Source organism: Cyprinodon tularosa, unplaced genomic scaffold (genome assembly GCF_016077235.1).
Source record: "Cyprinodon tularosa strain WSP-4 unplaced genomic scaffold, ASM1607723v1 ctg50, whole genome shotgun sequence".
In the NCBI taxonomy this organism is placed as follows: domain Eukaryota; kingdom Metazoa; phylum Chordata; class Actinopteri; order Cyprinodontiformes; family Cyprinodontidae; genus Cyprinodon; species Cyprinodon tularosa.
The window spans coordinates 1,240,663-1,529,020 of NW_024039230.1; the positions used below are offsets into that span (position 1 = coordinate 1,240,663).

At 39.4% G+C, this 288,358-nt stretch overlaps 1 protein-coding gene across 1 annotated transcript; it reads right to left on the minus strand.

Annotated features, from left to right (window-relative positions):
* Positions 1–30,089: 30,089 nt before the first annotated feature.
* On the minus strand, positions 30,090–212,322 carry fto (FTO alpha-ketoglutarate dependent dioxygenase). Its single transcript, XM_038302975.1, has 9 exons — positions 212,094–212,322; positions 179,757–179,834; positions 178,673–179,675; positions 172,489–172,614; positions 167,121–167,200; positions 166,590–166,733; positions 155,885–156,004; positions 128,112–128,236; positions 30,090–30,234 (listed from the first exon to the last, which is right to left on the minus strand). Exons 1-9 carry the CDS (start codon positions 212,229–212,231, stop codon positions 30,090–30,092), a joined length of 1,959 nt encoding a protein of 652 aa, XP_038158903.1. The 5' UTR covers positions 212,232–212,322.
* Between the last annotated feature and the right edge of the window lie 76,036 nt (positions 212,323–288,358).

Below are 288,358 nucleotides of genomic sequence, written 5' to 3' on the forward strand. Positions count from 1 at the left end.
TTATCGGCAGAGCAGACGCTGAATCCGCACTTTCATCTGGTTTGGTCTGCCGGCTTCCGTCGCTTTTAGGAAATCCTATACACTACTGTTTATGCTCTAAAAACATTCTAAATAACTTCGTTTCGAGTAAATTATGGACGCTACCCACTCAGGACACTTGGAATACATTGGACGAGCAGTATGGAGGAATATTGACACGTTTTTTGTGGACTTTTATGGACCTTTCTGCCTCGGGCGCCATAGACCTCCATTATTTGAATGTCAGCAGACAGCAAGAAGCCTCCCAGATCTCCAGATGCATTTGAGATATCAAAAAAGTACTCCAGAGTGTTGTTCAGCATGGGGGTGAGTAGAAAATGAAGGCTAATCATGTTTTGGGTGTACTATTCCTTTAAATCAAAATAGTTAATTCAAGAAAAATTTCCCTTACTTATATAAACTTTTTGGGTGTGTGTTTTCAGTGTTAAATTGCCCACGGCAAATAAATATAATTATAATGTCCAAGGAGCAGGTCATGAAACAGCATCATCTTATCTGATCAAATCCTAATATTGTGGTGAATTTCAAAAATAATAAAGCAGTGCAGTAGAATTTCTGGAAACTATTGGCAGGCATTGTGCTTGTTAACTAAGGAGCCTGAATGCAAACTGTTGGTCATAAATAATTACTGAGCAAAGAGTTATACTCATATTTCTAGCTGCTGTTTTAGCATCAGGAGTATGTCAGGTCCTACACACCTACAATGTATTACTTCATCCCTGGACACCTGCAGAAAAACAACTTTGATATTATCAACCTTTATATCAACAGAAAAAAATATTAAGAGAAAACTACACAGAATGGTCTTTTAAAGCAGACTCATCGACTGGCATCAGGTCATTTGACCAGATACTAGAGGCAAGAAAAAGCTGCAGATTAAACAACATTCTCACTGACAAGAGAAAATAAACAGCGAGCCAGGCTCATCTGAGAACAAAGCAGCTCTTCAACTCTCCGGCCCACAGCAGCGTCCTGACAGCCGGTGATGCAATGGTAAATTACAGAGGTGGGCAAACTAAGATGGAGCCCAAAAGCCCCATCACTCCCAGGCTTTGGAGATACTTTGGAAAAGTGTGAGTGTTCACAGGTCTGTGCAGTTATGTCAGGTCTGAAAAGTGTTTCAAGCATTTTCCATCGTACATAAACACAGATGAGTACAGCTTATTTCACATAGGCAGAATCTTTTTGCCTTTGCTTTGATGCGTCATGTTCACATCCATTTGAGACTTTTCTAAGAAGTATACATACACACAGATATAAAACACAGACAACACACACTAGCCTTGAAGTTTGGCCTTAGCCCTTTGCAATATAACCACCTGGCACTGCTTGAAGATGTTTCTCTTCGTCTTTGCCTTCATCGATTGGTCTTTTGCAGGACGGGCGTATCTTAGCAGCTCACATCACAGAATCTCACAATCTGCAATTAAAACGGATGTGCAACACTGTCTCCGCATGAGGAGTGAGAGTAATGAGAAAGAATGAAGGGATTGGGAGGGGACAGAAAGTAAAGAAAAGACAAAAAAAAAGAGAGGAAGTATAAGAGAGTGTTCAGCACCACCTCTCTTTCAAAACCAGGACTGATACTGTGTCTATTGATCTTTATTACAATAGCAGCAAGCTGCAAAATGTTTGATGGTTTTGTACAGATCTTAGTCCCCCTCATCCATAATTACTGCTACACATGTAGAACCAAGGGCAACTTCAGAAGGGGCGCTGTTTGAAAAGCTGCTGCCAGACTGTAGGGATGATGGGAAATCTCAGCGGGGCCTCACTGTAGCTTCAAGCCCTGAGGCTATCATTCTTCCTGCTGAACACCTGAAGCAACTTAAGTTTTACAGAGATCAAATTATGAAGCTGATTTAAAAAAAAAAATGAGGCCAACCATGTCCCCTTACTCAGAAAAAAAGTATTTTATTTAGATTTTTAACTGGTTTATGCTGTAACCTAAACTCTGTCATGTTTATGGTATGTCCTAAGTAGTGATAAAAACCGACAAGCTCTTGCATGTTCTATTTAACCACATCACACCAATACCTGATTTTCTATTTTCCATTGCATGTGCTTATATCTAAATATAAAATAAGAAACGCATCAACCAAGGTAGATCTACAGTCTCATGTTATGGGAATATGCAGCATTATACGGTAAATCTGATCTGATGTTTTTCTTTGCCGATATGTCATTTTAAAGGAAGTTTTTTTAAACAAAAATAATCTCCTAAATTATGGCAAAGGTTTTCATGCATAATAAAGCAGATGACCCAGTTAATTAAACACTCAGTTCTTACAACATTTAGCCAGCTCAAGGTTGCTTCCACAAGAAAGTTTTTTTTTATAGTAAACAGGAAAAGGGGGGAGAACTGGAGCCAAGGAAATAGGGCTGGATTGGAACCTATCACAGCCATATTTAGGGCCAAGGCCTCCATTATATAGAATGCTGAAATTTTGCCACCAAACTTACTCATGGGCCATGCTATCAACTCAGAGTTAAGCAAAAAAAAAAAAAAGAGCTAATCTTGAAAAACAAAAAGCACAAATATTTTTATTTTCCCTTTATTTTCCCTTTTATTTCCCCTAAAATTGACCTTTTATTGTGTCAAACATTATTTTTTTTTGACTGTAAAAAAAGTTGCTGGGCTCAATGCGTCAAAGCCAACATTAACATTAACTATGAGAAGCTAAAATAAATGATATGGAAAAAAAAAAATGGCCATAGTCTTAAAGCGAAAACAGGATGTGGACCAAGCAGACTTCTGACACAATAATATTTATCTTCCATCATCAGCTGACACCAAAATAGAAGAGGCTAATTGAAAGAAAGCAGTCAAAGTTTTAAGAATGTTATAAGGAGTTTTTAAACTGAAGTTTTATTTTACTATGGATCAACGTCATGCTAAACATAATAAATAAAAGGCACAAAATGTGTGTTTACTACAATAAAATAAAGAGAAATCAAATCTTTGAGTTGGGAAATTAGGAAAATAAACAAAAGATGAAAACTGGAAATGATGCAACAAAGGTTAAGAGATGAAAATGATACAGTTACAGACAACAACATCTGAGTGAGATGACTGTTGCTGCTAGCAGGTGCTATGAGACAGGGCAGGCTTTAGCTTGGCATGGCCTGAATAATGCAACGTCTTCTCTGTACCTGGGCAGATACATGGGTGAGGGGGAGCAGTGATTTCTGCCCCCTGGCATTGTTGGAGATATGAATAATGAATAGGTTAAATACTAGTGCTAAGAATGAATTAGGATGTGCTCTGTTGCATGGCTTTATTTATGCAAGCTATCTGAGCTATCACTATAGTTATGCTGCTATAGGCTTAGACTTCTGGAGGACATAGGGACCCCTTTTTCATCATTCTCCCACTCTGCAGAATCTGTTTATTTAATCTCTAATGTTAAGCTCTGTCTGCTTTTATCACAGTACCTTTATCTGGTCTGCTCCTGTTTGGCTGGAGATAAATATTAGCTGTGCTACTGCTATCAACACCTTTGTTTATAGATGTCAGGAATCTGCCCTTTTTTCAGCTTAGTCCTGTTTCTCTGACTGTGACTGGCTGGATGTGCTCTTCATCCTACTACATGGGAGCTGGCTCGGAGCTCGTCTGCCTGGCTGTGTGTTTCCTGGATAGGGCCGCCTTTTCCAGTTGCCTTTTCTATCTCTGCTTCTGTCTCCTTGAACCCCAGTCGGCCTCGGCAGATGGCCGTTCACACTAAGTCTGGTTCTGCTGGAGGTTTATTCCTGTTAAAAGGGAGTTTTTTACTCTCCACTGTCGCTACAAGCATGTTTAGTGTAAGGGATTCCCTCCGAGTCAATGAGTCGATGCAATCAAGTGGTTTTCCTTAGATAGAAACCTTTAAATCAATCTGACTGGATTATCTGGTAAACTGTGAAGTGGCTTGAGATGACATGTGTTGTGAATTGGTGCTTTATCAATAAACTGAATTGAATTGAACTGAATTGAATGTAATTATGGCCTTGACTTTGCAAATAGTACAAAGACAATTTGCAAAGGCAGGGTCTCTCTGATTGGATAAGGTCCATTGAAATCTTTGGTGAGCTTCAGTTGGATTTTTCTCTCCAGCCAAAAGCTGAAACCTCTTGTGTCACCCAACTGTCTGCACTGATTAACATTTAACAACCGGGGAATACTTAGTCATGGGAAAGCAAAGAAAACTTTGACTTCTTGAAAGCAATAGTAGAAATAAAGAGAGTTTAAAAGTAGGAAGGATGGGGGTTGAGAAGAGAAAGAAAAAAGAAAGACAGGCATGATACACACTACATAGGAGTGATTTTCACAGAGCACATCATGTATAACTCATGAAGCCCTGACAGAAGACTTCAGACATTCCCATTGGTTGTCTAGGAGTGACAGACTGCAAAAGCCAGGATGAACAAGTAGTTTCGGTCTCACTTTCTGTCTTCCTGCTCTCAGTCTCTCCAGACTCTGCCACTGTCCCCCCGCGGGCAATGGATGGCCAGAAGGATAGAAGGAGGATGTCAGTGGACAAGCAACATGGCCAATAACCAGGTTGATCGCAAGAGTTTGGTCACCCCACTATTTGTGCTGTTTAGGTTGTGCACACAGTGCTGAAGAGTAGTGGATCACAGTCAGGCCTGTGTTTAGACAGTCTGACAGATCTCCTGTATGCCCTGAGAACTCGGTGAATCTGCACTCCAATCATACATCACCCCCAGCCACAATCTACATTCTCTCTCTCTCCAATTGTCTGTTAGGTAAAGCTTTCATGGTTTGTGTCTCTTTTTCCTTTACCGATTGAAATCTCCTTCCATCTTTTTCTCTCACTTTAACTCTGCTCTCTCTTATTCTCTCATGTCTCCCTCTCTCCCTCTCCTTTAGAGATTCAATAAGAGCCCTGGAGGCAGGAGAGAGAGAAAACGGAGGAGGAGAGGGGGGTGTAAAAACATCTATGGCTTTATTTACAAAGGGCCCAGGTATTGCCCAGCGTTAAATCCCGGGGAAATGATTTATTTTCCACCCATGTGTGGCACTGATCCTCGAGGCGTAACTCACAAGTCGACTGGCCTCGTGCTTGCAATTTACGGTGGCTGCAGAGGCTCATAAAGGAAGAATGGATTAATCTGGAACACGACATAAACAATATGACTCTGACAGCCCTATTAAAACCTGTGCTACTCAGCATCAATTCTCTTGCACACTTTCCATCTATCTGTTTCCGTCTATCTGAGTCTCTGCTCTCATTGCATTTTGAAGAGACTCAGTGGAGGCTCTGGAAAACTGATGCGGACTCACAGCCCCGTCATTGGGATTCCCAGAGTATCGAATTTAAAACAAGGGGGTGCTGCAAATCTACATATAGCAACCGGACCTTCTAACTGTTTAAGTTTTGGACATCATCAGGGATATCGAATGTACTGGGTTCACATTAGAGGCTCCCACAGTGCTCGTTAGGGCTGGGGCTAGCAAGGCTTCCTGTCCCATCACCGGTGGCTTCTCATTTTCCATGACCTGGACTTCTTTTGGGAATGTGCTTTGCTTTTTCCTCCTTCCATGGATATATGCATGTATTTGTTGGCAAAACACATCTTGCATGTGACACATGATACGGATTAGTAGAAGATGAACATGGATACATACCCACAGGCATACACATCTCCCAACAGTTGTCAGCTGCTCCCTGAACCCCTTGGGAAGAGGTCACTCAGCATGTCCAAAGAACCCTAATAACTTACATATAATATAATAACATACCTATACTCACACACACACGGCTTGTCGTTTTGTTAACTCCATTTTTTTAAGAGACAAGTGCGTGCAACACTCATACAGAGGCAGCTTCTATTCAACCACATCAGTCCATTTAAAAAACAGATTTTAGAGATAGAATTTTTAAGGGAGACCAGTCAAGTAGCCTACAAAAAAGCCTCCAATCAAGAGACAGAGTTACTAATTTATACCCAGCTACAGATGAAAGCTTCAGGAGCGCCAGGCAGAAAGAGAACAGACCTGAAATTGAAATCAATAAGTTCATTAGACTGCACAGGCTGTTCGTGCTGCTCCCTCCACTTCCCCTGCAGACAAACACAGCAACACACGAAAGAACAGGGGCGAAACAAGGTTTGACCTATGTCCACTAGCCAAGCATTCCATTTATTTAGCCCTTATCGCAGAAGCGATCTGAAGAAGCAGCAACACGCTGATAACTCCCCAGGATAATAGCAAGACTAGACAGGGCCTGACCAAAGAATGACAGTTGAAAGAAAAGAGAAAGTGAAATGAAGGAAAATACATCTGGAATCCTCCTGACGCTTCCTCCCTTTTTTCTTTGTGTACATGCTCACAATGCTGAAACATGAGGGGCTTCTAGGAAACTTTTACAAGGCTTGTTTTCTGCAGCCGCCTCTCTTGTTTCAGCCTGTAATTTAGTGGATCCTCATCAATAAGTGAGAGGAACGCTTTGTGGATTCCTGGCCTGACAGCTAACAAGACCCAGCCTCTATCTGCAACAAACAGACAGAATAGCAAACGCTGTTGTCTCTGTGTGCACACTGAGCAATCCATGAATGCAGCTCATGATTCATGTACACCACTGTTCAAGCTTCCATTGCAAAGGCTACACAAAAGCTAGCATGTCATACAGCACTTAAGAATAAAAAGTGTTTGCTACTTAGGTGATCTGAATAGCCCTTCATCTTAAGCTTTTCTCCTTCTTTTACAGCCATAACGTCCAAAGTCCTGAAAGGTAAGAACTAGTGCAGCTGATGTCCTCTACCTGAAATTAGACCTGCAATAGCTCCATTGTGTTCCACTAAGGCCCCACAATCTCTGTCATGCCACTTCCCCTTGCTGATTTATACCTCTGAGCTCATACGGTTTAACATGCTGCATATCCTCACAGTAGCACACGCTGCAGAACAGACAAAATCAATGAGGCACAAAGTGTTCATGACCCAAGCTCAACTAGCGGCACTAGAAGTCAACCCTATTTTCAAGGGCATCTTTATCACATTTAAAGACCTTTTTCACCTGCAGATTAATACTTGAGCCTTAAATGGCCAGGCTAAACCTAGACTGTATCTCTGTTCACATAAATGAAATACAAATCGACTTCACAGAAGAAATCCTTTATTTCAATCCTCTTTGTCCTAATACCTCAGCATGTCTGTGAAAATGTTTTACTTTAAAATGTTTTCAATCAAGAAAAAGAAAAAACTGTTAACCCCCACCACCCTACAAGAAGTTATCATCCCAGGAGGTTTCTACACCACATTTTGGCAAGCAGGTGATGGAGTTCAACAGAAGCCAAAACATTTGTTACACTCATTTTCATTTCCTGGTAAAGACGTCCAGGACTGCAAGCAAAAGCGTGAACATGAGTTTACATAGGAAAGCTCAAAGGAAATCAAGAATCTAGCTTTTCCTTAACAGAAACAAGAGCTGCTTTGGACTTTCTATGGAAAAAAACTAGAAGGTAAGGGGTGGGCAGTTTAAAACGGATATGGGCATAGCAATGCTTACTGGCGGCTTTATTAGATTCAGCTGTTAAATTGCCTGTTAACACAAATATCAAACAAAGCAATCACAACACATTACCTAAATATATTTTGGCAACTAGAGGTGGTGAAGACGACTTGTGAAATGTGCCAATGTACTGGTAGCATCAGAATAGGGAAACAATTGAGCATCTTATTATTTCTGACTTGTTGTTTTTATTGTAATGGACAGATTGGCTACATATTTGAGGTACTGTTGAAATACAGGTATTTTGACACACAACTATCTTTAGATTTACAGAGAATGGATGAAAAGAGAAAATTGTCATTTAGAGGCCTTTATGTGGATGAAATAAGCAAATGTTATGGGTCAAGGGAAAATAGGTGGAGTAGTTTCAGGTGATAGACAGGTGACAGTAGCCCAAATGATCCCCTTAATGATGCACACAAACAGTCCCATCTTAGAATCTTGTAAGTGAAGTCATACTGCTTATGTCCAATGGCATTCCCTGTCAAGGAAGATTCCTATTTTTACCTCTGTAAACAACCAATTAGACCAGGATGCTTTTGAATCCTTTCACTCTGGAACCTGTTTTTGTCTCAGTTTCAGCTGTGACATTTTCCCAGTGTTGGGCAAGCTACTTGTCCACTGTAGTGAGCTAAGCTATCAGTTACTCAACAATAAATTAAGCTTCACTACATCAAAGCTACCACCTAAAGAATTATAGCAAGCTAAGTTACACTAATGTGTTAAAAGTAGCTTAACTACATCAGAAGCTACTTAACGTTGTACCAACCTAATATCAATTCAAAATGAGTCTGACACACTAGTTAAAACATTTATTAAAGATCAGCCAATGACATAACACAGTGTAAACATTGCTTTATGATCAGCATATTAAAATAAAAACTGAAGTAATTACTAATAGACAAACTAGTAAACAATCTGCTGTTATTAAAACCAAATTAAAGGTACTGTGTAGTGTTCTACACATCGAGACATGGCTATGAGTTTGCATTCAATGGACATCTCTAGGGAAAACAAAACCTACAAAAGGCATCTTATTTCTTTAGGGTCTCCCTTAGAGAAAACTTCTTCAGACCTCAATTAAACAGTCGATTCAAGTAACAAATGAAACTGTTTACAAAAAAGGTGAAAAAATAAAGAAGCTAATTAAGTGATACATATATTTATGTCTCACCATATAATTTAATTTCTACCTACATATTTATTCATTGTGTTTTTGGGGGCAATTAATTGAATGCTTATTTATTTATGTAAACATCCTGTCAGGTAAACTAGGCCATGAAAATAAAATATAGAAGTTTCACTACTGCTCTCTAATTAGAGTATCTTAGTGGCACATATGGGAGAATTATCCTGCCATAATGCAAGAGCACATCATTTCAATTTGAGAAAGAATTTCATCTTCTTGCACTCAAAACTTATAATGCTCACACTCAAAACATGCGCTCTCTCTCAAATATTTTCTCTTCTCTCTTTGTTTCTTCTCTCAGATTTAATGCTTCTTGCACAGATATTTTCTCCTCTCGCTTGCCTCCTTCTCTTCGCACACAAACCGCGCTCTGCACGAGTCTCAGATACGCTCGCAAACCCATAGGCTCTGCTTGCGGATTTTTTTTTTGCTCTCTTGGACTGCAGTTGGATCGTCGCCTAGCAACCATTCCAGCCAATAGAACGACAGACTCGGATAGGGTGCGCTTGTTTAACCCTACTGAGTGTGCCTGTGCTACAACGCCACTTATAAGAGCATCAGCTGAAACTGCTATTTACAGTAGCTTGTGGCTGATTGTTGTTTCAAAATAGAAAACCTGGTTTCATTTCTTAGTTATGCCCTGGATTTTGTAGCGTTTGTGGACGCTACGTCGCTACTTGATCAAAACAATAACTTCGCTACAGGAAAGTTACTTGATAAATAAAGCAGCGACGCTACGGTCAAGCTACTGGAAAATGTAGTTAAACTAATAGCTTCGCTACATGTAGCGGCGCTACTGCCCATCACTGCATTTTCCTGACCATGCTCCTTTTTGTGCCAATCTGACGACAAGTTCCAGCAGAACAATCCATGATGTCCCACATTTTAAACCACCTTAAGCTTGATTCTTGAACATGGGTTCACTGTCCTAAAGTAGTCTGACATTTGGGATATGGTTGAAAGGGCGTTGTGTGTTATCATTCCAATATCTTCTGATATCCTCTCAGGTTTAAGACAAGAAGAAATGGTGCAGTTCTAAAGGCAGACAGGGATCCAGCTCTGTGCTAGCAAGGTACACAAAATAAAATGACGAGTGAATGTAAAGGTAGTAATATTGTTAGACAATGCTATAAGCTGTAAGCACCCATGCTATGAAATAACAACAGCAAACTCTGGATCTCTGCCAGATGGCTGAAAATATAAATGTCAGTGAGGTTATGAAGAACATCTAAACAGTTTTTCCTCCTTGTACTACCACTAAAGACTTGTTTCAAAAGATTCACCCTCCTCTATTTCAGATTCTTTTGCAATAGTCTACAGTTGAGCTTAATTTGATGTTATTCCAACTACACAGGAGTGTGTCCAAAGGCAGGTAAAGCTTATCCATATTTAAGGCCTGGAACTCGCTGGCAGGGCTTAGCCCCAGGCACACGAACATCCTGGCCACATATATATACTGGAGAGAGCGCAGTCCAAGAGGCTGCTGTTGACCATTTATTTATGAAGTCAAAGCTCTGTGGCAACACGCTATCTACTGTGAACCAACTTAAAGTGGAAACATCCAGGCTGAATATTTCATCCCTGAATTGCAACTCTTTTTGAGTCCTCTTCAAGGGAAAAATGGAGGAGAGCGATGCAAGGCAGGTGAAGAAAGAGAGGGGCCACTGCAGGTGATGCAAGACCCCTCTCTAACCCTCAAAAACGGGTGGGGCTGAAGAAACAAAGAAGGAGAAAATAAAGGCTGGAGAGAGGGTGCTGCTTACAGGCCACCTCAAGGTTAAAAGAAGAAGAAGCTTAGTATTCTTTTTATGTCATTTCTTGACAGGGAACCGGCTCACATTCTTCTCCATCACTGCCAAACAAAAAGCAACCAAAACACACACACAAAGAAGAAAACCAAACCTCACAGCAGAAAATTGTTTTACATAAATAATAAACCAAATTTGGAAAGATGCAGTCCTTTGGGCGCATTTACTTCTGGTCATTTTCACTGTAGATGCTAATGCACAGCAGGCAAGAAGAAAAAAAACACAAAACAGACCCCCATCTTCCTTCCTCCACAACCTCCACTTTGCTCTCTTTCATTTTGATCTCTCTTTCCATGAGAAGAGAAGCTGCTGGCAGGTGGCAAAGGTATTGAGGTCTATGAAATATTTACCAAAGCAATAATGACTCCCTGGACAGAGAGAAGCAGAGAAAGAAGGCAAGAAGAGGAGAGGGAAGAAAGAGCAAAGCAAGAGATGGGAAGAGAAGAGGCACTTTCTTCTTTTAAACAGCAAAATGAGAATAGAAAAATGAACATTTTAAAATGTTAACTAGTTTCGGCATGGAGATCAGGGATAGTTTTGTTGTTTAAAGTGTCAAATCTTGGATTCCAAAATGTATAAGACATTAAACAAAAACCATAAAAATATAAATCAAGGAAATTTTGTTTTACACATCCTTTTACAAGTTTTGTAAAAGCAAAATTCAAAGTGTTATACCCATTTTTTATGTTTTTACCCTTGGTGTAGATCAATCCTCCCTCCATACAAAGCAATAGTAGAAGTAGTAGCAGTGTAAAGAAAAAAAGAAATCAAAGGAAGGATATATTGACCCCCTATAATGTGACTGGCTGTTGTAAGTATAATTTGGTTAGATTGTCGTTCTCTCTGGGCAGCAACCAGAAGCCGTTAACCTAGCAACAGATGACCCTCATCCCTAGCTTGGATCAAATAGGCAAGGCAAAAGGTCCATGAAAACTTCGGAGAAGCTGGATAGGAGGACTTGTTGACAGATATGGACAGGGGACAAAAATATAATTGAAATAAACTATTAAAAGTGCCTTTTAATGTTTCAAAAGCCATCCAGGAGATACAAAATGTGGCCTGGTCCGCCCTGAAAAAGAAATTTTTCTATCTTTAGTGAGGAAAACAGGTTTGATAGGAAGATATATGGAGCTAAATACTAAATTATACTATAATTATACTAAAGCTTGTGATCATTTTTCAGCAGGATAATGACTTTAATGAGAAATGCAACTGAATGTTTTATATCCAAGCCTATTGATAGGATAAAATAGCCTAGGAAAAGTTCTTCATGAAAATCTGAAGCAACGCTTTAAAATGAATGTTTGCAGATGTCCAGCATCTGAATGGACTATTTGGAGATAAATAATGGACAACTAATATCAGACTGCAGAGGAATATAACTTTTAGACCCATATCCCACCAAACCCAGGGCTGTATTGGCCATTAAAGTAATTTTACTGGAAAATTTAATGCAGATTTTCATTAAATTAAAAAAAACTTGAAATAAAATTCGTTAATCATTTTCCTTTTGTTCCTTTTTTCTTGGAATTAATAACATAAATAAAAAAATGAGGGTTTGACATGGGATAATGTGAAAAAATTCAAAATACTTTAGTATATTCCTCTTTTTATGGCAATGTCATCTGACTCCATTGAGATTCTTAGAAAGCAAAATAAACTTCATTAAGTCTAAGATGGCCGTAAATGACAATATTCTTTTATGTGAACTCTTTTCTCCATTTGCTTTTAAATTTAAATACACATCCTTTGTTTAGTGTGACACCCATCCTATTTTTCATCCTGACAAGTGATAATGATTCTGCGTCTGTTAGTTTTATTTACAGATGGAGCAGGGCAGATAATTTCAATGTACAATATATTTGGTCTTTTAAAAAATATATAACAACTAAAAGAACCTGAAACATTTGCAAGTACACCCTCAGCATGGAACTCATTCAACAATCTACCCTTGTAATACTAGCACTCCTAGGCTGTTGAAAAGTTAAACTTCTCGGACGGGTGCTCCTGCTGCGTGTCTTTAATGCACAGGCCTCCTCTTGTTTGCAGAGAGGACTCGGCACCACACTGTGGGCCAGTTTGATCCGGACAGCAAGCAGAGGCTGCTTCAGAAAAAGACAGGGGGAAGGAAACCCTACTGCCGCGCTGGTGTTTTCCCTTCATAGCGGTACCAGGATGTTGGAGCGGCTCAGAACAACAGTGAGCTCTCTAACCTGAGACTCAGGATCGAGGATGGAAGGAAGGGCTGCCTCAGCACTGCGGAGGCAGGGGGTCTGTTTGGATGTGTCTGCAATGAGAGAGAGGTGCAGATTGAGAGCAAGGGTTGAGACAAACAAACATGAACCCTTTCACTGTTTAACGTTTTATAATATCCTTACAGTTGAGGAAAATGTAAGAAAGCCATCTTAGCTTTAGTAAGAAGGCTAACATTTGCACTGAACTCCAGAAGATGTCAGAGTTACGCATTAAAAATAACATCAGTTTCTTGTGGTAGTGTCCTAGCAGGGGGGGGGGGGGCTGTGCTGCATGTAAGCATGGAAGATTTATGTCAGAGTGAAAATATGTATCCAAAACATGACACTCCCTTTGTAGTCCCTGAAGCGAGAGGCTACACTTCCTGATCAGCAAGCCTGACACACTGGACAGCTGACCTCTGACCCCTAATTTCACCTGAGCCACAGAACGACCCCAGAACCCATTCTCCAGCTCCTGCAGGGTCGCTCGGGTCACAGTTGACACAGCAGTACTGTTTTATGCTGAGCTGGGAGAGCCTCCTCACATCAGCAGCATGCCTTCACTCAGGAAATCAGTGTCAAACCAAATGGATCCTCTGTCTGTTCCTGATGTGTTTGTGTGCATCTGTTTTGTAACCAGACTTATCCTACTATGTCAGAATTTGATTTCTTTTATTGGATAATATTCCCATTTTTGCTGTACACCTGACTTTTCACTTATAAGAACTACTTGTTCTTGAAAAAGTCCTTAAGAAATTATAGATGAAGTCCAGCTATCCATCACAGAAGCATCTTGAATCTCAAAAATATTGACATTTTTCTGATATACAAATTATACTCTGAAATCTTTTCTTAAAATCTTTAAATGAAGTGTTATTATATTTTAACAATACTGTGAAATAAACAAAAATGCAGCTGGGTTTTACATTTCTGATAAAGATCATCTATTGGTAAAAAAAAAGTATATGAATCTACCGGCAAAGCTATGAATACATTACGATAGCATTATGTCATTTAATATCATTGCTCCAGTTTCTTTATCAAAACAAAGACTAAATTCTTTAAGCAAATATTAGAGAAGGTCCGGGTGAGAACATGGGTGGAAAAGTTTGTGTGTTATTTACGATACATCCTTTATGGGTGTTTTTCTAAATGCGCCCATCTGTACGATCTGTAATTGATCAGTGAAACAGAGTGTGGTCAGGCAAAGCTTATGGGCCATATCTTGACAAATGACTAGACATGACCCTAAAAGCTGACCTACACACTACTTGGAGAGGAAAAAACAATACAACCGCGAGCATACAAGGGGAGAAAAATCTATGCAGCCAAAGCGAAGACGCATTTCGTTTGATGAAGGATGTTGAACAACAGGAAGACTGGCAGGCAATTACAATGATTGGAGTTCTGTGCGAAGTACGAGACAGAGATTGTGGAGAGGAAGAATGTCCACACCTTTTTCCTCCCATGTCCACAGGGGCCCGGTGCTTATTAGCATGCATGCTTTTACAGGCCTGGCTAAAGCAGTCAATGCACTCCACTTTATTTATTAGTAAATAGAGACAGATGGTGATGAGGGGTTGTATTGACTACCCATAGCCTTTTAAACAGGAATCAATGAGCAGGGTGGAGCACTGAGATGGGGGGACATTATCTCAAATGAGCCACAGCTCCCCCCCCCCCCTACCCTTAGCTGGATTTTGTCACATAATATACAGAGTCTATTAACTGTCATGGTAGCACAAAAATTAGATTCACAGTTGACACACTGGGCTTGATTGGTGTCAAAATATTAATAAGAGGATGAAACCCGCTATTGATCTCATTGATTAGCTGAGCAGGCATGTTGCAGGTTTTATTTTGGTGCAAGAATGGCATTAGAAGGCAGCAGGGGCCTCAACTAAACTCAAGGAGGGATCAATGTTGAGTTGTGTTGAGGTTGTAGGTGACAAGCTGAGCCTGACTGATGAACACATACGTACAGTTTATCTATAAGAGGGGGTAGGAGTCAAGACATCAAGGCAGATTTGTAATTTGGTTTGCTATTATGCTGTAGAGTTTTATAGAACTGGTTATAATTTACCCTTAGGATAAACCGATCTGTGTGAATGTCACTCAGCAATGTCACATACTAGTACTGCCTTTATTAAACACAGGAGTACTAATAATGGGTTACATTTGAAAACACCCCCATAGTTTTCCAAAAACGGGCAAAAAAACATTCAGAACACTTGGAAGAGAGAGCAGCTCGGACTGCAATGCCCGTAATTAATTTCCAAGTACAAGCTAAATAGCAACCATCCATCATGGCAGCAAGAATGATGAAAAATACAGCTCAAACACTTTTTTATGTATTTACCTCTTTTTAGACGGATTGACGAAGAAACCCAAATAATGATTGCTTAATGAATCAACCATTAAAATAGCTTGAAATGTACAGCCTTAGATATTGCATCTCAAAAGTTGGTCCTCAAGGGCCGCTGTCCTGCAGGTTTTAGAGGTTTCTCAGCTTCAGCACAGCTGATTCTGAACATTGCAGTTCAGCAAAAACCTGTTTATCAACTATCAATGCAAATCAGCAGTGCTGCAGCAGGGAAACCTCTAAAACCTGCAGGACCCTCAAGGACCGACTTTGGAGATGCCTGCTTTAAAAGATGGTGAGGGATGTAGTTACATGATGTAAAGTGTTTAAGGTAGCCAGCCATTTATTAGATATGCCTTTCTTAGCACCTTGTTGGACACTCAGATGTTTTCGGATTGTGCCTAAAACGTTGTGACACCAATTTAAAAAGATGTAAAAAAAAATCCTTATATTTTATTTAATAAGATTACTCAGATGCATAAGTGTAAAAGGAATGTCCTTCTCCACCACCTGTCAAAGGTGTTCTGCTGAGCCTAAATCAGTGACTACAGAGATCATTGAACTACAGTGAACGCATTGTCATGTTCAAGCAATCAACTGCTGATGTTATTAGCGTTATGATATGTTGCTATATTCCAATGAAAGCGCATGAGGGAAGATGGCTGCAGGGTGGTCATAAAGGGATCAACATAGTCGGCAACAATAGTTAATGTAAGTTAAGCCCCAGCAACATTAAATCCCAGAGCTTCAAACCTCCATTTCAGATCCATCAGACAAAGGAAAGCTTTTTTATTTACACTTTAATTAGTTATTGATTCATTTTGAAGAGCTAATACTTACAGCATTCTCATTTAACAGTTCTAGGCTGACAGAGGGGCCATCAGGTCCACTTATATTTCACATTATTTAAGTCTAAAATGCTAAAAGGACGTAAAAAATTATTGACATAGAACCAAACTTACCGTAAATTCTCTAATATTGGCCTGTATTCCAATAGCGGCCGGGTCTCTAATAATGGCCGGTCTCGCTGTCAGAGGAGGTAAATAATGGCCGGTCTCTAATACAGGCCGGGGCTATAAACGTTTTTTCTGGGCATACCTCAACATTATACTTGTGGTAGTAACATACAAGTACCACAGCCCTGCGCAGCTGGACGACAGGCCGACTGCTGCCCGTCTGCGCGAGGAAGAGAACAGACACGCAGCACAACATGAGGAGGAGCGCGAGTGATGAGGAGATTAAAGGGAGAAATGAAGAGGAGGAGGAAACTGAGGAGGAGGATTAAACAGAATTGGAGGATTTTTTTTTTATTTTTTTACTTCAAACCAAGCGAGACATGGTAACTGTACTTTTTCAATAAATGAACCTAGTGTTTTATAGGTTCAAATAGACACAAAATCTCATTTTTATTCATTCCACTGGTAGTCTGTTTTGCTCAAATAGCAATAGAGGCCTGTCTCTAATACTGGCCTCTATCCAATAAAGGCCTGGTCCGCGATGCACTTGAGTGAAATAAAGGCCCGGGCCTATATTAGAGAATTTACGGTAAAATAGCAATCAATTATTGAAACGGTTTTATTAAAAAATAATTCATTTAAAGCTGTTTGGAGAGTGCAGCATCCTCAAAGTGTTAAAGAAGTCAGCCCACATAACTGTCAAGTTTTAGATTTGAAAACGAGGCACCTTTTGCAGCATCCACTACTCCAGTATCCCTTATATTTGTGCACAAGAAATCTAAAATATACACTTTCAGTCAATTGCAAACTAAATAAATTCTGCTGATTTTGACTTGTGATGCTAGTGTCAAACTAGCGTTTGGAGATTCAGATCAATGCTTTTTTTAATCACATTTTTTTATATAGAAATATGGAACATTTACCAGAGACTGCTAATACAGGAGGACAGAGGGAAAGAGGGTGGTGAAAAATGGTTTGACAGCTATACTAATCCATATAGATGTGGCACAGCAGCATAGAAAGCTCTCTCCTGGATGCTCTGTCTGGTTTTAGGACTCCAGCAGAGGGACAATGTTGTTTGTGAATGGATGAGTAGTTCTTTGAGGTAAAAAAAATAGAAAATTTTCATACATTAATTGATAAACTAGGAGAGAAGTTTTCTTTATTTTACTTTGAATGTGGTTAACTAATTTAGATCCCCTATTTTCTCCAATGTGATTGTGTAGTTTTAAGTTTAGCAAGTCTTCTTAGTCTACCTATATTGACTGTTGTCATTGTTGCGTTGATAAGCAATTAAGCAGGTTTATCTACATATAATAAACCTTCATTTCTATCCCATTAATGTGACTGCTGCAGTGGCATATTTAATTCATGCTGAAGTAGATAACACAGAATTTGGCATATATGTGGTAAACGTGCAGAAATGAAATCATTACAATCAATGATAACCATTATCTTTGTCTCTTTCTGTTTAAGACTAACTTTTAGTCCTTACAACCTCCTCTAAAATAAATCAGTCTAGTGCTGACTAACAACACAATGTTAGAGTTTGTTGTCCTTTTTTCAGAAATTATGCTGGATGTTGCATTTTTTGTAGTCCTGCTGTGCTTTTATGACAAATGTACAGTTGTAAAAAGAGAGATGCACCTCTGGCTGTTTCTACTGTTGTCATGCAACCTGCTGGATATGGCTATTGTATGAGTGGTTATTTGAGTATATTATGAGGAATGCTGAACAAAGCAAGGAATGGATAGATGAATGGGGCATATAGAGATCATTTCTCATCTCCAACTCGCAGCATTAGCATGCTGTAGAGCAGCAGTCAGGGGTCGTCTCCAGCATCTATTAATAAATCTTTATCATCTTGCAATGCTTCCTCCCAGTGCTCACCAGCCACAGCCGAACTAAGAACAACCCTCCCCTTCTCTGTAACCCCCGCAGCCCCTGTGTACAGGGACCGGCTGAGCGCCGGTGAGCCGATGCCTTAAACCACCCACTGCCGAAGCAATTAAGAGTTTAACCTGGATGCAGTCCGGGGAGTCCACAGAGAGGCTGCAGTCAAATACAGCAAGGCTCTGCAAAGAAAGGGAGCTGAGCAGGAGAGATGGAGAGAAGAGTCAGCTGAGAGATCAGCAAGAAAGAGAAGCAGAGAGAGCGGACAGAGAGCAGGGGGGGGAGACGGAAGGATGCAGGCACAGATCCAAACTGGAAAATAGCAGTGGCGAGTGAAGGCGGAGAGAAAATCTCATCTCAGTGTACACAAACCTCTCCTCTATGAGAAGAAGGTCACCAGCTCTCTCTGAGGACTCCCTTAAATAAAGTCCCCTATCCTGCACTTTTCTGGGCAAACAACCTCCTCTGCTCTTTATTAACTAAATATGAGGGGGACTTTGACCGGGGGACAAAAATTCAATATTTTCCCCCACCAAATATTTAAACCAAGCAAATAAACAGACAAATAAATAGATCTCCTCTGCCAGGGGAGCGGAGGGCCAGCCGGTCCCCAGGATGTAATTTGACGGCCCACTTACTTGGAGGGCCAGAGCCCGGCTCTACTCAGACACTCATTCGAGGAGCTGTCAATCAAGGGGCAGTAGCGTTAGGGATATGAGCGTGTGTGGTACTGAGGGTATGTGTGTGTGTGTGTGTTAAAGGGGTGGCTGCAAATTCATCCTCAAGGTTGGAGCGATAAGGTGAGCATCGCTCCTGATGAACACACCACACCTTTCTGCCACCTACTGTATACCACCGTTTTTAAAGGTACGCCTCCTCCCTTCTTATTTCCATCCATTGCCTCTTGGATTCTACATATAGAATAATCCCTGAGAATGACCTCATATTCACAAATTTGTTCTGACAGTCTCCTGGAGTTATATTAAATATATTGACTGCAACAAATGAAGAGAACGACTGGGTCAACTGCCTCTCCGGCCTAGTGCAACTGAAGATGACTTGAAATATTTAGAGAAGAAACTGAAGTTATAACACAAAATTGGATCTTTTCTATTCTGGTTTTATTCTCTTTTTCTTGTTAAACAATATCTGTCTTTTATCCTTTGCTTTGTCTTCCTTTGAAATGAGGCAAATCAACAGATCCATCTGGCTCTCTGTACTCATCCTTTTGTTACTTTCAGGGAAAAAAGAAAAACTAAGCAGAACACATCAGTGTGATAGACTGTACTACGTTAAATGACTCTAATTGCCACCGAAGTTGAAAGCAAAAAATTTGATACTTTAGTCCCCCTGCTGCCTTCAGGTGAAATGCTTCTCCTGTTAAGTATTGGCTGTCACTTTGTTCTCCTGATCTTTTTCATCTGCTGCTTTGTGCAAGAAACTCGTGTTCAGAAAAAAAAAAGACAACTACCAATATCTTGTTTGAATGGTCATTGTTTGATTAATCTTACTGATTTACTTTTGCATCAAGCAGTGGAGAGTCCAACAGTACAGTTTAAACACCCCTCAAACTTTTGTATATTTCTTTTCTACTAAGTTATAACAACAAGCCTAGATGTGCACTGAGAATTATTCACATCAGCTAAGATAAATTAAAGCAGAATTTACATGTGTTAGAAAAATATGCTTTTATGAAAAAAATAATGCCTGAAAAACGATGGTGAATGTCCATCCAACCCTGGTTACTTCCAGACATCTACATCAAATAAAGTGAAACAATTCCCCTTTAAAGACCATCAGAGGTCCATGTGTGTGTAACAACGAGTTTTATTGAAATATATAATTAAAAAGAGGGCCAAAAAAGTTAGATTTTTGGATTTCCACACGCCATTTGAAATCTCTGGTCACAAAACAAAACTATTCAATCATGACTTGTTTTTGCATGTACTGATTGCTTGATTGATTGATCTTACAGTGGAGAAATGTACTCATTACATCAGCTCAAATAGTCAAAAGGAGAAGAAGAAGGTGCAAAAGGAAGAAAAAGGTGCATAGGATATATACAGTATACAGTACGTCCACATATGACAGCTTTTTTTATATATATAATTTTTTATATATATAATAGCATCAATATACAGGGTAACTATACATTATGCATTGCACTATTGCACTGGTTATAGTTATTGCACTGGGTGTCAAATAGTAATTGGTCGTTATACATTGCTCAAGTTGTTGCCTTTGTAGTGTCGCATTGTAGAGTCTGGTTGCTGCAGGGATGAATGAGCTAACCTGACTCCGCCAGATGGATTTGCTCCGCATATCAATCTGGAAACCTTCCGTTGAAGTAATTTTGGGAAGGGGCCAAAATACTGGTTAGCTGATTGGCCTATGTTGGTGATAGACGGGCCAAATAAACCAATCAGATAAACGAAGCATATGACGTACTAACAGAGCAACGACGAAAACACAACCACAAGCCAGGCTACTCTTGCCGAAACCAGTCGGGAGAAGAGCAAAAACATCTTTTCCTCTGAGAAAAGCCTCCAGAGCAGTGTTTTGCTCTTCTTTCAGTGAAGAAATACTCTGTAATTCCGATAAAACTTGCTCTATAGCCACGCTAACGCTAGTTTCATCGGCTGAAGCCGCCATGTTCTTTAGACTGAACTGTTACGCTTCTCATTGTGTCACACCTCAACCCGCCTCAAAGCCAACGCTGATTGGACGTTCGTTTGGTGAACGGCTTCAAATTATCTTCAGCGGAGAGTCTTCAGACTGATCTGTGGGTGAAACCTTGAAAGCTCGCGAGATCAGGATGGTCTCACGAGGCTATGAATAACCTGTGGTAGAGCTCCTTTTTACAAACAGGGTGTAAAAGTCTTTCACTAAAGGACTGCCAAGGGTTAGATCGGATTAAATCATTTAGGCATGCGCAGAATTATCTAATTCTTTGGAAAAATGGAGCAAACTCAAGTTGCACACATATCCAGAGAAGATTATTTTCCAAAAGATCCGATCAGGTGTGTTAATGGCGATTGGAACGGCGATCAGAAAAGAAACATCTCTCTCTTTTCTGAAGGAAGTTTCTTTCCGATTGGACAAAAATGGATTAGAATATTTAGTCTGCCATGTTAATATGAAATATTTTTTATCTGATCAGCACTTCAATCCATATATTTTTCATCCATGTAAATGTAGGTGAATACCTCTAAAAGGATTGTCTTTAAGTGGGAAGTAAATATTCCCTTCCTAGTTACTAATTTACTTAGATATCTACTTCAGCAATTGATGTTATTTTAACAGAGCACTTCTATCTTTGGTGGTCCTCATTCTACTTTCCTTCAAATAATAAAAAGCAAGCGGAAGACTCTCTCTCTCTCCTGCTAAGTACGGGTTGTGTGTGCCTGTGTGTTTTAGTGGGCTGCTGCATGGGGAGAGGACTGGAGATATCAGAAAGTCCTTTCATCCATTTTAGATGAGATGCAGATGACTCAATTATGCTTGGCCCTGACATCAAGACCACTCGGTGGAGGAGCTGCTAACGTTGGAAAACGATCCATTTAATCCCACTGATATGAATGGCAAGGCAATAAGGGGCCTCATAATGTTAAGAGAGAGAGACAGGTGTGAGTGGAGATGCTTGATCGCTGCTCTGGAAAAATAGGGTTCTGTAGTAGAACGGTAGAAAGGTGAGAAATCCTAATCACAGAAATATTCTTTTTGTTGCTTTTGTGATTTAGAGTTGGCTAAAGTACAACTGGTTTTATTTTAAAATAGAGAACAAAAGCTGAACATTAGCTGACATGTAAAGCTGACTCTGATTTGGTTTTCTAAGGTAGCCCAGGTGAGTTTTGTTATCAGATCAAATGTGATCAAAAGTGGAACAGGCTGTCGGCAAACAAAGAATCCCTGTCTTCATGCTCCTGGGATCTTTTTTCTACATTAGCCACAGTGTTGCAACTGCTACAAAGATCATCTTCTAAGGCAAACAGCAGAGGTAGAAAATTTAACCAGCAGAGATCAATGAGTGCAGAATGGAGATGGGGACTGAATAGTAGAAATGGGGCAAACGTTCCAGACTGTTAATGAAAGAGGGTGAGATAAAGAGACAGAGGTCCCGCAGGATAGCTGCTGGTTTACCAGAGCCAGGGCCACAGCAAAGACCCACAAAAATGCTCCACATTTGATCAGATTACTGTTTGATCCAAAAGGGCTTTCTCCCTTAAGAGCTCCCCTCCACTTTACAATAAGTGCACACACTCATCACGCCATAGCTTGTGTTCATCAACGCTGCTTAACTGCATGGCTTCTAACTACATCAACATCACCAGCATGACCTCACATCACTTCACACTCAGCCTAATGCTGAATGAACAGGGGGTAGGAAAGCATGCCAGTGGTGATCAGCTGTCACCCAGTCTATAGGTTATGCAGGATGAGATGTTTCTGATAAAAAAAATAAATAAATCCAATGAGCTACAGAGGGGAAAAAAACTTGAAAACTGTGGGAAGAAAAAAAGACTTCTTACATCAAAAAATTCAAATACTTTAAAAAGCAGGGATAGGTTTATTTCAAAAAAGACTACCTTAAAGACTGCTTTAAAGAGCTACTCTAACCTCTCAGCAAATTGTATTATTTAAGCCTTTAAAATGAACAAGAGTAACATATTTTGTAAGCTGTTATTTTATTATAAAGTAATCTTGTTGGTCTTAAAAGCAAAAAAAACCAACAACAAACCAATAAACTATGAAACCTGCTAGGCACGGTGGAGGAAGTACCGTTTGTTCTGTTATTATGCATTTTGTCCAATCCAGGTAGATCCATGTGAAATTGTTGTTTTAATCCGCTTTTTTTAAGGCTACCAATTATGAGTAAAAGTATTGTTAGCATTTCACAAAAACCCTAAGGTTTCTAAAAGACTAATGATGTTTTGCCAATATTTTAGGATGTCAAAAATATTATTACACTACCAAAAATCTCAACGTCTAGTTTGCAAATTACTGTTTTTCTTCACATAGCAAAGGATTTTTCATTCCTTTGGAATACTTATTTCTTTTTTTTCCTTTTATTTCTCAGTGTCCTTTAGCTTTCACAAGTGGAGCAGTACGGCTATCGCCATAGTGTTCCACTTGATTTATGCATATAAATAGCTTTATTATAATTCATGCAGGGAGTATTAAAGATTTTATGGACACTGCAATGTAAGTGGAATAGGTAAGGAAATACAGGGAAAAAAATACTTATCATATGCTTATTATTTCAAACTCCCAATGATATAGGAAAAAAGGTACTAGATGCAGGTAGTTTGCACAGCTGATACTACATCACTGGATTAAAACTCTGCTGTGTGGAAAATAACTAGCAACCGTAACATCAGAACCACTAGATTTGTCAAGAGTGAATAAAAAAATTATAACCTATTTAAGAAGTGGGTTTGTCATAGACTGTGATGCAGGCAGAAGGATTTTGTGTAAGTTCCTCAATCAATCAATCAATCAATCAATCAATCAATCAATCAATCAATCAATCAATCAATCAATCAATCTGTATTTGCAGAGCCCTTTTCATGCAACCAAGTGTAACACAATTTTACAGAGGTAAAAACACAAAGAAATACATTTATTCCCTTGAAACACAATATTTAATCATCAAAATTGTCAAATTAAGTAAACAGACAAAAAAGAAATTGATTTGTTAAGGGTAATTTAGCTTTTAGGGCTTATGTCTCCTGAGAAGTGTCACGACTGTACAAAAAAAGATGCACACAATTACAGTATCATTTATACAGGTTACTTTTTTTTCAGAACATCCCAAAATCTGTTTATAAATAGAAGTATAGCAAAGAATATTCCCATTAAAGTTTCTAAGATAAACATGACACCCCGAACCTTCAGTGAATCAAACTAATTTAAACCTGATCTGAATTAAAAGCAGTCGCTGCCTTGTCTCCAGGCTGCCATGAAACTTCTCCGCTCTGCCTCTTTTATGACCTCCAGTGTAATTAACAGTTGCAAAACATTAGGGCTTGTGTTGCTTCACATGTAGTCAATCAAGTCAATGTTTTGTTGGTGCTGAGTGGTGTGTGTCTTCGTTGGTGACAAATGAGAGCAGCCCGTCCGACTGCTGACAGCCGCCCCAGAGCTGCGATGCTATCTTCAGCTCTTCTCTCCGCTTCTACAATTACTGCTGCTTCTGTGGCCCCCGGGGGCCTCTGACACCATCCTGGTCTCTTTGGACACTCCATCAATACATGCGCGAATACATTTTAGCGAGTGTCCTCATTCTTGTATAGATAAAATACATTTCTGAGTGCATTTTTAATGCACTGATTGCTTTACAAACGCATGAGAAATATCCTCTGGATGGACTTTTCTTTGTATTAAATATGTTATAAATTCAGCTGATTCCTCATTATAAGAAAATAGATATTCTCCACAGATTGTTATGAACCAAAATGATGGTTCATAACAATCTTACTTTTTTTGCGAAAGGGTGCAAAATATGTATCACATATACATTAAAACCATTTCTTTTTTGTTTCTATTTCCTTCGGTTCAATCAATCTTATGCTTACAGCAACACACTGGAACATTTGACTGGGATTTGACCCTAAACCGATACCTTTTCCTCCCCACACACCTGGTTATTTTATCTCTCTCTGCACCCATTGTTGCTCTAATTGAGTATGGCTTGGATGGGTGGATGGCGGCTGACCCCGGTAAGAACAATGCATACCTGTGGCTCTCACCAGCGCCATGTGTAATTGTCTCTTCAAGTGGATGCCCCTTTTTTTAGTTGCCCCCTAAGGGGGGGAGAATGCTCCACACTCATCCATCACTCAGTCACTCAGCCACTACAGGAAGTAGTTAACACAAGCAACCTCTGGGACAGCAGCTTGTAAAGGGTGGGGAGGTGAGGTTTCAGACAGTCATAGAGAATATTGGCCATCATGTCTTTCACTGGGAGAGGTCTGTGAATATGTCTGTTTATTAGTCTGTTGCCAGAAGCAAATTGTTGAAGGAAATAAGAAGATACCATGAAAAAGACATGAGTTATAACCCATAGAGAAAAAATAAAAGAAGAAATTTGGTTTGCCCCTAAATCTGGAATTCTCACTTAGGACGTACGTCACGTAGGGAGGCTGCTAATCATCTCCCCAGCTGCCTTGTAAAGACTAAATGTTAAGTGCTGCAATATTAAAGTTTTTATTTGCTTGTATTTTATTAAATATATACCACATGTTCTTCTCTCAGGATGTACTAATTGCGAAAGTATTCACACCCCAGAACCTTTATACATTTGTTCATGTTAGAATAGACCAACATAAAGTAATGTGAAATTAACATGTATTAAGCCTCCTTTACACTGCAACCCCTAAATAACAGCCAGAGCACAAAGTGCCTCCAGGAAACATCTAAAAAGTAAATGTAGATCATAGGCGTGCACTGGTCTATATAAACAAGGGTTCTCCAGAGGTTTGTTTGAGAACATTACATAAAAAAAAAAATTAATAATGCACTAACAAAAAACACAGCAGACAGGTTGTGGATAAAGCTGTGAAGACATTTGAAGCTGCATTAAATGTCTCAGCGGACAATCAAAATCAAGAGTATAAGATTATGGGAATAGAGGTAGGTAGTAATTAGTTACATTTTCTTAGTTACATTTACTTGAGTAAAAAAAAAACAAAAAAGCATTACTTTTAAGAACAGGTTTAGTGTGCCGTACTTCTTACTTTTACTTCTTACTTTAATCCTACTTGAGTAGAATCATTGAATACTCAGTAAGTAATTTGTACCATTCCCAAATCAGGTAAATATACTTAACATATAGTTTTCATTGCAAGGATTGGTTTCTAAGTTTATTGTTGGAAAAAAAATGGGTAAAAATATTTGTTTAGCACGAATATGTTCTTTTATATTTATGACATTTATTTCTATTCTTTATTCATTTGAGTCTTTAAAATACCAGAACTTAGACATAAGGTTTGTTTGTCAGCATTATTTCTAAGCAATAAATCTGATGTTTGAATCCAACAATTACTCAGTACTTTAGTAGCCTTTTTACCTAATACTTTTTAAATTTTACTTGAGTAAAAAATTTTTAAATGTTAACTTAAGTACACTTTTTGAGTACTCCACCCACCTATGGATGGCAAACCTACAAAGAAATGAAATGTATCATATATCAGAGAAGCAGCTTTCAGACATGTTAGCTCAGGAGAAGCTAGACTGATCCACAGCTGGGGTGGGAGCCTCTATGAACAGAATCACCTCTCTCATTCTAGCCTTAATAAAGAAGTTGACATATGAAGGTCATTATTATACAAATAATGTAAAGAATTCAATTTAAATGAGAAAATTTAAATTAAAATTTTACTCTTTGACCAACATGTAAAACACTATGAGTGGCATTTTGGCACATCAACACTGCACACTTTATTTCCACGTTGAAATATTGTGGGGAAAGTATCATGCAAAAGGGATTCTTGTAAAGATAGGGGATCTGGTTAGAGAGGACAGGAAAGCATAAGAATTTTGTTTTTTAGAAGAAAACCTGCACCAAAGATTAAATTAATAAGTTTAAGATCAAAAGGTTTATGTGTTAAAATGGCTCAGTCAAATTCCACAATAAGCTTATTGATAAATATAATCGGTAAGGCTTGACAACAGAAGCTTAACTTGTGGCTTTTCATCTTTTTTTCCCATGAAAAATTATTTTTGCATAAATTTTTAGTTGTTTTTTTTTAAATTATGTGATCTTAACTACAAACCTGATAGAGGTTTACTCAAAATGACATGAAGCTGTAATAGAAATGGACATACGTCAACCTTTCAGGACAGAACAACACACATATATCAGCTTGTAAAAAAAGAAATGTTGTGAGAGGAAAAGATTTAAAATCTTGACCATTAGAGTCAATTCACATGAGTCATACAATCCTGGTACTTTGGAGATAGACATACAAGGGAAATACTATCAATGAAGATTAAATGCAGTGCAATTCAAATGTTACACTTGTGTGTGCTTTATCAAGCAGAATTAGAAAAAAAAAAAGAGACAGACCAAGGCCGCTGGATAAAACACATTTCTTTATTTACTGCCATTCCTACTGCTTCAGACATACAAGCCGAGGCGCCGGGAGCACAGAGTGATTCAAAGAAGTCAACACTGCTGCTGTTCTACAAACAAATCTCCCTGACAATAAGAAACAACAAAAAGCACAGAAAGAAGAAGTAAGAAGAACAGCGTTTGGCAACCATTAAAATCTTTGAAAAAACTTTGGAAGTAAAAAAAGGAGTGCCTTCCACATTCTTAATAGCAAATAGCATCTCTACTTCATCATGAACTAGACAGAGAGAAAAATCAAACTAGCAGAGCTGCTAAACCACTTTGACGTCGGCCCTCTTCCTCAACCCGCTTTTTTTTGTGCAGCTTTTCTGAAAGTGGATTTTGTCAGAAGCTCCGGATCTTTCCCTCGCTCTCTCGGATGGCCCGCAGCATTACAGGGGAACGTGGTGCTCTACACGCTTTAAGAGTAATTAAAAGCGACTGAACAGCTGTAATTATGAGAAACGGCGGTTGTGTTCCGGGTCATTCTATCAGCGCTGCCTTTCATCAGAGCAGAGGAAGAAGGGGGCTCTTCTGCAGCGCTCCGTTCCTTCGTCTTCGAGAACAAACAACTGGCAGGCGTCCTGCAGGGCTCACGCACGCTATCACATTCACACATGTGTGCCTTCATGTAGGCAAATGGGGGAGAGAGGGTGCACAAAAACAACACATACAAGCAAACGGACGACCACATGTATAGTGGCGTTGGTAAACGAACACAGACAGACAAACAGGCACATTCGAAAAGCAAAATGGCACAAGCACGCCACTGCACCACAAACACGACACGTTCTTCATGTTTTCCACCCGATGACATTCAGAACTTTCTTATCGTAGTCTCTCTTTGGTCTCTGCAGGCTTATTCCACTTCTGAACACACTAAAACACTACGAATAAGTGAAGAATGCAATACCATGAGAGAAAAATTTGTTTTCTTACCAATCTATACCATATCATAATACTGTGAGACAAGCAGAAAGCATATGTGTATGTACGGTACTGAGGCTACTGAGAATGAGTCAGTCCATTAATAAAAGCAGGTCTGGATTACATGAGATTAAGCAACAGAGTACACAGAAATAAATAGTTATACAATGTATGCTAACACTTAAATGCAGGTTCCACTTATGTTTTGTTAGACTGTTGTGTCACTAGTAGTTTGCTGCTAAGCTCTGTGTTGTTAGCATGTTGCTAAAGCGCTATTCTGAATACAATGTGGTGCTCTGATTCCTGCTTCCTGACAAATCCAAGATAGAGTAACTGAAATGTAGATACTGGCTGGGATAGCGGTGGGTGAAGCAGTGGGGAAGGGTGTAGATGCTCCAATCAGAACACATCCAACCATTATGGGACCACAACAAATGGAACATCCGTTGTCAGTCTCATCAAGCTGATGTGTGGACCATTCAGAGAAGCTGGTGGGTTGATTTTTTTCATCCTTGGTTCCTTTATCAGACCTTTACATCCTGATAGAGCAGAATCAAACATATACAAATAGAAACATGAAAAAGGTTGATTATTTTCCACTATTAACTAATGTTGAATGTTGAGGATAAGCTGATTTTTTAAACACTCAATTGGGGTTTCGAACTAGAGTTGTTGGATACTAATTTCAAAGAAGAATTTTCAAGTGTTCAGTCCCAAGGGTGAGCAAAGAGCCATACCAAAAAGGCATTGCAGCTTTAATAACAGAAACAGTAGAGATAGAAATACAAATACATCATATTTTAAATGTTTAATAATAAAAGATAAAACTTTAAAATTCACATATCATTTGACGGTAACATAAAATTGAATCATTTTGGTTTACAGTTTCTGGTTATTTAAGACATTTCATTTCAGCTGGTTCTAGGTAGATTAGCGGAACTAAAATGTTGACCCTTAAAAAACACATTTATTTTTGCTCTCTGAAGAACAACAGACATGCATGTTTAGCTAAAGCTGAATACAAGGTCAAAAGGTCAACTTAAAGTTTTAGGGCTGTAAGACTCTTTTCCACAGATCTGAATACTGATACACTGAAAAAAATAAGCCTTAAATATATATGATAATATTTTTTTCAAAATTTCCTTCTGGGTCTTCATAATGACCATAAATGGTCATTTGTGTTGCTTGTGCCCTGAGCAAGCCTCTCAGCTGTTCTCGCATGGTGTGCTACACATGTATTCACTCTTGATTTCATGACTGACGGTTCGCAAACTGCTCTAAAAATAACCTTTTCAGTTATTGTGTGTCAGCGTGCTGCATGTATTTATGAAAAAAAAACAAGCAGTAATAATAATAGCTTAACTGGTGGAAGGGTTTTCTAATAAACAAGCCAAGCACTAAAGAGTTTTTCATCCACTGCTTACTAAGCTTTATGATGACCGAAACTTTTAACCTACTAAAGAGAGAGGACTGCGAGAGAGTTAAAAAAAAGAAATAACTCTTGTAATTGCAGCAAGATTAATAATTATCTTTAATGAGTTAATCAAGAAGTTGGCTAAATTCTTTGAGGACTGTTACTGAAATGATTTGTTCAGGTGAGCATTCAGTATGATTGACATGGATTTAGCTTGTTAGATTAGAGTATGTGGTAAAGAACCTCATCCTCATTGTCAGGAACGGTGGAGAATCTGTCATGCTGTGGGCCTGGTTATACTTGTTAAGCCTGGTTGGTATGATAAACTCTTTGACATACAACTGGATTTTAAATAAAAACAAATACTGGATATAAAAGGGTCCCCAAACCTAAATCTATATATAAACTAAATAAATAAAATTGTGTTAATTCCTAGAGAAGAACACGTAGATTAGGATCCAGGACTCTGGATGCACTAAAGGCAACTAAAAGCTATATCAAAAGGCTGGAATTTTGTCATCTTGGTAATATGATTTGCTGCTGCTGCTATTAAAGAGGATTTTAAGAATTATTACACATCAGTAAATCTCTATTAAATATAGATATTTCTTTTTAGTAAGGGTAAGTACATTTATTTTGGGCTCACCTCCACAGCAGTGACTCCACTCTGCTGATGATTTCAGCCAGATCAAAGGGCAGAGGCATGCCAGGGTCATCCACACCCCAGAAGGGTCGGTCCACTGGGGCCTCCTCAGGGGGTAACGTCTGGGCCAGACTTGAGTGGCACCTGAGGCGATAGGACACAGGAAACACACAAAGCCATTAACTCCTCCCTCCCATCACAACTAATTGGTAGAAACACACATCAAGGCAAGTGACTCTGAAGACTTTCTGCTGATAAATTCAGCAACAATAAATCTGTTAGAGCCAGAGATAAATGGTTGTTTTATCTCTTTTGCAGTTTAGCAGCAGTTCAGTTTGTCTTTGTCTCTCTTGTATAAAAGAGACTGAAAAGCATTTTAGTTTCCTACACTTGTCTTGAACAGCTGAACTGTTTTTGGCAATACTGACACACTTTCAAGCCAGTTAAGCTTCCAGAACCAAATATAGCTGAGACAAATGGGAAAAGTGGTGTCAGAACATTTTTCGAAAACGATAAATAGCTGCGACAGCATGAAAGTGATGATAAGACATGATATCATACATCTTGATTAATGCCCAATTCATTTCACACACACAAAGAGCTCCCCTCAGCAGGATGCTTTCAGAAGAACATCACTCTCTGTTGCTGCAGTGAGAAACCCAGCCCATTCTTGTAACAGCAGGATTGTTGTGTGATTAATAATCAGAGGTCAGCTGTAATTTCTACAGTATGTTGAACCCCAAAAGACCTCAGACACATCTTTTGTCAGACCTGTGTAAATATTTACTGCTGTGACTCTGTTGTGCTCTCTGCTGTCACTGTAAATCTGCCCTCCCTCTGCCTCCTGACAGACGAGAGTGACCCCTGACCTAGAGGTGCAACAGGGAGGGGTTGGGGATGGCATTTTGTATGTTATGTGTGGAGAACGTGCTTCCTGAGCCACAAGGCCAGCTATATTCCCCACTCAGTCATCATGCCACCGTCTGTCATATCTACCCTATCCACACAACCCAACCACCAACACCACCTTGTGGCCACAGACTGAGGGGAGGGCAGGAAGGAGACCAATAGAAAGATATGGGGGTCGGTTATAGATGGGAGAAGGGGATGTTAAAGTTGTTAGGGGACAGACGGGGGCTGCCACAATTTGTTGTAATATATTTTCTCCAGAGCCACTTAATGTTCAACTGGCTCTCAGCCTAAGTGCTGCATTTTTGGTGCGGTTAGCCCTTTAGAGGGCTGCCCCATTACGGTGGTGAGGAGCAGCATTAACATCCACTGTCCAATATATCTTTTGGTGTTCTGGATCAGGGCCTGATAATAGCATCTGTTAACATGCACTAAGTACCATTATGTAGCACATCACTTCATAAATAATACGATTAAGCGACCTTGGGGCTTTGCGACGAGCCGTGTGTTTAAATGTTCTCATCATTTATTTAGGTTGCGAATTAAAGGAAGCACCACTTCAGAGAGAGAGGATGAAGACACGGCTGGCATACAGATCGCTGCAATGTGTGAGCGGAAACTGACCTAGACAGCAGACGCATGCCGTGCAAATTCTGCTGACATCAGTTTATGGACACCACAGGCCAGGGGAAGCCATACTTTTGATTTGGTCTGATAAAGTATTCATGCAGCAGAGCTATGAAAGAACAGACTTTTCCTGCTGCCCTGAGTCATAATGAAAGGCTAAACAACTGGCCACCTTCAACAGAGCTGCTGCCTTTATTTGACAGGGGATCTAGCAACATTTGCACGCAAACAGAAGGCTTTTGCTTTACCAGAGATATAAAAGATATCGGGGCTGGAGGACTATCAAAGATAATATAGTGAAGGTAATTCAGCACACACTTTTACACAATCTACCACTGTTTCCTGAGTATGTCTCCTGACTACTAAAATGGAACCAAACAAAAAGTCAATACCGGGCGAGGTGCCTTAAGCTCTCCAGGGCTCTCACTAGATATTCCGTGTAAGTCACAGTGGCGTACAAACAAGGCCCATAGAAAGACTTTCCCATGGCAGAACAGTCCACCTTAAAGTTAAGGTCAAAGACAAAGAGGTGTGAGTGTGTGTTCTGGGCTGTTGGAAAGGGAGGGCTTTTAAAGGAGGTAGAGAATGTTTGTGAGTCCAGGCTGTTCCAATGGATTAACCCCAGACAGATATGGGCCTAACTATCCCATCTGGCGCTCGGTCAAGAGAGATTGGCAATACAATCACTCATTTCAATTTGCCCTGAAACCTTATAGCCTGGCAGGCCCTTGCTCAAATGGTATGCTAATGCGAAAGGTATCTAGGACTCTATCGCCTCTATTCCACAGAGGCCTGTACCTCTGTGCAGCACAGTGCACTTGAACTGCAGCAGGGGCAGCAGCTCCATGGCCCTCACTGCAATAAGGGCCCAAGCCCCCTTTGCGCTTAAACTAACCACTTTAGCTAAAGTGAGTGTTAATTATGGACAGGCAAAGCAGTCAATAAAAGGTTAATGTAAAAGTCAAAGGATAAATTCCTTTAAGCATTGCATCATTCCACCATCTCTGCGACCAACACACTGCTCACAGGTCTCCTAATCAATACGTTTTACTGTAATGCGCTCCTTATCGATTTCTTCCCCCTGCACTCCATGGTCTGAGCTCCATCACTTGGTTGAAGAAAGGAATAGAAGGAGAAAAGGGGAGAGAAAACCAAGTAAATAAAATGATTAACCTCAGTTTCCCTCTGTTGTTTCACTCTTGGAGACTATCTGAAAGGCTTGTCATAAAAGCGCTGGGTGGTCCAATATCATCTCTGCCATCAGATCACAATTGTCAGCATCATCAGTCCACTCAATCTCTGATCAGTGTGTAATTGTGTGTAGCAGTACACTCAAGCAGGGTCATACATTAAAAGGCCTTACGCTTTTAACAGGGTGGAAATACACCTAATAGACAACATCAGCACTTCCGACTCAAGCAATTACACTGATAAATGCACAATTGTGTCACGCAAAGTGAAAAAGAACCAAGAGAATGTAGATAAGAGACAACACTGTAGCATTATTGCTAAAGAAGGTCATTTGTAATCACAAGGGTCTACAGTGCATTGGCTGCCAGACACAGGATATCATCTTACAAAATACCAAACTGTTCTGTCTCAAAAGTTAAGGATATTGAATGTTATAGTAATGCTTATAGTGTTTTAGTGAGAAACGGGACAGTTATCTAAATACAGGTGCTGGTCATAAAATTAGAATATCATGAAAAAGTAGATTGATTTCAGTAATTCCATTTAAAAAGTGAAACTTGTATATTATATTCATACATTACATACAAACTCATATATTTCAGATGTTTATTTTGTTTAATTTTGATGATTACAAATGACAACAAATGAAAATCTCAAATTCATCATATCAGAAAATTAGAATATTACTGAAGACCAATAAAAACAAAGGATTTATAGAAATGTTGGCCAACTGAAAAGTATGAACATGAAAAGTATGAGCATGTACAGCACTCAGTATTTAGTTGGGCCTCCTTTGGCCTGTATTACTGCAGCAATGCGGCGTGGCATGGAGTCGATCAGTCTGTGGTACTGCTCAGGTGTTATGATAGCCCAGGTTGCTCTAATAGTGGCTTTTAGCTCTTCTGAATTGTTGGGTCTGGTGTATTGCATCTTCTTCTTCACAATACCCCATAGATTTTCTATGGGGTTAAGGTCAGGAGAGTTTGCTGGCCAATTAAGAACAGGGATACCATGGTCCTTCAACCAGGTACTGGTAGCTTTGGCACTGTGTGCAGGTGCCAAGTCCTGTTGGAAAATGAAATCTGCATCTACAAAAAGTTGGTCAGCTGCAGGAAGCATGAAGTGCTCTAAAACTTCCTGGTATGTGGCTGCGTTGACCCTGGACCTCAGAAAACACAATGGACCAACACCAGCAGATGACATGGCACCCCAAACCATCACTGACTGTGGAAACTTTACACTGGACTTCAAGCAACGTGGATGAAGTGCCTCTCTTCTTTTCCTCCAGACTCTGGGACCTTGATTTCCAAAGGAAATGCAAAATTTACTTTCATCAGAGAACATGACTTTGGACCACTCACCAGCAGTCCAGTCCTGTTTCTCTTTAGCCGAGGCAAGACGCTTCTGACGCTGTCTGTGGTTCAAGAGTGGCTTGACACAAGGAATGCGACAGCAGAAACCCATGTCTTTCATACGTCTGTGTGTGGTGGTTCTTGAAGCACTCACTCCAGCTGCAGTCCACTCTTTGTGAATCTCCCCCACATTTTTGAAGGGGTTTTGTTTCACAATCCTCTCCAGGGTGCGGTTATCTCTCTTGCTTGTACACTTTTTTCAACCACATCTTTTCCTTCCCTTCGCCTCTCTATTAATGTGCTTGGACACTGAGCTCTGTGAACAGCCAGCCTCTTTAGCGATGACCTTTTGTGTCTTGCCCTCCTTGTGCAAGGTGTCGATGGTCGTCTTTTGGACAACTGTCAAGTCAGCAGTCTTCCCCATGATTGTGTAGCCTATAGAACTAGACTGAAAGACCATTTAAAGGCTTTTGCAGGTGGTTTGAGTTAATTAGCTGATTAGAGTGTGGCACCAGGGGCCATCAATTTTGAACCTTTTCACAATATTCTAATTTTCTGATATGATGAATTTGAGATTTTCATTTGTTGTCATTTGTAATCATCAAAATTAAACAAAATAAACATCTGAAATATATGAGTTTGTATGTAATGTATGAATATAATATACAAGTTTCACTTTTTAAATGGAATTACTGAAATCAATCTACTTTTTCATGATATTCTAATTTTATGACCAGCACCTGTAAAGGTAAAGCAAGGTTTTTAAAAGTCACAAATCAAACTCATTGCCAGTCCTACAGTTTAAAGTACGTTTAAGATGTTAGAACATTCAAGAGTGAATAGAGATTCCAGAGTTACTTCACACTTCTCCTCGCTTATCTGTTTCAGCCCATTAGTAGTAACACCTACAGCATTACAGTTGTCTGCAAGAACAAACGGTGACTGATTGGAAAGTAATGGGATGGAAACTAAAGGAGTGCAGGCGATTACTGTTACTAAATTCACGTTTATTTAGAAATATAGTTGTACGCATCTGACTTCATTTAGAAAGTTCTAAGCAGGTGCTTATGCTACATTCATCTTTAATTTTGTCAACACTTTGTGCAAAAAACTACTACAGATTTATTCTTTTTTTTCCACCCAAAATGATATAAGAGGATGAATTTATGATTCCTGATTCTTCATTTTATCTAACATTTTCACATGCACATAACAGACAGTGGCTAAGACAAATAAGTACAAGTCATTTACGCACTGGTTGAGAGAAGACTTAAGCAGAAATAACAATAATTGGATTTATATAGCTACATAAAATAACAACAATTGGGCAAAGGCTATAGGAGGACAGTTTATTTACAGGGAATGTTACTTTCATCCCGAGTAACAAATGAAAATGATTTTGGTCCATTTTACATTATATATCTGACTTATTTCTATTAAAAGATCTTAGCTTTACTATGTTTTCTAACTCTCAATTTTTATCTAAAGATGAACTTTATACAATCTTGTATCTTATCCATTACATATTTGATACAGGAACCTCATCCCACCATGATGGTGCAACCATTATCAGGTTTGGAAAATAATGCATCATAACTGCTATAATCTCCCTATGTACATTTTCATTTGCTTAAAATTAAGCTAAGTGTAACTTTTGCTTACATTGTTTGTATGTTCTTACCATGAGACTCTGACACCTCCCATACCTAATTTCTGTTTATGGAAAAAAAAAATTTTGAAAGGAAAATGTCAGATGTTATACTGTTTTTGCAATTACACCTATTCAGGTGGCTTGTTAAGCACAGAGAACTTACTGTAATGAACAATAGCAAAAAGCTATATTAACATAGTGAACAAGGAATCATTTCAAAGGTATGTGTGTGTCCCTTCCCATAAACTTAACCACGCCAACAAAGAAAACTTCTATAAAGGTACAATGAACATCAATCAGTCAAAGATGTCACTTGTTGATCAGTACTACATGCCTGTGCTGATCAAGGGAGGTAAAATACCTCAGATCACCTGCTTCCTCATGCTCTGCCTATGTTTCATCTGACTAGAAATCTTGCACAGGTGTGGATTTTTATGGTTTTGGCAGGCTGAGTGCCTAAGAGCTGAAAATGCAATCAAACAAGTCATGAAAAAACAGGCATGTGTCTCATAAATCAGCCTTCCCCTGAAGCTAAGGCATGCTATCACACTTCAAGGTAAAAAGAAGAATGAAAGAAGAGTATTATCTATGTACTTTTGGTATGGATGCAACGTGTTTACAAAATTAGAGACTTAGCACACCTGCCTAATATATAAAGCAGTTACATTATTTAATGGGAGAAAGACAGACAGACAGACAGCTTGATTGATTCTTATCAAGACACTAACCTTATTTTTTATTGCGCAAAATATAAGAAACACATACTGAGGGCCAAACTTGTGAACTTTTAAGCTTTGAACCTCGGCCTGCACCACCCAGGACTTAAATAAATTCATGTGAACCCTGACAGTTGCAATCATTAGAGCCCTTAGATCAACACACAACCCTTGAGGTTTCATTTATTAACACATTTGCCTCAAATATGAGGCAGTGCAGGATGTAATCCAGCCAGCAGAAACTAAAGCCTGAGCAAGGCCAAATTTTAACTGTTTCCTTAAGATTAAGCAAGTGCTATTGTGTCTGCAGATGGCTGCTGACTGTACATTTTGTGCGTTAGGTGGGCAAGTGTGGTGAGGGAATGAGAGGGAGGGGGCGTCATCAAATGCGTGACATATGTTCCTTTCGTTTTGAGTCCCTCTAAGGAGTCTTGGCTAATAAAACCAACATCTGATGCACTCTTTTTTCCCCCTTTAATTAATGGTTGCTGTAACCGCAAAAAGAGGCATTAGTGAGAGGGCTTGTTTTAACCCCCCCAACCTCTCCACCCACGTGCCACTTACGACTCTGCAGCTGCTTGGTACAATGATTGTGTTGGAATATATGAGTACCTGTGGGTGGGGTTGCCCCTTCTCCAGACTCTGTGAGGTCTCCCCTTTACCAGCTGCAGTCTATATTGCTCATTAAACCACATGAAACAAATAAGGATCATTATTGGCATCTTGAGCTAACGTCAAACCCAAGTCTTTAGGTAACGAGGAAGTCTACGTTAAAATCAGAGAAGTTCAGTTATACCTTAACAGTCTTTGCCTTTTTTATGCCCAGAGCTTTTGATGTGGCCTGGCTGGTTGCCCTGTCTAGAGCTTAGTGAGCCAGATGTAACAGAAAAACACACAAAAGCAGGGCAGACACAAAAGCCAGCCTTCATAATTGAAGGCAATAAAACACTTGTAACCTGGAAGTGCAAAGGAGGCAAGCTCCTGAACTGCAGCTACTGCTCTCAAAAACCAGGTGGACATCTATTAGGTGCTTAACAGCGTAACAAATTACCAAACACCCTAGCTTGCTCTTTCTCCTCCTGAGGGTACTGCAAGGAATGTGGCCTAATGTCAACACAGGCGCAAAATTTATGAGTGGACAACTATTCTTCAAATGCAATCAGGTTCTAATAAAAAAAAAGAGGCAGGAAAGGACAAATAGATAGAGTCCCCTTGGCAATTTACTCTATCAGCAAGGGGAGGAGAGACAGATCACTCCCTCAGGCTGAAAGAGAGAAACCGATTTAGTGGGTGTGCTCAAGGTTGACTCTGTAAGAATGAGAACGCTTGTGACTTTTGGCCTTCTAGCCACCTGTATTTAGCTGAATAGGTATTCAATAAAAGCACAAAGCTTAGAGAAGAGAGTACAAAAAACACCAACAAAAAAACAACATATAAAGAAAGTTTTATCACGTGTAGCAAAGGGGATCTTGGCTCTTGTCAGCACCTTGCACAGTTTGAAAGTGACAATATCTCACATGAAACATTTGTATGTATACAGAAAAAAACTACTTAGACTTGGTTACCACTAGACTCTAACTTTTTTCCAAATAACATTCATTTATAAAGCTTTGGGAGAATCTTTTGCAATAGGAAGTATTAACTGTAGGGGTACAAAGGTCTACAAGCCTTATAGTAACTGCATTTCAGCTCAGTGCTACAGAGGCTATGAGTCTCATTCTAGCATCAAAGTTTTATTGAGAACATGCTTAACATGACATTTGGAGCAGACACTAAGGTTTTTGCATAGCAGTTGCATTCCCTTTCTCACAAAAAGACTATTTGTGGGAATTATATTGTAAAACAACTACTTTTTAATGTTGTATCCCTCCCCTTCTTCCTGTTGCTCGTTCCTCTCGGGTAAGCATTAGCACCTCGTGGGCATCATCTGAACATAGCAATAAAGCTGGTGATGGATGAGGTTGTCTGCTACAGAGACACAGCCCAGGCATTGGACAACATCTGACCGCAGTCACATGATAAGGTCAATCCAACACCGGCACAACTCCCACCTGTCTTCAACAGACAATAGCGAGGTCGAGCTAACTCGGCCAATTATAGTGTATTGTATCTTAAACGGGCAAGTTACAAGTCGTTTTTGTAGCTGCAGGGGATGCGGTGTTAAGTTCTGAAGCCTTTGTGTAAAACAAACTGTGAGCCACAAGGTTTAAACTGTTACAAAACAGATATCAGGTTTCAGAAATGTTTGTATTAAACTGCTTTACAAGAAAGACGAAGTGACATACAGAAAATGTTGTGCTTCCCTTTAAACAAAGCATGGGAACAAACAGCACAGCTGGCAGGAGCAGGAAAAAGAACTTTGAATAAACATCGTATTCTATTTAACAAGCATACAAGAAGTCACACTGTTTCTCACAATCTGATCAAAATCCGGATCTTATCTGCTTTGTCAATGTATGATGTCAAAGTTTCCTCAACAAGATGGTGCTCATAAATTATGGTGCACCCTATCTGGATGAGAGCTGAAAGAGTCTATAGTATCGTAAAAAAAAGACACTGACAGTTTTTTTTGTTTTTTTTTTTAATAAATAAAAAAAATGTATTGTTTAATATTGAGGTAATCTTTGGCATCCTAAAAGACACAGCTATAATTACTTCAGGTGCAACTTTGATGATTCAGTTTTACCAAACAAAGGAGTGGCACCATACAAGGCAACGTTCACATGCTTGTATCTGCCAAAAGTCAATAATAAAATTATCTTTACTCTGTTTAAAGTCCTCACCAAGATCCTACTGTTACTTTTCTTCCTCAGAAAACCAACAATACACAAAGTCCAAAATTCACTCAAGCAAAACACAGAATGTGTGAGCATTCATGCATGAGGTGTGCATTCGTGCCAGAGGAAGGCTGTGTGCCAGGTGTTTGAACTTCTGTATCACCAGGTACTCCTGCTGCGAGAACAAACGTTTTTTTTTCCACCCTATTAAGAAAATAGTGTAATCAAAGGGGCCTCTGCATAAAAAAAGGAGAAAAACTTGTTGTGAACACCCAGCAATTTGTTTGGAAGAACAGTCAGGTTAGGCCCTAAGGCACTGCAACAAACAATAAGCAAAGGACTAATGAAGTGAGTCACGGAACGAATACCTGCCTATTCAGTTGACTTGCATGTTGTGTGTGGTTTTTAGGGCTACTTGTAAATGTAATAACTGAGAATAGATGGAGAGCCTAAACAGTGAACCTGTCAGGGAGGGGGTAGATAAATGAAGAAATAAAAATAACTTTAGTCAAGCTAGTCTAGTGAAATTGATCACACAACCAAACCATACAGAGACAAGTCATGCAGCTTGTAATTAAACAAAGAAGGCAAATACTGTAAGGTGTTATACAACACAATGAGCTTTATGAGACAAGATGACACAGGGCATTAGGTTCAGAAGAACCGGATAGGAGTAGTAATTATCATTGCAATTATTATATTCAATTATATATTATGAACACAAAATATAAATACAACTATTTAAAAAAAGAATATCACAATTTCTTATTTGCTTTGCTAGGAAATTCAAATCTCTTTAGCTAGCCAGATCAGAGATGTTCACAAGACTTACGAAAGACTCAAGTCACTTAGCCATGTCCAAGTGGCTTCAAGTCCTTGTCAGGTCTCAAGTCCGACTGAGAAAAATATTTTTTCCTGAATTTCATGCCATCTAGTCAGTCTATTACACTATATTGCTGAAACGCATGATTTAATTTTCTCTGTATTTTGTCCTTAGATCCAAATCAACACATGAACAATTGCCTTCATTTTTACCATTTATCAATCATAAAAAATGTAACTGCTTAAATAATTAAGGTAAGACAAGGCAAGCTGATTATTTGAACATTTCAGTAAAAAAAGACAATTCAAAGTGTTTTTTATGCTCATGACTGAACATAAAAAAACACAAAGAAAAGTACATTGCAAACGCATAACAGAAGATTGTTGAAAAAATTTAGACAAAAAAACAAAACATATGTGTTATAAATAACACATATGTTTAAGTTAACACTTTTAATAGAAAAAAACACCTGTAAACAATTGGCTTTTTATTTTTTTTTTATTTTTTTTAACAGAGGGTCGGGGTTCAGCACTTCTATTTGAAGATTGTCCCAGATTAGTGGAGAATGAGAACTAACAGCTGCTTTTCCATACCTGGTCCTATGTATAAAGGGATTTGAGCAAGAGAACTTCAGTGGTCTAGGCAGTGGATGCACTAACAATAAGTCTGAAATGTATTTCGGTGCCAAGCTGTTCAGTGGTTTATCGACTAATAGAAGAATGTAAATGCCTATCCTCTGAGACATCGGAAATCATCGGTAATGAATTTCTCCACTGGAGTGACGTGCTCCACTTTCTAAGTTTCAGTGAGGACATGGGCAACATCATTGTGAAGGTACAGCTTTATGGCATTTTATGAAAATTTATGAAAAAGTAAGATAGCTCAAGATAGCACAAGATTTATACTCTTCATGTATATCACTAAATATATAAGTAATTAATACAAAGATGTTGCCAGTTAATGTGAAAACCCTAAATTGCCTCATCTTTTACTCATTGTGATTACTACCAGTTAATATTATTGCCAATTGCATCACATTTAATACAATTTATAAGTCCAAATTGTAACAGGTCTGGACCTGACAAGGTTTGCTACAATTATGAGTGATAAGCTAAACAGAGTAGAGTGACGAAAGAATGTCAAACTCGCGGAATGAAAGGACAAGTAGTACTTTTGTTTTAATAAGCCAGAAGTGTGTCATACTAATACAGGCATCTGTAGCAATCCAAAGGATTAGCTGGTTAGGAGAACAAAGTAACAAGACAACAGTGTCTTCACAATCAAGCAGCTGTAGTTGATCAATAAAGCTGCTGCCTGGGTCCTTACTAAAACTAAGACAGTGGACTGCATCAACCAAGTTCTAAAGTCGTTATGATGACTTACCATATCTCAGTGAATAGACTTCTCTTAGTCTTTAAATGACTGAATAGCTTAGCTCCAAAATATAGCACAGTACAGATGTCAGTCTACCAACCGCTTAGACCTTTCAGGACTTCTAGCTTAAATCTTCTCTTACCCAGAACCAGAAAATAAAATGGAGAAGCAGTTCTTATGATCTACTGATCTGGAATAAAGTTCCAGAAATTTGTAAAAACCCTGGAACCCTATATTGCTTGAAAATGAGCTTAAAAACATATTTGTTAAGAGGGGCCTTTGACTGTGTTAGCTAAACATTGTTAGTTAAGTTTTCAGTCCAACTCTCCTTTCATTTTTCTATCAATCATTTTATTCTTTTTTATATACCGATCTTATTTTCATTGTTTTTTTTTTTCTTTAATTGTTTGTGGTGCTTTTATAACACTGTAATGCACCTTTGCACCTTTTTATACTACCTAATTTGTTATATAAAAAAATGCCTTGTCTTGCACTTAAAAAAAAAAAAAAACTATTTTACTTCCTGACTGTCCATAAATATGACAAAGTCTTAAAATACCATAGTGTTATACTATGATATGTTGTACATCCTCTTAACCTGGCAAAGGAAATCACAGTTTACACAAAAAAAGGAAAAAATGACCAACAAAAAGCAGGTGTGGTAAAATGAGTGGATACAGATTGCTTGTAAGTGTAAAAAGTAAAACTACTTGAGGAGATTATGATAAAATTGAAAAAGAAAAAAAAACAGCTAGAATAGTCAAAGACAGCAAAAATAACTAAAGTATACAAAGATCTAAATTAAATCAAATCAAAAATGCAAAAATGTAGAACAATAAATTGTCATTTAATCCCTGAAATATTTTATTTGTGCAAAACTAAAAGCTGTTTATAGTATTCTGGTTTTTACTTAAGAGACAATTATCTCTCTTCAATGGTTTCTATCAAGATTTGAAGCAGAAATAACAAAACAACAATTCAGTACCACAGAAGTGCTTTTCATCAACCCTTATTATCCAGCCACTAATATGAGTAGAACGCCTACAGTTACTTCCGTGTCAAAAAAAAGTCCAAGTTTCAAAGGCTTAGTATGTTTGCCACAAAGACAACAAGAAGATAAACAGCAAAAGGATTGCTCAGCGCAATGAAAACAGAGGATTACAAGTCAAGTGGTAACAGATCAACTCTTTATTAGTTTCCTGTCACAGTGATTTTCTCTCTCCATAAACATCCCCTCTCTGCCCTACCCATTCCAGAGAGGATGGTTCTTACAAAAGTCTCAGGGCGTAGCAGATGATCCAGGGTCAGCTGTGGGGAGTAAGAGAGGGATAACCTCTTTCTGAGCCCCACATAAAACCCAGATGGCTGTGTGGACGCTCTGATCCAAAAACTAGCTTACAGCTCAATCACTGTGGTTGCATCTCCAAGTCCACAGTTTAACCCTCTCTGATGTCAGCCAAGGTCACAGATGCACGCTCGAGAGGCGAAAAGAACCAGGAGTGAAGTGCTGCCAGAGCCGAAGGAATTAGATCCGGGCTGAGTGGCCCTCATCTGGCTAAGCCTGGTAAGCAGCAAGACTAAAAGGCTGAAGCACGGTGGTTTGGCTTCACACTCACCCAAACACACACACTCCAATGCATTGAAACATGCATACAAATGGACCCACACATATATGTGGCTGCAAACACACACTGACACACGTACTAACGGAAGGACTCTGAGGGGTACAGATGGCATGCCCGCGGCCTAGTAACAAGGACGCTGATTGAGCTAGTTTTAGATCCAGAGTGGAAGCTGCCCCAACACACGGGGCTCAGGGGTTCAGGAGGAAGACAAAGAACAGCGGAAGGAGTGTATGAGGCAATGAGAGGAGGAGGTGGAGTCTGACTTCCCTATCCTCTTGAGGGATTCAACAGTTTTAGTACAACATCAACATGTCACTGCCCATTTGTCCCGTTGGCCTGCTGTGCATGTGCTCCTACCTGGGCATCTGCACCTAATGCCTACTCTCATACACACACATCGTAAAAACACAATTGCACAGTGGGAGCCAGCGGCCACTTCAGCCATAATTCCGCATGACTTCCGCAGTCTGACTGACAGGAGACGGGGAGGGTGAGGACAACAAGCTGTGAATACGGGAAGAGACAGAAAATCATTGAGAACCTTGCCTTTATGAATCTTTGATGAGAGTGAGTGGGGGCTGGCGAGGACTCTGCCCCTGGTTAAATCAGAGCATAGCGTGTGTAGCTTGTGTATGACTGCAAACAGAGGTCGGGGAAGAACAGGGCCTGGACCAGCCCCGCAGACAACTGCAAACCCTGCAGTCTGGAACATTTATGTCTTCAATTAGTCTCTGTCCTCCATGTTCATATTTCAGGTAAGTTACATTGGTAGCTTGCCAAACAGCTTAAGCTATTTGCAATTAAACGTCTTTCTATGGAAGTTAAGGGTAATTTGCATTCTTAGCTTAGGAGCTGGCAGTTAGTGCTTAGAATAAACTGAATCTAAATCTATGAACCAATGAAAACCAGGTTACTCATCATGCTTATCTAATAAAAGTATTTTAATTATGGCAGAAGTTATGCATGTACTTGCCTTAATCACTCAAACTCAATAAACTCGTTTACCTGGCAGGAAAGATGAACTGTCGTGAGATTTGTGAATTCCCAAACTCCCGAAGTACATCTTGCCAGGAGCCAGCAGATGCGGCCGGCTTGATACAGACATTTTTTTAGACCAATAAAATGCAGTGATATGTTTGATGTTGATGTGTCAACCGGAGGTAAGACTGAAGCCAAACAAAGATGGCTGCGCCGGTTTTAGCCTCTATTTATTTCTGAAAGACGAGCAAAAGGACGTAAGATGTTTGCGTGTTCATCTGAAAGGATTTGGTAACAGAGTGATACATCAGTAAGCCCCATGAAACAAATCAAGAAGGTGATATGTCTTGGCTGCTACTGCTACTGTGACTGGCTGAAAACTTAACATGGGAGGCAGCTAGCCGATCACTTTCAAGAACTTTACTGAACGGCCCTCCCTTTTGATAGCACTTTCTACAGGGGGATTTCCAGATTGATACTGTGTAGAATTTAGAAGGAATTACACATATCAATCGACTTATACCAGGTTATAAACTCGTGACATGCATCGTGAGGGCGATATGTTTTGGACACACATATGAGTGAAGGTATTTTAGGTCAACCTTCTCTTTTTTTATCTTCCTGTTATATTCCGGAGCTGCGTCTATTACCCACAAAAAGAAAAATCACTCTGAGACGGTCAATCCGCCTTATCTTTGCTCTAGTTTTAGCAAGTTTTAGCCAGATGTGGCTTTCAAGATGGTTTGGATAGTCTTGTTACTTTATTAAATGCTTGTCAGGTTTATTGTAGTAAGGGTGGAGTGGAAGGTCTACTTCTATGTAACAAACAATTGTTCTAAACCATCGAGAATGGAACTTTTTTATCAAAGAAATTCAAATAAAATATGTGAAATGCTTCAAAACAAGTCAAATGGTATGCCTTAGTTAGATAGATTTTTCTAGATTTTATGCTAGATTTGGAGCCCAATGCATATTGCAGATCTATATGGACATTTAAGTTTTAGACGGTAAAGAAAATGAAAATATTAATTTTGCTTTTCTTTTTTTAGTACCTAATGAGAATACCTGGTCTCTGTATTTGAACCTAAAGCAAAAATATAAGTGAACATTTTTAATTCAATTCAGTTTATTTATTGTGCTTTATCCAAGCAAATGATGTCTCAAGGCACTGAAAAAGATCTAATTCACAATGTAGTAATATATCTAATCTATTTTGAGTCTTACCATTATCAAAACTTTAACCCATATTATCATATATTGCATATTTCCATATTATTATGCAGCTCTAAATTGCAGAAAAGAAAGAAAGATGATGAGTAAAAACTCCTTAATTAAGTCCAGAGTGCTGTGACCCAATATGACGTGGTTACCTTGGTCACAAACATCCACTTGGTAAAAAATTCAAAAATCACTTCTAATTTACTCTGAGTCATACAAAGATGTATCACAGCAATGACACAGTTTAATAAAAACATGTTCTTAAAATTACACAACAGAAATAATTTTCTTTATGTCTGACACTTATTTTTAAAAGGCCCTTATTTTCTTTTTTCTTGAAAGCAGAACTAGTTTTAGACACACTAACAGGTGTGGCTCATTGCCATGATAAACGACGTGGAATTTAAAACAAGCGGAATGACAAAGAACAGATTAAATAATGATAAATCATGTTGCAATGTCTTGCAAGGATACACCAGTTTGTAACGCTGTGCGTGGGAAGTTATAACACATCCAAAACCCTCTTGGCGTTCTTTTCCTTCCTTGTTCATTGTTTTACCTTCACAGATGTTTTGACTTCGGACACATGAAAAAGCCTAGGATGACTCAGAGGAGGTTGTTTTAATTAAAAATACAAGACGGGTTACAACAACACTTCCTCTCATCTAAGAAACAGCTTTTTAATTGATGTCAAGCAGGTGCCAATTTTCTTCTAAACATGAGTTAGGTTATGTTGCGAAACAAGCAGAGCAGCATAGTAGCTTTATCTCATCTGCCACCTGTGACAGCTCCAAATTCAGTCTTCCAGAAAGCTCGGCTCATGTTAATGTGTCACCAAAGAAGGCTTTTTAAGACTCAAATCACCCGTCTGTCAGCTAGCACTGAGGTAGTGCTGACTGACTTCCAATCAAACGTAGACTTGGCAGTCAGATGAACTGTCTTAAGCTGATCAAGAGTTGCCTTGGCTTCTATCTGCTTCTGTCAGGTTCAAACTTTATATTTCGCAGCAAATGTTGATTCCATGCAGAAAAGCACAGACACATTTTTCAAACCTATGTTTGGGGCAACTTCCTTTAGGAAGGAATTACCATAGATGTCTGTTTTCTGGTTCCTTTGGATGAATGGGGGATTGGCATAGTGAATTTTCTTATCTTCTGGACCTTCCATTTCTGTTCACTCCTGGCTTCCTACAGTATTAAGAGAAGACAACATAAAGTATGCTGGACTGGTTTATGGGGAAGCAGGGAACATATCACAGTGCCCCCTGATGGTCCATCCGTGCTTTGTGTGAGGGATAGATGGTATGGTATGCAAAAGGAATGTCACCTGACATCAAAGTAAACCAAATATCCAAGGTGCGCTTGTAGGCAGAAAGAGGTGAAAAGAGCCCTACTTAGCAGAAAAGGTAACTTGTGGGTTTTATCTGCAGGACAAATCAATATCAGCGTCTAAAAGCAGAGCAGAGTGTGCTGGAAGGGAGCTAGAGGGGCTACCCCTGGCCTGCTGCCCCCCAGGCCCCTCCTGGGGGGGTACCTGTCTGACTCTTCAACCTCAATTAATTCTGACCCAATGCTTCCATCCTGCAGCTACTTGCCCACACAAAAAGACATACATGCAACAAGCCTATGTGTTCTGAAACCTGTGTGCAAGGAAATTTTTTACTCATCTCTGCACTGAAGGGTAACATGGATTGAAATTATTTTAAGGGTTTTTTTTTTTTCTTGTTCTTTCTAATGTGCCAGTTTCCATGAAGTGAATAAAACCATACTCCAGCAAGTTTTTTGACAGCCGCTCATTCAAATACAGGAAAACATGTAAGAAAAATGCAAATATAAATTTTATACAGTAGCATCTCTGGAGGAGCAGGAGAATATGTCAACAGGGCAAGTTTCATAAAGCAACATTAAGTCCTGTTTGTACTTTGCCACAAACCAGGCAGGGTGAAATGCAGACAATGGTGCCATGGTCTGATTAGACCAAAATAAAACCTTCTAGCCTACATGCAATCTGCTACATGGGGGTAAAGAATAAATAGCACTGCGCATCCCTCCAAACAATATATACACACAATGAAGCATGGTGGTGACAGCATTATTTTACTGCCGTGCTGTTCTGGTTAGGAGCGATAAGATGTAGGCTAATAGAAGATGTTGGAGTGAATATAGTATATTACTGGAAGCTGGGAGGGACTCTAAAAGTAGAGGCTGTACAGGATGATCACCTTCCAGTCAGACTCCTGACCTGTTAACCCTCAGGTCCCTCCTAGGGGGAACCTGTCTCCCTCTTCATCCTTCTGCTTCACTGCACCCATCCTGCAGTGACTTTGTCACAACATATGCTTGCAATAGCTCTAGATGTACTTTAAAACACACTTGAAGTAACATCTAATGGCATCTATGCAAAAGAGTGAAATAAAGAAATTGTATTTTCTATAAATATTACACCACGAGACTTGCAAGTGAAAAAGTAAAAACAAGGAAATCCAACAAGTTCAGTAGGATGTATGAAATCCTTGTGCACACATTGTATTTTCCCTCGACATCTAGTGGTACATGGACCAAATATGGACAAAATACAAATGGAATCTCTTTGCAGTGGCATTTTACACAAGAGGGCAAAGGGAGCAGCATGTTATGCACAACAGACTACCTCCCCTCTACCGCACTAAAGGCCCCAGAGACTACAGAAGCACTACAGAAAAGTAAAACTCCTTAAAAAATATTACCCAACCTTTCTCCTCATCCCTTCTCCGCTAGCTGCTGCCTACTTACTTTCAATCACAGTTAACATCACAGAACAAGAGTTGGAGGGATGGGAGGAGGTGAAACACAAGCCTGCTGCACAATGCACTTGTCTGGCAGCTGCTTGGTCTGACATTTGAGGCCATAGGGACCTTGTTGAAAGAGCAGATGCTCACTGATGTACAGGCGCAGGAACATGGCAACTACACAAGTGGCTGGAGCTGAAAAAAAATCTGCACAAACATATGACAGAAAAGAACAAGAGGGGGGAAGCTGAGGATGGCAGGCTCACACAGAGATGTTTCTGTGCAGAAACATAAGTTCAAATACACGCTGGGACGGACATGGCCGACATATAGGAGACAGAATCAGAATCGGGTTTATTGCCATTGTTAGTGAAGGAGTTCACAACTAGGAATTTTTTATGGTACAATCGTGCAACATGAAACATAATAAATAAAATTATAAAAATCTCTAAAAACACTGGGGTATAAGGCATGCAAAAAATATACTAATATAGACACTTAGGATAAAAATATGGATAAATAAAAAAAATATATATAAAAAGTAAAATGTACAAGGTAGTGCAAATAGAGCAGTGTGCAATACAGCAGTGTGAATGGCATGGGCAGGTTATGGAGTCTGACATATAGTGTTCATGAGTCTTATGGCAGAGGGGAAGAAGCTATGATGAAAATAGTGCAAAAATCCCAAATCAGTAATTACATGCAAAATACTCTCAAGCGGAATCAACTTTATTGGCAAGTCGGTGTGTACAAAAAGAGAATTTGACTTGGGTTTTCCATTACGTCATCTCTCATGGCTCATGTAATCAACATTTCAATAAGCCGCAGTATGTAGGACCAACAATCAAAGGGATAAAAAAAAGAACAACACAAAAATAGTATAATAGCTGTATGTACAAAATGTGCAGGTGCAGTCCACCCTTTTTTCAATAAATACAACAAGAAAGGCGGGTTGTTATAGTGCAAAATGTCTTAATTGTTCTAGCAGAGTCTCTCTGACTGTTCATTGAGTTCAACAGAGATATGGCATGGGGAAAGAAACTGTCTCTCTCTGTCAGCTCATTTACGTTATTATCGCTCTGTAGCGAGGACTTGCAGGGAAGGTCTGAACAGCCTCTCAGCAGAAAATGTAGAATTGGAAAAGATAATTATCAGTGAAGTAAAAATGCTATTAAAAACATTTAAAAAAAAAGGAAAGACACTAGGTTTGACCAAATGAATGGTTTAATATATTTAAAAAGTAAGAACACACTGATAAGCTTGCTAACACCAACAGACCTGGAAGATTTCAGAGACAAAATGAGGTGGATAACAAAATAATTCTTTACCTAATGAAGAAAAGCCTGTTCACACTTACAGGCCAGATGATAAACACTCTTCAGATGGTAGTTGTTAGTATATGAAAGTTGACAGTCAAGTAATGGCTTTGGCAGAGAGAATACAGAGGATTTAGCCCAAGATGTAAACCAACGGTGAGCCTCAAAACCAGAAAAGAAACTTAAAAAAATAAAACATCTAAAACAGCTTCTGGAACAACATTCAATAGCCAAATGACACAAACCTCAACTTGTAACAGAGTGCTTGGAAGAAATTGGTATAGAGAAGAAAAGGAACAAAATATACCACCTCATCAGTGAAGCGTGAAGCGTAGTGTCATGGTATGTGGTTCTATGCCAGCCAATGAAACTGGTGCTTTTGAATTTTTTGACGAAGCAACTGTTGACAAAAGAAGCTGGATGAATTTTCAAGTTTTCCAGGCAAAATGCTCTGCTCCTGTTTGGCCAAATGGCTACTGGAAAAGCTCCTTTTCAAGGGGAAGTTGGGTGTCATTGAATGGCAAAGTCAGTCACCTGACACTAATCCAATTGAGCAAACATTTTACTTGCAGAAGAAAAATCTGACGGTTTCCTTCTTGTTCTTGACCAAATATCTCTATGATCACAAGAACAAGAAGGAACTGAAGATGTTTGCAGAGATTTGCATCACCAGGAATAAAACCCAGCTTCTGGTGACGCTGGTGAATTCTAGAAACCAGGTTTTTGATTTACGGCAAGGGATTTGCAAGCAAGTATAGGAAATTAAAGTTTTATTTATATTTGTAATGTGAGTGTGCACACATTTAAAAGGTTGATATTTTAGACTATATTTTGGTCCGCCATACAATATGAAAAACAAACAGTATTGTAAACAATTACAATAGAAAGATTACTCTGGAAGGACAAACGCCACTGTGAAACGGCAATGCATCATGTCATTACTCCAGAGGAGATGCACCTATCAGGTGGGAGAATGTCACTGGATTTCAGTTTACTTCACAAGTTATTATCCCATTATAGAAGAGTCATAGACATTTTTTATTAACAAGCCGGTAGATGTATTGAAGAAGGGGCAGAAGCCAAATGAGACCACAATAAAACTTTTTGGGCCACATACATATTATGTGGGGTGGAAAAGAGTGTTGGAAGAGTTAGAGGGATGAGATAGGACGAAAGCAGATTGAAACAAAAGGGAGAAACACAACATAGAGAATTCAAAGTGAGAGGTACAAAGCAGGGAGCATTATGGTGCATCTCCGGCACACAGAAATTCGTTTCCGCAGAGGACCGCGGGCAGCGTTATGGAAATGGGTTGCTGCCAGCCTCTTTGGCTGACTGTAAACAGGATCTTGGTAAGGCATATAGCCTCTGGTAAGGCCCACAGAGACTGGCATCATTACAGTGCCATGCTGAACTGCAATACTCCCACGGTCCCCTTCTTCCAACTATCTGCTTGCTTTGCTCCAACCTGCCCAAACTCTGCTTGTGAGTAATTATGAAGCTGGGCGGGGGTGACTGCGGAAGCAATATGCACACATCCTGACACCAAATACATGACATGTTCCATATGTCTTCTCACAAAACTACAAAGAGGCCTTTTGTCTAATGAAATCATAACACTAAAATGAAGCTTGTTGTGTTTGCAGCACCTCCTGAACTATTTTCATGCATGTAATTAATCAAAACAAATGCTATGATGTCCTATGCTAGCTGTAAATAAGCTGTTGTTTCAATTAATCTGGCAATATCTGGAACCCCCTTTTCCAAGTTTGTATTTCATTGTGGAGAACCCTTCAGTGGGTTGATGAGGATCAGTATATCTGCAGAGAGGTTTGTCTCTTCACAGCAACTGAGGCAGATTGCTCTCTTTTCTTACCTTCTCAGCTGCGACTGGCACAATAAGGCCAACATTGTTTTTGCTGTGCTACAAAACAAAGTACATCATTGTAATGCGAGGTCTTACACAAAAGTAAACAACTTCATCTTGTGTCTGAAATATGTGTCACTTTGATTGTACAAGGCTGCCCATCGACACAGCTGTGCCTGGTTCAAGGAGCTTCTAATTAATGAGAAAGAAAAACAGAGAGAGCCAAAGGGAAAGTAAGTCTCTCTTCTATACTTCTCCTTCAAACACATTCCCTTCCTACAGGACCCCATTGTTTGGAGTGAGGCATCATGGGTAGCCTTGTTTACAGATTTTAATTGCTCTGGTGATCTGCGGGTAAAACACCCTGATGTAATCAGCCAACAATAGAACTGTTTCTCTTTTTGACAATTGTAATAAAATGTTCTACACTGGTAGGGGTGGAGTGGGAGGGGGCTTTTGCACACTGGAAACAAACCAAGAAGGTCAAAGGACAGGTAACAGGTACTGTAAAGACAGTTGAAAATATAAACGTAAAGAAAACAGCTGTAAATATTTTGGATGCAAATTTTCTCAGGGAGAGAGACTAATCCGAGCGGGCTGGAAGCAGGGATGAGGATGGAACTGTTGTCCAAGAAAATGATTCCTCTCCCACCTCAAAGTGACAACCGTGAGAAGCTCACCATTCCTGGACCTTCGAAGCGGAACCGCGGAGGAGACATCTGCTGCAAGCATCACACAAAACAAAAACCCACACACCCCTACAGACAGATTGGGAACAGGGAAGGTAGGTCACCTACTGGATGAGATTAGTGTCACCAGGTAGAGGTATGAACATGGGACTGTCAGCTAATGTTGTGATCTGGGAGGAGGGGCAAATTGAGTTCTCCTGTACTGACACTGTTTGCAGAAAGTAAGGGGATGTGCTTGAGGGCTGGAATTCAAAATGGAGGATTTTGAAAGTTAAAAGTAGGCAACATTGGTAAAATAATTAATTTTGCAACCTGCATTAAAATATGACATGGTCATTCTGTTTCTTTTTATTCTTCACATTTAGAATGTGTGGCTACGCTATCAACAAATAACACATGTTTGTCAGGCCTCAAGACCTCTCTGGAAGATTTGCATAACTGAAATCATACCCAGTGATAGCCATGCACCTAAAATGAACAAGTGAGCAAAGAGAACATCAACAAGAGAAGCCCCATGGTGCTTCATCCAAGCTTTAAACAAAAATGTCCTACTATTTTAGGAGGAGATCCAGAGATCTGCACCTCATGTGGAAAAAATCTGCTATTGAAAGAGTATGACACTCAGCCAGGGCTAAAGACGATCCTGAGCATTGAATTAGAAAAGGATGGAGGACAAAAGCAGGACAATCCTGTTTGCAAATGATGAGACACATAAAGCCAGCGATACAACGTAATAGTTTAAAACTGCACCCATGTGTTAAAGAGACGTCAGGATCTATTTGTGCAAAAACTCTCCATCCAGTCAGTCAAAGTTTAAGCTACAGTAAACATCCAAAACACTCAGCTGCTAATGCAACTAAAACTTTTTGTACAAGTTATGGTTTTGAGACCAAACTATGTCACACTTATCAGATTCCCTTTTTTATATGTGACAAGCAAATCTCAGTATAATTCTCTCAAGGGTGTAGATAGATCTGGAATAGTTTAAGGGGCATGAATACTTCTTCAAGGCAAAGCAGGCCTGCTGATAGAGGTAAAGCAAACACCCTGTGGATCAAAGGTCTATGAAAATTTAAACATCCAATCAGATGGCAATTATTCTCTTTAATCTCCTGAAGGCAGCCAATAGCATTGTGCCGCTGGCGGTGGTGTCCTCGAAGGGATACGCATCTTTGGTTCTGCACATTTCTCTATCCTAACACTTACTTTGCATTATGCTCAGCTCAGGATAAAACAAGGGCTGGGAAACTTTCTTCAGAGTTTTACTTTCTGCCATTTGTGACCCAGCACCACCGTGAATATCGATACAAACAGATCTGTCAATTTCCCCCTAATTTTCCCCCGGCAACAGATTGCTTAATGGTATTTCAATCTGACATGAGGATCCCTGTTTATGTTTCAGAGGAGCTAATTGGTTGTCATCCTGAAAGCAACAGCACTGAGCTCATTGCAGAAGAAAAACACTGAGCTTATAATCACCACTAAAGATATATGCATCATTGTCATTTGAAGATTATAGTAAAATATCTATAGAATACAATAGCAAGAAAATGGCCGTCATAAAACCCTTTAATACATAAAGATTTAACTGATGATCAATAAATTGTTGATGGAAGTGATGGAAACTAGGATAAAAATAAGTTTAAGTGGACTGATAGAAAAAGTCAGATGTGATCCTCTACTCTCACTGCATCAACTCTATCCTCCCTGACACCAAACTCCCTTCATCTACTGCAATCAGTGTATGAGTGGAGCTGCTCAATACCAACGATTCTCCCTTGATCTTAATTAGAGAAACACATCAGATACAAACGACATCTTGGTTCGATCGACAGCTACATTGTGGGGGGACTGGGGTCAGAGAGAAAAGACAACTTTCTGTCAATTCCTTCACAAATGAGTTAGAAAATCTGCATCCTTAATTTGTACTAAACATCTCCAAGGCCGCTCCCACTGAGGTTCTCCCAGGATTGTGTATTAGTCAGCAGCTCACAGAACATAATTACCAAACAGAGTTTCAAGATGTGCTAATGAAATATGGATGGGGAGAGAGTCTATATGGTCTCTTCTTGACTTCTTTCCTTTACTCTGAGAGATGGGTGGTGGTGCTGAAGTTCAAATTGGCTGACAGGCTCCTTAGCCGCATCGTCGAGTGTATAACTAGAAGCATTAATGAGCCCCTACACCCGTCGAACAAAACTATTCAATGTGGCATTTAGGAGAACACACAGGTACACATATGACACACGAGTGGAGGGGTTCTGGTTCAAACAAGTTCATTATATCAGCACATATAAGCACATTTACTTACACATACATGTAACAAAGCCACATGTGTAAACATGTGCACGAGTATGAGCGGGAGTGAGGGGGGTCAATAATGCTGATTTTCCTCGTCAGCTCCTCAGCATGCACTGGTTTAAACAGACATCAATCTTTGATGTCAGCACTTACCTAATGAACCCTCTCAGATCGATGGAGGCATCGCTCTGCTACACAGTCTGCCCTCACTGCATGGATTGTTTTTATTCTTCTTTTGAGTAAAAACCGGACCCAGCCAAACTGTGTCCAGGTGAGCATTTAGCTGTGCAGTAAAGATTGCCACTGGGGCCCATTCATACCGCCTGCATGTGTGAGCGTTTACTAAAAAGGAAACAAATCCACTCTAATACATGACTCTATATAAAAGTATTTGTTCACAGATAGGTACACTGGCATCCTGTAGCAATAAGACCTTTGCAACAGCACAACAGCATTATTTGTACGCTCCCTCTACATTCCTTGGATGCGTTTTTGTCATACTTGTTCCGTAATGACTGAGTTTCTCACTCTTTGTATGAGGAATCTTTGGAAAGTTATGAAGCGCTAGTATACAAGAATGTTATAAGTTCATGCAAGAAACTGGGTCTAAAGTGCATTAGGTTTTGCAAGTGTTTTCTTTATGTTTTCATAGGCAGAAGCTGTGCCGCTCAATGACCTAAAAGAAGAGAAAGATAGAGCTGATTGAAGAAATGACTCTACTATATAAGAGAAGTCAGTCAACAGAATCAGCCCTGCTTTCCTCTCTGCCTGTAAACCTGTGCAGATGTTTCTTCTTTTTCCCTATAAAGCAATCACTTCATAGGCCTGCTAGCAATAGCAATGGCAGCAGTGGGAGATGCTATACAATTAGATTAGTTCCATTTCCTTTGATCGCCCTTACCCTGTCCCATCTTGCATGTGACACTTCAAAAGCAGGAGCCTTCCTGTGCCACTTAATTGACCAGAATAAACATATTATATTGTAATAAGTGTTGCGATTGTTACAAATTGTACGGCGTGACTGACACAAATCACGGCATTAGCTTTGCCTCTCTTATCGGCGGCCTCCTCGTGCCTTTTCAATAAACAATCTGCCGGGAAAAGTAGAGGAGAAAAAAGGCACGGCGAGGAAGAGAGGGAGGGATTGATGGCAAGCGAGGCGAATGGGAGCGCTGCGGCCATGATCTAACAGTTACCCACTTAACCATTCAAAAAGTCATCTTCTTCCATCAGCGCCTCGCTCAGCTCTGCGTGAGAAACATTATCTTTCCGCAGGAGCTATCATTCACAGATGGCTTCCCTCCCTTCTCAGCAGCCTGCCACCACGCATTTCCAACCCAGGCTAGTGTGTGAGAGGCTGCCTGTTTGACTCCAAGTACGGCCGTGTGAGAGGTAGACAAAAAAATCTGATGGAAGAAAAGAGAACATTTGTGTGTACAATATTTCATTCATGTGGCCGTGCTCAAGTGGATGTGAGGGCTTGAACGTACAGAGAGGAAGAGAGCAGGTGAATGCATGAAGGGGGAAGGATTTGAGCGAGGCTGACGTGTTAATCAGGGAATCAGCGTCCATCCACTAATGTCTGCCAGTGTAAATAAGGCCCACATCTCCTGCCGTCACATACGCTGGCTTTCCAGACCATTAGGCCCGAGCTGGCTGGCTGAGGCGGCCCACTGCTCACAGGAGACTCATTTACGTGTCTATAGGCATCTGTGGCTGGTGATAGGGAGCCCACGTGAAATTAATGGGACCATGGGTGCTGCCAGCCAGCCAGGCAGCCCTCCTGTGGCCACACACACAGCAATCACCAGTGTGTACGCTTGAATGCGTGTGCTCGCATATCAAACATGCGCTCGCGCGAGCACACCCACACAAAGTCATGGAGTGGCACATGTGCAGCGGTTTTTTATGCATCCCGGGTAAACTAACCTTTGCAGTAAAGATTTTGCAGCTTTATTAGTTTAGGAAATGGCTGTAATTAAGGATAATTCATAATAGCTGCTTCTCCCCTCTCTGTGGTATTAAAGAGGGGCAGGCCTAATTTGACCTGCTTGCATTTGTGCACCAAGGCAGTAAAAACCGTAGAGTGAGAGATTACATAGACACAGAATGTGAGAGGGAAGCCTCTGCTGCAAGGAACCAAAATACGGTATGAGCAACAGGGCAGATGAGGGCTTTAACCCATATGCGTTTATACGTCCTTTCAGAGTGAAACTGAGCAAAACCACAACAGTTAAAGGGAAAACAAAAGAAAGCAAAGAAGTTGAGTTACTTCTTAGCAAACTATAGGGTACAATTTGCTAGATCAAAAAAAGGAAGATGAATTAACTTTAACAATTATCTCTGATTTAAAGTTAGAGAAAATAACAGAATGTGAATCTCCCGAAGACAGAGCAAAAATTTAGCCAGTCGCTAAACACAGAACAATCTATAATATGAAATAATATTACTTGAAGTCACGGATGGGAAGGTGAGGTTAGAAGCATCCTCTTCACCAAGGGGTGGAGGTGTGCATCTGGGCAGAGACAAACTCTCCTTTTTCCCTACCCCACAGGGGTGAGAAATGAAACCAGAGGATGGGATGGATAAACTCCACAGATCCTGCCAGCTCCTCTCCGTCATTACCACTGATGAATAATAGAGGACAGCCTCAAGCACCTAAAGATTCCTGTTGTAACAGAATGTTCTGTCTTAAATGTCCCACATTTAAGATAGAAAAATGCTTATCCTTAAAAGAAACCAAAATGCATGTTAAAATATAGTCATCACTCACAGTGATATATTTTAGGTTTATTTCAATTATTTTTTTGGTAAAGATGGATTGCAACAAATGAGAACCCCCAAATATTATTTTTTATTTTGAATATCTAAAAAGAATAATTAAGAATAAAAGACAGACAAGCTTAATGAAATGACCGATGAGTACACAATTGTAGAGCAGAAGGTTATTGACACCTTCCAGAAGGAGGTTAAGCTCCACAAATGTCATTGCTAAAGACATCGGCTGCTTACAGCGGGCTATATCCAAGCACCTTAATAAAAAAAATGGAATGAAAGGGAGAAATGTAAATGGACTGAATGCACACAGCACCTTCCTAGTAAAACAGACCAAACACTTCCCATGTTTGCTTTGTTCAAGTAATTGCACTTGTTAATATGTACAAACAGATATACAGACTGGTTGGTCATTTGTGTTTAAATCTGTGACAGAGGGAAGCTGGAGCAAGCATTCTAACTGCAAGATAATTGATTGAGCCACAGTTGCCCACAAAGTGCAAATTATTTAGACCCTGGATTTTTTAAGTGATTTGTTGACAAATTGATCTGACCTGAATCCCATATAGTATCAGATACTCAACACCTCAGCAGTGCTATAGACTGATGTGACTCCATGCCACACCACATTGATGCAGTAATTCATGCAAAACCATCTTAAGCCAAGTATAGATTGCAAACTGTGTGCAGCATATGGACTTTCTTTTCAGAAGGGTAATGTTTCTATATTAAGGGATCTATATTTGTGTCTATCATTTGAACAATCACACTTCCTTAAAATACAACTTTTGTTAAAATGTGCCTATCTATAGGTGTCTATGGGGCACAGGTGAGTTACACCCTGCCCCATTAAGCAGTACAATGCAGGGCAATGCAATACTTATACATACAAAATGACATCTAAATGGAAATATGGAGACACCAGTTCCAACTGAAATTAGCGTGTTAAAGGGTTTTCAGACGCAGGTCAACCCACTAACAATCGGCATTTGGCTCCTTTCCCAATCGCAAAACAAATGTGTGGCCTCTGTCCCCCCTCACCTCGTGGCCTCTACACCCCCACGGCGTGTCTCGTGACGCCATAAGAATGGGTTAGTGTTGATGATGGCACCAGTGCAACAGAAATCAGGAAAGTAAACAATGGATAGCGACATGGAAGGGAGTCAGTGCCTACTCAGTGTTCTCTTTTTTATTTTGTTCTTTTGTCCCTAAACCATGTTTAACGAATGTAAGAGTTTTTGCCTGACGGATCAGACGTGACTGGGAAGATGTCTTGATGTCCGTAGATTGTGCTCAATATCATGTAAATTAGCGGCTCAACCAGATCTGATGTTCCCCCTGTTTGACAAATGAAACCGAGCCGTTTGAAGCCAGTTTAACCTAGTCGCTTGCAGTCGTTTTAATGGGGCCGATGTGGGTCAGTAATTAATTCCCATTGCCATTAAAAGCCAACTGTTCCTGGGTTTAAACAGGTTTTTTTCAGCAACTGAGAAAGGCGTTTACCAGGCATATTTTGAACAATAGGAGTACAGTACCCAGAGAGAACCCACGAATGCACTGGAACTAGTGCCCTCAACGCCATTATCATGTACATCACCTGATATACATTATCAGTAGCTGAACTGTTAAAACTCACAATCACAGAAGTAAATTAGCTTTTTCAAAGGTAAAGAAACTACCAATAAGATAAAGCTGCTCTTAACGTTTTAACAATGCGCTCTAAATATACTAAAGGGCTCCTCACTTTGAAGCCACAGCCACACTCGTTCTATTTAGTCCTAAACAGGGCTTTAGCTTGGAGCACCAGTGATGCACTGACCGTGAGCCTTTAAGTCAAAAAATCAAAAGCATCTGCTTAAACCTTCCCACAATCAATGGCTCCATTGCAATCTGTCCCGAATGTGATTTTCACACTGTCCGCCGCATCTTTCACACAATATTGATTTCCCTGGCTTGTAACATTTTCTGTTAATTCTGTTCACCCACACAAAATCTATATGTGTGCATTTCAAAGCAGGCATCTGAGGCTGAGCGCAGGCTGCCTCAGCTCTGCAGCCAAGACAATCACTGTCAATCTACCTAATGACCAAATGTCTGCTGATGTAGGCTACTGAACTGAGGTAGGTCCCTGGGTGCAACATGAAGCAGAACAAAGAGCATCCCCTTACTTCTTAAAGTGTTGAAAGGCTGTGTAAACTCCTGCTGGAGCTTCCCCAATGCTTCGTGATTTCCTCTGAAACTTAAGTTCAATCAAAGAGAATAAGACTCCTAAATAGAGGAAATACTGTGAAACTAGGGTCGGGTTCAGTCATAGATGCAGAGGGAGAGAAAAGCTAGAATATTCTGAATCTGAGAATGACATCTGAGTAAAAAGGGTACCTTTAACATTTAATGACACAAGGAAAGGCATAAGAAAAGCTAAAAAAGTTAAAATTTTATCATCCTTCACCAGCAGTAACTTAGGCCCTCTTCATGACCACAAGCGCTATCACACATGTGCACAACTTCTACCTTAAAAAGAGAGGACTGAATAAGACCTGCTGGCTTGCAGGCTTTCTCAGCAGCAAAATAAATGACAAGGCAAGTTGTAGATAAAGGAGCGCAAGGGCAGCCCTGAGGTGTGACCTCACTGATGAGATGAGAGGCAGTTCAGATCTACTAGACATGCTATTAGAATCGGAGATAGAGACAGGACCTGTAGAGAGAGGGAGGAAGAGATGGTGGGAGCATGGTGTCACTTTATCAAATTCTTCCCTGGCAAATGGTAACAGAGGTCAGGGAAAGAGAAGCATGGCGGGGGGAGTGCAGAGTGTAAAGAGAGGAAAAACAAAGTGCTGCTCTAATACCTTTCATAAAGAGAAAAGCCTCCTTATCCGACAGCCATGATTAAATATAACCTGAGTGGTGGAAAACTAACCCACACTACCCTGGCTAGGCCTAAGTTTGTGTGAGGACGTGCATGTCCTTGTGTACATACTCGGGGTTAGGAGGGTAAAAGCAATTTGAGGAGATCTTGTTGGGTGAGTGGAGTATATGTCTTTGTGGCATGGAGGGGTGAGCCGAGAAAGGAGCAGATGCAAGGTCTGCTCACCATGCCCTATGGCTCCATGACACCAGCATGGCACCGCTCGATGTGCGAGACTTCCCTTCTTCGGAAATTAATGCTGTCATCAGCAGCTGGAGCAGAACCAAGATAGTGTAACTTCAGCTGAGAAATAGCCAGTGTGGTCTTATGATGCCATTAGAGAATAATGACATTCAGGTGTCAAGTGGCTACTGCTCTAAAAGCATCAAGATTGCTGGCAATAGTAGGAAATCCTGTTACCAAACTAACTTTATATAAAACAAATGTTTGACAATTTAAGACCTGTTAACAACCTCCTATGTATATATATATATATATATATATATATATATATATATATATATATATATATATATATATATATATATATATATATATATATATAGCACTGCTTATCTCCTTAGCCTACAATATATAAGTCATGTATCACTTATTTGTGTAAAGTACTTTCTACCATTTGACAAAGATTACATTTATTTATTTATTTATTATCCATTTATTAATAAGGTAAGCAAAATCTTTGCCTGAAGCTATATGACTATTTAAAACAAAACAACTCATCTATGACCGTCTAATCTATGACCAAGCTTGCAGTGGATCTGGTTAAGAAAGCAGGGTACGATTCCACAAGGTTACCTCACTGATGTAAACAATCATAGATTAAAAAACCAAAACAACAACGAAAGACAGCTTAGAAATTTAAAATCAGGTTACAGGCAAATTAAAACCATTTATTTAGTTTTAGATTGATTGCAAGCATCTGATTACAGCAGTTCACAGTTTAAATACCATGTTTTTCTGGGTTACAAATATGGCATGACAAAAAGAAGCTTTCTCTAAGCTGTTCTTGATTAGAGGAAAGATGGAAGATGATCTACATATAACAAAAACTACTAACAGGAAATCTATTACAGAAACCTTATAGTCAATATATTCGTTTTCTCTGCTAAAATCATGTGTTATTTTATTTCACTCTGTAAAACACTTTGGTGAACCCAGTGGTTATTGTAAAAGTAAAGAAAAAAATGCACTCTTATCATTATAATTTTAAATTTCAGTTAGAGAGCATCACATTTTAAACTCACTGAACCATCAGGACAGTTTAAGTCTTCATCGCATTCAGTTGGATACCTTTGTTGACATCTTTATCAGGGCTGCCTATATCATAGGGAGAGCAGGTTTTGTGATAAAAGCCAACATGTGCTCTTATATTATCCTCTCTCTTGAATTTCCTTTGGCATCTAACCCCACCAATGAAATATAGGTCGTGTTTATATGGTACAGCTTCTTTATATGCCAAAAGAAGGACCTGAAATTTCTAAAACAGGAAGACAACACCATCAGATGTGATGAGCCAATATATTCTATAACCTTATTTTAGATATATGCCTATGTGGTCCTTAGAGATAGAGGAAAAATTGGGCCATCAGTGTCACTCAAAGCCCCACTGTGGAGCCTTGTTTTCTTGATCTAATAGAAGGTAATGATCCAGAGAGCAGGGCTAGGCTTCCTCCACCACAGAGCAGGCCTCCAGGGGCTACTCCACCCCTGACAGTGCCAGTGGTCGTGGCAGTGCAATAAGAATAAACACATGCAGGCGGGGAGTCTATTTGGCTGAGAGTGATGGCTAGCTTGTTGCTTATCCCAGCCCAATAAATCTCCATACAGGGCCACAAGATGAGCACCGCTTATCTCATCAGCGTGCGACTGATGCCTCCGACCGAACGCCGCCGCTCACACCCTGATTTATCATGAACACGCGAGGGAAGAAGTTCCTCGCCACAGCACAGCTAAAATAGAGGGGGAGAGGGTGGGAGAAAATGAAATAAAAAAGGGGGAGGGAAAAAAGACATATTGAAAAGCAGAGGGCACAGGCAAATAATGCAGAAATATAGAGAGCAAACAGAAAGGTTTTCAAGGGAAAACATGGAGGCTTTGGTGTGAGGCGACGCAATAATCTAAAAATAAAAACCGGCTAACCTGAGGCGAAGGAGAGGAAAGCTCGGGGGTAAATGTCACCATCTCTGTGTCAGAGAGCGGCGGTGAGCAGAATTATATGTGACGGCTAGATTCTTTGGGATTCAGCAGATTTTTTCTTTCTTTTTTTTTTTTTAAGGCAGAGCAAATAGAGAGTGAAACGGACCAAATGCAGTCTGTCTTATTGCGAAACATGCCCTTTTCAGGGCTGACACTGGTAAAACACATTCTGAATGGATCTCTCAGGGGCCGCTCATTGTCAAAAACAACATAAAGAGAAGATCCTTATGAAAGTTTTATATACACATCAAATCTAGTATAAACTGTGCAGGAAACAAAGTTCAGTTCTACTGTTTGAGATTTAGGGTGACTGACACCATGTTAGGCAATCACTTGAACAGAAGGAGTATCAGAATTCACAGCCTTTCCATTATCCTCCCTCAGCTTAGGCAAACACGAGGACAAAACTTTGGTGCTATGAAGGAGTCTGTGCCCCCATCTGCCCACTGACTCCCAAATGAGAGGAACTGCTTGGCCTGCTACCAGTATATGAACCCAGGGATGGCCAGAGGATGAGAAATGAGCTTGTCTCTGAGACAGGAGTTGGCGAAAGTTGCAAGAGGAGACAATAAAATGGTAAGAAATCACTAGAAGATTTATTTAAACCTGAGTGTCAATCACTGATGGTGAGAGTCAAAGCTGGCAAGTCAGAAAGGCAGACCGCAAATTGCTCCGTCTCTTATTCTACTTCCCTCACTGGCTTTCTCTCCATCTTGTGGCCATATGAATTAGTGTGGTGTGAGGAGAGAATGAAGAAGGTGGGAGGGGAGGACAGGGAGTGACGGGAAACACATGGGTATAATATTCTCATCACTCTTCACTCTGCAGTCGCTGGTGAGGAGCGTGGCCCAGGGCACTCGGCGGCCCAGCCAGAGCGCCTCGCAGACCCTGCAAATATTCCTAAACCTCAATTTTTCATATTTCCCTGTATGCATAAGAAGATGAAAAATCATCCGATCATTTGTATTGTCTGACTGAGGTTATACACAAATATTAGTTTATCTACCGCACCTAAGATTGCCTCCCTAAGCAAGACGGATTGGTCTTTTGGAGAGGGCAATATTCCCCGGGAACATATTCAGTCCATCTTTTATGTGCTGCAATTCACAGTGCAGCAGGTATGAGTTCTATTTCCAGACAGGCTCGATAAAACTGAACACCCAACAGAGACGGTGCTTATTACAGACAATACGCTTTAATTGCAAGACAGTTTTGGGCTGGATGAAATTCATAGTTCTCCAAACTGATCTAATGCAAAGACGCTCGACATCTAATATTCACATTCTCTCCGCATTTACCGCACACTTAGCTAAAGTGAATATTAAAGCAGAACAAGCTTGGGAATCAATTTGACTTGGAGAAAAAAGGTAAGAAAGGGGAAAGAAGAAAAAAAAAACTCTTCAAATCACAGTCTCAATCGATTTCCGTTACGTCTTCCCTAAACTACTAAGTGTCTATTCCTCGGCTTGAGAGCTCCACAGAAAGTAGGGAGGAAAAGGAGTTCTGGGTCAGAAATCACTGGGTGATTATTCACCACTCAGCCATGTGTAAAACTCATTAGACAATGCGTAATGCCTTTAATCAAATCAATGACACAGGCAAGACCAAACTGATAGCTCCCATCAAAACTTACATAAAGCATAGCAAATTTCCCATTCAATGATAAAAATAAGTGATGGCTGAGAAATTAACCTTAAAATGGACCTAATTGTTCTGTGTCTTCAGATCAATAATGTGGTGGGAAATAAATAAGAAAAACAATAAATGAGAAAAGTTAAGTGTGAAAACTACAAACTAAAAAGAGTGGAGAAGACAGGAAGGGTGTTGTTTTATTTTCTAGTAAATTTCTTCTTATCAGTAAGATGTTTCATCTGACTCTAATGAGGATGGAGGTGCTTTAGCTTAGTAAAAATATATCACAAACTTTTCTACATCTAGCGTCACTAGGACAATAATTTATTTTTGGTCAATTAAAAAAAAAAACATGAATAGCAGCATTGAGGCTTGCTAATGCATGCATCCCCTTTAATCTGAAAGCCCTAGATAAAATACATTTGGACCTCTTTACATTTAATCCTTTTCCTTTGAAGCCACCCAATTTACAAATCAATTAAATTAGTAGGTAATTTTATCTACAACTGCTCAGAGATTTGAGAGAAAACATGAGTGATCCAATGGCATCCTAAATGACCACAGATCACACCAGTTAGAGAAGCAGCCTATAGTCCTGGTGAAATTCTTAATAATTCTAACAGGACAGTAGCAGCAGACAGCAGACATCCACGGCTAAGGTACTAGAAAGTGAAAGAAAAGAGGAAACATGTCCTCCATAAATCTAACCTGGTAGACATGGAAAAATACATGGAAATAGGAAACAAAACGGAACTTTCTGAGCTACATACAAAACACTATAGTGAGCTGGTCATGGATTTACTACTGAGGTAAAAAAGCAATAAATGTTTAGTCTCTTGATGCCCTAACAAAGCATCTACAGTCTGTCTTCAGCCAGGCTAGAATACTGCAGCCAGGTTACTGACAAAATCTGGTAATTCCAGCCTAGATGTCCCTTGTCCCTACATGGGATCTCTGTCAGTCTCAGCATGTAATATGAAGTTTTCCTTATTGCATAGTGTCCAGCAAGGTCAGGTGGTTTACTTTGACTTTTTCACCGATATTTCCTTGAAGTCAGCAGATTACAGTTTACTAGTTATCCACTTAGCACATTTAAGACCAAATGAAGATGGAGCACTCAAATCTGTAGTAATAGCTAAAAACAAATCCCCTTAACTACATTCTATTTGAATGATTTTGTTTGTTGCTTTTATACTGTGTATTTACATTTATTTTCATTCCTAAAGGACTGTATACATCTTCTAGGCATGTACAGTAATGAAAATAAGTATTTGAAAACCATGTTTTTCGCCAGTTTCCCCCTACTTAGAAACCATGGAGGGATCTGAAATTGTCATTGTAGGTGCATTTCCACTGTAAGAGATACGATCAAAATAAATCCAGAAATCAAAATGTATGATTTTAACCATTTATTTGTATGATACAGCTGTAAATAAGTATTTGAACACCTGAGAAAATCAATGTTAATATTTGGTACAGTAGCCTTTGTTTGCAATTAAAGAGTTCAACCGCTTCCTGTAGTTTTTCACCAGGTTCGCACACACCTCAGGGGGGATTTCGGCCCACTCCTCCTAACAGATCTTCTCTGGATTAGTCAGGTTTCTGGGCTGTTGCTGAGAAACACGGAGTTGGAGCTCCCTCCAAAGATTTTCTATTGGGTCTATAGACTGGCAAGTACACAACAGAACCTTGATATGCTTCTAATAGAGCCACTTCTTGGTTATCCTGGCTGTGTGCTTCGGATCATTGTCATGTTGGAAGACCAAGCTTTGACCCATCTTTAATGCTCTCACTGAAGGAAGGAGGATGTGCCCCGAAATTTCGCAACAAATGGCCCCAGTCATCCTGTCCTTAATAAAGTGCAGTCGCCCTTTCCATATCTTTCCAATTACAAATGCATCCCTTTCTCGTAGACATTCACACTAGCTACGTTTACATGGACACAAATAATCGGATTGAAGGCCTGATCAGATCAAAAATGTTTCATGTAAACACGTCAGACTGAAGATTCTAATCCGATTCGGTCCGATCGGATATAAATTTAATTCCGAAAGAGAGAGGTGGTTTTTGCCGATCGCCATTCTGATTGGCGTCCATGTAAACACCCATTCGGATCTTAAGAGTAAAATAATCTTCACTGCGCATGTGTGCGACGTCAGCTTGACGTTTTTCCGCCTTGTCAACAACAGGAAACCACCGGTCGCTATCGCTCTTGTTGTGAACAACATGGCGGGAGGAGTCTAGGAACGCCGACTTATACACTCAAGTTCATTTAAAGCTGCAGGAAGCAGGAATTTATCCTCCTCCTCTTCCTCTTTTCTCTCTCCACAGCCCACTCGCTCTCCCACGCCGGTTCAATCGCTCATTCTCTACATTTTCTCTCGGACATTTCGCTGCCAAGCGCTTTTTTCCTCCTCTCTCCGTTTTTCTTTCCGCTCGCTCCGAGCGCATCGTTTGTCAGGCCTCCCAAAAACCAGACGCAGACAGAACTGCCAAGTTTGGCAGGAAGTTCTGCGCATGCTTAAAAGATTTAATCTGATCCAACGCTTGGTACATGTATACACACGTCATGATCGGATCATTTCATTTAGTGTCCATGTAAACGGAGATTTTGAATTTCCGATCAACCAAGGTTTGGATCGGATCGGGGAAATTTTGCGCATGTAAACTTAGCTACTGAGTCAGAATAAATTACATTTAGTTTGTTTAGTAAAGTTGCAAAATGCGAAGACTTCAGGAGATGCAACTACATTCAATAGTGCTTACAGTAGGGTATGTACCTCACAGGCAGCATGGTGTTACTGTCCTAAAAGCAGAAACAATTGCATGCGGCAAAAACAAAATAATAAACAGGGAAAATCTATCAGAGAGAACAGCAGGACAAGTTCTCCTCATAATCATCTTTGCCTTCTAAGTCTCCTCAGTAAGCGCTGAGTTAGTGGCAGACTCGTTTGGGGGGGGGGGTTGTGGGTAATTAGGCGGGTGGAGGTACAGATGTTGAGCTGTGGAGGACCCTAACCGGGACTCTGAGAAGCACTGGAGCACAAAACAACCCTGCATCTGCCTCTCTCTGCCAGCTCTAAGTACCTCTCTTTGTCAGGATACAGCTCTTCATTTTTTACTGTTGACAGGCAATGTTATTTCAGTTATTTGGAGGCATCTGGTTAGGCTGATCGGGGAAAAAAAAAGGGAATCCAAGAAGACGGAGAAAGGAGCTGCAAACACACACACACATCCACAGGACACACTTTAATTAATTGCGGAGAGATTACATGGTCTTCCAACCGTGTAGTTTGTCATCAGAGCCCATTACACACTTCTATTAGATGTTTCTTCACAGTGTCATGTGTAATTTGAAGGAGAGTCTTGGTGGAGGATCTCTGAAGTAAGGTAAGGGCCGTAATCGGGGGGGGGGGGGAGTTAAGTTTGTTTTAACTCCAGCAAAAATAAACTGTGCCACACCTCAATTAGCAAACAGCGGTGTGTAAACAAACACGTTTGACAGAAGCCGTGCATTTCATGGTGTGTCACTCACTCACAGCGAAGCTGAGGGATGTGGTTGTTTCCAGGCCTGGCGCAGATCCGCCATACCCCGGTGGCATTGCTCTTCATTTCCGCAGCAGAAGCTTTATTTTCATTGCCAAGCAATGAAGTGTCTTTGTATGACTGGGGTGCACACCACAATCAATCTTACAGCAGCGGAGTTAACAGGACAGAAACCAATGCAGCCGTTACTCGGCACAGAACATTACCAGTGTATGGACTCATTATTCATCAGAGGCTCCATTAGACACCGCTCACTACACTGCCACACTGGATATGAGGCTGTGAGTCAATGCTGCGTCACACACAACACTGCCCACAACCAAAAACAAATCATACAAGGGAGCGGTGTCTTAGATAGATATATGTTCCCTGCATTCATTTGAGGCTTATTAAGCTGAATGTTCTTAGTTTTTAGCTATTTCATCCAACTCAACTCAAAAATACTTTATTGACTCCAAAGGGAAATGAAATGCCATAGTAATTAATATGTTGTTTTATTTTATTTTGTATACGTTAGCTGGAAGAACCCTCTGTAGTGGTCTGTCTTACTCCGGATCTGAAGAAGACTTTACTTGAAGACCTCTAACAATCTCCTGAAGACGATGTTCAGGGTTGTCCTTGAGGGTCTTCATTTTATGAAGAATTCTTCTTTTTGAAATTATTTCCAGGGGTTCTCTAGAGGAGGTATTAGAAAGGAGCCAACCTTCTTTATAAGGTTCTTGAGTTTCTTTATGTCATTTGCTTTTATGCAGCCACCCCAGCAGATTATGGTAGAAGAGATCACACTCTCTGCAGCAGACATATAGAAGATATGCAGCATCCTGCTGCAAAAACTAAAGGACCTAAGCTTCCTTAGAAAGTATAGTCTTGCTCTGTCCTTTCTTGGAGGTGGCTTCAAAGTGGCATGCTCAGTCCAGTCTATTGTCCAGGTGAACATCAAGGTATTTATACACCTCTACCACCTCAACTTCTTTGCCAATTATGTTAATAAGATTTTGTCTTGTTCCTCTTTATTCTGCAGTGTGTTTCTTTTGTTTTCTATTTCAAGGAGCCTTTTGGCTTAAAGTTAAAAACTTTTAGTCTAAAATGACAAAAGGCCTTTTTAGAAATATAAACCAAAGCCATTAAGTTCTCATAAACTTTTAACAATGGCCTTTTTTTCACCAAGGACCAATTGTAGGGATTGTGCGATTACTAGTTATGCTGTTACCATTTTCAAAGAAAGAGTGAAATTGTAAGAGTTGGTTATTAAGGTAAATATGTGAAAAATAGATGGATGTCATCTTTATTCATCTATTTGTCTAATATATGACTCAAATGCTTAATACAACAATTGTAATTTATATTTAACATAGATTTTTTTCATTTAGAAATTAATATAACTAACTAATTATATGCGTATAAATAAATATAAAGTCAGGTATTTTTAGGGGATTTTCAGGCAATTTGATTGTTATTTTTGGGCTCATAGGCTAAAATGTTTGGGAACCCCTGTTTTAGAGGACCCAACCTGTGAGATTTTCTTAATGGGTCTCATATTGCCTTTCTACTAATCTTCTTGCAACCTTTGTGTATTTCTTTTGTTTGACTCAAGCGCTGTATTTACCACCCTGCAGCAATTTCAACCTCATCAACAATGTATGAGACCAGTTCAGCACAAAAACACTCATTTATTTGCTGTTTTTCTTTGACTCTCAGCAGCCACAATATGCAGGCCTCTACAAATTTCCTAGAAAACTGTCAACATTTTGCAGGCACTTTAATGCGTCCCAATGCCGGTTACCAACACTCAGGCAGACGTTGTGGCCTTATGGGCCACCATCACACCCAGTTAATGTAGCTAATGGCACAGTATTTAACAGTCCACATGAGGAAAAAGGGAATAATAGACCATAATTTATACATCAGTGCTATAACCCTAGCTCTAATTGGCCACACATATTGTGTAAACTCAAAGAATTTCAATTGCAGCCTCACATTCAGGATTTTACAACATCAGACAGTAGTTAAAAGCTGTGAGGAGACAGACAGTGGGTGCTGGCTGCTGAGTGGTACCAGGGTGGCAGTACATAGCACATGAGCTGTCCCTTATGAGCCTGTCTACTCTTTTTGTCCCCCCCTTCCTTGCTGTCAGCACCATAGCCATAACCATCCTCTGCCATCACTGCCAGTTGGGCCTGGGACAGCTGCTAACCAGAACAACCTCAGCATTCACTAACACACCAATGCAGCTCAACTGCAATGGCAAGCAGGCAGAGGGACTCCTGGTAATTGGGCTTTCTCACTCCACAAACCAAAAAACAAGCAATAGCACATTCCTGTCTTGCCACATTGGCAGTTAAGAAATGTCACAGCAAAAAGGCGGCACAAACAAACATCTCTGAAGACTGCAGCACCCAGATGCTTGCAAATCAGGCAATAAACAGCTGCCCAGGAAATAGCAACTAGGTAATACCCGGTCAGGTAAACAGGAAATCCTAGGGTAGATGGGAAGTGACAATGAGTTTTTGGATGCTCTACATCTATGTAGCATGCGGTTAAAGTCAAAAGAACGGCTAATGAGACGAGCAAAGACAAAGGTATGGCTGTTTGCGAGTGTCTGCCTTCAGTTTGAGAGAAAACTAAAAGGGAAATTGAGGACAAACAATCAATGCCTCATTATAATCTCACAACATGCATGCAGGCTTGTTTTTATACCCTTGTCAGTTTATTGTGAGAGCCTAATTTTGGCTTGTGTTTGTTATGCTACCGCTATTACAGGCTGATGTGTCCTCATTCTTAATTTCTGTCCCAGTTACTTTTTATTGCTTTCTTGTTTATCTTCTTCTCAAATGTTTCCTGCTGTACTCTGGAACTTCTCTGCAGTATCCATGTGAATCCCCAACTGTAAAACAGTTAAGAGGATCACATATCTCATTCAAGCTTTGTCTGTAACATTATCTTTTTATCTTCTTCTTCTTCCCAGGCTGAGGAGAGAAGTAGGGTTAGGGGGGGCTGTTGTTAATGTCTGCTAACTAAACTCAAACCCTCAGTCAAACCTGCAATTACTGCCATGTCTCTCTCTACCTTAACATTGCTTAACAAGAAAAATATGCCAATATGCTGCAAACGCTTTAATTTGGGCTCCAGAATTAAACAAGCTGCTCCAAGCCATGTTGTAAATTACCCTGAGGAATGTGCAACGCGGTGCAGACACAAAACTTAGACTTAGACTTAGACTTAGACTTCTTTATTTGTCATTTTGTATGCACAGGGTGCATACAGAACGAAATTGCGTTACATACAGCTTATGAACGTTGCATTGATATTTCAAATGGCACGAGTTATAGAAAAATACAAAAAGTGCAGCAGTGGTCAAAGTGTGAACAGTGCAGAGGATAAGAGACAGTGTGCAAGTTGCAGTGGTTCAGTGCAAAATGGCATTTGTGCAAAAAATGCGTTATTGAAAAATACAATGAGATGAACAATTTAAAGGGCTAAAAGTTAAAAGTTCAGCAGCATTTGATGCCCGATAATGTGCAATAGGTGCAGAGTTCGGATTGTGGATCAAAGGTTCAACAGTCTGATGGCAGTGGGGAAGAAGCTGTTGCACAACCTGGTGGATCTGCAGCGGATGCTGCGGAACCTCTTTCCAGAGGGCAGCAGGGAGAACAGTCCATGAAAATCTCCGCAAGTTGGTCGGAGCTGTATGCCAGCCGCTGCCGCCAGGGGCCAGCGGCTGCCGCCAGGGCCGCCAGGGGCGCCGCCATTTCGCCAAAACACACATCACTTAGACTCCTTCAATAACAGAACACTTATAATTTGTCCCATTTTGGGGAAATTTATTGTTTTTCAACCTGTTCTCTTGTCCTATTGGACCTGTGTGGCCTGAGGCACGGGGTCTTATCTGATGCTCTGTCAGACATTTGCTATAAGGGGATAAAGCACTGCCTGTCTTTGCAAAGGAGATGAACCTCTTCCTTGACAAGTAAAGACATGGCTGCATATAGTCACAATATGCATAGGTATTTTTCTTCACAGCGTCTGCTTGCTTGTCAGTGGAGTTGAACTATAACAGGATAAATAGTGTGAATGTGTTTGTATTTGTGCATGAAGTTGCATAAAACACTTAAGATTTTCACTTTAAAACAAAAACATCCTACATGTTTAGTTTAAACTCAAAATATGAGGAGTATTATCAAATAGATTATTCAGCTCTTGCTCTGGTTGCCCAAGAACATAAGACAGCATGTCAGAGTTGAATCTCTAATATGTGAGGTTGGATGGATATTAACTTCCTGTTCTGAGCTCTCATGATCACCAGCACCTTAGGGTTGGACTTGGTCCTAAACAGGCCTTAATATCTGACTTGGTGTCCTGCCCGGGGCGCCTGTCAGCAAATGATGAATCAGACACACCTGATGGCTCTATCTCTAACAAGGATCTTGGAATTCTCATCAGAGAACTTACTGAATCATGATTAATTCCCTCCAACGCTGCTGACAAAGAAGGTGCTTCATCTGTCGCTGTTCACTTTGCCCAGCTAGGCCCCGAGCAAAAAACAGACAGGCGGAGATGGAGCATTATAGAGAGAAAAAGAAGGTGTAACTCAGTTTAGCTGCTGGTAAAACAAACAATATTTAGAGCAGAGCACCGTAAAGGTAGAAGAACAAAGTGTGTGAGTGATCTGTTGCCAAAGCTTTTTATTTAACAAAGAGCACACTGTGAGACCAGCATAGAGGTAAAAAGACAGTGTGTCAAAGAAAAAAAAAAGCAACAATGAAGCCTTTAAAAACAATGACAAAAACAGCAGAAGAAAATGGCTGCCAAACAACAAAGGGATTACTGCTGAGAAGTGATGAAACAGGAGGGTGTTCAAGATGTGGTAATTGTAGGAGACAGAAATTCTCACGTTCTGGGATCTTCACATCGTTAATTTATCTTTGGAGAAGTAAGATAAGGTAGAAATAAAGGCCAAAGAACGCACCTAATGTTTAACTACATGATGAGACATCTTAAGCTTTATATGCCGTTTGAATATGTCTAGTCTTTTGCAAAATAATTAATACATCTTCTACGTTATGACAGGTTTCAAGAAGGTACATGGTTTAAACCATTTTTTTATATTATTTAATATAAAAAAGTGTCATAACTTAAAATCTAGTCAGACAGTAATAAGTAGGCACTGATGTCTCAATACAACTTTTTCCTTTCCAATATGAAACCAGAATTGCAGCCATGGTTTTTTTATCAGTTATATTGAATCGATATGATATCAGCAAGAATCATACATCCTTTTATTAGTCACTTTGTAGTATTATAGGTTAGAAAAGGTTTGATCAAGCTGTATAACACAGAGAACAATAATCAACTACAATGGGTATTAGAGCAACTAAACCATTTATTATTAACCAATAGGATTCAGAAACCTGAAACAAATAAGTGGATAAAGTTTAGCTTCTTTTTCAACTTGCTGATGCAGGCAGATATAATCTAAAAGTAGTTTTGTCAATCATATCAGATTGATTTCCGATATCAATATCGGATAAGGACATCCATTTAAGCAGTTGTTATTTCTGACCTGTAAAGGAAAGAAAACATGGTGTAAATAGCAATATATAATACAACAGTGTTATATATTATTGTTTACTCACAGGAGTGGAGGTGTGGAGATGTCTGAAACATTAAGCAGGTGACAGGCGACGTCAACCTCTAACAATGCATTTTGAGCCGGTCTTACAGCCAAGAAAAGGATCAGATAAGCAGTTAGATCTATGCTATCTAATGAAGAGCTGAAAAGATAGACAGCTCAATTGATGAAGAACTGTTGACAAAAAAATATATATATGCATGTATTCTAAGAATCTCCTTTATGGAAGATTGGCAGGGAGCCCGAGATTTTTAAAAGTGAGCTTTAAGATAAAATGTTTCCAGTTTCCACCACATAACTTAATTCTACCCTTTGACTACGTAATATGAAACATACTGTATCATAACTTATTATTCCCGCTGTAGAACATGGTGGTTACGGCATCATGCTGTGGGAGGCCTTTCTGCAACAGGGACAAAGAACTGCTCAGAATTATAGAAAAACTGGGGAAAAAAATATTCAAAAGGAAATCATGAATATTAGAGGGTGCAAATAAGCTTGAGACTAGGTTGGAAGTTAACTTTCCAGCACAATAGCAATTTTAAACACACAGCTAAGGCTACACTGGAATAGTTTAGATCAAATTATATGAATATATTAAAACGATCCAGTTAAAGTCTAGACCCACATCCAAACAAAATAATTAAGTTCAAAGTTTGAGGTTTCCAAAAAAGCAAAACAACCCATCAGAAAAAATGAAAAGGAGCTTTTGTGGTTTGGAAATGTTTCTCCAGGCAAAGCTAGTGAGGGAAAAGGTCCAAGCTTTAAAGCCATTCTGCAGATCTAAATTTACATGCAGACTGGACTCCCCTAACAATAGGGCATCATTAAAGAAAGCATCCTTACATCTAGTTTAAATATCAGCAGTCTTAAGAGATTAGTGAGTACTAATCACTTCCAGGTAATGACATGCCCTTTATGCTCAATTAGAAAGCAGCTGGTTTGCAAAACCCGTTTCTTCTCTTGTTGGTCTCCAAGGTTGAAATGGAGTAAAGCCAAATCAATGCTTGCTGCTATATCCCTGTCATCACTGATATCATAAGAAAGTGCTAATTAACTTACTGCAACCCCTGGAACAGGTCTAACCAGAGGGCTAATGTAGCTTAATCGCATGTGGGGCCCCGTGCTTACTTCCCCAGGACTTTCTCCTTTTCCCAGTCAGAGGTAATCGATTGTAAACTGCAGCTGAGGTCATGGAAGCCCACTACTTCCCCTGCTGACCCCTCCACACCCCCAGGCAGGACCTTAATGGAGCCATGCTCCATAAAAATCAATACTCAAACTGGACATGGATCACAATAGGAGCCACTGCTGACAGGGTCTGACAATAGGTCTTTGAATGTGTAAATACAAGAAGTTAAGAGGGTTCTACAATTTAGATGTTAATGTCTTAAAAATCCCCCCGAAACCTCACAGATGTTTGGAGAACAACAAAACGGTAAGATGGGAAAATTCCTCTTCTCTTTTGATTGTTTTTAAATTTCTGGGTCTCTTCCAAAGGGAAGTTTTGATCAAGCAAAAGAAGAACACACGCTTGCTACAGGGCAATTTGGTCTATTGAGACTCCTAAGCCCACGCAGAGAGCGGGGAACGACCTAGAAGACAACAGCAGCAATAACCAATAAGGCAACCCCATTAATTCCTTCTCACCTTGGGAGGACCTGTTTGAGTGACTGCGTCCTGTTAAGATTAATTCCCAACTAATACTAATTGGTCCGTCAGCCACTGGGGCCCTGGGGGAACGGTTCCCTTTGGTCAACCCTCGCTGGGGCTCACCATCATTGGAGGGATGCTGATGAGCTGGCATTTTTATCAGCCACAGCATTCTGCAAGAGCTCCCCCAGGGCTCTCGACAAACTATAATTAAATCTCACACAATCCATAATTGTGGTGTTTACAATTACTGCAGAAGAAGAACACAAGAGAAAGCAGACAGCAGAGTGGAGTAAAAGGGTGGCAAAAGATGAATGAAAGGGAGGAAAAGGACTAGCTGGCCTCACATTAAAAGGTGAAAACAGTCTTATTAAGACCTCCTTCTCTTACACAATCTTCACTCACTTTGCCTTAATAAGCTCTCAGGGCTGTTTGGCAGGGGTAAAGCCCATCACTTATTTATTTTTCCCAGATAGCCCTATTAATCTTCCCCAGGCCGGGAGTGCTCCGGCAGACAGTGATGTGGACAGGATCTGCCGTCCCTTGGGTGCTTCTTCGAGGAAGAGCCGTAAATGACCCAAATAAAGGGTACTTTTGAAGGCTGCCGAGAGGCGCCGGCACCATTAAAACTAAATGAAGTGTTTATTAGCCATGCCGACAGCATTCTAAGCGCTGCCAGATCAAGGGCAGTTACAGTTAATGTGTCTCTCTGAGGCAGTCGCAGTTTGTTCTGCCTCACCAGTGGGCCTAGAAAAACCAAGCAAACTGATTTCCCTTCAATTCTCACACCTGTTCTTCGCTCCTCGGCTTTTTTTATTTTTTTTGTCCCATCACCTATCATGCAAATGCTGAACTTCGGAGTCGATTTTACTTTCACACCAGCTGACATATTTATAGCAAAACTAAGCTTTTCTCTGAGTTTTCTGAAACACATTTAGATGTGAAGTGTGATAGAAGCAAGGCATTCTCTTATATTGTATAATTTGGAGGAACCTCAGCAAAATTAGTCCTTTTTACACTGAGATTGTCTGTCTGGTCAGGAGACAAGACTGGAAACTCACTGCTTCTTCAAAAGCTTTGATGTCTCTGCTTTTTGTAATTTTCCCTCAAAAGTTTTCCTGTCCTTTAATTATAATCTTCCTTTCAAATGTTTTTTTTTATTTCAGTAGAAAAAGATAATTGAGACCAAGGCATAGTTTCACTGTCTAGTTTTTTGTTTTATGAGGTTTAAGCTTTTAATGAAAAAAAAGGTAAAATTGGATAAAATCTGAAATAAACTGTCCTTTCATCTTTTTTAAATTTTCCTATATTAGGCAGAGTTATTACAGGGATGGCAAAAGACAGACATCTGTATTATCAAAGACACATTTCATAGCAAAAGCAGCTCCTGAAATGACTCTTTGGCAGTTCTAAAGACTCTTTAACACCCTGTTATTTCCTTATTAGCCCATCTTTTAACACTTTAATGCGATATTTCTTTCCAAAGTGCGTGTGTATTTTCTTCCACAATATTACCATCTAAGAGTGAGAGTAATGACACTCATTTAGAGTGGAATTAAAATTCCAGACAATGAAAGCTGCAAAAACTTTCATATACCTCAAAACACATATCTGTTTTTTTTCTCTCTCACATACATCTGTAATTATTTTTCATCACCTCCAGCAGTGTACGGTAATATCCTCATTCCCAGTTCTGACTTGTCTTTACTATGGCTGACACAATATAGAGCAACCTCCACCCTTCATGCCTCTCTGTCTCTTTAACTCTCTTATTCTCTTCCAAAAAACGAGTAGGAGACTCGAAGACGGTCGCAAATGAAGTTCTTCGCCACCGTCGTGGGGTTTGGTATAAAGATTGATGCTAGACACAGCGGACTTCCGAAGTCAGAGGCTGCAATTACAATCCGGAGTGATTATCCTTGCCCATTAATAGCAGCAGATAGCATGTCACAATCAAGGATGTGCATAATTAATCAGTGGTTACTCTTTGCACCCTCCCTCCACCACTTTTCCTCTGGGCTATTTTCAATGTAAAACAGGGTTACAGACAATTCCCCGCAGTGCAAACTAAACACACCGCCCAAAGCTTACAAGTCGATGTGGGTGCTGCTATTGACAAAACATCACTAGCTGGTAATGAACACAGTGAGGGCTGGGACTAATTCCTGAATCCTTCGTTTATCATCCATCACAACATCACAAACGCACACTTTCACTTAGGTCAGTTAAGATTAGGAAAACAAGGCACGCTTTTTAAGAGCACATTATTTATGTTCTTTCTTTCAGAGGATAAGCGCACACTTCTTCTAATCAGAGCAATCTGATATTATAATCATCATTTTGCTCAATTTCTTTTTGATGTCCAAAAACCCCTTCAGGCAAGGTAGAAGAGAGGGTAGAAATTTATACAGACACATACCCCTTTTTTTGAAAATGTTTCTTTTATTTATTTATTTATTTAACATCTTCACCTGTTTGTAGCTCACTATCAGAGCTTTCCTCTCTCTTTATTTGACCTTCTTCCCAAGAAGTGAAAAATGATTCCCTTCACAACAAAAAAAATACTCTCAAACCTAAACCCTGCTGACTTTCAAACTTTCCTTCGCCGTACACAAAACTTTCTGCTCACAGGCCCTCTGGAGAGCCGTGCCTTCTATCACTGCCAAGCCCAAAAAAGAGGAGCTCCGGCTCAGTCTCTGTGATTTATATATGTTATTATAGCCCATTACAGAACAAAAAACTCAGGACAAAACACCGAACTTCACAAGACAAGCCGACCGAACAATGGGACCACAGTGATGAGTACTGCGGTACGGGCGGGTTAAGTCCAGCAACATGCCTGGGCCTCCACTCATCACACATTGTCTTTAATCTAATTCTACACATGGTTTCGTTTCAATTCGAATCAAAAGCTCTCATGTTAACAAACCATAACAGATCTCCCTTAATCCGCCCGGCAACAAAAGATGGATGGATGCAAGAGACACTCCGCCTCTTCGTCCCTGGAATCAAAGCTAATTTGCATACAAAACACTAGCTGGAGGTAAGGGCATATATTAAAGCCATTATTTTGTGTTGTTCTCACAGCAAAAAGTTTGCATAATTCTGTTTAGCATTACGTGGGACGGAGACTCGCTATCCAAGAGCAACTTCAAATCCTTCCTGTTGCTGCTGGCCATCCACAGTCTTGCATTTTCTTGATAATGCTTTTAGTAGACAAACAGGGACTTTTATATCTTTCTCTCAATAACCCATAAGGAGACAGCATTGCTTCAAAAGGCTCACATACAGCAATATAAGTATTCATGACCTTCTTTAGACTGTGTCCTCCTCTATATCACTATAGCAACTAAACGTAAAGCACTACCAGCTCATAAAATGTTTGTGGAAGTGGAATATAAATAATAATGACTATAGGAAGAAATGAAAAATTATAAAAAATTTTCCCTGTGTTAAAAAACTGACAGGAATCTAATTCATATTCTTGTTTTATTTGTGCATCTAGACTGTTGAAAAAAGTGAAATATTGTCCAGAGGAGAACTATGCTAGCCTATAGGGATTTAAAAACAGCAAAAAACGAGTCCGTATAATGAACATTTTAAATCTGGAGGACTTCAATCCCTGAGCATTTCAAAAAAGACCCAAAGAATTAGCTAAACACCTTTAGCTGGTCTCAAATTCTGCAGGGTTAAAGTTACAGTGAGATTTAAAAGGTGAGACTACAGGTGCTGGTCATAAAATTAGAATATCATGAAAAAGTAGATTGATTTCAGTAATTCCATTTAAAAAGTGAAACTTGTATATTATATTCATACATTACATACAAACTCATATATTTCAGATGTTTATTTTGTTTAATTTTGATGATTACAAATGACAACAAATGAAAATCTCAAATTCATCATATCAGAAAATTAGAATATTGTGAAAAGGTTCAAAATTGATGGCCCCTGGTGCCACACTCTAATCAGCTAATTAACTCAAACCACCTGCAAAAGCCTTTAAATGGTCTTTCAGTCTAGTTCTATAGGCTACACAATCATGGGGAAGACTGCTGACTTGACAGTTGTCCAAAAGACGACCATCGACACCTTGCACAAGGAGGGCAAGACACAAAAGGTCATCGCTAAAGAGGCTGGCTGTTCACAGAGCTCAGTGTCCAAGCACATTAATAGAGAGGCGAAGGGAAGGAAAAGATGTGGTCGAAAAAAGTGTACAAGCAAGAGAGATAACCGCACCCTGGAGAGGATTGTGAAACAAAACCCATTCAAAAATGTGGGGGAGATTCACAAAGAGTGGACTGCAGCTGGAGTGAGTGCTTCAAGAACCACCACACACAGACGTATGAAAGACATGGGTTTCTGCTGTCGCATTCCTTGTGTCAAGCCACTCTTGAACCACAGACAGCGTCAGAAGCGTCTTGCCTGGGCTAAAGAGAAACAGGACTGGACTGCTGGTGAGTGGTCCAAAGTCATGTTCTCTGATGAAAGTAAATTTTGCATTTCCTTTGGAAATCAAAGTCCCAGAGTCTGGAGGAAAAGAAGAGAGGCACTTCATCCACGTTGCTTGAAGTCCAGTGTAAAGTTTCCACAGTCAGTGATGGTTTGGGGTGCCATGTCATCTGCTGGTGTTGGTCCATTGTGTTTTCTGAGGTCCAGGGTCAACGCAGCCACATACCAGGAAGTTTTAGAGCACTTCATGCTTCCTGCAGCTGACCAACTTTTTGGAGATGCAGATTTCATTTTCCAACAGGACTTGGCACCTGCACACAGTGCCAAAGCTACCAGTACCTGGTTGAAGGAGCATGGTATCCCTGTTCTTAATTGGCCAGCAAACTCTCCTGACCTTAACCCCATAGAAAATCTATGGGGTATTGTGAAGAAGAAGATGCAATACACCAGACCCAACAATTCAGAAGAGCTAAAAGCCACTATTAGAGCAACCTGGGCTATCATAACACCTGAGCAGTGCCACAGACTGATCGACTCCATGCCACGCCGCATTGCTGCAGTAATACAGGCCAAAGGAGGCCCAACTAAATACTGAGTGCTGTACATGCTCATACTTTTCATGTTCATACTTTTCAGTTGGCCAACATTTCTATAAATCCTTTGTTTTTATTGGTCTTCAGTAATATTCTAATTTTCTGATATGATGAATTTGAGATTTTCATTTGTTGTCATTTGTAATCATCAAAATTAAACAAAATAAACATCTGAAATATATGAGTTTGTATGTAATGTATGAATATAATATACAAGTTTCACTTTTTAAATGGAATTACTGAAATCAATCTACTTTTTCATGATATTCTAATTTTATGACCAGCACCTGTATATTTCAGTTTCTTTGCTTCTCTTCATTGTCTAATTAAAAATCTGAAATACAATTACAGCTCTGCCCTTTTCTAAATACTTTAACAAAGCAAAACCCATCATACATAAAAGATTTAATTGTTGGCAAAAGACTAGACTACGTGTTCCCAGCAGGATCCAGCTAATGGATTTTATCTGTGGTGCGGACACCCCATGTGCTCTAAAATCCAGGTTTATAATTTCACTTCTAATCATGTTTGATTGTACTGAGCTGATCGAAAAATAGATATCTTTACAGTTGGAGGTGTATTTGAAGTGTTACAGGATCTTATAAAGGACAGTTATTATAAAGTTGATCAATATAACGTTGAAATGACCTGAATCTAATATGTTTAACAAAAGTTTATTAGCTTTGCATCTCTTTTCACTTTCAGCTTGACATTTTGGATTTTCATTATGCTATTTTTCCATTAAAAGCAAAATTACTGTGGTAATAAAGTACTGATTTAAGTCTGAAAACCTATAAAACCTTCGGTATTTTTGACAAATTTAACTAAAGATATAGCAACAACTTGCGTAACAAAAGGATCATTACAGAATGTAATCAAACCTAATTTGAACCCTGTTCTTTGCAAAGTAAGGTACAGAAATGCAGGCTAAGTGAATGTTAATGTCTGAGTGACTTGTAGTTAAGAATTAAGTGCTCTAAAGGAAATAAATATTCCTCTTTCAAATGTCACAGGAGTGTGTTTCAACCATAATCAACCTCAGAAAAAAAGCTTAAAGCACAATTACTCAAAATAAGAAAACAAAAAAAAAATATCTGTTTTGTCAGAAGTTAAGCATCAAAAACAAAAAAAATTACTTAAAAGTCCTTTTAACTGTGGAAGGACAGAAATCATTCGCTCATTAAACTATATTTGTATTCATCAAAGTTACTGTTTTTCACCGATGGACTGACAAAGGTGCAGCTCAGTAAATCAGAATAAATTATTAATTTCAGCAATTCTTAAAAAAAAAACATGAATGTGAAGTCATTACACACAGTAAAGTGTATTTCTTACTCATAATATTCATTATTATGGTACACAGCGAATAAAAACCCCAAACTGCTTCTCTAAAAATCAGATTTCTATAAAAAATCAAAATAAACATGACTTATTCTGTACTACACATGGATTAAATGTCTGGTTGGAGCTCCGTTTGCATGATTCAATGCATCAGTGCAACATGTTTCTCTCATTTTTCTCTTCACATAGAACTTTGTACTTTTAGTAATACAAGCTTCATGCTAAATCATCTATAACTTTTGTGTTTGACCCTCTTCTTTGTGACACTTTCCTGTCACATAGCTTTCTAGTAGTATGGTTTCTGCAGCCATCTTTTTTTAGTATTAACCTTTGGTGGCTAACCCTCCTCATGAAAGGAATCTGTGACGTCTGCTGGTTTTCAACAATCTTCAAAATATCTGCTTAGAAGAACATTTCTAAGCAGATATTTATTTATTTGTATATTTATATATTTGTTTATTTGTCCTTTATAGTACTGATGTGATCAGGTAAAGGAGAAATAAAAGCAAAGCTCCTTAGATTTTTTTCATTCCGTCTAAAATCAAAAAGTAAGTTCTAAGAATCTTCATTTTTTCGATCAAATAAATTATTATTCATGTCCCACTCTTAGGCTTAAAAGCATACCACTGCTTCACTTATCACAATAAAAAACAAACTGATTTTTACAGATCAAGATTCTCATGCATAAGCCTTACCAACCTAATAAAGCAGGTTAATAACTCATAATTAAAATGTTATAAACAACATAGAAGTTTTCACAACTTTTGAACATTACAGGAGATAAATAGTGACGCCTCTCCTCCTCGTGTAAAACGTTAAGTACGTGTTTAACTTGTGTTTCTCTGGAAAACACTGACTGAAGAGAGGGGGAATTATTCAACACCTCACTCCTTCCAATGACAGGGTGACAGCAGGCCTCAGGAACGTGTTCCTCTTCTAGATCACCAGCCAGGGAATTAGTCGGCACTAATGTGACCACTTTGCAAGATCAAACGTTAGAAGGGTTAGTCACTAGCAGCAGGACTGTGTAATAAGCATCCGGCGACATGTCGGAGCAGGAGGTCTGATTTGCAATATTCTTCCTTAGTCAAACACTAACAGTAATGATGAAAACCTGACTTGTACATCGGTTCATGACAGCCACCTCAGGCAAAATGTGAAAGGGTTGAATCAAACATAATTCATTATGTTGATGCAACGCTTTCCTTCTGTTCTTTTTTTTATACAAAGTTACCACCTCTATAAAGCACACAAAGACAGACACAGGCAGCTCTGTCTTCAGCTGCTCTGACGTTTATCTAGATCTCACCACATTTATCTTTGGGATATGCAGTAACTCTCCCAGCTTAACTTGCTGGGCCCTGTTCCTGTCCAGGGTGCCTGAAGGGGGTTTTCCTGCACACCTGTGTGTCAAACAGGACTCCAGCTGTCCTGAGGAGCTAACTTTTATTTATTTTTTCCCAGCACTGTCCTTGCCTCCTGGTGGCTTGAGAGCAGAAGCACAAAACATTGAAAAAAACATAAGCCTTAGCCATCTTCAAACACATACAGGCACATGAGGCTTTTATCCTGCTGCACATTAGCCATGCTCCGTTCATACGTATGGCTGCGTTCCCTCAAAGGTGCGCTCGTATCATACGTGTGCAGGCCTGTCATCTGCATAGATGCGCGCGCACACACACCTCAAACACATTCATATTAGCATGTTGTCATGGATGTGTGAGCGGCAGCTGGGTATAAATTGCAAACGGGTCTAGCGTAATGAGGACTGATGGCTTATGCCTGCTGTATATTCCAGGAGGGTGTCTTCTGACAGCTTTGGGAGCCGATAAAGTAATAACTAATAATGTGCAGATAGCGGCGCCACTGTGTGACAACTGTGCTGCACGAGGCTGCGTCTGACTAAGGGAGTGAGTGAGCGAGAGGGAGGGAGGGAGGGAAAGAAAGAGAAAAGCAAAGAGAGGGGATGGGGGAGATGAGAGAGAGAGGGATGGGGGGGTTGTACTGTGCTGTGGGGGCTTCCTTTCAAGTTTCAAACACAACCTCCGGTGATGGTTTCAAACCTAATTCACTACCTCCAATAAACACACCGGCAGAAAGAGAATACATAAACTGTTTAACAATCAGTCACTTTGAGAATAAAAAAAAAGGAACAGAAGGAGGGCGGGGGCGGGGGGGGGGGAGGTAGATATCTATCCGGCACTGCCTTTTTATAATCCCTCAAAACTATAAACAGAAATTGAAATAAGAAAACAGATAGGTGTGCAGGAGAAACGTGAGGGACACCTCTCCATTTCTCAAGGCTCAAGATGGAGCCTCCTCCATAAATCATGCCCTCCACTGTGAGAAGACTGACGAGTGTCACAGAGTCAGATGACACAGTGCATCCTGTTTTCTGTTGCCTTTCCTTGCACTAAAGCATTGCAGAAGTCAAATCCACCATCACATTGATAGGCGTTCTGGCTCCATAATGCAGAGCAGGCGAGCCCCAAAACAAATACAATAGAAGTCTGTGCAGACTGGAGAGAGAACTGAAGAGAGCCAAGGGGTCAGCTGAAGTTTAGAGTTGGCTCGTTGAATGTTGACTACTTATTCTGCAGATTTTCTGCTCACTGTTAAAGACTTTAAAGTTTTCCTTAACTACAGAAAAAAAAAAAAAAAACAACCACCTGGCAGCCTACACCCCAAGGAGGACGGCTTTGATGGAGATTTAACGTCAGTCCGATCTTTTTTCATGGTATACCGCTGTAAAGAACTTTAAAGTAATGGGTTTAAAGCCTGACGTCTTGCATGCCAACTAGTTCCACCAAAATGAGTTCAACTCAAAGTAAATATTGCCAAGGCACCATGGTTGATTCCATTTAGGCAAGATGAGTGTGGTCTACTTAATGGAAATCAGACCAGTCATCTTTGAGGTGGTGTAGCCGTGCGCTCCAGCACCACATATACAGATGATCTTCCTTTGTTAAACAAACTTAAAGGTCATAGCTACCGAGCCCCTAAAGGGACACTGAAGAGAAAAAAATAATACATTCTCGCACACAACAGTAGCTACAGCGAAGAAGACATCTTAAGCTTAAGTTCCACACCTCTTGAATCAAATGGATCAAGTTTTTTAATCTATTTTTCAGACATTTTGTAAACATCCATCTGTATCCATTCCGTTGACCAGTCGTTTGCAGTTGTGTTTGAATGAACACAGCATAATCAAGGTCTGTGTGTCGTTTGCGCCAAAATTAACTACAGGACTTCAGGAAACATTTTAAATGATGTTAAAGGAATAGTACACCCAAAACATGATTAGCCTTCATTTTCTACTCACCCCCATGCTGAACAACACTCTGGAGTACTTTATTTAGCCTTAATTTGAGCAGGTAAATAAGATGATTTGCCAATGGAATGAGTATTTTCACTCTTAAAATAAGATAGTTAGATAATATTTACTTGAAATAAGAAGATAAAATTGTTTTTTCTTATTTTAAAAGGAAATTGTCTTGTTCCATTGGCAAAGTGTCTTACTTACCTCCTCAAATCAAGGAAAAACACACTTATTTTAAGAAAAAATAACTTATTGAGATTTCTATTTTTTGCAGTGATGCATCTGGAGATCTGGGAGGCTTCTTGCTGTCTGCTGACATTCAAATAATGGAGGTCTATGGCGCCAGAGGCAGAAAGGTCCATAAAAGTCCACAAAAAACGTGTCAGTATTCCTCCATACTGCTCCTCCAATGTATTCCAAGTGTCCTGAGTGGGTAGCGTCCAGAATTTACTCGAAACTAAGTCATTTAAAATGTTTTTAGAGCATAAACAGTAGTGTATAGGATTTCCTAAAAGCGCGTTTCAGAGTCTACGGAAAACGCGGCAGACCAAACCAGATGAAAGTGCGCATTCAGCGTCTGCTCTGCCGATAATGCAAGCGTAGAAGAAGAAATGTGCTGTTTACCTGTGCAAAGAAAGAAACAACGAAAGAAAAATGTCTGAGGACTTCAGTGTTGAGGAAGAGCATGAGTTCTTTGCCGAGCTGAATGCACACTTTCCTGCTAATGTGCAGCAGGATAAAAGCCTCCCAGATCTCCAGATGCATTTGAGATATCAAAAAAGTACTCCAGAGTGTTGTTCAGCATGGGGGTGAGTAGAAAAGGAAGGCTAATCATGTTTTGGGTGTACTATTCCTTTAAGACACAACATGATGGTGCAACGTCTTTGTATGGTAGCCCAAACTGAAAATATAGACTGATTAGTTCATGTGCATCCATTTTAATGAACACAGTTGTCAGAAATATTATTACAATCATGTGAGAAAAAATCTGGTGCGCGCAAGAAACTTTCTGCTCCGCTCAAGAAAATAACTGTTGCACACGAGAAGGTTTTTTTTTTTCTCTTCCGTGTCTCTTTAGGGGCTCGGTACAAAGCCACAAGTTTTTCATCAAAACAATTCATTTCTAAAATCACAATCCAATTTAAGTTTAGATTGGTGCAAAATAAATAATTTTTTTCAGTATATAAATAAAACTAAAACAATTATAGTATGATATAAATAATTGTTTTAGAAGTTTTGACCACAACCGTAAAAACAACATTTATTCTCACCCTAAAAAAATACATTTATTCAGATGGAAAGCTCTTTTTTTGTTTTTTTTTTGTTCAACCATCATTGCCAGTGGAACCCTTTTTTCTTCTAATATGACATTTCATAAGGCTGGAGCAGAAAGAGGGAATATTTCCCAATCCTTCAAAGTTCTGGTTCCTCTCCGATGCCCTCTTCAGAGTAGATTTGGTCATATGTTTTGGCTCACTATCATAGGCGGCTTGTAACCGGTTACATTTACTAGTTATTTGTAGTTTTATCGCCTCATACTTCTAAGTTCAACTAAGGAATTATTACATGAAATTTAATGCTATTCTTAATTGAGAAAGATATCTGAATACTTGGGAACAAGGATGGCCAAAGTGAGGCTTGTTCTTTCTTGTGTACTGATTCTGCTGTGTTATTCCAGGGAATATACAATTAGAGGTGTATACAGGTGCTGGTCATAAAATTAGAATATCATGAAAAAGTAGATTGATTTCAGTAATTCCATTTAAAAAGTGAAACTTGTATATTATATTCATACATTACATACAAACTCATATATTTCAGATGTTTATTTTGTTTAATTTTGATGATTACAAATGACAACAAATGAAAATCTCAAATTCATCATATCAGAAAATTAGAATATTACTGAAGACCAATAAAAACAAAGGATTTATAGAAATGTTGGCCAACTGAAAAGTATGAACATGAAAAGTATGAGCATGTACAGCACTCAGTATTTAGTTGGGCCTCCTTTGGCCTGTATTACTGCAGCAATGCGGCGTGGCATGGAGTCGATCAGTCTGTGGCACTGCTCAGGTGTTATGATAGCCCAGGTTGCTCTAATAGTGGCTTTTAGCTCTTCTGAATTGTTGGGTCTGGTGTATTGCATCTTCTTCTTCACAATACCCCATAGATTTTCTATGGGGTTAAGGTCAGGAGAGTTTGCTGGCCAATTAAGAACAGGGATACCATGGTCCTTCAACCAGGTACTGGTAGCTTTGGCACTGTGTGCAGGTGCCAAGTCCTGTTGGAAAATGAAATCTGCATCTCCAAAAAGTTGGTCAGCTGCAGGAAGCATGAAGTGCTCTAAAACTTCCTGGTATGTGGCTGCGTTGACCCTGGACCTCAGAAAACACAATGGACCAACACCAGCAGATGACATGGCACCCCAAACCATCACTGACTGTGGAAACTTTACACTGGACTTCAAGCAACGTGGATGAAGTGCCTCTCTTCTTTTCCTCCAGACTCTGGGACCTTGATTTCCAAAGGAAATGCAAAATTTACTTTCATCAGAGAACATGACTTTGGACCACTCACCAGCAGTCCAGTCCTGTTTCTCTTTAGCCCAGGCAAGACGCTTCTGACGCTGTCTGTGGTTCAAGAGTGGCTTGACACAAGGAATGCGACAGCAGAAACCCATGTCTTTCATACGTCTGTGTGTGGTGGTTCTTGAAGCACTCACTCCAGCTGCAGTCCACTCTTTGTGAATCTCCCCCACATTTTTGAATGGGTTTTGTTTCACAATCCTCTCCAGGGTGCAGTTATCTCTCTTGCTTGTACACTTTTTTCGACCACATCTTTTCCTTCCCTTCGCCTCTCTATTAATGTGCTTGGACACTGAGCTCTGTGAACAGCCAGCCTCTTTAGCGATGACCTTTTGTGTCTTGCCCTCCTTGTGCAAGGTGTCGATGGTCGTCTTTTGGACAACTGTCAAGTCAGCAGTCTTCCCCATGATTGTGTAGCCTATAGAACTAGACTGAAAGACCATTTAAAGGCTTTTGCAGGTGGTTTGAGTTAATTAGCTGATTAGAGTGTGGCACCAGGGGCCATCAATTTTGAACCTTTTCACAATATTCTAATTTTCTGATATGATGAATTTGAGATTTTCATTTGTTGTCATTTGTAATCATCAAAATTAAACAAAATAAACATCTGAAATATATGAGTTTGTATGTAATGTATGAATATAATATACAAGTTTCACTTTTTAAATGGAATTACTGAAATCAATCCACTTTTTCATGATATTCTAATTTTATGACCAGCACCTGTATTTTCACTGCTAGTACTTTGCAATGCTCTAACACACATACGTTCAGTAAGTAATGGTTTCAAAAGCTTTATGTTTAGAAAAAAACGCATTTGGAGACGTGTGTTTCTTCAGCCTGCATCTCTTATTTTGAAGAGATGTTATATGTTTTTTATTTTCTTAATCTTTTAAACACCAGAATTTACTCACAACTTTAGATTTTATCTGCAAATTTTGAAAATGATTAAGTCAGTTATTAAAGTCAAACAGTTGTCTTGTACTTGATTAACTGTTAATCTAACCTTAATCTATTGAAACATTATGTTTTACTTCTACATCAGTAGAAATTGGTTTAAGTTATGCTGTTCTTACTTGAGAACAATCTCATATTTCTCTACCAACCTCTAGCATTGTCTTGCTCAAAAAATCAGAGAAGATTTTCGTTTTTTGCAGAAAACAATATGAATCAACTCAATATAATTCGATATAATCAATAAACTTTAATATGGTTATTTGACCCTTGTTAAGGAGAATCAGGCCCACATTACAAACCCCTTCCCCCATGCTTAGCAGTAGGAATCACCAAACCCAGCTGGCATGTAGATAATGTTTGATGGTCGCTGTGGAAAACTTATGACCCTAAGTTGCAAGTGTCTACAGAGCATTTTTTTACTTCAGCATAATTTTCTAAGTTCATTTATTTTTTCTGACTTTTACCACACATCTAATCCATTTTCTAGAAGTCAGGCAATCAGGCCTCTGCCTTACTTAAAGATATAGTGGAGGATTTTCATGAATTTTAGAAAAGACCCACCTACTCCACCATAACACAAAAATGCACATGCACAACGCTGTACCTGCTCCATAGAGGGAAAACCTATTAAATGGCACAACTTTATACACATATAGTTATATGTGTATATATTTCTATTATCTTGTATGGTTTGTTGTATTTGTATATATATATTTATATATATATATAAATATTTGTATCTAGAGCGTGTAACAAAAGTAATTTCCCTCTGGGATTATTAAAGTACGTCTGATTCTGAAAGAAAACGAGAATGCACGAGCCCATTTCTCCTCGTGCACGCTCAGTTTTAAAGTTTCCGTTTGCATCGCTCATACAAGCTTACCTTCTAAAAAAAGATTTGTAGTTTTTTCACTATGTGAGACTCACCACCCGTAAGTGAAAATGGGGGTGAGCATATACGACGGTGTTACGTTAACAAATCAGCAGAATCATTGAAAATTAGGAGGACCACTTATTTTGATGATCCATCCAGGTAAGGAACATCATCCACTATACTATAATATTGACACATGACACTTTTGAATCAACACTAAGCTGAAAAAGTTAATCTTTCTACACTTTATAAATGTAGGATATGTCCATCCTGTTCTGTGTATTATTATGTAACTGAAATAAAAACACTAACTTATTTTAAAGCTATATACAAATGTAAATGCGTGCTTTTTAGTGCTGGTGACAAAGGATTTAAAAAAAACATTTTGTAAAACAACATCTGTTGTGACACACTTTCTCACAGCCACACAAGTCAGTTTACATTGCAGAGGTGAAGACAGAGAATGTTAACCACCTAATGACGATGTAGAAAATGCAACTCAAAGGATTCCTCGTTAAAATTCATCGTAATTATCTGGCCTGTCTACTAATGCCTTCATGACTTACATGACATCGGAGGTTTGCTATGCTGCGATACATGATCTGTGTTTTAGGACCAAAGAGCAAAATTTCCACTAATACAAAGTGAAGAGAAGCATTCTAGCACCATGCATGTAATCCACACAAACTACCAGTCCAAATTTAGGCCCCAGTGTTAATCTATTTACTTTCAGATCCGACCAGCTGCACAGTCAACTTTGATCAAGTTTGGTTGTAAACGAAAAGAAAGTCGTGGCAGGAGGTCGAGGGAGTGGAAAGGGAAAAAGAAAAGAGGGGGAAAGAGAGAGAATGTACTTTAGGAGTGCGGTTATGTTTCAAGAGGTAAACCACAGGTTGGGTCTGGTGTAGCGGGGTTGATCTGTGTTTTCCTTCTGTTTGATTGGGTCTCTCATTATGAACCAGGCCCTGAAACCGGAGCTCAGCCTAATGCCTTGCTGTGTTTAGAAAAGTGCAGTAACCATTTGGCTATAATAGCGGCCTTTTCAAAAACAAGCCTCTGAAATGAAAGAAGGCCACAATTGCAAAAAACCAATGGGGGACTTATTTTGAAAAGGGGGCAGGGGAGACATGACCATGAAAAATCATAAACTGCAGTTAAAAAAAGGGGAGTATTCCTGCAGAAGCTGGTCTTTGTACGAAACTGCTTTGCCTCCATGGAGGTTCATCTGAGGCTGAGTTTCACTCACCTTCAGCCTCATCATGAGGTCTGTCAGAAGGCTACCTTATATACAACAGCCCTTCATTCCATGCAGATGGTGTCACAAGATAAGTTGTTCCCTGTCTGTCACTTATCCGTAATTTACTGCAACTTCTTTTCCTCCTCTTTCTTCTCTTTCACACCAACAGTTTGTTTCGCCTGCAGCCATTCAAACTGCTGCGAATGAAAAGAAGGTTTCTCAAATGCGGCAACAAGCTTTACTGACCTCAGTAACAGTTACCAAAGAATCCCTCCACATGTATGAGCACAGAGGAGACAGATCGTCAAAACCGCTGATGTATTCATGCCTTAACTTGCACGAATCATCATAATGAGCTTGAAGCTGTGCAGGCTCTGCTTTCATGTTAGTCACCAAGGATGCCGATGGTGGATGCACATTTTCCCATGGCTGAGGTGATAACAAAGTCAAGGGTGAACCGAGTTTTGGGCCAGAGGTCAGGAGTGCTGGGTGCAGACCTGTCCCGAGTTCAGTTCCCTTTTGCTCTGGGGGACAGTTCGTCAAAACAAGAAGGCCACCCTGCTCAGGGGAGCAGCCTGGACCTCGGGGCTCCTGCTAGTGACAGCTCCCATGTCACAGCCAGGCCTGTAGAACACGTGCAATGTACCCTGGAGGCCTACCGAGAGACAAAAACGGATAAAAACACCTGTGTGTGGAGCTCCAATTTGTCTTCTCTTATGTTCAAGGTGTTTTATGGGAGTAAAAGGACAAGGTGAAACAGCGAGCAAACAAGTGAGTCCACATACACCTGGAAATCCTCCTTCCATGCCTTTGCAAGCCGTGCAGAGCTTATTATCTACTAACCTTCAGCACAAATATAAATATTTCTGGTATGTTGTTCTTACAGGAACATGAAAACTTAATAGCTTTTCAGAAAAAGGCATTTATCACTTCACAGTTTGAATGACAGAAGCATCAACATTGGAGGCACATAACAAGAACTCCAAAAGTTTACTTCAAATACTTTTTTAGTTGTTGCCTAAGTAAGTGGTTTTGTGCATGTATACGTGTGTGTGTGTGCGGGTAAATGGTGATCCCTGCCTCCCGCTCTGTATTTTATGCTGAGGTATTAGTGAGGGTCCCTCCCAGAGGCAGTGACTACACAGGCTCTTCCGAAGAGGCGCTCATCAACGCCCCTGCTTTCAAAGGCAGCTTTAGCCGGTGCCATTCAAAGCAATCAGCCCAGTCAGGGTCTGCCCATCCAGCCCAAATCCCTTCATGGCTATCAGAAGAACTCTGAGCTGGGCCTGCTGGGGGCAAGGCAGGACCGGGAGGTGAGATTTGCTCAGAAGGGATTGTGAAAAAGGCTGTGACACACGCTTATTCATGCCCCAATAACCCCCCTCCTCCAACTAAATACATATATGCTGTTCATGAAATTTATAATTTAAAAAGATGGGGCTGAGGCCATACCCTGCAACAGAACTAATAGAATTGAGTTTTGCACATATTTATGCACACAGACAAAGTTTGCAAACCAGCAGAAAACCTATGAAGTAAACCTCATCATACAGAGTTAAGACCTTAAACCTCTTGTTAAGGTCTTGTTATTTTTATAATTTGTTATAACTTGTTATTTTTCTGCCAAAGACATTGTTTTGCTTTTGTTTAGACACAAAAAGGAGCTGATAATAATGAGTAAAGCTGGGACTTAAACAGCTTTTGCTTAACTTGTGCATACAAAGGAAAAAGCAGAAGGAGCTAGTTGAGTTTGGATAACTCTTTTTAAACCTTAGCTATTGATCAATCAACCTTTAACTTTCGATAGCTACAAAGCTGCAGTCTATTGTGCAAAGTAATTGAATATAAATTTGCAAACAAAAATGCTAAATGTCATCAGTTCTGGATAACTTGGATAACTTGTTTTTCCTGATAGCAACACTTCCTGAGAAAAAGTTTTGTTTACCGTTCTTGTTCCATCTCCACCGGGTGCTTTAGGTAAAACAGACAGAAACTAATGCTCAAGTGGTAACATACAGTATAACAAGTGCTACCTCATTACTGTTACTACCCTGCAGACTTTGGCTGAGGGTTATTTGTTGTGAGAAGGCAGACAAGTCACTTTAAGATGCTTAGAATGTTCTGTTATAACCGGCTGTTCTTGACTTAATGTGAGACTTTTTACCAATTGGCATCAAGAACACAATTGCAATATAGTATTGTAAATTTAATAAAACTAGGATATAATTCAATTTGAATCTATGTATAAGATTGTATGCAACCAGACCTCTTAGCTTGTTGTTACATAAAAAAAAAGTACAAACTAAACCGAATGGAACTTATTTGGATTTCAGCTTCCCAATAATAAAGAAAAATGAAAGGAACAAGTTTAGAAGTTTCCAAGTATGAAAACTGGAAAGTAAACTTGGAGGGAAACTAAAATCTAAATTGTGAGTTACAGATTAATTCTAGACCTCAACATTTAACAGAGCTGCCATGCATTTATATCAAAAGCTGATGCTGTAATAAACCTTTTATTTTCCCTTCTGTTGCTATGGTTTGCCTTAAGTCTATAAATAAACAGTGCTACACAAGTTCTGCAAGTGAACACTTTGCTACTGGGGCCAGTTTGATTTAAAAAAAATAATAATAGAGATTAAAAAGTTACAGTGTTTCTACATTCAATGTCATTTGTTTTAAATACTTGGATTAAGTGTATCGATCTGCAGTAACTTAAAATTACACTTTTAGAAGCCACAATTTGGGGCCTTTTCCACTACTAGAGTTTTACTTCTCCTTGTCCTTATAAACATCAACCAAATCTAAAGTAACATCTAACTAGTTAAGTTCACATTCAGAAAACAAAACATTTTTTAGATGATAACTTTAAAGAACTAGCTTTTCAACTTTATTGTATGTGTGTAAAAACAGAGATTTTTTTTTTATCAGTGTGTGTTTTGTAGGGGTGGCAGTGTTTATCGACACAAAAAGGAAAAATGCCTCAGAAGTATGTCAGAGTGCCCTCATAACTCTGCAGTATGGGTAGAGAGGCTACAAAGTACTGTGGAGAAGATCAGCCAATTCTTAATGCTGTCTTGTTTCTTTTTTATCTCTATCTAATTCCTCTAGTTTCCTTTGGACGGCTGTATATCAAATACATAACAAAGCTCTCCTTCCGAAACGCTGAGCTAATCAAAGGAGGCACGGGGAAGTAGACGCAGTAAATATGAGCTGTTTCCTTGAAGGTTGAAGTTTTTTTTCCATATTACAGTTTAGATGGATTCACTAATTAAAAAAAAATAAAAAATTGCAACTAAAACAAACCATAAAGTTTTTTTTTTTTTTTTTTTTTGAGCCATGCATTTAAAATTAGCAAAGGAAAAACTAAGTGAAAAAACAATCATATGCAAATTATGCATATTAAACATATAAAATGCATATTAGACATGTTTAAAATACAGTTTACGTCTGCATTCTGCTTTTTGAGTGTTTTACACTTATTTTTAGCCAGATAGTTTAAACTCTGTCTTACTGATCAGAGCGGGATTGTAAACAGCAATGGTAAAATATTATCCTTTATCTTTAATTGGATTAGTCTGGATTTTACCTGGGTAATTTTAATACTTGATTTAGACAAGAGGAGACCAAAGTTTTGGTCAAGGGGTCGCAAAAAAAGTACTAGCAGGGCCCCGAATGATAGTATTTCAATTAAAATTATTATTTTAATGTTAATATTTTCGTAACATTAATAATTTAATAAACGAAAAAATGATAGCAATCTTAATGGCTATTTTTTAACCACTTCATTCATTATTTATTTCAATTAAAGAAGTAAAACTGTAAAATTGTTGAAAAAGAGGGATTTATAAAACATTTTCTTATTTAAAGAATTTAAATTTATTTGAGCCTGGAAAATACAAGAGAAAGTGTAGCTTTCTCAGCAATACAAATGGCATATGGGTTACGCTTATTTGTAAAAATGGTTTCCATACTAGCTACATAAATAAATTAAAAGTAAATCTTAGATCACCAAGAATAACAGTCACTGGATAGATGTGGTCCAATTTACAGTACAGAAAAAAGAAATAAAGTTTAAAAGATAAATAATTTATGTAACCGCAACATTTTCAGTTGTAAGATTCTAAAATGAAAACACTTATGAACAACCCTGCACCTGCATTAACCACTTTTATTGGCAGTCCAAATAGTGCCTTTTTTATTTTAGCAGCAGACCATAGACGAACTGATGCAAACCTGATGCAAACCAATCATACAGGAATAATTTGGGATTGGTTTTAAGTCTTCTGCAGCTTTTTTATTTTTCTAGAGTATAACTTCTTCTGAAAACTTTGTATCTTCACAGTTAATTTCTGTGATCTCTATGTTTGATGATGCGGAGGGTGTGTTTACAGAGATTTACGCCAAAAAGTGGGAATTTAGTCTCCCATGTCTAGAGCACCTCCTTCTGGATGTCTAATGTTTTCCATGCATCATTTGCTACATAGATAAGATAACCTTTTATGGTTTTACTTGAGCAATTTAGAAATCTTACCAGTATTCCATGAAAAAATCTGTAATGAACAAATAATAGTTGTCCTGTCAAAACATTATCAGAGTTGTACATCTCTTCGGCTCCTTTGGATTGGCCATGGCACCCTTGGCGACTTTTCTGACCAGTCCTTTATTTATATAGCCCTTCAGTTTAAATTGTTTACCATGTCTAAGTATGTTTAAAGTGGGTTAGTTGTGCAATTCTTAATGCATTTTGATTACGAATTGAACTGTCCTCCATGAAGTGTTTTAACATGTTCCTGGTTTGAAGTTCTCTATATCTTTATTCCTGATCTCAAAGATATGTTTCTTGGTGTCCTTGATGTTTTTTTGGAAAAATCTTTAAAACTTTTACAACAGAAGTTGGATTCATACTGAAGTCTGTAGTTTTAACACTGAAATGTCAAGATGTGTACGTAAGTATTTCTACAATACACTGAATGAACCCTGTTAATTAAACAGCCATTAACCAAGGCCCTGAAAGACCAAAAGCATACAAGATAGCTTCAGCAACTCTTAAATGAGTCCTCTGAGCTTTGCTAATCATTGGCCTTGCTGTCAGCTCCAAAGCATTAAGGGAGAGACGATTGAGCAGAGGGCCGAGTCCAATATCACCTACTCTCTTGCTGGGATGAATCATAATGCATAAACATAGCAGGTAAGGCAGAGGACATCCTGACCTGAAACAGGACAAGAGGCTAAAAAAGAACACAAAGATGGTTACTTGCCCTACTATCAGCAGAGGAGTCTTTGGACTGAAAGTGAGAAGGTAATCTCATGCAAAGCTTCAGAGTAACAGCCCTTTCAAGCTGAGGACGGTGAGGATATTAGGAAGGTAAAGAGGCCTTTTGAGTGCCAAGCTATCTTGCACTGGCACTTAATCAAAGGGATTAAGGTCTGGGAAGCAAACCTCACAGGTTATGTTCCAGGAAGCATACCAAGTAGTTATCAAAAACACAAAAGTTCAAAGCAACTCTATTTTCCTATACTAGAAGTGTTTTGGCCAGAGCCTTCAGGCTTGTCTCTAGGTTAATGATTTCTGTAGGAAGGAAAGTTAGTGTGGTTGTGAGGCTGCTGCTTTTGTTTCAGACATTACAGCTGAACATGGGTTTATTGGTCATAATCTGAACCAAGTTCTGTCCTCGGAAAATCTGATACAACAAACAACTATCACCCAAGGGAGGTTGAAGTATTTGTTACAATTAGTTTAAGACATCAGAACAGCAGAGAGCCGGGCAATCTGTTACTTTTCTGTTTACAGTAGGACGGCAGGATAGTAGCAGCACAAAACAAAAGGGGAAACTAATCTATAACAGCATCCAGGACTTTGGCCAAGCTATCTAAACACATATGCAATGTATAAGAGGTAAGTATGAAGATTTCCTTTGACATTTGTAATTAGACAAGCAAAAGGCCTTTGGTTTGAAGTATAATTTGAAGAGTTTGAAAGGGAAGGCATGTGACAAATCCCATGACTCCTCAAAAGTCGCAGTGGTTTTTGCAAAACGCCGTAGTGCTTTACAGCAGCCAAGCGAAGCTCAACCAGAATGAGGATGGCATGCTCCGCAAAATACTTAGTGGGTTCGGTGGTTAGGGGCTCAATTAGGACTGGGGCCTCTGATGCTGATGACACGTGCCGTCACGCTAGTGTAAGTAGCTTAAAAACAAAACAGATAAAAACAAATGGAAAAGAAGCAATTAGCTTTGATTGTTTAAAATAAGCCTGGTGCCAACATTTCTAGGACTGCAAACTAATGCATGTAGAACCTCTTATTCATGTCCAGATTATACTATGTCAGTAAAATCACTTTCCAAAGTCTTGCACCACTTAGGCAAATATCTATATACATACATCCAATATCTTTTAAAAGTATAGCCAAGACTTAAGTGCAACTGTTTAGCTCAACCATAACTCAACATAAAATCATCTTTCTTACATTTTTAGCCCAGGCAGACCTTGTTAGGATAAAATCAGCCTGGACGCATATTTGCCGTGTTCATTACCGACTTGCCAGGATTCTGGTGTGGCTTCAATAGACAACCCCATCTGTCTGATGTTAGGACTATTGGAAACAGATGGACCTTGGATTGTATTTTTCTTCAAATTGCAAAATAGCTACTTGGAAAAGAAGCTAAGATAACATACAAACAAGAGCAACTATGATAACAACTGAGTCTGGAATGGAATGAGTACAGTGATAGATCAAAAACATAAGGCTTACAAATTTAACTGCCCTTTGAAAAGGGATCAAATCCCCAAACACACACACACACACACTCACACACAAACCCACGGTATAGGTCCAGTATTGACTTACTCTGCAACTTTGTTTCTCTCTCCTCATGCAAGGAAGCCCGGGCGAACAGTAATCACCATATTTTTCCAAAGCATGTAAAACTGATATTTTGCTTCTTGTCCATCAGAGAAATGGAGGAGAAAAAAAATTAAGATAATGGAGGAAATGTTGAAGTGGGTATTTGGAAAGAAATAAATAGAAACCAAACATGAACTATAATGGATAACTACATTACAGAGGCTAACTCCAATCAGAAACTTTGAACTAAAATCTTTTATTGAATTTTAGATTCTATAAATATGCTGCCCAAAATGAATTAAGCAATTGGACAACCATTAGATAACCCCAAAAACAGGACGGTTTTACAGGTGGAGGCCACAGACATTTTATTCTGACCTTATGTTTTTTTTTTTGTACTATTTTTAGTCCTGATCACTACTGATAGCATGGGGCAATACTTGGACTCTACAGAGGTTGGACATGTATTCCGAATCCACTGTGATGGGACATCAATATGACCTATTACCAAAAGTTTTGCTTTGTCTTTAGCACAGTCTTAACCACATTGGGGTAAATCCAGGAGACATGCAGTCACTCTAGGAGATTAAGTCACGGCTTTAAGGGGTCCTTAATCAATCAACAGCAAAGGCCTCAGCTCCCCTCAGCAAGGAAGATCAGGATGAGTAAGAGACTTCCAGCTGGCCACTGCTGGTAATGTCTCTGACCAAACTGTTAGAAACAGAATTCATGAGGATAGCATTAAGCTATGGCATCATCTTGTGGGCTGGGTGGTCCTTGCAATGTGGTGCTTGTCACACAATTGCCAGATAACAAAGGAAATGGTTGATTCAACACTGGCATCCCATTTTTTAACAGATGAGAACAGGTTAATTCTGAGTGGGACCGATTTGCCAGAGACTGAAGAAGCTATAGTACACTATGCTGCCTTCAATACTGTTCGCCATGTTCGACGTGGGTCAGTTTTGGAGGGAAACACTGACTTTCCATGCCGTGACACTGTCAGGCATGCAAACAAGTTAAGTATGTAGGGGCCATAGGAATAATTGAGTACCATTTTGGTTGTCTACAGCAGTGATTCCCAACAGTGAGTACTCATAGCCCTGGTGGTCTGCGAGTGCATTGCAGGGGGGACATTAAAGATATTTTTATTTGTCATGTAAAATAATAAAATAAGGCTGGCATCTGTTCTAATTTGTGAAGACCCAACTAAAGAATTAAACAAGATTCCTTACTAATTTCCGAGCAACACATTTATGTTTGTTTTGTTTTTTTATTTGAGTTGGAAAGAATAACTTGCCTTTTTTAAATTAAATGCTCAAGTTTAAAAGATGAAATAAAATACTTAATTTTTTTTTCCAACAATTCCACTTTTGGGCAGTCAGCAGTATTTTTCAATAAGGGGGTACTCATGGTAAGACAAAATGCCCAAAGGGGTACACTAGTCAAAAAAAGGTTGGCAACCACTGGTCTACAGCATAATATTCAACACTAGTCCTCAACATACACTGCCCTGTATTGGATGTTCTCCTGCTTCAAAACACGTGATATCAATTGATAGCAGATTACAGACTTTGATTAACTGCAAGCCTCTGAATCTGCTGTGCTGAAGCAGAGAAACATCTAAAGAATGCAGGGAAGACCAAGATTGAAAAACACTCTGTAATAAAAAAAAAGAAAAACACTCATTTTATCAAATTAGACCACGCTGCAAAAATAATTATAATACAGTTAGTGATATATGTTTTAGTTACACCTTCTACCACCTTGGGCTGATAATTTTTATAGAATTTGGCATATTTTTGTTGATAACATTTCTAATTGAAATCTTGCATGATTGCACAAGGTTACTTTTTGTCAGTATTAAATAATATTAGAGTGTTGGTTATGCTGACTTCTGTAAGATTTCTTTTTAAACAGTTCTGCCCCGTTTCTGCTTTTCCACTTGATTTAAAACAGTAAAACAAAAGCATTGTTTCTTTTTCTGTAACTACTGCCAGCAAAGCAGTATATCTGCACAGCCCCCCTATCCTGTTAAACCCTACAATTTCCAGCCACAAAATGGAAAGAACAGATAAACAGCCGCCTTTTTCCTTTCTTTTTTTTTTTTTTTTTAAATATTTCAGTCCACATCACATCAAGGTATAAACAGCAAGCCTGAAGCACATCTCCCGTACTTTTTCAAAGTAAGTCCTGCTGTTCCATTTCAAATACCTAAGGGTTATGGGTTATATTGCACTTTCCAGCTTCTAAACATTTTATTCAGGCATCCAGGCATCTAACTGTAAATAGGGGGTAGATTTGACATCAAAAATCTCTATTCCCCTCATTGGCCCTTCCGTCTGTTGTCAGTGGAAGTGTGCTTTTGGGTAACAAAGTAATAGATTCTCTTCTTTTTCTCCCAGCCTCAGAATACTAAGTAGCAATATAATTGAGGCATGCGTTGAATATACCGTAGCTGTTTTGGTGTCGCAATGCATTAAGGAAGGACGGAGGTAGGTATAAAATCAATCAACTTGGCAAAATGACCAAGACCTAAAGATAACATGAACTCAATATATGTCAGGAAATTAAATTAGAGATGGCTGATTTTATGACTCAAAGCTCCCAAGCCATTAAAGGGGTAATAAATGTGTTATAAAGCTCTTACAAGCCCCTCAGGCCATTGGGGCTGAGTTGCAGAGCTGTTTATGAGATTGTTTATTACAGGCTCAGCTTATCTTCATTTACCACAAAATAGTTGGCTAAAACAAACTCTATAAATAGCTGTTTCCCTGGTCAAATGTCAGGCTAAAACAGAAATATTGACCTCTATATCATGAAGCAAATGCAAGCATCGAGCTGCAAGGTGGAAGAGAGAAGGCAAGCAGAGGGAAAAGAGGTAAAAAAGAGGGCAGGGTGACAAGCAGGTGGCTTCATATTTACCACTATCCACCACATACTGTATGTCTGGTCCTCTGCAGAGCTGACAGCCAGGGACACAATGTGTTGACCTGGGAGCCTGTTAAAGACTTGCAAGAGGATAAATATAGAACACCGAGACAGGATAGGTGTCTTAAATGACATATCTAATGATGCTCATCCTCTGCAGTCTATTTTCACAGAGCAAAATATGGCTTATGGGAACACAACTGTGATGCAAGGGGAAAGCCACAGCACTGACTGCTAGTAAGTAAACACCGATATGAGCAGAACTGTGTCAATTACAATGTACCTTTTGTGCAGTTCGACCAACGCCTCATTTGGATTTTGCAGAGAATCTGAGGGGGTTCCCATTAAACCTTTGCTTTTGAGCGTGTTCAATTTGCATATGAGAAAAAATAAAGTTTTGAAAAGGCTTGTCTATAATGCATAAGAGCCTTTTAGGCTGTGTTTACTGCAACACTCCATTCCTCCCACTGACAAACCGTGCACGGGTTTGCATCATTTTGTGAGACATGCCAGTTGTGAATTATTCAGCCACTCATCTTTGCCACTGCACCGTATTTAACTAACACAAGCGGGTGTTTGCATAGAAAAAGAAAGAGGGGTCTACAAGGATACTACAGCTACACCTCAGTCAGTCCCTTAGGAGAGGTTGGAATCTTATTACGGAGCCGTCAGAACCTGTCAGGCGCCTGTAAGAGGGGAATACCATGTACACCATCGGTCCATTTACAGGCTGCATGCTCCGTGTACTTTTAAGGGGCCCTGGGCCTCCGAGTGTCATGAGCAGAAGAAAACACAGTTCAATTTCCCCTCACATGAGCATTAAACAAGCTCTTTGACTGTATCAAGCTCCATGCATAATCCACTGCTGGTTATGCGTGTTTTAAATGTTAATGAAATACATGGTAGAGTATGCAAATGAGGGAGTGCTCCTGCATGCTGTACTTGCTAAACAGACAATAAGAGGGAAGCACGGCATACAGACAGCCCCTTCTGGCCACAGACAGTAAGCAGTTGTGGTGTGTATATGTATGCTGAGGGTTGCTAGGTGCACAAATTATTGTGGCTCCTGGTGAAAAGGAGGCTGCAACTATGTTTTATATCAACAAAGATCCTCTTGTTGGAAAATAAAGAGAGTTTCTTCTTTTCGTTACTCTCAGGTCTGCTTGATTCAGTTTTGTTTTTATATCAAGTTATACTAAAGCTTTTGAATGATGGTTTTCAAAATGGCTGCTCTTCAGTTGCTGTGCACTACAGTAGCTGGCTAAAGTTTGGAAGCTGTTGATATCATATTTACACTAAAGTCAAATCTAGATGATTGGAAATAATTTCATGGTTTTGGTTATATTGTGCTTTACTTTGCTCTATGTTCCCTAGTTTTATTGGTTTAATTCCTTTTTTGTTGTAATTTCTGGATTTGTTAAGTTCTCATGTTTTTCTGTTGTCCTCTGTAGCCCTCTTGTGTGTGTGTGTGTTCCTTTCCCCTTGGATCCCTCGTTGTCTCCTCTCACACCTGCTCCTTGTCAGCTCGTTAGCCCTCCCTTTGTCTTTGTCAGCTATATATGCTCTCCCTCTTTGTTGGTTCCTTGTTGTTGCTGGTCCTGTCTTCGCTGTAGTCATCTCCCCTCGTCTTTCCCTGGCTCCTTGTACATGTTTTCCCTTGATGTCTCCATGGTCTGTTACATTTTTAGTTGGATTTTTGGACTGCCTTTGTTTACCATTTTCATTAAAACTACAAGTATTCACCTCAGCCTCTCTGCCTCTGCATTTGGGTCCTCCAAATCTCAACCAAGACGTGACAAAAATGGCCAATGAAAGTGTGTAAATCCAAGACCTCAACTCTTTACACTTGACCAGCCAAGGACTGGGGTTGTAAATTAACCTGTGGCTAGAAAACTAATGTACAAAATAATAGTTATTTGTTTTTTCCACATATGAAATTGTTTGATGTGCTGTCCTTGATGAAATAAACTCAATCAATACACTTTAGTGTGTCTGCTTCTCTATCCTTGAACCCCTAGAAAGCTGCTCATACTGAGTCTTGCTCAGTTTGGGGTTCTTCCTGTTAAAATGGAGCTTGCCCTCTCTAGTGTTGCTGCATGCACATTTGGTGTGAGGGATTGCTTTACCTACGACTGTCTACTGTTGCCACATGCTCATCCAGGAGGACAAAATCCTTAGACAGGCAACTAAACAATCTGGTTAAATTGTCTCTGTAAAGTTTCTGAGATGACATGTTGTGAATTGGCGCTATAAAAATAAGCTGAATTAAATAAAACTAAAGAAACACTTTTTAAAAACCACAGTTAACAAACTATGATCTCATTAGTAAGCTGTCTTAAATATTTCCAGTCGATTAGCTGGTTGAGTTAAAATACAAACACCCCTAAAAGTTTAATAGATTATAAATTTAGATCTGTGATGCTGTTTTTTCACTACCTACTGGCCTTGAGAAGAGCAGCCACATAGAGGAGCATCGGTTGTGTGGGTGTGTCTTTGTGAAGAGACATAGATTGGAGAGGAGGAGAGGACAGATCGCTGGTGTCAGATTTTAAAAATGAGGGAGGAAACATCTTCATCCAACACTTGGACACCCCCTCTGCTCTCTTTAGCAAATCTAAAACAGTTTGTGTGTGTGTTTGTGCACATGTTCATAGTCTTACTCGATTACCAGCCGCGTATCTTTAACAGGGCCTTCCCGCAGGGAAGCCAGGCTGTCCAGATCCCCCACCCACCCACCTCTATCCGTGATGGGACAACGGCCCAGCTGACACCCCAGTGGCTTTGCCAAAAAAACCTACGCCTTCGACTGGCAATCTGCTCCTCTGGTCCTGGTGGAGGGGAGGTGAGGAGAAGAATAGAGCAAGAACAATTAGCTATTTAAAGGAAAAACAAGCCCTAAATACAATACATTGTTTAATGTGAATATTATCCCATTTTGAATGTTATAATAGGTTGTTATGGGTGTTTTTTAACTCTGAGTTTATCCAGAACAAGCATTTCCACATCTGTCTCTAACTTTCTTTACAGTTTCCTTCTCCAGTATAAAAAGCAAAAATTAAAGGTACGGTGTACAATTTTGGTTCGTCCCATCACATACAGTAACTCTGGCCCTCTTGGCACAAAGGTACAGCTGCCAATGCTGCGGTGTCACTGCTGTTCACTGGTGTTGAACAGAGTGTTAACAGGATGTGTAATGTGGTGTGCTGGTTTCTGTGCCGCAGCCAGGGCTGGGTGGCAGCAGCACTGTAGGCTACAGTAGGCTGCTTATCATGAAGTAGTTATGTAGCTGCTCTGCTGGGCCAGTCTAATTACAGGAGAACAGCGTGCACCAGTCTGGGCCTCCAAACGGCACCATATGTTTTCCCAGACTAACCGGCTGAATAAATGCCATTTAACCATCCAGGATGCGCTGCGCTCTGTGTCCGGGAATCAGTCACTCACTCTCTCATAAAACCATTCACCCCACCAAAAAGAAAAGGCCCTACCACCCAACTACCATCCTGCTTATCCCAGCATGTGTGCTCACACAGCTTCCTGTCTAGATTAACTATTTACTAAACCCAATGTCAGAGTCTAGAGAAACATATTTAGAGTTGAATAATGATTCTGGAGACTATGTTTTAACCATATCAGCTGAATTCTAAAAAAAAAAATATGTTGAAGACATTTCGCTTCCCATCCAAGAAGCTTTTTCACTTTAAAATGTCAGATATAGCATTGAGTTGGAGGCTATTTCTAACATTTTGAATTGAAAAAGCTTCCTGGATGGGAAGCGAAACGTCTTCAAACGTGAAAACAAAGTCCAGTGGATTGTTTTTTAACTTTTTTGGAATGACTATGACCTGGATTACGGAGAATCTTCACCGGCACATATCAGCTGAATACTAGATGTCAGTGACGATTCTGACATGACCAGCAGTAATAATCAATTTGTGTTCACAGTGCCTAACAAAAGCACTCAAATCCCTTAAATATTTTCTTTTTTACTTACTATTAAACCACAAACTTCAAAAAGCTTTGCTTTAATCTCATGTAACTTATAATTGCAGAGTGATGTATCCTTGTGAAGTGGAAAATTTCTAATACTCACAAATAGAAATGTTAAACTGTGGGAAACACTTGTTTTAACAATGGTAACTCTGTTTTTTTTTCAGTTTGTGTATAAAAAAAATAACCTTGAAAAGAAGGTGCTTTTTTTTTGGGTCAATTATTAGTCATGCTATCACAAATCTTTAAATTGGGGAGAGACAAGGAGAAAACATGTTTTCCAAAAACGTAGGAGGCACAGCAAAAAAGTGGAAGAAGGGTCCCTAGAGAGATGAGACTAAAAGTCTGCTTTCTGGCCTATATGCAAAATACTATATGAAACAATGTGATGGCAGGATCATGCTGTGGGGATGACGCTCCCTAATGACTGGAAAGCTAATCAGAGGTATAAGGAGCTGAATACAGTGGAATACTCCAAAGAAAAAGGAGAAAAAAACTACAGCTAAAGATTAAAAAGAGGAGATAGAGAGATAAAGACAAGTTGAAATATAATGTCCACAGCTGGTAGAGATATGCTAGTAACTGTAACAAAAAAGAAAACAGTCAGCTTGTTACAAATGTATGCCAAACTATTTAGTAAAACGTATGACTTTGTCTTGAGCTGTTAAAAAAAGAAAAATTATATACAAAGATGTTTATTGTGAAAATGAGAAGATTTGAAGGATCTTACAGAAAAAAAAAAGTCTCAATAAAGTTGATATTCCATTTACTGTGGGTGTTATAGTTCTGCTGTAAGGCTAATCTAACACCTCATATTTGCAGGATGTTAATTACTGAAACCCAGTAGCATCAGTAGGCCAGCAGCCTTTGCTTATCAGCTGTGATTGTATACGATTAAACTAAAGAGATAAAAGTTTACTCCTTTTTTTTTTAACCCTAATCCTGTAGAAATACTTTCCAGTGAGTCAAAGGCTTCTCTCAACCTTATTGGAACATTTTTAATCAGCCATGAATGCAAATCTGTTAACATAAGGCAAGACAATATATAAAATATACAACTACTAGAGAAATTTCAGCTCAATCACCTTAAAAAAAACCTAAAATGACATTAGAAAACTACAATGCAATCATGAAACAAAATCAATAAATGTCTGATTTAAGCTATCAAAACTATTTCATTTTCATTCATTTCGCCACCATTACTGAATAACAGAATGAAATCACAGCATCCCTGATAACAAGAGTATGCAAAGAGCTGACAACATTTGTATCGTAACCTCTTTTACTGGAAAAGCTCTCCCGTATCACCACAAGATAGACCTATCACACATCATCAGTTTGTTAATGAGAACAACCTAGACAGAGGCGCTTACAGATGCCTATCGAGGGCAGAAAACAAAAAGAGAATGTAAGTAAATACGGACTGTAATTAGTATGACAAGGTTGAAAGAAGAGATAACACACGGCGGCAGCCCAAAGGCCCACGCGCGCACACATGCACGTTCACATCTCCGTGCACACAGGACGCACACAGGCCCCTGACTGTACCGTCGAACACACATGGTTGGAAGGAATCAGATGGTTTAATCAGCTTGCTACAGCACATAATGAGGATCCTCTAAGCCCTAGCTATCAGCTGCCATCGGCCACTTAGTTGTGCCTTCAAAGAGCTGATTTTTCACTTCTTCAACAACAAGCTTAACACAGTAGCTATCAAGAGCAAACACAGTCTAAGTATGCGGTGGGAGAAAAAAAAAGGGAAAAGTGAGAGAAGCTTCGGTAAGTGATGTACACTCTACAGTAAAAAGGTGGTTATATTAAGGAGGGAAGGACGGTGCGGTCTCTTGGGAAAATTTGCAACTCGTGTGTCATCACTGATTTACAGCAGATAAAAGTGTATCACATACCACGACACCTTTCATGAATCTGACAGAACAGGTAAAGACCCGTACTACACTAAAACATTGTATCAGATGTAGCCCTCGACTTCATCACATAAACCTTCAATACAGGGCACATTGTTCAACTGGGCTAGCCACACCTGCTGCATAACGCAAGGTGTTCACATGAATCCATCAAGTCCCGTAAAGACAAACCAGTTTCTGTGTTACTTCTAACAACTGAAATTTTACTTTACTCACACTGTGTGAGTGTGTGTGTGTGTTAGCTGGAAGGCATATGTGAGTATATACACAGAACAAGTGCAGGTGGACCTCCTGTTGCAATATCTGGCCTCCTGGCCCCGCCCTAACCTCTGTGATGGGGACACACGGCTCCAGGTCTCCAGCTGGAGAAGCGGCGACCTGAGAACACAACTAAAGAAAAACCTTCGTCCTTGTGTCCTTGTCTTCTTTCATTTCATCCGCTCCAGCATCTTGAAATTGGGGGACATGCAGGACCGGTAAGACCTCTCTAGGAACATCAGGTTGTCAGCCCTAATATTACTGGTAATAGTTCCGTGTGTCTTTTGACACCCTTTAACAATCACATTTAAAAAATAACTAAAAAAATAACAAAGGAATGAGTACTCTTAACACCTTCTCAACCTGTTTGTTAAAAGAGATGCGGAAGACATGCGCTGCAAAGAGTATTTTAAGAATTCAAAATGATTCACCAAGCCCTATTGGGGCCTAATCTCCTATTACAAAGAACATAATTTCACAATAAAAAAGCCAGGATCAGATACTAATCACACGATTTCTGACAAAGCGCTGAAAATATAGCTGCCAATTGCTTAGTCATCAACAGAAGGCTTCAGAAAGACCTGAAATTAGTAGGAAAAGAAGTTAATCACAATGACCTCTATATGAAATCACTGCATAAGACTCCACTGCTGAAGAAGAGACGTGTTGAAGCTTGTTTACATTTTTTAAAAGGATGTTAAAAAAAAGTCATTGTCGTGTTTTCTTTTTTTTTTTTTTTTTTTCAATATTTTAAAGGTACACTATGCAGCCGGTGTTGATTTTCCAGTGAGGCTCCCTCCAGAGGGCGAAAGTAAAAGTGCACTGTCGTAAATATGCACAGCTGTTCTCCTGGTTTCTCCGTCAAGCTAGGCGTGGTTGTTTTGAGCTTAGCAGCTGCGTTCACACTGGACGTAGCTGGCGCGACAGAAGCAGCGAGTTTACATGCAAAGTCAATGGTTGACGTGCGTCAAGGCGCAGCAAAAGGTCCCGCGGCGCGTTTTGAGCACCAGGCGCAGCACGTCTGAGCAGCTGAAGCAGCGCGTCGGGTGCGTTTAACACAGGGAGAGAGACACAGCGCTGATGATCAGAGGCTATGATCTCTCCTCTTAAACAGTTTATTGACGCCTAAATTAACTTAAAATGCAGAAATCTGCCGGCAGAATATGCAGTTTGGATTATTTAGATGAAAAACACCTACCAGCTGCCGCGGTGAACCGCTGCTGATGAAGGGATCCATACTGTCGGCGCCCCGCTGGTATGTGGGGGTCTGAGCGGCTCCGACAGAAAAAATATTGAAGGCAGGATAATAATCTGAATGAACTGACTGCACTGATTACGTTTTCAGGTGTATTTTCTCACTTAAACACATATTAAAACTACTTTATTCCAAATGATCACAGCAAATATAGCTGCAAGGCAGAGAAAGGATAGTGAAGCTCCGCCCAACGCGCCTCAGACACAGCCAGAGCAGCAAAGCTGCTTCAGCCACGCGTCAGAACTAACTGGTACAAGCAGCAAAAAGGAAGCAGCAGACGCGATTTTGCTGCTTTTGCTGCGTGAACGTAGCATAACTGCACAAAGATTGCCACTGTGCTAGCAACGAGAATGCTTTTAACTGGGGGCGTGTAGCAGTTCTCGCCGTAAAGCAAGACTGACTCTCACGAGACTTCTGAGCCTGTGGGTGGGGGTCGGTGCTCCTGCAGTTGCAAGTGCAGTATTTCCCCCACAGACCACCAGGGCGGCCGAGAATACCTTTGTTCAACCTGAAATGACTCATTTAGTCATCCATAACGTTATGGAACACATTAATTAACTGAAAAATGTTGCATAGTGTCCCTTTAAGTCACACAGTTTGGAGCCAACTGATTGGACAGAATAGGCCTCCATGGTGTTTAGGATTCAAAGACAGTTTGTGGAAGATTGGCTCAAAATGAATATTCACTGTAATTTATTTCTATATTTGGATCACTTGGACAGTTCCTTATAGTTGCTCTAGATTTAAATCACTCAAAAATGTTAATTGTTTTGTAGAGTTCTTATGCATTTCATAAAAGGTACCTTAATGATTTATAAAACCAAAGAATGACAAGCTATAAAAAATCGTGTTTATTTTGTGTTTAAGAGCTTTTTACCCAGCTCTATTTTCCATTAATTATAGAAGCTGACATAAAGATGAGTGATTGACATTTGTTTTCCACTCATTTTTCTGTTCTGCTTTTCCCTGTTGTAGTGAAAAACAAAATTTCAGGAGGCAGGTTTGCTCTTTATTGGTGTTTACAATGTAAAAACATTACCCTCAAGCAAAATATGTTCTCACAGAGCACGTCTATACACGTCAAACCAAAAGCAAACTAACCTGAGCTTCTGTTATAACATCCGCCTGCTGCAAAATAAATGATGCTGTTAGCTGCGGTCTCGCAGGTGAAACGGGCCGCTGCTACAATTATTCTAATGCCAGCATGCCAGAATGCCAGTGCCACCAAATGCTGCTGTCAACCCAGGGGTTTAATTAGTTTGGCACATGTGCCACTTATAATCACCTGCCATTACCAGTTCTGGCTACATCTGCTTATACGTCTGTCAGCGGTGGGCACGCTGTGCACATGTGCATGGGGGTCAGTGGGTGCGTATCCTGGTAACAAAACAGAATCTGTTGTTAAACCGCAAAGGATTAAAAGGCATTATTTCTATCTGTAAAGACGGCAAAGAAACAAATGAGACACCGCTAGCTTTACTTCGACATCAAAAGCAAATAGCTTCATATCTCGAAAACAGCGAGTACAATTTTCATAAGACATGCATACTTTTCTCTGGCCCCTCGGTACAGGTGCAATGTGAAAGCAGAGGGGAGTAAACCTTCATGATGTTAAACTGCACTGTGAATAGAGCTCCACCTCAGGCTGAATTCATCTCATTGTGATTTCATGAGAACTGGAAGAGGAAGAAGGTGCAGAGAAAATCCACGGCCGGCAGTTGAATCTCAACCCAAAACAGGAGAAATTGAGGTTGAAAGTGTACCGTTCACTCCCCCTGGCATAGACGTGGCTACCTCTAGGGCTAGAGGAAGAGAAGGATAAGAGCTCCAACATCCCCATTCATCTCCACACCCACAATACATCTTGCCTCTAGTAGTCACGTGACCAATGGTATAAGCATGGTATCTAGGCTGTGTGTTTGAAAGTTTGTACATGTGTGCATACATGTATTTCTCTAGTTAGAGAGTTGGGTATGAGGGTTCTCCTTCAATACAATTACCCTAACCATCCCTATTATTTCCAGAAAGTTCCCATTTAGCACTAAACCAAGCCTTCAATATTGTTCTGGCTGAAAAAAACCATCTATCAGGGACTTGTGTGGCTACACTAATTGCAAATATCTGTAGTAATCCAGCAACGATAAGAGAGTCATTACTCCACCAGACATTTATCACTATGGGATTGATGACCCATTTCAGAGGCAGCCTTTGTACGGGGAAGTGAAATCGCTGATATCCCTTTTATCCTACATCACTGTTGAAGCAATCCATTCGTCAGGAGGCAAGCTAGTTAGAACTGTAATTAACAACCATGGACTTTGCCCCTAATAGAATTTTTGCAGGAAACTACACATCGACTTAAAAGGTGATGAGAAGGGATTTTCATTATGTTTGTCTTTCCCCACTAATTGCCGCACTGCAAGGCTGTCTATTGAGGAGAAGTCTCCCAGGCTGTGTCAAGAAAAAGCTGCAGGACCACTTCATCTTCTTCCAAATGCAGAAGTTCTGTAAGTGTATAAATATGTAAGCACAGCCATTTAAAGGTGCAGATTGCCTCAGTGAATCTGTCACAAATTGGTAGGTCACAGGTAAAATATGCACTACCCTGCTGAAGTCATGGCTTTTCTCTGACTTTTTTCCTTGTCTTCTCAACAAGCGTTAGCAACCACCCATCTATACATGCAAAGAATTCAAGAGCAGATGATCACAGTAGGTAAGGAGTAAAGGTCCAGCCACCTGCTGGCCGCATCCCGTCTCCGTAGCTGTAATGAACAGAGACAGCTTGGGGACGGCCCTGCAAGCTTGTCCCCCCGCCCAGTCTTCCAGCTTCGGGGCAACGGCAGGGGTCCCGGGGTGACAACGATGCCAGAGATGTTCCACACACTGACAGGCAGGTCTTACCTGGCCAACCTGCTGTACACATTGCCCTGGCGACACGCATGAGAACAGGCAAGAAAGCAGAGATGCACAAAGATGCACCTGCTAGATGTGCATTTGTCTATGCTGTTACTGCTGGCACATGTTCACGTACCCACGCATGTGCAAAAGCTTACGTGCACACCACCATGCACAATGACCCGATGTTATCCCTCCAGCGACAGGAGCAGCTGCAGCCGCTACGGCAGACAGATGAAATTTTCATAACTATCTCCTCCAACTTCCATCCTCACCTTCAGGATAATTTATGACCTGCCTGCCAGCCTTGAAGAGACAATATGCTTGCAATGAAATGAAGTGTTCCTGCAGTGTAGGTTATAATTAACAGTGAACAGGAGAAAGATGTGTGTGTGTATTGGGTTAGAGTGGAAAGGTGTGTGTGTGTCTTCTTTGTTTAAGTGGCTCCCTTTATTGTTCAGCCTTACCTATTGTACACATGTATGTGTTTTAACACTAGAAAGTACTTAGCTATGTAGGGCAAAGCGATAATATAGCCAAAGCATGTGCCTGGAAAAATATAAAGAATATGGCACTAGATTTAGAGATGCACCGATATTTATACCACTGTCAGTATTGGGCCTGATACGATGTGTTTTTATCCGTACTTGTCCGTGTATACGTGATGCTACTCTGATGCTAAAGGAGAGGATATTGCTTTGCTAAAGGGGAGCACCCTTAAGCTTAGCATCCAGCACTTATCCGTAGGCAGAGTTCTGCTGCTCTGATAACTTTGAAATCAAGATTCGCTTGATAAAGAAAGACCGACAAGTTATGGTCAGCCAGTTTATCAAAAACAGTGAAAACAATTTATGGCTTTTACTTGATATTTAGATCAGTATTCAGTACCGTTGAGTACTAAAATATCAGTACTCTACCTTGGGTTGCAAAAGTCTAGAAATAGTGCAGCCTTACCTTTTTTTAGGCATGTTTATTTGAGCGAGTTAACTTATGAATAACAGCATATGTCATTATTTAGGAAAAATTAATTGATAATACTTTATCTTTGGTGGTTAAAGGACATTTTTAATCAATTCTGAGAGGGTAAAATGTAGCAGTGAAATTAAGTGGAATTTACTTAAAAATATGAATTAAAAATGTAATTAATATTACAACATTTAATTCTGTTAATGAAAGTGTGTGCTTTATGTTTGATACCCTTACATCTATGTTTGGGAGTCTTATTTTTAAGTATGAAAGGAAGCAGATCTTTTTTTTTTTTTATTTGCCCTGCACTTAAGAGTTCACAAACAGCAAAAACTCATCAGACTCAACTAACTCTGGTTTATATTGCTTATTCTTTATCACCATTTAGAGAGTAGCCCTAAGAAAAGTTAAAAACAGCAAAAACAACAAGCGGCAAGTAGACAGCAAAGAAAAATGTTGTATAACTTAATTAATATTTACATGAACATGAAACAAATATTGACAGAAATACACTTTAAAACACGACTATGAAAATTTGCGCTGACATCAAAAGTTTGTGTTTAACAATTAGTCTAAATGTATAAATTTCAATTGTTGAAGAAATGCTTAAATTTGTCAAACTGAGCTTCCATGAGGTACAGTATGCCATCTGTAATAAAGATTATCTTAATGTAGTTCCTCCACTGGCCTATACAGCTCAACAATCAGCCACATGCCTCCAACTTTGACCAGTAGACTCATAGGTTCATTCTGAGGCTGATGACCATTCAACAATATATCCAACCTAAAAAAGGAAAGAAGAAATTGCTCAACTATTATCTAAAGTATACAAAATATATTTTCTGCACATTTTGCCACAAGATGTTTCTAATACATATTTACCATTGGCCAAATAAAAGTTTAGACCTGGGAACAACTGTCATATACAGAAAAAAAGAGAAGGCATCTAATGTGGCACTGTACTAGTGGTAAAGACATTTACTTTTGGTTCTGGTCTGGGCAATATTAGTGTCAACCTTGTAGGATGTGAACAACATGAAGTCAGAGATGGGAAGAAACGAAGTACAAATACTTTGTTACTGTACTCAAGTAGATTTTTCTGATATTTTACTTTACTTTACTACTTATTTTTATGGCGACTTTTTACTTCTACTCCTTACATTTTTTAAAATTGGCTCGTTACTTTAGTTTTGAATCATTTCAATGGAGTTACCATTATTATTTTTCACGTCATCAATACCAAATTAAATCTAATTGGATGGGAATCTACCAGTGTTGGGCAAGCTACTTGTCCAGTGTAGTGAGCTAAGCTATCAGTTACTCAACAATAAATTAAGCTTCACTACACAAAAGCTACCACCTAAAGAATTATGGCAAGCTAAGTTACACTAATGTGTTAAAAGTAGCTTAACTACATCAGACGCTACTTAACGTTGTACCAACCTAATGTCAATTCAAAATGAGTCTGATGCACTGGTTAAAATATTTATTAAAGATCAGCCAATGACATAACACAGTGTAAACATTGCTTTATGATCAGCATATTAAAATAAAAACTAAAGTAATTACTAGTAGACAAACTAGTAAACAATCTGCTGTTATTAGAACCAAATTAAAGGTACTGTGTAGTGTTCTACACATCGAGACATGGCTATGAGTTTGCATTCAATGGACATCTCTAGGAAAAACAAAACCCTACAAAAGACCTCAATTAAACAGTTGATTCAAGTAACAAACAAAACTGTTTACAAAAGAAGGTGAAAAAATAAAGAAGCTAATTAAGAGATACATATATATATATGTCTCACCATATAATTTAATTTCTACCTACATATTTATTCATTGTATTTTTGGAGGCAATTAATTGAATGCTTATTTATTTATTTATTGAGCATTTATTTATTTATGTATTTTATATACGGTAGAGCTGTTCCTCCATAAAAAATCTTATCTGTGCACAGCCTAAAAACAGATTTATGTAAACATCCTGTCAGGTAAACTAGGCCATGAAAATACAATATCGAAGTTTCACTACTGCTCTCTAATTAGAGTATCTTAGTGGCACATAGATATGGGAGAATTATCCTGCCATAATGCAAGAGCACATAACTTCAATTAGAGAAAATAATTTCATCTTCTTGCTCTCAAAACTTATAATGCTCACACTCAAAACATGGGCTCTCTCTCAAATATTTTCTCTTCTTTCTCAAATCTTTGTTTCTTCTCTCAGATTTAATGCTTCTTGCACAGATATTTTCTCCTCTCGCTTGCCTCCTTCTCTTCGCGCACAAACCGCGCTCTGTTACGCTCGCAAACCCGTAGGCTCTGCTTGCAGATTTGTTTTGCTCTCTCAGACTGCAGTTGGATCGTTGCCTAGCAACCTTTCCAACCAATAGAACGACAGCCTGGGAAAGGGTGCGCTTGTTTAACCCTACGGAGTGTGCCTGTGCTACTACGCCACTTATAAGAGCGTCAGCTGAAACTGCTATTTACAGTAGTTTTGTGGCTGATTGTTGTTTAGAAATAGAAAACCTGGTTTCATTTCTTAGTTTTGCCCTGGATTTTGTAGCGTTTGTGGACGCTACGTCGCTACTTGATCAAAACAATAACGTCGCTACAGGAAAGTTACTTGATAAATAAAGCAGCGACGCTACGGTCAAGCTACTGGAAAATGTAGTTAAACTAATAGCTTCGCTACATGTAGCGGCGCTACTGCCCATCACTGGAATCTACGTTGCATTTGACGCACCACTACAAGATGAAGCGACAGATTCGGCGGTATTCATTCGCGGCAAATCATTGCAGCTTGGTGGTGGTGGCGTTAGCATAGTAGCATGGACGACGAGATGATTGAAAATGAACACAACGGAGATCTAGTCCTATTGGCAGACATCCATTTTAAATGTAGGCAACGGCATGAAAAAAGTGGTTTCTACTTTTCCTTTTATACTTTAAGTAAATTTACAAGCCTGTACTTTGTTACTTTTACTTGAGTAAAGAAGTTTAATCAGTACTTCCACTTTTACCAGAGTATTTTTAACACAAGTATCTGTGCTTTTACTCAAGTACGGAAAGTGAGTACTTTTGCCATCTCTGCATGAAGTAGACTAAAATATGTATGAAAAACAATGCGTTTTAAAACTATTAAAAAAGAAAGTAAAGAACATATAAGAAACAGAGAAGTCTGAAAAGGATTATTAAACCATGAGTATGTGAAGCACAGTTAGAGATGATTCCTTTCAAATTAGGAAAATATGGAACAATCGGAAACCATGGTATTAACGACTCTTCTGAAGCTGAGTGGGATATAACAATGATTCAAGGTAACCGGGAAAGAAAAAAATTTAAAATACCTCCCAAAAAGAACATGAAGATCCTTCCCACATCAGCCCAACACATTTTGATGATCATCAAGTGTTTTGGAAAAAAAGTCTGTGACATAAAAGTGGAATGTTTTCGCTGTTACATCTGGTGTTCTTTAATAACATTCAAATAAAACAGAACAGCAACAGTTCAATATGGTTGTATAATGGGATGGTGATGCAAATAGGACAAATATCAGAATCACATCATTGCATCTGCTGCTGACAGTCCCTGTCTTCATTTAAATCAAAATAAGATGTCTTAGTGGGTCCATTTATCACTATGTGTAAAACCAAAGTTTAATTTCACCAACAAGCAAAAATGATTTTTTTATAGAAAGATTAGTGAATCAATTACAAAACTTCAGTGTTTTTTGTTTATAAAATGTTAACATCAGCCTTTGACCAGGTGGTTGGACAGCATTTTAAGAGTTAAAAAATCATGCTTTCCATACATATGTATTTATACAACTTATTATTTTATTTAAGTCAAGATATAGAACAAAATACAGGAGCAACCACCTGGAGCGTTACAGCTGATACAAAGAATGACTCTGGATTAGACCAGACTCAAATAACCTTTGAGAATAAAGCCTAGCTATTGACAAATACAATTTTAGGACCGCACACTAATCATGCTGTAAAATTAATTAAACATTTTAGTACTTCTTCTAGAACCTGTGCTATGTTGTACAGCTTTTATTTGTGAAAACGTTAAACATTTTTGGCTTTTGGACTAATTTAGAATTAGAGAAGCACAGAAAACTGTAATTTAAAACACGATCAGATCAGGAGCAGGATGTTGTTCAGTCACGGCTGAAGGAATAGAGTGGATTCTAAGTTTTTGTCAGCATAATCCTGAAGCCTTCATTTAAACCCAGTGGTGGGTATTGCCTCATCATGGGAGCCGGAGGTACAGCTACACCCCTGTTAAAATTTAATGTAATTCTAAGGACCTGTTTGTTGGAGAGAACAAGGTAAATTATCCCATAATGTCATGTTTTTGCTGTTTGTTTCAAATCCTTCCCACACAACCTCACCCAATCATGCATTATCAGCTCTCTGGGATGTAGGGGTTCACCACAAGAAATGTCCTGGTTTGCCCAACTACTCGTGAAACCGGCCAAAACCATTTCTCCAACCTCTGTCACTCCACATAACCATCTTTCCCCAAAAGAGACCTTACTTTTTATATATATATAAAAAAATCAGCTTCTTAATGGGCGACTGTGCCTCCAACAAGTGTGTGGGACTTTTAATGACATTTTAAAATCTCCCTACTTTAATTGTTACTCCTCATTCCACTGGCAAGCTCTTCATGTGAAATCGTAATTAAGAAATGACTGCTTCAATTAAAACCTGTAAATAATTGTGTGCACTCGTGTCTCAAGGCAAGTAGAGATATAAAACAAAGAGGGAGTGTTCGTTTTGCAAAAGTTCCAATCCAACAGTTAAACCACAAAGAGAGCGAGAGAAGGCTTGTAACTCACTAACTGATTACTGACTTGCAGGCAAGATAAAGGTACGGGAATATTTATATGTAGAGAACTTGTCGGCACAGTAAGGAAGAAGGTACAGAAATAAAAACATCAGTCATCTCATCAACAGCAAATTCCTGCAGGAATGAGACACTTTCTGATGCACTCCTCAGCCTCGGAGCAAAGCAGAATGGGAGGACGGATTTCTACGGCCGTGAAGTTCTGCCGGGGTCAGGTCGTGTCATGCAAAGCTGACTGATTGCTTAACAGGGGTGGGTGCATGAGAAAGGAATTCATAATTTACAATCAAACACACACCTCACAAACACCCAAGCCACGGGCGATCAGGCTGCACAAAAAGTACCAGTTCTCAGGGACCACACAGACATGTTTAAGATAAAGATAGACAAATTAGATGACAGCATCTCAAGCTAACCACCATGCCTGCACTAATTACAGGCTGCCTCGCAATGAAAGAGGCAGATGAAATGTCCTTATTTGTTTTTTTTTCCCTTTTAGTGCCCCAAACCGAGTAAACACAGCTATGCAGATGACGTTAAAAAAAAAATACGTGGCACGGCGTAAAAGAAACGCACATAAAATTGAGAAAGAAAACACAGTTGTGCTGTGAGTTTCATCAACCACACACAGGTGTTTGGCCACCGTAGCGCAGAACAAACGCTTGAGGTAAAGGGAAACAAGGGTGCAGCCAGCAAAACTTCTTGTGTTATAACTTCTGCCAAGGAAAACAGACACAGAGAAACTCCATCTCTTATGCTTTTATGGCAGTAATGAAAGTGTTCATGTGAGGCTACTGCCTGGTCCAGGTAGGCTATCAAGTGCTAAATAACTAGTAAAACCTAACTATGATTTAAACTAATGTTAGCGACACACAAACACTATTGTTTTTGGTCCATTAGCTACTACTGGCATCAGAGGTTACGAACATCAAGATATCGCTCTGCATCCAGGGTCAATCATTTATTTAAATTAAACAGACATTTCAGTTAATGAAAGGATTTATTCTAGATTGATAAATATTGTTGCCTTGGCCAATACTGCAATGGTTTTCCCATTCTGGACTCATGTGAACTCCTATTTATAAGCAAACACATTAGCAGTAGTTAAATCAATATAAAATAATAGGCAAGGCTAACCGGACAGTTTTTTTTAAATTATTTTATTTAGAAAAGACTGTGCAGCTACATACATATTAGGCAAAAGGGCAGAATCTCTTGGAATTAATTTCAACAACTGTCCAGTTTCACAGCCTGACCAGTAACCAAATGTGATATCTATTAGAATGCTTTTTTTCAAGGATGCATGTATTTTTGTAGCTTGAGTTGAATAATATTTTGTTTCTAGTGCTAAGAGGCCCCACTCTTTAGTACCAAGATAACTGAAAGCCTCAATTGTAGAAAAAGATCTGCGTTTACTGTTATGGTCAAAATTCAGTTTTAAGGAATTGGCTTCATAAGATACATTAAGAATTTGTCCATCTTTATTTTCATCATGACGTCGACAGTCTTAGCAGCTTCCATCTGGGATGGAGGGGCCTCCATTGTGTAGCGGCTCTCTGTCCCACCCACAGAAGAATCGGGGCGCGGTTTTTTGTCAGGGAGAGGACAAAAGGAATGTCACCACTCCAGGAATGAAGCGCCAGCTGATGAAGGTTCCTCTTCTTCTTGTGGGTGTGTAACTATGAATCTCCACAGGGGTGCAACTATTAGCTGACAACTCCGGTGGGGTCATCTGTGACTGGGCACAGCTTTAACCTTTCCGGGCCCTTCTGGCCCCTTGCGACCTTTGGTTTTGATGACAGACTGGACTTTTTGTGTACCAGCAGCAAGCCCAGGTGAGGACAAGAAAGGATGACAATGGAAGGAAAGATAAAGCTGATAGAGGCTGGGAGACGGGCCCAGGGGTCATAGGTCAAGCTGGACAGTTGAGTGACGAGTGCAGCTGTGGACACATGGACCTCCTCATCTATCCCTGGGCTTTGCTGACCATGTCTGCTGATGTTCCCTTTGTGCTTGGATAAAGACCTCACTAACCCTCAAAGATTTAGAGAAGAGAAATAAACACAAGCAACAGATGTAGTACATCACAAATGAGGCTCTACAGCTGACATTTTGACACCATAGCTTCCTCTCTGGGAATCCAACCTGTTGTTTCAATTTAATCCAGCTTATTTATACAGCACCAATCCTTAACATGTTGTCTTAAGATAAAAAAGGTTGATGATTCAAACAGACTCCAAGTTAAGTGGTGAACATATCTCTCAATTTATCCCAAAGATTGGAAACAAAGCTTTATTAAGTCTTTAGTAATATCTATTAAAAGGTAACGGTCTATTTAACAGCAACAGATACATGTAGGTAAACTGAAAGTGCTACAAAACCACTTCTAACCAGCAGCAACATCTGCTTCAACTATTTCGGTTACTGTAGCAATTACAAAATTAAGATATTTCAGGTTTCTTTGCCATAATTGTTGTTACATCTGCTACTTTCCTATTAATAGTGCATTTCAAGCTGGAAACAATTCATAAAATGTGAATTGATAGATGGATAGAAGAAGGGATGGAAGATTTACAGGTGTTGAGGTCTCCTCATAGCTGTCAAAAGCTTTCAAATTTACCCCAGAGGTGCTCCATCAGTTTAAAGTATCATAGAAAGTAATTTTTCCAAAGTTGACCCATGCATAGCATTACACAGTTCTACCCAGTCCCCACCTGTTGCTGTGCAATACGAGTCACCTATCAAATTTCATTGCACTTTCCCTTGTATTTATAACAAACATCATCTGTTTGAAAGCACTTTTACTGTTATGAAAAACTCTGGTGGTACAGTATGTAAACTAAATATGCACCATTTTTCCTCCCTGGACACTAAACTTCGTTCTCTTGCAAAAAAACTGAATTAACACACTGTGAGAGATGATTCAACAAACGATTATTCTACTTAAATACAAACTAGTCAGACATTCAATTGGCAGGTGAGGTGATTTCAGACATTAATATGGTAACAATTACAGTTATTTCAATTAATTCTGCAGCTCTATGTTTGTATTTCTATGAGCACCAAAATAGCAAAATGTTTTCTTGTTGGAGTCTATATAAAAATGAAAACAAAAATTTAAAAATACTATTTTTGCAGCAGTATAAAAATGTTGATGCTTTTATGTTAAAAATCAAAAGTCTGTACTGCTGTTTAATTAACATGATACCTTGGTATTTCGATTCAAGATCATCATACCACACAGCACAACCCTTGTTCACACTTCAAACAGAAAAGTATCCAAAAGAAGATATGATTATCTCTAAAAAAAAGTGTTAGCTCCTGAAAGACATCTTAATCTTTAAAAACTAATTCATAAATACACTGAGATCTCCATAATCCGAGTCCTAACTAGAGATGCACCGGTCAACTTTTTTTCCTGTTCCAATCCGATATGAAAACCTGGGCTGAGCGTATCGGCCGATATCCGATACCAATTCGACTGTTGAATAAATTAACAGTATATCTTGCCATGTGAGTTAAGGCTTTAGCCATGATATAAAAAATTGTTAAAAAAATAGTAACAAATCAATACAGATATAAGTATATTTTATATTATTCACTAATAAATAAGTAGCAATAACAAAGGAAAAACAGTTCCTTTTAAAGAGCAAAGGATTGGATCTCTGATATCGCTGATATCTGATCCAGGTATCGGATCAGAACATATTTAGTCCGCAGAGGAGATAATTCGCTCAGAGGAAATATGGAATTGTAATCATGAAATTTTTATTCCAGGTGTCCCTAAGATTTTCTTCTTTTTTTTAAGAATTATCTTCATAGCTTTTTGATTCTACTGATATGTCTGAACTCATTGTTTTACAGTAACGCACCTAAAATTCCTTAGTCTTATGATGCCTTTACTTTCAATTTTCTTTACTAAGATTACAAGTGAAAAAGGTTGATTAAGACTTTAAGTCATTAAAAAGTATAAAGGAAAGAAAACAAGTTGGACAACAGCTAAAAACTACAGATACACCAAGATATCACTGGCAGAGTCAGATGTCATCTTTGACAGACCTTGATCTGTAATAGAGTGGTCAGAATCTAAGAAATATCCAATAGTCAATGAACACACCAGGCATATTTTGAAAACAAAAATATAGCCGTTTCTAAGAAATAATGTTTACTATAAAGATTTTATAGTTAAAAAAAGTGACAATTTATCTTTTATTTGATCCAAAACCAAGAAAAACTCTCTGTCATCTATAACCTCTGAAAAGAAATAAAAATGAGTTAAAATGTGTTTATATGTCAGATGAGCCAAATTCTGTAAAAAAAATAAATACATAAAGAATTAAAGAAATGTTTATGCTTATTTACTGTACCAAGAAATTAAGGTTAAAGATTAAGTATGAAATGTGTCTTTTTGTCTTATTCAAAGCAAAACCTGGTTGCCTGATTTAATATTAAAAAACTGGATAATAACAAAAATCTGAAATCATCCTCATTTGCAGCTGTTTTCTCACTATCAAACATATTTTTAGGGCCCCATATGAACACATCTCCTACCAATCTAAGAAGTAAAATGAATTATATCACAAATAAAAGGGACATATTATTCTTAAACCATGTGACGTGTTACCAACCAGGTCCTCTCATTGTACTGTAAGCTGACGCACACACCCTGAGCTGTCCAACTGTTTCCGACGCCAAAGGTCAATGGCTGCTTTCACTCCTGCCATCCAGAACCTATAGATGGGTGGCTGGGGTTTGCCAAGTCAAGCACAAACCCTGCTTTAGGTCATAAACACCTCCGCCTGTCTCCATTTCTTTTTCTTTCTCTCCCACAGAGGTGAGTTTGGGTTTGCACTCTGTTAATCTTTCACTTCAGGTCGGCTCGCTTTTACACTGAGCCACAGGAGAACAGAGGCGGAGAATGAAAGAAGGGTAGTAAACGACAAAGAGTGGATAAAAGAGCAGGAAGAAAAAGCCATAGAGAGGGCCAGATGGGCACCTTCACAGTCCATTTATCAAACCCAATGTGGCCCTCCTCTCCCCTCCCTGCTGCTCTCATGTCCTAAACCCCCATGTAATTCTGTAATGATTTTCATTATCATATAATGACCTTACAAAGCCTACAGCAGTTTGCGTGGTCAGTACAAAACCCGCAGCTGTTCACTTCAGTGTTTGCTTGCCCACTGTGACAAAGCTTTTTGCACTGCTGTTTTTTTTTAAGCCAATTCTAGGTTCTGTACGGTCAGCAAAGGTTATCCCATCCAGAATTGCTTGAAGGAAGCAACAATATTAGCATCAAGACTAAAAAAAACAAACACACTACAGTTCAAAAACAAACAACAGAAAAAAAAAAGCACAACTGGGATCGCATAAATATGAAACACAATCTATGAATTTTTCAAATGTAAAACGTTGCTGATCCCAAAGGGATGTGCCATTTCCTATCCTAATAAGAGCCGTTCCCTTGAGGTGACGTCTTTCTCCTCAATCTGTGCTTCCTGTGTGGCATGCTGAACCGCTGGGCTGCGGCACAGTCACCCACCCACATAATAATCCATCTATTTCCAGGGTACTCTGGGGGCATTAACCGAAGGGACACGGAGGGCAGCATCTATCAAAGAATTTGCCGTATGCATCGGGAAAACCCAGTTACCAGAAAAGCTCATAAGAATAAAAAAGCTCTCATAACTTTGTTGGCTCCGAGTGAATGAATGGACCACTTCCACTCTCATGGGGCGCAAAGACATCACTCACTCTGAGGGCCTATAAGTCACTGGTGAAGAACTACTGGTCACCACATCCAATTTCTTTTCCTTTCTTTTCTGCTTCCTAAAAAAATGCAGCAGATGGAAAAATATATAAAAAAATTAACAGTAAACATGTACTGCTTCCAAAATTGTTACCATTCTGCAGCACAAACAGATATGCTGAGAAAAATCTATGGAAACAAAGAGAGAGAAAAAAAGATGCTGAAATCTTATAATGATGCACAAGAAGAAAGTTTTATACAAAAATGGTTTGAAAACATCCGATTGAATGGATTTAAAAAATCTCACTGTGTTTTGCAGCGTGTAAAATGAAATGTATATTTGTGACTGAGATGTTATGTGATGGCCAAGATGTTTTAAGAAGAAAATATCTTTTCACATGTGATTTTCCTTTCTATGTTTTCTGTGTTTGTTATTAGGCTGAGCAAAACTGCAAGTTCTCTATTTGCAGAATGCGTACCACAACCATGAAGCTGTTGTATAGCTCTGTAGCTCCTCCAGAGTTTCTCTCATTAGCGTTCAGCCTGTCTCTGTGTGGCTGTGGACAGCCCTATTTTGGTAGATTTACAGCTATACCAAAATCTTTCCATTGTCCAATAAGGAACTGACCAGTGCTATGGCACATGTTTACAGTTTTAGGTATTATTAACAATGATCTTATCCAGTTCAAACTTTTCTACAGGTTTCTAACTAAGCTATCTGCTGTAGACCTTTGTTTCTGCAACACTGCACTGCAAAAATTATCTCAAAATGAGTAAAAATGTCTTAAATTAAGGGTATTTACCCTTAATTTAAGCAGTTAAATAAGGTGATTTGCCATTGGAATTAGTATTTTTACTCTTAAAATAAGGTATCTAGATAAAATGCACTTGAAACAAGACAATGCAATTGTTTTTTTTCTTATTTTAAGTATAAATTGTCTTGTTCCATTGGCAAAGTTTCTCACTTAAATCCTTAATTCAAGAAAAACAATGCACTTATTTTAAGAAGAAATGACTTATTTAGATTTCATTTTTTTGCAGTGTGTTTGTTCACAGAGCCTCCAACAATCCTCTGAGGCCTTGGCAGAATGATTGCGTTCATGCCGGGATTAAAAAATACACAAAAATAATCTAGTAACTACATAGGTAAGGTTTTGAAGGTTGTCGGCTGCCCTGGTTTTCCTTTAGGAATAAACAAGCATTAAAAACTGTATAAATAAATAAATAAATAAATAAAAACATAAAAAATGGAATAAACAAGCATAGTTGTATAAATATTCACATCATATTTGGACAGTTTAATCTGACAGTGTCATTTTCCTTCTACTCCATAAGCTAGAGTTTTTGCTCATCTTTTGGCCCAAAGAAACCGTAACACAAACCTTAACCCCTAAAAAGGTAACGTTTAATCAGCACCAGTGCATCTCACTTAACATAGCGCATAGCCATCTGGTTAGGTTAGCACAAATGCTATCTGTTGACAACCACTTGACAGGACGACCCCTGTTTTTTATAAGAGGATAGTGAAGGCTGAGAACAAACACTGAAAATGCTTAAAGGGAGGAGAGGGTATCAGAAGAAGCCAGAGTTCAAACACATTGTGCATGAGTCCCCCCCCCAAACCAAAACTAATCTCATCAGTCTTCCACCGCCGATAGGGTAAACGTCCGTCTGTCCCGCAGACGAGCACTGAGCATTTCCTGTCCTGCTCTGTGATGTCCGCTGTCTGGATCTTAGATTCTAGAGTTAGAAACAGTCAGTAGGTGGTAACGGCGCTTTGTGGGTGGCGGGGGTCATGGTGCTGATGGTAGGATGGTTTCTAGCTTTCAGCACATGCAGTTGGAATGCACTATCAGAGGAGGACCCTCATCAGAGCTGTGAGGCTCTGGGCGTCGACACAGCAGAGTAAGGTGTCTGGAAACAGGCTGTTTACAAGGCTCATCTGGATAGGATGGAGCAAAGGGTCACATAGAGGAGACGGCTTAGCAAAAGAAGGAGCAACATGGAAAAAATAGAACACAGAGATGGGACCGTACGCAGTCTCTGGAAAATTTGAATTTTGACCAACAAAAAACAGCTCAAAGTGATGAAGTGAAATGAAAATAATAAATGGCCCAAGTGCCAATGATCCAACACTGCTGTTTGTTTTCAACCTCTTGCCTCTAAAGAAACCTATAAAAAAAAATCAGTTTTTAAAAGAAAAGACATAAAAGTTTATAAGTCATATAGAAAAGACAGGAAACATGTGCAAGAAGCTCTTTCAGTCAGGAAAGACATAAACTGGGCTTGTTGCTACATGAAAAATGTATATGATGCAAATATCCACCTGAAATACACCATTCCCAAACGCAAAATATTGTGGTGACATCATCATGCTGTGGGGATTCTTTACTGTTGCAAAAGAAGCTGGTGATAAAGGTTGGTAAGAAGAAAATCAGCATGAGCATCATCCCACTAAATACAAAGCGAGTTAGCAGCTACTTATCAACTGTGACTCCAAATTGGCTTCTTGACATAAATATATTAGCCAAACTCTTTAAATACACTACTTTATGAAGCCTTCACCCAAAAAACGGTTTACTAAAAGAACAGTCATATTGGTTGTTACATGTGGACCTGTCTTTATTTAAATTAAAAAACATTTTTTGAGTCCAAGGAAGGGCTGGGTTATGCTTGACGCATGTTCAGTCCACACAGAAGATGAGCCGTCTGTCACAACGTCTACAGCTTTAATACTCTGTGAGTCCTATCCCCTAATCTGGCTGGCTTTCACAATAGGTTGACAGAGGGGGTACCTATGGGCTAAATTACATGATCACTAGATGTTTCCCCCGCTGGTAGGAGTATGGAGCTAGATCAGTCTTAATTTTCACCAATACACATATGCGATTCATATACACGCACAGAACGATTCACACAAGATCAACACGTGGACAGAACAAGATTCACCAAAGCATTTATGGTTCATAAACAATTATAAATTAAATTTGAAGGTACCAGTGGTCTTTAACTTCACTGCATTTGTGTATGGATTTGTGAGACTGTGCCTCAATACACAAATGCATTTTTTAAGCAGGGATAGTTTGCCTCCAATCACAAAGCTATAAGCCAATCACAAAAAAGTACTCCACGTAGGAGGACCCCCAGATCCCACATCCTTCGTATCCGCACCTCTCTGCCTAGCTCACGTATTTTGTGCTGAGCACTTGCACACTCATTTTAATCGATAAGAGTAGTTTGACATCCACCGTAACTCCTTCAAACGTCACTGTCCACGTACGTCTTCTCCGTCCTTCACCGTCAAAATAAGAAGCCGACCTATTTATAGCTCCACTCCGAGCATAATTCTTATATATATTCCCAACAACTAAGACCCTTTATTTAAATTATTGGTACTTCAACATAACAGGAAGCAGATTTCTCATCTCCAATCAAAATATTTTAGACCGGGAGGCTTAAAAGTTTAATCAAATCAAGTCCTTCCAGGAGCTCCTCTCACAACTTCAAAAGAAACTTCTTATTGCAGGCATGGGTGAAGAGATGCTGAGTTTGGAGATAGAGAACAAACCAATTTTGTATTATTATTGTATTATTACAAAGATCCACAATGAAAAGAAAATGTTTCGGCAGAATTATGTGTGATTGATGCTGATGGTGAGATTTAATAATGTCATATTAAATGAAGCGTCTATTACTGCATGTTTTTCTCATATGAATTAAATAATCATATAGAGCATGCTCTCCTCGAGCTCCAAGGAAGTCAGAGCGGAGGAAGACGGGAGGAGCTGTGGAGACTGTAGGCTCTGCTTTGCGTAGACGGTCTGGAATGGACTTTGGCAGAGAAGAGGATGTGGGATCTAGGGGTAATTCATCTCACGTGGAGCACTTTCTTGTGATTGGCTTACCATCCCTGCTTAAAAAATACATTTGTGCATCAATGGTCGTCAGGGCAGTTTAAAGAAATCCACACACAAATGCAGTGAAGTTTAAAGACCACAGATTTTTCGTAATTTCATTTATAATTTTTACGTAGAAGAAATACTTTGGTGAATCGTGTTCTGTGCATGTGTGGATCTTGTGTGCTTGCGTGAATGGTGCTCTGCGTGTTTGGATCCTGTACTGTTTGTGTGTGGATTTTTTTGTACTTATGTAAATCGTTTTGTGCATGTGTGGATCTGTATTTGTGAAAATTGAGACCGATCTAACTACATATAGTGTTTGTTCGCCATGTTTTTCTGCAACAATCTTTCTGTGTGGTTACAAATTTTGTGGTACATGTATTTGAAAGGCCCAGTCAGATCCAGACCTCAATCCAACTGAGAACTTTTGTACAACTAATGTCCACAAACACTTTAGTTACTAAATATGCCCACAAAGACCAAGACCTGAGACCAAGACATGACCAAGACCTTTAGAGCCTGAGTCCAAGACCTCCTATGGTCTGGGCCTTGATCTCAATCTAGGCATCTAAATGTCTCGGCCTCGTCTCGGTTCTCCTTGTTCTTAGTTTGTGGGGTCTTGACTACAACACCACTTTTGATATCCTTATTCATTTAAAATTGTGTAAACCACACATTATTTTATTAGGTTAAAAGTCTATTAGATATTAGTGCTTTTGCCATAGGCTTTAATTGAAATATGGTGCTTATATTTGGACTGAAACTCTTGACCTTTGATTAATCTAAGGTCTAGGTGAATGAAAGCGTTGAAGAGAAAATCTATCACAGTATTTGTGTATGTCCTTGCTGGCATTGAGGTAGAGGGTGACTGAGAAAATGAACAGCTAAAATAATACTGTGGGGCATGCATGGGGCCCTTCCTTATCTAAATGAATGGCCAGCACTCTAATCCCTTTGCTTTCTGGTTTTATCAGCAGGGAAGGAAGTGAGTGGTCCTATCTGAGACATACGTGTGGCTGTGATAGCTGCCAGGCCTGAGCGCCACGAAACACACGGCGACCACGCCTAGGAATTCACACTAAGCTCTTCAGAAGGAACCTTTGATGAATCAACCTGGAAGTGATGGGATTTTTTTCTGATGATGATGTAATACGATGATCACAGATGAATGTGTGTGAACTAAACAGAATTGCTCACTATAGGATGAACTGGGCTGCGTGTTTTGTTTCTTCTTAAGCACTCAATTATGTTTTTAAATAAAAATTGCGTCAGTTATTGGGAACTGAATGCCTAAAGAATACTCACACTCTGGGTTTTGATTATTGTTGCCAAAGACAGTAAATTAGTTATGGTAATGTGTTTACTTGAGGCAAACCAGAGCAAAACAAGCTTAAAATTTCAAAGCACCAGTACTTAGATTTGTACTTTGGAATTGGGGTATTCACATCAGACTTCAGGTCAATTTTCAGTGCATTCTTGTGTTCTGGTTATCATTGGTTATCATGGTTGTCGTTTTCATTGTCGCACTGTTCTCCTGTGTTCACTTCATATATTTTTTTCATATTTTTCTTCTCAGTTTATGATTTTAAACATTAAATTGTCAATATACAATATATAATACACAGTAACAAGATTCTGAACATGTTTTTAAAAGAAAAGTCTGGTTGGACAATTGGAAAGGTAAGGTAACTCATTTATTTTTTTCACTTTTACCCAATGTATTACAACATCCAAATGCAATGCACGTCAGTTTAACTATAGCTCTAATAATTTTCAATGGTGAAGTCCTCACAAAATCTTAAATAATTGTTGTTGATTGCAGATGTTTCTAGTAGTTCCCATTGACTTTGCCTGTAAAGTGGGGAGAATGGCACTAGGCTTATCGCACCTTGACGTCACTGCTGGAAGATGTCATGAGTGAGATGTTACTATATTTGGGCAAAAATGGCCGCTCCAAGACTCAGTGATCCTGACGAAAAATTGTTTTAATTTTTTTACTGATTACACTGACTTCATTAAATCACGGCGAACGTATTATTTTTAAGTATAGATCGTGACCCATTGGTTATTCCTTCCTGACCGGTCTTTTCCTTTAATGCCAGCAATACAATTTAAGATCGGATCTAAACCAATCGATTTTTGAAATTTGAATCAATACCCAGCGTTACTAACAAGCAATATCGTCATGATTTTATTTGCTTTAACTATAAAGTATCGAAAAAGGAAAATGGAAACCTTTCACATTTTTTTACATTTTAGGCCTATTTTTGATCAACCAATTTCTATTCATCAATCCATAGAAAGATCTACTCTAGATAATGAATCAGCAGATTTTTTTTACAGGGTCCTTATATTATAAGGAGTCCATGCAACCTTTCCATGTGCCATTCCTAGAAAATGTCTGTCTTTCCCACATGGAATTTGACTGTTTCCTGGTCGGACACTTATATCTGTGAATGATGGTCTACGTCAATACTTAGACAGGGTTGTTTACCTTTCTAAACCTTTGCTTAGAGAAAAGAGTCGGGGATAAAAATTGAGGTACACGGTCTTACCTGTCTCTCCATGTCTGCCTCTGCTGGTGCCTGTCTGTCAGAGCAGACAGCAGCGTTTCTGCCATCTCTCTCCTTCCTTCCTCCTCTTGGCCTTCCTCCTCCACTGTAGCCAGGAAAAGCATGGTCTGAGAATAACAAGACATAAGAATATAAATGATTAAGCAGTCTCATAATGAGCAGCAGTCTCAAAGTAAAACAACGGACACATAAATAAGGTCTTACATCCAATAAAAAAAGGAGCTATCATGTTTAATTAATATCACCCAGGATGATTAAATGCATGGAATTAGGTAGAAACACAACCTGAAGTGATTGGAAGAACCCTTGAGCTTCTATTCTCAGAGTAGAATTACACAGCTTGAAGCTGAGACTCAATTATAACATCCTCGGGACGCAGCATACAGTAAGTCTAGTATAAAGTCAGTTTCACATCAGAGGATGGGCAAATTACACCCAATATTAGAGTGTGAGTCAATTAATCGCGTCCTGCACAGCACGGTGTAATGTGTGAGTATCCCCCTGTTGAACATGAATTACAGGCCAGCTTAGAGTGTGACGTGGCACATCACTGCTAATCAGAGACATCCTGGCAAACCTTCGCCTCTGAGTCTTCTGCAGCCTCTAAGCTGGTAGAGAGGGAGTCAAACGAAAAAGGATCTGGCAGCCCAAATTAAATGCAGCGCTGTCAGCTGCAGTCGAATCCCTCTTCCTCTTTACCCGTCACACATTTTCTCCCTCTCTGAATATCCTTAAATGCCTCCCCCCTCAGCAGAACCTCTGAGAAGTGATGGATCTGTAACTGTGACTGACTCTGACGCCTTGTTAAGAACAGTCTCTTCCTGTCACATCCACCAGTCAAGCATGTTCATTTCTTCCCATTAACCATGACTCCCCTTCCCAGTCATCCAACCTACCTTTCAAAAAAACTACAATATGAGAGAACCTTCATTTCTTTCTCGTCACCTTTTCTTAATCCTTTTCTGACAATCTACCTGTCTGTCTTAATTCATGTGACTATGGCTTTGATTGTCTGCGTGCGTGTTTCCAAAGGAGACGGGTAATATGCTTACTTCCCTGTGCACCCCGCAGGACAGGTGTCAAAACACGTAGCGGTGTGTGAATGATTACACCCGACTCGGAGGAGACACCAAAGATTACAGTGACCAGGAGGAGGCAGGGCCGGCTGTACTCCCTCTGCAAACTGTGTTGTTCGCTTTGGATCAAACTCTGTCCTCCTAGGATGAGTGACGTGCTGAGAAAGTACCGCAAAGTGCATTCAGACTGTATCACAGCCCCAGCTGGTAGACATCAAATTTCCGTGCTGCCTTTGTAACGCCCCATCAGCGTTTACCTTGGAACGCGGCGGAGCAGAGCAGAGTGATTCGCTGTTGATATGAAACCTGCTCTGTTGTGATTCCGAGCATGTTTCAACTCATTTCAAAGTTAACTTACCAACAAGATGTATGAAAAGAAAAGGAAGGATTAGAAAAAATATAGCAGGTAGAAGGTGGGGTATAGGATTTCTATAAAAACAGCGGCGAGGGATGGTTCCAAGCAAGGTTCTGTCATGATCCAGTATAAAGATAAAATGTCACTTCTTCAATAACTGACTGTGTGTACACTTCTGAACAGTGCTGAAAAAAAGTTTTACTACCCTCAACTTTTTTCTATATTGCTACCAAAGATTAACAGAGTTTCCGCAGATCATTAAAAATCATTAACTTATTATTTTTTGAATTAAGGCCTTAATTGGCATTAAAATTCATTAAATGTGATTATTGTGGCATTTATAATGCTTTAAAAAAAGTTAATAAAAACAATTTTGTCAGATATATTATATTGCGATATATTTGCGCAGAATTGCTGCTGGTTGATCGTAAAGCCATACAGTATGTTCGGAAGAGAAGCTCAAGGCGGAGAAAAATCTAGAGAATGGGTAAAATGCAAATTTCAATGAATTTTGCTGAAAAAAAAGCAATTCGTGACATGGCTGCAGCCTGTTGACGGTTACTTTTTAATGGCATTAAAATGATTCCTAGCATTAAAAAGCATTAAATTAGAGTTACTCATTCCTGTATAAACTCTGATTAAGATATGCTGTTGATCTCAGGATCTGCAGGAATCCGCTGTCATTCAATTATTTGATGTCCATCCATTTGTCAGAACACCCCGGAGATTTATTTTAATAACTTTAAAAATAATCAAAAAGATTCCTATTTTTCAGGAATTTAACTCAGTCTCTTATATCTAACAGTTTGTTGAGTCTTTGGAAATGTTGATATTTATAGCTGACAGCTAATGCTAAAAAGAAAATGTCCAAGAAGCAGTCACATCCCACAAAGTCCTTCAGCCAAACATTTTGATCAAAAAAATTTAGTAAAAGGACAACAACAGCTCTAGGCTTGAGAGTATTTTGTAGCCACAAATGAATTGGGAATCTCCGGGAAAAATAAAAAAATATTTTGTACTCCCTACAGGTGCTGGTCATAAAATTAGAATATCATGAAAAAGTAGATTGATTTCAGTAATTCCATTTAAAAAGTGAAACTTGTATATTATATTCATACATTACATACAAACTCATATATTTCAGATGTTTATTTTGTTTAATTTTGATGATTACAAATGACAACAAATGAAAATCTCAAATTCATCATATCAGAAAATTAGAATATTACTGAAGACCAATAAAAACAAAGGATTTATAGAAATGTTGGCCAACTGAAAAGTATGAACATGAAAAGTATGAGCATGTACAGCACTCAGTATTTAGTTGGGCCTCCTTTGGCCTGTATTACTGCAGCAATGCGGCGTGGCATGGAGTCGATCAGTCTGTGGCACTGCTCAGGTGTTATGATAGCCCAGGTTGCTCTAATAGTGGCTTTTAGCTCTTCTGAATTGTTGGGTCTGGTGTATTGCATCTTCTTCTTCACAATACCCCATAGATTTTCTATGGGGTTAAGGTCAGGAGAGTTTGCTGGCCAATTAAGAACAGGGATACCATGGTCCTTCAACCAGGTACTGGTAGCTTTGGCACTGTGTGCAGGTGCCAAGTCCTGTTGGAAAATGAAATCTGCATCTCCAAAAAGTTGGTCAGCTGCAGGAAGCATGAAGTGCTCTAAAACTTCCTGGTATGTGGCTGCGTTGACCCTGGACCTCAGAAAACACAATGGACCAACACCAGCAGATGACATGGCACCCCAAACCATCACTGACTGTGGAAACTTTACACTGGACTTCAAGCAACGTGGATGAAGTGCCTCTCTTCTTTTCCTCCAGACTCTGGGACCTTGATTTCCAAAGGAAATGCAAAATTTACTTTCATCAGAGAACATGACTTTGGACCACTCACCAGCAGTCCAGTCCTGTTTCTCTTTAGCCCAGGCAAGACGCTTCTGACGCTGTCTGTGGTTCAAGAGTGGCTTGACACAAGGAATGCGACAGCAGAAACCCATGTCTTTCATACGTCTGTGTGTGGTGGTTCTTGAAGCACTCACTCCAGCTGCAGTCCACTCTTTGTGAATCTCCCCCACATTTTTGAAGGGGTTTTGTTTCACAATCCTCTCCAGGGTGCGGTTATCTCTCTTGCTTGTACACTTTTTTCGACCACATCTTTTCCTTCCCTTCGCCTCTCTATTAATGTGCTTGGACACTGAGCTCTGTGAACAGCCAGCCTCTTTAGCGATGACCTTTTGTGTCTTGCCCTCCTTGTGCAAGGTGTCGATGGTCGTCTTTTGGACAACTGTCAAGTCAGCAGTCTTCCCCATGATTGTGTAGCCTATAGAACTAGACTGAAAGACCATTTAAAGGCTTTTGCAGGTGGTTTGAGTTAATTAGCTGATTAGAGTGTGGCACCAGGGGCCATCAATTTTGAACCTTTTCACAATATTCTAATTTTCTGATATGATGAATTTGAGATTTTCATTTGTTGTCATTTGTAATCATCAAAATTAAACAAAATAAACATCTGAAATATATGAGTTTGTATGTAATGTATGAATATAATATACAAGTTTCACTTTTTAAATGGAATTACTGAAATCAATCTACTTTTTCATGATATTCTAATTTTATGACCAGCACCTGTATATTAACCTCCTCCTGCAAAAGATGTAACTGCTGTCAATGGTCTAAAGTTTTCGTTTTAGATGGAAGTAATTTTGCCTATTGTTTGGGAATCAAAGCATAGGAGCCTTCAAGACGAATAATCCGTTATGCTTGAGATCCTTAGTGAAATTTCTAGCACCAAAGAAGTGTTAGGGAGCCATGTTGTCTGCTGGTTTAAGGTCAGAGCAATTGTCTGCTGTTAACGGAGAAGACAGTTGTTGAGTTTAGGAGGCTTTTGAGGCCTGGATGACAATGGATCATACGGCAGTTAAGTGACCAAACAAAAAAAAACAAATATATTCCCTTTTAAATAATCAAGAACTGCAAAGAAAATCATATAAATATTCCATTGTATGCAAACTATCTCGTTGATCACTTTAGACTACAGAAAAGAACTACATGCCAATGCTATTTTTCTATTTTTTTCCCCCCTTATATCTCATTGCTTATTTTTTTGTATCTGATTCTGTCTGGTTGTTTGCAGCAGAGCGCCCTCTCACTGAAACCTTGTGCATGTGTGGCTGCATGGCCAATCATGTGCACATATGATCTTCTGTTTAAAACAGAGTGCTGAGAGAGGCCTTCAGGTTTAGCCTCAGGCTGATCCCCAGGCCATTCAGGAACCCCACTGCTTGTTTACTGGTCAAGCTCGGCTTTTGCCAGACCTCAGTCCTTTATCGTTTGGCTTATGTTAGCACAAATCAGCCCCTTTTTTACTTCTATTTACCCCTCGATGACAGTAGCTGTCCTCACAGTTCACCTCTATGAGCCCAGTGCTGACCACAGATGTCCCACTGACCCTGGCCACGTCCTGAGGTGAATCAGAGGACACGGGGAACCTGCGTACCTCTCTTTCTGCCAAATTCAGCTTGGTCTATTTTACAACACGATCGGCATAAACATTTCCGTCCCTCTGCAGAGGCAGGATAGGTAAACAAACACACAGGCAAGCTAAGGTGGTGTTTTCGTTCGTGGAGAGAGCTAGAGTGATGATAGCGTTCCAAGTGGAGGCTGGCTGGAGGGCAGCCTGGGGCAGCTCACTAACACCTCGAGTCAGGACTGTATCTTAACACCAACAAGCATCTGTCTATTCGATCACATTTCTATCCTATAACAATGTGTCACTCATTCAACACGGAATAACACAATGGGAAGATTGTTGCTGCACACAGTGCAACATGATGTAAAGCTTCACAGAATAGCTGTCTCTGATTACACAATGGCCAAGTAGCTTTGAAGGTATTGATGTTTGGAAAAAGATTCTGCAGCACTAAAAGTTAGCACTCCACAAAACTTAGGTCTTCTCTGGCTATCAGAATGTTTTAAAAACTTATCAACACCCGACTGAATGCTTAAGATGATGCCATGTGAGACCAAAGGTACCCGAGGAGATTTTTTAGGCCAGAATTGACCAACATAGTAACAGATGAGTAACTAAAAATGAGGTAAACACTAAAAAAATCAAGGGTTTTGGATTTCACACAATGTTGCATCCAGAGAACGTTTGTGTATCTAAAACTGCAGTTCTACACATGTATTCCACTGCAACTTCAGAAAGACGGAGCCAAAGAGCATTCCAGAAAATTTGGGGGGGGGGGGTGGCGGCCTAGTGGTTAGGGCATAGGGCTTTGAATCCTGAGGTTGTGAGTTTGATCCCCCACTCCCACAGACTGCCACTCTGAGTCCCTGAGCAAGACTTGCTCCCCGGGCGCCACACAATGGCAGCTCAGGGCTCACCAAGGGGATGGGTTAAATGCAGAGAAGTAATTTCCCTCTGGGATTATAGAAAATCAAAAAAAATAAATAAATAAAACTGCTGCCATTTTTTACCTCAAACATTTATGGATGCAAAGACTGTTTTAGGTCATGCCAGATTTTGGCCAAAACACATTCCAATGTTTTTTTTTTAACTATTGAAAGGAGGGCATGTTATCAATCTTTAGATATTAGCCTTGCTGCTTCAGTTTCAGTTTAAGTCACAAACTGACGGCAATCTGTTCTTATTTACGAGAGGGAAGAACAATTACAGTTCCATTATACCTAGTATGCCACGCACCTGCAAACTCAACATGATGTTGTTTTAAGAAATGGTGTTTGTTGTTGGACTTATCCAACTCTTGGATAAATATCTATACATCTATTTAAGCATCTTAAGTTACTTTAAAATCATTGTTTCATCTGCCCAATTCAATTCCGTTTATTTATATAGAGCCAAATCATGACAAATCATCTCTGAGGAATATCAACCCGATCATCCAGTCAGATTGGTTCAAAGTTTTCTATTTAAGGAGAACCAGCTGACTGCATCGACTCGTTGACTCGACAGCAATTCCTCACACCAAGCCAGCTTGTAGCGACAGTGGAGAGGAAAACTCCCTTTTAACAGGAAGAAACCTCAAGCAGAACCAGGCTCAATGTGAGCGGCCATCTGCTGAGGTTGACTAGTGTTCAAGGAGACAGAAGCAGACAAACAGAAAAAAAGCGGAGATACAAAAGGTAACTGTCATCCTGCTCCACAGGTGGCCTCGTCCAGGTGGATGAGCTCCAAGCCAATTCTGCTAGTCACAGTAAAATAAACAGAACTACACTGAAAGCAGGCCAAGCTCCAACATCTATAAAGCAAGGTTAATGGCAGCAGCACAGCTGATATTTCTCCCCGCGATTATATCACAACCAAACAGCAACAGACCAGATGAGGCTAATATGATGAGACAAAGCAGGGAGCATAAAGTTAGAGGTCAAACTAAAAAATACTGCAGAATGGGACAATAGAGATAGAATGCAGAATGATGAAAAGGGGTCCCTATGTCCTCCAGCAGTCCAAGCCTATAGCAGCATAACTATAGAGATGCCTTAAGAATGATATCTTTATTTCAAATAGAACATAATATTGTTTAGATACCATGACTGAAGACAAAACACGTGGATCCATCTAACCATATCTTGTGATTTAATTTGATCATTTCATATACCTAGGGAACATAATAATATTGTGTGAATATCAGCTGTCAACATCAAAACAATAGCAGGTATCCTAAAGTTGAAAATGAGGCATGAGCAGTTTTATCTGGAAAAACTGAGAGACAGATTGATCTTTAAAGTTAAGGAACAGATGTGCAAGACCTTATCAAAATGTTTCTGATGTGAGAAATTTAGTTCTCTGAAGTTATTTGTTTCCTGATCACACAGCAGACACTGTGGGTTCATATAGGTTGTCTGTTTGCCAAACAAGAATGTGTTCTATCAACTGGTCTGTTAGCCAATAAACATATCCGTACAATATGAAAGCATAAATAAATCAGTGAAACATTTTAAAAAAAAGCAATTTCACACAACACAGGAGCCAATGTATCATTATATGTAGAAAATCCACAGAAGTTAAGAACAAGAACTAGGCAGATAGGTCACACTATATGAGATATCCAGAGGTCACAGAATCAAACCAGACTTTTCTGTTTTACTTGATGAAATACTCTGGAGCAGAATTGAGCTGTATTTATGTAAGGGGACTGATTAATCTTGAATTAACCCAACACTGTAGATTGCTGCTCAAGCAAAAGCTCTGTGTGCATATAATGTCCACTACTGAATTAAGTAAATCCAACATATTTAATAGGGTGAGTGTGGCTCATAAACTGGAACCCGTTGGTCCAATATAATTTGAAAAATCAAAATTAACTCAGGATTAAACAAAGCAACCAAAAGTTTTCCTTCACAGGACCAGATTGATTTTGAAAGTACTGTATATATACTTGGTCATTTTTCATGTTGCAGATAGTCAATAGTGTGACAGATGTATGAGAAACAATCTTGGAACAATCTATCTAGCTTTAGCCATCTTTCAGATGTTTTTGGTGGAATACCACCATCTACTTTAATGAAAAGATATTTAATCCATCTTGATTGAGATTATTTTAAATATTATCAACGAACTGACCTACTGATTTAGTCCTCTAACAATCAACATTCTTGGATGATTTCAACAGGCAACATTCCTCCATAACTTGACCTCAATGAGCAGAATGTTGCCAATGTGGACGTTTTCCACTGTTTCCGCTCAGCTGCCCCAACACCTGATTTCAATGGCCTTGGGAGTGAGAGTTTACCAAATTCACAGCTGCCTGTATCTTCCTCTCCCCCTTAATACAGGAAACCAATATCACTTTGACCGCCAGTGGGAAAAAAAGGCATCAGCCACCTTGCTTTGGGTAATGGATAGCTTGTGCTTACTGATATAAACAACAAGGGAGCTGTGATCCTGTCAAGGCCATTTCCACTCTCAGCAAGTGGTTTATGTGTCTGTGCTTCTTTCTACCACAGTTACCTTGCACTTTTCAGCAGTGAAACAACTATAGTATCTGGGAAAGAAGTACACTCTGACCAAAGACACTTTTTCCTAATATCACACCACAGTTACAAAAAAGATGTGCTTGTAAACGTAGGTGTATTTTCTCCCATCCGGCTGCTGTCACGTGATTAAAGAAGGTTCTAAATTGAGAAATATCTAAAATTAAGTTTGCTCTGCTTCCAATATGAGAGATTGGTTGATGATGTATGTGTGTAGGTGTTCACTGTGCGCATGTGAGTGACTGAAGGCAAAAAGAAGGATGATTGTCAACACTTCCAAGTAAGGATTGTATTACAGATTTTATAGCAGTACCATTTATGATTTATCAAAAGGAATGAAGAAGACATAGAAGTTACACAACAATGTTCTCTAAAATTTGATGGCACATAAAACATTTTTTTATTTGCATACCCTATTTTTTATTCTGCTACATTTATTACATAGTGTTCAATAAATGATAAGTGTTTTTAATTAAGAGTAATTTTCATTTGAATGTGCCTTAATGGAGACATCCATGTTTGTCAAACAACACTGCCACCTACCTGTTTGTGAAATCACGGTGCGGTATCGGCTGTTGAGCAAGTCCCAGTGCTGTATCTGGTGTTTGTCAATACGTGCTATTATCAGTCGTTATCTTGAAAACATTCTTCTTAGAAATGTTGGCTACATATTACGTATTTTCTCTCTGGCCAGAAGTTCAATGGCAAATCCTCCCTCTTCATGTTGGCAATCCGAGACAAACTGGAGGATCATGAATTGGAAAGGTGAAATAACTAAATTTTTTTCACTTTTAGGTGATGTATTACAACATCCAACTGCCATGCACGTGGGCATTGTTACTTTAGCAACAGTTCTCATGAATTTCAATGGTGAAGTCCTCTCAAAATGTAAAATAATTGTTGGTAATTGCATTTTTATATAATAGTTCCCATTGATTTTGCTTGTAGAGCGGGGAGAATTGCGCTAGGCTTACCGCACCGTGACGTCACTGCTGGAAGTGTCAGGAGTGAGGTGTTACTATATCTGGGCATAAATGGCCGCTCCCAGACTTAGTGATCGTGACAAAAAGTATTATTTTTACTTTCTCACTGAGTAACGCTAAACTTATTAAATCACCGCAAGCGTATTCATTTTAGGTAACAATAGTCATCCATTGATTATTATTTGCTGACCAGACTTTTCCTTTAAAATAACACTGTTCAACTTTGAGCCACTAGGGGCGCTGCTGAAAACAACTGGCAACAATGTGAGGATTGTAAAAGTAAAAAGTCTCCCTCTGTGTTATAAAAATCTGATAGCTGACCACTTTGGGCCAGCAGATTGAGAAGTCATGGATTTACATATAAAAGAAAATGCCAAATTTACTCGTCTAAATTAAATCCTACATCAGAGAACCAAAATATTTCTGTTCAAGTCTCATATCTATTTTATTGACTGCCAACAACTTTTAGCTCAGCTCTCGTGTTTAGGGCTGCAAATAATGATAATTTTGCTAGTAATCTCTTTATTTTTATTAATCATTCTCACTAAGTAGTCACATTAAGTAATTAATCTGACTATTTTTCAATTAATCAATTAATAATATCATAGCAAAATTTGTAAAAGAAGATTTTATACAGAATTTAAACGAGGAAAAAAATTTTGCCGAGAGGAGTTCTGGATAGAGCATGTTGACGGACTAAGAGATTTCCTTTTTTTGTTTACCTAGGTTTTTTTTTTGTGGTTTTTTTTTACAATTTTGGTATAATTGCTGTTCTAAGTGGGTTGCATGTCAGCTAAAGCCATGTTTTAGAGTCTTTTTACTCCAGTTAAGGACTAATTGATTACTAAAACTATTTTATGATCATTTCAATAATCCTATAAATTATTAATTTGGTAAATTTTTTCAGCCCTACTCATGTTTATAGACGGCTCAGACACAAAGTGGCACTGGTTCATATGATGCATTCAACGGCGATTCACATAGGTGAATTTATGAGAAGAGCAGCCTGCATCAAGTGCTATATACTCATTTAACACAAGAGTTTCTGAGACCTCTGCATCATCTTTGAAATTACGGTTCTTAAAATCCCTGTTGTACGCAAATCTGACCTATCTATAAAGGATGATAAAGAAAAATCAATCAAAATTGATGCAAATAAATGATCTAATTTACTTAAAATAACTTATAAATATGCGTTTGTTTTATTCCATTTGTCTGAAAATTCAAAGACAACTCCGAAAAAAAAAAAATACAGGGTTAAAATAAATGTTAAATAAGCTAGAAAAAAAAACAATACATGCCCAAAAGCCACACAGTGTTTGCTGCTTTTCTTCTTAACAGACAAATTAGCATTAGCGGGCCTGCCAACCTGGTAGTATGGAACAAGAGCAGGCAAGTGGATACTTACTGGTTATAAAATATTATTTTGATTCTGATATATACACCTGATGGAATAAAAGCAGAATAAAGAGCATTAGATTTAGCTGTACTTCTCATGCAGTTGTTGCATGATGATATATATTTTTGCCTCATTTAGAGTTAACACTATAATACTCACTGGTTTAAATAGTAGATTGTCTTGGTATGGTCATCTGCTCTAATTTATCAGTATTTTAATCATTGATATTTCCAAAAAGAGCGTTTTTTTCTTGCAAGGGAGAGGGAACTGTAGTAACCTTCTATTAGCCTGACGAATCTGATGGTAAAATGTTGGTTAGAGCAGTGATGTGTTGCTATAGGCTCCATGCAGTAGGAGAAAACTCCACTTCCTGTTGCAACTTCTCTGGCATTCATTAAAAGGGCTTTACATGCTGGGAGTGATGTGATGGAACATTTTTAAAACCTTGATTCTAATGTCCATGCCAAACCACAAAACAACTAGAGTAATATTTCTGGTTTTATTTAATTACTTTATATTGTGTACCATCAGTACCAGACTCTAAAAATACTCTATTCAGAGACTTACTGGCATTATCATTTATATGCTTATTTATAAAAAGATCCCTTTAGAATCTGACATGGACTCTGAGGCATTGTAGCTGTTATTATTGTGTGAGCGTGTGTGTGTGTGCATTTATGAGAAGGTAGCTGTGAGTGTGCTGATGTGTTCTTGCCATCACCATAGTGACAGAAACCAAGGCCTTTCTACTGAGTTGACCTCTGTAGGGCCTTAGGGCCATCAGTTACGTCAACCAGTAAAATGGTCTTTGAAAAACACAGCAGATTATATGGAGTGTAAAACATTAGAAAAATGTGTCTTAAACATCAGAGCAACTTGTTTGAAGTGACAAAGGGTTGAGGAGAAATAGAGACGGACCCGAAAAGGAGAGACCCCTGACAAGTGATTTTGTTTGAAGGCTTTGTAACACACTCAAGTGGGCAGGGACGCTGTCTTTGACCCTTAAGGCAGTCCATCTTCTAGGCAGAATACGAGCAGGATGGTCGGACATATGCTTTACACAGGGTCAAATGAAGCAGAACTCAGAGGCTTTTGTGGTGCTTTCTTTTGGTGTGAGAAGAAAAGGCAAATCTGCTGTCAGGTCGGACAAATATCACATCAAAAGTTTGATCGTCTCTTTTTTTTTCTTTTTTACTAATTTATTTTTGTGCCTTATTTTTGTAACTAATGGCTGTGGAGTCTATTTGTTTCTATGGATAAATCACATAATTTTTTTTCTTAAATAAAATTTCCAGTCAAGTGAAAAAAGGAGAGTGCCAAACCTTCTGAGCGGCCTTAACTTGAATGCACAATCCATCCATCAAGAGAAGCTTTGAGAGGCCCTTTGACTAATGATGTTTGCGATGAGCGTGACGCTCAAGCACCTTCTGCTCGCTTTAACCCCCTCCCCTTTCTCTTTTTCAGTTTATGAAAGCTGAGTCTAGATTCTAGCTAAATAGCAGATTGCGATCAGTGCCTGACTCTCCTGCCAGTAGAAAGATTTTTGCTGACTGGGGCCAAAGCCAGCCTTTCTAGGCCCAAGAGTTACAGTGTTACTCACACTGCACCATACATCAGGTCTTCAAAAATGCTAAACCAATAAACAGAGTTTCTATCCATCTTGACATGCTCACGCCGAAGAATCTGGTTTTAGAAGAGGGGGAAATGCCTGCAGGGGCAGAAATGCTCAGCTAACAAAGTTTTGATTGACTGCGTGGGTTCTGAGAAGTAGTGATTCTTCAGTTTTAGCATCTGGCTGCAGTAGTTAGACTTTACAGGCCTTCTAAAATGTCATGTCCGACATCAAATGCGAAGCAGCTATAGCAGCACAGTAAAAAAGAGTGACCTTATATGAACAGGAGATTAGGGTCTCAGAAATATAGTTTTCTAACCATAAAACTGTGTACTTAATCAAACCCATGATGCCTGTGCATTAGCTATAAAACATATAAAAACACCCCCCATAGCATTTAAGGTAAGTTACAACTATGGTAAAGACAAATAAGTTTCCACAAAAGATGAAAAAGTGTTGAAGCTGTGGAACATCTGCAAACCTGAACCTTGAAATTAAGTACATCATGTGCCTGAGGGATGATAAAAAGAAGGAGTGGTGTTAATGTAAGATATCCATAGGACGACCTGATGAAAGCTGATACTGCATAAAGAGAAGCAATAAGATCTACAATGAATAAAGAAGGACTTTATGGCTGGACTCAAAATCCTGACCAGAACATGAGAGACAGAAATTTACACGACTTTACAGAGATTCAAATAGACTGAGAATAACTCATAAAAACACAGCGTAGCTTTCTGGACATATGGACTAGCTGTATGTCTGGTGAACACAGTTGATTTTCACTTCACTTTCACTTTCACTTTATTTTTTTAGCAAATAATCCAACATCAAACAACAAAACAATAATATCAATCAAAACAAAACCAACAATTTACCAAAAAAAAGGAATAGGCTGAAGCAAATCTTATTATTGCCTACCCTGTTTTATACTTACAACCTACCAGGTTCTTTACTGCGTATATAAATATTCAAATCTACATAACATAGGATTTTATCATTTTACATTTTAAAGCCCTTTTAAAATTCACCAAGAAAGGACATAACTTTAAATCATCATTCAATTCATTCCACATTTTCACACCAATAACCGAAACACATCTAGACTTTATCTGTCTCTTTTCTTTAGCACATTCAAATATAAACAAACCTCGCAAATGATATTTATTCTCTCTTAACTTAAATCATTTCTGAATACCAGAAGGACGACTTTTTTTTCACTGCTCTATGCATTATTATCAGTATTTTTATATAAACAATGTCTTGTGTTGCTTTGAATGAAGAGTTTATCAGTTGGTTCACGGTATCCCACCTTATTAATAAGCCTTATAGCTTTTTTTTGCAACTTAACTAACTTATTAATAATTGTTTTATTTGTATTTCCCCATACTTCTGAACAATAAGACAAATAAGGCATAACCAAAGAGAAATATATAATATGCAGGCCTTAAATATCTATTCAATCTTTTATTTTAAACAATATTCCAATAGATTTTGCCACCTGCCTTCATTTAGGAAGGTAGGTGGCAAGGGTTCCAATAAAGGGGGAAAGTGAAGTTCTGCTCCCAAAATAAGACAGTGTCCTTTCTGTTGGGTATTCAAATTCTTTTTTTTTATTTATTCTCAAAATTGATCTTTATCACACATCTCTAGAAGAGAAAAGGGTCAAATATCTCAAATGGACTAGTATCACACCTTTATGGATCTCCATTAGACTTGGTTTTTTTTAGCTACTTTATAATCTGTTAAAATTCTTTTACATTATTCTAAAATCATATCTGCATCGTCTGCTGTTTTTCTGAGTGTAGATAAGATGGAATACATTATTTAAAATCCCTTCACAGAACTTGGCTATCAAGTAACAGACAATGGCACACACCACTAAGCAGTTAAATATAACTGGATTATGAACTCACGTACTCTTACTGTCTACAACAGTGAGGCATGAAAGCCACACACACACTAATAGATTTTAGATTTAATAATGCCTGTTAGACAAAGCCGTATACATTCCTCAAAGATCTTTGAGAACGCTGATATAATCTAATTAAGTAAAAGGAATTAAAGCTGAATATGGTACGCTTTGGACTGAGTTACTTCATGGACATAATTATTTATAAATCAGAAATCTGCACTACAGTGCAGTCTCATATCCAAATGCTCAGCTTTCACTTGTGTGCATGTCTTTGTTGGCTGAGTGGCTGTATTTTTAGTTTAATCTTTCCTCGTAAGAGTCGTTAATTAGGATGATGTTCAGCGGCCAGCTTTTATTGCAAGTGTGCTGCATTTAATCTGCATTTGGAAACAGCCCCGATGGATTTTTCAAACAATCTGTTATTTGAAAACGATACTAAACAGCAAAAAAGGCGTGGAGATCAATCACATTATCAACTGACATTTCTGAGAAGGCAGGAAAAACCTGTCATTCTGAAAAAGTCTGTAATATCCCTCTGAGATTATTAAAGTATTTCTGATTCTGAAACAATCAGGTTGATGTGTATTATTATGGTTAATTCTCAATCATGTGTCTTAATTTGGTTGTGCACTACAATAAATACAAATACTGGCAAATGTTAGGATACCCCACTTATATTTTGTAATCTAAACCACAGATGCTATAATTAGAAAATTCACGCATCTTGAAATACAAATTGTCCTTAAATGTTTAACCAATGTACTTTTTCCATGATAATTTTGTTCTAACTGTCCATATGATTGGTTCTCACTCAGAGAGGCTAATGAGAGCAGCTAAAAGGTGTTTATGAGACTGTTAGCCAGGAGAGGATGCTGCCCTGCAGCTTTCACCCAAATAAAAGAGTCATTCATTACATCCAACATGACCCTCTCATTACGCACAAATAGGAATTAATGAGTACTATATCGGGCACTCCCAGCTGAGTGAGGCGGGGCTCGCTAAAAGACTGGCGTTAATTACACTGTCCTACATCTCACCCATTTAACACCACACATCAGATCTCTTTTTGCAGAGAAGAAAAAGCAATGGCTTTTCCTTATGAAGCAGGATGGACATTCAGAAGTGTGGACATATGTCTACAGAACATGCATGTCAGAATAGAAAACAGTTGTAATTTATTTTAAATTCTAGCTGGAGAACAAATATTTTTAGTTTGATCTGTGCTGTTGATGCTCTCATTTAAAATATGCTCACAAAAAAAAAATGCTATCAGCGCTCCAAGGACGTTTACTCCTTTTTAGCATTCTTCCTCAACTTGTTTTGAGCATCAGCTTTATAGATATTCAGCCATGGTATCACTGGTTGCTCCTTTGTTTTACCGATAAGGTTTAGGTCTAAAAACATGATGGATTCATCTCTTAATTCTTATATTTTGGACCATTATCCAATAAGAAATTCCTATTCTGTGAATGTTAGAGACTAGGAATGTGCATTATGAAATGTATAATAGAATCAAAATGGTGATGATCTAGTTAACATGAATTTTGCTCAGTTTGCACTGAAAAAATCAATAAATTCAGCAGGAAAAGTACAGAACAAGTTTGGGACTGATGTTGTTGGTGTGTTCTGGTTGAACAACTCAAGGAGGCTTATGTTTGACAGGAGTTAAATTATCCATAACAAGTAAAATGGAAATAAATATAAGATTTCTGTGTATTTTGAAATACACTTAAGTGTTGTTTCGTGTAACATAAGCTTTAAAACCCTTTTTTAAGTACTAAGCTATTATGCAATTTATTTATAAAACCTTCTAGTCTCACATCTTTTTTTTGGTTGCTTCATAGTTCCACAACTTGTCCAAAAGATTACAATAAGAAGATGTGGGTTTTATCTCTTAACCTGAATAAAGTCCTCTTTTTTCTATCATTATTTTATTATTTAACCTCTTTTAAAGCAAATTTTCTCCAACAGGACTTGGACAAGAAAAATAATTAGACTACTCAGAATCAAACAATCTTGGTTAAGTCAAACAACTATTTATTTCAAACATTCAGATACCTCGTATAGTTTATGGTGCTACACACTTGAACAAAGTTCCTATTTTGTGGGATGAGGAACACGTCACAACAGATCTTCACCTTTCCTAAACAATATTTTTATATTACTCCAATCATTCACGCAAAGCTCAAACTTAGACTTATCAAACCAAACTACTTTATCCCAATTAAAGTGTCATGCAGCTCAGCTCTGTTTTGCTGTTTCGGGAGTGACTGGCTGCTTGACACTCTCTGGTCCTGTCCACTCTGTTAAATAGGGTGAGCAAATACACCCGTCTCCATATAAATCAACCTTATACCTCTCAGTTGATATTTTGCATATTATTTTTCATTATTTGGAATATTATATGCTCGCTTCTCCCAGTCAGGCTGTGCCAGATTGTCTCTTTGCCTGCATGAGGTAGTTCCAGTGCTTGTGTGCATCTCTTACCTTACATCTCCTTTGTTTGCCCTCCCCTAAATTGATTCTGATCAGCTTTTTACTCCAGTCATGACTAGGACTCCCTCTGCCTCTAAGCAGGCTGTTCAGTCTACCACCAGACTGTTTTGCCATCTTCCTCCTGTCCAAGCCTGCCTAGCAGGCTGTTCCATCTGCCACTGGCCTGTTGAGCCTACGTCCATATCCAGTTCAATTGTTCATATCAACATCTCATTAAGTGCAGTTATGTTAACTGTATTGTCAGCTGCAGTCTCATAGATAAAGTCCCAGAAGAGTTTAGCGAGCTTCATGTTCCCCATTGTGATGGTAGGACAGGTGGATATTGTCTGTCATACAGACTCTGCTACCCTTCATACAACTAAAGGGCAGACTATACTTCTGCAATCGCACACATCAAATATCGCTTGGGTCTGGTCGTGAACCAGTTTTTCTGGTATGCTTCTGCACCATCGGTCTGGAATTTCTAGGGATGCACAGCAGTTTCCCGCCAAACGCGCAAGGGGGAGCCTGTTCGAGAACTCGCGAGAACTTTGGCGGATGGTCACGAGAACTTCGACGGCGCCGGCGAAGTGTTTATCTTCCAAAACAACAATGGCGTTTCTGCAAGATATCATGGTCACGGAGATGGATCTACATCAAATAGGAACAGGTTCTGTTAATGGAGTTGGCAAAAAGACTAATTGACCTTTCCTCGTAGTTGACCATTGTAGTTGTTCCTCGGTTTTTAAAAATGGCACGCCCCGGCACCGAATCGAGAAGGAGGACCACACAGACAGCCGGAAAGGCATACCAAGGACCAATCACAGCTGTTTTTTGTCTGCGCACTTCTGCTTGAGGTCTGCGTGGGTTTGCAACCATCCGACGCATAGTCAGGATTTTTTTTAGGTGCGCGACGATGGTTGCAGAACCTCTGTGCGGGGGGTGTGGTCGTGCACAGAGATAAATTTGACGGTTGCAGAAGCTATGTGTCAGAAGCATAAATTGGCCTTTAAACAGTAAGTTTTGGCCATATTTACCTACTCAACCATTCTGCTCACCGTGCAAAGAAAACGTGTGATCATCCTGCTCAGCAATCAAAAGCTAAAAGAAATATGTCTCCAAATCACACTAGATTTATAGGCCACAGTAAGAGAAAATTATTGATTACTAATAAGAAGCCTAACGAAACAGAAGAGAATAATATAAGCTGAGCCTTTTAGCTTTGTCCATCAGGGATTACAGGGAATATGTTTTAACTCCGTACTGAACTGACATTTTGTTATACAAAAAAATGCAGGTTACAGAGAATAAACTATGCTGGAGTTTAGCTAGTTTTCTTGAAACTATGCATGCAATGTGTTTCTGCGCAAACAACTCACCAACATAGACTCCAAAGCAGTATTTTGGGTTGTTTTGTGCTGAAAACCGGAAAATGTGAAGGGCCTGGGATCAGTTGACAAGTTTGATTAGTGGTTATTTTGGTCATGGTCATCACCCTCCCTTCTCTGTTAGTTTTTGTTTCCTTATAAATGTTATCTTCAGATCTGGATTCCACTGGAGTATAATAAAACCAGAAACCAGATTACCTTGTTCACACCTATCTTCTATTCCGGTCCCTAATTAGGTTTTAACAGTTTTTCACTTTGAGGGGGGTCTGCACATAGGGTGGGTTGTTTTCATTTTCATTAATTGGTTTCATTTATTGTTTCATCTGTATGGGTGAAATAAAGCCCTGTGAGACCAGAGCTGTGATTAGGGGCTCTGCAAATAAATGTGAGATGAATCTGAGCTGGAGATAAACAACATTAAGAATGCCAACCACAGGAGCTGATTAAGATTTAGATATGGATTAAAAGATTTTTTTAAGAGAACATACAGAGTTATTGGAAGCAGACCTGTGTTTGTGTTCAGCTTGGCTTTCAGAGCTCAGCTGGAGGTTAGTTTTTTTTTTTTTTTGGTTGGTTGTTTTTCTGCATTGAACCAAGAAAAAGGACTGCTTCCTCTAAGCTGTAATATTTCTGTATTTTATTGATTTTCCTTACTGATGAAGATCTTATAATATCTAAGTGTAAAACCAGCCTTTGGTACAATTATAGTAGTAAGACTTAGGGGTTTGTGTCTCACCGGCTTTGTAGAGAATAACCTTTTTGACTGTTCATTGTAAAACATCCAAAGTTAAAAACGGGCTATAAAATAAGTTCTTGAGTCATTGCATCTGGGTTTGGACTTTGGCAGGACCATTCTACCACATAAAAAGCTTTGGATAAATGTTGTTCATTGTCTTGATAGAAGGTGAACCTCTATTTTTTCAGGCTTTTGCACATTTCCTTCCAGAACTATCGTGTACTGAGCTCCATGTGTCCCAAAATGTGGTTTTTTCAACATAATTGACCATCGCCATGGTGAAGTAACAGCATTGTTTTTTTCTCCAAATGGTGAATTTTCAGTGTAGAACAAAAAGATTCATGTTGGTCTCATCTGAGCTCTTTCTTGTGTGTGAAAAACTGCAGCAGAAAGCTTCTTAAGGCTTTATATCAGAAATTAAAACATCAAACCATTCTTCAATGAATCAAGATCAGCTGATAGTTGTCCAATAAGCAGATTCTCCAGTTGAGTTCCTCCATAGTTACCACAGGCATCTCAGATGTTTAATTCTACCTGCGGCTGGTCATATTTTGGTGGATTTGTGGTATCTGCGTTCTCTTTCTGTTTTTAGATAATTAAATTCTGTGTTTTGAAATGTTAAAAGCTTTAAAAACAAAAAATAGACGATACTTAAAACTTTACAAAGTTATCTCTGGTGGTCTCTGGTATTAATGAGAGCTGTTTGCTTCCTTATGATTTCGAGCAAACTTTACAGAACACCTAAATTTATAATGAGGTTTACATTTTACACGGCTATTTCTTTAGTGAAGGCAGTTGGTTACATTAGACTTTGGGGAGTGGCAGCCTAGTGGTTAGGGCATTGTGCTTGGAATCCTGAGGTTCTGAGTTCCAGGCCCACTCCCACAGACTGCCACTCTGGGTCTCTGAGCTAAGACCCTTAACCCCACATTGCCCCCCCCCGGGCGCCACTCAATGGCAGCCCACTGCTCCCCAAAAGGATGGTTCAAATGCAGAGAGTTTATGTCGTTGCTCTGTACTTAAAACAATTTAATGACAATAAAAGCTGGGAAAAAAGTAAGTAAGTACAGTAAATGATGCTGAATACACCACACTTTTACTAATAACTATAATTTATCATTTTCCCTGAGATCACAATTGTGAAGTACTTTGCATTGTCTGTCACATTAATTGCAGTTTGTGGCTGCGATGTGACAAAACGTGAAAAAGTTCAAGAGGTATAAAAGCTGTTGGAAGTATCACCGAACAAGACAGAAAGCGCTCGCCATGTGTTTCCCCACATCAAATGGAAAGTCTCATAATTTCCTGTTTTAGTGACAAATAATGATGTTTCCTTTTGTCTGTGGCAACTTCTTTTGCTAAACTTCAGTGACATGATTGCCTGTGAGAGGAGTAAACAATTACGCCTGGATCAAAGTAGAGCCATAATTATATGTCAAATGCTGGTTAGCATTAGCGTCTCTCTTCAGGTAACAGAGGGGGCGTGCTTTACTGTGAGGTGTTCGGAAATATCGCTTTCATCTTTTTATACTTTCTCCCCCATCAAGGCATGTTTTAACAAACACACACTTCATCCTTCATCTTTCTTTCCCTCTCTTTTCTTCTCTTTTTTTTATTTTTTCTTGATGGTATGACTCAGGGAGAAGCTTGGCCCTGCAGCCAATGCCGCCGTCCACACCGAATGCGATTAAACGGAGCAGTGATTAATCTGGGCTGCCCCATAAGTCCTCTTTACCACTTTAAAGGATGTTATCTCCCCCTCCTCTGAAGGTTTATCTTGCTGATCGAGGCCAAGGATGAGGAGAGGAATAGGAGGAGAGCGAGGGTGGCTACGGGTAGGTGGGAAGAAATCAAACTAAATCCATACAGAGGTAAGTAAATGAATAAGCAAGTAAATAAAGTGGGCAAATAAAGCAAAGCAAGGATTGAGGGTGCTGCTAAGCGGATAAGGCAGATCAGTCTCTGTAAAATACCCATTTGTTTTCTAAGAAGACGAGCTGTCTTCAAGGCCCACGGATGGAATTAACAAAAAATAAATAAACAAAAACTCTCAGTGTTACAATTCTGACAACAAAACTCCTTAAAATAAATCTTCTCACAATAACACTGCAAAGATAAAGTGAAGACGTTACTTAGCTGACATCCAAAGGCAGTATGTAGAGTTTACGAATAAAAAACATTACTTCCTGAGCAGTTGCTACATACAGACAAGCAGTCGATGATGATGAAGTTTCACTCACCTGCAGCGGGTAACAAGTTGTTTCAAGTCGGAGTTAATCATGCAAAGGAAAATGCAAATCGTATCCTGCACAGAGCCTTGGGACATGATGTTACGAGGGGAATGTAACTTAAATAAAGCAGCTCCAGTTCTGATAACGGCGCCTCTGACCATACCTTTCATTTTACTGTTAAAGCTAATAGTGTAAAAAGATCTGCAGTCATTCTCTCAAACCTCCGTCTGTTAACCTGAACCTGGTTTGGTTTTAAACGGGTCAGTTACTGGTATCAATGTTCTGTTTAAAGACAAAATGCAATAATTTGCCATCATACTGTTACATCATACTGTTCCTTACATTTTAAAGCAACAAAGAGGAAGCAGAGTTATGCCCCTTCTCCATGTATTGCTGCACACTGCAGGTCAGTTGGCCTAAAGCAGACCAAAATTAGTTTTGAATTTTAATGAGTCAAAAGTGATTTTTCCCAGACTCCAGTTAACACTAATGATTTCTATTCTGTTTACCATCACTTAGCAGTGAAGATGTGACAGGTCGCTGTTTTTAAGCAAAATGTGGAACATCTGTTTACTTTTATAAAGGTAATGCAGCTTTAAAATGATTTCACTGAGTTGCACATTTGTTACACCTGTGTAACTTTGCAGTAATTTAGAACAAAGTAAAATGTAAAAACCGTTTTGGATCAGAGTGACTTTATAAAGAGCAAAATATAAAATCTACATATGACCCAATAAAAGGTTTTTAATCAAAAAATTATTGATAGATTAGCATTTTTTTTAATTCCAAATTTTCTGCCACCACATAGAATACAGAATACAAATAAATAAATTAATGAAATTACAAAATCTCTGACAAAAGGAATAAAATTGATCTGAAATGATAAAATTAAATGTAAGTTTTTATTGTATATTTTTTCTTAAGTATATATAATGAATATTTAACAAATATTTTTTATTAATTTAAGCAGCTGTAGGACTATTTGCTGTATATCTGTTTTATTTGCATCAGCTATTATATCTCAATTTATATTAATATTTTTGTTTGACATTTTTGTAAAATATTAGGATACCTTGAAAAGGTGGAGTGTTTTGCTCAATGATTTCACACCATGAGACTTTTAACCGGCCTGCTATGCCTGTTTTAAACTCCAAAATGGACACCAGTGTTTTTGTCCTTTCATGCAAACCTCACCATACTACTGTGACGGCGTTAAAGCTGTGCAGGGCTCTCGTTTTCTCTTTTTTTTCTTTTTTTTTTTTTACCTCTCCCCGCTCCGGCTTACAGCGATGTTGCAGTGAGATTCTGTCGTAGACAAACCTCTGCGGGATTCCATTCAACACTAGTGTACATCTTTAGGTACAAAGCTGAGGGCTGCACTGGCTCCAGGTAACATAAACGCTCCCTTCAAGCCACCGCGTATATCTGCCCATGGAAATTCTCTAAAGGGGTTTAAGCGTTTACGAAGAAACACTATCAGGCATTGCCGAAAAATTCAGCTTACCCTGTTGAATAGGGACTTCAAAGAGAATTGCAAATACCTTTCGCGCCGCTACATTTTCTCCCCTTTACTCTCCCCTTTGCTTGCTCTGCCTCTCCGTGTCTCTTCCTGCTTCTTTTCATTTTCTTTTTTTCATGGTTCCAAACATGAGCTGTAGCGTGATGTAAAATGTATTATCAGCCATATATTTCCTCTTTAAATGAAGAATAACAATAATCTTGGAGTAATTTCTTTCTCACTCAGCCCTGTCTAAATAGGGCAAAGAAAGCAAGCTAATAAAGAGTGGATAAATAAGGCCCTGCAGTAATGAACGTGTGGATTAGGGCCTCTAGTCTATGTTCCATGATAAGGGGGGGAAAAAACACTACTACTATCCAGGTAAGAGCACTTACTGGCTGTCATGGAAGGATAAACCACTATGCAGCTGCACAATTTACTTCCCCCACTCACATTGTGCGCACACAAACAGACGTTACAAATAAATCAACATCCGCACGCTCAGTCACACACACCGTCAGGGCATGAGAACCACGAAGAAAAGAAATATAATAAACATATAAGCCTATTTATTCAGCCTGGGCTTTAAACGCAAAACAATATGGCGCAAAGAAACAGTGTGATTTAATGTTGGAGATAATAAATGGCTTCATAATGAGCAATAAAAATGATCCCTTAACAGTTTACTGCTTAGTTCACACTTATAATTATCTGGGTTGCATGTGTGCGTTTAGAGCGGGAATAAAACTGTGTGCGAAGCAAAAGAGAAAACGAGTGCTGGGAAACATCTAGAGTCATTCGGGCCATAAAAAGAGGAAAAAAGGAGGAACAACCCCTAAGAAAAGGGCCTCTTTTCCTCTACACCTGGACTCTCCACACACAAAAACACACACAGCAAAAAAAAACAACAGACGTTTAGTAAAATTATTTAGCACAACGGGAAACCATAACATTTATAATGTTTTACAAAGCCATCAAATAAAGAGAGAGGGGATTAATTGCCCTGGTCCGACCTTAAAATAATTATTTTGAGCGCTGCAACTCTAAACTCCAACGAAATTGATACACTTTGATAATTAGATTCTTGGCACTGACCCGCTGAAGTCAATAAAGGTTATTAAGGCCAATTGCTGTCTAAACGCATTACGGCCAGAGTAAACTGTCCGTCGGAGGCCCCTGCTACTCCAGCGCCAATATGATAATCCATTCTCCGTCCTGGGGGTTTCTTCCCCAGCGCCTGTGTCTCCACTCTGCCATACAAAACCAGATTGGATTCACTTAACCTTTCCAGGACTTTGATCAAATGAGCTCACACAGCAATAACATTTACATTGACCACCCGCCCCCCCCTGACTCACACACAAACCTTATCTCAATCCTATCTAGCTCCTCTGACTCTACAGACTCCCCCCCCCCCCCCCCCCCCCAGGTTTGCTCAATAACCTAATCAGCTCTTGATGGCGGCCGGGCCAGGTTGCGTATGATTGCGAGCGCTACTCACCTCAGCAGCTCGGATTGTTTCCGAGGACTGTTATTAGAGGGAGGACTTTGGCGGGGGTTAATATGGTCACTGAGTAAAATCCCTGCACAAACACACGGGGCTGCATGCATGCAAATGCTTGCCTGCATTATAGATCATGGGGGGGTTGTGAGAATATGTTTTACATGTTTATTTGTGACCAAAAAAAAAAAAAAAGTCAGGAAATGGGGAGTGTTGGGTCGGGTGAAGCGGAGGGAAACGTGGCCCTGATATCACTTCCTGTTTAGTACGCCTTGAAGTGTACAAATGTATCCAACAGTGTGGATCCCGTTCATAAAGAAAGTGGATTAATTTCCTTGATAGGCATTGAAAAGATTTCCATCTACAAGACCGGTTCTCCTGTCAAATCAAAGGGGGATGGATGGGGGGGAGGCAAAGATATGGGGAGATGGAAGGAGAGAAAGAGAGGAAAACAACAGAAATAAAGAGTGAGAGAGGAGAGGAAGAAGAAGGAAAAAGCAGACGGGGTGTATTGAAATCTCTTTGCAAGCGCTGGCTTTTGAAGTTGTGAGATGAGCAGCCACAGAAGTCAGGAAAGTGACAAATTAGGGAAAAGGCTGTACTGCGCAAGCAGAGCTGCTAAATCAATTAAAGTCATGCCGAGTGCATACATTAACATCAATGGCTCGAGCAAAAACACACACACACACACAAAAGGACAACTCAGGAAAAAAAAAAAAAAGAGAGAAATGTGCTCATGGTCTCGCCGTCACTTCTTCCACCACAGCGAAAAAAGGAAAGATTAAAAAATAATAAAAATACCACACCGGTATTTAAAATATTCTGCATAAAGCCAAGATCTTCTGCCTATTGTGACTCACAAAGGAGCCATTCATTGTTGCTAGTTTAAGGAAATGTCACTATTGTACGACTGCAATGATAGCAAGAGTCCTGAGGGAGAGCGAGGCTCGGAGCCAGACGGTTCGAAACGGAATCCAGCGCCCTGGATCACAGGGGAACACAAAAAACCTTTCAGTCGCTGCCCTTCTTCCACCTGCCCAGAACAACCTTTACCTACCTTTACCTTTACACACATTATCGCTCAGCTAAGCTCTCACGTGAAATATACTTAAAGACTATTCAGGGGAAGAAAAGAAAAAAATGGCGAGAAAGACAGTGGACTCGTTTTGTTTTGCTTCTTTATAAATGTATTTATGTATTTTATCAGGATGTCATTCAAATAGGAGGATGAGCATTTGCATGACAACAGGCTGAGGAGCAGAGAGGAGCCCGAGGGAGAGACACTATCCACATACAGGAGAAGGGTCTTTCCATATTGCAATACTCTTCATACAGACTAACAAACGCGTACACAGCCCAACACATCGCTGCAGCTAAATATGACAATAAAGCAAGGAAGCCTGGCTGTTTGCATTACTATTTTAGCAAAGATGAAACAATAGGCTCTTTTATTGCAACGGCGCGGTGTATAAAACAATGCAGCGTCATTTTATAAAGCCTATTTAAATAGACACGTATTTGTTATTTTAAAATACCCCGGCCAAAGGAAAAATAATAAATAAAAATTGCGGCGCATTAAAATCTACTCTGCAAGCAGCCAAAATATGTAAATAAATAAATGGTAAACAGCATCTGCTCACACTAGGTCACTCGTATTTCACCAAATTAGACGGCGCTGTCAATTGCTGGCTTCAAAATGTAAAATATATGCCAATATAGGGGACTGCAGGAGAGCCGGCCATTATTTAAATAACCCAAAGTAATTTAGGGAAATGTGTTTTAATCCAACAGCAGAAAAGCCTCAGCTATCTAAACCTCCCAAAGAGGAATCTATAAGCCATATTTATGAAGTGCTGTTTCATCAGCGGATCTGAGGTCGATGCATGTATGTAAATACTGCTAGCAAAAGCAATAATGTTGTCTTTCATCACAATAGAGAATCGTTACCTTTGTGCTCATGTCAGCGTTTTTCCCTTTTTTTTTTTGTCTAATATTCATTTCTATCGCCAGAAGAGATGCTTCCTTTCGAATCTTTCCGCATCGTAAAAAAACAAACCTGTTTAAAAATTATTTAATCTAAAAAAAAGTTACTCTTTTTAATCTACAATAACACTGTTATTTTAGGTAATAATAAAGGAAAAAATAAGAGATATTTATTGTCAAGTATATTGTTTTTTCAATAAAAAAAAAGTGAATATTTTATTTGCATTTGAGCGTTTGCACTGAATAATATAAAAATAACGTTTAAATAAATATAGAAGAAAAAAAAAAACACTGACATATGAGCTTTCCACTTTAGCAGTGGCCTTTTACTGAATACAGGTCAGAATCACACACTTCATCTATAGCCAAAGATGGAGCACTCAAAGCCCGTCACCCAGCCTCTGTCAGGATCTCTGGATGCCTGAGAGAGACGGGCCGCTGCCTGAGCTGAGCAGCAGAGGCACCGCTCTCCCCTTCAGCCCCTGTCTTTATCCCCGCCTCAGCATTAGATGTGATTACTGCTCAGCGCTCAGCACTGACAGAGACCCAGAGCTCCCAGAGACAGCAGGACTGACTGCAGGGAGGCAAAGAGAAGATCTCTTAGCTGAGGAAGCAGCTGCTACAGTGATGCAAGAGTGCCCCCTGCTGCTCCTAATGTCTGGGTATGGAATGCATTAACTGATTTATAGGTATAGAAAATAACAATAAAATGTGCATCTGAAGGTATGTGAATGAAATCTTTTCAAATAAAGACATATGGGAGGCCTTGTTGGTTTATGAGCTGCACATAACCAAGGCTATGTGTGAGTCTGATTAACTAACGGCATAATGACTGTATGCTAACTTAACAGTAAGTCTGACATTAAAATCCTATCGGTTTAAATTGGTTTTATATATTTTCCTTAGTATTAGATGTGTGCATACTTGTTTATGTGCAAAATGTCTGTGATGCTACAGGTAAACCCATTGCATCTAATTTCAGGTTATTGGGTAAGAATTTAAAAATCGTGTCTTCTCCTCTAAGGACTTTCTGATGACATTTACAGTTGGAGTTTATCAGCTAAAAAAAAGTCAAATGTTGATTTGTTATTAAGAATGGATTTTAATTGTTTTATATGGTTTTATTTCAATACAATTAGAATTAAGAAAAATAAATGATTTTAAAAAAAGATTCATTTTCACTTTTTTTAATATCCTTTTGAGAATGCTTTTTTTCTTATGAAAGGAAACCTTGAATTTTCCGCTTAAATCTGCCCGAGAAATTAATCATTTTGCACACACTTGAATGTAGGCTGTTCAAATAAACATTGATTCAATTTTTAAAAGAATAAAAAATAAAATATTTTTTTTAAATACCTGTTATAATTTATAAAATAATCAGGAATAGATCGTACAAATACATCCTTCATTATCAGATATTATCAATCAATTGAACTTTATCAACTGAATATTTTCCAATCATTTAGCAATATTGTCTTAATTTTGGTTGTATATGTTTTGATATCTAATAAACTGCAAGGAAATACAGCTTTTTCCGATATATAATTTTTTTTTAAAAGCTGTGCTACGATGAGCAGCATGTCTTAAAGCCGCCCTACCATGGTCTCCATGAGCTTCCAATCCTTCTCCAGCTGCTCCATCGGTCGGGACCACCAGCTGCAGAAGCGGGCGTAACGCTGGCCCTGAAACCAATACTGTCGCAGCCATTCAAACTCCACCTGAGGGAACACAATCAAGCTTCGGGTTAAAATATATTTTTTCATATATCTTAAGATTTAAAAATGTATACTTCAACAAGGACACAATCTAATTTACCTTTTTCTATCAGAAAAAATAAAATCTTGGCAAAAAAAAAAAGAAAGAAAATAAATGCACCTCCTTGTGTTGGATGTAACTAAAATGTCATCTGCTGATGACAGGGTGTTAAGATGAACTAGTGTATGTGAGACATTCCTCTAAAACATTATGTGGTAAAACCTAAGCCAAATACAGGAAGCAGAGATAAAACATTTTTACTTTTTTTTTTTTTATATTTTGTGACAAAAAAACAAAAACTTCATAGTACTTATGGGATTTTTTTTTTTTTACGTAACAGACTAATTCAAAGAAGAACTGAAATGGAAAAAAAAAGATTAAAAATTTTTTTTTTTTTTTTTGAATAACACTGAAAAGTGTGGCCTGTATTTCTCTTCAGCCCCCTTTACTCTGACACACTAAAGTAAAAGTTCCTTCAAGTGTCTTTAGAGGACAACTAACTACTATATAGAGTTTGCCTGAGTGTAATTTCATCTCATCATAAATCTAACTGTTCTGTTTAGGGTTGATGTTAAACATAAGTGAACAGGTAGCATCAAAATAAACTAGACTCTTCAGGCAGGTTAGTGGTAAATTTACAGTGAAGTTTAGCTGAATAAGGTTCTAAGACGATATGATCCATCAACTGTAGATAGAAGCAATTTGGCCTAAATGTTACCCTGTTAAAATACACTACAAGGTGGGCATTAATCAAAGACATAAACTCATCATACTGGAGCTCTGGAGGTGCTGCAGAGATGTACAGCTCAGGGGAGGGAATCTGTCAAAAAATTCAACCATTGGTCAAGCTCTACAAATTGGTCTTTGTAAAAAGCAGGAAGGAAAAAAAACTTTGTTAGATCAAAGGAATCAGAAATCCTGGTTGTTGTTATTTAAGCCATGTAGGGAACAGAAAACATTTTAGAAGAATGCGTTCTGGTTGAATTACACCAAACCAGAGCTCTGCTAATCAGTAAAACCTTGCGTATTACCATAAAACGCTGTCTCCTTCATAACACGGTGGGGACAGAATCATTGCTTGAGATGAAGTCAGAGTTTATGGGAAGATGAATGACTCTGAATACTGAATACCTGTTAGATGGTAAAAAAAAAAAGACTTCAGGCTGGTTTTACCTTCAATCAAGGCAGCAACCGTAAACATAAATATTAGCCCCTAGATGTGAAAACCTTGTAGAAACAGACCTTTAAACAAAAATTATAGCTTCAGTTATAACAAAGTATAGTCTTAGAGGGAAGTGACTGAAACAAGGTGGTGAAATTGAATTTAAATCATTGTAAAAATCCATATGTAGTAAAACTAGGCTCACCTTTGTGTTTTACTATTATATGAAAATCAAATGAAATAAGATTGTGGATGGAATCTATAAAAAAAAAAACGGTATGGATGCTTTTTAAATACAGTGTGGTCGTACAGTATAGCATAACAGCAGCTGCATTTATACCCCTCACAGCAGTATCCAGCTGTTTGATGCTTCTAAACGAATGTAAGCGATTTACTGATAACCACCCGTTCATTGGGTTCATTGAGAATCACAAACTGCAGAGAGGTACGAACATCTCCATAAAAGCAGCCATGGATCTGTGTTTACACATCATCCACACTGCAAACATTTTTTTATCTAAATAAGTCATTTTTTCTTAAAATAAGTGCATTTTTTCTTGAATTAAGGATTTAAGTGAGACCCTTGCCAATGGAACAAGACAATTTACACTTAAAATAAGAAAAAACCATTGCATTTTCTTATTTATTGTCTTATATTATCTAGATACCTTATTTTAAGAGTAAAAATACTAATTCCATTGGCAAATCATCTTATTTACCTGCTCAAATTAAGGGCAAATACCCTTAATTTAAGAAATTTTTACTCATTTTGAGATCATTTTTGCTGTGCATATTAAAACACATCTTTACTGATATACATATGTGAAGATGTGTTGCCGATCAGTATTTTTTGAATGTTTTCAATTATATACATTTAAAAAAACTACTCTACAACGATGCCAAATATTTCTAAATGGCTCATGAGTCCCAATAAGGTCAACGATGCCAAACAGACCATTAGCAGTGGGTTTATCTGTACATTAAAGCATTCTACAGTAAAGGGACATTTGTCTATCTGGACATTTGTCCAGCTGAAGCTAAACAGGCTGCAGGTTTGCAGTAAGCCGGTAAAGGTGTGCACTATGATTGATTAATTCTTCAACCATCAGCAGATTCTGCAACAGCTTCTTCCCAACTGCCATCAGACAGCTGAACTGTTGAAAAAAACTCTAAATCAAGTCACAGACTCTGCATCACACTGATAACAAACCAAAATACTGCGTATTTGCACCATATACATTTGTCTTGAAATGCTCTCAACTTCCATTTCAATGCATTTTTGCACCATGTTGTTTTTTTTCTCCTATAGTTTGCATTTGATAATCGCTGCACTTTATGAAATGGAAATGTTCACTTTACTGCTAACCTGCTGCACATTCAATATCTGAAAGCTGTAGAAAACATATACAAAATGACAATAAAAGTTGCCTAAATCTAACCATAAACCATAGATATCCAGACTCTTAAAACATGGTTTTGCAAACAGCAAATTTGGAATAAAAAAAAAAAAAAGGAGAAATATGTTCTTTTTTTTTTACAAACCTTCCTGTGAGCACACCTGAAAACCCCACCCATCTTCCGTCCTCTGCTCCAACATCTGTAACTGACAGTCTCTGCTGCTGAGCCAAGCCCTCCTCCTCCTCCTCCACTTGGAGTGTTTTTGTTTCCTGCTCTTTTGAAGTGCTGAATTAATCCTCGGAAAGGATGCTTACCGTAGCCAGGTGTAGCCTCGCTACTTCTGACTGTGTTGTTGTGAGTTTGGGCCTGAACCCAGAGAGCTCTGTTGTGTTTGTGCCCCTGCTTGTACCTGTCTTCTTAAGAGTGTGGCTGGCTTTGTTAGGGTTTCTGCAGAACATGGCCATGCGGGTGTGTATGTGTGTGTCAAAGATTATTCCAAATGCTACAAACATCAAGTCAAGGCGGTGAGATGCCCTCCCCCCTCTGAAACGTCCCACAAAGCAGCATCCACCCAAAACAATACAAACCCCCCCCGTAACAGCCTGATGTAGACAACTGCACGGCACAAAGTCTTCTGGCGTACAAAAGGGTTGCATATCACATAGAACTCGGAGTTCTATTGTTTGCCTTTTGAAAACTATTTTTGTTTATTGTTCTTCCAACAGAGCATTAGCAAACGGATGAAAATGAGCCTTTTCAGCTGCCAACTTCCGATTTATCTCAACCAGTTTAAGCTCAATAATACGGCTGAAGATGTCCTGAGGAATTAAAAATTTCATTTAGATAATTATTATGCATTTTTGGTGCTTTTATCTGTTGAATTTTGCATTACCATATTAGTATTTTGCACTGGTTTTCAACTAAATGCAAAACATTGCAAAAGTTTTCATACCCCTAGAACCGTTTTACCTTTCCTCATGTTAAAATGTAAACTTGATTTTACTTTATTATTGTTTTAATGCTTTAAATTCACACTGTTAAGTGGAGTGAAATAAGGTTCTTAATATTATTAAAGAGTATATATCGATTACATTCAGCAATCCATTGCTTTTACATCCCTGAGCGAAAACCCAGAGCAACAGAGAACAGATAACAGGAAGTGGAGTTCATTTAGTAGGATCTAATCTTCATAGAAATCCAGCTGTTCTGTAAAGACCCAGCTTCATTAGAGAACACTACTGAACAAATAGCAGTGTGAAGACGAAGAAACACTGCAAATGGGTCAGGAAAAAAGGTGTAGAGAAGTTTAAAGCCAGGTTAGATTAGAAAGTAATATCCTAAGCTTTAAACGTTTCACCTAGCACTGTTAAATCGATCATCTGAAAATGCAAGGAATACGGCAGGACTGCACGAGGCACGGCCAGCAGGCTGAACTGACAGGTAGGTCTAGGAGAGCATTAATCAAGCAAACAGCTAAGAGGCCCGACGGTAACTCAGGAGGGAGGCCTCTGCTTAAAGATCGACATGTTGGATACGGTCAGAATTCAACTTTTTAGTCTATTTTATTGGAGGTAAACGAACGCGGCACATGACATCCACACAGTTAAACATGATAGTGTCAGTATCATGCTGTGGGGATGCTATTCTTTGGCAGAGGGAGGGAATTTGGGCAAAAAAACTGGAGTGTTGCTGCAGGTTCCAGCAGGAACAGGACTCTAGACACACAGGCAGACATTAAAAACATCAGCTGTGCTGCTTCCATCAACACCCTTGTTTATAGATGTTGGAGATCGGCCTGTTTTCCAGTGTGGTCCTGTCTCTCTGACTGTGACTAACTGGATGTGCTCTCTTCGTCCTCTGGCATGGGAGCTGGCTCGGAGCTCGTCTGCCTGGCTGTGTGTTTCCTGGACGGGGCCGCCTTTTACAGCTGCTTTTTGTATCTCTGCTTCTGTCTCCTTGAACCCCAGTCGGCCTCAGCAGATGGCCGCTCACACTGAGCCTGGTTCTGCTGGAGGTTTCTTCCTGTTAAAAGGGAGTTTTTCCTCTCCACTGTCGCTACAAGCATGCTTAGAGTGAGGGATTGTATTTGAGTCAATGCAATCAATTGGTTTTCCTTAGATAGAAAACTTTGTATCAATTTGACTGTATGATCTGGTTGAACAGTAAAGTGCCTTGAGATGACATGTGTTGTGAATTTGGCGCTATATAAATAAACTGAATTGAATTGAATTAAATGGAAAGGCTTAAATCAAACTGTCTCCATGTTGGAATCCACCAATCACAGGCAAGATTTATACAATGCCTGAACTATCCTGCCAAGTCTCTCCATGTTAACAGATAGACACAGATCCCAAGTTCATACAAAGCCATACCACGATTTTAAGATTTTTATTGTATGCTGTACGAGATGCAACAAATAAACACACATTGTGTCTGTTTTGCTCCCCAATCTTTGTTTTACTGCATGAGTCTCAGTGAAATGTAGAAAGGATTTGATTTCAGCCCTAAGTCAGTGTGTTCAACGAAGACTTCTCTGCCAAAGCTGTGAAGAAGAAACATCAGATATAATTTCTATATTAAAAAATAAAAATATCCTATAAGAAATAAATGTTTCTTTTATTGCTGCCAGTTTAACATTATTAGCTCATAATAAAAATGTAAAACACAAAGGGCCAACCTGTGGTCATATTTTACAAGGAATGCTAAATAGGATTAATGTACAAAGCACATGAAGTTCTGAGCTATGTATTTATAATTGCTTTGATTCATATTCTTTTTTTTATATAAAGAAAGGAAAGAGTTATGATATATTTTCTATGCTCTATTTTCTAGCTCCCAAACTGTTACTATAAAACCAGCAAGCAGAAATATATTCAATTATTTAAACCTAATTCATCTTTTTTTCCTTTTTAATATCTGAGCTATAAAAAAAAAAGAATCCAACTAAAAAGTTAGGGACATCTTTCCAAAGTATTTCTTCAAATACTGACATTTTAATGTGGTCAGAAGAGAGTCACCTTCCCCTCCATCACCCCCAAAACAACAAAGGACGAGAACTATTTACACAAACAACCTGAGAGAGAGAGCTGTCTGAGGTGGAAGCTGTGCACACAGTCATCCTGCCATTTACTCCCAAAAGGCTCTGATCACAGCGGGGATGACATGCAAGGACTGCTGCATGTCAGGGAGAATACACAGCCAGTGGCACTGCTCAGCAGCCTCCCAGTCGCTCCATACAACACACCCTTCAAAGAAATGTCATCCTTTATGGTCCCTTCAACACACTCCAAATCCACTCCCCTTCGATCACTACAGCTCAAACACACAACAAAGCTGCGAGGGCCAATATATCGGACGTCCTTTTCTCCCAGGCTGTCCCTCCTTCTATCTCTCTGATTGTCTGCTTTTCCTTTGGTGGGAAGAAACCAACCTGTGTCTCCACTTTGAGCTGACATGGCTGCCTGTCCCCCACAGCGCAGGCCAGAGGCAACCACAAAGCAGGCCATCTGAAAGCCGCTGAGGAGCACCGGCTATTTGGTATTTGGAGTCTAGCCACCCAGCTGAGAGCTGCCAAGCAGGAAACTCAGACTAAATGCCACCTTTCCGTGAAAAAGAGAGAGACTGTTAGGCTGAGTTTTTCTCTGAGATGGTAAGGGAGGCTGGCTCCCCTGCGGCAGTCGCTGTCATCTCTCCAGGTGATGGACACACTAACTATACATTAGCTCCAAATTAGGCCAGCGACCACCCACTATGGCGACTCTGCTGGTGAAGCTCAGAAAACCACTTTTATTCCCCATTTAATGAGGCACAATTATTTTTTTTTTCCTCACACCTTCACAGTATTCCCAGAGCGGGTCCAATCAATTTCCGGGGCCGGGGCCCTGAGGTGAGGGCTGATGAGAGCGTGATCGATCCCTCTCTGTTTACCAATCCCAGCCTCCTTACACCATGGCCAGAATAACTGCTTTCCTCTAACTCTCTGTGGGTCTGCAAACACTTATCACTCACCGGTGTGAGCCTCAAGCTGCAAAATCTACTGTAAAGATGATCGAATTGGATTTGCTCTCACAAAAAAAAGATATTTTGTTATTTTCCAGTGTTACTTTGACATTCCATCTTCAAACTATATCAATACATTTACACTTCAATCCTGGTTTTAATTGTAAAGTACGGTGAGACACCAACACCTACATCTAAATAAATTAAAACACAGCAGAAATTTTCATTCACATTAAAACCTCTATTAGAAATGTTAAGTTATTCAAATTCAATATTGAACAATCAGAGATGGTCAAAATATATGAATGGAAAGTTAAGTGGAAGGAAAAAGGTCAACAAGCAGCCAAGAGAGGCCAGTGAAGTAAAGCCTATTTTAGAGTGTAGTGCAGATTTCTGAGGGCCACCACACATGGACACATCCAGGACATATGTTCCAACTCCTCTATTAGGGGTGGAACGTTCACAAAATCCATTGTTCCGTTTGGTTCACGGTTCCGTGGTCACGGTTTTCGGTTCGGTATATGTTGATTGTTAGCCTGACATGTTGGTCGTGTTGCTGTTAGCATAAACAAAACGTGTTGCACAATGCTTGCACACTGTTGCACTTTTATCCACAACTTTCTTTCCGCCGTCATCGTAGGTCACTCTAAATGCAAAGTGGTCCCATACAGCAGACCTATAAAGTGCTGCTGGCGCGTCTTCCAACTCCTGTTCTTTCCCACTCGCCATACCCACACAATTCTCCACAACAACTGATTTTTTTCTGCTACACCCGGCTACGCTGCTTTGCTTCTTCTTCTTCTTGTTTACTACTGGTGGTTGGCATTGGTCACAGTACCGCCACCTTCTGCTCTGGAGTGTAAACGCTTCGCCTATGAGAAAAAGGAACAGCGCATGAACCGAACGCAACACCTGCGAATCGAACCGAGACGGTCGAACCGAACGGTTCGGACGGTTTTCATAAATTGTCCCATCCCTATCCTCGATGATAAGACGGACCCAAACCTGAAAAAAGTCTTGGAAAAATCAGAGATAATGGAAGAGAAGCACTAAAAAAATACTTGCTTGAGGTCAAGTTAAAGGTTTCTACAAACAGTGACGAGTTGGGGAGTCACATTAACTCATCATCTGCTAGTTTTGCTCTTTTGTTAAAGACCAACTTCAACCAAGGAATCAACCCTGGTGTGTTTTACTAGAACAAGAGAAAGTTTCTATTCAAACCAGCAGAGCTTTCTAAACCTCACCAATAACATGTCTCCTCCCTCCCCACTGAACTGCTCTTCATCCAAAAGAAGCTCTGTCCAACTACACTGCAAAAATAACTGTATTATACAGTTATTGTTGCACGTTGAAAAGTTTTCTCTAAAATGTTATAGCTTTAGACAAAAGTGATTTTAGGTTCTCATTATTGTTAGATTTTCCAATAAATGTTTCAATTAGTATATCACGAATAAAGCTAAATATCTGATTTTCTCTTTTGATACAATTTACTACATAATGTAACTTTTTGATGATATTCACATTCAGTGCATTGCATCTATAAACTTCAGAAACAAATCCTAAAAATATAAGTTTAAAAAAACTGATAAGGATAAAAGGACGTAGAGACTACAGAAAAAAACCCACAATATACAAATTAACAGTAATGTAAAAGCATACAATGATTTTTATCACTGTAACGTGAAAGAAACAGAAGAAAGAGTTTCAGAACCAAGTAAAGAATGGAATGCCCTGAGGAGGCCTGATGACCCTAAAACGGGAAGCTAGAAGGTTAAACATATTTTATTCTGTTTACTTTCTGTTAGATATGAAGCTTATTTGCTTCCTTCAATATTTACTATTGGGAGTGTAGCGTCATATGAGGGGAGGGGGGGTGTCCCTCAGGGCACTCTGTCATACACCCACCTGGGAAGAAACATAGTGGCTTTAAATGAGACAAGACATTTGTGTCTGGGATTAGCATTTCAAAGCCAAACATGCACACTGGGGCCATGTGGTGGTATTATGTTTGACTTATTTGACTGACTAGGACAGCAGGTAAGATTAAAAAGAGACAGAGAGAAAAGGACTAAACAGGTGGGAACTTTTCTTGATTTCAGCTTCTGTCCCACTTCAATATCTGCTTCAATTAGGCACCTTGCTTCAGCCCCAAACGAAGACAGACAGATGGCAGATGCTACCATCAGACCCCACCTATATCCTGTGACAACAGCCCCCCCCCCTTCAAGTACACAGCATCAATAGACTGTCAGCTGGTGTGCGGTTTTGTACCGTCGGAGCAAAGACCCAAAAGGCGCCGCATAGGTCAGGTTTCCCGCGTGTCTCAGACTTGTTCACTCTTGGTCGTCCATGTCAAACAAGACCTACGCTATGTGCACCCACCAAGCACCAAAGTGGGCCGCCATCATAAATAACTCTACCAACAATACATCATTTAGCTGGGTGTTCTGCTCTCGTGGGCAACTCCAAACAAATGGCCACATCGATCATTGCGAGAGCCGGGAAAGGTAGGCCCAAGCCCCTGAGAACACCGCCTTCTTACTTAAGCACTAAAACGCACACGCACACACACCCTGCACAGCGATGCTTGGATAAAAAGCTCCTTGTTTTTTTTCTAAATAAACATCCCCTACCCAACTGGTAAAAGGCAACTTCTGGTAATCCTGTGGTGCTATGTGCCGATCTTCCAGCTGTTCCCAGCTCAAAGGGTGCACCAGATACCCAGATGCAGAAAGCCCCGTTGTTTGGCAGCGCTGAATACTTAATATTGTCTTCAACCTTTAAACAACCTTATGTCAGACTCATCTGTCATGGCATCCTGCTGAGGGTCCTGGATGCTTGCGTCTGCTCGGATCTGCAATTCAGGCATTCGGGTGTAAAAAGGGTGAGAGGTGAGAAGTTATATTAACTGTTGGCCTGCAGCAAGATACGGCAAGAGGCAGGAGGCCTTCTCTTTTTTGACCTCACTTTATCCCTCAGAACCCCAAGCCAGCATCCCTCATTGTTTATATAGAAAGAGGTTAGAAACCGGACAGGGGCATGGCTCTATCTTTAGGAAACATATGGAAAGCCTATTGGCTTGCAATCCATCACAAGCCGGGACAAATGAGAGCAACCTGGATTTTAGATTTTAGACATTTCACTTAGTATAGCAGCTAGGTATGGTAAGCAGAGCGGCAGCTGGCGAGCTCCCTTTCTGCCATTTAGAGAGCCTTAACCTGCGTTGAAACGATTCCCAGTATTAGTTAATACTCTAAAGATGCTGGGAAAAAGAAAAAAAAAACAAAGATCCGTAAATGAAAAAAACTGCATTGAAGCTACTTTATTTTACGCCTTTAAAATTGGTGGAATTTTCTTTCTTTCTTCTTTCATAAATTCAGTTTATGACTTAAATAGTAAATAAAATATGTGTAGTATGAATTGAAAATACAGGGATTAAAAATCGAATTAAACAATGAAATTGATGCATTGTGTAGGTTCTTGTCTGAACGTCAAAAACACATAAATCACAGGTGTTTATATCCATATGACACAAGAAGCACTCATATATGTTTGTTCTAATACATTTGCATCTTTAATTAGACGCTTATCCCTGCTATTTGCAGACAATGAATTTCAGTGAATTCAACAACACCAATTTCTGCTCATCGGATTAAATCATCATCATCTTATTTGCAGATGGATCTTAGTTGTTTTGAACCTGCTTGCAGTACCAGATGGGTGGGGATTAAAGAATTGGGGGCACTCTGATAGATTCAGAGAGGTAAATATAAACTTCTGTAGACCATTTCTTCTCTGCAAATGATTATTGTGCTAATTCTGATAATTGGAATATTCATATTTGGGAGAATTTAATATAACTCAAATAGCCTTCTAAAACTTTATCCGAAATAGCTACCAATCTAACTGTGTGCACGGAGGAAAATCAAAAACAAATGTTTGTATTCACGTGCCCTTGAAGTTTAAAAACACAGCCAGCATGCCCCCACCTCATTGTGAATCTCCTCACAGTGCTGTAACGCTGTCAGCTGCAGGGTCACCAGGCTGTGGGAGCCCGTCTCGGGGTCAGAATGCAGGTTGGACAGGGCCTCCTGGCACCGGGACTGGATGTAGGTCAGGGTCCCCTTAGAACACTGATAGGAACGAGACCAGTGTCACAAACAACAGCATGACACGAATAAAGAAAGTAAAAGGTTATTAAACTAATGTGGCTTTAATCAGCTAATGATGATCATAGAAAATTAACAAATGGATTGGATTAAGCTTTTTTTTTTGCATTATGACTTAAAAAAAAGTATATTTTATTTAGAATATCTAAAAATTGAACACAAAAAATCTCACAAATATTAAAGATGAAAAGGAAACAAGAAATTTAGGAAATGTATAATATGAACCCTGAACATTTCAAATAATTTATGATAAAATAAACTATTAAATATGAGATAGTGAATCTTCAATAATCAGAAAAGTTCCTCGATCAAAAGCTCAAGCGGATGCTACATGTTCTCAGATGAAATTACCTCGGCCACTCTGTGAGTCGAGCTGAAGCGTGGCGTTTCTCCAGCAAGGACACAGTGCTGGTGGGTGCTGTTCAGGTCATCTGGGAAGCACAACACAAAGAAAACCCATCAGCACCATGACCAAACAAACAACATCGCTGCACGCCACCAAACGAGGAGACAGGATGCTAGACCTAGGAGCTCAAAAAGCAGAAGAGAGCAGATTTATGTGGAATTGATTGTTAATTTGAATAAAAGGAAGATATTACAAGAGAAAAACAGATGAAAAGCATGGAGTTATTTCCACTAAATCAACTCAGACACACTCCCATCGGTCCGGCGTCGACTCATAGAGGGAAGAGCACTGTAATTTAGTTTTAATTACCAAACAGAACCAGATCGCACTCAATCTGTCAAGATGGAAGCACCATACCAGTAAACATTTGTCCAATATCACATAAGCTTTACAGTAAGGTCTAAGCGCTGTTTCCTGCGTATCCCGCCATGTGTTTCTTTGTGTGGATAGATGTTTCTTAGCTCTGCCATTATTTGCCTCTTTCCAATAATTAATTTAGCCACGACAGAGCTGTCATTCACAGCACATGTGCATATTTACACCCGCCTTGAGCAAGAGAACACCAGCTAATGCCTGTGATTTGAAAGTCAAACAGCCAAATGCTTTAGGAGGAAGATATTATTGTTTGGTGGAAGGATGGGGGGGGGGGGGGGGGGGGGGGAGAGAAGAAGAAGACGGTGACAAACAAACCAACTTGCCGGTGTTTTCTTCACCCTGATGAGATTGTGAAGGATTAGGTCTCTGGGCAGAATTACTCTGCGTCTTTAAAACTGTTTATATCCAATAACAAATTATCTCCATCAATCTGCTCTTTTCTTGGCGCCTCTAATGCAGCCAGTGGGATCAGGAGGGAGTCGAGGCAAACTCGATAACTGTAATAAATATTTATCTTTCTTTCAACCCCTGTGCCTGCTGCCACTTGTCCTCCTTTTCCAGGAAGCAGGCTTTTAAATATATTGGGTCAACTCTTTTCTGCAGTTCCCCCCCTGTGCATTGGGAGCTGGAAATCAGATTATTGAACAGACCCGGTGTCAAGACTTGCATTGTTCTTTTTTAACCACTGAAATTCCATTTGGGTGGAAATGATGGTGATTCAATTTGCCTCCAGCAGCTTAGACATTAGCAGTTCAAAAGGGCCAGCCGCCGACAAATGGTGCTGAAATTATATAATGGTGTATGCGGTTATACACCATTGTAGTTTCCATTTAATACAGCAAAACTACTGATCAAGGGCTGGATGTCACAAAAAAGACAAGTGGAATATATTTTAACACCTGCTTTGCTTGCCTGCCTTGAATGCGAGTATTTTGGATGAGGGAGGGGTACTGCGCCAACCGGGGATACTGTAGGGCGCTGGTGCATCTCTGTGCAACGTGAGTTCTGCAGATTTATAGCTGAGTGAATACGTTGCACATCATGCCAAGTGTTTCATTCAGGTACACCGAGCTGCTATCGTTGTGGAGCAGTTGGCCTCTCAGGGTCGTAATCACCAAGCGGAGCATAACTCCCCACTGATCCGCGACAGTCAAGTCCCATTAGAGGGGGTCTGCACAGCAGCTCATCTCTCTATTATCATGGCTGGGAGGAAACTGACGGTTTCATTGTAAGAGTTTCAAGGCCTTTCATGCTGTATTTTGGCAGACGGTGGTGCTGGGTGATGAAAGCAGTCAGTCATCAGAATCATCTTCTTCCTTCTTACCTGTTGGTGATTAATCCAAGTTCCACTGTTGTAGGTTACCTACATCATTTGGTTTTATGTTGTATGAATTTGTCCAAATATTTCATAGTAATGCAGGATTTGTATTGTATTGTATTTCTGCACTTATTAAGAAATTCCAATCTATGAATGAAAAAGTCAGTTTTGCTTTGACTCGTATTCCTTCCATTACCAAACTTAATGTTAGAGTGGATTCTTTACAATCTGTATTTCACTTTTTTTATAGATCAAAATATTTTTAATATGCAACCATTAATCCAGGGTAAATTCAGGAATTTAATGATCAAAAACACTTAAAAATCTCCATTAAGACACTTTAAATTACATCTAAGGTCCCAAGCTTTAAATGTCAGTGTATTCACCTTTCTATGTAAATAATGCATGTAGCTCACTCTGCATTTGTCACTCAGTACTGGAAAAAAATAATATAATCAATCAATGTGATTCTCTTTCATTACTTTGCACAATGCATCAGTACCACTGGCAGTGAAGGTAAAGCTCAGCATGATGTTACAGTTACCATGCATGAAAGTTGGTTCACCTTTCTCAAGGTTGAAAGTTTTCCTCCTCTATCATAGCTCTTGTCACTGATGCCTCAGAGACATCTGCCTCTTAGTGCACCAAGGGGCCCTCAAGGACAACATGGGGTGCCCTCAGCATCCTTTGAAAACAGAACAATTCACCAGTGGACTAAATCTGAAATGTTATTTTTTACTGAAGCTCTTATTTTGAAGCATTTATGAAGCATTTTATCATATCAATAAATTAGAACATTTGAGGATTTATATGGATTTTATAATAAGAATATCTAAAAGCAAATTAAAAATGAAAAGAAACAATAGAAATATGGTTATTATCTATAAAGTTCAGGTGAACGCCGACTCCTCTAGTTCATATGTCAGTATTGGTAGCCCGTCCTATGATTCAGTACCCATAAAGTAGCCCTCAGCCTTAAAACAGTTGGTGACCCCTGCTGTAGATGATGGTAGATCTAGCTAAGAGATCTACTGTAGTATAGAGACGTAATGAATGGTGAAGAATGAGCGGAGCCATAATATGGCTAATGGAATGAAGGTGGTAAAGAGGAAGAGGAGGGTTACAGTTCAGCAGGAAAGTTAGGAGTGTTCTTGAATCTGGAACTTTAAAAGCAGAGCTCTGAGAAATGATTGGCTGATACAAAAGCGTGGAGTGAGGATTCTTAATGAGGACACGGATGACAGGTAGGAGCCTTCCAGCTTGAATTTATGCCTAAACGTCATTGAGTCAATGCTGGGAACTGTACATATATATATATATATATATATATATATATATATATATTAGTGCTGTCAAAATTATCGCGTTATTATCGCGTTAACGCAAGGCCATTTTAACTGCGATAATTTTTTTAACGTGAGATTAACGCTATGTGGTTTTATGGTACAATTTTCCAAGTACATCCCGCTGCAGCCTGCGGAAAGGCGGGGCTATTTTCCCCCAGTGTATGCATTTCTCATACGCTTCGAGAGCGGAGCTCCTCAAGGAAAAAAGACGCTCATACACTGGGTGACGCTAGTGCCTTTTCTTTAAGCCCCACCACCAACAAACAAATTGAGTGTCTGGTAACTAGTAGCAACCTGAAATACGCTGAGAAAACAGATTACTGAGGTGAAATGGAATCTGCTACGGCACTCTTGCTGTCTGTGTACGCCACAGGTCGGTATCGTGTGTGTGTGTGTGTGTGGTTGGGTGTGTCTGTGTGTGGGTGGGTGGGTGTGTGTGTGTTCTCATTTTTGTTAAGAGGCTGAAAAGTAACTTTCTAGATCATAGACTACCTCCATCTAGTGATGTCGGTCTATTGATTTTGATGTATTGATTGAAAATTGTTCATTATTATCTTGGTTAATTAACATGTAATGTTAACTGTACTACATTTTATAGCAGTAGGGTAAAATGCTCGTCTTTGTTCAAAAGACTGTATTAACTGTAAAGACTGTCTTTTACATCAGCCTGTTTTCAGGGCCTTTTTTTTGGCTACATATTTGTTATTTTTTGCTACATGCCTCCCCATCTTCTTGCCATATGTTTCTATGGCATAAATCAGTGTCTGTGACCTGTTTTCATTTTAAAAAAAGAACATTGGCACAAACCTAGCCTGTATGTATTTTTTGTATGTCATCGAGAGTATTTAAATGATTTTCAATCAGAAAAAAAATTTGCGATTAAAATGCCATTAATCGCGAGTTAACTCAGGCATTGATGCGATTAATCGCGATTAAAAAAATTTAATCGATTGACAGCACTAATATATATATATATATATATATATATGTTTTTGTTTTTTTTGTACAGTTACTTACAGTATAAATTTCACCCTTGAATTTTTTCATGATATCCTACTTGTATAAGTGCCTATTATGTACATTTTGACACAATAGGAAACAAAGAAAAATTTAACTATAGATACAAAATTCTGCAAACAATTCTAATTTTCTTGAATCCACTAAAATAAAATAAAAATGTATTGATGTAACAAGGAACAAATAATAATAAATCTTTTAAGAGTCCTAAATGGACAATAAATAAGTTCTCATGATGGCTATACGTGTACCTAGAGCCACCTAAGGAATTCTAAGCACAATTTTTCAATCAGAAAACCATCTTGCTCATAGAAACCTAGATATCATCAAATAGACAGCGATATTAAGACCGTCAGAAAAAATTAGGATGCTATCATCCACCACAGAGCTACAAATGTTAGCTCTTTTTAAATCTCGCATTGCAAGATTTAAACATAAATTTGAAAATATCAGCTAAAAAAAATCATCGATCACATTTTCAATGACAAAAATATTTGTTGTTGTTTGTTTCTAAGACAAAAAGTGTTTTGAGTTTCAGTAATAATAGCTTCTTTATTGGTAATAAAATCAAACAGATACATTATGAATAAATATTAATCAGTGATATATAATTAAAAAAAACCTCTTCCTCAAATCAGGGTGCCTGCATGAAATAATAAATCCTCCCATCCATTTAGGCAGGACTCCTCACTTGATGTACATCTGAACACAGGCCTCCGCTGTGATGTGGATAAATGTCCTTGCAAGCCTGGACAGGCCCGGGGGACAAAAAAAAAAAAGAGGGTGGAGGTGTCTGCCGAAGCCAGAAGCATTAAGGCATGATTTACACCCCTGTGGCCTGCTGTCTGTTCTCCCCAATGGGTCAGAGGACTTCAAAAAATAACATTTGGTTTTCCTAACCTCTCTAATGCACACAATTTCATGGAACCTTAAAGCTCAGTGTTCAGGGCCAAGACACCTCTCTTTCACTCACCCTGTCTCTTTTACAACAACACACACACACACACACACACCTACACACTGTCTCCAGCGCAGAAAAAGTGAGAGTGAAGTTCATCCCACTGCTCTAGGTCATCTGGGATGAGGGAGAAGGATCCACTAAAACCCAGAGTAATGACAGTCCTGCCTTCTCCATAACAACACGGCACCACTGTGCAACAACAACATGTGCAACAACCAAGCTTGCACATGTTATCAGCTTGCACATGATAACATGTTTGTTACTCTGCGAGTTTGTTTATGGCAAAGGAGCAGTACCTCTCATGTAGTAGCAGTCTCCAGACTCGAGGGGCAGCATCAGGCCAGGTGTGTGGATGTCCCAGGCCACTTTCAGGCCGATCCTCCAACACGACTTCTCACCGCTGCCACCTTCGCTGCACTCACCTGTAAGTCACACACAACCCACTTTACTGTAGCATTTAAAGCTAGCGTCATGCTAAACTGTTCCCAACTCTATCTGTTAGAGTTTGCAACACATTTTTGTTTTCATATTTTGGCTTTCGAATTTTTTATTTTGTTCTGTATTCAGTTGCAGATTTTCCTGCCCCAGCATGATGCTGCCACTACTGTGTTTCACTCTGGGGATGGGAGTTTTTATATAAAAAATCGTGTTTGTTTTCGTCCACGAATATAGTTTCGCGCCCTGCGATGGACTGGCGACCTGTCCAGGGTGTACCCCACCTCTTGCCCATGGACTGCTGGAGATAAGCACCAGCACGCCTCGCGACCCAACTCGGGGCAAGCGTGTCAGAATGGATGGATGGATGGATATAGTTTCGCATTTAAAAAAACAAGGTTAACATTTGTCTAATCTGACAAGAACAACTTCTCCCAAATATGTTGAATTTTTAGCTGGTTGTGGCAAATCTAGAACAGGATTTCTGCTGGTTTTATTTCAATAGATATTCTGTCAGTGTTTCTGAAAAGGAAGGATTTGTAGAGGGCACAAGTAGCAGTTGTGGATGGCAAATTCTCAAACCTTAGAGTTTCAAGAGTTGCAAGATGCCTCCAGGCTGCCTTTCTGATTAATTCTCTCCTTTACTAGGCTGTCAGGTTGGTTGGACGCTTACTGGTTTGGTAGCTTTGCCCAATTCATCCTAACAAGTCTCTAAAACTTTATCTCTGACCAGTCTGGTGTCTTCCTTGGCCTTTATGATGCGTTTCTTATACAATTTAACAAATCTCTACGGCCTTTTCTGAAGAGCAACTTCTATTCTAACTATAAAGATTTTATTTAGGGACGTAGGGTAAAACGAGGACTGAACAGAAATACCCACAAACCCATTCGGATTATTTCTTTTTAACGATTTTTTACCTTCCACTTCAAAATTTGCTTCAGTGCTGGTTGATCACATTATACTCTAAAATATATATCCTGTTATTGTGCATAATAAAAGAAAAACCAGTAAGTTTTGTCTCAGCAGAATCGCGAGCATTTCTCTTGGAAGGACACAGCGGAAAAATGGTACAACTCCATAAACACGCACCACCGCTCTCATAAAATAACACAAAAATTATATTGAGAATTAATATGATAAAAGTCTGGACTGCAACAATTAAATCAATACCAGCCAAAAAATGGATGTAAGATGTAAGGCCTTGTCTCCAGAAAGTAAGAATCACTTAACAACTGAGCAAAGATGATACGTGTTTCTGTGGTTATAACTGGCTGTTAGCACAGGATCTTTATGCTATCATTATGCTGTGCAAGAGGAAATAGTTGGATAAAAGCCTCTGATGTTGTTTAGTGAGTGTGCGAGCGCATGTATCCTGTGATACTCCTGTTGATGAACCCATTCACTGATACCACCTCGCCCGTTCTTCCCTTTCTCCCTCAGTTCTTACACAGCATCCGAGGAAAACAAGATTTCTCCTGGCCAGCCGACACCCTTCAGCAAAATCAATACTAAAGTCTTTCTAGGCCTCTCTGCCCCGTGGCTGCCTTTTCCTTTGCTCAGCACGGATAAATAGTAACTTAATTTCCAGCCATTGTGCTCTGAGAGCCGGCTAATGACAGCACTCCCAGAAGGCTTAGAGAATAGAGCAAGTCCATCCTCTGTGCCGGAAAACACTCAGTCGCTGCAGATTCCTTTGGATCGGAGGAGTCAGGAAAAAAAAGAAAAAACTACAACTTCTGGTCAAAGGATATAACAAGGTGAGGCAGCTGAGCTGGAGAAGAAAATTTCACACCCTGATCTAAAGCTATAACAGAAGGAGAGCGTGTTTGTAATAGTTACAGCAAAGTGCATTGTGTTCTTTAAAAAAGAGGCCTTTAAAGGCACATATAGGCTGGTCTGGGAAATCTCAGAGCTGACAACTGGAACACACTTCTGTTTCATTCTCATCAAAGTATCCACACTAAAGCTTGGAGCAGTGGGGGGTCATCCGCAGCTGTAAGGTGTCATGTTTGAAGCCTGTGTTCAGAGGGTCAGAGTTGAAATAGTCCTGAGTAGATTAAGAAAACAGCCCTTTGGAACATGTTTTACTCCATATGAAAGGGTAATGCAGACAGCCCAGCTGGGGAATGATCGGGAAATCAGAGCAATCTGAATCGCACGTGGCGTGACGCTGGCGCCGCAGAAACTCGACATGCAGATTGTGGCGACATGCAGGACAAGTGCATGAAGAAAGTGCGATTAGTTTGAAATTGCATCAATATCCCTTAAACATCCTCAGATTTGCTACATTACAACTAAAATTGTTCATTTTACAGGATTCTTCAGGGACAGACAGAGGGTAGGCCACAAGTGTGAAGCGAAATACAGACGATATGTGCTATTGACCTTTTTACACATTGCATTCTATCTTGCTATCCCTGAATAAAATGCAATCACTTATATTCCAAAAGTAAATAGAGTCTAAAGCCCAACAAACACAAATCCAACACTTAAAGTCAAATGTACCAGCTAATGTATCGAAATATTTTACCTGTATAGATTTAGACGAAAATTATCACATTTAAAGGAATAGTACACCCAAAACATGATTAGCCTTCATTTTCTACTCACTCCCATGCCGAACAACACTCTGGAGTACTTTTTTGATATCTCAAATGCATCTGGAGATCTGGGAGGCTTCTTGCTGTCTGCTGACATTCAAATAATGGAGGTCTATTGTGCCCGAGACAGAAAGGTCCATAAAAGTCCACAAAAACGTGTCAATATTCCTCCATACTGCTCGTCCAATGTATTCCAAGTGTCTTGAGTGGGTAGCATCCAGAATTTACTCGAAACGAAGTCATTTAGAATGTTTTTAGAGCATAAACAGTAGTGTATAGTATTTCCTAAAAGCGCGTTCACGAGTCTACGGAAACCGCGGCAGACCAAACCAGATGAAAGTGCGCATTCAGCTCGGCAAAGAACTCATGCTCTTCCTCAAAACTGAAGTCCTCAGACATTTTTCTTTCGTTGTTTCTTTCTTTGCACAGGTAAACAGCACATTTCTTCTTCTACGCTTGCATTATCGGCAGAGCAGACGCTGAATGCACACTTTCATCTGGTTTGGTCTGCCGACTTCCTTAGCGTCCTGAACGCGCTGGCGCGCGCTTTCAGGAAATCCTATACACTACTGTTTAGGCTCTCAAAAAATTATAAATGACTTCGTTTCGAGTAAATTCTGGATGCTACCCACTCAGGACACTTGGAATACATTGGACGAGCAGTATGGAGGAATATTGACACGTTTTTTGTGGACTTTTATGGACCTTTCTGCCTCGGGCACCATAGACCTCCATTATTTGAATGTCAGCAGACAGCAAGAAGCCTCCCAGATCTCCAGATGCATTTGAGATATCAAAAAAGTACTCCAGAGTGTTGTTCAGCATGGGGGTGAGTAGAAAATGAAGGCTAATCATGTTTTGGGTGTACTATTCCTTTAACAATATATTCAAGCATATCTAATGTGTTTTCTAACAAAATCAAGACAAAATATACCTTAAAAAAGTAAAATTCTAAATTATAAGCATTCTGATGAGCTGATTAGGGCTGATGTAACCAGAATTCTTACCAAGTCAATTATTCTTTTTTCTATAACACAATAGTAGCCAATGTGATACATGGTGTTGGCAGCATCCTCTTGCAGGATTTCTTCAATAACCACTTAGTCAGAGTTGATAGGAAGGAGGATGAGGGTAAAATATAAGGAAGTCTGCATTTCCCCTGAGAGTATAGCCAGAGCTACAGTTAAGGCTTATCCATGTGTAGGAAGGTGTTGAAAGTTTAACAGAGAATCTGTGACCTTGAAAACACTTCACAAATGATCTAATGTGACTGAGCATTTTCAGTCTAGGCAGAGAAGCCTTGTGAAAAAGTTGCTTTAAAGAGTACTGAAAGCATGACATTCTTCTGGTGTTTTAAACAAACATCTTCCTTCGACTTGCCACAATTAACATAAAACACCTATTTCAGCTAAATCCTATCCTATAGTTTGTTTTGCATCTGTTCTAGTAAGCAAAGTTTTCTCCATCTCTTTATCAGGTCAATCAGCAAACACTATTAGCTTTCGAGAGTGTATGCGATGGGTAATTAGGAGACATCGTATTATCCAGAGCTACAGTCTAAGAACACTTATCAAAGCGGGGCTCATTATTCCGTATCAGATAATTGCACATCGATCATTTCTGGGGGAAATGATTTAGATGAGATGTAGCGCTTGTGATAAGGTCTGTTTGTTATACTGCACCATTGAGCCCATGTTAAGGGCCCAGATTCAAATGTCTGTGATCTCCTAACGCACAGGCTGCGATAAGACTGTCAGCGGCGAACTGGTGATGACATTTGATAATGCCCTGACACTATCGCGTAGATGGATCTGATGGTTCCCTCACCAGAGGCCGTGTCTGCAGCTGCTGCTGCAGGGCCTTAATACACAAGGTTACCTGCCTCTGATCCACCGCACAGCAACAGAGATAAGTGACCTCGGTTATTATCGAAGAAAAAGACAAAAATTACTCTTTATCTGCAGTATCAAAGTAGATTTTTTGCATTTTAATGTAGAATTAATTAGTGAAAAGTGTAAAAGGTGTTTAATTTCACTGAGTAGACAGATGCTTCTGATTATGGAAACGTTTTTTAAAAATGTATTTAATAGATTATTCTTTTTGAAGAGCCAGGTTAGTACCAACAAAACCATAGGTATGACTGCTGACCTGACAGACAGAGTCCATCAGACAGTCAATTATAACCTCTATTTGCAGGGTAAGCCACAAAAAGGCCAATGCTAAAGGAGCAGCTGTTTGTAGAGTGCTGTATCTAAGCACATTAATGGAAAGTTAAACAGAAGGAAAAACCATTGTAAAAAAGTTTCACAACCAACAGGACATGACTTAAATGAGATTTCCTTCTGTTAAGCATGAAGGCAGCCAAACACTTCTGTGGAAAAAAATCTAAATCTAGATAAGTAATTTTTTCTAAGAACAAGTGCATTTGTTCTTGAATTGAGGAGGTAAAAGAAACATTTTGCCAATCGAACTAGATGATTTACATTTAAAATATGAAAACACAACTACATTGTCTTATTTCAAGTGCATATTATCTGATTATCTTATTTGAAGAGTAAAAATACTCATTCCATTGGCAGATGATTTCATTTACCTACTCAAATTAATAGTAAATACACTTAATTTAAGACATTTTTGCTCATTTCTAGATTGTTTTTGCAGTGCAACATTTCCAATCATTGTACACAGTTACAGCTAAAACTGTAGGACAAAACCCCAGGATTTTAAAGTTCAGAGCTCACAATGTTTTTTCTTAAACTGTACGGCCCGATGCTCTGATGCGATCTACCTGCTAATACTGTACGTCTAAAAACCACATGGACTCTTCAATCTGGAAGAAGATTTTACACATGCATAGTGTGCAAGGTTCTGGTAAATTGGCCAGCTTCAACAGCAGGATTTGCTCACGAACATCCGACGAGGTCCGACGGAATTTCAAACATGTTTGATTTTCTCCCGACACTTAAGATTTGCGATCGGGAGGTGGTCGTGAGAGGCTCATCGCCCCTCGCTACCCCCTGTATACTACATGACGCAGGACCTATGATGAGGCTGAAACTCAACCCGATCCAACAAATTCTCTCATGACTGGAAAAGGGAAAAAATGCTCTATTTAAAATGCCCGCCTTTAGCCAAATCCTTGATGGAAACCTGGTTTGCTTTAGTGGAGGCCTTTAGGTCATCTGTATTATTGGGTGGGGGTGTCTCTTCTTCGTAACCTGAACCCCATAGGGAATCTATGGGGTTGCAGTCTAGCCAGTTTTGTTTTAATTCAATAAACTTTATTATTCCAAGAGGGAAATACAATAAATTTGTCATTTATTCTGATATTTGTCACAAAAATATTAAACATTTTCAGGATATTCAATGTTTTTAGATGTACTTTTTTAAGTAAATCACAGATTTTTTACATTTATTTTCTTTCTCTTTTTTCTTTAACCTTACCTTTATCATCCTGGCAACTATAGTTGTATACCGCTACTGGCGAATGAGTGATCAGGTTCTCGTCATGGTGCCACCCGACGGCCATTTTCCCCATGCCGTAGTAGGGTTCCTCTTTGAGATGGCTCATCTGTGCTGGGTCCATGTAGTTCAGTAGGGTGACGTTGAACTTGACTGGGCCGGTGCACTCCTGTGGGGAACTGGGCTGGGAGCAGCTCATTCCTTTGTCCTGAATGTGATCATCTGACAAACTGTGCTTTAGTTGAGCCACAGTCTTCTCCTGGGCCTGTAGTCCAACAGGTTCAGCCTTTGTCCCGCTGAAGGCCTTGGTTGTCCAGCCGGTACATTTTCCTTCACTGTGACCTGAAACTCCTGGAATACTAGCTTCACTGGGTTTGACTTGGGAGGACTCGCCCTCCTCAGGCTCCCAGCCCTCGTCTTTTTTTGACCCAGAGCCTCCTTCTTCACTGTGCTTAGACTCAATGTCCCACTCCTCGCTGTGTTTTGACTCGGTGTCCCCCTCCTCACTTTGTCTGGACTCTGAGTCCCCTCCTTCACTATTCTTGGAGTCTTCACTGTGTTTAGACTCTGTCTCACCCTCTTCCACTTGGTTTGTTTCTCCCTCCACCTTCATACATTGTGCTAGCCGGTCTCCCTCCTTCATTTGAGACACATCAGAACAAAGGAATGTATTAAGCTCCCACAATGCTTTGCAAGCGTCCCTCAAATCGGGATCACAACAGTTTTGCCTTTTGACCTCGGTGTCCTCACTGTGCCAAGGAATGGCAAAGAGCCGCGTGTCCAGATAGCGGTAGGTGTGGCCTGGCTCCCCGACCAGCGCCCGCGACACAGCGGTGAAAACATCACGATCGCGAATGCGAACCAGATCCTTCAGGAGGCAGCCTTTCCTTCTGAGGGTGAGCAGAGCTGCCTGAACCCGGCTGTGGAGCTCAGCAGGAAGTGAACATGACTTCCTCAAGGCTAAGCCGGAGTAACTGGAATCCCACTAAAAGAAGACAATATCTATTTGTGTTAATCAATAGGGTTTAAAGCATGATGGTGCCGTCAAAATAAGGGACCAACTCACCAACTGCTGAAAACCTCGAGCAGACGGTCCCAGAAAGGGGATCTTCCGGCCTCCCAACTCCTGTTGTAGCCTACGCCTCTGTAAAAAACACAGATTATTTAAAGGAATGAAGATGTACCCTCCCCCCACCCCCACATGTTGTCTATCTGTTCACACCTTTGTCTTTTGTCAAAGCATTTCTCAGAAGAGTAAAAATCACTTGAACACAGTGGTTCCAAAACTTTTCTTGTTGGGCCACCTTTAAATTTAAAAGAATGTTTTAGTGCCGTCCTCTAACCAAACATATTCCAACAAAATAAACTAAAATCCCCTTTAAATTACAAAATAGTTATTAATCAATACAAATAAATAACATAATAACATAATTCAAGATCTTCCAACTGAGGTTCATTTGAAATGATTTCCAAAGTTGGTCATTGATTCAGTTTATTTCTACAATGTCCTACACTTTGGGAATCACTGGTTTTATATAACCAAAGTGAAACTTAATGAAAAAAATATGTGAAAAAGATGGCATTTATTTGGCAAAAAGATGTAGTTCTTTTACAACTACTGAGTTCCAACTGCATTTGCTTTGTCAGATGATACTAAGATTCAGCTTTTTCACAACAGAAAAAGTCCAATCTCCATTTGGGTCTGCTACAGAACAAAGGACGAATACTGAGAAATGCATAAAATGCCCAAAGTTAAGTATAGTGATGGATTGGTAATATGAGCCTGACAAACTGGTAAGAGTGCATAACTTGATAAACTACGGAGAGATGTGTTTTTTGGGGGTCTTTATGATTTAAATCAACCTTGTTCTATAGAAAACCTCAGAATCTAGTAGAACTCACGTCTCTGGGTGATAGATTGTATAAACTAGAATGTACAAAAAACCCCACTAACACTGAGAAATTATATTCTACTGGCAAAACATTTTATGAAGTTCTAAAAAATATTCCACTTAATTATTTTTTTATTTTTGTTACTGAGAAAATTGTAATAGTCAGAGATGTTCTTACCGTGAGATAATGCTTATAAAAAACATTGTTTGGACGCATATCTCTAGCAGTATGCCTAACTAAAGATGGTGCTTTCTTTGGCTGTATACACACACGCCCTACTGAGCAACTAAAATAAAACCCCAAACTGTTGGAGTAAAACATGTTCATGGGGCAACGTTTCATCAGACAGCAACCGACACAAAATACTGCCGACTCAAGTCATAATTCTCTGCCTTTCTTCTTCTCTCACAGGAGGAGGATATGTGTGCACAGCAGCGCTGTATCTATGTTCATATGTAGACAATCATTCTCCACAGGTGCACACTCACACTCTGCATGGTGTTCCTGCAGCAGGGAGGTGAAATGTCGCCGCCGCACCACTGACTTTTTACATCTTTAAAGATGAATGGCATGCTCTTCAACGACCAAACATTTGTAACAGTTTAGGGGGGGGGGGGGGGGGGAGCCATGTGTATATTTTAGTGACGTTAACAGCATGCGTCCAACATTTTGCCTTCCCTGATAATGCCAAAGACCTTATGTGGCACGCTGCAGGGAATATGGGAGACAGCTGCCAAAATATTTCTCCGACTTTTAAGAGTGAAATAAATGTCTTCCTGGTAAACGTTACAGTGCACTCATAAAAGGTTGTGTGTCCCGACTCATGGAAGGGAAGGATCTGAACCAGGGCAAGTGGGGAAGGGTTGAGGGTCGAAGACAGACGGGGGGCAAAAAATGAAAAGACGGCGATAACGGAGGCAAAAGCATCTGGTTCAAGGCGGTTTGACGAAATTACCTTCAGGTTTGAATTTTCACCTGAGGCTAAGCAACACAACTTCTTGTTGGAAGTTTTCTTAAAGGATGCATGAGAGCGTACAGGCCTTCCAACTTATTCTGGAACAAACAAAAACAGACCTGGAGACGGTTGGAGACTAAAAAAAAATAAAATAACAACATGCACTATTCATGACCGGGCTGCATTCAAAGGTTTTTTGGAAGAAATTGACAACCTGACATGCATTCATTGGAGTCAAAGTCTAACCCATGACAGAAGCTGATGATATCAAGGCGAGACTCTGCTCTTACCGTGTGTGTTTGTATTTGCAGCCATGTTTGGTCAAACCCATATTTTTCCATTCACATACTTTTAAATGCATTTATAAGAAATAGACTTCAAGTTTTATTTTGTGGAGAAAAAAAAGAGGCTCCTGCAGACACACACACACATTTATGAGTTCTCTGAATAATGCACTGCTAGGTTGTGAGCATGATGCCTCAGCTTGAAACGCACACAACCAAAGCTGTCACAAACATGTCAAATACATCGGCCTACTGCGAAATTCCACCGAAAAAAGCCAAAGACAGGAAGTTACCGGAGCCCTTTGAGGCAGATGGACTCTCACAGTATTAGAGAGCTGCTGTGTCTGTCTTCCTGTCTACATGTCTGGTACTGATTCTTAAAAGAAAAAAAAAAATGAAGCCACAGGGTGTAAAAAAAAAAAAAGGTCTGCGCTTCAACTCGGACCCAAGAAACAAGATTACCAATTTCTATAATACTGTAACGCGGGTGCTTCATGGGAGCAGTGCAGACCGCCTGTGCTATGTGATATATCTGATGCTTTTTTCTTTTTAATCTCTCCCTTCCTTGATGGGATTATTCCCTCAGCCGGACTGTTTATCACAGAAAAACATATTAGGTAGAATAGAACTCAATTGGTTTGCTTTGATCTTGGCCTATAAAAGATATCAGACTGTGTACCATATATTTAATAATTTCATTTATTTCACATCTGTGACACTCCGGTGGACACTTTCTTCAAAGGGATCCTCACAAAGTAGATTAATGTCCGGCGCTTAGCATCAATAGCTCAAAATAGCCAGATAACTCCACAGCTGCAGGGATAAAAACACCTTCAGTCTGACTTTTGTCTGCCTGAGTGGAGCCACTGGAAAAAGAAGAACTCTGTTTGGTACAAACACTTACAGGGGGCATCCAATTCCTGGTGGACTTAAGATTTGGATAAGGCAACACAAAGTGCAGGTGAATCAATTTCATGTCACCTTTTTGTCTTAATAAGCATAAAAAAATACTTGTCTGAGGTATTTTCAACAAACGCCACAGACACAATGTTCAGCTTAAACACACCTTAATAGATACAGTTGGCCGCTGGTATAAACAATTAAATAATCCTCTCTGCTAAGAGGACAAAGTAGTTTCTGGACTCCAATTACTACTTTTTAGCCATAATAAACTTCATTGTTGTAAAAAAATCAAATACATTAACTCCATGTCCGTTTTGATGTCTTACTTCCATGTGAATTATTTGCACCTGGTAAGTTTTGTCGATGAAGACTCATGTTTTTTCTCAGTAATGAATTTGTTTTCTTTCTTGGTAACTTTATCTTCCCTCTTGATGGGAAAGAGTATGGATGCTCCTTCATTTCAACAGCAGGTAGAACAATCTATGCTCGTCTTCGCTTACTCCTCCACAACCGACGACACGTCTTAACAAACACGGAACATGCCCAAGGCTCAGAAGTTTGTCCTCTTTTAGCTACTGTATTCGAAGACAACATGGCGTCCTCTATTGGGCGAACCGCCTATGTGTTTCTAAACAATTTACTCTAAGCTATGGGACCAAATTAATCTTTAAGTGGATTGGTATTAGTGTTTGGCAGAATATGTAGATTTTTATAAAAGCATTACTTAATTTTACACTGCAAAAAAAGTAAAGTTTTCTTATAATTAGTGTTTTTTTGTTATTTTCTTTTAACTGAGGAGGAAAGTGAGACACTTTGCCAATGGAACAGGACAATTTACATTTAAAATAAGAAAAAACAATTACATTGTCTTATTCCAAGTGCATATTACCAAATTATTGTATTTAAAGAGTAAAACTACTCATGCCATTGGTGAAATATATATTTGTTTACCTACTTAAATTAAGGGTAAATACGCTTATTTTAAGAAATTATTATTAATAGTTGTTTTCCAGTGTAGCTTATAGAAAACAAATTAGTTACAAACTTTCCCTTTATATAAGGGGGGTTAAACGGCAGTCAACATTTGAGGGTTGGGAAGTAAATAGAAATAACTGTGTAACTGGAAGTTTTATCACTAACCCATGCAGATTTTCTGAGTACCATCATTGGTGAGACCCAAATTCCTAAATGTTGACACTCTGACCTCCAACCAAAAGAGGGCAGCACCCTGACCAAAGCACATGCTTTAAAACAGAAACCTTTGATCCTAAACAAGTCTCCCACAGTACGTCAATGTGCAATGTAGCACTACCTTTTAAACAGCAAGGTACTATGTGTTTGACACCGTTTTCTGCAATGATCCCTCGGTGCGAAAGTGATGGCGAATCATAAAGTTTGACAAGTCGGCTGTAAAATGTTCTATTCAAAACGACAGGCTGCCTGTGAGAATCAAAGCAGCTTCCGTCTTGGTCCATTTGGCAACAGATTGAAGAATGTAGGATCTTCATGTGAAGCAACAGAGCGCACACAAGATAAGGGTGTGTCCGTTCCGTAGGATTCTTTGCATTTGTATGTGTAATAGGCACAATAAAAAGGCTTGTAGTGAACTTTAAGATAACAAAAAACTAGAGAACATGTACAAAAAAATAAATAAGAAAGCAGCTGGATCAAATTCTCTTTATGGAAGTCACTTCTTTTTCCACATTGGGTTCTTTTAACACAAAAGCCTAAATGTAGTTTAAAGAGTCTTATGAAATATCCAGAATTCATTTTGACATGGAAGGAAAACAAAGCATTTTTTTATTATTATTAATTTCTGTAAAATGCCTTTTTTTCTACTGTTTTTGATGCATGTGGTGTCATCATGTGTTGATTTCATGTGTTAGTTTCATAACCAGGAAGAGGTAAGAAGTCAGGTTGGGAATATGGAGGGAGGCTGAAATGAATAAAATCGTTAACAGGTCTGTAAATGAAATGTCTATAGAGAATTTCCATCCAATCTGACAGAATAAGTTGAAAAAATATGAAGGAATGTCAAACTGGATGCAGAAATGTGGTACGGACACAATGTAAGAGATTTATAGCTTTAACTGCAGTTGCGATATATTAAGTATTTTTCTCAACAACAAAAAAAATCAACTCGAAAACATTGTTGAATGACAAAATAAGAAAAAATATGAAGAGGTAGGAAAACTTTGAGAAACACTTCAAATTTCTAAAAAGGACTAATTTAATGAGTGCCTTCGAAGCAAAACAACATTAAGGTCTAACAGCGTAAAGATGGGGACCCAGTGTGTCGGCCAACAGGGCAGACTGGTAAATGGATAACTGGAATGAGTGGGAGCTGACCTCACAGTGGGGGCTTTGGTAATGTGTAACCCCTTTGGCTCTATACTTTTGTCCAGAAGCAGAAAGTGAATATGAATTGGGACTGTGACAGCCAAAGGTCAGCTGACAGAATGTTTTTAAAAAAAAATTTGTTTTCAGCCACTTTGTGTTAAAATGTAAATGACGTGGGAACGTATTTTGTTTTGCAAAGCATTTACAGATTCTATTCAGTGTGTAGACCTTGTTTACATCCGGAGGGAATGTTTTATGCAAAGGACTTTATTCAAACTTGCAAAAATAAAATATTGGATGTTATGCACAGCTTATCCTTTAACTTCTCTCAGTAACACGGTCGATATTATACAAAGGAATAACAAATCATTGAGTTTTTTTTATCTGATCAGCAACAACAAGAGAAAAAGATAAATATCCAGTGAAATGGGTCTGCCATTAAGCACTGCATACTTTTTCAAATGAGACAGCATTCTGTGTATATTGACAGACGTGTTCAGCATGTGTTTAAAAGGTGGAGGGGGGGGTCGTCCAGGTGGGCTGAGTGATGACAAATGGCAGACAGGCGGGCTCCAGTCTGCTAATTGTTGTTAGAGGCTGAAGTCTGCGTCGTTGATTTCACCTCGCGACAGGGAGGCGGGAGACGGGATCATTAATATTAGACCACTTCCATCCATCTACCGGAACAAGAGGCCAGTCGTTTAAAAAGATGACGCTGGGCAGACCTTTCACGCCCTGTTTATAACACTGATCTGAACACATTACCAGAGTGGTGGGGGGGCCACTGCCGGCCATTAATTAGATGTGCACATTTGCCCACACAATGTGACCTAACTTCACATCCGTCTATCAGTCACACATGCAGGGTAGCGTACATTACCACACACAGGAACAGAAAGAGCGTGAGGGTCATACATCATACAGGTAGGGGGATTTCTGTTGAAACACCTGCAAAAACCCCATTAAAACTAGAAAGGTATAAACAACAAGATGAGATATGATGCAAACCAACTGGGTTTGATGTAAAAACAACATTCCCTTAGCTTGAGTTATTATTACAATAGTTGAAATCTAAGAAAAAAGCCTAAATATTTATTAACTTGCCAAACAAAGCAGCTGATTTGTGTAAGTAAGTGCGATTTAATGTATTTTCAGAGGCAAGGTAAGGGAGATTAAAGCACATTTCCATGTTTGTTGTCCTAAACCTATTTAGATTTCTGTACAAAAACAAATATATGTTACTATTTACACTGCAAAAAATTAAGTGTTTAAATTTGATTTGAGATTAATTACTGTTATCTGCCAAAATATTAAGTAGTTTCATTGTAAAATATGATGATTTGAAATGCACTTGAAATAAGATTATGAATTTATTTTTTTATTATTTTAAATGTAAATTACCTTATTTTATTGGCAAATTGTCTCTTACCCAATAAAATCAAAAATAAGTACACATATTTAAACATTTCTGTTTTCTGCAGTGTACCTAAAATGAAATTAGTTGAACATCATTTCTAAGGTTATTTGTAATGTTAGAATTCCCTTTTAAAAGTATAGCAGACAAGACAACACCTGTTTATGCCGAGCATTTAATAATCTTAGTTAAAAACGCTTTATTGTTTTTTTTGCCTCGTCTACTTATTGATAGCCAAAGAGGGTTTTGTGAGAGAGAAAGACAATAGGCTTCGGGCTTCTTCTGTTTTTTTGGTCTTTCTGCTCTCGATGCACCTGCCAGACTCCCAGAAAGGCCCAGGTTACAGGATCAATCACTCAAAAGTATTTACAAATGCACAAAGCCAGACTCAGACAGGTTGGCACATGGCGATTCGCTTTAAGTGCTTTTCAATGTGTCCGCAGTGTCAACATCTATTTCACACTTATCTACACCTCAAAGGAGGGGAAAAGATGCGTCTTTGACCTTTAGCAAGTGTCAAATCTGGAGAGAAGAAAAGAGGGAAAGGAAAGGGGTTTAAGAGATCTGCTGATGCACACCATACCTAACCTTTTTTCTTTTTTAATAATCCAGGAGAGAAGGAGTCAGTATGTTCTCTATCAGAAACAGACGTGCTGCCTTAAAGCATTTCAAAGGGAAAAAGCTGCTCTACATCTAAAGAGTTCCTGTGAACAATAAAACAATCCTTATCGTTTCTACCTGACGCACCTTCTTTAAGGGGCTTATTTCATTTTCCAGCCGTCCCAGGATCCAAACCAGTAGCCAGTGAAGATACAAAAAAGTGACAGACGCCTTTGGCCAGGACTGCTGATACCCATTTTGCCCTAATTGTTAGTTTGCGGCCAGGCCGTAATGTTTCCATTAAGATTATGTCGATCGAGAAAAGCTTTTTAGTTTTCACCTTCAAATTACAACTTGCTTGAGGTCAGCTTTTTTCCCCCAGGAAAGGCCCGTTTTAATGCAGATCCAGTCTTTTGATATTCAGGCTGGGTCCAGTTGAGTCTGAGAGAGGACTGAGAGGATGGAGGGAGGAAGGAGAGATGAAGAGACTTTGATTGAAAGACTGTGATTAGCAGTTTTCAGCGGAGCACCGGGGGCCACTGAGTTGTTCTAACAGGGTTGTCGCGTCTCGAGGTGCAGTCAAGGAGAAGTCAGTGCTTTAGAGAACTCCCCTGATTTCTCCATTTCCACCTCCCTCCCCCTCCTTCACTTTTGCCATCCAGCCACACTTTCCTTTCCTCTGCAAAAAAAAATCAATATGGCTGTGCAAAGTGCAGCCTGGCCCATAGGGAGAGGGAGCTAACAGTAGGGGCTGGATGCTGGGCTTACAATAAGGACAAGAGGCGTCCTCGAAGCCTGTCCCACTGGCAGTGTCAAGGACAGACCAGAGGTCCAGAGGACCAAGGCCACCAGACTTCCCTTACCCTCTGCATCTTGCCTACTTTTAAACTCAGCGTTTCTGTTACCTCGGCTATGGCTCAGCGAGGCAGAAAGGATCAATAGCCAGGTAGAGCGTTTAAAATCCCCAGCTCAAGAGGCTGGTGCTTCGCTCCTCAAAGCCCATTGGACCAGGACATGGTGTGCAGCAGGCAGACATGGTCATTGTAAGGTTTGTGATTTGTGACAGTAAACAATTCAATAGCACTTAGCAATACACAGTGTCTGCGGGGCGTAAGGCCAGTCTCTTCACACTCACTGCCATTGTCTAAACATGTCACAGATCAGTGGGATTCAGGCAGGTCAAGGAGCTATGCAGGCCAAAACATTTCGCTACCGTATTTCACCAAGACAGCTCTGAGGGAGAAACTACAGCTACACGCCACCAGCAACAGAACTGAAACATCTTAAAACATCCTAAACAGCAGTGCGTCTCATTTCCATACAGTAGGCTCAACGACGACAAAGCTTGAACATGATTTGGATGAAGTGCACAAGGAGGATTTCAGTCCTACGGCGCGTCTCCTTCAATGAGTAACTGATCAGAGCGAAAGTGGCTTGTGTCGCTAATCCGGTACCACTGTTAGACGGTGCAAAGACCCGGCTCTGCGTACAGCGACACGGGCTGATCAAACCCATCGCCTGACAAGCAACCACTTCGAATGATGGTGATTTCCCAGCTCTGTGTCCTTCTGACTCCGTATTAGATCGGCTTCTGACATATTTCATCTGGGATATAAAAAAAATAAAATTATGCTCAATCCAACCAAAATGGTATGGAGTTGAGGGTAAAAGTGTGGTGAATGTGCCTTATTGGTTTATTATCACCCTTTGCCGAAAAATAAGATTTGATACAATGTATCATTTGATAAAACAATTTAAGGACATAGTAAATTTAAGAAGGAAAATATGTCACACGACCACATTACACCAAAGAAAGCCACAAATCTATTTGAGTATTCCAGGAACAGGCTTTGAACCCTGATGACCACGCTCTTAAAACCAGCCATGTTGGATTTTCTGCTAAAATGAACACAATCATCTTTAGAATATACATCTTGCCATATCTATTGTACCACATCTTTTTGCAAAGGGTCTTCTTAACAAGCAGGAGCAATGGTCTAAGTATTAATCCTAAGCCACTAGAAAAGCATATGGTCCAAAACAGATGTGGACTGCACATCTAGGACAGGTCTAATCCCCTCTCATGTAGTCTTTGACCCAGATAAACCGGCATTATAATGCAACCTAAGATTAATATTAAATTAAGGGCTGAATATCATGTATGTCTGTTTATGCAATGCCCAGACCACCCTCCTGGAATCCAGAAGCAGATAAGTTTGCTGTAATGGTATTAGTAAAATCAGAGGAGCAGCAGATGGTACTTGTCTTGCTTGAAGAGTTCACATTTTGGCATATTTATTTTTCTCTCACTCATTCTGGACAAAGGCAAATATTTAACAGGAACTGAAAAAAACTTTTATCCTCTTCACACTTCACAGTAGCCATAACAGTGACAGATTAACATCGAGGAGTTCTGGAAACCAGTCATTTGAAAATGTAATTGCAGGTGTCACACTGAAAGCATGCATTTTGCTGGAGAGTTAATATTAAAGCTCAAAAACCTTAAAGGAGGTGGTGTGGGCAAGCTGGGCCAGTGCCAGGTCACTAAAGCTCTTGTTTGCACTAGTGTGAAAAAGTTGCAAGCTGCGGCTACTGCTTGCTGGGAGCCAAAGTTACTGTTTACTTCTGCTAATTATTGCAGTCAATCTGAAGGGTTAATGGGGCGGAGCCAGGCCAGAGGATGTTACGCTGCATTTAACAGCTGGCTGGAATGGAGGTGAAGGCATTACACGCTGGCCCTCATCTAATAAAAATAAAACATCCTGACATCTAAGGTGTACTTAGCATTAAGAAGAGGGAGGATGTGAAGATTGCAAGAAAGAGGGAGAAAAGAGGAGAGAAAAGTGAAGTGAAATGGGACACCTGATAACGTGATGTCCAAGTGCCACCTAGTGACAGCTCTTCAGCTTTTCTAGTATTAGTACTATAAATTTAACCCAATAAAAATGCCTCCAGCACTGAAATGTCATGACCATCTGATCCTATATATTGTTAAAAGAGTGGTCTGACAATACATATCAAGAGAAAAGTTGAGTGGAAGGAAAAACTGCAGCAGTAAAGCTGTATGAGCAACCACAGAAATTTTGAAATTTTGCAGCAAAGCCAATTTAAATGTTTAATGGGGATTACTAAAACACTGACTGCACTGGGAAGCCTGATTCAAGAGCCTCCACAGACATTTACAATAGTTCAACTAAGACAACAGCATAAGAAAACGCATATGGCTACTGCTCCTAAATTTTGCATCCTGTTTGGATAGCAAGGTGAAAAACCTCCAATATATTTGAGGTTAAGGTTTGCAGAGCAATGAACAACCTTTAAATGTTACGGCACTTTATGCTTCCTTCTGTTGACATGCTTTGCAGATACTCTGATTTTTTTTTTGTCGCTTTCCAATCACTGACCAAAGTATTACAAGCTAGTTTTACGACCATGTTATTACTTTGTTTGTTGAGCCAGGAAACTTCAAAGATGAGACACCAGACTGTATAATGCAAGAAAACCAAAAAGCTGTTGTTGAGGCAAAAAGGGTTCCCCTAAAACCCCAGAAGAGACTCGTTGCCTCCATGCGATGCCACTTTTATGTAGTAATCCACACATAAAGAAGCCCTGACTGAATGTTAAATGCTTTTACAGTAAACTGCTCAACATTTCAAGAGGTTGAAGGGTTTCAAAATCCCTTTTTAACATGTGTTATGCAATATTCTAGTTTAAAAAACTGAATATGAGATTTTCATTAGATATATTCCATCGTGACCAAAAATCTAAACAACACTTTACTTAAAGCTACAGTGTGTAACTTTTAGCGACATCTAGCGGTCAGACTGCAGACTGCAGCAACATGAACATCTCCCCCCCACCGCTTCTCCCCCCCAACAGTACGGCGAGTGTTACGGGACAAAATGTCTTCCACGACGTCCACATGACCTACCTTCTCAAGTGATGAGGTTTGTTTACATAGATAATTTTACAGATAGTATTTCATTAGTCTGTGTAGGGTATAGATTTCATGTAGACTTAAGATAATAAATATACCCGTTATTTTTTCTACATCGTTGTGACATTTTGGCGATCTCGCAATCGCTAGTTTGTTGGCTCTGCGCTGCCGTAGCGCAAAGATGTCTGCCTCCATGGCTGCGAGACCCGCTCCTATGTAATTATAAATAACGAATTCTAAGGCAACGCAAATATTAAGGTTAAGAGGCTGAGCTCGTAGATGATGATAAATAACATAGTTATGTATAATATATTACATTTCTGACTGTATATCCCTGTAATTATTGCACACTGTAGCTTTAATCTAATCAACATGTAATTCATTATTAAAAAGGATACTATTCACTTCAAAGGAAAGGTGTTCAGGTTAAGATGTCAATATGATGTAAAAAGATGGATTTATAATTAAAATGGTTTATCTTAAATAAATCCTATCCAAAAAGTGTATCTGGCAAACAATCAGTGGTCTATGTTCAGGTGACCAAACGGTCTGTGCAGTACAGTTCTCCAAGTGATCCAGTAACACTGCAATGGTAGGCAACCGGCCCCCCCAAGCTCCTGGGTCCCGTCCCTCATTAGCCCAGGTATAAATCACAATCTGCTAGTGCCCAAAGGTGAGAGGGATGGGAGTGGAGGTGGGCTTGAAATAATGCTTATGTCACGGCAGGTCAGGCCTCCATTATGGCCGTTTCAAAAACTATTAATCTTGCTTGTAGTCAGTGGCCTAGAAATAATTACTTCATCTAACCCATGTAATACAGCATGACCAGCAGTCGAGCTTGGTCAATTTGAGGCTGGGGAGGCAGAGTGGAGGCTGAGATAGGGGGTAAAGTCGCAAATTACAGGGCCCTGTCTTCTTCTGCCAGGTGACTGATGTCCTGCTCACTTCTCCTGTGGCCTTTTTACATTCTTAACACTGATTTAGATAGATACATGCAGCCTCTGAAAGGCAGATAATCTACGAGCACAAACGGTGTGTGTATGCGCATTAATGAATGACAGAAAACACACACGGCGAGCCAGTAACATTGAATTTGACACAATAGTCGAAAGAGTTTCAGCTTAAGATCTGAAGATCTCTTAAAATCTATCATTTCCCTTTCAAAATAGTTCCTTTCCAAAGTACATCAGTTTCTTTCTTTGTGTATTATACAGTGAGGTACTTTAAGGCAAAGAGTACCAAAAATAATGACATACTTTGGCTTGTGGCGAGCTTAAAGCAAAGCCGTGGTATCACTTTCAGGATCTGCTGGGATGACAACTTCCGGTGCCTTCACCCCGCCTGTCTGGAGGGCAGGGGACTAATCTAAGCCCACACCCCATACATCTCAGCAGACATAGATACAATGAAGACAGTCATCGGAGAAACCTACGCTGACAGCAAACAGACAAGCTAGTGCAAACTCAGCCTCCGTAAACGTCACAGGAAGTATGTATAGAGTGACATAAATAAATGCAGCCTTCCAGTCGCTGTCACAGCTGGTGTTGCAGGTGCAAATTTAATTAGTCAAGGTGAAGTCTCCCTTGTTGTCTGGAAAAAGATAGTTGTGGAGGTGTTGGGGGGGACGGTGTCCTCGGCATGCACGACTGTAAACATGCGCTATATCCTAATCAGGTGCCACCGCAACGTTTGATCAGCCAGCAAAAACTTGTCATGAATCCCCAGCAGAGAGTGGGCCGACGGGTAGAACAAAGGAAAGGAGCTGTCATAAAAGAGCGGGGTGGCTGTTGTGATGGCAGTGGCGGTGGATGAAGAGACTTTGCCCATTAGCAGTCTCTGTCGCCTGTCTCTCTCCTACTCCCCTTAAAGTTTCTCTGCTTCTAGTTTCCTTTCGTTTTCTGTGTAGCTACCATCAGCCTACACCTTCCTTTACGTGTCCCGCTGCAGCTCGGTGCCTAAGAACCTAAACCACAGCTGTCACACAGGCGCTTCCCAGCCGCCAAATAAAGCTTGCGGAAGAAAACCCTAAAGAAGCAAGCTACAGTTGTTTACCTCCAAAACAACCACACGTGTACAGAGGTACAAGCTGAGCTCGTTTTGTTTACATCAAGCGCCATTCCAGGTGCATCGGGTCCCACTGAAAAACCTGCGGAAGAAGAGAACTCCATCCACCCCATGCCTTCAGGCTGCACAGAGGCGGTGAAGGAACACATGTGCCATTAAATACTGTTTACCTTTCTGTTTGGATGATATTGAATACATTAGCTGATTGAACCCTATAAGAAACAGAGGAGTGACAAAGCCCAATCGTCTTTGCGACTAGCATGGTAACTGAGATTACAGGCTAACAAAGAGCAGACAGGAGGAAAAAATATTTAAAACCCAAATAGTGATACATAAATTAATTAAAGGACAAAAAAACAAGTAGAGAATTAAAGTTGGAACATCTGTCAGCGACTTAGCTTCCTAACGTAATACCAGTGTTAGAACATTTATACCCTTGAAGTTAATGATCCCCTCTTTAATTGACAGTCAAGAAAAGCTGGCTACGGCAGCATCCTGCTAAGACACCGATAAGGCTTCCCCTTCCCCCCTCCCAAAAGTCAAGTAAAAAAATAAAACAGTTTAAAGAACCTTGGCACTAATCCCTATTGTCATCCCAGTGCAGCAGAAAGACTTACAAACACAGATAACTCTGCTGAAGCTGTCTATTCCTTAGGAGTTACGGGGACAGGCGAGCCAGCGCACGCCTCAAATCAGTCACTTAGATTACCCCAATCCCTCTACGCTGTCAGTCAGCTGAGACACTAGCCTGTCATTGCATTTACATGAGTCCATCTCATATGTGACAAATAGCCCGTATTTATGACAATAGCTGCGACGAAGGGGTCCACTCGCTTGCTGATAGAGCCTCTACAGTTTGGCAGACACGCTGTTGTTGGATTAATCTCACAGCCTGTCTGGCATTCCTGTCTTCATTGACACTACAACAAGTTTAAGGGGTCTTAACAATTTTTTTTTTTTGTTTTGTTTTTTTTCCTACAGTGGGAGGAATGTAAGAGATGAATGTCACATGAAAGATGTATACAGACCTGTTATGGTGAACACAGCTGTAAGAAATCACAAGCACCAGGAAAAAAACTTCAAAAGGCTTGGAAGTTTAGAAAAAGTGAAAGAAAACTAAAAGCTTACTGAGCTGGCCTGAAGAATGACTTTAATCCACACATTGAAGCTCAGAGACAACAACCAAAATCAAGAAGTTCCCTTTTCATAGAAGAAGTGTGAAAAAATGTCTCCACTTTGAATAAACGTGGTAAAGATTGGGGTAAAAAGGCCTTTCTTGTTTTACTAAGTAAACCTTGTTGGTTCTAAATTCAACCAAGTTTGTTGTCAGATTTGCCAAAATCCATCATAACAAAGACTAAAAAAGATTTTGGATTTGATTCCAATCGGACATTTTAAACGATTGCTCAAAGGTTTGGAAATGAGATCTATGGTTTGTAACTGTTTTATGAATTTCTAATTATAGATAGATATAATTGTAAACTGTAATGTAATTTGTAATGTAATATTTTGCCACTGTCTTGGCCAGGACTCCCTTGAAAAAGAGATTGTTAATCTCAATGGGACTTTCTGGAAAATTTCTGGAACATTCCCCAGAAATACTGGTCCATCGTGGGATACTAGCATCTGCATCTACACTCTCTGCAGATTTGTCAGCTATTTTCTATTTTCTTGTTTCTTCTTGGTGAACCCACTGCCCAACAGACATTAATCGGTGAAAATCGATATATATACCCGGACAAGTCCAAGATCCGGCCATTTCCAGTTGGTGTCACTTTTAAAGGGACTTTTTCAAGCAAATATTTGCACTTAAATAACTATGTGGAACATCGGGGCACCTGAGAGCTCAAAGACTGGCGGCTACTTTTTATGCTTCTATGGCTCACTCCATTTCAAACAGTTCTGAAACAAATGACAGTGGATGCCCTCTACATAGCAGGGCCAGGGCAAGCATGACACAAGGGTTGACAAGTGAACCCTCAAACTCCCTAACCCCTACCTCTGCCATGACATTCACGCTCACACACACAGCCAAACAGTCCAAACACAGACCTGACATGACCGCCCTGCAGCCCTGCCTAACCTCTGCTTGTGTTTTTTCTCTCTTCATCTCATAGGAGACAGCCCTCAATTCAGGATCATTTTAGCCAGCCAAGTGGATGTGACCCGTTGCCCCCCAGACAGGCTCATCTGAATAAACAGTGCTGAAGAAACAGGCAGAGAAGGGAAAATCTGCCTTCATTATGATAGGAGGAGAGGGGATGGGAATCAGCCAAGGGGCTCTTTTCTTTATGCACGTTTGATCAAGTGCTTGACAGCGCCTGTGGATGGAATTACGGACTGCTGAACAAAAAAAAATGCGAGTGTAAAGGCGGTAGGAAATGAGTGTGTTTGTGCAGTTTTGTCTAGACGGCTGAATTTTCCAAGGCCTGACAGCAAAAGGCTTGTGACAAGCCTGCCATACCTCCACACCAACACATACAGAATTTAAGCTGCCTTCTAGCTTTCCAAGTCCATCACTTAGTACGTCAGAGGGAAGAGTCAGGATAAGAGGTCAGACATGGAGAAAAATGGCAGAGAAGAAGGCGGCTAAGAAGACAAGGAGCCAAAGGAAGAAGGGAGAGCTGGTCAGGGGTTAAGTGTAGAGAAGACAGCGATGAAAGGCAACTGTCATGCACCAGTGCTCACCCAGGAGCACCTGTCTCGAGGAGAACATGCAAAGTGTGCCGGTCACGTCCTGACAATACCCCCACTTTTCCTACACACTCTCGCGCATACAAGCTCTCAGGAAAGAGCTGATGCTCTACCACTGGAAAGGCATCACCTGCCTGACAGCATGCCAGTCAAACTGTTGTTGGCTGTTTCGCATATGCAAGATAAACTTAAGACTGATGAAGAAAAAAAAAAACACATTGGGGGCTCCAAGAAGAGATCACTGAGACATGAACAGACCACCTGAAGTGAGCAGACACCTCCCAAAGGCTTTCTTCACAGTAGATTCTAAAATGAGTGCTGCACAAATGCCTAAAACTCACCAAACACTAGAAGTTTCTTGGAAGGAGATTTTTTTTAGTTCTGGATAGAGCATATTTACAGACAAAAACATTTCTTCTATCTATTTCGTTACAATTTTGATAGAATTACTGCTGTAAGTGGGTCGCTCTGTCAGCTAAAGGTATGTTTTACAGTCTCTATACTCCAGTTAACAATTAATCGATTACTAATTGACAATTATTTCAATAATTTGTTACTCACAATTAATCTGATTAATTGCTTCAGCCCTAATATATATATATATATATATTTATAAAACACTACTCCTCATCCACTGCCAGCAGTCTCTCTTGTTCCTCCAAGCTGGGGTCCTCTAGTAGAGGCCTAGGAATCTAAGGTTTCTGCGCAACATCTGTTCCTAGAGCTGCACTTTACTGGACCAAAATGTCTAATGTATTTTCAGAGACTGGCCATAGCCATCCCTCCAGTTTGGGGATCACTGCCCCGAGTGCCCCATCAACCACGGGCACCACCGGTGCATTGACCTTCCAGGTCTTCTACAGCTCTTCTCTGAGCCCCTGGTATTTCTCTAGTTTCTCATATTCGTTTTTCCCTTATGTTGCAGTCATTTGGTATTGCTATGTCAACCACAACAGCTTTTCTCTGCTCTTTGTCCACCACCACAATGTCCCGTTGCTTCGCCATTACGATTATATATACATATATATGTGTGGATTTCTTTTTCCAGTTTTCATGGCTCTATGCTGACAACCCTACAGGAGGAGAGATGACGACTTGTCACCTCATGGAGATCCCTTATCAAGTTGTGCCATCGTGGAGTCCACTTTCTGCAACTACGCAATGTAAATGTCTGCATATAATGATGAAGTCTGAGTGCTAGAGATGCACAAATCAGGAACACAAAAACCGGTATCCAATTTCACAGCATCAAATCCAAGAATCCTTCAACACTCGTCTCTCTTGTACATTGACAGTTTTATTAAGTCTAAAAAAATAGGAGATGAGACAATATCACGAACTGGACGCTGTTTTAGTGAAGGCTGCAGCTGTGATACATTTTTTTTCCATCAAAACAGAAGATGGAGAAAATAATGTTGACCCAAGATAAAGTGGGGATTGCTCTAAAGAGGTTTGTGATTAAAGCAAGAGGTCCCGAGTCCAGAGATGAACCAAAACAAACACAGCAGAGCAGTTGCTGCCGCAATCACATCTGTTTTGCCAGAATCTACAATTTCATCTTTGACAGGAGAGCAACAAGTGTAACTTGTGTGCTTTCTCATGACACCTGCTGCTGCAGACATGGACGTAATTTGGGGGGACACGGGGGGCATGTCCCCTGCACTTTTTCAAAACTCAGTTTTGGTCCCCTGCACTTTTTGCTGTCCAAACAAACCAATGCGACAGTAAAGTAGTAAAGTAAAGAAGTAAAGAGTTCCTGATTGGCCCTCCGCCTTTTCTTGTGTGATTGGCTGTCACCGCTGTCACTCATGGTGAAGCTCACTTCACAAACATCTGATGAGCTACTGAATCGTGTCTGTTAAAGGTCTTGTATAAAAATATGGTTCTGCAAAAGACACCAGTTGGTAAGGGAGTCTGCTACTGTAATTTAGGCATTTTTCTTCTCTTGGCTCACGTAATCTAAAAGTGTTTTAATATCTTGTGTATTAATTTACACAAATATTTGAATTGGTGCCATGTGTGTATGTATATATGTATATCTGTGTGTTTGGTTATTAGATTTGCAGCCAGGATTTCTGAAAACAGTAAGAGAGACGTAAGAGATTTCTTTACATGTCAAAGTGTTAGTTACATTCAAAGGACTGTGTAACAGCCCTCCTAAAACACCTTCACCGGCTCCATAAAGCAGCAGATCCACTTCAGGATCCTCCACCGCATTTTAAAGCTTTCAATAACATTTTAAAGTATATCCATTCTATTAAAAGTGCTGATAAATCAAATGTGTTATTGTTATATTATAATCATTATCAACAAAATAGGGAAAAATAAAATCAATGAATCTGATTTTATATATCAACCTATAATAATTGTAAAACTATGTGTTTGTAATCTACAAGGATTGTTGCAACCCAATTTGTCCAATTGTTCATGTCATGCATCCATATATTGTCAGAAGAGGGACAACAGAGATGCAAGAGAAAGTGGAGGAAACAAACAGAGGAGAACTACTAACAGGGCGACAGTGGCATCGGATGTAGGAGTTTGCCCTGAAGCTGAACGGTTCACGGTTTAAGTCCCGGCTCTGGCTTTCAGTGTGGTTGTATCCTTGGGCAAGACACTTCCACCTGCATTATCTACTGATGGTGGTCAGAGGGACCGTGGCACCAGGGTACGGCAGCCTCGCTTCTGTAAGTGAGCCCCAGGGCAGCTGTGGCTACAATGCAGCTTGCCACCATCAGTGCGTGCATGAATGGGTGAATGACTGAATGTAGTGTAAAGTACTTTGGTCAAGTCTCCTGACTTGAAAAAGTGCTATATAAGTACAGGCCATTTACCATTTTAGTATAACACTTTCTGAACTTATATATAGTAGGTATATAAAAAATACTTGTGTCCACCCCACTTCTGAAATCAAAATTTTGTCCATTGCTGCACATATTTTGGCTAAAGCAAAACTTTGGCTACATTGATTAATCAGGTCAGAAAGTTCATCTGAACATTCCCTCTTTTCCCTGGAGGAAGGAAGACAAAATTGATAACGTGGGGAAACATTATCATTGTAAATCTGGCTTGCCCGGTTAAAATATTTGGATATGGAGGAAAACTTCCATCATTGAAGACTTGTGCTGCATTAAACCTCTTTAGAAAACATTAAAAAACGTGACACAGTACACAGAAAGCCTTAATAAAATACATGGAAGCTTGTTTTTGTAATTGATAAAATGTGAAAAAAGTGCACAAGGTATGAATATGTTTGTTTACGGTGATGCCAGCAATGCCACATTCCGTCCAGCAAAAAGAGACATGCAAGACGGAAATTTAAACCCACTTTCATGGCTCACATTTATGGAAGAAAAATTACGGTGTACAAATTAACAGGCTATATTTACAGCACCTTGTGAATCTGTCCCCCCTGCAGCTTTGATAATAAAGGATTGTAGACTCTCCATTGAAACCAGATGACAGCAGCAGGCTTTTTATTTTATTACAAAGGTGAGTCATTAGAAAGGGAAATAAGTTTTACAAATAAACAGCAGTTAGAGGGCCTCTATTACAGAAGACATTTTATGATGAAAAAAACAAAAAAACTAAACATCTCATTATTTTTAGCATTAATAAACCCTGAAGCGGATCTAGCCTTTGTGTACAAGGTTGGCAGGTCAAATCTATGTTTATTCATTGCTAGTCCCATAAGTAAGCACCATCTATTGATCCAGCTGATTATTATACATCTCTCATACGACAGGACACATGCGTGACATATGAACCCTACTTGAACAGGTCACACTGAAAGTCACCTCATAGACCCTAACAGCTGAACTAGACAACCAGTTTGCATGATTTATATGGCTGCCTTGGTTGTAAATATGTTGACATCTGTGTCTCAGCATCAACTTAAAGAGCTGGTTAGTGGCAGTCATACACATTAGCTCTCAGAGACGATTTGGAATATTTATGTTGAAGCTTCTAAGACAATATGTGTATGCAATATTATGCAATTATAATATATTTGTAAAATTGTGTACTGTTAATACTGAATTACTTAACTACCAAGGAAGAAATAATATATCAATATTTTTTGTTTCCCTGGTTCTTCACCTAAAGAGATAAATATTCCTTCTAACAGGTTCCAGCTCAGCCCCAGGATCTATGCCCAGGAAGCCTATAAAAAAAAGGCTTCCAGAAGGATTCCTAATCTGATGCCCAAAACACCAGTGAATTATTGTGATTCAGACTACGAGAGGCTCTACTCCAAGGTGCCACAAGATGGAAAAGTTAATCAATTTTTCTTCTCTTTTTATATTGTCTGTCGTATTTTTATCTTTAATGCCATCTTGCTTTAGCTCTCTGTACTCTATATAAGCTACTGGAACCAGAATTTCCCTGAAGGAGTAATCCCAGGGGACAAATAAAGTTGGGTCTAAGTCCAAGTCAAGGCAATCTAGCTGAGCAAATTTTTACCATTTGTTTTTTGGATGTTTAACTTTAGCTCATAATCTGTACCATATGACCATAGGTAAGGGTTTAAGCATTTTTTCCTACAAAAAAAATCTTGGAAATCTGTTCCAAGTACTGCAATAAATTGCCCTATCCAGTATTAGAAAACAGCCAAACTCCAATGAGATGGTTAGCAAACCATGTATGATCCACTGTTTCACTACCAGGACAAATTCAGAGTGCCCATCCTGATTCCGAGGCCAACAATTAGTTGGACATATCAGCATCCATGAAATAAAGAACTGGGTCCTAAACATTCTGAAAGACAAAAGAAAAGCATGCGTTTTTAAAACTGGGGTCACTGTGCCAAGCTTGACTCATTAATTGGTAAAGCCGGGCGTACACTGCGATTTTTATATTTTTTTTTGTCTTTGAACGCAGCTACTGCTCCCACTGTACGACTAATCGTAGGGTTTAGTTGTACAGTGTGAGTTAGCAGCTCACGATTTATGTTTGGCCCAACGCTCTGATGAGATCTGCCTGCTCACACTGTACGACTAAAAAGCACGTTGGAGCTGCTCTGATTCATCTATCTTGAAGCCAAACAAATAGAAGGGGAATATTAAGCTCACTATAGTGAACTACACTGCCTTGGCAATTTGTACAATTTTGTGCTGAAAGCCCTGAAAAGAAAAGGTGATTACGACCTCACGATTCCTGATCGGGAGGTGGTCCTGAGAGGCTGATCGCCCCTCGTAACCCCCTGTACACTACATGAGTCACAATGCACGATCAGGCTGAAAGTCGACCTGATCGAAAGATTCTCGCAAGAATGGAAAATCGCCCCAAAAATCGCACAGTGTACGCTGGGCTTAAGAGATTCTTTAGGAGCTCCATCCTAACTGGCTTTCCATGTAACTGATTGGATGACATAATCACAAGCATTCTTGCAATTCTATGTAGGGGTGTCCCAATACAACTTCTTCATTTCTGATATGATACCGATATTGCAGGTTTGAGAATTGACTGATATCTACGCCTGCAACAAACAATTATTTTGCGAATCGATTATTCTGTCGATTATATCTTTGATTAATCGATTAATAGGTTCCTTAAAGAGGACTTTTTACGAAATTATTCCAAGTGAAACTAAAACTTTTCCGCTTTCTTCTGGATAGGGCACATTGACAGACATTTTTTTTTTAATCTTAAATGCAAAATGTTAACATAGTTTATTGCGATTTGGATATAAATACTGCTCTAAGTGGGTCACTCTGTCAGCTAAAGGCATATTTTTCAGTCTCTATACTCGATTTAATGATTAATTGATTACTGAATTGGTTGATGATTATTTCAATAATCGATTAATCCCGATTAATTGTTTCAGCCCTACTGATATCTATATTGACCCGATATGATATTAGTATGAATCATACTAGCTACTATTACTTATATTTTACTGTAGAGTGTTAGAAAAGACTTAATAAAATAATATTACTAAAACAGGGCACAAATGTCAACACACCAACAGTGTGAAAACCATTGAAAATTAACCAATTAGTTAGAGAAACTTTTAAAAGAAGGATAGCTTTCCATCAGCATGAAAATATCGGAGATTTTAGATGCTGGCCGATAAAATCAGATATTAGCTTTTTGGCTAATATCAGACCGATGTCCAATATTAATATTAGATCGGGACATCCCTAGTTCTAGTCAATGAAGTACCAACAAAAAATAGACAATAAAAAATCTATCAAAAGCTCTGACTCTTTCTCAAAACCAACACTCTACTGGTTTACAAACTTACACCATTAAAAACACATTTGCTTTATAAGCTTAACAGTAGCATAAGTTTTTGTGGTTTAGTTTTTTTGCTTTTATAGTAAGCTTCCAGATCATCTAATGTTTGAATAAGTAATTTCATTTCAAGAATGGTTTACCTACTTAAACCGATGTGTAAAAACGTCAACCCAGATATATGAGCACAGATCAAACAGGCAAGACAAAGTAAAGACATGTAGATGAAAAGCTCAGTGGCAGACTAATCAACCCCCTCTAACGCTCACATGGCCGATCAATAGAAAGACCTGGGGCCTTGGGCCAGCACTACATTACACACCCAAATTTCATATTCATTCATTGATTTTACTTTTCATAATAGTATATCATTGGCACCAATGGGAGCAAAAATGCAGGCCAGGGCTGAGGTCAACTCTCACATGGACACATGGATGGATGTTTGTACGATATTGATGGCACACACGGAAAGAAATGACTAAATATCTGGATCAATAGCTCGTTTCCCTAGCCAGGACAGGTTGTTTCAGACTGAAATATATAAATACTTCTTTATGGCTACGGGACTAATGCGAACTAACAGAGAAAATTTGCCCCTTAAGGTAAAGTCTTTGATTAGCCAAGGCCATAGGTGAATAAAGGGGTGTGCATGTGTAGGGATGCCACGCTTCCCGTGTCCTGGGGACGATAATGCACACAAAGGTCCAGTAGGGGACCAATAATATAGAGAGTCACAACCCCTGGGCGAAGAGTCCCGACCCCTAGTTCAATTATTCTAACGACCATCTCAGAGCATATCATTCTGGTCATGTTAAATGATGTCCACCATGAATAATTTATTTTGTTTCTCTATGCCTTTAGATGCAACCGAATGATGAACATAGAAAGTATTGTATGCCTAGAAAGAAAATAACGGAACATGCAATTAACCTTAGTGATCATCACCTTCTGTTGATGTTAATAACAAGAAGGGCTGCCTGTTTTTATTTACAGTACAACACAAAAGAACAACACACAGCTACATCGCTTCTCGTGCTCCACAGTGGCCAGAAAAGCCATAAAGAGAAGGGAACTGCATCACTGCCTGCTTCTTAATTAAATGAAAGCCGTTAGTTTCATTTACCTCCCTTCTTTTTTTACACCACGAACCAGCCTATAGCTGAAGACCTCCCAGGCGCCATCCCTGCTTGGCCCTAAATCATGACTCGGTGAGTGGCCCAGTGGGTCCCCACTGGAAGAATAGCAGCCGCCCAGCGACTAGGCCAGCACAGTGCATGTGGCGGATCGACACCTAGGCAGCGATAAGTAATTCTGTAGAGGATTAGCACTATGATAGCCTGATCAATACTGTGTGCTCAGGCCATTAGGAATGCAGTGAGGAAATGACCCCCTCTGGTAATAAAGCAGGGCATCTGGGTTCTCCTTCATTTGCCAACTCCATTAGTGTAATAGTATCATTATCTGCCACAGCCGTATTTTTCTAAGCAAGGGCTGTAATACGGTTGAAACAGCGGGGGTCTGATGAAGCTCTGAGAGCCCCCATGCCAAGTGTTCCACCATCTCCATTCTACACAGAGCCTAGGTGTAAATCTAGCTCCATAGGAGCTTATGTGCTATCCAGCCGCAGGTACACAAACCCATGTTTTATGTCAGTACCTAACAGTATTTCTCCATTACTGGCTCGTTAATACGGGAAGCAGCATGTAGTTTAGGTTTAGAGGGAAAAAAGATGGCTGGTAGAGCGTGAAGCTGCTGAATGTGCTAAATCTGACACCCCATCTTGCTAAAACATCAGCCTTGACATGACAGGACATTGGCATTAGTTGCCATAAATCGTTTCCTTTACACTAATTCATCAGCCAACATTTTGTTGGGGAGAATTGATTAACCATGTCCGGATGTGTGGCGACATAATCAGCTTTTACCTCAGTAGCTGTTAATTTAACAGGCCCACCAAGGGAAACACAAACCATTTTAATGAGTGTTTAGAAATTAAATACCCTAAACAGCTTGCACAAGGTGCCACAACTAGAGCAAACCAATGAGGCTGATCTAAGCAATGGCTGGGGCTGAGCCCGAGACCTCACAACATCTGGTGACCCTGTGTGATCATTACTTAGCCGGCTGCTCTAACACACACACACACTTCCTGTTTCGACCCAACACTTCATACTTGTCATCACTTTGCAAATGGCGAACTTGCATCAAAGCACATTGATATGGTGAGTTTGCATCAAAGAACATCGGGTTACGAGACAGGGTCAGGGCTGTTTTCTCACTTGGTGAGGCATAAGTGGAAACTCATCCTGTGATGACAATACTGATAGATCTTAGTAAAATGTGTTTAAGTCATTACAATACAAGACATATTGAATCGTTGTGGTACTAGGGGAGTAGTGGGGGCTGCAATACTAATGCACAGGAAAAAATTAGCCGTTTTTGGTCCGACTTGACGAAATCAAGGCTGCAGATCCTTTTAGATGACATGGAATTTCGGCATTTCTGAATATAGCAATGATTATATAAACTACACTTATCCCTTTATTTGATAATTCTTCTATGTCCTTCATCTTATCAATTTGTCCCAATTATGTCCTCTGACCTATCTTGGCCACTAAGATCTGCATCAAGCTTTTTTGGGCACGACCTAAAGAGTTTCACCACCTGGAACCTGAATTATCACAATGAAGACTAGAACTGAATGCATTGGGCAGTTCCAGACCAAACCTGAGAAGCAGAAATTTTACGCAGTTGAGTAACAATTTCTTATATATTGTAAAATAAATACTTCAGCATACTCAAATTAAAATTAATAAGTGAAAAATGAATTTCTCTTTTCAATTTGCACTACCGGCACAGTGTGGCTCCCTTTTAAAGTCTCCGAAAACTTAATATGACCATAGCCGATCCGTGGACAGCAGTCTGGTATGTCTAATTTTTGTTAGGTACTGATGGCACCTGTAGAGGAGCAGTAACCAGGAGAACATCTACAAGGCTAGAAAAGCTATATATTAATAGAGCTGAGTGGAGCTGCTCCAGATTTCCCAACAAATGAGGGACAACTAGGATACTTATGAAGAACAATGCAGGATAGATGCGGCTTTTTTAGCAGTGCGTTTTATTTAACAACTAACTTTTTTATGCCTTCTTCTTATCAAATTGAAAATTAACTGGAAAAATTATGAAAACGCTCTCTGAGAATCACCTATTACTGTCCTCACCAAGTTATAATCTGCTTTGCTTTTCTATATATCTTTTCTATATAAGACAGTTTCCAACATATCTTGTATGAAAATCATCACATGGAGAATTAGTTTAAGAAACCTCATGAAGAATTACTGAGAATTACCCATAACTTCAAAATCGTCCACCAGTACCTGCAGGAGTTGCTTTGCTCTATGCTGCAGACAGATACAAGTATAAATAATAAAATAATTTCATTAGCAACAATTTAACAATAATGTCAAGAATTTACTGAAATATTTCCTTGATGTTGAGGCCATGCAAATGTTTAGACAATTCTTTAAAGACCAACACTGTTTTATCGAGGGGTTCGCACAAGGGAAGAAGGAACTCTAGTCAAAATTTGATTGTATAATGAATGAATCTACCTAGATACATCTATCTTCACACACCATCCATACTGTGAAACATTGTAGTTAAGGTATTATATTGAAGGGATACTTTTTGTTAGCAGTCAAGACAGAAAGTCAGGCTTCACGGGATGATAAATACTGTTAAACACAAATTAATACACCATGAAACCTTGTTAGAGGCTGCAAAATACTGAATAGACTTTCATCATCCAGCAGGAGAAATTTGTTAATCATACAATCATTTACAAATTTGATGGGATAGTTTCCTAAAATCTCACTAAATACATTAAAATCTATTAAAAAAATGTAGAAACTTTCTACTTTTGCATAAGATGCTATGCAAAGAGGCGGTGTAGTTTGGTTTTCTATAAAATAACAAGGATGCTGTAAAATGATTATCTTATTCTCTACAGAGACAAAGCACAGATTTAATATTTGGGAAAACCAGATTACATATACAGGTGCTGGTCATAAAATTAGAATATCATGAAAAAGTAGATTGATTTCAGTAATTCCATTTAAAAAGTGAAACTTGTATATTATATTCATACATTACATACAAACTCATATATTTCAGATGTTTATTTTGTTTAATTTTGATGATTACAAATGACAACAAATGAAAATCTCAAATTCATCATATCAGAAAATTAGAATATTACTGAAGACCAATAAAAACAAAGGATTTATAGAAATGTTGGCCAACTGAAAAGTATGAACATGAAAAGTATGAGCATGTACAGCACTCAGTATTTAGTTGGGCCTCCTTTGGCCTGTATTACTGCAGCAATGCGGCGTGGCATGGAGTCGATCAGTCTGTGGCACTGCTCAGGTGTTATGATAGCCCAGGTTGCTCTAATAGCGGCTTTTAGCTCTTCTGAATTGTTGGGTCTGGTGTATTGCATCTTCTTCTTCACAATACCCCATAGATTTTCTATGGGGTTAAGGTCAGGAGAGTTTGCTGGCCAATTAAGAACAGGGATACCATGGTCCTTCAACCAGGTACTGGTAGCTTTGGCACTGTGTGCAGGTGCCAAGTCCTGTTGGAAAATGAAATCTGCATCTCCAAAAAGTTGGTCAGCTGCAGGAAGCATGAAGTGCTCTAAAACTTCCTGGTATGTGGCTGCGTTGACCCTGGACCTCAGAAAACACAATGGACCAACACCAGCAGATGACATGGCACCCCAAACCATCACTGACTGTGGAAACTTTACACTGGACTTCAAGCAACGTGGATGAAGTGCCTCTCTTCTTTTCCTCCAGACTCTGGGACCTTGATTTCCAAAGGAAATGCAAAATTTACTTTCATCAGAGAACATGACTTTGGACCACTCACCAGCAGTCCAGTCCTGTTTCTCTTTAGCCCAGGCAAGACGCTTCTGACGCTGTCTGTGGTTCAAGAGTGGCTTGACACAAGGAATGCGACAGCAGAAACCCATGTCTTTCATACGTCTGTGTGTGGTGGTTCTTGAAGCACTCACTCCAGCTGCAGTCCACTCTTTGTGAATCTCCCCCACATTTTTGAAGGGGTTTTGTTTCACAATCCTCTCCAGGGTGCGGTTATCTCTCTTGCTTGTACACTTTTTTCGACCACATCTTTTCCTTCCCTTCGCCTCTCTATTAATGTGCTTGGACACTGAGCTCTGTGAACAGTCAGCCTCTTTAGCGATGACCTTTTGTGTCTTGCCCTCCTTGTGCAAGGTGTCGATGGTCGTCTTTTGGACAACTGTCAAGTCAGCAGTCTTCCCCATGATTGTGTAGCCTATAGAACTAGACTGAAAGACCATTTAAAGGCTTTTGCAGGTGGTTTGAGTTAATTAGCTGATTAGAGTGTGGCACCAGGGGCCATCAATTTTGAACCTTTTCACAATATTCTAATTTTCTGATATGATGAATTTGAGATTTTCATTTGTTGTCATTTGTAATCATCAAAATTAAACAAAATAAACATCTGAAATATATGAGTTTGTATGTAATGTATGAATATAATATACAAGTTTCACTTTTTAAATGGAATTACTGAAATCAATCTACTTTTTCATGATATTCTAATTTTATGACCAGCACCTGTAGAGCTGCCCCAAACAGCTGGTTAAACTACATGCAGTTCTTTCTTGGCTGCTTTACAGTGATAAAGTCGATTTGCAATTACGTTGCCTGCTGCTGAATCTTTTATTTATCTAGAGAGAAAAGAAGCTAAGCCATTAGGTCTTTGTCGTCCGACTGCCTAAAGGGCCAGCTGGAATGAGTTCCTCTCTGAGCCGCTCATCTGGCTGCAACGGCTGCTTTCATAAACAGGAGGAACCACGTCTTACATAGTTTCACTGCTGTCTGACGTGATCCAAACACATGTGCTTCGATCGGTAAGAGAGTCAATAAGTTGGAGGACAGGAGGAGAATCAGACAGACGGACAATATGAGGCGAGAGTATAAGTTCAACAGCATTTTCGTTTTGATTATCAAGGAAACACTTTAAATTCTTAAAATAGGATATCAGAAAAAGGACCCAGAAAAACAAGATGGGCGATACTGTATATGGGTCAGGCTTAACTTTTCCCTACCTTTGTTGACCAACCAATATCAAAATAACAAGACATCTATGTCGGTCACATTATTATAACTTAAAATGTAAAATATTTCAGCAGGAAAATTAATAAGCGCTTTTCTTTTTCACATTAAAGCAATTCATATACATCTTTCATCGGAAATTTTGTGTAAACTCCATCTGCCTGTAGTATTTCTGCTAACACTATGATACTGTGAGAATATCCCAAACAGCAGCAATGTCTCCTAACAGAACCAAATGCATAGAAATCCCAACTCCTGCCATTTTATGTACAACTCAAAGGGCAAAGACCAGTATGACATATTCACAGTACGAAATCCTTGAGTTAACAGATCGCAGTTGGATGGTACCAAGGTATCGACAAGCCTCAGCCAGTGCAGCGTCCAGCAGCAGAATAAAGGGCTGGTTATACTCCCGCAGCACTGTGTCGCAGTAAGCTTGTCGCAGGTATGATGCAGATGTTTTTGATTTATGCCCAATTTTGAAGCGTGGTCTGAGCTATGTTATTCCACGCCACAACGTGGCAATCATAAACTAGCTGTGGGTCTAGATACGGCCGAGGCAATGAGGAAGTGCAAAAACGCAAGGGGCAAGTTTTTTCCGACAACGGAGGGACATGAGGGCAAAAAAGAGCGGGGATGCAGGTGGAAAAAGGGTCCCAGCGTTCTTGAGCACCTCGTTCTTCTAGCTGGTCCATCTTTAGGAATCGTTTTCCACAACGGCGGTCATACAAACAAAACAAGCCGGAAAGGTGCCAAACAGGAAATATGCATAGTGTAGACCAGGGATCCCCAAACTCGATCCTCAAGGCCCCCTGTCCTGCAGGTTTTAGAGGTTTCTCTGCTTCAGCACAGCAGGTTATAATGATTGCAGTAGACCAAAAGCCTGTTTATCAGCTTTCAATTAAAATCAGCTGTGCTGGAGCAAGGAAACCTCTAAAACCTGCAGGACAGCGGGCCTTGAGGACCGAGTTTGGGGATGTCTGGTGTAGACCAAACAGAGATACGACCTGGTTTCTGAGCATAAACAAGCCTTAAGGAGCCACGCTAAAGCAGGTATCCTCAAAGTCGGTCCTCTTGGGCCGCTGTCCTGCAGGTTTTAGAGGTTTCTCTGCTTTAGCACAGTTGATTCTGATGATTGCAGTTCAGCAAAAGCCTGTTGATCAACTATCAATGTCAATCAGCTGTGCTGGAGCAGGGAAAGCTCTAAAACCTGCAGGACAGCGGCCCTCGAGGACCGACTTTTGGTATGCCTGCTCTATCTTGCATCACATGGAAAGGAATTAAACCCTAAACAAAAAAGCACCTTGAGCAAGTTTTGAATTTAAACAAATGCTGAAAAAAAAATGTACTTTGAAGGGACCCAGTTAGGTGCTATAACTTTATGAATTTCTACATTTCCGTAGATTACTCTCATAAGTTAGTATTTTCCAGCTGAGGCATAAAAAGAAAAAAAATATGGGATGTCAGGAGACATAAGACAAGAGTAACATTTGGAATATAATGTGAATGTTCTAACTTGTTCAAGCAGAAGTTAAGACTGCGAAGTAAAACGAGTACTGCCAGCTGATGGAGATCACGTAAAAGTGTCATTATCTGGTAATCAGACCCTGTGTAAAACGTATTTACAGGATTATAAAAGACTACTTAAACACCTTAAAAATAAATGCTTGCCGTACAATGGTTTATTTCAACATAAATTGAATTTAAAGATCCATTTGGGAATAAATGAAAACTGCCTCTTTTCTATTTAATGCAAAATGTTTAGCCATTGTTTTTGATGTTGGAACAAATAATAATAAACCCTTAAAAAAAACAAAAAACTTAAAAGCCAATCAAGTCACTTTAATTCAAACTATTAACAATCATTTATCGACCCTCAGTGTCAAATGTAGTAAATAAATTTACACAACAATTAAAAAAGAATACAGCAGTCTCATTTTTAACCTTTAGATTGTTTGTTTTTATTTAAGCTGAAAGTTAATGTGTAATAGAAAATGACTGATAACTATAACAATGGATAAAAGAATGACCTTTATTTTAATTCGCTTTATTTCCCAACTGTTGAACTAGCCTATGTTCTAGACCCTAATCTATAAACATAAATGCAAATATTTAATATAACTAAATTTATCTTGAAATAAGTGTTTTTTTTCCATTGATTAAGCAGATGGATAAGACAATCTGCCAATTTAACTAAATTGTTTATGTTTTAAATATTACAAAAACACAGCTTTATTATCTTACTTCAGGTGCATATCTAATAAGCTTATTTCAAAGGGGAAAATACTCATTTCTAAAGCAGATCATCTTATTTACCTGCTCAAATAAGGGAGTATACACTTATTTGAAGAAATCATCACATGTTTTTAGATCAAATTTTCCAGTCTAATCCTACAGTAAATCAATTTTATGAGGGTGGCCAGGCAATAACCAATGTACACTGAGGGGTGGCCGAAAGTAGACAGGCACCAAAATCTCACGGTCAATCTACAATGTTCCAACAGGAAAATTAATGAGCAAAACATCCGTATTTTCTAAATAAAGTCTAACTATACTTTCCCAAGGCCTTTTCTAACTAAAAGACGCATATATTCAAACATCTGTGCTTTATAGATAAGACGTATAGTGGATAAAATTCTTTCAGGTTTGAGTTTCGGGCAAACATTTTTTCCATTGTCATTACATATCTACTTTTATGAGTAATCTTTCTGCATAAATGTATATTTACAAGTACTAATATCTACATAAATTGATTATTTATTACATTTTTATTAAAAAAAAGGTATTTATCTATGATTTCACTGAAGACTACTTAGTGACTTGAAGATACATTTTCTCTTTACTCTATAAAACAAAATCTATTTCTGAAGAGCATGCATTCTGTACTTATAATCTTTAATGTTAGTATATTGATGTGCATAATTAACTATTGTTTTTGTTGTAAAGTAATTGTTAATATATGAATTTTTTTTTTTTGAATATTTCACTTGAGAGTATTACTGCTGCCACCATCGGTTTTAGAGGGAAATGAATGGCCCCCCATTAGCTCCGCCCCTGGTGATGTATGGGCTAATACTGTAGTAGAGACCAAACTTAATTATTACTTGGGCCAATTTAGTATTTTTCAATAACAATTTAACTATATTCAGAGCGTTACAGTTTTCATTGTTTAGATCATCGCTCTGGATCCTTGGCTTTGTGGCTCAATCAATATACTACAGCAGACACTTTCTTTTGTTTTTGTTTTTTTTACACCGATAAAAATAAAAAAATAAAATAAAAAACACTGGCCCAACCTGCCCCCATTAAATCTGCTCTAGAACCGCCACTGTTAGTAAAGTCTAGCGCAGCTGGAGCCTGCTGACCTGGCAACAAACCAAACTTCCAAATTCTAACTTAAATATTTGTTTAAACTGTTGCACTTTGTTGCTTTGTTGATGCAAAACATTTAGAAGCTCTTTTTCCCCATCCTTCTCTCTCATTCATACCAAACTTTATATATAAACCAAATATTACATCCAAACTAGTACTTTCAAATCTTGCTTAGTTTTATATTTATATATGTCTATGGATGATCAAAATGAAGATAATGCAAAAATGTTCATACATGCGGTTTGTTTCTAATATCTATGGTGTCGCTCAGACCTTCTCCTGTAACCTAAAAGCTGCACATCATCAGTGCGTCTATTTTGTAAAATGCTCTGTCAATGTGGCTGTAATTCTTCATTTTGGCAGACTGAGCAGAGGGGAAAATGGAAAAACACAATAAAGGAAGCAGGCAAGGTGAGGTATGCGCTGACATCGGAAGCCCTGCAGCCTCCAGAATGCAGCCAGCAGCAGCGCATTAGGAGCCTTAGATATTCAACCAGCGACCAGGCTTACAAATATGCCAGACCGAACGGAGAAAAACGCTATGAATACCTTTCTTCCCTTCTCTCTCTCACTGTCATCCGATCTTTTCATGTTCCTGGAGTTGTGTTTACACTGCCTCGCTTTCATTAGAGGCGATGTTGGTTGTTGTAGTGCACGGGGAAAAAAAACCTTTCGATATTTGCTCATTCTATCATCCTGATCAGGTTGGAAATGGTTTGATTTGGTTTGTTTGCAAAGCGATGACCCATGCACCGCGGCGTTATGTGAGTTCGGGTGAAGAATTCTAAAGTGGGACTCTAAAAGTGCAGCTGAAAGAACTACAATTCCCGAAAGTGTCATGGCGGCCGCAGCGGAAGCAGCGTTAGGGGTCTGTGCGCAGAGCCAGCACGTTCCCAGAAATGATTAAAAACTCAACAAATACAGAGATACTTTCATAAATACGGAAGAGGATTAGGGCCACTAAAAGAATAAAAAAAGTTAACTGATATTTACATTTTATTTTAATTTAATAGGGGGGACAAAAAGTCAGAATTCTGAGATTAAAGTGAGAATTCTGTGAAAAAAATTTGATATGCTGATGAAGATTCTCGGTCATCCAGGTCATAGTCATTCCGTAAAAGTAAAAAAAAAAAGTCAGAATTCTGAGATTAAAGTGAGAATTCTGTGAAAAAAATTTGATATGCTGATGAAGATTCTCGGTCATCCAGGTCATAGTCATTCCGTAAAAGTAAAAAAAAAAAGTCAGAATTCTGAGAAAATAGTCAGAATTATGAGACCTCCCATATTAAACTGAAATAAAATAAAAAAATTAGTTGACTTTTTTATTTTTTCTGTGGGCCTAATCCTCTTCCATACATAAACGCTTGTAACTATTTACTGTTGGGAAAAAAAAGTTTTTATTTCATCTTAAATCTATTTTTTATTAACTCAACAAACACAGAGACACTCTCAAAAATATGGAAGAGGATTAGGGCCACTGAAAAATTAAAAAAGTTAACTGATATTTAAATTTTATTTCAGTTTAATATTGTAAAAAAGTCATAATTCTGAGATTAAAGTCAGAATTCTAATTTTTTTTTTTCACCCATATTAAACTGAAATTAAATTTAAAAATCAGTTAATTTTTTTTTTTTTCAGTGGCCCTAATCCTCTTCCGTACATAAACACCTGTAACTATTTACTGTTGAAGAAGAAAAAAAAAAGTTTTTATTTCATCTTAAATTAATTCTTTATTTATTAGTTGTTGTTTTTTTTTTCTTATAGGATGATGCTTCAGATACTGATTTATTTATTCATGAAAGTCCTTTTATCTAAAAGTTATTGTATATTAGTGCTTACAGTGGTGCTTTTGTTTGATTCGAATAAAAAATTTAATCTTGAATTATTTATGTTTATTTTTCTGTTTGTCCTGCAAAAAAGTGGGAGAAACCAAGCTTCATGATATTATTATAATTAGTTTTATTACTCCTATCATTAGCTTACCAAAGGGGATCTAAAATTAATCCTTCATACTGTAGGAACAATCCATATGTTCCCCACTTTTTCCAAATCAAAAGCAGCGCTACTTTCATCTTAAGCCATGTGTAAAAATAGCTATCATGCTTTGAACGGGCTCCATCTTAACTCTTGCCAACCTTCTTTCAACTCTTGCATGCGTCTCAAATCCAGGTGCCTGCTTTTCTGGTGATGTGGGCTTTCGGCTACATCAGCCCTTTTTTAACTCAGCACCATCGTGAAAGTGCACTGTAAACACACAGCAGCGGTGTGACTGCCTTTGGCTGTCACCTGTGAATGCCCTCTCAAGAGCGGAACCAGATTGCTTGTAACCTGGACAGAACAGTACTGAAATATGTTTAGTCCATTGTTCGTATCAGAGCACATATGAAATGCATTCAGGTTTCACGGACGGTCTGGTGTTTGGTTGTGGGAGGGCGGCGCAGGGGTCTAAAACACCTGTTACATATTACCATTACATACTTTGATCAGTGTCTTCATTAGTTCCTTGTGTAATATCTTTTCTTTTATGGTAGAGTTGACCTAAGTGAGCGCACCAAAAGTGATTTAACACACACGTTTCATTTACCTGTCTTGCAAAGTGCTTAAAAGCTCACCCACTGTGAAAGATGTGAGCACGTCTGGCATCCTTAGTTATTAAAGGATGACGGTTCTTTGGATTCCTATTTATAACCTACATTTCCTTCCATCTGCCCGAGTCCTCAAAGGAAAGAATGTGTTTGAAAAATATCCTTTGACTACTTTTTTTTATGAAAACTGGATCCATATGCTTTAAAAAAAAAACACACAGAAAAAAGTCTTGTGTTTTATACTCTTACTATGTCAGAATCTGCCTTTATCCAACCTCCATTTGTCATTACTCAGCATGTGTTTTGTTCATGTGTCTAACTATGATTCACATATTTTTATTGTCTGTCATAGTTATGGTTGACATAAATTACCTTGACTTACTTTGAAAGATCTGCTGCTCTTTGATTGAACACAATTTGTCATATTTTAACTACCACACCATCCACATATGTTGTAACTCCTACTGAAACTAAGGATTTCCATCCTGTAATTATGGGATGGTATCTTTACAGTCTGTATAGCAGAAGAATTCATGCAGCATTTAGGTAACATCTAAATTCAAAAAAGTAAAATGTTAATTCTAATCATGGGTGAAATCATACAATTTACTCTGATTATCCACCTAGAGCTTGGATAACTCATCTTTGCAGGAAAGCAAACAAAAAATTGAAGCAGCAAATTTATAAAACCCAATAAAAAACGCTTATAAAGCAAATCAGTCTGCAAATCAGGTAACTCTGGAGCTCATTCATGCACAAAACACATTTCTTGACTGAAAACTCTAATATTATCAACTTTTACTGAATGAACACTAAAACATTTCATTTTTTTTTTATTAATTACTAAATAATATAGAATGACATAAGGGCACATAAATAATATGTTTAAGTTTATAAAGCACTCTGAAGACAGACTTTTTAAAGTAAAAAAAATTTGCCAGTAAGTCACTTTTGTAAGTTTTGATGACCTAATTTAACTCTTTTGGTAATCGCTGTAATGACAGACATCATTACTTAGAGCTTTAGTGTCTTCCGTGCTTTTAAAGTTCTGTGAAGCCTCTGATATGGTCGAAAACCAAATTTTTTGTTTTATCATTGAAGATTAGTTTTTTTCCCCTAAACAATCAGTTTTATATTTTGAAACTAACCCAGTCAGTATATATATATAATTTAGTACAGAGGATTCAGATCGCATTAACAAACTTCTATGCTGATTAGGGATGAGTATTTTCGCCAAAGTCCTGAATCTATTCTATTTTGATTCATATAGTTCTAAATCAATACATTTCGATTCGATCTGTTTTTACAATAATAAAAGGGGTTCAACTGTGTTTTTAAAAACTCATTCTCTCTATTCACTTCTCATGCTCTGTCCACCATTAGTTTGTTCCAACAGGGAATAAGTCAAACTTACTGTATTTTCACGTTTTACTGTCAGTCATAATGAATTCAGAGAGGAAAAGAAACTTCTTCCCTTTTTTTGATGCTTGTGTTTGAGGCTCTGTGAGCAATGATAATGTGCAGACTCTCTGCAGTAAGACAAGCCAATTACCGTCCTCAACAGTGCCTGTCATTTGTCGAACAGTGAATCAGGCTCTAAAGTAGGCACCTCTGTTCTTGTATCTGACCTGCCGGGTCTGGCATCAGACGAGGTCACTCCTATACATATTCTGATGTGGTTTCATCTGGAGTAAGCGAGAAGAGGAAGAACTGCTTTGAACTTCTTCTGTCATCAAAAAAGTCCTATGAATGGATCTGGCCAATGTGTTTGTGCTCAAGATGGAGACGTGTTTTCTGTTAATGCCCGTTGCGTCATCCCTGGGTGACCCTTTGACAAGACTTCCTTTTCCTGATATAATGAGGGTATAAAATCTCTGCAAGTAAAACATATAATGCTACAAAAAAAAAACTTTTAGACTCCATTTGTATTGGGATTGTATTTGAGTCAATGAGTCAATGCAATCAACTGGTTTTCCTTAGATAGAAAACTTTGTATCAATTTGACTGTATGATCTGGTTGAACTGTAAAGTGCCTTGAGATGACATGTGTTGTGAATTTGGCGCTATATAAATAAACTGAATTGAATTGAATTGAATAGACATACTTCTTTCTGAATAATGTCTTTCTGATGCAAGAGTTTTATTTAGGGTACCTTTTTGAAACCTTAGTTTTATGAAATTACAGTTACATCATTAAGAAAAGACGGCACATGGTTTGATAAATGTGCTGAAAGCAGATTCTTGCTGGATCTCTGGTGAAGGTAATGCGAGGAATTTAAAAACAGAATTTTTCCACTGCCAGAGCCGAGACCCGGGACCATCCTCAGCATTGTTCTGTCTCTGTGAAGTCACGCTTGTTTTTGATTTGTATTTATATTGAATGACCATATGGAGCAAGTATGTACCTCCTCAGCTTTCTAACCTCTGATGTTAGCCCTAGGAAGCTGTTATTTGTCAGTACTATAAAGCAGATTGCTGTCCAGTGGTTTCAATTACCATCAAAGACTTCTTTGCAGGCAGTAATAGCTGTATCAAAAGCTGAAATTTATTATCTAGCCAGTGTGCTAAAATCTTCCAAATGATTGTCCTCCTTCAGCTGGAAATTTTCTTTTCATTCCTGCCACTGCTTAAGTCCTTTGTTGGGTTTTTTAAGGATCCCACATTTCTTCTCTTTGTAGTGCCAGGGCACCTGTTTGGCTCAGACTTTGCGATCTATTATTGTTAACATAACACGGCTCTTCAAGACAGAATAAACGGCTTAATTATTTGGAATCTAGTAAAAATTCTTGTCATTTTAGGTACTTCTGCTCCAAATACCTTTTTCTTTTTTTCTTTTTTTAAATTTAAACCTTCTAAATGATGATACAAGAATAGAGACAGTGAAAAGTGTTGGTTATTTCTAACACCATAGGAAGTAAACCAGATCAGGTTTCCCTAAATGGCCAGATTGTACTTTGAATTTCCCATCCTTTCTTACTTCCATCTTATTTTCTGTTGTTTATCTGTATATTTAGACTCAGACAACTTTTATAGTCATTTTGTATACACAGTGTATACAAAACAAAATTTTGTTTAGTACAGCTTTCCAGACAGTAAATGAACATTTCCATTCCATAAAGGGCAGCAGTGATCATTGTGATATGGTCAGTTTGATGCGTCTGTTACATGATATAGAGTTTTTTCAACAGCTCAGCAGTCTGATGGCGGTGGGAAGAAAGTGTTGCAGAATCTGCTGGACCTGCATTGAATGCTGTAAAGCCTCTTCCCTGAGGGCAGGAGGGATAACAGTCCATGGTGGGGATGTGAGGGGTCATTGATGATGTTACGGGCTCAGGACACTCAGCGCTGGGATGGATTCCTTCTTTTAAGGAGGAAAGAGGAGCCCTGATGATCCTCTCTGCTGTTCTCCTCACTCTTCTCCCTTTCTTCCAGTCTGAGGAGCTGCAGTCTCCACACCACATAGTGAAACAGCTGGTCAGAGCGCTCTCTATGGCGCATTTGTAGAAAGTCGTGAGGATGGAAGGGGGTAAGTGGGCTCTCTTCGTCCTCCATAGGAAGTACAAGTACTTAGGTGGTTCTTACAGTCCTCACAAACAGCCTGAGGTCTAACAGCCAATTGCAGAAGGGTGCATTGAAGCCCAGCAGTTAGTTTGCCTGTCAGATTATGTGGGATGATGATGTTAAAAGCTGAGCAGAGGTCCAGGAACAGCATCCGCACATGGGTGTGCTAGGCTCAGGTGAAGAGAGGATGAGATGGTGTCCTCAGTGAAGGTTCCACCGGTAGGAAAACTGGGATGGGTTGAATATTGAGGGGAGACTATGTGTTCTTTAACAAGCCTTTCGAAGCACTTCATTATGGGAGTCAGTGCGACAAGCCGGTAGTCATTAAATGAGGTGACCTGAGGCTTCTTTGGGACCAGAATGATGGTCGGTGGGAGACTTAAAGCATGTTGGCACTATGGATTGGTCCAGTGAGGTGTTAAAAATGTCTGTGAGGACACCAGCCAGCTGACCTGCACAATACTTGTACTACCGCCCAGGTATGTTATCTGGGCCTGGGACCTTTCTTGGATTGACTCTCCTCAGAGTCTTCCATAAATCAGCTGTGTCAAGGCAGAGGGCCTCCTCTCCTTGATGTGAAACGGCTTTCAATGCTGGAGTGCGGTTTAGTGCCTCAAACGTTCGAAAGAAGTTGTTCAGTCCATTCAGGAAGTCAGCATCTGCATCACCACTACATGTTGCTGCACTCAAAAGCCCATTGAGAGTTTGAAATAATTACCTTGAATTGTTGGCAAGCAGGCTGGTTGCAGGCTTGAAAAGGCAGATAATAGCTAAACCAGCTAGTGGAAGCCTGGACAGACTAATGGTAGGCTTAAGGAGGATAACGATGGCAGAGCAGACTGGTGACAGTCAGAGACACTCCGGGACATGACCAGATTCAGAAGCTGATGAGTATCCAGTGAGGGCAGGGCGAGCACAGAACACAGGGAGGCATGTGGTGGAAACAATGACTGAAACTAATGTTATAGAGACAATCTGGTGAAAACTGACAGAGAGACATAGGTAGGTGCATCTGCTCACTCTGACAGAGAATTTTCTTTTCTTTTAACTAAAGTAAGGTTCCATGAGACAAAGTGGATGAAACCACCATTCAGCTATATAGAGAACGGAACACAACAGAATAATGATAGGTTTATTAAGGTTTATCATTATTCCAGTAGACATTCATTTGATTGATTTACATTTTTGTATTTTGAAATCTGTCAATATTTACCCAGGTTTGTTTGGGTTTTACATTAGTACAGACTATTTATATCAATATCTTTGTTTAAATCATTTATGTTAATTATTTATTGTATAAAAACAACTGTATAAAGTCAACTTGTGCATTTTTATTTTGTATATGAACTAACTTAACTGACTTTTTCTCCAGGAGCAGAAAGTGGAACTGCAGCCTCACCTTCTGTATATTTATAGCTTCCAGGATAAAACAAAGATTGCAAAAAGGGACCAGGTGAAAATAAGGATGAAAGAAATCTAGGAATTTGATCAAGTCAAATTCAGTTTAGTTTAGCATATTGTATATTTTCATAGCTACACTTTAAAGGTTAGTTTGTTACCGGGAGAAATTGGCACAAATAGGTTAAATGATGGAATGTCTAGGCTTACATGTTTTATGAAATACTCCACTAGACTATCAAACAGGAAGAATTCAGGTGTCCTGGAAGAGAAATCAAGGTGTGTCTGAATACATTTGACGTAAACTATGGTTGCTTTACATTTAGTTATGCACATGCTTTTTTATCTTTGTTAGTATTTATTTGTAAATAAACTAAACAACTGAGTTTGGAGAACTTCTGACTTCCAGTCAGCTTCAGCATCTTTTGCCAGGCTACTTTTTGTCACTTTATCTGAGAATTGTAAAAGCAATTGTAGTTATTGTTACCTGGAAAATAAAACCATATATTTTTCAACACAAATAAATTTGATAATTTTAGCAACACAGAAAGAAATGATAGTGTTTAAAGTGAATGGTTGGATTTCTTAATACTGTAAGTACTAGAACATTCACTCTTCACTGGATGTTGATCAAGCCTACATAAAGGATCATAAAGCCCCAAAGGAGCGAGCCCTTTGGTTCGCGAACAGAAAGAGCGCGGAGCCGAAGCATCAGATGTGGTACACCTCTTTGCCTGGGATCATTTCCAGACATGAAAACGAGGAAGTGCTTTTACTGTGATTTAAAAACCATGATCATTGAGCACTTTTATAAGAACCCCATTAAAATGAGGTTTTGACATACAAAAGAGCCCCTGTTTAAATCTCACGCACATTGTAAGGGTGAAGGACGTCATAAAACTCAATACGGAAGCGTACAGCCTCTGTGTGCGTCCTCGCCTACATCAGGAGGAAAACTCTTTTTTCTTTTCAGCTTCACCGCCGTCCTGAAGATTAATCACACATTTGTTCAGCGTGACACGATCACACACGTCAGACTTAACTTTTCACAAGACGTCTGTCTTAAATATGCTGATCTGTCAAAACACTGGCCGATCTGAGGGAGTAAGACTCTGAATAGGTCAAACTGAGGTGGGCTCATTGGGGCAGTGTGACCCCACCTCCCACCTGCTCTTGACAGTGTTTATAATGTACCAACTCCTCTCATTAGCACTCCTATTACCCTTGAGTAAAGGGAGGCCTGCACATCAAACATCCAGAACCAGGAATGGCTGATATGGCATTAATATGATATGTAAGAGTTCAGTGAGAGCTGAGACGGATCTCTTTGATGGGAACTGTTTTATATTAGAGGCTTTTTATTAGGGCCTTTCTGCTCTTTAATGTGCATGTTTTCCCCTTGAGTCAGTGTTACCAGGTTTAGGTCTCCTTGTTTGACCGCTCTCTGAAGAAGAGCCACATGCGGTCTGCATACAACAGCAATTTCTACTCTGAGGATATTCAGTTTACTGGTCGTACTTAAGGGAGAAAAAAAATGTTCTTTGAAATCATTACTGGGTTCATGTCAACATATAGTTTAACCATTTGTTGGTAATGCATGTGAGACTGATGAACGTGAGGTGGCTTTAAGTTTGACAAGGAGTCAGGTGTTTATTTGACAGCCTCAAGCATACCCAAACCCACCCGTCTGACCACTGACATGAACACTGAAGGGTGTTTATTTATCTGTTCACATTTTTCCTCATTTCTAAATTAGTTGATGTTATGGAGCATGCTGATGGTGACAGGTACATTTAACATCGGCTGGAAGATTTAAATCACACCCACCCTCCTGTATACATAGCCTTCTCTCGGAGGCTGCCTTCATGTTTAATTACGGCACATTCAGTTGAAAGACAGACTGGTTAACAGAAAAGCCAGAGGGTTTTGTTCTCCTGAGAGGGAGTGTTTAAAAGTAACTTTACTCTTGCTTGTGCACCTTTTACAAAGTTTTGAGAGGTTACCTTGCTTTTCCAATAACAGTTCAGATTATATCTGGGATAAAATTCACAATTACCTGCAAAAAAATTCAGAAAAGTAGACCTGATCACGACAAAATAACATGAACTGATTGCATTTGCATATACAAATGTTTCAACAAACCCATTGCTGTCTAAACTGGGATGCTCGCTGGTCGTACCACAGGGTTATGAAGGGGGGGGATCCTCACAATGGATGAAATGTTGCAATAAGTCTTGATGCAACTATTGAAGTTTTCCTCTGTGCCACATATGTTTGCATGTCTGTTTGGTTTGGCCGACATTGGAAACAGCTTCTGGTTATTCAGCAGCTATAAGAAGCTTTGATCCCAAATAGGTCTTGTTTCCATTTGCTGAAACTTTGTATTTGTGTTGCGGTGTACAGATTGAATGTCTGTGATTTGTTTCTGTGTGTGTTGTTTATAATGGCTTTCAAGAGGCACATGAAGGCCTTTATTTTATCATCTTTTTTTGCGTCCCAACATTCCCTGTTACTATCATCAATGATTAATTTGGGTTCTTCAGCACGATAAGTTAATTAATACATGCTTTTGAGCTTTTTTAAAAGGGGCTCTGAAAGTCAGGAAATCATTCAGAGTGCCTGTCAAGTCATCATATCCTGCTGCACCCTGTTTGTGTACTCATTGATGTTTGGGTGATGTCAGTAGGGGACATTATGGCTTCTGAAATCTGTTTGACACACAAAACAGAAGTACCAATTGCTTTCTACCCAGCAGGGCAAATATTTCCCATTGTTCTCTGGCCCACAAATTTTCACAAAAGGTAGTCTAAAGTCTCTGACCAACTCTTAAAAGGATCCTGTAAAGTAAAAAAAAAAAAAAAAGTGAAGTGTCTCTCTGAAGGCCATGGACAACTGGCAATGTCTAAAAACCAGCATGCCACAGCTTTTTAACACATGCAGCCCATACTGTGTGTCACAGAGCCAAATTTTCATTTCAACACCATGTCAAAGGCAGCTTTGGACCTCATCCCAAGCTCTTAGCTTGTTTATCTTTTGTAAAAAAGGACAACCATCCCAGTAGTGCCAAAGCACTCCAAGCTCTTTGATTTGTGAAATTCTAACAGAGGGACTGCTCCCTGCTCAGCTGGTGCACAGATGTGTATGTGTGTGCAAGTGTACGGGGGGAGCCCGCTGTCTGAACCGAGCACAGATTAGTGACTCCGTTTTTCTTTTTTTTTAAATTTCTAATAAATAAACCCCAATGCATGCTGGGCTATGTGTGAGGGAAAATAACATGCCGCTAGCCAATCAGAAGCAGGTGGCGCAGGGCTTGGTGGCTGCAAACCCTAACGCTCTTATCGTAAAACAACTCCACTTTTAACTTTAATTGTAGTTTTGGATGGATTTTGGGGTTTGGGTTAGAAGTGTTTTATTACTTCGGACGGGAATCAAAGCATCAGAAATATAATTATCTTAAAAGCCGGCAACAATTTTGTTGTAATGGAAGGTGGCCAAGTTTCAGGCGCTATGCAGTGATAAGGCCACTCACAAATAACAAGAAAAAGAAAAAACAAATGGGAAAAACAGTATGTTGGCTTTAAGTGGTTCACTGTAAGACTCACTTTCTGACTGTATCAATTATATCACCTATAATCAAGAACACTGGAATTTCATATATAAAGCAAATCCATATATCATATACCAAGACAGAGATATACTTTAAAAAATAACTGTGTTTAAATCCAACCAATTTCTGTATTCTGGCTAACAAAGCCTCGGGTTAAATTTGAAGCAATCCAGGCCCAGGTTGATTTAACACAGTGGGAGTGGGTTATGGGTTAGACCGAACATACTGGTTAATGTTTCCAGCCCAAAAAGTGGATCAAAGTGACTACTGTTTAATGTTAAGACTTCCAAAGAGCCAGTAGAAAACACTAAAACCAACCTATCTGGACTGCTAAACTAATAAAAAGGTCATATATTATGTATATGAAAAGATACAAACTGAATAAAAGACAACTTTATTAGTAAAAGATTCAAATTGTATAACATAATGATTCACTTTTCAGTTGGTTCTCCTCTTTGGAGCTTTGGTTAAACCCCTAAAATGAAGAAATTATTCAGCTAACAGATAAAAGATAAAAAAAAAATTAAAAAATTTAATGGATCAACTTGTGTCCTATCAGCCAAAGAAGAAGGAACCCAGCAGTTTTATATGAGTATATTTAACTATATAAAACATTCACATTTAATCTGTTGCTGAAGCATGTTTGATCTGTTCTTTTAACTCTACCTTTACTTTTACTCTGTAATAATAATCCTTGTAGATTTATGTGCTGTGATTATTTACTAAAAGTTTATATGATTAGCTGTACCACAGAAATAAAGGTGCAAACCTAAATGAAAATAAAATGAGAAACCAATCTATATTGCATAATTTCTTTTTTATTCTATCTTTTAGTCATACTTTTTTCCATTTGTCAGTGCTTTTATCTACAGAAGGGTTTTTGTAATCATATCTTCAACTCTCTTGAATTTTGAGTCATGCTTATTATTAAAATATATTCCAAATAAGTAAAGGAATATTTCTGCGGGCGTCCATCTATTTCAACCACCGATTTCATTTGCACTTCCACAGCTTTAAGACCGAGGCTGTTAATCCATAAGCCGAATGCATTGTGAATTGTTAAAATAGGCCATAGGTAGACCTCTGTGTGGTGTCCCAGGCGGCGGTTCTGCTCTGATGGCCTCCAGTGAGCTTTTCACTGAACATAGTGGGGGAGATTATGATGAGAGAAGCAGAGAATGAGATGACACACCCTGTCTCCTTAATTCGCTGCTTTATCGTGAACAGAGGCATTAAGAGACACTCTTCTTTTTCCCTCCCTCTCTCTGGTGAATCGTACATGTCACACTGTACAGTGTCTCTATATGAGTCAGTCACCTCAGGTGTTCCGCACTCATTTCAACGCACACACGGTGCGCCATCAGATTCCTTCTTTCATAGCACTGGAAATCGTGGAAAGAACAGTGTGATAAATGTGTCAAATCACAAATGTTATCTAAATGGTTTTGTTCTGTCATTGAGTTGTGGAAGTTTTTTTACTGCTAAATTACTGAAAAAGTAGTAATAGGTAAATTCTCTCCATAGTAAAGGCGATTCACACATTTTGTCTCACTGATACCTGGTTCACAACAATTCTTTGAACTGATTTTTACATATTTTCAATTAATTGGTTGAAACTCTTTGTAATTAAGCCTACTTCATCAGATAACATTTAGGGATTGCATTGTATCCCCTGTACTTTGCTACATCATTCACATTAACTTTTTCCAGATCCCACATCTCTGCTAAAGAAAAGCGTTTCCTTTATAGATTGACAGCCTCAAGCATATTGTTTCCCATTTGAGTTGTGGGTCTCTGTAGCTCCGCCATAGTTGCCAGATGTTACTAATTCTTTTTTTATTTTTAATACTCTCCATGCTTATATGGTCAGTTAGTTTAGGTAAATATAAATAATTAAAACCAGCCAGCTTTTAACATTTTCTATCTACATCTGTATGCATTCATGCAGTCTCAAAATGCCCGTAAATTCTAAGAGGTTTTTTTTTTGCCAGGAAGAAGACACAAACAGCTGACCCTGTGTTGACCTCTCTCACATGTTTGACACACAATAAAACAAAGCAAAAAAAATAGTTGGAGAGGACTAATCCAAAAAACCCGAGCCACAAAAACATCACATTGCCATTTTTGGGCCCCATCCCATATTCCCCAGCTCTTGGTAATTAGTCGGCAATTGGAGATAAAGCGTGTGATTAGGAATGAAAACAACGTGGGGATCGCAGACTGTGGTTTGGAGAGGCAGATTCCTTTGGGAGACACAAGTCTGTCAAAGAAGGGAGCTCTTGATTTAAAGGCGTTGATTCAGTCAAATTGCTCGTTGTGTGAGACAGCACAGGCATTTTTAATTACAAGCATTAAATTACAGGCTAAGAAATGATGGCGCGCACAGTGAGGCATGCATGGAGATGAACCCGGTGATGCTCTGGTCCTTCGAAATGTCTGCATCACCAGGATATCTATTAGTTATTTTTGCAATGTGTATCTCTAATATAAAACTCTTTGAATGTTACACTTTTTTCCAAAAAAGCAACGCAGTGCTTAGTATTTGTTTTGTTGCTTTTGGAGCATTAAGTGTGTTAAAGCCCTCAAGTAGGAAGATTTAGTTTTATAGAGGTGATGATTTTGGGTTTTCCTTTAAAATGTTTTCTTTTTTCTCTACTCTTTGGTGTTTAACTTTCTCAAATGATCACATTTAGCTATTTCTGTCATGATTCACAACAAACTCGTTGACCCTTATAACACATTTGTGAAACCTGTTATATTTGGTGCATCTAAACGTCTACGCAGGGTTTTGGGAGTTTTATTTTGTTTTTGACACGCCTCCCGTTAATCTCCCACTGACCCTAAACAGATCTTTGCATTTATATCAAGCTAAGAGATGGTTACAGCTCAACTATGTTAATCACTTTATGGATGGATGCTCTTTTTTTTTCTTGTGTGTGCATGTTTGAATGTTGAATTCATTATGTGTGTGATTTTAAGAGTCCCTAAATACACTTTGCACACTCCAATATGCGGGCATATGCAAAACATCATGTAAAGGGACTTGATAGTTAGTGTGTAAACCATTCTGAATGTGTGTGCACTGTGGGAGGGGTACACAATGTCAACTAACAACAACAACAACAACAGTTACACTGGCTGCAGCCGAGCCTCAGCTATGTTGTAATTAGAAGTGGATGAAAATGTGGGACAACAGTGTTTTTAACCATAACCAAACGTTCCTCTCAGGAAGAGGATTACAGGCACAAACTGAATGTGGTCTGCACTCTACTCGGCATACCACATGTAGCTGATTCTCAGGCCACCAGTCTTGGCTCGCTTTCCTCTGCCACCGGCCATTTGGGGCTGCACCCCAGATGTGTGATACGGTCATCTTTAACTACTTCAATGACTCACCCGCTCTCATAAACTTTCATGCAAGTGTGTGTATATAAATGTGTGTGTGTGTCCATGTATAATCTTATTATCCTTCAGTCTGTGCTGCCTCCCACTGGTTGGGCTTGATACCGGCAGTGACACCTCAAACTCCATCCTCACTTATAGGACACATAAACTCACTGGCTGCTGTATTAGATGCACCTGTAAACCACGTGGTAGCATTTTGGTATCTAGACCGATTCTGTTGAAGATCAAACCAAGCATCAAAAAGAGGAAAAAGGGAGGATTTAAATGAGATTGAACATGACATGGTTCTGAACACATGAGAGGTTAGTCTGAAGATTTAAGAAGCTTTTTATCTGCTGGGATTTACAGAGAATGTAGAAAGAGGAAAAATCCGGGAAGCAGCAGACTGTTCTAGATGATAGACTGGTAGTCAGAATCCAACAAAGGTATGCAGAAGCCCATCTGAACACATGCTGAAGCTTAAAGCAACATCAGGAGGCCACTAGCTGGTCCAGTGAGTCTGGGGTTTTAGGTGCAACAATCTAATGGTAGGTTGGCTTCTTTGGATCATGTATAAAGCTTCTTGCTTGGGTAAAAAAGCACACTATAGACTCAACAAAAAAACTATTTAAAATGTAATTATGTTACATGGTGGTAACAATAAAATCAGTGCTGACCAATGCTCTGCAGCCAAGCTTGGTCTTCAACAACGTCATTGTGGCCTGTGGTGTACGCTACTGTTGTGCTTTCCCTTTAGATGCTGAATTAACAAGCGATCCTTCATCATCAGTAAAAACCCTTCAGCGATTGCATTACACTACAATAAAGTTTAAAAGTTGCAGAAATATAAAAGGAAAATCTAAAAACAATATAGAAATATAAACCAGGATTAAAAAAATCAAAGTAGAAAAACTTTTAAATTAAAAGAATTGGAAAAGATTTAGTTTCTGAAACAATAAAATAAGTAAAAAGAAAACGGACGCCGATGGAAAGGGGCCTTATATAATATTGTACCATTAAAAATAAACTGTTGAAAATAAAGGAAATATTTTCAACACCTTGTTAATTTAAGGCAGTCCCAGAAATGGACAGGTATTCTGTATATAGTAGCTAGTTAGTTTACACCAATTAAATAAAACCTACTTATCTTTAGTGGTTGGAATCATCAAAGTACCATCAATCCAAATGCTAAACTTGAAAATGGATTTAAATTGCTTTCAATAAACTAAAACACACACACAAAAAACACTGCTGTCTCTTATCTATATTTTCCCTAGAAATAAAATGACTGCATTTTCACTGGAGCCCTTTATAAATCATAACCGCTGCATGCGGGAATGAGTTTCAGGCTCTACCACCATGTCCTGGCACACAGAACACATCTAAGAAAACTTGTAAACAGTCAACCATAATCACATGTAGCCCCAACAGAGACATGATTAATACATTCCCTGCCTGTCTGAAAATGCCAGGAAACATTTCCTTATTAGAAAGCGGTCCAAACAGGGGCTTGCACTACGTGATGGAGGTGGAAAAGGAAGATTTTTCAGCAATATCTTGAACTGATCATGTTACGCTGATGGCACGCTGTGTTAAACACAGTGAAAGCTGCCGTCTGGGGGATGATTCGAAACCTGTTAATTGCTGCCCCGTCTGTGTTTTCCTTTCACCGAGATGACCTCTGTACGTCCCATCAGAGATATATAGAGGGTTTTAGGAGTTTAAGTGGCTGCAATAAAACAACACAAAGCCTGCTTTGTTTGCTGAACTCTCATTCCAAATGAGAGAGAGCGACTAGCAGCATCCTGAGCCCTGTGTGAGGCTGGATCTCTGCAGGATAGCAGAGCTTCATTTTCAGTTTTCAGCCTGACCCTTTGCATTCCTGTATTCTGTGGTTGCCCCCCTCAGCCTCCTCTGGGGTTCACTCAGGTGGCAGAGAGTGTCCGAACACAGAAACAGCAGCTAAAAGGGAGGGAGGAAGGTTTGAATGCAGACAGAATGGTTTGCTCAGCAGCCTGTTGCTTTGGTTTGTTTGGAGCTGCGGTCCTTGCTGGAATATGTAACCAAATTCCTTTCCCTGTCCCACAATCGAAGTTTGCTGCCAGCTTCCCTGGCAATGAGGCCCTGAATTAGGGCCAGTCCTCCTGCTCATCCCACAAAGCCTTTTATGTTCCTAAACCGCAGCCTGAGCAAGGCGCCTTGGTTTCAACAGCAGCAGACCAGCATATGTTTGCCTAATTCCTAAGACATGATGACAGTGGTCTGCAAGCCACAAAAAGACAGCTTCGTTTTTTTTTACTTCACCCTGTACTTTAATTATTATTATTTTTTGTTGCTGTTGATGACTTCCAATAGTTACACACCACATGTTTTCTCATTACACATGTTTTTATTCTATTTTCTTCTCTTTTTTTTTAACAAGCAGTCCCCCACACTCCTAATTTTTTCCTCCCACTCCTCCTCCTCTTCTGTCAATCCTCTCCTTCCACAAAGATTTCCTAGCCCTGTGACCTTATGACTGGAAAAAAAACAGTGCAGCGGGGGAGGTTTCTGCATCGCCCAGCAGGAGAGGGAATTATGGTCGGTTATTGCCCGCAATTGCTAGGTGTTAGGAAGAATCACAGCGGTGAAAGGTGGACACAGTTTTACTGTCTTAGGTCACAGACGATTACAATAAAACCGGCCCAGGGTTGTAAAGACAGGGCACTGGAGAGCAACACCCTTGAACTTCAGCTCACATCGACAGGCGTCTCTCTTTCCTGGGCCCTCAGGCTTTATTTGCTTTTATTGTTTTACGTTGTTATTGTTTCTTTTTTGTTTGTTTCTTTTCATTTTCATTATTTGGAATAAAGTTCAACCTCAGAATGTAATAAGAAATATGAATTTCCACTGACGTGGGTGGAGGTAGTAGCCAGCTGGCAATCAACGGGTCTCTTCAGCACTGAGTGAACAGTCGTTTTCTGGAATCAGGCTTGCATTCTTTGTTTGGCTCTTGTTGTAATGTCCTAACATGCCGAGCTCTGATAAATCAGCCTGTTAGCGTTTATCAAATTAAAAAACTGCTGCAAAAATTTACATGGGTTGTTTTTTTTCACTCAGTGATTTGGACTAGAAACTATTTAAGGTTAACCTTATGAGATGCACCTATATTTTTTTCATTTCCCACCACTGTTTAAAATGAGCTTGATATCAATTCTGGTTATTTATTTATTTTTTACACCGTTTACGTGATTAGGTTCCAACTGTCATGACAAACCAGCAGTATTTGTGGACAACAGCATAAAGGTTAGATCCAGAATAATGTTGTTCATTTTAGCATTTCAAAACAACAGTCTCGGAGTCAATAAACACCATATAAGCATGATAACGGATACAGACAGATGGCTCGAGGGAAACTGAGTGGCTGCGCTAAGCCAATGAGCCAGCAGGGGGGCGTCAAGAGGGATTGACCTCTCACTCAGACTGTTCATCTATTCAACTATTGAAGTGTGGTTTCATTTTGGGTTCCAGTCAGCTTTGGCGGCTGTAGGGATCACAATCAGATGCAAACAAATTGGTATTAAAGATGCAGTGGGGTTCTTCATATGCACAGAGACCTATGCTGAATAAAAAAAATAGATATAAGAAAGTTCACTGTTCCTTCAAAAAATCACCCAAAAAGTTTGCCCTCTGTTTCCCAGAGAAATGGCTAGAAATGTGACTGAAACATTACCGACGATGAAAACAACATTAGATGTTATTGATTTAATAAAAATATTATGGATTAAGCTTAATTCCCTCTTAAATTATTTTTTCACAATGTTCAAAAACCCAAGGTTAATGCCTTAAGACACCCCATGTTTCCTTGATAACCTTGACCTTGCTGTTGCGGGTGACTTTTGTGGTTGTGCGTTTTTGTGTTGCAAAGATTTTGTCTTGGTGTCAGAAGAGGTGTTATTGATTGCGTTGTGATAACTAAACCCAAAGGAGGAATTGCGCTTAATGCCCACACAATCTACACCATAATCTCTAACCCCTGTCTTATTAAACAGAGTCTGTTTGCTGCTGAGGTGAGTGAGGCAGAAAGCTGCAAATCTCTCTCAGAGCCAAAGCCAAGTTCTGAGGGGCCAAGAGAAATAAGCACTAAAGTCGCACTAAAATTATTCAGACCTTAGTGCTGTATAATGGTGGGCTTTGATGGGGAAGGTATTCATATTTCCTTCTCTTTATTCGACTTATCAGTCGTGCAGCTTTCCCTCCCCTCAGGCCAGTCTTTTGGAAGTTAAGACTCCTTGGATCACATCAGCTGCCTGTGGCTGTCATTGCATGTGTTTAGTTTTACCGCGAGTTTCCTTCGGCTTACTGCGGCCCTGATATCCTCTCATATGGTGTGTGACACACACTTATCCTGGGCAAATCTACGCAGCCTGTCCTGCCAAGTCAAACATCGTTTGTATATTGCTGACGTCCTACCCAATATCGTTAGGCTTTAAAGATCTGTGTGTTTTTACCAGCTTGTTCATGTACAAATCTGACCATAGTTTCAAACACTCAATCATTAAATTCTCAGCACCGTTCGCTGAAACACTCAGTTTATTTTTATTCCCCCCCCTCGCATGTTCAGACAGCCGCAATACATTTTTAGCAGCCACGGCAGAGGCTGTGTGTTTTCTAACGCTCTGGCCATATGTGGCACCATGACCTCTTTCAAAAACAGAGCAGTCTACAAAGCGCTGAAGGCGTGTTCCACCAGTTTTGGGGTAGGAAAAGAAGGGGGCATTAAAGGGATGCTTTGGGTGGGGTTCCATTGGGGTACTGGTTGGAGCCGTTTTTCTTTGAGGGAAAAAAGTGGGCTGGACTTGAGACTTTATGTAACTGAGGACAATATCATTCTTGTATTAGTTGAGCCAAAGACTCCATCCGTCTGTTCAACAGAAGGTTGTCAGAATTAACTTGAAAAGGACTCCCTGTCCCCGCACTGTCGGGCATCCAGTCCTTCAGGCAACTCCAAATTCCTCCCGCATCCTTTGTGCTTTGTTGTGCAGACTTGGATGCACAACAGTGGCTGGGCACAACAATTAACTTTCCATGAATAAACAGCTCTTTCTCTCTGAAACAGATGATCAGTTTCTGTGTTATGGGGTCTTTGATTGATGTGGGTGGCCAGACTAGAATGGTACTCACTTTAAGCAGACCCTGGAGCATTGGAGCCCTATCATTACAAACCTAGCCAGAGACTGTTGAACGCTGCTCTACCTGTGGGTATCAGGTGTTGTGAGAGCTTTCGTGGGGGTGGGGCAGGACTGGGTGTAATTACACATGCATGTGAGGGGAAAGCTTCTGAGGGTAATGAGGTTTATAGGACGCTGCCATCTCAGCGGGTGGTCCCTCCCTCTGCTCTGACAGGGATCCCATTGCCCCTCTGTCTGAGCCCGGTGGCGCGAGTCGTCCAGGTCCCCTCCCCTCCTCTCTGCTCGCTCGGACAATGGGATGTGCTTCAGTGGGGACCTGGAAGGTGCGCCCACCCCAGTCGCCTCAGCCAAGGAGGCTCCCAGAGCTGCTTGCAGGCATTTCATCACATTACATCAGATCAAAAGCAATAAGCTAATTACAAATGACCGTGGGCATGCAGGCAGTAAATACAGAATCAACATAATTGATTTAATCCTCTGAATGGAAAGTGAAAAACCTATCAATGCCACGGCTGAAATGTAGAGCTTGTAGGGCAGCAATGACAATTGGATGAATTAAAAGATCACATGAAGATCATTGAACCAATGTAAACCCCAGTGACGCCAGGGCAGGGACATGGGCTAAATGAAACCTGGAGGTGCGTAATATTAGCCCGCAGCTCTGCGCCTTAGACACTTTTAGACTCACTTGTTGTGCTTATTCATCTGCTTTTCTTTCTATGTCAAACGGGCTTTTGTGAGCATAACTTTTTTTTACGGTTGGGGCAGGTATGGGAGAAAAGGGGATGTTTTATGCATGCCACAATATGCATCTTAAGAGCACAAGCATTAGGAATGATAGCCAAAGAAAAGAAATAAGAAAGGTTTTCTTCAACGTTTACTTATTCATGACTTTCTGAGAAAAGCAGAGCATTTTAGAGCAAATCCATGTTATGATTGGAGAGGCTCCCCCACAGAAGTGATTTTCCACCTGAGGACATGCGCTTTAATGACAGTTCGAGGTGGTGCCGCTGGAGCAGAGATACAGACTCCATGTTCTTAACACATGCATATCAAAGAAATGGGGAGGACGCTTTTTTTTTTTTGGAAAAACCTCCTGCTGTATGATGAGGTCATGATCCGACGGGGATCTTATTTTTGATTCAACTAAAACTGAATCAAACTAAATGTTTTTTGCTCCTCTATGTTTTACTCACTTTTTGGCCACAGAAATACTGCAGCTGGATTTTCTTTGTTCCTTGAAGAAAAAGAAAAAGTAAAAAAAAAAACTATTGGTGAAATTTATGTAATCTAAAAAGAGCTTCTTAGCATTCTGTGAACATAATTAGGTCTACCACTTTCTTAATCAGATATTTTAGCTCGTACTTGTCAGTTACAGGTTATTGCAATGGTTTAGCAATGGTTTCTCAGACCAAATTCGATCACACTTAAGAATATTTGTTATAGTTGTTATTTTTTCCAGTGAAAAAAAGTTTTGTTACTGCAATCATAATCGGACAAAATGTGAAGAATTTAAAATTTTATACAAATTTGCAAAGAGGGTGAAATATAATGTCAGATGGGAACAGAGGATGCAGTTGCAGCCCTTAAACACGTCCCACAGGAGTCTATCCTTATGCAGCCCTGTCTGTTAAAAAAAAGGGCAAGTGAGGCCTGAATATCATCTGTGGTCTTTAATCTCCAAAGTCTGTTGAAATTTTGTGCTACAGGTGCCATCTAACGGACAGCAGTGAAAAACTCCATTCTGTTAATCTTTCTCTCTCTTATCGAATTTAAAGATTAGTGCTCTGTTAGTAATTGTGGCAAACTATCCAAATGGCAAACACCTCCCTTGCTGCTTCTGCCTGTGGCTCATTATTTTCTTATTTATCTTGCATAACTAACCTCAAATTACCCATAAAAACATAAAGGGTAACAATTCTTCCCACTTCATCTGGCTCTGATTACAGTTTTTACGGCATGGAATTAAATATGCTGGAGAGACGACCCGTGCATGTATGGGGTTCAGAGGAAGGGAGCTGTGACTCTTTAAGAAAATGGAGTGGGTGGGGGTCCTCTTTGTTTTCTGTAAAGGGACACGTCGTTCTAAATTGTTTCCATGTGGCCCCCGTCAGTGTGGATCTGAGGAGTAAGGTGGCAACAGATAATAATGCAAATAAAACGCATGGCAGTTAAAGGGAATGTACCAGCTGTGCTGTTTGAAATCACTCGTCGTCACTCTGGCCCGGCTGTGTGGGGGCGTGCGATTGCTGGAATGGGACGGAGTACTGCGTTATAAACTTACGGTCCCACTTATGGAAATGTTTGCATGAGCTCTTGACGGATGAGCGGCACTTGTGTTTGCTCCAGGCTGACAGAGTTTCCTATCGGTGCCTACGAAGAGCACAGTAGCAGGTGTCTAATGTGACCATTTTGGTTATTCAACACATGAGTCCATTATGACCGCTGAGCCGTGAGAAGAATGGGGGAAGGAGGGCTGCTCCTTTAAATGGAATCTTTAATTTCACAGGCCTCCTGATATCCCCCCGCAGTTGTGATTGTGTAACTGAAAAGAGGAATCAAGGCTTTTGAAAGCACATTAAGCAGAAAGCAATTAACCAACACACAGTAGTTAATTTTTGTATTAATACTTCAACAGCTGGTGCAGATTGCTTCCTCATTTTTATCTCCACTCCAGCTGTTCCTCCACTGACAAGAACATTAAAGAGGATTTGTTCATAATAAAGTGGCTCCATATATAGAAACCTCGTTGAGAAATGGAACCCGGAGGGATCGTGGATTTACATATGGAAAAAGTTGGGAACACGGGCAGCTTTTCAATACCCCGCCGGTCTTCCTTTCAGGGGAAGCCTCCAAAGGGAGCTGTTTCAAAGAAGCCTTTACTTGTCTACCAAGTGTTGGTGTACATTTCAAAGCCTGGTATTGACATCCTCTACAGATGTGTTGCTTGGGGGAACATTTGCTATATTGTGTATCAGGTACTCAAGGCAAGACCCAGGAACATAGTGTGCTGGGCTAAAAATGCATGAGTAGTTTTTTTTTAGAGGACAGAAAGCCTTTTTAAAATTCTTTGGAACAACTTTCCATTTTTGAAGCATGCTGTGGTTTCCTTTTTTGTCTCTGAAAACCAAATATATTATGTTTTCGGATCAGCCAGGGCAAACAGGGCCTGCCCATGGGGTCTTTGCTGACTATCAAAACAAACATACCAGGAACAAGTTGAGACAGGCTGCCACCGATGCTACATCCGTCCTGTCTTAACCCAGCACAAACCACAGGACGCGGAGCTGCTTATGCAGCCAGGCAGTTGCCCCACCATGCCACATGCCTGCTTGATTAAGCGAGTGCTGGGTACAGCTGAGTGACAAGCAGCGGGCGGGGCTGGGGCTCCAACTCTCTCTTCCTATCCTATCCTTGTGCCATCTCTTCTGTTGTTTCTGTTCACATGTGCTGATTATAGAGAAATAAAATTACACAGATTACAAAGATGCTGACATTCTATGTCAAAACTTGTTCTTTGCAGCAATCTGAGTTTAGCGTGGCTCTGACAACAAAGCTGCTTTCACAGAGGCATGAAAAGCAGCCCTAGTTGAGCTCTTAATTTTATTTGCAGCAAACACAAATGCATTGAGCGGGGCAAGCATGTACTGTAAAGGTGCATTCAGGAACTAATTACTGGTTGATGATGCTAAGGACACATTAAGAGCAAAGCAACTGTTGCAAAGAGGCAGACTGAAGTGGAAAGGCTATAGGCCCAGTTGGTGGACGGATGAGCGAAGAAAATTTTACTAGTGTGCAAATGTCAGAATTTTTCTTTTAATTTGCCTAGAAGTGATGTAGGCTGACTAATCTTTTTTCATTCAAAAACTCACCTGAGGTTGATCCTTCCCCCATCTCCACCAACCTTACCTGGACCTGGTAGTACTGGTAGAACCAGGAGCAGATCTGGTCGACCCAAAGAAGCCGATATCAGTGTCATTGTGTGGCTTTTCATACAGCAAAGTGGCTCATTCTGTGAAATCAAAGCTCTTCCTGGTCAAATGAACAGCCAACAGGTGGAAAATGTGCTGCGTTAAGGTTGTGTTTTCACCTCAGGACTTTCCTTCCACCTAAAAAGCATAAAGGTCTAGTCTACCATAAAAAAACAGCAGCAATATAAATGTAGGACTCTTTGCAAAAAGTTTTGTTTGGAAGGTAATTATTTGTAATTAATTTACTGTATAAATATTCCACTCGCTTTGTATCAGTCACTTCCTCTGCAGCTCAGGTTTACTGATAAACAAAAATGTATGCATGTGTTATATATGTGCCCAAGCACAGACACTCATACCAAACATCTTAATCCCAATTGTGATTGAAATAAAATAAAGTAAGACATTAATAACGGAGATAGGAATTTAGTACTAATTTCAAGGAGCAATCTGTTTATTTAAATCAGGAACATAGCAGTTTTTATCATTTGAAATACAAATTTAAAAATCGTTTTTAGTGTTGGATCATGAATTGGTTTTCATTTTTCAAAAATCTGCTGCTGTTGTAGTGGCAGCAGCTACTTTAATTAAACTTTGCAGATATTTTTATTTATGTTTGTTTTATTTTCTAAAGTTTTCTAATAGTTCTTTATTTTTAATTTAAATAGTAGGTTGCATCCATTGGAGGCAGACAAGTGCCACAATACAATTAGTAAATAACTTAATAATTGTTTGAATGAAACTGGAGATAAGTACAGAAGTTATTTAATAATCATTGATTATATGAGCCATAATTAAAAAATAAATACATAAAAAAAATGTATAAAGTGAATATAATTATTTTATGATTTATTAAACTATTTAATATTGGTAAAGTGACTTTAACATTTCAGATACTAGTTTTACCTTTTAAAGATGTATGTCTTGTATATTTTGCAAATTTGAGATATAAACATACCGTGTTTTCACGACTATAAGGCGCACTTAAACGTCTTTTTTTCCCCCTCAAAATGTGCGGTGCGCCCTTTGGTGCGGTTCGCCTTATGTGTGTTGTAACTGCGACTTTTGAGACCACCTCATTGAGGAGATGATGAAAGAGTGGCTGAATGTAAGGAGACCAGGTGTTTTTTTTTCCACTCATCACCATCGCTGTTAATATGTAACTCCATGCGTGCCCATCTCACAGCTGATGTGAAAAACATGGGGAAACAAATTAACGCTGTGCTCGCTGTTCAACCGCTCGACATCGGTGTGAACCGGACCCAGCAGGTGCAGCAGAAGCAGCGAGTTTACATGCAAAGTCAATGGTTGATGCGCGTATAGGCGCAGCAAAAGGTCCCGCAGCGCGTTTTGAGCAGCAGGTGCAGCGCGTCGGGAGCGCGCCGCCAACGCGCTGCTGCTGCTCGAGATGGAAAAATTGAAGTTTTGCTGCTGGACGCGCCGCATCAACCAATCAGAGAAGCTGATCTGGGAGCTGACAGCGAGACAGACACATCGCTCTGATGACATATGATATTAACGCAAATGAAAAAGGGCTGGATGGATGAGGAGATGATGAAAGCGTGGCTGAGGCAGGTGTATGTGAGGAGACCAGGTGCTTTTTTCCACGCATCACCATCGCTGCGTGCCCATCTCACAGCCGATGTGGAAAAAAAAGGTGAATCAAATGAACGCTGTGCTCGCCGTTATCTCGGGGGTCTGACAAAGGAACTTCAACCGCTCAACATCGGTGTGAAGCGGCCGTTCAAAGTAAGGCTGCGAGCGGCGTGGGAGCGATGGATGACAGACGGAGACCACAGTTTCAGGATAAGTGGAAGGCAGCGCCGGGCAAGTTACGCCACCGTTTGCAGATGGATTGTTGATGCTTGGACTAACGTGTCTGCTGGCTCTGTTGTTCGAGCTTTCGCAAAAGCCGGCATTATTTCTGAGGAGCCGCCCGGCACAGAAAGTGACTCTGACAGTGAAGAAGGGGAAATTGGCATGTCTGATTTAGCGCAGCTGTTTAATTCAGAAACAGAGGATGATGACTTTGATGGGTTTGATTAATACTTTGTAATAAATACATGAATAAAGCACAATCATACTCAGTTTTGCTCCCGCTCTATTTTTCTACCTGAAAACTTAATTCAACAGCAGCCTCTGGGCGCGTCTCCTCCTCTTCACCTGTGCGCCTCATGGTCGTGAAAATACGGTAACTGTGCGTCCAAAAAATTTGTTGAAGCTTTCCACCAATTCTGGGGCCACAGCACTTGTCTTTTAAACTATAAGCACTGTGAAACAAACTGACTGCCCTTCTGTTCTAGTTTCACTGCTTTTAATTATATTCTGGTCTGTGCATTAAAATCACAGCATCCTTCATCGTTTCTTTCACTCCTGAAGGAGAAGAACTTGCTCATCGTACGGAAACAAAATAAATATCCTTCCTTTAGATGCCGCTGTGAAAACACCCAGTGAATTAAGCTACTTTTATGTTTAGAAATGTAAAAAAAACTGTTATGATTAGCTCAAATTGAATGGTATAAGTTATCAAATATGCACTTTGTCTATTAAATTATGAGGATTGTTTGTTAGACACCAAAACATATAATCAGTCCTCCCCTTCTGGAAGCTCTAGCTACCAACAGATGACCTTTTATGCCCTCAGGCACAAAAAGAATCAGGAAGCTTTGCTTTTAAAACCAGAAATTGTCTTGATTATCTTTTACTAAATTAAACTAGCACGAGATATAGACCTTAGATCAGTTTCTGATTAAATAGAAACCTTGATTATGGTTTAGTTGTTTTAGTGATAAACAAGTATGATCGATTTGTAAACATCAGTCTCAATATACAGAAGATTTTCTCTTTAAGTTAGAAAAAACTTTGACTGAAACACAAAAAATAATACTGAATTAATTTGATAAGTTAAATTTGATACTCCTCCACAATACTACTGCAGAAAGCTTTTTTTCCCCTAACCTTACCAAAAGTGCTACATAAAAGAAAGTTAAAATGCCTCATAGATACAGTGGGTTTTTTGAAATCACTGTTCTAAAAGGAAGTTTATATCCTTTTTTAAATTCTAGGCAAAACAGGGATGGTTGTGTAAGAAAGCTGCATGGATAACCATGATTTAAAAAGCTGCTGCACGATTTATTCCCCTCGCAATGAAAAAGATTTACAAAAAAGCAAACTGATGTTTTGTTTTTAAACCCAATGCACACTGTGTTTGCTTTGGTTGCTTAGAAACTTAGTGTTAATGAGAATGATGCACATGGAAAAGAGCACTGTTGCCACATTTTCCAGCACAAAATTAGTGGCAAGAATTATGAGTGAGCAAACCATTAAAATAAGAATCAGGTCTTAATTTATTGCTCTGTTCTGCTTGTCATTTGGCTTGGCTACTGCTTTGTTGCAGAAGCATGTGTGGAATAATTGCAAAACAGAGTGAAGTGGATTTATAATGGGGCTAAGGATGATGAAGACTGCTCAGGAGAAGGAGGCGACAGTGGCCTTTGTTGCAGCCGGGTCTCCAGATGTGTGGTTTCACTTTAAACACGGTGGGAGAGAAGGGCGGCCTTCGAAGTTGATGCGCCACGTCCAGCATGTGCTTGTACGTGTGTGTTTGATTGTACCACCTTCGCAAAGAAATATTTCAACTTGCATGTCATATGAGTGCGTTTTAGAGAATGTGCTGGCTGCGGTTCTCTTGTCTTGTGACTGATATTTTTACAAGAACTGCCAGAGAAAGACGGCCTGTCTGTAAAGCACATGCTAAAGACAAAAGGATTTCTAAGTGACAGGTTACCTTACTTGACCCTGCGGGTCGGCACGCAATCAAAACACATTCTATCACTCACATGCCCTCGTACTTGCTCCTATTACCCTGTCCTGGCTCTCGTCTCACATAAATGTGTAAATGTCACCACTAAGCGCCTGTTGACTCAGATCATTCGCCCAGCTGGTCATTATGATAACGCACATCAACTACCTTCAAGGTGCAGCTGACTGCAGTGCGGTCCGCTCAGAGTGGCACTGTGAAGGCTATCCATGTGAGGGGGCCTCAACGAGTCTCCAAGGAACCAGGTGTTATTTCCTCCAGTTATTTCTCTTCTTTCCATTGAAATGCAGGCCGCGCCGCTCGCCACAGGCATGGAAGACATTAAGGTCCGGCTACAGCCTTTAAGTCAACTCTTTTTTACCCAGCTGCAAGACATGAGAGCGTGGCAAGATTCAGGAAACCAGAGGATTTATCAAAGCATACAAGTACATTTATTAGCCTGTCTCCTTTGTAGGAAAGAGCCACGTAGTCCATTTAATCACTGACAGCTTTTTCATTCTTTTACATATTTGTGAAACTATAGAATAGAGTATAGAATAGATCATTAAAATAATTTAGTTAATCTTTCAAGTGTGACTGGACCTGATACAGGACATTTTATAGTACGTATGACAGAAACAGGAAGTAGAACAATAAAGACCAAAAAAAAGGAAAATAAATTAAGAATAATAATGATTGGGAAGGGAAAACAATATTTGAAGGACTGGGGAAATGGTTCTGGAGCAGTTTTTTTTTTTAGTTTTTTGGACTTTTATTGAAGACACTTTTTGAAAAAGCATAATTTTCTGTTGTGCACAGAAGGATAGAAATGAGTTTTATTCATGGGGCACTTTAAATAATCTCAGAAAGTTCAGCAAAATAAATAAATAATCAATGTTTAATCCAAACAACCATTAAAACCATGTATGGAAAATTGGTTCATTTAAAATAAATAAATATAATATCAAAATAAAAGTTCACCATGAAAGTCAAAATAATGACTTTTGTGTCTCATTCTCTGCTTATTGCCACAGTTTCAGCCACCCATGCTGCTGTGGACAGGTTGGAGGACACGGTGGCCCTCCGCCTGCTACTACAGGCACCGCACCACCGTCCTCTATGGTTCCCAAGTGTTGTATTAAGGTTTTATAGCCTTATATTCACTTATATGTGAGTGCAGGTTTTTACATGCCAAAACAATCTGCCCTCTTCCCCCTCTGTCAGCAGCTCAGGCTGTATTTTTTATTTTTTCACCGAGCCTGTCTCCTGATTTTACTGTGATCACCTGCAAAAGCGTAACGCTGCCTTTGATGGGCTGAACCAGCAGAAATGAGGATTATTTACCATGCCTGGTCATGAAGGTGCAGCTAGAAAGTTCGCATTTTGTTCTAAATGGCTTTGCTTTGATTTTCCCTTTCAAAGTCTGGTATCATACAAATATGCCAGGCAGAGACTATTCCAACCCCTCCTCATGTACATGCTGCTCTCATCACTGCGAATAAAGTGTACACATAATAACTTGCACATGTCTCACTTTTTGTCTTTGCGGTTTTCATTCGGCTGTAAATTGAATGTAGACCCCCCCATCCTCTTCTTCTTTCTTTTTTTTTTTACACCTCCTCGTCTGATGTGTACGAAAGGTTTAAATGGATGTAATTTTGCTTTGAAGCAATTGTGTGCCTCATTAAGTGGTGCCAGTTTGCGTGGACGCTGACTGTGGTTGTCGGTGCAGCACAAGCACTCCATGAGTCGCTTTGCTGAAGGTCTCCAGCTCCAAAATAAAAAAAAAAGACATCTGGCCCCCATTCGTGTGAGAAGGCGAGTGCCAACATGAACACATTAAGCGACAGACCAAATGCCTCTCAACCCTAGTCTAACACGGACCACATGAGGAAAGAAATCCAAAACGTTCGGCGAGACTCAGCATTTGAACTCTGCAGCGTGTAGAACTGAAGATTTCCCTTCCCTGATGCCAGGATGCTCTGAATTTCCAATGAAGTGCTGCAAAGTAGTGTCGTTTTGTCACTTTTAAATCCAAACAGATTAATTTATACTGAAGCCAAGACATCAGCCGATTACTTGACTGAAATCAACTGCTTCCAAGATGACCAAGGAACCTTCTGGTTCTTATTCACTATCCCACCTCTTCACCGCTTAGCTGACAGCCCACATCATCAGGGATTGTAGACAAAATGTCGCTTGACAACCAACATGATCGTGTTTGCTAAACTCCTCAACAGCTCCTTTTAACTCCTTGTACTTTTAGTGCAAGTTTATTGTCAACACATGCCTGAGTTTTTGGGGCAAAACAGAGCCGTAAGAGTTTGAGTTTATAGTGTTTTCACACGCTAAAAACTTAACCAAAAGCTTGAATTGATTGCTTGTATTTTGTGGAATCGAAAAAACCAAAATGTGAACATTGTTCATGTAAAAAAGCCACACAAGGCAATAAAAGTTGATTCCAAATCCTGTATAATCGTTTTAATTCTTAATCATAATTTCTCTTTTCTTTAGATTTGGTTCAAGAATTTCTAAATAAACAGAACTGAACACAATGTCCTTCTCCACCTTTTACAAGCAGTACATTTTCTCTTATTCAGTTAACTCTTTACTTTCTATAGTTTGAAATGATTTGGTCTTTGGAATCCTTCCACAAATTGAATGTTAATTCTAGTCTATTAAGTTATTTTTCCAAGTTTTGAATCTTTAAGGAATACTGGGCAGGAATCCCCAATAACCTTGAACTTTATCACATTTTGACACCTTAAAAACACAAAATGCAATTTATTATTTGGAGATTTTATGTGATGCAGCAACACAACGTTAGAGTATAACTCTAAGAGAAGGATAATGGAAATAAGGTCTTTAAAAAAGCGGTTTGAATTAATTTTGGGCTGCCACAGCTAATATGTTTTTAAAGATATTTCCACAAGTTCTGGTCTTAAAATGGGATTTTCAGGGTGAGAAGCAATTAAAATAGTGCAACAGTTTTTTTTAGCTGAATTAAAGTTTTGCTTTTTACTGGGTTATTTCAGCAGATAAATCCATATTAGTTACATTAGGGTTTTATCATCATTATAGCATAATTAATATAGTTTTTTTATCTAATTAAATTACATCCTATCATGCTTGCTATTTAAAAATGCAGTTAGTTACATTTAATTTGGAGTCAACAGGTAAAACTGGGGATATTTATAAATAAACGGCACACTTTTCAGTTTGTTTTATTTATAAAATTAAAAAAAGGAAACAATGCATTTTTTCTCCTCCACTTAAAAATCTCAATAGGATAAAGTTCATAATTGTGACACAACCAGATTTGTTCAAGTTTACAGAGTGTGAATTATTTTTGCAGTGCACTGCATTTTCTGAACCTGGTGTTTGTTAATGATAGCATACTGCTTTAATTTTCCTTTTTAATCTGTCATTTTTAAGACCTTCACCCTCCACATCCTGTTGTCAGACTTTTGTGTGAGTAGATCAAGTTAAAGCATCATTTTAACAGCTTGATTTATCATGTCAGACCAAAACTGCAACGTCTTGAACGTGACTCCTCACGGAAAACTCTGGACCGCATCTGACCTTACAGATATGCTAATGCTGTGGCTTCATCGAGATTTAACAGTTGTCATGAAAACTTTAAATTGAGGAGCGCTGCATCTGGCTTCTGAGAAGAAATCGCCGGAACATTACAGCGCAGCTTTCTAGTTCCAGAGAGCTGTGACTCATTTCTGATAAACATCTGCATCATAAAATAAAAGCGTGGCCTTGCTTGTGTCTCCGTAATGGTACAGTGAATATCAGTTATGCGAGCAAGAACTGCTCTTTTTTGACTGAATTACAGTTTATTCAAGGAGTACATCTGTATCTGATAGAATATATTGGGCACAGATTGTGACAACTATGTCATGATTTTTCTTATTTTAAGACAAGAAGACTGGAAAATGATCAAAATCAGTGCTGAATATCTTTCCTACTGAGTTTAATACACTTTATTGCCAATAGTTAGAATGGAACTTTGGAGGAATTTATGACATTATTTTTTTTTATATTAATTTCCATCCATCCATCCATCCATCCATCCATCCATCCATTATCCATCCATCCATCCATCCATCCCTCCATCCATCATCCATACATCCCTCCACCAATCCATCCATCCATTCATCCATCCCTCCATTGTCCATACATCCCTCTATCCACCCATTCATCCATTATCCTTCCATCCATCCATCTAATCACCCACCCACCCTCCCCCCATGCATCCATCCATTCATCCATCCCTCCATTGTCCATACATCCCTCCATCCACCCACCCATCCATCCATCCATCCATCCATCCAACCACCCTCCCCCCATGCATCCATCCATCCATCCATCCATCCATCCATCCATCCATCCATGCATCCATCCATCCATCCATCCATCCATCCATCCATCCATCCATCCATCCATCCATCCATCCATCCATCCATCCATCCATCCATCTAGTTAACTCTGCCCAGAGAATCTCTAAAGAGAAGTGACCAGACGGTATATACTGATAAGAGTCTTGCCATCCCTACTTCTCAGCTATGTGAAATCATGTTCTTTACTGATTCATATCATGAGAAGAGTTGAGCATTGAACTGTAGACAGACTGATGAATCGAGCGCTTTGATTTTTTGACTCAGCTCTTTCTGCACCACAACAGAAATGGTTTGAACACAACAAAGTATTTGAACAGACCAAGGTGGCTTCAGATGAAGAGGACCTGGCTCACAAAGCCGCTCCACACCTGTTTACAGACCACTTCAGTACACATGAAAGGTCGTGACCTGGAGATACAAACAGAAACACATGTGCCAAAAGCAAAGACCCTGAGGCTTCTGAACAAGACACATTATGTTTTCATAATTAGGCTGAGTCGGTCCTGCTCTGGAAAACAGGCTTGATTTTTTCTTAAGAATGAGAACGCAGCTCTTGCTCTTGGTAGACACTGACTGGAAAGCTCTTAAAGGCAACCGAGGTTGCTAGGACCCTCACACAAAATACCTAACAGCTATTCTGTGAAGACATAAGGACATCGGAGAGTGGGGAGAATATTTTCAGGCTGTGGGAGGAAATTGGAATAGCCGAAGAAGCCATGCTCATGCAAAACACGTCAATTTCACATAAAAACAATTTGACAACAGGTCTGAGTCATTTGTATGAATTAAATCCATATTTCCCTCTGTAGAAAATTAATCTCTGGTAATTCTTCTCAAGCCTAGTCTCAACTAGAAATGACTTTGAATGAAATCATCTGAGAATGTCAGTAATATTACTGATAGATTGTCTGTTTGTATTCTGATATGAATTTATATGCTACTGAGATTTTGTTTTTCCTTCTTGGTTTAACTCAGCTTTGTCAGCACTCTCTGGAATGTTCTAATGACAGTAACCAATTTGGAGCTTTAATTCATTGCTGAACCACAAACACTCGCTTTTAGTGTGGCATGTATGGAAAACTGCTTCTATCACATGCCAAATAAATTGTTTTACAAGTGGAAAACCCAACAACATTTAGGCTATGGTTTGGCTACACAGGGTCATAGAAGTTCTCTTTCATTGACTCTCGTCTCAAAATGTAACCTCCTTTGTTAGGGTTAGAGAAATAAACAAGAATGAAGAAAGAAAAGAAAAGAACAAAAGCCGAACCAGTAAAGACATTGCTAAAGGTACAGTGACATGAATGAGGATTCCCAGACCCTTCTCTCTTGTAAAATTTAGAGACCTGGTAATACACATAAATAGAGGATTAGTGGTCAACCTTGGAAACACATGTGCAGAGAGCAAAGAAGGCAAAGCAGCAAGAGAAGTTTGGCACGTGCAGCAGTTGTGTGGTTTTAGGCGCTGTAGGGTTCTCTGATCTGCTGTACTCAGGTGTGACAAGGCTTTGGCAGAACCTGAGCCTGTTGCAGGCCGATGCTTAGGCTGGACGGGACCATATGGTCTCAGTAGGAGCGTGAGAAAGGGCACCTGCAGTGCAGCAAAACAAGAACAGGCCCAAAAAGTGTTGAATATCCCCCTCTCTAAAAAAAATTATTACCTCTGAAGCTTTATTATAGTGCATGATCTGGTAAGGTAGGATCTGAAAATCCCTTTCTATTGTGTGAATGGAGCATCTTATCTGCACAAATGGATGGAATAAATTAAGCCAGGGGTTCCTAAACCTTTCTCCGAAACAGAAAGTGCTTAGCCATGAACAAACAGGTAATAGGTGCATTTCTCTCAGCTTTTTCTAGTACTGATTATACGGAAGTATTGCGTAAAAAATGTTGATGGAACCAGCAACATTTCAAAACGAAAACTCGAATTTGCAAAAAAGTTTTTACGCTTGCTTGAAGTAGTTTTTGGCTTTTGCAAAAAACAGTTGCTGCGCAAAACAATAGATGGAAAACTTTTTTCAAATCAGCTCTGATGTTACAAACTTTGACCTCACATGACTGATTAGCTGTTTCTGATGTTCCTCTTGTACGTGTAGGGTGTGTTTGATTTCACAGGCTGCATCCTCCAAGGACCCGGTCTATTTGGACTGGGTCCTTCGAGGTCTGTGAAAATAAGGAGACCAGGAGAGTTTTAGTTATGGATTCAAACTGGTCCAGCCTTCTACGGCTTTCACTGCCCATACACTCTGTGGCCTAGTTGAAACACAAAGCAGTGTAGAACTGAAGATTTCCCTTCCCTGATGCCAGAATGCTCCATTAGGTCACTGATCCTTCAATGATCAAATAGTTGACAGACAAAGCAGGCAAAGAAAGGATGCGCAACTTCTCACTACTGTCCTGGGTGCAAGTAAACATTTCTGAAGAGCTTCAGCAGCAGTACCACTGTCACCAATATCATATTTATAGTCCCCACAATGGGACAATTAGCATATCTGCACTGATATTACAATCTTAGGTTAAATGTCAGACAAACCCATTTACACAGGGACAGATAAAACCTTTTAAATAAACCAAACATTACCTGTCACATATCTGACACAATAATCATTTTAAAACACTATTTTTATCAATTTCAGATGGAACTATTCACATATTTGTATTATATTAAAACCACATTTACAATATTCACCACTGTTTGGCGCCATTTGCCTTTTTCCACTGAGCACGGGGCAGCCGGCTTGCTTGGACTCGCAATTATTCATGAGATACCCAAGGCTAAGGAGGATACACTGGACCCATCCTTCAAAACGGGCAAAACGAAGGCTGCATTCGTCAGCCGCATAACCAAGAATCTTCCAATCCAAACAGGTCTCGCTGCAGCACCATGATGTAATCGGCTGAAAAATCTGGCCTTCTGAGGATGCAGCCACTGAATTAGAACTCAGCATTAGACATGGCTGAAAGCAACATCACCATTACTAGCTGACATTTCAACTTTCCCTTTAATAAAATGTAGAACATTATATATTTCATCATCATAATAAAAGCATCTATGTTTTCAACATGCTTTGGTTGCATTTGTGTTTTGCCATTTTTCGGAGGCCCCTCTGAATTCCACCTGGGGCCCTCCAGAAAACCATGCCCCCCAATTTGAAAACCAATGGCTTAATATGTCAAAGCCACAACACTTTTAAAGCAAACTGAATACACTGCAGGAGACGAATGCCTCACCAGTCACTAAATTATCTGAATATAATAAACATTTATACGTTGTCTAAATGAAGTGGACGTAATAATAAATAGTACACATAATAGAAGCAACGCTATATGTGCATCTTTGAGTCCTAAATATTAACGGATCATTGCTTCTCATGCAGAAACTGTCATTGTATTGACCTTTTTATCAGCTGTGAGCAGCTGAATTTCAAACGAGCGTAATGGACCAGGGTATAGAAAAAAAAATAAGGTGCCGTCATCAACTCAGCAAATTCACTGTTGGTCTGGTAGCCAGTCTAAAGGTCCTTTAATAAATCAGTCCAAGAAAGGATTTATGAAAATAAGTAAGTGAACCCAGGGGTCATAGTCAGTTTAATTTGACACTTGGCAGTAAATTCCCTAATTGTTTTCCAGGATCCCTTTACAGTTGTACAGTAATACCACAATAACACCAGCTTGCATATCTGAATACATAAAAGGAAATAAAATGTTATTTTTATGTGCTGTCTGCTGGACACACCTAAGTTTATTAAAATTTTGCATTTGATTTTATTCCATAAAACATGTCTGCAAAATAGGAAATTAGCCTTTTGCCCTTGTGTTTAATGAGTCCAAGTCAGTGGTTACTGCTATTTTATCATGATCCGTCGTGCTGAGTTTTAATGTTCGGCTCTATTATTTCTTATGGGCTAATTAAGACGTTTGACATTAAAGAAATTCCTCCCCACAAGCTTTGGAGCTTGTCCTGAGACTTGTTCTGACTCTTCCACTGTCTGGGCTGAGTTGAGGCCTGAGGTTTCTCCTCCTGCAGCTGTAATTTCTCAAGCAGATGCGAGCCTGTGACCATGGCAGCCTTTGTGACCCCGTCAGAGTCCATCCAAGAGAACAACCTGCGAATTGAGACAGAGCTCTTTTGGAGTGTTCTCTGCAACAAGGTGCTCTGAGTCTGCTTCAGCTTTCCCTGCTGGGTGACTGCAGTTTGATAAGGCTGTCATTTGCAGGGAGACTTTACAAAGGTCACTGTCTGTGTATTTTTCATTAACAAACCAGCGCAGCTCACTCCCCAGCGTGATAATGAGAACCATCGCTTCGGTGGATCTGGAGAAACATTTTTAGTGTCAGCAAATGTCGCAGCTTGATGACATATAAATGTGATTTATCAGTGTGTTTATGTTGCCAGTTTAGTAGGACATTTTTATGCCGAGCTAGAGCAGTGATGCTGTGTCACTCCATAATGACAATGTCACTTGCAATAACAGGAAGATTCGGTATTTTGTGGCATCATCTCATAAAGCGATGCAGCACAGTTTGTGAACCGTAACAACTTTTATGATTACCTATTACTGCGTTTAGAAGAACCTCTCTTTATCAGCACACAACACCAAGTTATTACAAAGAACCGGGAAACCGATGGACTTCAATGAGAGCAGAACTTCTTTCTAGATTACGACGTGTTATATGCAGTCCTGATTTAGCTGTTTTTCTGGTAATTGACTGAATTATAGTTTCATGAGTTCAGAAAATCTTCTTTTTTGTGCTATATATGTATGAATGAATGTCTGTCGGGGTAATTCTATCAGCCTGAGACTAAGAATCATCTTCAGGTAGTCAATGATCAAGTATCCTCCCCAAGTTATGTTTTTTCCTGCGATATTTGAAACATTCATGTTTTAAACCAGAATCAATATGTTCCTCCTGTATGAACTCACTTATTATTATTTATGTCAAAACTTTGTGATCATACAGATCTACTGAGAAAGATAAACCAGTATGTACCAGCTGCAGTTCAAACATGAGAAATGTTCTCTTCACAGGAAAGAAATAGATGTAGGAACAGAGACAGAATGCATGATGAAGGGGCGACATGACAACCCATAAAACCCACGAACCACCAGGAATCCACAGAGGTGCCAGATTCTTCCTCTTGGCTCTGCTCTGCAGTTCTATCCTATGTTCCAGGTATTTTTTAAGAGCTTATCCTAAAAAGCATTTTTTTCTGTCCCTTAAAGTACCTACCTTAAGTTTACTTTGAGGGGAAATTAAACATTCAACCACATTAACTTAATTCACAAGATTATGTCTTACTATTATCAATAACTATACTACAAATGTGAAAAATATTAACATAAAAGAAAAACAAATGCTTTGTTTTATAATCTTTTGGTAAGGGTGCCACTATTTTTGCAGTATCTCAAACAGTGATGTCACGGAGTTGGTCAGCTGTTGCAATTTTATATATTGGATATACCGGCAATAGATCGTAACAATAAAACATTTAAAACATTATGTATGATGGAAGATGAAGCTGAAAGGACAATGAAGCGTTTAAATCATGTTGCTTATCCTTTTGAACTCATTCACTATGTGGCTTGAGCTGTAATAAGGAGAGAAGAGGCCGTTTTGGAGACATGGTTCTACCCCACAGAGCATCTGCTATGGAAATATGTAAAGCAGTAGACTTTTGGGTCTGGCAATATAGCGGTCCATTTGTCATATACACTCACCGGCCACTTTATTAGGTACCCTTTTGCCTTCAGAACTGCCTCAATTCTTGGTGGCATAGATTCAACAAGGTGCTTGAAGCATTCCTCAGGGAGTTTGGTCCATATTGACATGATGGCATCACACAGTTGCCGCAGATTTGTCGGCTGCACATCCATGATGCGAATCTCCCGTTCCACCACATCCCAAAGATGCTCTATTGGATTGAGATCTGGTGACTGTGGAGGCCATTTGAGTACAGTGAACTCATTGTCATGTTCAAGAAACCAGTCTGAGATGATTCCAGCTTTATGACATGGCGCATTATCCTGCTGAAAGTAGCCATCAGAAGTTGGGTATATTGTGGTCATAAAGGGATGGACATGGTCAGCAACAATATTCAGGTAGGCTGTGGCGTTGCAACGATGCTCAATTGGTACCAAGGAGTGCCAAGAAAATATTCCCCACACCATGACACCACCACCACCAGCCTGAACCGTTGATACAAGGCAGGATGGATCCATGCTTTCATGTTGTAGACGCCAAATTCTGACCCTACCATCCGAATGTAGCAGCAGAAATCGAGACTCATCAGACCAGGCAACGTTTTTCCAATCTTCTATTGTCCAATTTCGATGAGCTTGTGCAAATTGTAGCCTCAGTTTCCTGTTCTTAGCTGAAAGGAGTGGCACCCGGTGTGGTCTTCTGCTGCTGTAGCCCATCTGCCTCAAAGTTCGACGTACTGTGCATTCAGAGATGCTCTTCTGCCCACCTTGGTTGTAACGGGTGGTTATTTGAGTCACTGTTGCCCTTCTATCAGCTCGAACCAGTCTGGCCATTCTCCTCTGACCTTTGGCATCAACAAGGCATTTCCGCCCACAGAACTGCCGCTCACTGGATGATTTTTCTTTTTCGGACCATTCTCTGTAAACCCTAGAGATGGTTGTGCGTGAAAATCCCAGTAGATCAGCAGTTTCTGAAATACTCAGACCAGCCCTTCTGGCATCAACAATCATGCCACGTTCAAAGTCACTCAAATCACCTTTCTTCCCCATACTGATGCTCGGTTTGAACTGCAGGAGATTGTCTTGACCATGTCTACATGCCTAAATGCACTGAGTTGCTGCCATGTGATTGGCTGCTTAGAAATGAAGTGTTAACGAGCAGTTGGACAGGTGTACCTAATAAAGTGGCCGGTGAGTGTAATTATTGATAATAGTAAGACAAAATCTTGTGAATTAAGTTGGTTTGCTTGTACTTTAAGCCTTCAACAGAGCATAAAAGTAATAATTACCTGAACCATTGGCTCCATCTAACTAAACATACAGTAGCTCATCTTTCTGTGTGGCCTTACCAAAGAAAACCAGCAGAAATTGGCAAACCTAAGGTACTTAAAACCTTTTGTTTGGGCTGTTTTAGATTATTAATATCAATACTTAAACCTGCACGTTAATCATTACGATCTAATGACACTGAAGTAAAATATTGATAAAGTTTGATCATTTTCAAAACTTTCCCTCATTAAATTACCATGGTTTAAAGTCAGAGAAAGAGCTATATAATGCAACATTTATTGAATGGTATGGAAACACTGGCAATGCAACAATATGTAAAATTTGTCATGGTCTTGTTTCTGTTGTGCTTTACTTTGCTCCATGTTTCCTAGTTTTATTAGTTTAATTCCTAATTTGTATTTGTTTCTAGATTTATGTTAGTTCTCATGTTGTCTCTCTGTTGTCTTCTGTTGCCCTCTTGTGGGTATTAAATACTGACAGGGTCATCATAGTGGGAGATTTTAACATCCATGCTGACATTGAAGGCGATAGCTTAAGAGCAGCCTTTAATGCTATCTTAGACACTATTGGCTTTGTTCAAAATGTGAATAGTCCCACGCATTCTCATCTTCATACTTTGGATCTTGTGCTGACATACGGCATAGAATGTGAAGAAATAACAGTATTTCCTCACAACCCTGTCCTCTCTGACCACTTTCTAATAACCTTCAGGATTACTTTAACAGAGTTCTCCTCCCCCAAAAGAAGGTTCAATTTTAGTAGATCTTTATCAGATAGTGCAGTTATAAATTTTAAAGAATCTGCTTCACTTTCTCTCTCCTCTGTGTCACTGAGCAGTGCTGCAGAGTGCAAAAGTTTAGCTTATTCCCCTTCACAGGTTGATGATTTTGTTGATGGGGTTGCTAGTTCTCTGCGTATTGCCTTAGACAACGCAGCTCCTTTGAAAATGAAAACCGTTAAAAATAGAAAGCTTGCTCCTTGGTTTAATGCAGAGCTGCGTACTTTGAAGCAAAATGCTAGGAAACTGGAGAGAAAATATCGCTCCACAGGCCTGCGAGAGTCCTTCCTAGTCTGGAAAAATGGTTTACTGCTGTATAAGAGGACCCTTTGTAAAGCAAGAGCAGCATACTTCTCCTCATTAATAGAGGAGAATAAGAATAATCCTAGATTTCTTTTTAATACAGTTGCCAAACTCACCCAGAGCCATAGCTCTGTTGAACCGTCCATTCCACCTGCTCTTAGCAGCAATGACTTTATGGGATTCTTTATAAATAAGATTGATCTTATTAAAAATAAGATCATAAGCACTCCTCTATCCGCGATTGTACCTGAGGTAGTCATGGAATCTGAACTGGGTTTAGACTGCTTTGATCCAGTTGAACTCTCTGAATTAGCAAAATTATTGTCTTCATCTAAGCCTTCAACTTGTATGTTAGATCCAGTTCCAACCAGGTTATTTAAGGAGGTATTCCCTTTGATCTCCTCCTCCATTTTAGATGTGATTAATCTATCTCTGTTACAGGGATATGTACCTAAAGCTTTTAAGGTTGCTGTAATTAAACCTCTGCTTAAGAAACCGTCTCTTGACCCAGATGACTTGGTCAATTATAGACCTATATCCAATCTTCCTTTCTTATCCAAAATTCTTGAGAAAGTAGTTGCCAAACAAGTTTGCGATCACTTCCACCATAATGAACTTTTTGAAGAGTTTCAGTCTGGCTTTAGAGCTCATCATAGCACTGAAACAGCTCTGGTGAAAGTCACTAATGATATTCTCATGGCCTCAGATAATGGACTTGTATCTGTGCTCGTCCTGTTGGATCTTAGTGCTGCATTTGATACAGTTGACCATAATATTCTTTTAGAAAGACTTGAATATTTTGTTGGAATTAAAGGAACAGCACTAGACTGGTTTAAATCTTATCTATCTGATCGAATTCAGTTTGTTCATGTTAATGATAGATCTTCAACACGCTCAAAGGTTACCTGTGGAGTACCACAGGGATCAGTGCTAGGACCAATTCTCTTTACTTTATACATGCTCCCAATTGGTAGAATTATTAGACAGCATGGGATTAATTTCCACTGTTATGCTGATGATACCCAGCTATATCTGTCTATAAATCCAGATGAAGCTAACCCATTACATAGATTACAGGCATGTCTTGAAGACATAAAAACCTGGATGACTCTTAACTTTCTGCTTCTGAATGCAGACAAAACAGAAGTTATAGTCTTTGGACCAGAGTCTCTGAAAAAGAAACTGATTAGCCAGTCACTTCATTTGGATGGGATTAAACTGATTTCAGATAATAAAGTAAAAAATCTTGGTGTTGTTTTTGATCAGGACCTGTCATTTAAATCCCACATCAAAGAGGTTTCTAGAATTTCCTTCTTTCATCTGAGGAACATTGCAAAAATTAGAAATATCCTGTCCAGGGGTGATGCTGAGAAACTAGTCCATGCATTTGTTACTTCAAGGCTGGACTATTGTAATTCTTTACTATCAGGAAGTCCACAAACTGTAGTTAAAAGCCTTCAGCTGATCCAAAATGCTGCAGCCAGAGTTCTAATGAAAATTAAAAAGAGAGATCATATCTCGCCTGTCCTGGCTTCTCTTCATTGGCTTCCTGTTAAATCAAGAATAGAATTTAAAATCCTCCTTCTCACATATAAAGCCTTAAATGGCCAAGCTCCATCTTATATCAGAGATCTGATTGTTCCTTATGTTCCTAACAGAGCACTTCGCTCTCAATCTGCAGGTTTACTAGTGGTTCCTAGAATTTCTAAAAGTAGAATGGGAGGCAGATCTTTTAGTTATCAGGCTCCTCTCCTGTGGAACCAACTACCAGTTTTAGTCCGTGAGGCAGACACCCTGTCTACTTTTAAGGCTAGGCTTAAAACTTTCCTTTTTGATTAAGCTTATAGTTAGAGTGGCTCAGGTTATCCTGAGCTATCTCTATAGTTATGCTGCTATAGGCTTAGACTTTTGGAGGACATAGGGACCCCCATTTCATCATTCTGCTTCATTCTCTCTCTGTTCTCCTATTCTGCAGAATCTGTTAGTTCAATCTCTAACCTTCTGCTCTCTCTGCTTTTCCTCAGAGTAGCTTTGCCTCGTCTGTTCCTGTTTGGCTGTGACGTCATCCTGGAAAGAAACATCAGCTGTGCTGCTTCTATCAACACCCTTGTTTATAGATGTTGGAGATCGGCCTGTTTTCCAGTGTGGTCCTGTTTCTCTGACCGTGACTGAGTGGATGTGCTTTCTTCGTCCTCTGGCATGGGAGCTGCCTTGGAGCTCGTCTGCCTGGCTGTGTGTTTCCTGGACGGGGCCGCCTTTTACAGCTGCTTTTTGTATCTCTGCTTCTGTCTCCTTGAACCCCAGTCGGCCTCGGCAGATGGCCGCTCACACTGAGCCTGGTTCTGCTGGAGGTTTCTTCCTGTTAAAAGGGAGTTTTTCCTCTCCACTGTCGCTACAAGCATGCTTAGTGTGGGGGATTGTATTTGAGTCAATGAGTCAATGCAATCAACTGGTTTTCCTTAGATAGAAAACTTTGTATCAATTTGATCTGGTTGAACTGTAAAGTGCCTTGAGATGACATGTGTTGTGAATTTGGCGCTATATAAATAAACTGAATTGAATTGAATTGAAATTGTGTGTGTGTGTGTTCCTTTCCCCTTGGCTCCCTCGTTGTCTCCTCTCACACCTGCTCCTCATCTGCTCGTTAGCCCTACCTTTGTCTCAGCTATATATTCTCTCCCTCTTCTGTCACTCCTTGTTGGTTCCTTGTCATTGCTGTCTTCCTATGCTGTTTTCTACCTCCCTCGTCTCTCCCTGGCTCCTCGTGTTTGGTTTCCCCAGATTCTGGTTTGATATTAATTGGATTTTTGGATTCCTGCCTTTGTTTTCTGTTTTATCATCATTAAAATTGCAAGACATAAACTCAGCCTCTCTGCCTCTGCATTTGGGTCCTCCAAACCACAACCAAACCCTGACAAAATTTACTTTTATTAAAGCAGAAGAGCCAAAATAATGATGTTCTGTGCAGATAGCACATGGCGTTTTCATTCTGTCGTTGCCTTAAACAACCTGTTAAAATCGACGCATCAAAAATTAGGATACAGAAAAATTTGTCAAAAACCACTGGACATACTAATGAACCCCAGAGTCAAAAAGAAAACAAGTTTCATATGCTTCCCTAAAATTGTTTTTTTTTTTTTTTATACTGTAAAGTAATGAAAAGTGGGCTGTAAAGGAATGTTACCACTTTTAAAACATTCTTGAATCTTCCACACAGGGAATGCAATTACCATCCACTGTTTGTAAATTAAACCAAACCTTTTAATTTGTTCGTATTCCTGAGTCTTGTCAACAGATTTCACAGGCATGTTACATTAAATGAGCTGTGTCAAATAAAATCCTCTTCAAATAGGGAGCGAACTTCTTCAAAAAGTTGTCAATGAGATGGAAAGGGGAGAGGAACCATATGAGCCCAGTCAGGCCCACATCGCTGCGGCAGGTTTGGTTTGAAAATGATCAAAGTGTTTGTTGTATTGGAAGGTGGCCATGATGCAATCCAGCCATTGGCAAGTCACACTCCAGAGGGGCTGGTAACGCTGCTTATTTTATTTTCAGATCACTTTCACAACAGCTTTTTCTTCAATTGTGCATTTTTTACTGCTGGTGTAATCCTGCGGTTGTATCTAACAGGGATAAGCTGCCACTTTATCAGAACCAGACCTGTCAGAAAATTATCCCTTCCTCACTAATAAGCTGTGCTGTTTTTAGAAAAGGAAAGTAGAAAATAAGGAAAAACAAAGGCAGACAGAGACTTAAAAAAAAGAAAAAAGATTTTCACTCGCTAACGTCAGGTTTGATTGATTTGCCAGCCGTGTGGATATGGATCATTTCATTTTGAATAAATATGTGCACACAAACTGTTTTCTTTAGCCAGACATTAGAATAAAAGACACACATTTTGGGGTTTTTTGGTCTTGTAAACCAGGATATTTGTATATTGTCCAGTAATGACAGTGTCAGGCTGAATGGGTCTCAAAGGGCCTTCTGGGCTTGCGTTTTGAAGGCCACAAGCTGACAGATACATGCAGAGGAACAAGGCAGAGACCTGGCCTCATCATGCCTTTCTGCAACCGCCACCCCTCCCACTCATAGCCAAGACTTCCGCACTGACCGGGGTAACATAACCTCAAGTGGATGACATATTCTGATGGCAGACACTCAGAGAAAAAACAATATTTTCGTACAAGGGTGTAACTTCTATTTTTTACGAGCAGCAACTCTGCTGGGACCCTCAGTCCATCAATCTCTGAATCTTTTGCAGTGACTCTAAATTGATAAAGCATGGTGAAATGCAAAACCATGTGTGAGCTCTTTGAATTTAAGAGTTATGTTTTTCTCTTTAATAGTCGTTTTAGTCATGCTGCTAATTCCGTAGAACAAATACACATGCATTACAAGGGCACAAAAAGCTATTCTAATAAAATAAAGTTAATGTGAATCTATGGATATCTGTTTTAAGCTTTTGGCTTTGTAGAAGCTAAACATGGAACCAGCCTCAACTCTCCAGTTTCTTTAAATTTAGTTTTTAAAACTGTCACAATTTGGCATCACATACTCGAGTAGTTTAAATGCCAGAATGGAAGAAGAGAAACAACCCTGAGCAAAATGAACATATTTACATAAGAAATATACCCAATTTGAGCTGGTGATTTAAGTCGTTGCTTTTTCTTCCATCACTGCACTCATCTGTTTTTTCAATGTACTGAAAACGCACATAAAGAATGTGTACATGTGTTTCTACCTGTGTTGCATATCTGTACTAAAGGTAGTATATTGTAAAAAAAAAATACCTATTTCTCTAGGATTTTAAGGAGAGCACCCTCTCTCAGCTTTAAATTATGTTCTTTTTGTTATTATTAACATTATTAGTAGTATTTAGGTCAATACCTCAACCAGCTTCCTTGGCTTTTGTTAGAAGGAAACCTCTGTGTTTACACCTTGAAGCTTTCTCTCCCCGATCCTTTCCTGAGAAGAGATCACTTGTCAAAAACTCTTTAAATAACACTTCATAATGTAAATGTATTAAATAACCATTAGACATGACAACATATTTTGACAGATCAGACCAAAAGTATAGCGTAGTGTTACAGAAGGCAACGCTTACCAACCGGGCTTGCTTCTCCCTGAAGTCAGACCCAAATCACAGTTAAAGAAACATTTTATACAACTCCAGTATTTTTTTTTTGTATTTTATATACTCTAACAATCCCAGAGGGAAATTACTTCTCTGCATTTAACCCATGCCCTTGAGGAGCAGAGGGCTGCCATTGTGAGGCGCCTGGGGAGCAGTGTGGGGTTAAGGGTCTTGCTCAGGGAGCCAGAGTGGCAGTCTGTGGGAGTGGGGGATCAAACTCACAACCTCAGGATTCAAAGCCCTATGCCCTAACCACTAGGCCGCCACTCCAGTATGCCGCATCATCACATCATACATGTTTGTAAATGTGGAGACATCTTCCAGCCATATCACACAATACTGTGTTCTTAGATCAAGGCCATTCTGAATGCCCTGTGAGAGATCATCCACTCTGTCTGTATATTTTATTTCATTTCCAGATCTCTATTGTGTACATATTGTACACAATAATTGTATATCAGTGCTTTACAGCCTCACAGATCACCAAGAAAAATAATCCTAACACCTTGCTATGAAACGGAATCCCACCATCTCTCCTCATGGAGATAGTGTGAGTTGCTGTTTTTCTTCTTGATTGTTTGTTTTTGTTTTTAAAGAAAGGGATATTTTGAATTGAAAAAAAGGTGGACAACTGATTTGGACCTTTTTCTTTAAATGAAGAAATTGTCTGATAATGTCAGATAATGATTGTTATAAAATGATAATAGTTAGTAATGTTATTTAGTTATAATAGTAACTATAGTTGTGAATGTTATATAAAGTACATTTTATGCAAAAATATCGCAAAGTGACACAAACAATTGTAAAAGAAGAGCAAAAAATAAGGTAATAAAATAAAAGTAGAAAAATTAAATAAAAGCTGACAGATTGCAGCCCAACTTCTCACAACACACGCCTGACCCAAAATATCCAAAACCCAGGATGGGTTCGTAAAAGCTGTGCTTCCTATATTCATGGATGTTTTTTCTTGTTGATACAGTAAACATCCCACAATATTTCAGTTAAGTCATGTCGTTTCTAGTCCTGTTTGAATTGCATAAAGATTTTTTCATTCTACCAATAAGAGAATCAAAATATATTCCCACGACCTTACACTCTCTACATCATCATTGTACTAGCGCTTCTATTCTTACCATAACGACAGCAGATATTTTTGCACATTTGCACCATACTTAAAGGCGTGTTAAATATAGATGCAAAAAAATTACCTGATATGATTTTCAGATTTTATAAACCGCTTTGTGTTTGGTATTTCATTTTGTATATCCTCTCCCATAAAATAGCCAGTTTAAGCCAGCAGCATATGTTCTTTAACCCTATAATGCCAAATGTATCATATTTGATACATACGGTTTCTGAAATGTTTTGCGTCTGACACCTTTTGCATAATTTAATGGTAAAACCTTTGCTCAAAATCCTATTGCACACAATCAGATATACCTGATAACAGAGGGCAGAAGACTACACAAAAAATATTCTTGACTCATCGCATAGTAATAAATTATTAATATCAAAAATGTATTTCTGTTTTTTCTTTTTACATATTTTGTTAAAAGGCAAACTAAGGACTTCAAACCAAAAAGAAGTAATTTTCTGTTTTGTTTTATTCTTGGATCGGGCTTTAAAGGGTTAATGATGGCAGACAAGCTAAAACGTTTTTGCCTCCTTTTCATCTTATCTAAAACATCAAAATTGAATTTCACCTAGTTTGTATGTCAATTTTGCACTCAGTTAGCAAAATTCTTTATAAACACACATCTTTTGAATATATACTTATATCTTTGACTTTGGTGCTGCTGTTCTACCTGTATAATATCCTAAATCCAACAGAACATGGATACCAGGAGCAAGAAATGATAAAACTGCTACTTTTGTGAGTGGAATGATTCCTCTGCTGTAAAAGCTTTCTCTGCATTCAGTATAGCTCAGTGATTGAATTTAAATATTTCATCATTTCCCACTTTGAACATCTAGCTTTGTTTCTGTGGAATAAATGAATACATTTAGTAACTGGTAGAACAAGAGCTGTCAAAGTTTCCTCTGAGACTTTGAGACGACACTCCAACCCACCTTGGCCCAGTGTGGATGATCCCTGTGTCAAAATGCCTGACACATCTTCAGAAGTTCTTTGCAAGTACAACTTCTACATAACAGCGAGATTTCAAATAGTTACACCACAAGCTGTGATCGTAGACACAACTGCCTGTGTAAATGATGAATCTTTACAAAGAAGCCCCTCACATCCCAGGAGATGTCCTCGTGTTCGAGGAGAGTGAGGTAACACAGAGGACAAACCAAATCAGTGTCTGTATCTATCTCTCTATTCTAAATTTATAGTCGTTCTGTTCCATTAGAAAGTTTAAAGACCCATCGAAGGATGGATAAATATCTTTGATCACCTGAAGATAATGCAGAGATAATTATCTATTCAAATGTACCACTGTTTCCTTATGAACATTATAGTCGGTATCAAAGAGCGTGTTTTCTTCAAAAAAACCCACTAAAAGTGCTTTAGTCTACATTCTGTCAGAGTAATATCTATATTTGCTTTTATATCTCAGTGGTCACCAGTAATTTGTGATATATGAATGCAGAAGTACACAATAAAAACACAACATTTTAATGCATTAACTTTGCCTTGTATGTAATATTCTCCCTCAGTTCTTTTAAACTTTGTCTCTCTGTCTCTCTCAAGAAATCTAGATGTTAACCACAGGTGAGTTCATATAAACAGAAGCAAACATTTCAACAGAGATGGGAAGTAACGAAGTACAAATACTTCGTTACTGTACTCAAGTAGATTTTTCTGATATTTTTACTTAACTTTACTACTTATTTTTATGGTGACTTTTTACTTCTACTCCTTACATTTTTACATAAATTTCTGTACTTTCTACTCCTTACATTTTTAAAAATTGGCTCGTTACTTTAGTTTTGAATCATTTCAATGGAGTTACCGTTATTATTTTTCACGTCATCAATACCAAATTCAATCTAATTGGATGGGAATCTACGTTGCATTTGACGCACCACTACAAGATGAATCGACAGATTCGGCGGTATTCATTGGCGGCAAATCATTGCAGCTTGGTGGCGGTGGCGGTGGTGTTAGCATAGTACTATGGACGACGAGATGATTGAAAATGAACACAACGGAGATCTAGTCCTATTGGCAGACATCCATTTAAAATGTAGGCAACGGCATGAAAAAAGTGGTTTCTACTTTTACTTTTATACTTTAAGTAAATTTACAAGCCTGTACTTTGTTACTTTTACTTGAGTAAAGAAGTTTAATCAGAACTTTCACTTTTACCAGAGTATTTTTTAACACAAGTATCTGTACTTTTACTCAAGTACGGAAAGTGAGTACTTTTGCCATCTCTGCATTTCAAGTAGACAACTTGCCATTTACCTGTTTAATCATACTTAGGGCAATACCACATTTTGATTATTTCAGGTTCTTTGGGGGCATTACATTTTATAACTGATGATAATAAAATTGCAAATATCTTAAAGATAGATGGATTGATAAAACATTCACCTCTTGGACTTTGTTTCACATTTTTCTGCATTAGACTGGAGGTTATAGAGCTTTTTTCCCCCTTAAGCTTCCTATTAACCAGCCACCTTTACACAATGAGCAGCTGAAAGTTTTGTGCTGCTTTCTTTTGTCTGTTTTGTGTAAAACAGTTTTGAGTCAGTCATTTTAAGAACCCACGTTTATTATAGGGGAAGAATATACTTTCATCTAAAGTTTCTTTTGTGTTGTCCAGCTAGAAGGATAACTCTTTCCTAATTCTGCAGCTTCTAACAGGTTTTCATCTATATTCTTTATGAGTTTTGCTCAGTGGGCTGCCACTGTGCGGTGCCTGGGGCGCAATCGGGGGTTAAGGATCTTGCTGATGCCACCATTACAATGGGGAAAGCAGAGAGAGACCGCTTGTGGAACTTATGATATCATTGTGCAATTTTTATCATGTAACAGAGGAAGAGAAAGCCATATGGGCCCAAATAAATCATCAGCACATATCGGGGATCATTTAGATCAAAGTAGTCAGTATTGGAACTGGCTTGTAATAACTTGTATAGGTTTTTTTTTTTTTTATTTGCAAACTGCATGCATTATTTTTAATGGTTTTCTTTAAAAAAAAATTGTTTTTACTCTCTTTGGCCTTTATAAAACAATTGCAATGAGAATAATTTACCCACAAGCTGGCATCAGCCATCTTCTATGGAGCTGTCTGTTGGAGCAGTGGCTCATCTGTAGGTGGATAAGCTGATCAGGAAGGCCAGCTCTGTGATTGGATGCCCTCTAGAATCAGTGCAGGAGGTAGGAAACAAAAGGACACTAACAAAATTAACATCTCTGTTGGATAATGTCTCCCAACACAATGCATGAAGCTGTTGCACAACAACAGAGCTCCTTCAGTGACAGACTGCTGCATCCTAAATGCACCAGGGAGCGTCATCACAGATCCTTCCTCCCACCAACTGTAAGACTCCACCACTGTTCCCAACAACCTCAATAAGTTGCTACATTTATGCTGATTTTGCACAGTTTCTATCTTAGTCAGTTGAATAACATGCTGTTGTCATTTTGCACATCTCTGATGCTGTTGCTATTTTCAAATATCCATTACTTTAAAAATGTCCATAGCTGTATATTGGTTATTTATTCTCCAGATCAGGCTCGGACTGGGAACGATTTTCTGCCCTGGCATTTTTCCATCTACACCGGCCCACTTATGTTGTATTACTTCTCGAGCCCCTTTGAGTTATTTACTGTCACAGGTAGGTGCTTCGGCCAGAGAGTAAGTGTTGGGGCCAGTATGATTTAAGGAGGGCCGGCCCTCGCACGCTGAAATTAGGACCGGCCCACCGAGCAAATGTATCACAGATTACCAGTCCGAGCTTGCTGAGATGCACAGTTTTTATATTGTTTAAACACTTTACAGTACAGTATTGTATGTTTTTTTTGTTTTTTGTTTTTTACTCTTTGACATTTGTGTGAACATAGACACCAGATTTCCTCCATTGTGTGACAATAAAGGGATATTCTATTCTATTCTATTCTATTCTACAATTTACAACTCAGGTGTCTTCTTTTCTGCAGTTGTAATGCTATATTTTATGTAGGTTTTGGAAAGAAAAGGAGGCATTTTTCTACTTCTCTCCTAGGCCTCTACTTCACACTTGGAAAGAAAAATATTTTTTAAAATAGCAGCTGGAATGTGAAAAAGTGTGAAGATAGATGCTCTTTTTTAAAGGTCTGGATGACAAGCAAAGAAATAAAATAGATTGCAGTGAGGCTGGAGTTTACCTTTCACTGCTGATCACTTGTGTCTCCCAGCTGACTTTGATGTGTGCTGCACACTATTCTACTCTATCACCAGGAACAATAAAATAAGTTGCTGCAGGCGTGACAGCATGGTGAGCGTAGAGGAGCATAGTGGCTACTCGTCAGACTAATTAACTAAACAGACAGGGCCTGGCGCCATAACCCAAGACAATTCCAATCTAAGGGGCTGTAATTGAAGTGACAAGTTAATTACAGGCTGATATTATCGTGCGTTCCTTGTAACACCCCTCTGTACCCCCTCCCTGTGTCTCCCTCCCCACATGTCTCAGTCTTTCTCTGATTCTCTTAAACCCCCCTATCCCCTATCTTTGGATGTGTTAATTAACAATGGTCGGCCAATAGGTTTTGAGCTTGCACACATGCTCCCCCTGTACCCCTGACCTTTTCACCTGTGCTGGATCTATAATTAAACAGAAATAAGTCCACTTTGTCTCATTTTCACTTACAACATTCATGAACTTGCACTCTGTAGCTAGAGCAGCGCCACCACAAGCCCCTCAGATGAGCACTCTTCATTCAATCCCACCCAGCACCTCTGCGTACCTCTGTAATTAGCATTAGCATCTTCTTTAAACAAGCTACATAAAGTTTAGTGGCAGGATTAAATCAGATCATTACCATAATATGGCTGTGCAATTTGCCCCTATCTCTCTTCTTTTCCGCCACATCAAAGCCCAGCGGAGCACTGGTGTAATTGGGCCATGCCGCCTTGTCAAGATGATTCAGCCTGATGGCTCCTCTTCTCCCTGAAAAACCTCCTGGGCATGATAATTAATGGAGAAGAAAGTCAAGTCAACATGAAGAATATGAAGAAGAGGAAGAAGGAAAGAAAGGGAACTTTGAAAAAAAAAACTTTGGACAGCTTCACATGAATATTTCACACCTCTGCCTTATTCAAAATTAACATGATCAATTTGATGTTTAATGAATATCAACTTTGTCAACTGTGTTTCCTTTAAATCCAGCGATGTTTTTCATTGCATTCCTTAATCGGTGACCTTATAAGTGATAACAATGATGTAAGTGAAGTGAAATCAAAGGTTGTTTGACACCATGTGTCTCTCTAAGATTCCTGTTGAGGTGTTGGTGTGGTGACAGCTGCCAATCACTGAGCTAATGCTGATACTAAAGCTGATTTCCCATTGGAGTTAAAGTAATACACAGAACTTTGTGTATCTATGATAATTTTCTTTTCAAATCGTCTTGTGAGACCAAAACCAGTGGCATTACAACCACCTTGGTGTTGAACACAAAATCTGTTTTCTTTTATCATTTACATCATTGTGTCACCTTGTAGGAGGAATGCAAATTACATGCCCACTGTGCCATTGTTGACGCTCTTTGATAGCACACTTTGATAATAATAAAGGCCAGGCTTCAAACACAGACAGGTGCTGGGTGTCTAGCATCTCTCACTATGAATATCCTGTGTGAAAGTTAGTTTGGGTAGTTGTTGATTTGTTGCAAATTAGCACCATATGTTTTATCCATAAGTTTACATATGAATGAGTCTATACTCAGCAAAGGAGGCTGAAGATGGGCAAAGGGATAAATATCGCTGATTCTTTCTGCATGCTTGGTTTGGGGCGAGCTGTGAGGCAGTGGAGAAGGGGGTGGAATGGTGGCTGCCATTCAAATGTCCATCATGTGTTCAGCCAGTGAACGAGGAGAGACAATGTAGGTGACAGTTGGTGATGGAGACAGCTGGTTGCCCCGCTCGTCCCTGCCCGCCATCAAGGAGGAGGTGACGCCATGGCCAAAAAATGAAGAGACATTGTATTCTAATCAAAACAGTAGGCCAGACACCCTGCCTGTGCCAACAGGAGACCAGTGCCACATGGACACCCGGCTGGCACATCAGACAATACCTTTTCTGTCACAGCACCCCGCTACTCCTTCTTCCTCTTTCCATCTGCCCCTCTCCAAGTCCTCACTCACCAATGTATGGGGCTCTGGGGGTTGTCAGTTAAACCAAGTAACCTTTCTGCTCTTTCATTTCTTCCAGCCCAAATTTGAATATGAAAAGGGTCTCTCTTACCCAGTCAAAGACCATCACTTTAATGACATTTGGCAGACATTTGATTTATTAGGTTTTAGAGGGTGGAGAGAAGAAATCCACTAAATATTTCATATGCCATGCTAATCCTTGTAATATTGCCAGCTGAAGCCGTGTACCTGCATCGCTAAGACGAGAGGCACAAGGATTTCTCCGAGTCAGATGCCTGGAAATGCCTGTGAGTCTACTGAATAATAAAATAGCAGTATTGAAATATTTAGACTTTGATTCCCATTAAAGGAATCTTTAAAACATGAGATTTGCGTTTCAGAAAGAAAAGAAAAGTGATAGCAGAGGCGGCAATCACAACACACTCACATAGAGAAACCTTCAGCCAATCTGAATAACAGTCTTCCTCTGCACAGCTTCTAAAAAGTAAATTTGGAGAGATCCAAACGGCACAGGTTCAAACAAAGAGCACGCTTCCGAGGCAGAACAAATGGCTCACGAGGTGCCGTTTGCGTGATGGCATGTGTTGTGTTTCCCTGGTTGATGTCGGGTGAAAGGCACAAGTGACGAGAGATCGGGCCTACACACGTATAAAACATTCTGCGACAAAAGTAGCTTCAGAACTGGGAATGAAAGGAAATGAGGTGTCAGCAGTTTCATCCCACTCGCAACACTTCTCTCATCTCAGCTCTGTTTGACATTTCCACAGCTGCTCCGAGCAGTAAGCGTTGTACTGAGGATACCAGTGCTCCCTTTGTTCATAGAGCTTTTTGTCCATTTGACTGCGTTCCAGACAGTCGGAGAGAAGAGACAAAGACTGACAGAGACATAAACGGAAGCATGTGGTTGGGAATATCTACATCCTCAGACCTTGGGGCCTGCAGTTGGCTGACTGTACGCTGTGCCTGATGTGGAGGCACTGAAGCAAATTTGCCACATGCTGCCTTCTTGCCTGTAATCTCAGGACACTTCGGTTTAAATTTGTCTCTCCCCACAATTTCTTGGCAGCTGCGACGCCCTCTTTTATATTTGACATTGACCTCGCTGTGACATCACCCCTCTGGGCACTGTGGCATCACTAACAGATATGATGAAAGAAGCCAATGGCAGGCCACCATGACTACACACAAAACAGCCGCTGCTTTGAACTCCCTGCCTGCTTTTGTTTTCTCTACAGATTGCGAGTCCGGGTGGTCAAAGACAAACGCATTTTGGCATTATATGTGGCTTACATGTGGCCAGAGGCTGAGCATTGCACCACTACTTCGGTCAGGCCATGTGAAGGGATTTGCCACAAATATCCTTGAACCGAAATTACAAGAACTGAACAAAAGTAAATGCAACAGATCTAAAATTTCATTTTTAACCCGTACCGGTCTTCTTTTCCATTCACTCCTATACAACTACACTGCTGTGGGCTATTTGCAGCATGCAATACCCAAAGGCTTTGGAGCTGGGAAGATGAGTATTTGTTCTGTTGACTAGAGAAGAGACTGTGATCTCACTTTTACCAGCATGATCCCTTACTTTGGGAATAAGTGTCACTATCGCATGTGTCACATAATAGTGCTGTTGGTAAGAGTGAGGCCTGTGCTCACCTGCAGCGCCTTCATGATAAGGTGATGCACAATAAATGTGATGCAAATTTTATGTGGAAAACATAGTTCTTCCCTTATTAGCTTATGGCTTCTTACAGCTTATTATTGCACTTGTGTCAGAGCCCCCAGGAAGCTTAAAGAAAATGAAAACCCAGAGGAGGCAATGCTCCACATTTGCAGGGAGCGGTATCAAGGGTAATGATGTAGATGCGAGTGATGTTTGGTATCTTTTGAATGTCTTTTTTTTGTTTTCTTGTGCAGATTTGGACTCAATATGTGCATGCACTTTGGTGCTTGTGACGGACCTGCAAGTTATACAAGCTAATCAGAGCTAGTGGGTGTGTAATTGGACATAACAGGCTTCACTCTGGCAGAATGGACGGGAGGAGGCAGCGTGGATCTTGAAGGCTCAGCCAGCTAATTTGCACACACTGATATTCCTGCGTTGTCAACTGGAGGAAACTAAATGAGCTGGAGAGAGGCAAGTCAGACAGTGTGCCATTGTATAGCCCCTTTGCTTGATACGCCACCAGGGCTTCTGCACCCAGGTAGCACAATTACTGCCCATTCTATCTCCATAAATTGTGAAGCGGAAGAGAAGTGACACCCATAAGGCGTGCATCACTGTAATCGAATCTAAATGAAGACTGTGCATAACCAGAGCTCCCACCTGAGACAGTGGAAGAGATGTGACCACACCAGCCTGTCAACACCGTGTCAACACACCCGTTCACAGCCCCGTCTGCATGCATAATCACACCGATCATTACAGTGTCAATGAAGATAATGCAAATATAAAGAGTGGAGGCAGCAAAGAGGAGGAAATTGAGTGTATCCGGCAATGGTTCAACTTGCACTGTCAGTGTCATGATTTACAACAATGTAATGACAGGGAGCGAAAGTGTTCAGTTTAATTTTGATCAGCTGCACCAAGGTTACTTTACACCTGTTGGTAGGAAGAAAACACCCATCACAACTGCTATACATCTAAGCCAAGATCTCATGCTTCATGGAGTAAGCAGCCACAGACAATAAATGCAGAAGGGATAAAAATACAGTGTAAATCATATAATGTTCTTCCAGTCACTCATTTTGCAAACAAGTCAAGTTTTAGGTACATCATTAGGATGGCTTTACCAAGAGATCAAATCATCATCATTAATTGGGATTGGTCGTAACCTGAACTGGATTTTGTCCAATTACTGATGGGGGAAGTACCTCATTATGCCATCATACCTATAGCTGATGCTTGCTGTGGCATCAGACATTTGACTAATGATAAGTTTTTTATATATGCCACTGAAATATGTGTTACAATGTGGAAATAATGAATTACATTTAAAGAACATGTCCAATTTCTGGTTTGACATGCTGAGACTATGACACGTGTAACGAGGCTAATTGCACTTTTTTTTATATTATTACTTGTTAATAGTGGAACCTCTAAGTTGAAAGGTCCTAAAACTGTTTTGGATACCTAAAATTATTTTTTTGTTATTAATTTAACATACTGTATCAGTGTATACAATATACAGTGCCTACAATGTAAAATGGGCTATTTATGAAAAAATTTTCAACCTTCAGAATAACCTGCTGGCTATTTTAAAGTAATGCATTTTAGGTTTGTGAAAGTTTTCTCCTTTAAGCATGAGTGACTTAACAAACAGACTTGTTAGTTAAGTCCCAGTCTTCCTTTGTTATTTCATAAAACTCTACCAATTGCTCTGCAAAGCTGGCATCAGAAATACCCGTAGATGAGTCTGAATTGTGCAGACTAGTACTGGCAGTAGACATGCTGGTCTGTCATGCTGTTTGCCGTAATAAGTGCAGTCAAACCTGACGTTATCAATGAAAAGAGTTGTTATAAATTGAATGCGAACTTGTGGGTAGTGTTGTGCCGATGCCATTTTTTGGCCCCGATACCTGGCTGTGCAGTATTGGCCAATAACGATACCATACCGATAACATATATTTAAAATTGATGTGTGTGTGGTTTCATGGCTTTGCTAAGCTGCTTTCTACCTATTTGAAACAGGAAAGACTAATACAAAGTTAATCCAGTAGAAATTTTAATTGCCTACCTCAATTGGGGGACAATAGTTGAATAAACGTTTGGCTCTAAAAATGGTATCGGTGCCCTATTTGTTGGTACTCTACGATACCGATACCACAACTTATTGCTGGATCTGAGCCCCGCCCGATACTGGTATCGCTATCGGTGCAACACTACCTGTTGGTCATTACTCTCAGAGTGAACGTCACTCTCGTTCAAGGTCATTACTTCAGAATTGATCCATATAGTTCATGGTTCACTAAAAATATCAACGTTTTCGGTGAACGTCGTTCATTTAACGTGTTCATGCACAGCACTGACAACTACTTCTTTGTTTTGAAGTGAAACGAAAGCAATGAAAGGTCTTATGATGTTGCCATATGTGATCAATTTTTGTTCTATTCACAAGTGTCAATTACACTGGCTTAGTCTGCAAATTTGAAAGTAGAATAAACCTCTTTTTTTAAGGAGAATTTAACCCCCACATATTCTTTTCCAACTAAGTAAATGTTATAAGATAACTCCCATTCTAAAATTTCAGACATCATTGACTCCATTGCTCCAAATCGGGAAAAGCTTTTCTCTGGTAAGATAAACCTTCTTAAAGAAACCATTCACCAGTAAAAAGTTAAAAAAGGGGGTGTTGAAAAGTCGACTGGAGATGGTGAAAAACTGCATTCAAGGAGAGACTTCACAGAAATACCTCACCATTGAAGAATGCTAGAGAGTCCTTATTTTATGAAACCCAGCACAAAGCATTGATAACACACACATTTCTTGTTTGCTACGGTCAGCAGATTGACAAACCATGTTTCTGTAGCATCTGAACTTTACTCTACCAGAACCTGCAATTAATTTGCATGTTTTACCAAAAAGACAAGAGGCAGGATTTTCTATACATTTATATCAAGCCAAGTGACTATGTTGTGTCTAATCAAATCATTTGAGAAAAATGACACACAAAAAACAAAATCTTAGAAAAGATGAGACATCAACCAAGTTCCCCTTCTATCATCTTAATATTTTACACACAGCTTTCCCCAAGATATTGTTTGTCTATTTTAACATCACTTTTAATGAAAACAATAAACCAATCCCTCGTATCAAATCTTTTCCCCAAGTCTGCATTCCACCCTCATTACTTTACAGGAACACTGCCCTTGTTAAAGTGATGAATGTCATCGTCATACATGTATACTGTGGAAGAACTACAGTGCTAGTATTATTTGACCTAAGCATAGCATTCATCATGGTTGGCTATGGTTCAAATCATTTCATTTCAAATCAATCAGGTCATTTATATAGTGCCAGTTCACAACACGTGTCATCTCTAGGCACTTTACAGAGACAATTCAACCAGATCATACAGTCAAATTGGTCCCAAGTTTCTATCTAAGGAAAACCAGCTGATTACATCGACTCACTGACTCGTAAGCAATCCCTCACACCAAGCATACTTGTAGCGACGGTGGAGAGGAAAAACTCCCTTTAAACATAAAGAAACCTCCAGCAGGACCAGGCTCAGTGTGAGCGGGCGCCTGCCGAGGCCAACTGGGTTCAAGAAGACAGAAGCAGATATAGAAAAAGAAGCATACAAGATACAAAAGGCAACTGTCAATCAACACACAGAGCCAGGAAGACGAGCTCCGAGCCATCTCCCATGATAGAGAGCACATACAATTAGTCACAGTCAGAGAAACAGGACTACACTGAAAAAGTGGCCAAGCTCCAACATCTATTGACAAAGGTGTTGATGGCAGCAGCACAGCTGATATTTCTCTCCAGGATGGAGTCACAGCCAAACAGGAACAGACCAGATGAAGCTTATATGAGAAAAAGCAGAGAGAGCAAACGTTAGAGATTGAACTAACAAATACTGCAGAATGGGAGAATACAGACATGTGTCTCCTCTCTTAGCTCCCTTCATCTGCTCCCTGTTGAATCCAGAATATAATTTAAGAATGATACTTCTCAGGGGGTGCAGTGGTGACACAGGGGTTGAGTGCGTCTGTCCACTGTGGCTTCATGCTCATAAAAAGGAGTGAATTCTGTTAGTGACTCTATGTCATTTGGTGGGTTTCTTAGAGATAGGACTACCTAAACTGCCATAAGAAGAAATACCATTTGTTGTGAATTGGATCTTTATAAATAAAGTAAATTAAGCTGACTTAAATGACTGGTATGAGTCTTTCTAGAATGACAAGGATTTTTTAGTTCCGATAGGTAACTTTATAGTTTGCAAGAAAAACTAAAAAACACACAGTTCCATGTTAGGGCACCTCTTTTTTTTTTAAATGCTCCCACTAGCTTGTATTATGGTTCAAGATTCAAGCATTATGTGTATACCTACCGGAACTACTTTTTTTTAATTATACCACTGAAATATCTCACTGAACAGCGCTGCCAGGGTCCTGATGAGGGTGAGGAAACAATAGCACATCACTCCCATCTTCACACTTTACACTGGCTCCCCATTCACGCCCGTATAGAGTACAAGATTCTTCTGCACACCCATCACTGTGTGCACGGTGCGGCCCCCACGTATCTCACTGAACTACTCACACCAGACACCTCTTCCCGGACCCGGTCAGGCCAACAGCACCGTCTGGCACCACCCAGGACACGGCTAAAAACAATGGGCGATAGGGCCTTCGAAGTCGCAGCTCCCCGTCTGTGGAATGCCCTCCCAGACCACCTTAGGGCCCCACAGACGGTGGATTGTTTTAGGAAAGGACTAAAAACTTTCCTTTTTAGAAATGCCTACAATTGTTGATTTTAGATTTTTTTAATTAGGCTACGTATGCCTTTTAATGTATTGATTTTATTGACTGTCTTTTTACTCTGTTTTTAATGTTATGGTCTTTTAAACTTGTTTTAATTTTCCCTTTTTAATGTAGCACTTTGAGATTTGAAGTCAAATGTAAAGAGCGTTATAAATAAAATTCATTATTATTATTATTATTATTATTATTATTATTATATAGTTATGTTTTCATCATAAAATGAAATTGGAATAGCATTTTTCTGAAATTAGCTGCAGAAATATACACCTGCTATGGTCTGACACTCCTCAGTAAAATCCACTCGAAACCAGCTCTTTAAGGAAATTCCCTGTGAGGATAATTGTGGTGAATGCATCATGCTGTGTAGATTATTTTCTTCAGACAGACAAAGTGGCAAGAGTTGGTAGAAAGATGGATGGAGTTCAATTCATTTTCGTTTATTTATATAGCGCCAAATCATGCCATCTCAAGGCACTTTACAATTTAACCCGGTCATAGAATCAGATTAGTTTAAAGTTTTCTGTCTAAGGAAAATCAGCCGATTGTATCGAAGCATTGACTCGACAGCAATCCCTCACGCCCAGTGTGAGAATTGAATAACAGATCATTCGTGGAGAAAACCTGTTATAGGCAGACTTGTCTAAATATGATCAGTTCAGAAAACCATGTTTTCTTTTCCCAACAGTTTAGAATGATTCGATATTTTGTGTTTTTCTATAACAAAAAATACAATTAACCAAGATAATAGGGGATTAAAGCACACATAAGTGATTTTTTCCCCCTCCTTTTTGGTGTTACTCTGCATAAAAAAACAAAAAACATTCAAACTAGTTGCTACTATATGGTAAATAAATCCAAAGGAAGGAACCAACTCTACCAAAGTTTAAATTTCCTCAATGTTTTCTTTCCACAATCCCATCACTCCCATATTTCAGTACCTCATCTGACCTAAACAGTCTCTGAGCAATTTCTTTTGCAGTCATGAATCCTAGTGTGGAGAGAAAAAGCAATCGCCAGCATGGCTTTGGTCAAAGTGAGCATGGCAACACCCTGTTTAACGATGACAGCGTACTTTGTGCTGTAAGCGTAACACATGATTTCTCAGTGCAGCAGATTTTATTTTAAGGGATCCGACTGGCTTCTTCGGGCTGTGATGAAGTGGCAGAGTGGAGTTACAGGAAGTCGGCCCGTCTCCTGAGGCTCTGACCAGACACGTTTTCCTGTTTCTTTAGCCCTCAATTAGAAGCGATAGTCTCCCGCTCCTACAATGTCTCCCTCTCCTCAGCAGAGATATATTTATCCAAGGATAATTGGCCATTAAATCCTCACTTGACAACTGTGAAAATGCCACCCCAAGAGTAATCTGGCTGCCAGAAAATGACAACGGTTGGCAGAGCTGTCGACTGCTGGGAGCCACATCAGGGAAGGATGGATCTATTCCCGCACATCCATACACGTGCACACATACACATTAAACACAGTGAGCTGTCCTAATCAAATTCTGTCGTGTTAACATGCTTTTATTATTATTTATTTACTTTCATTTTTTGAGGAAAAAGGGAAACCCCTAATCATGATCCCAATTACGACATACGAGGATTAAACAGCATACATTTAAACCTTTCTGACAGGCAACAGAAATGCTCTTCCAGCTTTATTTATTTTCATTAACTCTTTAACCTCTTTGCTTTGATCACTTTATCTGTGTACTATTTATTCAATTACAGATGCTGTGCATCTTTGAAGGCCGTCAACAAAATATGGATCTTTCTCAGTCTAACATCTGTCTGAACTGAGTGGATCCTTATCACAAAGTTCAAAAATATCTAAGACAACCCGCTTTCTGAGGCTGTCTAAAGGCTGGCAGAGGGGAATGGAAAGACAAGCATAGCGCTATAAATTTTTGTCCTTTTTGTCCAAATGTCCTCCTTGGTTGTCTCTCAAGCTGCTAACACAGATCAGACAGACTGCCAGATACAGTATGAGAGCTTATTCCTTTAGGAATGAGAGAAGAGCATGCTACTTTGATTAAATTCACTTCACTTTATTTATATAAGCCCAATTCAAGACTGCTATCATCCCAAGGGACATTACAAGTAAAAAGAGGTTCAGTCTATGTCTAATTGATGTATCGATTAGATATATCAATGCATCTTTGATCTGTACTGGGTTGCAGAGAGTCTCCAGCGCTCATTTTGGCAAGAGGCAGGGCACAACCTGGACGCATCATGTCAATCACATGACAAGATCATGTGATCAAGATCAAGCGCCCAAAAATATATATTCAAATCAATCAGTCTGCTACAATCTAATCATATAGACACATTAAAAGTCATCCAGAACAGTCCTTCAACTGGAATAAAAAGTTCCAGTACTCCTCATAATGCCATTCAAATATGTGACAGAAACATTGATAATATTTTCTATCAGATATTTCTACTGATCTATAGACCTGATTAAAAAAGACAAGACAGCAAAGCCAAATCTAAATCAAATAAGCAAAAATCAACCAATTGTAGTGTTGACGTGGAACTATAATATTAAAAAATAAAGATGTAAAATAAAAGATCTTTGAACACAAAGAAATAATAGCTCTATCTTAAGATTTCAGCCACCTCATTACAGTTTCCTGCTATGAAAAATATTTTTTTCCTCATTATTTGCCTGGTCTTAACAAACCTCTCCCACTTTAGTCATATTAGCACCGAGAACCGAGTGTTGAATTGTGGATCAGAGTTCTCAATTATAATGTGGGTTTGATTCTGTGTATTATTACATATATACAGTGCATATGCATATAAGGAAAGATAAGGTTTTATTTAGATCTTTCATATAGGAATCATTTTGAGTGGTAATAAGTGAAGCAAAAATACAATTTTATTGCATAGATTTATTTATTCTTGTCTGGTTATTTTCAACAGGGCAACACACCTGCAGAAAATGAAAGGATAATTTTTTCACCAATTTTGTTTGCATTTGAATTTTATTATCTTTAAAGGTATACTGGAGGATGTTTTTTTTGTTCCGGTTGAATCATTATTAAAATGAAATAAAATAAAATATCACTTATTAAAACTTATTAAAATAAGTGGTCCTCCTAAATGCCAATCATTCTGGTTATATGTTTACGTAAGGGGTCATACGTGCTCCTCCCCATTTTCACTTACCAGTGGTGAGTCTGACATGATGAAAAAATTGCAGATCTCTTTAGGAAAGTTATAAGCGATGCAAACACCAAATTGTAAACAGAGCGTGCACAAGTAGAATTGGGCTCGTGCATGCTCTTTAAGTGGAAAGTATAGCAAATAACCACTTGCATGTTGTTGTTGACCTTTCAGTCAAAGGAGCCATTCGAGATTTTTACAGTTGTGCATTTAGGCTCAGCATACAGGAAGCAGTTTTTTTAATAGTCTGGAAAAGAAACGTGGAGCAAGAAAGCGCAGCAGCCACAGGAATGTGACTTTTCCTAATATGTTAAGAACAAAAGACTGAAAGATAAGCTATAACTCGTCGTCTGCACGAAAAGGAGATGCATATTTACAAAGTTCCCAATGTGGGGCAAAGTTTGGCTGGAGTACTGAAAGCACAGCACCTGCATATGCAGATGTCAAGGGCTTTCAGACAGTTATATCTGAAGGAATACCAAGACATGCTTTACGTGTGCTCTTCCTTTTTAGATGTCATTTACTTTGCAAATTCAGGGGGTTTTAAAATCACAGCATCTGGCAAATCATGTTTTAGGGCACCCTTCCCTCTTTTCCTAACCAGAGGGCTGAGAGCATTCTGTGATAAATCTCAGACGGTGCCGGACATTCAGCAGAGAATGTATTACTAATAATACAACTGATGGTAGGAATAAAGATGGGTTCTAGTCTGAAAGCTCCAGACTGCGTTGTTTATTAATTCAGAACAGTGTTTCATTTTCACAATCTGTGTTATCAAAAATTCCAACATCATCTTGAGTGCAATCTCATGTCGGGGCGATAATGGGACGTAAAGTACAGGAGAGGTAGATAGAAGCTCTGTAGCATAAAGTATTCACAGGAGAGCATAAGACAGGTGGAAAGGGAATGAGAGGAAACAGTGTTTTTGCATTTCCCAGCCTCCATTCACCGCTGACAACACCCAAAACAGGCGCGCTCTACGTTTTAACAGTTTGTAGAAGGGGCTTTTGTTTGTTCCCTTGATTTTTTTTTCTCCCTTCAAATCAGTCTATTCCTCGGGAGGCTGCCTCACTGCTCAAAAACAACAATACTCTCCCAGTTGACTCTGTTTGATGTCCTACATTACATTCTCTTTGCATGAAAGTACAGCGGCCTGAGATGTTGTGCGCATATAAACTACAGTGTAAGGGAATCAGACAAAAGGGAGCAGCAACTGTGTTCAGATGAAAATGAAATTGTGTAAAGAGGCTGCACTGGATAGAGACAGCTCTGTGTAATCTAAACACCACCGCTGAGGGTTATTATCACTGATTTACTAAATGTTTGTGAACATGACTTCTGCATGCAAACTGGACACATCTTCTCACGAATTTGCCTGTCGCATAAGATACTTTGTGCAATGCTCCTCGGGGATCAAATGGCACTTCCTTCACTTCCTTCCTCCGGATTTTGATGAGCTGCATGTCAAAGCAACCCAGAGCTGCACAGGGCATCTTCTACCTTCCAGGCTGTGCATGGAAATCTCCAACCGAGGCGCATCTGTAGAAGTGATTCAAAGAAAATGAGCTCAAATGGGTTTCATCTGGCTGGACAGTGAGCATATTGGATATCCTTTGATCGTAAAGTAAGACCATATTGTGGTGCGTTATACTTAGCTCTATTGTATGCATGGTTGTTGTGCTTAGCAATCCAGCTTGAACCTCCGACCAAAGCCACATATGTTAGGCATGGAGAAAAAGTCAACTCCAAGATGTTCATCCAGCAACGGCTTCTTTGAAAGCTGCTTTATATATAGGCATGGGAAGTTTCCCAATTTAAAACAGTTCTCTTTAGGATGCTTTTTCTTTTGAGAGACAAAGGAGTGCACTATTGGCACTATTGCAACTTGTGTAATGCGTCGTGCAGCCTTGAGAGAAAAAACTCACTCATGAAAAAGCTTTGCCACAAAATTAAGCTCCTTCATTCCCCCCTCCTTCTCCAAAAACTAAAAGTTTCGTTGTTATCCCTGAGAGCGGCACTAAAGCTGAAAGCCAGTTAAGCCCCATTAGGAGCCTGCGCGCTGTGACGATCTCATTGGAAGTGCTGGATGAAAATTGCCTGGATTAATGTTTTAATCCGCCTCTTTAAAATGCTAATGTCCATTTTATGCCCATTAAATCTCAGTGTGCGTTGTCTTTGATGCGTGCAATTTCTATCAATTAAACACAGAAGAGTGAAACAGGCAGGAGAGAGATTAGTTCCCTGCTTCAAGCATGAATTTCTCCTTTTGGTTACATATTTATCTGGAATCAGCAGGGAAGAGGGTGAAGTGGTTTGGAATGGGTTTGTGAAGTATGGAAAGACGACTGTAATGATATGAAGCATCCTGAAAGCTCTGCATCATTCGTAGAGCTTAAAGCACACATCTAAACAACAGAAAGGGTGTATGTGTAAACGCAGTATTAAATCTGAAGAAATAAACTTATTTTGACCTCCTTGAATTTTCTGTGGGGATGAGGGGGAATAACAGCTACACTGGCAATAGGTGCCATGCCTTACAAGGTAACTTACTCTAGAACCTTTTCACATAATGTTACAAAATTACAAAGTCAAATTCAACTTTTGGGAAATATTTTTGATCATCCAACACCCAATAGTGCAGAATTAGGAAGTAGAATGAAGAAGATACAAGGTTTGAAGAATATCTTATGAAGTCGCAATCTAAAAACATGGTTTGCATTACTATTAAGGTAGTTGGTACCAGTGCTGCTCTCTGAAACAGGGGGGGCTCAGTGGTTTTAATCAAATACAAACGTCAATTATTGCATTAACAAATGTTGAACCACATAAAACACGTCACTACAACGGGTGAAAATTACTGTTGTGAACCGCTCTACAATAATAAACTCCAGAAACCACGGCAAGAGTTCAGCTGAAGATTTTAACTGAATGATCACTTTTCCCTCTCGACTCCTGAGGAAAACCTCCTCACTGTCTGGCCAATGTTAGTCAAAAATCCTTAACTATGTTTGCCAGTCAGCATCCAGCAGCCAGCTTCTCGACCCGCCCCTGCTCCATAGACCCCCTGAGAGGTCTAGCCTCACAGGAAGTGACGTGTTTTGCCGTGCTATCCAATCAGGGCTCTACTTTCTTTCTGCTTACTCTGAGGAAAAATTGGGGAGATTGCGCCTGAGAGCAGGCTAAACAGCTGATTAATGCACAACATACTCATAACATCAGTCACGTTTTTAGCGCATATTTCATTTATTTTAATAACTACAGTTATTAACTTTGACCTAGCACAGTTTATCAATAATTTTACAAGATTTACAGGGGAGGTTTAGCTTCCCTAGTATCCAATGAAAAATTGGTACTTTGTAGAACGTTAAACGTTAAATGTTAAAACCATCCCTCCTTTTTTTCCGTCACATCAAGTTTAACGAAGGTTTTTGTTTTCTTAATTGTTTTCCAAGAGCTTAGTTTTCAAATATGTTTCTCAGCATCCAACCAATTCTGGATTAAAATGCACACATAAAAGGAAAACACACTTTTAGGGACAGTACACACAAGAATTTGACTTGGTTGTATGTGTGTTCATGTAAATGTAGCATTGGCAAAATAAACAACTTGCTATGGTTTGTATATCATTGTTTCCTTTTTTTTTTTTTTTTACCATAGATGAAAGTTACACTAGCAGCACTTTCTGACTGTCTGCAGGGCAGTCCCTGAATGTAGGGATCACCCCTTTTGATGGTATAATTTAGTGGTGATAGCAGCCTTTCATAAATGACGTAAATCATGGAGAAAGGGGGGTGACGTAAATCATGGAGAAAGTTAGATTTCAGGAGGATAACTCCTTTTATAAATTGTGAGAGGACAATGGAGATTGGTATTATAGATTGCCTGTATTTCTGTCTTCACTACAAAATAGATTTAAAAACACTCCACTGAATTGTTCTTCACATTATAGTTAGAGGCTTAGCATCCTGTGCTATCTCCATAGTTATGCTGCTATAGGCTCAGGCTGCTGGAGGACGTAGGGACCACATTTCACCATTTTTGCTTCATTCTACTTCTATTCTCCAATACTGCGATATTTGTTACTTCAACCCCTAACTTTATGCTCTGTCTGTTTTTTATTTTTCTAGTAGCTTAATCTGGCCCGATTCTGTTTTTATGTGAGATCATCTTGGATTGAAACGTTTGCTGGACTGCCACATTGAATGTTTCCAATTATGATGATAGAGTTTGGCCTGTTTTTTATGTTCACTTCTGTTTCACTCCTAGACGTAACTATGGGCTCAGCTTGTACTGTGACTAACTTTATGTGTTCTCTTTCATCCCTTTCTACATTAAATCCAGCTTATAGCTCACCTGTTTAACTCTTTTATACCTTGGCAGATGCACCTATGGAGCTAATTTACTGTTACCTTTTCTGACAAAGTATTTATGGATCCGTGCTTCTATGTTTCCTTTGTATATCTGCATCTGTCTCCTTGATGAAATCCCAGTCAGTCCCAACCGAATCCTGCTCACACTGACCCTGGTTCTGCTGGAGGTTTAATCTTGCTAAAGGGTGAATTACCACTATACACATACTGAATTGAACTGAAGTTCATTTTTTAACCCCTGTTTCAAACCACCACTTTACCTGCTATACTATAATTAACTTGCCTTTTGACCCTCACCATTAACACCAATGAGAAATATGATCTATGGAGAATGCAAAGCTTATTCAATCAAAATCACTAAATTTTTCCTGGACTAGTTCAGCTACCGATAGATCAATAATGCTCAACCTTCTTTTGGGACCTACCAATTATCATTAACTTTGATAGGGAAAAACATCTTCACTTCACAGAAAACTCTGACATTCCCTATTGTGCAGAATAAGAAGCTCCCCAAAACCGGACTCCAGTAGTATCTGAAATGATCAGCTACTTTTGAAGTGGGTGAAGCTGAAGGGTTACATCAGTGATAAGCACAGCTAAAGCTAAGGACCTTTCTGTTGGGAGTTTAAAATAGTTTTCCTACATATAAAGTTTTTTCTCTGGGCATTATTGCATGGTGATGCAGTATAAATACCTGCATGTAAAATCATGAATGCTCAGAGTGTGGGTCCATAGTTGTGTCTTTGTTTTCCTCCTAAATTGGCTTCAGTTTTGAAACATAGATTATTGCTCTAAAATCTTGGAGCCTGTGTACATTTCCTAATAGCCTTGCATGAATTCAGTTAAATAAAAACACATGGAGTAATTGTAAATTAAAGCATTTGAAACCTCCTGTGAAACTCAGAGATAATTAAGATCACAGTCACAAATATTCTTGTCATTTGAGTGAGAGCTTGTGATTCGAGTCAACCTTTAATGTACATTAAAATGTTAGAGTGGCTCAGTCAAAGTCCAGAGCTAAATTCAACAGGAAATATGTTGCAAGACTTGAACAATTTGTAAAAAAAAAAAATAATGGCAAGCATTTTTTACTCTTGATGTGCAAAGATAGAGCTAAAGCAAAGGTGGTTCAAAAGTGTACAAGTCCTGACAGCTGGATGCAAATGGAAATCACACCTTTAAATTGTGTTTTGAAAAATGTTAAAATTGTATATATGTTCCTCCCACTCAACAGGTATTGGCTGGTCTATGACAGGATCCCTAGATTCCAGGACATACAGTATCTCATCCCACATAGAAATTTGAGATTGTAAAATAAAAAAATGGGGTAAAAGGTTCAAGGGATGTAAACACTTTGCCAGGACACTTTACTTCATCTTTGAAAAGTGACAACCCATCTCATGGTAATTTTCCATAAAACATACAAGCTACAGATAGTTCCCAGTTATCTTTCCCTGAGAATTCCAAGATTGGTAGGTGTAAGCTCCAGCAATCCTCAGGTATTGATTATGAACCACAGTTATAATTTACTGAGTTGAACTGTGAGTCAGTGGGAGCCTGCAGATTCAACTTGGACAGAAGTGAACTTTGTGGTGAACACCGTGGAATTCTTCAGCCCACAAATGCCAGGATGACTCGTGGATGCCCTCGCTGTTGTGCAAAGTCTTTAAAGACAAGGAGTGTCACAGCTTGTCCAATCACAGAGGCCTCTGCGGCGTACCATAAAATGCTTCCAGATTCATCACACACACACGGATGTACACGCAGACGTGCACAGGCTCATTGTTCAGAGTAAAAATGCTTCCAGTAAACTAGTATTTATCATATGAGTGCTGTTTTTGAGGTAGAACACAAGGAATGATTTATGAATGCATATCAACTCCTCTCACACCCACCCTCCATCATGAGCAAAATAAGCTGGTCATAAAAAGTAAAATACACCCTGTGCTACATGGTGAAAATTTACTAACACATATTTTATCTACTCAGCCATTGTGTTACAAGTAGCTGTTGGCCAGTCGAATATTGTGAGAGGTCCAATGATATATATAAATATAGATGTTTTATGATTTGGAAGTGAGAGCAGCTGATTGGTAAGACTTATCATAAAGCTGCAGTTTTAACAGCTTCTCTCAACAAAAACTGTCCCTCACACCAAGAAAAGCAGCCCTTCCTCCCTTGTAAAGCATATGTGGAGTATTCAGAGGGATGGGGTAATTTATTAAAATCGACCTAATTTTCCGTGATGTATTAAATCTCTGCCTCAGTAAGCGCGAGCCCCATTTTATTGAGCGAATTAGGTGCTCACTGCTTGGTGCGCTCAGAGACCTGGAAAATGAGGCCTGGACTGGTATCAGAGAATGTTCACAACCTGCTAATGGCTGAGGGATGAAATAGATTACCGCATCATTTACTGCAGTTCAACAGCACAGTTCAGCAGCCAAATATACAGGTAGACGTGGTTAACATAGACATGGCACTGGACTGTTTAAACATGTACAAGACTGAATAAAAGATGGATACTTGAAGAATAAATGTTATTTATCAATTCTGGAGACACATTTTTAGGGGCAAATTTAATACAATAGATAAAAAAGTAGCTATGTTGGCATGCTTCTTCACGGAATCTTAATTAAGTAAAAAAATTTGCAATTTGGACAAATATTTTTTGGCAAATTTAAAACCCCATAAACACAGATTGTTATTATATAATCTGGCAAATGAGCTGAGAGACCATTATTGCAGCAAAGCCTTCCAAGGCGTAGCCTAAAAATTATTAGGAGGAGCTCTAATGTGGTGTGTCACTATCTGAAATATGATTTTCAGTGCAAAGTCATTTTAAATGCTATTACAGTAGATGTTGCACACCAAAATAGTGAAATTTATAAATAAAAAAAACCTGTTAAAAACCAAAAAGATGAGAACCAATGATGTAAAGCATGTATGACAAACATCGTCAAGGTTTCAAACCATTTTTAATCAATACCATCATCCTATGGGGAGATCAGAAATTTAGAGGAGTCAATCAGGAGAGATTTCTAGATTTAATCTTTATTGTTATTATTTCATTTTCAAGTGTGACATAATACATTAAAACCAGTGAAGGAGTCCTGAACGAAGTCACATTTTATTTGTAAGAAAAATCAAATAATCTAAAGGAGAAAAAAAAGGTGTTATCAAAGAATTAAACTGTAAAAATAGTCACTCTACAGTTTTAATTTTTAATCCAAAGTCCGAATATGTGTTTTTAATGAGGGAACTGATCCGTAAAGTATTTGAAATTTTGCATGGAATACCATCTTAAAAGCTTATTCGGGGGATCAAATAAACATCCATCCATTTTCTGTCATGGTTATCACAAGCGGGGTCACGAGGGGTGCTGGGGTGCATATCTCCAGCTGTCTACGGGGCGGGGTACTCCCTGGACAGGTTGCCAGTCCATCACATGGCATCAAATAAACAGTGCATCCAAACTCAACCTGCTAGAACTTTAAAGCTACAGTGTGTAATTTTCAGCGACATCTAGCGGTCAGACTACAGACCGCAGCAACATGAACATCTCCCCCCCACCGCTTCTCCCCCCCAACAGTACGGCGAGCGTTATAGGACAAAATGTCTTCCACGACGTCCACATCACCTACCCTCTCAAGTGATGAGGTTTGTTTACATACATAATTTTACAGATAGTATTTCATTAGTCTGTGTAGGGTATAGATTTCATGTAGACTTAAGATAATAAATATACCCGTTATTTTTTCTACATCGTTGTGACGTCTTGGTGAGCTGCTTTGCATGGTGATATAAACAGACGAAGTAATTGTAGTCATTAGTTTAACAGCGAGATTGTGTTCGCTGGAAGAATATATATCCCCCGTTTACAGAGTCCAAGTCATTTTGGTGGCACGGGGGTTACAACGCGAGGGAGAGGGAGAGGACGAGGGCGAAGGCAGGGAGGCCGTGCAGCTAGGGCCAGGCGAGAGAGGGGAGCCAGCGGGGTGAGAGCAGAGGAGGAAAGGCTTGAAGATCTCCAAAGGAGCCGGAGAGAAGTAACCGAGGTATATATCCAGAAAATTATTTTACAGAAAATTACTGAATCATTACCTGTGAAACGTCAGGGACGTTGCTGAATAAGTATACTGGAGAGTAACAGCATCATCACGCAGCATGTTATTGTTTTAGACAGGTCTGAGCATCCTGTACTCCAAAAACTGCAGTGATATTAGACAATTGTGTGTGTAGGATTAATTACCTGTCCAAGAGAAAACTGGCAACTTGAGCGTCACTTTGAAAACCTTTTTCCTCCATCAGTGACTTCCATCGTGTAAATGCCGTGCCAATGTTGATCCGTGTTTTTTGCCGTTTCTTGTCACGCTTGCGTTTATTCTCGTCGTGTTTCCGCTTCTTAGATGACGGGGGTTCGGTGTCCGCCGCTTTTCGTTGTGATACAGAGTAGGCATGATCCTCCATTCGTCTGATGTTTGGCCACACAGTGCCAAACAGTTTGCAAAGTCACTCACGCCTGCCGCCTTGTTCACCTTTCTTGTTACTGAGGCGCAGTATACCTGCTTCTTCTTCTTCTTTGGTTTCAGGCAGACTAAACGCTTCTCAGGCATAATACTGCCATCTACTGTTCAGTACCGTCTCAGTTAATCTCTCTCAACTTGCCGTAGTTATTTTTGAGCGTCATGGGAGATCTCGCAATCGCTAGTTTGTTGCCTCTGCGCTTGCCGTAGCACAAAGATGTCAGCCTCCATGGCTGCGAGACCCGCTCCTATGTAATTATAAATAACGAATTCTAAGGCAACGCAAATATTATGGTTAAAAGGCTGAGCTCATAGGTGATGATAAATAACATAGTTATGTATAATATATTAAATTTCTGACTTTATATGCCTGTAATTATTACACACTGTAGCTTTAAGAACTTTTTCAGTATTTTTAATTTCTAAATAAATGAGTCTGTACTAATGTAGTGTATTGTTAATCTAAGGACTCCAACGCGCTACACATACGTACAGATTCATGAGTGTTGCAGCTGGGATTTAACCCCATAACCCATTTAAATTGAAAGGTTATAGTAGATCAGTTGAAAAACATACATTCTGAGTGTATTTATGTTACCAACAGTCTTGAAATTTTAAAGTCGATATCACAAAATCATACCTGCAATAAAACATCTAATCCCATTTTGTCAAACCCTAATCAAAACAGAAAGAACCACAGTTTGTTTATGGAGCAAATACACAGGAAAGGAAATATGATCTGACCACTTCTAATACTGTCAGCTTATTAAAACTAAACAAGTGTTCCCTCTGTTGCTAGGTACCATGTAATTTGATTTATAAAGAATGATCATATTTGATTTGTGTCTAACTAGACAATGTTATGTAGAGCTGTTTAAATCTGGAGACTGACTTGTGATGGATAACCAGTGCACTGGATTTAAATAAATCGCTTTTAAATTTGCTGCAATCAGAGCTTTTTAATAGTTTCTCAGATTAAAGCTAATTTCAGACTAAATATTAACATTTTATGGAGTCTTGTAAATAAGGAAGTCTCTAAATGATCTGAAAATCACTACCCTGTGTGTTTTTTTATAAGCACTCAGTATGAATATGTACATAATACTGAGAAAAAGTAAACGATGCTAGCTAGCACAAGCTTTTGATTGAAAAACATAAAGGATTTTTTAATTTCATGTTTCCTTCCTGTCTGTGAGTTTTTGTAAGGATAAGTTAGTGGCTAAATATGACTGTAAGTTATGACCAGGAAAATCCTATATGTGTTCAGTCTAGTTCAAATTCACAGATCTCCCGAGATTAACAAAGGAAAACAAATTTAAACATGCTTAAGTCTGAACTTTACATACCCGTCTGCAGCCCCTTGCTTCTCTGTCTTAATAATTCTGTTTTGGTTTTAAAATAAATCAGGTTTGCACTTAAAAAATGCTTCACATATGACAGATTCCTTCCTGATTGATTAAAAGACTATTTGGTGCCCAAGTGTGACCGCTGGAAAGCAAACCCAAATCATTAATCCTCCTTCCTCATATGGATTTGCTTTTTTTCTGACCCCTTTCGTTGGATATTGTCAAAAAATTTTCCATGGGTCTAGTGATGCAATAAGACACAACTTTAATAGCCTGATCCGTGCTGCCATATCATTTTTAGAGAGAAGATGTATTTCCTATGGAAAAAATTTCCAAACAAGCCAGACTTGTTCAATCTTTCTATAATTGTGCTTTAATGAAAACTAACCTCCCGACTGAAGCCTGTGGGGTCCAAAATGAATGTCATGAATGTCTTTGAGCATTGCTCAGTCTGCCCAGTCTGCCAGACATCTGTTGAAAATGTTTTCCCTTATTCTTCCTGTAAAATGGTTCAAAATGCTTACCAAAGGCTTTATACCCTTAACAATTTAGAGCCATAATAGTTTCATTGTCATTGCTGATGTCTTTCCAACTTGGCACTGTTGTTACGCAGCTGTATGCTTCTGACCAGAAAACTGTCTAAAACCTTGGCGCTTCCTTTTCCTCCATTCAATTCAATTCAGTTTATTTATATAGTGCCAATTAACAACACATGTCATCTCAAGGCACTTTACAGTTCACCAGATCATCCAGTCCTCAAAGTATATATGAGCAACAAGGGTGAACTAAGATGTTGTTTTTTATATATATGACTGTATTAACAATACAAATATTTTCCTATAATTATGTCTTTTTTATTTGGGATTCATTTTTGGAGAGCAATCTAAATCAACTTGTGTTGACATTATCCAGATAACCATGCGAATATTTACTTTCATGTTTTGATGGTAAAAGACGATGGCAGTAATCTAATTTTAGGCTTTAATCAGCAAGAAGTCTCCTATGTCATTCTTATATATCATGCCAACAAACTGAGTCCTGAAAAACAGTGCATCACAGTTCATGCTAAACGAGACGACACTGAAAACTTTTCACAGCTGAAAGCAAATAGCAACAAGTATAGTTCTTTTTCCGTCCAGCCAAACCTCAGAGACCACTTTTTCGTGGAAACAGACATAGCCTGTTCATTGTCATGTTGTTCTGCTTGTTTTGGGGTTTAGGCAAAATTAGTTGCAACTGAGTTTGAGGTCCAGAGACAGCGTGCTCCCACGATGTTTGGCCCACCATTCATCATTATACAATTTGTCTGTACCATTTCAGCAAACAGGAAGTCCCTTAAAAACTAGCAGAGGATCTGGCAGGGGCATTTCTCCGCTGACGGGATCTCTAAGAAGCAGTGATGAGGGTGGACAGACTCAAGATGGTGTGGTTACATCTGATGGATAAGACTTCCGTCCAATTTAATGTTTTCTGTTTTTTACTTTTAGGAAGGAGCCAGTACATTTGGACTGCCTCGCAGGCACTATTCTGCGTGAGAGCTCTAACCCACAAACAACATTGTCATTCTTGTACTCTCTTTGCCTCTGGTTTTTCTCCTGAAACCCAAGCAGCTATGTGCTCCAATAACTGAGGCAGCATTTTGGTTTGCAGTCCCAGATTTCCATTACTTCCCCTTCCTGCCGTCCAGTGGTTCCAGCTGGTGTTATTGGATTGCATATTTCAGCACCCCCCCAAGGGAAGACATTGTTATGGAAGTTGGGTCTAGTTCACTCGAATCTATTCTAACTTCATTCAGTCGCCTCACTGTCTTAACACCACAGCTGTCAGCAATGTCACTACATGATGAGCTGTGACACCACCGAATCTTGCAGCGCTTTGTCACCCTGATACACTTAAACAGAGCTCCAGCACAGCAAAGACATGCTGTCAAGTCAGGAAAGACCATTATCTGCAATAGACACAAAGGTACAGGGGATCCCTGCAGACACAGAGATGATTAAGGGCTAAGTGTCATTCTTCCTGTCTTGGTGTATTTTTTTAAAGAGCTCCGTCTCTCTCTGTCCTTAACGCACAACGCAGAGGTATAACCCTGACTCTCACACTTGCTATGAGAGGACATAGATCCTGACAACCATGATGGAGAATTATCCGCAGCCACCAGCCCTGGTCTTTCACCACATATCCCTAAAACAACCGAAGAAGGACAAAATATCAGAGCAAAATCAATGTGAGGATTTGAATAGAAGTGGAAAGCTCCCAGATGATGAGCACAAGGGCAGTAAAGCGTGAGTTGGATTAGCAGTGATGGGAAAACATTTGCGGAATGCAGGGACAGAATCTGGGACTTGGTTCTGGAGACCAAAATAATGAAGCTAAGCCTCGTTGACATGGGCCTGTAGGTGTCTGATTTCCCAATGATGAGATTGCTTGCAGGCCAGTGAAGCTTCCAGATTTAGAAGTATGTTGCCACTGCTGGAGTCACACTTGTCTTTATTCATATCCACTTTGAGTTCTGGGGGGGTTTACTGGAAATGTATGAAATATGTGTCAGACTTTTAGATATGCAGAATCAATCAACAGAAGAATGACTGACTGGATACAGTTATAGGTGTCAGGGATTATAAAATAACAAATGAAATGGAGACAACTGTAAACAGAAGCATTTTCATTTGTATGCAAACATTTTCTTCTATTAATGTTAGATAACTTTGAGAGGTAACGTTTTTTTTTTATTTTACTTTTAAACAAGTACAGTATATACATTAGAAGCAAACCTTAAATTTCATATCTGCTGAGAAAGGCAGAACGAAACTCATACAGTATATGAGATACACATTTTAGCATTTTAATAATTCAATTTGTTTTCTTATTTTTGGACCAATTTTCAACAGATGTCATCTCAAGGCATTTTACAAAGACATTTAAATCCGACTGCCTGGTTAAAAGTTTTCTTTCTAAGCCAACCCACTTGATTGCATTGACTTATTGACCTTGCAGGATTTACTAATCCTTATTGAGCTTCACACAGAGCATGTATTCAGTCACAGTTGAGAATAAAACCTAATTTTAACAGAAAATACCTCTGGCAGAACCTTGGTCAGTGTGAATGGCTTCTGTCAAGGCTGTCTGAGGGTTCAAGACAAAAGAGGCAAACACAGAAAAGGATGCACTGATCTATAAGCACTTTCTCTTTTAGAAAAGGTAACTTTAAACTAGCTACACAGGTGGTTCTGCCTGTGAAAGCAAAGTTAAGTAGATGAGCTCCGAGTTGTTTTCTACTAAAAAGGATAAAAAAGAACATACAGTCACAGTCAAGGCTGAGCCCCTTTGTTATGCCAAGGAGAGAAACAAAACTAAACATTAAATTACAAGCTCAACGCTGTCAACTATAATATAAATTGTTAAAGACAGCCACCCAGCTAATACCTCTCTCCAAGATGGTCTCAGACACAAATGGATCGCCATGTGAAGCTACCATGATGAGAAAAAGCTGGGAAAAAAAAACAAAGTAGAAGGAGGGAGGAGCTTAAATCAATGACGTCAGAAGCCTTGCTATCCCACCATGCCACGTGACCGCTTTGGGAAGTGGTTCAGCTTGCCCCGAACTTCGACAAGCAGAAGTGGGAGTTTGTAGGAGAGTTGCAGTTGGATAGAGCTTTATTATATTTTAAGAATAGATTTGTTGGAAAACAATCAATCTAGTTGGTTAAAAAAATTTTGGTTCGATTAAACAATATAATAATTAAAATCTGAGCAAGCATCTTTTTACAGTAACATTAGTGTTAAGTAATATTGTTTTCTGATCTAAAGTCATCATTACCAGTGGAGTCCGCTGTATGACTTTGACTTTCAATCCTAAGGTTGTGGGTTTAAGACCCACCATGGACTTTTGAAAGTTGCAATAATACCTAAAAAGTATTTTGCTTAATGTGAATAATTTTAATTTGGTTCGTTTGCCCCTGTACAAATATAGATTGTGTAAAAACAATGCCAAATTAATTGATTGGTTTAAAATCATACATTAAAGGAATAGTACACCCAAAACATGATTAGCCTTCATTTTCTACTCTCCCCCATGCTGAACAACACTCTGGAGTACTTTTTTGATATCTCAAATGCATCTGGAGATCTGGGAGGCTTCTTGCTGTCTGCTGACATTCAAATAATGGAGGTCTATGGCGCCCGAGACAGAAAGGTCCATAAAAGTCCACAAAAACGTGTCAATATTCCTCCATACTGCTCGTCCAATGTATTCCAAGTGTCCTGAGTGGGTAGCATCCAGAATTTACTCGAAACGAAGTCATTTAGAATGTTTTTAGAGCATAAACAGTAGTGTATAGGATTTCCTGAAAGCGCGCGCCGGCGCGTTCATGACGCTACGGAAGCCGGCAGACTAAACCAGATGAAAGTGCGCATTCGCGTCTGCTCTGCCGATAATGCAAGCGTAGCAGAAGAAATGTGCTGTTTACCTGTGCAAAGAAAGAAACAACGAAAGAAAAATGTCTGAGGACTTCAGTGTTG

What these genes read in the sequence shown, in the direction of transcription:
- fto (XM_038302975.1), bottom strand. Translation starts at nt 212,231, where the DNA reads ATGAGCAAATATCGAAAGGTTTTTTTTCCCCGTGCACTACAACAACCA. An exon ending in AGAGAGAGAAGGGAAGAAAG is followed by an intron (nt 179,835 to 212,093) that starts GTATTCATAGCG and finishes TGTTTTTTACAG; the next exon opens with AGGCGTAGGCTACAACAGGA. An exon ending in GTGAGGAGATTCACAATGAG is followed by an intron (nt 156,005 to 166,589) that starts GTGGGGGCATGC and finishes GTGTTCCCTCAG; the next exon opens with GTGGAGTTTGAATGGCTGCG.